This window comes from Alternaria postmessia, assembly GCF_024291825.1.
Source record: "Alternaria postmessia strain BMP 2775 chromosome Unknown scaffold_4, whole genome shotgun sequence".
Taxonomy (NCBI): Eukaryota; Fungi; Ascomycota; class Dothideomycetes; order Pleosporales; family Pleosporaceae; genus Alternaria; species Alternaria postmessia.
Genome location: NW_026260077.1, coordinates 202,822 through 471,780, shown reverse-complemented (window position 1 = coordinate 471,780; position 268,959 = coordinate 202,822). Strand labels below are relative to the sequence as shown.

Below are 268,959 nucleotides of genomic sequence, written 5' to 3'. Positions count from 1 at the left end.
TGCTAACAATCGATCGCGCGTGTGTTCGACATTGGGCAGTACATCGTTGAGTGGATAAGCTAGCTTCATTGAAGAAGCCATGACTATTGCGTGTTAGTAGGTGCGCTTTGTACAGCTTGATGGATGTTGCTTACCTGAAAACAAATGACTGATGCGCCAACTCAGATCCATCCATTCTTTTTTGGTATACCTCAAAGCCTCTTTCTCGCCTTCAGATGCCTTCAAGTCTTTCAGAATCACGACGTTCATAGCATGGAAACTATCCAATATACGGCTAGTCGCGCCTAGAATGATCTTGAAGCTTTTGTCCGGGAAAGGGCCCTTGAGCTCAAATTCGGCAGCAGCTGATGCACGCAGTGTATCCAGATGAGATAGATATCGACGAAGCTCCAGTTCTTCGCGTTCGGACATGTACGAGTACGTCCGACTCGAGTTCTCGTTGGATTCAAGTAAGGTCTTCAGAGGGCCACGCTTCCAAATCAACCCCATCTTGAGCCATAGCAAAGATGTGCCCTTCTTGACTTTGCGACGTGCTGAGATGGGCCAGATGACCCTCGTCACGATGATGCCCCATAGACAACCAGCCATCACAGCGACCACACGATGAAGCACAATCTCCCATATCTCAGGCGAGATACCGCCCTCGTCGTCGTCGTCTTCCTCGTCTTTGACAGACAGAGAGTATGCGTAGAGTGCAGAAAGGTTGTAAGTCAACAGGATGAAGCGACCCATAGGCCCTTTGCCCTTGCCCACAATGATGTAAAAGCAGAACAGAGAGATGAGCCAACCGAAGAACCCCAGAACGAAAGCATGGTCATCAGCTGCAATCCATGCGGCGATGGCAAGTACAGCCCCAAGACATGTACCAGCAAAACGTTGGAAACCAGTGGTGTTGGAGGCACCAATAGTCATCGAACAAACCAACATGTACGACAACAGGCCCCACTCTCCACGCCAATGACCGTAGAATCCCCGGGTCGATTGGATGAATGACCACATGGCGTAGAGGACTGCGCCTATACCAACCTTGACAGCGAATTTCAGGTCGTCTCTCCTAAAGACGGCCAATGAAGTCCATATGCGGTATGACAGCGGCTGCTCATTCTCTGACTTGTATGGATCGCCCCGCGTCGACTTCCGGTAGATGGGATTATGAATCTCATGCGAGCCTCCAGGTGTCTGGGCTTCTGTTTCATCAACAAGACTGGACTCTTCCGAGCCATCTCCGGATGTAGTCTTGTTGCGCCCACGTTGCCAGAATTTTAGCCAATTGTAGGTTCTTTGTCGCGGATAGCGATTGACGTTTCCTTTTAACTCTTCAAGAATATCAAGAAACGTGACCATATCTTCGGCGAAATCCAACAACGACGAACTGAAGTACCCACAACTTGCGGCAACCTCTTCAAAGTCGGCTGCGACCTCTGCGGAGCTGGCCCTGATTGGTATCTTGTTCTTGTAGACAGCCGAAAGAGCTTCTCGTCGTGCGTTTGAAAACAGTGCTTTCGCGTCGACCAGACTGTGACGAAAGTGTTCGTTGATAGCCATGTTGTACTCGGGCCCGGGTCCGAAAGGTAGTTCAGAGAGGACCTCGCGTAACGTGTATGCTAAAGATTTCTATTGAGGTTAGTACAGGTAGCAGACTGGACTTTCTGAACATACCATTGGTGGCCCCAATTGAGCAATAAACACAGAGAACATGTCAGCAGGCGTAAGGTTCGACTGCAAAAGATTCGTGACTTGGCCAGACTTCTTCTTGGTCGGAGTAGACTCGTCGTCGGATCCAGCTGCTGAGGGGTATGCGGATGCTTCAGCAGAACTCTCGGGCAGCTCATCGATGGAGGCGAGGATGCTAGTGCGCCTCTCGGTATGGCTGAGACTGGGAGATAGTTGCGGCGGGCTTAGTGACATGGTATGCTCGGAAAATATTGACGAGGTAACGGTTCCGTTGGCAGGTATAGGCTGATGCGACGCCCCATTTGGTTCCGACTCTGACTGCGCCAATAATGTAAACTGAGTCTCAGCAGCACTCCGCAGTCCTCCACAGCTCTGCATTAGCTTTTCCAGACATTTAACAAGCTTGGCGTTGATCTTGTACTCCTCCTCAGTACCTAGAGCGTAATGTTCAAACTTGGCTTCTCCCAAGTTCTTTACAAGAGTCTTGAATGTGGCCTGGCTCTTCTTGGAGGCCTCGACATAAGAATCGCTTTTGAGGTCTGATTCAGCACCGGAAAGGAAGCTGAGGGTAATGCCGTTGAGCATCTCGGCCATAGCATCGGTCGACTTGATGAAAGTGTCGCGGAATTCGTTGCGCGCCGACTTTGGCTGCACGAGGAGCGACACTAGGGCTGAGGCGGAACAGCCCAGAATTATCATCTTCAAGACTTGCCAGACCTTGACGTAGGAGAACTTGGCTGCCTGAACAGCGCCCTCTTTGGTCAGGATGGTGATGAGGGCGAGTGAAGTCAAGGAGCAAGCCACGTTGACGAGAGGATTGCCCAGCTTTTGTTTTGTCCATCCAACAAGTCCCAGGCCTCCTCCACAGAAGACAACGAGCACTATGACATGGCCTAGTACTAACAAGTCATGGTTTCCAAAGTATGCAGACACGGCCATGCTTGAAAAGGAAACGAAGGCGGCATACATGAAAGCGGCAAAGGCCAAGATGACTGCCTCGATCATGCTACCAGCTGAGCGGGCTGGATGGAAATAGACAGTAATGGTGGCGACTATGTGCTTTCCATCGTTCTTGCCCAGCAGTCCTGCAATGGCTGGAACGAAGGTGGCCAAGGACCCGAGAACATAAGCCAGCGAGCATTTGAATATGCCGATTCCAGTATCACTTGTCGCATACGCGTAGGCTTGTCGACATTTGTTTCGGACTATGACTCTGGCCAGTTCGACTCTTCCCATGTCCCGGTGCCGCTGTTCATCGTATTGGCCCGGCGCAAGCAGAAACTCGGAGGATTCGGAGGGTCGGTGTTGGGATCGCCGCAGAGTAAAGGCTTTCTTGACGCGTTCGCCCGTCTTGGGTTGGACCATGGTCGCGCTGCGTAGCTGTATCTCATGGTGAGCTCATCGCCTGCATTACTGCCCGGAGACGCGACTTACACTGGGCCGCAGGAAGCGGCGCTCAGCCGGGGTTTGTGGGGGCGTTTCGTTGGCCATGGTGCACGTGGTAGCCCGTGGATTCTGATCAGGACCTAGGACATGGCGATACAAGACTTTGAGCGTTGCGCTGCGGAGGCGCGCCTTGCATTGTTGGACGTGAACCCTGCAGATGCCCAGATGCAATGGCACATGCGCTAACCGCCACAGCCACCCGCATGCCACATGGCTTCGGTGCTTACATACTGTACTACCCGCGCGTCCGGAGCATCATGACCATGGCGTTCGTGCTTGCCATCATCACTTCCGCAGTGTCATAGGAGTGTGACGGAGAACGCGCATCGCGAGGGTTGTGGTTGGGTTGCACTTGCCGAGGTGAAGACTAGCGGCTTCTTTATACGAATTGGTCATCACGAGCGGTACCATGAACCTCGACATCGCTTCTTACATGTCTCCGATTCCAGACGACTAGCATATCCATGACCCCATCTACCATCTATTCAAATCCCACAAATCCCACATTCCAAGAACCCTATGTTTGAAGCCTTCTCTGTCTATACCGTCTGCGCCAGCCGTCGAACCATGAAGCCGTCGAGAAACGCCAGACTGGCATCAAGACTTGGATCTAGTAACGACTTTCCAGCTGTCATAGGCATCCGTTCAGGCGCAGGCTGAGATAGATAGGCTTTCGATCTCGTACGATGCGCTGCGCGGAACAACTGCACCTTGCATCAGTATTGTCCGAGTTCAGGTTTCGATGTGAAGTACTTACTCTCAGCCGTCTCAGGATCTCCTCAAAACTCCGCACTATTTCCACGATATTCTTGTCATGCATATCTGCCTGGCCGAGTGATCGACGAAATGAGTGTTTTCTGAAAGCATAGCATACTTCTCTCTGCCTCTTTGGCAAGTTCCTTTCCATGTCTCTTGGCGCAAGATATTGTTCAATTCCCAAAAACGCATCTAGCGCCTGGAATAGCAGTACCTGGTTACCGCTAAGCCCATCGAACGTCTCCCACTTGTCTGTTTCCTTATCGTAATGGCCAATGCCCCACGCCTGGAAGCCCTGCACCTTTGACAGCCAGACAGAATGTGCAATCATCTTATCATGCAGATTGTCCATGTAGGTGCCGAGTACAAGTCGCATCTGTGATGCAATATTTGCAACATGGATGGCGCAAGCTGCGTTGTCACCACGTGTGAAGGTGATGATCGATCGTGCCATGTCGTAGTAGACGGGCACACCGAAGACTTCGAGGTCGTAGAAGATGCGGAAGAAAGTCTCTTCGCTGGATGTCACTTGCAGCTCCATCCCTGTGTTGATCCTGTGTATGTAGGTGCCCCTGCGATCGAAATTGAGCAAAACGTTGCTTGCTAGACGGTTCAGTCAGCTTTGCTGTAGCAAGGAACTTATAGCAACTAGGCAACGTACTATTATTCCCTGCGTCAGACGCACAACCGAAGTGTCCCTGCATTGCGATCCAAGGTTCAACCAATTCGATAGGCAAGTCAACTTCTCTCTCCCGTTGAGCGACTTTGACGATGGGTATGGTGGCCCATCTATACGCATGTCGGCTGACGGCAACACAGCAGTAAAAGGCATTGTATGTATCGCGGGTAAAGTCAACCCAACATCCCGCATCAGTTGCTTGGAAAAGCTAACAGCTTCGTTAGCAAGTTAGCCATCTGTATAATCATTGCTACTCTCCTTACCTTTGCAACTTCGACGAGATCAACGCGGGCATTGAGTAAATCGCGGAATCGCTGTCGGAAATTCTCTATACGTAAGATGTTGACTTCGTCATTTAGAGAAGGGGTCGCTTGGGGAAGGAGGGGTGCGAGTTCCAGATATATCTCTTTGTACGGCTGTAGAGGCGTAGGCCAGGTCGTATGTGCGTGATTGGTGTTCGGTGGCCAAGAATTTGCCCCGTCTTTCTGAATCATATCACTCAATAGCTCTGCTATCTCATGGTGTTCCGCCAATGCTATGATCTTTTGGACCGTACTTTCTTTCTTGTCGTTTGGACTGGGCTGATATATCGGTGCAACCACGGCTCCGTAGACGATGCGTCTTAACCATGCCGTAGCTAGAGTGTGGAGACTGCCGACCCTGTAGAGACTGGATGGGAGGCACCAAGCCAAGGGCTTCGGTGCGCGACTCAAGAATGACAATTGGAAGAGTACAACTGCAGTGAACAGAGCACTACTCAAGATAAGTGTGAGTAGCTCCATCCTGTGGTGTTGATCTTAGGTATTTGGAAGAAATTGGATGATAAAGTGTTAGGTATGGATGATCCGATGGGGCTGGTCGTAGTTGTAGATAAGAGATCTGTGCAGAAGGAAGCCCCTTTATAGGGACGCGGCATCCTCAAGAATTGCGAACGCAGTAGCAAGCCCGTAATCGTAGATGTCTCACCCTAGATGTCTTCACCGAAATCATTAGGACGCTCCGGGCGCCAACGAAACCTCCAACGCTTGGTCGCTTACAATTCAATCTATCTTAGCCCTTCAATATTCTGGCAACTGTTACTTCCTGTGGTTCTAACAGCCCCTTGCTATCGATACTGCGTCTGTCCGCAACCCTTGATACTTTACACTTACAGTCACGTAGCAGTTCTCGCCTAGAAGGAGTAGACCCCTTGCGCTTCAAGCGTTTACAAGTACGTTCCGTGTGGCAAAGGTAAGCGTTCATAACAACCAAGGAACAGCTGATGCGAAGTAGGATTCTTTCCGTAAACCCGCCTATACCAGGTGTAGCTGCCAAAACACCGAGCAAGTAGACTAGTCAGATCTGCCTAGTAGGTAACGTAGTCGTGTTCAATAAACAAGTATTTGAAATCAGTTGACTGCAGCCAGAGACAGGTCTTAGTGGTTGAGATTCAGATTGTTGCCCTTGTGAAGGTGGAAGTGTTCACCGGTGCTTGGAGTTTGTAACACTATACAAAGTGACCAGATGTGTCAGTACACCACGAACTTCAGATCGCAAATAATCAGCTGATTTTGGTGCTACTGGAGGCTCGCTCCGCGATAGGCGGGAGTCAAGCTTTCTGACGCCATCTGACGGATGTCAGATACCACCATGCCTAGGGATGCGCCACTTTGTGTATCGTGTTCTCGAAAATGGATAGAAGGTGTTCAGAAGCTTGAAGCTAAATAAAAGTCGCCGATTTACTATGGTGTGTCGAGATGGCGTGGTGGTATTAGGAATGTGAATGTATTGGATCTGCTAAGAGGGGTATCGGACACCGAGCTGCTTACAGGTTACCTTCCTGTCTCTTCAATCGCTCGAACAACTGTACAAAGGCAGCCGGATCCTGTGCTCCACCGACTTCATACATGCCATTTATGGTAAAATTGGGAACGCCAGTGATCTGTTGTCGACGCGCCTGCTGCACTTCCTTATCAACCTCAGGGCCTCCCTTGCCTGCCTCCAACCAATCCTTGATCTCTTTCTCATCCAGCCCAGCTTTGACACCTGCCTCGGTTAAGATCTCTTGGGTAGTAATATCCTTCTCATTCTCGAAGTATGCAGCGAAGAGCTCCTCAATCACTCGCGTCTGCATTTGCGGGCCCTTGGTTTTTCCAAGTTGTATAAGCCGGTGCGAATCGCGTGTGTTCCCAGTCTTGCCGCCGTATTTGAAGTTGATTCCCTCCTCTTTGCCAATCTGTGAGAGGCGCTCTTGCATCATTGCTGTGCGCTCTTTGCCAAATTTCGACTCGTACAGTTGTTGCTTGTCGGCGCTCTTTGGCGCATCGGGGTTCAAGTAAAAAGGGAACCAGTTGGTATCGAAAGTGTCTGTGGAATCAGGGTGCTTCTCCTTGTAGGCCGCGATACCCTTCTCCAAGCGCTTCTTGCCTACATAGCACCATGCTATAAATTGGTTAGTGCCGAATATCCATTTACTGGATGCTTTTTCATGGGGACTTACGGCACACAGTGTCGCTTACAATGTCGACCTTGAAGTTGGTCATTTTGCGTAGACTTGCTCTGAACGCCACGATGTAGGTGTGCGAGATTGATTTCGCTGATGAAGTGATGTCATAGTCGCCAGGTTACATGCTCTTTATACCGAAACGTATGGCGAGTATTGCTGACAAATTAGGCGGAAGAGGTTGGAGTCGCGGCGACCGGCCAAACTCGCCCTTGTAGTAAATTCCGCAGCTGTTCCAGAAAGATATCTCCATTTCTTCTATCGCGTACCCGCTCGATTATCAATTCGCCTTGCAGGCACATGCGACCCCAGTATGCTGACCCGCTACAAGGTGCCGAGGTCGTCGTTAGGGGGACGTGGGGTAGCTTTGGTGATGCTCACTCTCGCCCCCGAAGCTTCCGCGCTCACAAACCAGCTGTTTCGTGCTTACAATAGCATCAGAAAAACGACACCTGCAGAACAATTTATATGATATGTCTCGACGTTGAGTTGAATTATGCGTTGTTCAATAAGTGTCATGCTAATATAAAAAGCCAAATGTCTACCAACGCCGCGCTATGCCAAAAGACAAGTTGTCGCTCGTAGTCGTCAGACACGTGCGAGGAGTTTAATCCAAACCGAAAGCATGTTGTCAGCCAGCTACTTACTTATTTAGCTGCTGCTCTCTTTTCAACGCCTCGCGGAACTTTGCGCCACGGACCAAGATCAGGAGAACTCCTGGTATGCAGAGGAGGTCCAAAATTCCTAAGCCGGTGAACGCCCATCCCCAGCCCATTCCGTCCAGGATGCTACCCATGATGGCTGCGCAAATCGCTGCAGCGACATTGCGAAGAAATCCTCCTAATGCCACTAGACTGGCAGTCTGAGCAGGATCACACTCAGTCTGGAATGAAGTGCTAGTAACGAAGACGACGGAAACACCAACTGCTGCGAGAGCTGAACTGAACAGACCCGCTGCTGGGTGCACGTGATTATGTGCGAACCAACCGAACATGATTTTTCCAGCCGCTGCGATAAGAAATCCGGGTATCTGGATGGCGATTCTCCGCTCAGGTGCAACCTTGCCATCAGAACTGTTCGCGATGGCCCTTTTGCGCATATAGTCAGAGAGTCGACCTACGAGGATCGAAGCAATGAACATCGCAATACCGGGACAAAGGAAGCCATACCCAACCTCGGCAGTTGTCCAGTTGTACCCTTCCTGCCAAATGGTGGGGAAGGATATGTACATGCCATATAGACCGGCAAACTGGAAGGCACCATTGAAAGAGACAATCAAGTGAGGAGGATACTTGAGAAGGTGCATGAATTTTCGAAACGACGGTCGGGGAGCTTTCGGAACTTTCATGTCTGTACACGGTTTTGTCCGGAACTTTGGTATCGAGAACCAAGGCTGGTGCGCAAGGGCTGTGCCGTTACCCACCAATGACCGCAAGGTCTCTGGCATGCAGAATACGATGGCAAGGTAAACCGGAAGACTGGCGAGCGAGAGGAAGCCAAAGACCCATCGCCATCTGGTCTCGGTTGCGAACTGACCGCCTATAAGTGGACCAAGGATGGGGCCAAGTTGAGGTCCCATGAGAAACCATGCTAAGGCGGATGCACGTCTGGCGGGCTCTGTGATATCGGCTACTGTACCAGCTCCGACCGAGAAGACGATACATGATCCGAATGCCTGGAAGATACGGAGAAAGTATAGGAGAGCGATGTGTGCTGGCAGCAAAGCCAGTAATGTGTTGGCAATGAGAAAACTGCCGAGTCCGACCATGTACACCGTTTTCCTTCCGCCAACGTCAGAGGCTGCCGCACCGAAGAGAGGCTGTGGATTGTTAGTTTTGCGCTCTAGTACACCGGAAGGAATGACTTGCAGCAACAGCGAACACCACCATGTACATTGAAACTGTACCATTGACTGCGGTTTCTGATGTTTCGAAGATCTTTTGGAACAGCTTCAGAGATGGCAGGTAGACCGCTCCGCACAGCGGTCCAAAGAAGCCTGCTGCTGTAACAACACCCAGGATAAACCTTCTGCGATTGACCGAGAAGGCCGAATACGGTGGAGGAGGTGGAGGAGGAGCAGAATCGTTCGTTAATGACTGCTCAGATTCATCGATGGCATGTGGTGAAGGGTAGTCATCGCTGTCGAAGCTTTCACGACATCGATCGTAATGATGGGCCTTCTCAAAGTCGATTGGAGAACGCATGGCAGAAAGCAGTATCGATGTGATGCGACAGATGATACACAGTGAGCCTTTTTGAGATCAAAGGACACGATAAGACTGATATGTATGAAAAAGACACTAGCATCGCCGTGTGTTCGGAGCGTCCTACGTGCCGACTATGCGCTGCGTAAGACTGCACAACTCAAGACCTTGTTCTGGGCACGGTTGTGTTCTGCTTTACAGGCTGTAGCACAGCCCTACCCTCCCTCGCAACCAATGGGAGGACATCCTGGTACAAAGGCGTATTTTCGTCTCGGCTGCGGTCAGCTCCTGCGAGAGGAACGCTTTGGCGCATCCCGCGCCACTTTGTGTATCGCCAAGCGACCCGCTATTCCAGTCACAGGGATTACCAGCCGCAGAATTGGCTGGGAAAAGCATTGTTGGTGTTGGATATGCGGGACGGATAGACGAATACATCGGCCAGCTCTCGTCCAAAAACTACGTCTTGCTTGAGACTCAACACTTCTTACTGCATTACGTGGTTTGCACAGATGTGGCGGCCCGTTACAACTGGCTCCGAGGACAAACATTCAGAACCTAGATATGCAGCCGTCTGTGCATAGCAATCCGAAGCAGCATACTAGCATTACCCATGGACCGTGCACTGTCTGGGTATGGTGTTTGATACAACACCATCAGCAAAATAGGTCTATTTCACTAGCGCCTGTCGTCTAGCACTGCGAACCCGAAGAGCTGGGGGACGCGTGAGGCTGAATTGCTTAGCGCCACACTAAGCTGGATAAGTTTGTCCTGAATACTCCGCCTTGTCAACGATTCGCTGAGGGTTGACTACAATCTTCCCCGCATCATCGCGCCTTGGAAGTGTTGCAAGGCGTTGCTGAGATGGATGCAGCTACCAGAGAGGTTATCATGAGTCACCCAAAGCTGGACGGAAGAGCACAACGTGATTGCATCTTTTTCATGAAGCTGTGACAAATGCATATGCATCAAATACTGTTTATCTAGGATTTGAAGTACTGCAGCATCAGATCGAAGATTCACACAATCAGTTCGAAACAGATCTCAGTCCTGATAGGCGTTGAGTCTGCAGTAGACATGCGACTCCTCACCAACACCTAGGGGCCATTTGAGGAGAGTTTGACGCTCCATCTCTACCAATCACGATTCGTTCAGCTCTGCTTTGGGCACTTAACTACTGAGTTTCCTTTTGTGCTACATCTGTTTTCGATTTTGCGGTTGAAAATCTGCAGCTAACGGCATCGCCGAAGCCTGTTTCACTGAGTGCACTTGACAGACTCAACAACTGATCGACTCGAGTGCTGTAGTCGTTCGCTATCGCAGTGAGAAGGTACATCGTGCTCTTTCGCACATGTGATTACGAAGCACAAACTTCGCTGAGTGGGTAGAATCCTGGTTGCATATCCGTTTCTGCAAGAATCATAACCTCTTTCAACACGACAACGGAGGAATCCACCGTAAGCAAGTCACGTTTTCAGCACGCCTGATTGCGGCATGGTAAAATCGCTTCTGGCGTATCGTTGCGCCGAGATTGCACTTTCTTACTATCTGTCCCCACCCTTCCCGCTTGGGTATACTATGTTTATTGCGAATCTCCACATCACAATACGTCCAAGCCAAAAGTCAGTCGAAGGATTTATGACACGTTGGATCCGATCCACTTTATAGCTTGGAGTAAGCCTTATTTTCTGTGGTATTTGCGGTAGTACTAGGATGTGCGGGACAACTGTAGCATGAGCTTTCGCCAGGCGTCCCATAGCCGCCTGGTGCATCCCCTGCCCTTTGCTACCCGCTACAGGGTTGCAATCCTTCGCACAGTCACATCGTTTTGGACCCCACGTCAAACACGCTTGGTAAACGGTGATCTGCAGAGGGCATGGTCAATCCAATTGAGCAAGCATAACCTGTAAAGTCAGTATACAGTGCAGGCGCTCGAAATTTTGAAATTTTGAAGATGAAATGTATAGGTTGAGCATGTAAAGCACTTATCGATGCTGTTGCACGACAGTCAACTCACCCCCATGGGAGGGTTCTCCAATGTTTAAATAGTGGAATAAAATAGTTGGGACATTAAGAGCCAGAATCAATAAACATTGCATCTAACACATGACACATATCCAGAAACTCCGATCGCTATGCACACATATGCAAACCTATTGTACCCAATACTTTCACTTCTCCGTCAACTTCTCAAACTTCAATTTCAAGCCTCGGGGATACAACGGCCCAGCAGGTGTCATCCTACCGTCCCAAGTCTCATCTACCCTCCATCTGCACCCCCTCACCAATTTTGCCAGAGTAATTCTCAGCTGCTGCATCGCAAACTTCTGCCCCAAACAGGCTCTTCTTCCACCATGGAAGCTGATGAAAGAGCCTTTGGAGTTGGCGCGACGGTATAGGTGGTTGATCTCCTCGTTCGTGGTACCCCAGCGCTGCGGCTTGAAGTCATCGGCATCATCGCCCCAGAACTCAGTATTGCGATTTGTGGAGTATGCGTTGTAACCCATGTAGACACCGGAGGGTACAGGTATCTTGTTGCCAAGTACGACAGGTGTTGTTGTACGGCGATTGATAAGCTGTGAGATTGGAGGAAACATGCGTAAAGACTCGTAGAGGACTGAGGTGAGGAGTGGCAGGTCGTGGAGATCGGCATAGGACGGCTCGTAGTCTACGTGTGCATCGGCAGGGAAGAGGGTTGAGATCTCTTTGCGAACCGCTTCTTGGACTGGTGTATGCGTGCCGAGCAGGTACATAAGGGACATGAGCGCGAGCTGAGGGTTCTCATGGCCGGCTAAGAAGGTGCTGACGAGGTTGTCGTCGAGATCCTTATCGCTGAGTATACCTTCGCGATGCGAGCCAAGCAGCCTACAAGCAACGTTCCTGTTGTCGTTCTCATTACAGACGTGTTGGGAATGTCCCTTGGATATGGCAGTGCGGAGAGTGCCGCGGAACTGCTTGCTGAGCACACGACCGAGCTTCCGAACTTCCAATGGTAAATAGTCGAGGAATGGAAAGTTCATGAAGATAGGCTGGAAGATGATCGGCTTGATTTTCATCTGAATCATATGTAGTGGTGCGTCCACATGCTGCAGCGTCTCAAAGCTTGAGCTATACAACACTTCTGAGAGATTGGCGAGCGCATACCGGTGAAGAAGTGAGTATATTGGGATGCCGTTGCCGCCAGCAGTCTTTGAGTCGCTCAGAAACATGTTCCTGAGCATTCTGGAGTTCTTCCAGATTTGTTCCGAGTCCTGGTCAGCTTGCAGAGCGGGTTTGATGACTCGTTGGTAGAGTCTCCATTTCTCGCCATGGGCGCTGATGATGTTCTCGCCCGTGTACTCGGCGAGCACACTGTGCGGAATCTTGACTTGATTTCCAGACTTGGCATAGGTGTCCTCATGCTTGAACATCTCCGCAATGTACGCGGGTTTGGTTACTAGTATGTTCCTACAATTCGACATGCGAAGTTAGTGTGTGCCGCAAATGTGTCAGGTACATTGGCGGACTGACCATTGTCCACCAAAGAATAACTTGACCGCACCATATCTGGCCAGAGGTTCCTTGAGATATTGTCGGTATAGCTCAGCTTGGTCAACATCCTTGAAAAGCGGTAGAAGACCATAATAGAATGGTATGGTTGGTATGTTCTTTGGAAAATTACGGGGTGGTGTAAAAAGGTAGACAAAGAATGAGAACACACCGAAGACGATAGCGAAAGCGGCGATAAACACCAGCGAAAGAGACGAAACCATGATGCTCACTTGCTACAAATCTGATAGTACTGACGACGACTGTTTAGCCAAAGCATATATGGAACTAGCCGCCATGCGAGAAGGATCTCAGCCCCAACTCGGTAAGTTGGGGGCGGTGTCTAAGCGAAAGCTGAAGCGAGATAGGCTGGCGCGCATACCCTGCACGCCAGCTCCATGCACCTACTTTTAGAAAATAAGGAGTTTTGGATGGTAACGTTCGGATCCTGTTGTAACACCTGGGTGGAAACAACCGTTTGTTGTGGGGCTGACAGGGGCGGAGATCCTTCCACCCAGGTTATGCTGCCAAGCAGTGCATACGCCTGTCGTGGGGTCATGATAGCTCTGCAACGACCACCTGTCTAGACCTGTTGTTGCATGATGGCTCGCTGAATCCTGCCGTATGACGGACGTCTGTGCAAGATAACTCGCCGTCTACTCGCAGAGTCACTTCAGCTAGCCCCAGGCAGCTGCGGATGCCAAGTTCCCTAGTTATGCATCCCGGCTGGCAACAGCATGCCATTTGTCCCACTGCAACAGCAAAGCATCAAGCGGATCCACACTGCCGCCAGGCATGTTGAATGCGACGGCCAGTTCAATGGGCTGACCCGATGCGTAGCGAGGTTGAATTGTGCCGTAATTAGCGTACCAGTCGGTGTGCGGAGTGCACGAGTTGTGGCTTGTCGTTGATGCTATCCGCAGCTGGCTGGGGCGAGCGCGCTTTGACCGAGTGGAGCATCACCTTTGTGATGTTTGAGACATGTGTGTTGAGTCTCTTTCATATATTAGAAGCCGGCTTGTTGGCGGTTCTGCAGGCCAGTAAACAGCCCCTACAATTGCTCAACGCACGTTTCTTCATTCCATCTCCTTTGTTCCGACTCTTAGCATTTTACTTTAGCGAAAATCTGCCTCTTATCGTCAATCATTTACCATGGCACCACTAAACAAGTCCATCAACACCTACCACTGCATTCAGGGCCTGTACTGGAGGAATGCCTCTGGTGAGCTCCTGGCGGTCGAAGGCAGTAACTCCAAATCCTTGCCAGAAATCTGGACACAACTAAAGGACATCGTTTGCTCCACAGAGAGGCAATGGGCTCAGCTCAATCTTCCCTCTGGCAAGTCCATCAAGACTCTCCAGATTACAGCCGATATCCCTGCTCTTCTTAACATTCGTTCGAGTTACCCTCCCTCATATCAACAAGAAGAACTCTGTACCCAAGTATCCGAGATCGAACACGAGAATGGTCTCTTCTTAGGTATGCTGACATCGAGGCCGAAGTCTGTCAAAGCCGACGGCTTCGGGGTATGGGCAGAGCGCTTCATTCTTCTAGAGACCGAGTTCCAGCCATTTGCGAACATCTCAGCATCGACGACGCCATGGGCAGCAAAACACCGAGAAACATGTGCAACGATAGCCGATATCTTCGAACGTAGACTCAAAAACGTGTCGAGGGACGACCAATGGCATGTCTGTGGAAAGGAAGCTTTCTTAAACCGCGTCTACGGCTACGTCGACAAGAACCTTCCCATCCAGCTTGCCTTACCTGCCTTCCCTTGCAAATCGCCCAATCCGAATAAAGTTGGGGGTATCATGCCAGATCTAGCTGAGCATATCGCCATGGACGCACTCCATGAGTTCGTCAAGGAGGTCAATACGGTTTACGAGCCTGGTGCGACCATGTGGGTTATCAACGATGGCCACGTGTTCTCCGATTGCAGTAAGTCTTCCCTGGACTCTCTCTTCCAGGAACAGTACTAAGCATAGATGACAGTCGGCGTTGACGATGAGATGATCGACACATACGATGCTTGCATGGCTGCGATATACAAGGAGCGCTATCCGGAAGATGTCGGCCCTGTCCCGACCATCAAGTTCAAGGGCCTGAAGAATATCTTCTCTGCTGACTCTGAGGGCTTCCAAGGTCTCCAAAAGCTGCTCCTGAACTCCCATCAGATGCCGCACCCTGTGAAGACCAAGCTCACTGGTGATGCCGAGCTTTGTCGCAAGCTGATGTTGGGGATTGGAGGACCTGACCGTGCGTATATCCGTCAGTTGATCGAGAAGCAGGAGCCCGACGCTCTTGGTCTCTACCGCGGCCAGACTCGCTTCATGTTGGAGGACCTTGCAGACATCCCTTCAGTCAAGTCGCTGAGCGGCAAACAAAAGAAGAAGACTGCTGCTCTTGTGGCTGAAGAAATGATGTCTCGCAACCAAGCCTACTCAAACTTGACTGAGCTTCTGCTTCCCAACTACGTTCGTCTGTCCATCCACGCACACAACAACGCAGGCCCCAAGTTCGCTATCCGTCTTTTACCAGCAAACATGGTTCGCGCAATCGACTCTCTGGAGACGCGTCTCGAGCCAAATCCGGTCTACGAATACCAGCTTCCGACACCCTGGCACAATTGCATGATCAAGGTAGAGGGCGACGAGTTCATGTATCTGGCTAAGGCTCAAGTGGCCAGAAAAGCACTGGAAAGTCCAGACTTTGATGGCTCTTGGGTTGACGGTCCAGATGGATCGTACTTCAGCTTGAAGCGCAAGTCGGCCGCAACGAAGGATGCTGTTACGCTTCCCGAGCTTATCATCCCAGGATCTACCCCCACAGAGAAGATCAGTGTCTTCAATCAGAACAAGAAGAGCACGATCGTGCTCGTCACACCCATCACCGAGAAGAAGCGACCCATTATCATCTGTTCGCCTGTCGTTGGCAAGAACAGCCCAATTGTGGTCACGTCGCCCACCGCAGACGGACAGAGACCCATCGTCATCTGCTCGCCCGTTGGTCGCAAGCAGGCCATGTTCTCACCGATCGCTGATAAGATGCGCTCTCCTGTCGGTTCCCCCATTGTGCGTAGGAAGACATCAGTTATCGCGTGCGATCCCGCCGCAGACAAGGGTGCTTCCGTCACCGTCTCACCCATCGACCCGAGTCCTCTTAGGCGCCAGGATACGCATTTTGTTCAATCGAAGGAGAAGAACAGGTTGCGCAAGCTCATTCCAGTCATCTCCATGCTTCGTTCGATTCGGTCGCAATCTTAGGGTGCGCATAGTGGTTCCGCTGCAGGTTGCGCTTTCGCATTGTCTGTTTCTGCGCTTTCATTAGCATATTGTAATTTATGAAGTATAGTGAGATCGTCACCTATATTGATACCTCGATTCCAATGCGTTTGGCGTTTGGGCGCAAGGGCGCCTCTTAGGTTATCTATTCATGACATAGCGAGTCAGGTTTCGACTCACGATAGTTGTATACAATTTGTGGCTTCTAGTGTATTCAGTACTGAGCGCATAGTGATGACATGATTGCTGTGTATGGATGAGCGGGCAATTAAGACGCGATCGCGTTCGTGGCTCGGGCATTTCCCCACACCCCACACGGACCGTCTGCACTGGTGTCTTTCTTCGCCTATCTACTACTATGGTACATCTGACATTGTCTATGCAGGAACTTGCGCAATCTAGCGCAACACCAACCGCGCATACCTGCGAAGAAGCTGAACATATTTAACCCCTGAGCAAGATTGTATGACAATGCTAACGCGATCCAGCTGTTTGCCAACGCGCTTTTGTAGAGCTTCCACACCACACCTTCGCCGACCCTATGAGTATTCTCATCGCAGATTGGGAATTCACCGATATGGAAATATGGCTGGACGCCTTTCCCCATATTTCATCAAAAGCTATGTGTGGTTGCAGGCTTTGGAACTGGCCAAGAGTTCCATATTGTTTGTGATAGAGTGCACGAGACGAACACCTAATATGTCTACGTGACTCAATTGTGGAAGCTTCAACATACGATTGTGTATGTGACCAACGTGATTCAAATAGCTTCAAATTGCATGGTAAGACTAACGTCTAGCACTTTGCTCAACAAGTTTCATATTTCTCACATACACCATGGGTGGCTTTTTACAGTTCATCTGGCCTATTGTGTCTGTTCTCTCTATCCCCCTCGTCTCGACAGCAGCTTGTAAGAGATCACTAATTAGGTTGGAAAGCTAAGAAAAGAGCTGACTTCATCAGTGTCGAATACGCCCGTACCACGCACCTATGGCATCGTTCTCTTCCGCATGTTCGACATGCTTGATGTATACGGTCCATCAGAGATCCTTCAATTCATCGGCGGATCGTACCCAACAAACATTGTGTACATCGCCGAGACTCTGGAACCAGTCACCACGCGCCCAGTAATGGCTGCGATGAATCCACTGAACTCCTCTGTGTATCCATCTATCACGCCTACACACGTGTTCGAGACAGCACCGGACCTAGACGTTCTCATCATTCCTGGCGGTCAGGGATGGCGCAATCCAACAAGTTTGAACGCTACTATGGCGTACATCAGGGAAACTGCACCGAAAGTCCGACAAGTCCTCACTATATGTACAGGGTCAGCTCTCGCGGCTCGTGCTGGTATACTGAATGGCAAGAGAGCTACTGCGAACAAATCTTCATGGTCAACGACAGTAGCAGCCAATCCGAATACAACATGGGTCTCGTCTGCTCGATGGGTGGAGGACTATTCAAGCTCACCGCCTATCTGGAGCTCATCCGGAGTCACAGCTGGCATCGATATGATGCTGCATTGGGTTGAGAAGACGTATAGTGCGGAAAACGCAACAAACATTGCGCGATTCATCGAGCATGTGAGGATTACAGATCCAAGCATCGATCCATTCGCCAGGAACGAGACTGTGGCTGAGCAGGCATACTAGTCGGGCGGTTCAACAAACCATGACCGGAAACAACACTGACAACAGTGAGATGCGCTTTTAGTTGGTCTTCTGTCGTACCAACACCGCCAAAGAGTCTTTACCCAGCCAATCTGCCTTGACGTTATGTGACGTGATATACGTAAGCCACGTTGGCCCGCGCAGGACTGCTCTTTGAGACAAAGATCTCTCAGTGTTGAGAGCCACAACGCACTGATATCATCGCAAGCATGCCGGAGTTTTGTCGCTTAGCCAATTTGTCGTTGCATCCAACACGCACATCGCATGCTCATATGCCCCAACCCCTGCAGTAGTTCGTCCTTCTCTTACCCTTGCCAGACTGGCACCCATATCACCGGGATGCAGCCGCACGATATTCTGCTGCGCTTGCAATATAAGTCCATATATCGCACGTTGACTTGAAAGTATTCTGCCTGTAAGCTGCAGTCCCAACAGATGCACACAAGCGGCCCGTTCCCCTCGCTTCACCAACAAACATCCACCACCTGTATGGATCCAACATCTCGCTGCATCTCAAGACCTGTCAGACTTTGTCGACTGTTATCTTCACGCAGGATTCGGAGGGCGTGAAATGTGCTCAGAAACCTTCTCACTTCATTCGACCTCTAGACCTATTCCGGTATAGCTTTCTGCAGGTCGTCCCTGCTTGTCAAGTCTCAACGACCACCACCACACGGATAAGCGGGTCTCTTACTGCGTTATCTTACGATATGGTAGGCTGAGATGGTTATGGGAGATACTTGCGCAAGGCCGTATTCGGTGAACGGTCTGTGAGCACCACGCCACTTCGTGATGATGGCCGTAGAAGCTTTCTGGGCCTGTGAAGTGCGCAGAAGGTTGCATCACCCGAAAAAAGGCATAACCGCCGTGCTTTCATTGATATTTGATACAACCTTATATTGTGTGATTCCCATTCTGCCGTAAACCCTCTTCAGTTTCCCCAGCTCTTGAACGTAAACCGCGTTGTGGTGATTGCTGCTTCCTTTCAACATCTATCGCGCTTGGAAACTTGCTCATAACTTGCTCAACCTTACTTGAGACGAATTATTGAAGTAGAGTCATTCCTTGCGCTGTTTCAATTTCCCAGTAGGTTCCCAATCTTTTGCAGTCCCTACGATATAACTTTGAACCCTCTTCTCACCTCCTTCCATGCAGGCGCAAGCAATCATGTCAATGGCTCAAACAAGCACAGGCATGGCTATGCCGAGCATGACTATGACACCGACTGCCAGTGACATGATGCCTATGACAACCTCATCAGGCGGCATGGGCGGCATGGATGATGCAATGGACATGATGGGTGGATGCAAGATCAGTGTGAGTCCCGTTCCGTGTACGTGCGCTATCGAGTGCCCCAGCTAACATACGTATCTCACAGATGTTATGGAACTGGAACGTAATCGACACATGCTTCATCGCAGAGTCCTGGCACGTTCGCTCCAAAGCCATGTTTGCCGGTTCCTGTATCGGTGTCGTCCTCCTTGTCATCCTTCTCGAGTTTCTGCGCCGCGCAGCCAAAGAGTACGATCGCTACATCGTCTCACAGTATTCTAAGAAGTTCGCTCCCTCAACAATCGGCTCCTCTGCCTCTTCTTCATCAAGCAATGACGGCACGACTAAGACTCCCGCCGCTACAACTACATCCGCTGCTCGAGCACCTACACCCACCACAACAAGCAAATTCCGACCGAGCGTTATGCAGCAGGCGATTAGAGCGGCACTGCACATGTGCGCATTTGCCGTGGCCTACTTCGTTATGTTGTTGGCTATGTATTACAACGGATACTTCATCATTTGCATTTTCATTGGTGCATATCTGGGCTACTTCATCTTTGGATGGGAAAGCTTCAACCTCAGCAGTGGCGGCGATGACCGTATGCAGGAGAACGCTACGGTCTGTTGCGGATAAAAAGACATGATATGGTCGATTCAGTATCGCACGGTTGTTGTATCACATAATTTGAAGATGTGCGAAGGAATAAAGACTTCACAGGATGGAAGAAATACTCGCTACGCGAATATTGTGTTGGAACAATTGAATTTCTCATCTGGTATCACTTGAGCGTCCTAACGCCCCCCTTCCCCTAGTGATCGCATGTCTTCAAGAATCAAGTAGACACGATTTGTTCGAAACCATCTGCACAGGATTAGTGCACTGATATGTGTGTAATATGACACGACTTCACTCACCTTGTCACGCTCTCTGCGCATCCTCGCCTCGCAGTTAGCTGGCTTATTTACCCTACAAGTCGTCAGTATAATGTTCATAGTGGATAAGAAGGTATGACATACGGGGCAGCCATCGCAGGTGCAAGTGGAGCCGCAGTTGCAGCTACCGGAAGCACAGCCGCAGTTACCCTTCATATTGATGGTTGTTGGGAGGTGGTTGTTTGGTTGAAGAAGGTTGTTATAGTGAAGATTGAATTGGTCTGGGATATGAACTTGATTGTTGTGGTGTAGAAGATCATAACAGAAGGTAAGCAACGAAGTCTTTATATACCCAAAGCATGCGCGACTTGTGCGGCAGCAAGGCAAAACGCAGGGCAATTCGTGCCACCCCTTCCCTGGGGCAACGCCGTCAGCGGCGGCTCCCGTCCGTGGGCTTCAGACAATTTGCCCCGCATCACACCGTGTTTGTAGCAAGATTGACTATAGGCTTTGGCCTCACTGGTTGACATCTCCGTTTGGCTCCATGCGCCTCCTGCCCACTATTGGCTCCCACTCGTGTGCGTACATTGTGCGGTTGATTGGGTGGGGCGTGAGGGACTTGTGCGGCGATCTGGCCGGTCTTCTAGAAAGCGCCAGGGCTTGCCGCGGTGAAAAGTGGAGTTGCGTAGTTTGTGCGGATGGATGCCAAGGGATCCGGACCGTAATTCAAGCGGCATTCGGACCTTATGTCCTCTTCCGTCCCGCGACAAGGGACATGAGCGTCATGAACATGCTGGGCGAAACAAGTGGGATGATTAAACTTCCAGGTTTTGTGGCCATGTTGTCCTTTAACATTTGGCCAAGCTATGCAAACGAATAGAGGATGCGTAGGGAAGTTCCAATCAATACCTCGGTAAAGTCTACCATGAAGGGATAAGTAGAATCTTACGCTATATCTCTCTATGAAAGTCGATAGTGTTTACCATGAGAGTCATTTCTGGGGATGGATTCAATCCACCAAAATGCGCTGTTTCGTACCTCTCAAGCTGGGTAAGCTCATTTGAGTTCTTTCAACCAACAAACTTGCCACCGCAGTAGACGCAAGCATCGCAGGCAAGGAATAATACTCGAGCCAACGTAACAGGAATCTGCCTCCTTTCGTACAGTCCGTCCTCGTCTTCTGGGTCGTCGCTTGCTTGGTCCTCGTCCATGTCTTGTTCAGCTACACTTTCTCGATCCGCTCCATTCAATGAACCACTGTCCCTGTCTTTTCTACCATCCGCCTCTGAGAGTTCTCCATCTCTTGTCACATCAGCCATAACTACATCGCCTCCAGTATCTAGACTCTTCTTGCTGTCCACATATTCCTGGGCCATGACACACTCATCACTCAAGAATGGAGTGTTACATATGCCACAATACTTGGTGATACCTGGTGCTTGGATGGCCAGAAAACTCAATCCGCATCTGGGGAACTGATGTCCGTTGGTGCAAGCTGCTGAAGCAAGGTCTGTGAAGGGTATAGGGGCCGAGCAAAAGTCACATGTGTCTGCTGTTGAGGTTGCTGATGTTTGATCCGTCGAACTGCTGCTGTCCATCACACCAGTAGTGACTGTTGGAAGATCGTTGTCTTCCGATGTATCGTTGTGGCTCATGGCCATGTTAACGAGAGCAATGAGTTGCTTGTGATGTATGCCGATTTCTGCACTGAAGGGAGTATTTGAGAGCGATAGAGGAACCTGTTGCAAGGCAAGAGCGAGACGATACGCGATAAGTGTCCTGAACAGGTCTTTCTGGATCTGTGTCTTGTATGCTTCAGATACGAGTAAAGTGTAACGGTCCTTCAGTGTATGCGCATCGAGAAAGGCAGACAGTTTGAATTCCCTTATGAGCGAGTCGAGATTGTTGACATCGGAGTACGCTGTCGATGTCTTTGCGCTGTTCTCGGGTCGAGAAGGAGTTGTATAAGTCTTGACGAGCTTCATAACCATCTCTTCTGCGAATGCAGGCATATCATCGGGATCCTCGACAGCCCCTTCTGCCAGTTTCTTAAGACTGTACGTTATACCCTCAGCGGTGACGTCCTCGTTTGGAAATATATCTCGCCGCTGGCTACCACGTCGCAAGGAGCTGATCGCCACGGTGCCGCTTCGGTCAGCCGGAATGCCATACTCGATCATATCAGAAGGATGTACGCTGTTGCATGCGGCGATGAAGTCGCCTAGAGGTGACCTTGTTAGACCCCACACTTTCGCTTTGCTATTTCCTTTGAGTCCATTCTTTACACTGAAAAGCGCCAAGTTGTTCTCAATCTTCTCCCGCCAATTTGGAACACCAAGACTCTTCAGGCCATCGTATGTCTCCTCAAGAACAGCGGTCGGATTGTGGAGGGTCGATATCAGTGAGCTTATGTGTAGGCGAGGTGTTACTGTTTCGGTCGTATCCCAGACTACACCAGAGATGGGGTCCCATCGGCCGTCCAGATCATGCGTGCTCTTTGTGATAATAGAAGCGTCGAGGGCTGATATCGTCAAGTATACTAGCTCCGTGTTCGTGAAAAGGGCAAGCTTTAGTCTGCTTCCGCTCTCGGGCTTGTCGAACCACTTCATTGGCCCATCGTATCGGAGTACATAGCCTGTGTAGATGACTTCATTGTCCAAGGTCATACGCCCATTCGTGTACGTGATTGCCTGAGCCCGTACGTCTTCATTCGTAGCGTATACGATTACGGAATGATGGGAGTCGTCACGAATGATCCAAGGACTCCATGCAATGTGTGAAATATACCTTTGCTGTTTAACCATGTCTTCAAAAACGTTGGGTTTTAGAAAGATGGTATCTGAGGGCGGTGCGAAAGATTCATGTATCAGAACATCTGCCCTCCAGTCTCGCTCAGCTCCCAAGGTGGATGTTGGTGATTCGATTTTCAAGAAGACTAGGTAGTTGTCGTCATTAGAGACAGCTATCATGTGCTGACCATATGACAGGTGAGTTCCAACGACACCAGTCAGTTCCGGACCAGGTAGAGCGGGTGCCCAAGCGAACGCTCGAATGCGGCTTCTCAAACGCAGTCGTTCTTTAGTTGATACTGTCAAGTGGCTGAGCTCGTCATCACAATCTTCGAAGTGATCAGCAAGCGCATCGTTGATGATGAGCCGCCGAGCCCAGCTTCCTTCCTCTTGCAGTTTGCCTTCGGCTGACCAGATCGAAAGCGTCAGATTCGTAGTAAGAGCTGCAAGTGCACACTTTCGGTGTTTCGCAAGGCCAGGCGGCGACCACGCAATGTTGATGGGTGCACTATTCGAGATTTCCTCTCCAACGGAATAGTTTGATATAGGCGCAGGCTCTTTGAGTGGTAGCTCGTCGGTGGAAAACAAAGGCACCTTGAGGGGTACGTGTTGCCACTGAGGGGCAACTTGATCTCGCTCAAAGTCGATGGTGTTTGGGAACTACCCAGCGATTAGTAAGAGATGCCTTATGTATGCACGCGAATAGATCACAACTCACGAGCAGCTCCACGCGCTCATCCGACGCTAATGCAATGATGCCATCCGGAGACCAATCGATTGCGTCGACGCAGGCTGGCCAACATCTCAGCACTGTCACGTCCGCCATGATCGCTCGTGAAGTCTTGGAAAAAGCGGTCCCTGTTGTTTAGTGGTTCTGGTCATGGCTCGCGGTAGTGAGAGCGAGTGCGTAAAAGTTTTGACTAGCGCGGAATTACGGAGCTTGCTTGCGATCACCAGTCCGGAAGATCAAAAAACTACAGTCTGCTATGGGCAGACACAGAGACTCGTACGCGTCACACTCGGTGCATGCGCAGGGTGGTGAAAAGCATCGAGGACGCGAGACTTGCTGGTCTATGATCGCGTTGGACCCTTTGGGACTAGTCGCGGTCTTATCGATAGTGCCCTGGTCCGACTGCCGACGAAAAAAGTGATTTTTCCGCCATCCTTCGCAGCTTCTCCACAAGTGCCATTGCCCAACAACAAGATGGGGAAACGTCCGATCGCTGATGTTGTCGCCGAAGATGGCGCGACCACTACACCCGAGCTCTCAAGGAAGAAGAGCAAGAAAGACAAGAGCAAGAAGCTTAGCAAGACCGCTGAAATCGACGCGACCGAGACCAACGGCAATGTCGAAGCTGTAGAGGGCTCTGAAGATGACGAGAAGCTTTCAAAGGCCGAGCGCAAGGCGGCAAAGAAAGCAAAGAAGGAGGCTAAAGAGGCGAAAAAAGCGCTGAAGGCTGCGGCGGAAGACGAGCCAGCTGGCCAGACTGCGGAAGAGAGCGAGGAAGCCATCAAGGCAGCAGAGAAGGCAGCGCGGAAGGCAGAGAAGAAGCGCTTGAAGGCATTGGCAAAGGGCGAAGCTACCGAGTCTGCGTCCTCATCGAAGCCTTCATCGGTCCAAGCCAGCGCCGAGCCTACAGCAACGAGCGCAACCGCGACCGAATCGGGCGATTATGAGGAGAGCAAGGAGCTGACGCAGCTTCCTCAGGCCGAAGTCGACGCCTTCCTTGCCAAAAACACCATGACTATCCAAGACCCCAAACCCGCCGCTCGCGCCCTACGACCCATCCTCAACTTCAAGTACCTCCCAGTCGACGATGCGCAACGCGCCTTCTTTGCCAAGTTCAGCGCCCCTACACCTATACAAGCAGCGACCTGGCCATTTTTACTGTCAGGAAGAGACATGGTTGGTGTCGCCGAGACAGGTTCAGGCAAGACACTGGCATTCGGTGTACCCTGTGTGCGTTACATCGCAGCGCTACCCAAGGACAAGCGGAAGGGTATTAAGGCTGTCATTGTTTCACCCACGCGTGAGCTGGCTGTTCAGATTTATGATCAATTGGTGGCGTTGGCTACACCAGCTGGACTGTCCGTAGTCTGCGTATACGGCGGCGTGCCAAAAGACCCTCAAGTCGCTGCTTGCCGTAAGGCGCACATTGTAGTCGCTACACCGGGTCGTCTCAACGACTTGATTGGTGATGGCTCTGCGGACCTCAGCAAAGCTGAGTACGTAGTCCTTGACGAAGCTGACCGTATGCTTGACAAGGGATTCGAAGAAGCAATTCGGCAGATCATCTCGCAGACGCCCAAGAAGCGTCAGACTCTCATGTTTACTGCTACGTGGCCACCTTCCGTTCGGGATCTTGCATCCACCTTCATGAACTCGCCAGTCAGGATCACGATTGGTGACAATCAATCTGGCGAACTCCGTGCCAACGTGCGCATCAAGCAGCTCGTAGAGGTACTTGATCCCCATGCTAAGGAGCAGCGCCTGCTGCAGTTGCTCAGGCAATATCAATCTGGCAAGAACAAGGACGATCGTATCCTTGTGTTCTGCTTGTACAAGAAGGAAGCAATGCGCATTGAAAACTTTATCCGCAGGCAAGGCTTCCGCGTGGGTGGCATTCACGGCGACCTAAGCCAAGAGAAGCGCAGCGCCTCACTGGCAGCGTTCAAGGAGGGCCACGTGCCGCTCCTTGTCGCTACAGATGTTGCTGCACGAGGTCTTGACATCCCCGCGGTGAAGGTTGTCATCAATGTCACGTTCCCATTGACAGCTGAGGACTATGTTCACAGGATCGGTAGGACGGGTCGTGCCGGAAAGGAGGGTTTGGCGATCACGCTTTTCACGGAACATGACAAAGCACTATCCGGATCGTGAGTATTCCTTGCATTTTCCTGCACTAATTCAGTCTGCTGACTCTATTCTTAGGTTGATCAACGTCCTCAAGGCAGCAAACCAGCCCGTACCAGAAGAGTTGATGAAGTTCGGTACGACTGTCAAGAAGAAGGAACATGGTGCATACGGTGCCTTCTACAAAGACACTTCAGACGTCAAGGCCGCTACTAAGATTACTTTTGACTAAGTTGTATGGGTCTGGGCATGTGTTGTTAGAAGCGGACTCCGGCATCTCGTAATGAAGCTGGTCGCCGAAGTAGATGCCGCAGGCTGCAGCTGCAGCGAAGATCGAATTTTAGACGCAGGAGCATTCCTCTAGCGGAGGCGTTTCGGATCATGCAAAGCAAAAGTTCCGGTAGTGTACATTGTACAGATCGCGATGTGTTTTCCCGAGCTTTAGTCTGGCTAGTTTGCAAGCTATCTTGTTGTTCGTAATTGATTATTTGAATTCAATCTTGGGCTGAAGAGATGCCCAATCCCATAGCTTCCGGAATGCTACTATCATGCCGTTGAACAATCGTACGATGCCTGAGACTACGCGTCTCCAAGTCCAAACAAGAAGGCTGAAGCCACCTCATCATATTGTACATGTCTCTATCCAGCTACCATGGGAAATCTCAAATCTGACTGCATCCACATGCGTCAGCCCAAAGGCGTAGCATCATGCAGCACGCCTACTCAATGCACTATCCTACGCTCGCCACTAATCAGACTGGACCTCCACATCCCACTCCACAAAGTACGCAAGTCCGCACACCGACACAAACCCCTCGACAACCCTTACTCTCTATGGCTCGGTAACGGACCCTGCTATAGGTTCTGTCAGACGCCCCTCCCGCAGTCTAAACCCCCATAGCGAGAAAAAGCGTCAAGTGGCACTTCGCCGAATGTGGTCGCCGACTATGGTTCGGACAAATCACTAGGCAGCCAATCAGAAAGCAGAAGTGAGATGCAGAGGCCCAGTATTCTGGGAAGGATTGGTCCCCTAGAGCCCGGGCGAGTGTCCATGCCTCACCGCGGCATTGTAAGACGCGTAGGTAAGGTATCATGTTTGGAAGGGTCTTCGGCGAGAAGTATGAGCAGGTGGAGAGGTGCGACGTATATATAAAGGTCCGGGAGCTTGTCGAACGGACCCGATTTCGAAATCTTCATCAACCAAGATACGCATTCAAACCCACTGCAACAGTACAATCCACGCTCTCGAGCTCTATCCAAAGGCTTCGGCATACTTCCTTTGCCCTCGGCATACCATCATCGGCATCGTCTCCTTACTCCACGCTACACCACTTAGCACTTCAACACCTACAACCAAACGTTCACAATGTGCAAGAAGGCTTCCTGCGACTCCTGCAGTATGTCACATTCCACAGGTCCTTTGCCTAAGCATCGCTAACATCTCTTTAGACAAGACCACATGGTGGGGTTGCGGTAAACACGTTGCCGGCGTTATGGAGAGCGTACCAAAGGAGCAATGGTGCACATGCGCACCTCAAGGAAACCAATACCCACCGATGGGCACACTAGCGTCCGCGTGACTACCAGCTTGGTTGAGGGGCTCGAAAGCATAATATGGAGCGATACTGTACGGAAGAGTGGTTTTTCGGAGTTTGGAAACATACGGAGTCCCGGTGTGACGGTTTACGATAGCGACGCATCGGCATGGTTCCCAAGAGCATTAGCGATTTGCAATACATACCCAATTTCTTTTTTAAAGACTGCTTTGTAGATGATGTTGAGATCAGGCTCGCTTTGCCGGCATCCTCGGCCTGTTTTACAAGGCAACGCAGCCGTTTGAACCATGACCAGCGCGATCCCACTTGTGCTCAACTCGCCCTGCGACATCTCAAGGACATTGCGGGGTCGGCAACGAACCATGTTGTCATACGTAGTAGGTGTTCCGTGTTGTTCAGCAACTTCTCAACCCGATAGCATATCGCCAATTCAACCAGGACGTAACGCAATTATGATGCGCGCGAGACATGGCAAAGATGAGAACGAAAGTGACAAACTGTGCCTTGTGCAACGAGGTCCTGGTTGCGGCCTGACGGGACCTTGCAGTTGTGTCCGTTGCTCATTCCACAGGCATGGAGCTGGAAGCTGCAACATGGCACAAGCACAGTTGTGTAATACGGGAACCCCACGGTGGATAGATCTGGACCTTGATGATGACAGACGCTATCATCATCGGCGGCAGCGGGTATCCTGAGGCCTCCTTGTTAGGCTTGGCGGTTATCTGAAACAGCTTCTGGAAGTCTCAGATGCTTCGACATCAAACAGCTATGATGTCGACGTGCCGAGCTACTACGGATATCTCCTTCCTCATCGGATCCCAAGAAATGCCGGTGCCGACGAGTAGCGCGTAAAGCGCAACGATAAGACAGTCAAGAGTCTTGGACCCAGATGATTGAAAGTGTAAGAATAGGACGGTTGGTGGTGGTCGAGTTGGGGGAGCAGCCGGGAACCAATAGGTTCGGAGAGGACGGTCCCGCATGGTGAGGCTGGTCTCATAATGGGTCTGCTAAGTATAGCCGTTGCAGATGTGGAACTAGGCCCCTGCAACTAGCCGGTTTCAGCCATGGCCCTACAGCATCCGAGCCTTGAGCTTCAGTGATGAGGAGGATGACAGGCAGCCGCCCTGCAGCAAGAGAGGTGACTGCGGTGATGGGAAAGGTAGTGAGGGAGGCCTGACATTGGGTAGATGCAGGGCTGGCAAAAAGCAAATATGCAGAAGGCCGTCTTAGCACATTGCACGAGGTGATGCAAGAATGGTAGCTTCTACTGGCGAAACAATTCTGGAATGTTTAAGCTGATTCTCGTGCATATAGCAGAAATCACAGGATGTGACTCGCGCAGCTCACACAATGGCTGGATCATGTCGGCGGTTAGCTCAAAGTATGGCGGGCGGCCGTCGCGGACACCAAACGAGGGCTGCAACCTCCCGTGAGGTATATTTGCACTCTATAGTCGGCGCGTACTGCTGGTCTTTCCAAGTTGTGAATCTCACGCGCACTTTCTCTTTGCCTTGTGTAGTGTTGAATTCGATTGTACCTGAGTCCAGCTGGTTGACCCCGCCATCCCACTTGGAAAGCGCGACACGGCCGCCCGCAGCAGCAACAAACACGCCATCGCCCCTCTCGAGTGTTTTACACGATCCCCTCCCGTGTGAAGACGCATCCTTCACGCACACGCGGTCGGAAAGCCACACGCTACGGTACATGGCCACGTTCCTCCTGCCCGCTACCCGCTACCTGCTACCACGCTGAGATCGCATCTGGGACTGACTTGGCAATACAACAGACCCTGCCCCCACCTTATCCGTCTCCTTTCTGTCACCGCCTCACTCCCTCTCCACCTTGCGCGGGCATCACCCCAGCATACTCGAGAAGCTCCGAAGCGCAGCCGCACCAGCTCCAATCGGTTGGTCAACGACATCTCTCGGTAACCAGCGTCATTAAACGGCTAAAGACGAGCGACATCTCCCAGGCACCACCAAAGTGCACGCACGACCTGTCGGCTCTGGTGACCGGACGGACCTCGATCCTCAAACGACCCCAATCCTTTGGTATGTCAAATTAGATAGATGAATACGCGGGCGGCGACGAATACAGAATAGCTCTTCTTTGTGCTCTGTCGTGGTCGCTGCCGCCATGAACACCTTCTGCGGCTCAAAGGCCAGCACGTGGGGCTGGCTCAGTGTCTGACACAGTGCCGTTTCACCAACGCGCGCAAGACACGCTTGCTGTTCTGCGAACAATGCTTGCCATATAGCCTTTCCGAGCTTGAGCTGACAAGCACGCTCTTAGATCCCGCCTTCACCACCGCATACGCATCCTCATCCAGCTTCCTCCTTCGCTTTTCAATTGTCCACCGTCAAACAATCACGACCCCGCAATCACTGAGCACCAGCTCAATCGACCTAGTCCGCCGCGCATCAGCGCATACCCACCACCACCACAACCGCCAACATGCCACCAGCGGGGAGCGGTAGCTCTAGAAAGATCTCTTTCAATGTCTCAGAGCAATACGATATTCAGGATGTCGTAGGAGAAGGCGCGTATGGTGTTGTCTGGTAGGTCCCACTTCTCAGTGCCACCCAGACTGCTGCTAACCATAATCCAGCTCCGCATTGCACAAGCCGTCCGGCCAGAAGGTCGCCATCAAGAAGATTACGCCCTTTGACCACTCCATGTTCTGTCTGAGAACACTACGAGAGATGAAGCTACTCCGGTACTTCAACCACGAGAACATCATCTCCATTCTCGACATCCAGAAGCCTCGGAACTACGAGACCTTCACCGAAGTTTACCTAATCCAGGTGTGTAGCCCGCGAATCTCACAGCATTCAACCGTGGCTAACACAGCACGTAGGAACTCATGGAGACCGACATGCACCGCGTCATTCGTACACAAGAGCTTTCAGACGACCATTGCCAGTACTTCATCTACCAGACCCTGCGCGCGCTGAAGGCGATGCACTCAGCAAACGTCCTCCATCGCGATCTTAAGCCCTCCAATCTGCTCCTCAACGCCAACTGCGATCTGAAGGTCTGCGATTTCGGTCTTGCCCGCTCAGCCGCCTCAACCGAGGACAACTCAGGTTTCATGACGGAATACGTTGCGACGCGTTGGTACCGTGCGCCCGAGATTATGCTTACGTTCAAGGAGTACACAAAGGCCATTGATGTATGGAGTGTAGGATGCATTCTGGCTGAGATGCTTAGCGGAAAGCCTCTGTTCCCAGGAAAGGACTGTAAGTATTGCGCACATAGGATGTGCCAGGAGCTCTTTGCTAACTGTAGTCAGACCACCACCAACTCACGCTGATTCTCGATGTGCTCGGTACGCCTACCATGGAGGATTACTACGGCATCAAGTCCCGCCGAGCTCGCGAATACATTCGGTCGCTGCCATTCAAGAAGAAGATTCCGTGGAAGGCCATGTTCCCTAAGACCAACGATCTGGCGCTTGACCTGCTCGAGCGGTTACTCGCTTTCAACCCTGTCAAGCGAATCACAGTCGAGGAAGCGCTCAAGCACCCATACCTTGAGCCGTACCATGACCCAGATGACGAGCCGACGGCCGACCCTATCCCAGAGGAGTTCTTCGATTTTGACAAGAACAAGGACAATCTGACCAAGGAGCAGCTCAAACGTACGTCATCATCTTGCTCTTGTGTTGAATCTCTGCTAACATTCAGAAGTCCTCATCTACCAGGAGATTATGCGGTAAACTTTCACGTTTCCCCCCAAAGTGCGAGATATACACAAGATACCACCATCGAGTCGATTTCTGGAACTTGTCCACAGCTAGCTGGTCTGAGCTCACTACCATATTCGAGGAAGGTCTACAATCATCCTGTAATTTGGATTCTCAGCAGAAGAAATAATGTTAGCAATGACAGCATGGAAGATATGGGGAGATGCGCTTCAAATCGCGCTCCGTACAGAAAGAAATCTCCTACACCCACAGTACTTATGATAGGAAAAGACAGGAATGCATTGCTTCTTTGCAATTTTCACATTGACCTTTCAACTGCGACGAAGTAAGCGCTCTCTATGGGATATGCTACATCTTTAGTGCCCAATCCATGCTTTGAATGTTCTCTTCCTCTTTACTACCCCTTCCACGATGAGGCCCGTCCCAGATCACATCTCCAAAGTTCTTTGCGTGCACTTCAGCATCCGTGGGTCGTGTCCAATCATACATGACCGATTCACTTCTACTTCCTCTCCAGGATGCATGCGCACTACCCGTACTACCTCCACCATGATCCCTGCTCACGGTACTGAATCCACCGGCAGCTCGGGAATCGCCTGTGTGACCCCTGACTCCCGGCTCTAGCACAGTGTCCAAAATAGACGATCGCCGTGTAGGACTCGTTGTGGATCCTCGTCGAGCGACCTCATTCCACCATCGCTTATCGTATGCATCTTGCGAGAGCGAGGAGCTGCGCCGTCGAGCTGATGTGTGATAAAGAGGATTATGAAGAGGAAGAGGATCGAAGGAGCCGCGTTGAGATTGCCGACGAGAATGCGTAGGAGAAGGTCTTTCAGTAGACGTCAGAGGGAAAGTGTTTTGATGAAGAGCAAAAGCATTTGGCCCTAACATTGAAGTCCTAGAACCTTGTATCCGCCATTGAGATAACCCGGGCCATTTCCTCTTCTCCCTATTTCCCTGCACGTTCTCTGTTCCTGAACTACTTCTCGATGAGGATGTAGCAACAGAACCTTTTCTCAGTAAGACTGATTTTAACTTGAATAAGCTCCCTGATCTAACTCTGCCAATCTCCTCACCACAAGAATGGCATTGTCTATTCCATGTAACCCTCTCCATTGTTGGATCGAAACGACCTTGTCCGCATCGCGACTGCTGCTCTAAGTCTGCTTGTCGCTTGTGCGTATAGTGGAGGCGCAGGTACCATGCGATGGCTACAAGGACCAGGAAGAGGATAATTGACAATGCGATGACAGAGTTGCGGTCGATGTGCGTATTCGCGTCTTCCGGAGAAGACGAGGAGTCGGCTTTGTGCTTGCTCGCCATCAGTAAGATGGTGGCAGTAACGGCCATGTCCCGCTGTTGCTGCTGTTGTAGTGTTTGGCTGAGATGGTTGATATATATGAATTGAGTTGCGATGAGGATGCGCACATGGGTATCACAAAGGACATTAGTAGATGCACAGCTTCTAAAATACAGACTCCGGATAGTCGCGTGTGCATCATTACACATTGTGAGATCATAGTCTGTGATGGTACCACACCGCATTGTGTTCGAGACTTTGGGGGTTTGGTACCGAACCAGCTCGGGAGGTGGGGGAAGCATGTGTCGCATAGGAAGCCACGAAGAAAGACCCGGGCTACATAATGAGGGTAGCTTGTTGCGGGCCATGTAGAGATGGTTGAGTTGTTGTAACCTTGGAACGCCGCCCAATGCCAGTATCTAGTCCGTGTTCGTACAGAGTGGTGTCCTTCACTATGAATGACCCCACCACCCATGCTCTTCATATACACATAATCATACATCAACACGTATCCATGTGTCCTTGACGTCTAGAAGTCACATCTCCCATCTTTCCATCCCGTTCTCCATCGCTCTTCCCACCTCTTGCAGTCAAACTGCTCTTTCCCCAGCTTCTCGTTTACAGCATTGTGTGCCTCGCACATCCACTCTCCGAACTCGTTTCGGCTGCTCACTCTTGGCGTGTTCTTTTGCATCCACTTCTGGAAATCTTCTGCGCACACCCAGCACGGGTAGAGTTTGCCAAACGTGGTAAGAAAGGACTTGGTTTCGGACTGTAGTTGTGGTGATGGATTCGCTGGGTAGGCGCCAGTTATGGAGTGTAATAGAGTCCAAGATGAGCGACCGAGAGCCTCAACGTCGGGAGGGCAATCTGCGGGCAGGGAAGGTGCGGTCTCGGCGGTGGTCGGAGTGACAGCAGCAGGAGTGCGTTTTGTGGGCAGCTTGCCTGCAAAGGCAAAGAGAGAGGTTACATCGTTACAGGTTCGGCATCTATAAAGTGAACACAGATGTTAGCGTACGCTTTCTCTACAACATTGGCCGTTGTACTGTGTGCATGTCTTCCGGCGCATTCCAGAGTCCACGGTACTTACGGCTTGCCATCTGGACCGAGTATAATGCCATTCGCCAGCTTCTTGTACCCGGGCCTTCCCGCTATGTCCTGCCCTTCGTCGGTCTGCGTCGAATCTTGCGCCATGTTTTACTGCCTCGAAAACGCTATCGTGGTCGCGGTATGTTGCGTTGCTCAAGTGGTGATTTCTAAGCTACACGAAGATCGGACCTCGGAGGTAGGCAGCTTCCCAGGGTCAACCATGTCATGTATTGTCGCGCTTTCGCCGTAACAGCGATACATCTGTGGGTAATTCATCGCCATCGGGGTTGGTGAATTTCGTGCATCCGCGATTTCGTAGTGCGTCTCGCGACATGTTGTTGCTCTCCAATTGCTCTTGGCGCGTTGTTAAGAAGGACATGGTGGACGTGCAGTGGAGGATGTTAATGAACGACAGCTCCTGAACATCACAAACGGACCCCTTCAACAAACATATCGGTTATCGCGTGTCTATCATGGATGTACCAGTAGCCGCGAACGTACTCGGTACACTCGGCGCAGTATGCATATCCTGGACTTTTGAAGCGGTTGTGTTAACAAGAACAGGTGTGTTGGTCCGTTCAGGTAGATAAACGCCTCAGGCTACATGGTCAAAGGAGCTCAACTAATAGCACGACGTAGCTGATTCCCCAGATCGTTATCAACTATCGCAGACATAATGCTACTGGACTCCAGCCAACTATGATGATGCTTTGGGCATGGGCTGGAGTCCCACTTGGAGTTTATAACATTGCAGAAGGATACAACATTGCGCTACGGATCCAGCCTCAGATCCTTACCATCCTGAGCCTAGTAACTTGGATCCAGTGCTACTACTACGAGAAGGTCAAAAGTTCTTCTCGAAGAGTATTCTCGAGTATGGCGGCTAACGTGTAACAGAGTTGGTCAGTTGTCCGCTCCCTCGCTGTTGTCATCCCGGTGGCTTGTTTGATGGGGGGCATTCAAGCTGGCCTCATTTTTGCTATTGAACATGCGAAGGCAGAGGGTCTTCACTGGCCCAGTATCCTTATGGCAGTTGCTTCAGCTACTCTACTTGCTGCTGGTGTCATGAGACATTACTGGGACATCTACGTCCACCGTACTGTCAGAGGTATCTCCTTCATATTCGTAGGCATCGATGCCCTAGGCGATCTCTTCTCCTTGGTGTCAGTCGTCTTCCAGCCAAGGCTTGATATTCTGGGCCTGGTCATCTATGGCACCGAACTGGTGCTTTGGATCGGAATTTTCGTTTGCGGAGCTTACTACAACCTCCCGACTTGGTACGCTGCAAAGAAAAAAGAGGAAAGAAGCAACCCGGGCGTGAGTGAGTCTGATGGAGGGGCGGTAGTCGCATCCGGCATTGCGCTCCACGGCCTGCCCTCCAGCACCTCTGTATTCAGGACGCCGTCGGGTGAAATTGAAGCTGTTCGACAACGCAGTGTGAGCTCAGTGCGTAGCGCCGGCTTGGAACACTTGCCGCGAAGAGTATAAGTAAAGTGTCGATTCAGCTATATTCAATCCATGGTCTTCGATTACATCTTTCACTCCATACACCGTTTGTACCCGCTAACCATCTACTGCATAGACAGTTCTGAACTGTGCGGCTACTTCCGTGTCTGCGTGAAGAGTCACGCGTTTGTTGCTTCGCGGTTCTCCAACTTTGGGTAGGCGCACGCACCTTCTCCACAAACGCTCCTCTCGCTCCCCACACTCGGATCTACTACAACCATCCGCGACTCCTCACGGTCTGATTCCACCGTCAATAATTACCGACCGCGTTAACATTATAATCAAGGGTCAGTTGCTCGTATAAGTAAGCTAGCTTGCACTCTCACCATCAACATCTTTTCACAACCTCGAACCCGGATTACTTATTCGACCTATTACAGAGCACGAATATCGCAGTAATACTAACAAGACCAAACAGTCAAATCGGGTTGTACTCCATCTCCGGTTCTTGACTCTGGTTCCACCATGACGTCCAACACTACTACCAAAGTCACCTCCCTGGATTCGCAATCCGATGGCCCGTCGGTGCCACACCCGACGCCGGCGACTGAACCTATAGGTAGTCCCTACGAGCCTGTCGACCCTCCTCCGGAGATGGATTACACGGCTGTCGCCAAAATCCTTGCTCCTATCCAGGAATCACTCAACGAGGCCGCCATGGAGGCAGCTTTCCCATCCCCACCCATCAACACGCCTGTATACGGCTCTCCGGCTCCATCCGTAGCGTATCGTTACCCATTGACCCGCGGTCGCGGCTTCAGTTTAATTGGCGATAGACTCGTGCAGCTGAAGCTCAATGACCGCAAGCTCCGCAATCGCGAAGGAGACGTGGGCTCGAGCAACTACTCGCCCGAGGCATCCATCGCCGAGGACGAAGAGGCCGATATTGCGAGCATCTCCGAGGTGCTGAGTGACAGTGGTAGGGACAAGCAAGGTTCCGGGCAAATTCGTAAGAATCTTGGTCCCATCGATATGAATGAGGACTCAGTACCTATTGCTCTAGGCTCCCCCGCCGTGAACCCGCGCATCGTCGAGTACCTGACTTTCACCTCTGATGACCTGCCCACGAATTCGGTCGCTCCTTGCTTTCCCTCTACGCTCATGAAGACGAGCACTGGGTCTCTCAAGACTGTCATCGAAGGAAGCGACCAGGCTAGCGAAAAGAGCAACGGTGTCACTGAAAAGAGCAACTGGGCTGAAGAGGTCGAAGAGGCTGTCGATCGCACTTGTCTCCGCCTTGAGCAGCTGGCTGATGACGAGTGGAAGAAGGACAACAGTAAGACCTTCGCCGAATACTATGTCGCTCGCCTCGAGCGCCTGCTCGGCAGCAACAAGCGGGTCGTTCCTGTCAGCATCAAGAAGAGCCAGGATGCAAGCGAGTAGGCCGTCGGAAAGTTTCAGCTTACGAGATTCTCATGAGTATGAACATGACTCATAAAAGGTGACGGCGTTCACGGTACGGGTAATGCTTTAGATGGCTTTCACGGTCTTAACGATTCGGTATCTCGGCAACGGCGACCATGGTTCTTTATACCCATCATTTCCTTCGTTCATGACTTACAAGTTTACGATGATGGTTTCTTCGATAGCAGGCTCAACAGTGGGGCCTGGCATAGCAGTAATGATAATGTATTTTGCTTTTATGAGGTAGTTGACCCTGCTGCGTGTGCGCCACAGAACCTACGCAAAACGGGAATACGAACCATTTCTCATACCAAGTCCCTGCAAAATTGCAACAACAGCCAGTGTAATGGCTGTAGGTTTATCGTTGCTCTTCCAGTAAGCCGCACCAGCAGCAGCTAGCATACCTGTCAAGATGCCTGCGATGCTCTTGTCGTACACATCGTAGATACCAGTAACCGACCATTTGTAATTGAGGATGCCTATAGAGACTTTTATTAAACGAGGAAGCGTAACAAAACGTCAAACATGGACTTACTCATCATCAGGAAGAAACCGCTACCTTCGTACCAACCGATCTTACTGGCACCGCGGAGCATGACTGGGAGGGTGTTCATCGTGGGGTGTTTGAACTGATCGAGACCTTTCATCTACAGTCAATGTTAGCATACTGTTATTCATAGGGAGCTCTGCGCCTACTGTATGGCCAATTGCCAAGATGGCGTAGGCAGCCGAGGAAGCCTGCAAGAGAGGGTGTGATTGGGAGGTTGCCGACGCCATCGTGTTAATCGCTATACTTGTACGACCAATCTACACGATGTCTGTAGTAGTGAATTGCAAACGAGCACTGAGGACAGGGAAGGAGGAATCTCTATGTTGTTGTTGTTGTTACAGGGACGCACATGTCACGATCGCGTCGTTGTGATGCTCAGGCTGGTTACCAGCCGAGGTCAGTATGAATTAGGACAGTCTTCCCCACTTTTTGCGGGTCCGCTCCAAGCTACTCTTTGCTTGTGTACCATACGCGCATACCCAGTCTCAGGCATACTTGTCTCTCCATGTAGTATCGTAGAATGCGGTTCCTGAAGCTGCGAGAAAGGTCTATGGCCTGAAGCTGATAAGATTGGCCAACTAATGATGTTCGACAATGAGGCTGATACTTTGCGCACCTTAACTTCTCAAAAGAGTCCCTTCATTCGAAACCACCATCGAAGCTATGGTTCGTCTTGCACTCTGACGCCAATCTACAAATTAGTTCCCTTCACATTACCACACAGAGCGCGCCCTTCCACTTGCTCGGCGTGTCCCCCTTCCTGATCACAATCTGCCTATCCCTGCCATGTAACCCTCTCTCATTCATCAGCTTCTCTCTTTCCTGCGGTGTTGGTCCTCCATGTTGGGGACACTTGTAATCGATCCATATGGTTCTGGTGGTTGATACGGTACAGCTCTCGTGACTCTCTTCAGCCTTTTTGCATTGTTGAAAATCTGCGGCGACGCAGAGGTCGTAGCCTTTGCGTTTGCAAGGGAGGTAACGGATCTTGTAAGTTGTGCACATCGTCTGTTGTAGCTGGGTTTTGTGCTGGGATGTTAATGTACAGAGTTGATACAGGTAGTCAGAAGAGTAGAGCTTGGATGTAGAGGGAGGACAGTGTAGGGTGGTCATAACATGCGATTCTTGTGAAGAGGGCGTAGTCGGAGACGAGTGAGTGCGTGGGCATACGTGTACGTATGTGTCGAAGCATCACCTGACAGGAAATAAGAAGAGGTTCTCACTATTTCATATGAGATATGTATTCCCTAACTCAGCCACCATAAGGGGAGAGAGAAGATGGGCTGACACCACCGAACGCTAAACCGTATAACCATACCCTGATGCCAATCTTAGTAGTATACAGAAGTACCCTGTCGGCTAGGGTCCGAAATGAAAACATCGCTTGAGATACAAAGGAAGCGGTATAGTACAAAATTGTCTAACCCAGAACGCCCAAGTTGGTGTATGTGTGCCTCATCGCTCTTCATATTCTCTTAGCTGGACGTAAATATCCAGAATCCTATGCTTGAGATGCGTGGTGTTACTCCACACCCAAATCGACCTTATATACCCTGTAAGAGTAACGCTTACGAGAGTCTAAGCTTCAATGATACTAAGCAAAGAGTCAAAAACATCGTCTTCTTCGCTTTCTTCGGCTAGCTGACGTTGCGCTTGTGCATACGCATGTCCTTCGGCATCACTATCCTCGGCTAACTGGCGTTGTGCAAACGCATGCAGTTCCGCGTCACTATCCTCTCCGTCGTCGCTCGAGAAGCATTTAATGCTTTCGTCTGCAGAACTTGCACTCATTTCAAAATCAGGCGCCGAGGCGCTATCATTGTCGCCGTCAGTGACACCGGGCCAGCTTTGCTCGCCCTCATCGTTGTCATCATCGGGTTCAGTATCGCCGCCGTTGTTGTAAGCATTGAAGCCAGGGCCGCCCACAAGAGGTCCCGAATGCGGCGTTGCGTATGCGAAAGGCGTTGACTTTCCTGCAACGGCAGCAGAGCGCTGACTTGGTCTGCTCATGACATCTGAGTTGGATCGCGGTAGGGCAGGCTGCGATGAGTAGAATGGTGAGGGTGGTTCTCGCGAGTGACGAGGAGTCGCATTCCATACTGGAACCTGCGCTGTCTCAGGCCGTGGGGAGGAGGAATTCGCAACACGGCGTCGCTTCAATCTCGTCATTGAAAGGCTAGGTGCATGTGAAATTGGCTGTGGGGCAGAAAATTGTTCTGCGGTAGAAGCATGGAGGCGGCGCTTTGACAAGCGGGATGGGTGGGTGTCGATGACTGAAGCAGAGACTGTGCGATTGCGATAGTATTGTGGGCGTTGTGGGTGGTTCTCGCTCAACGGAGAGATGGGCTGGGGTTGCTTATTTTTCAAAATCGAGTTGGGGGTAATCGATCTCCGCCAATTTCGTCCAGCAGGACGCATCGATAACTGAACTGACTGGTTGCTTCCAAAAGAGGAATGTACACTGGCAGGCGGCGCATCATATGTCTCAACAAACTGCCAGCATGCTTCTTTTGCATCAGCCTCTGGAACATGAGGCTGGCCATGTTCGTCGATGCCTTCCATCTGTGAGTCTTTGTCAGGTTGACAACGAGGTAACTGTCGCAGTTCCGGCCATGACTGTTCCATGACGACAAATTCGTTGCGGTCGACTTGCTGTGTATAAGCTTCGCGAACCGTCACGTATAACCTTTTCTTTCCGCCAGAGACTCTCATCATGACGCCCGCAGAAAGGAATTGAGCATTCCAGAGCGCGCTACTGGACATCTCAGCAGGCGTAAGAAATCGTAGCCGCGACTCTTTGATTACTTTTCGTAAAGGTATGTACGGCGCCCGAAGACCAGGGTACGCAGCAATCATAGGATTTTCGTCGCTGTCATCGTACTGCAGATAATCGAACACGTCGGAAAAGGCGTGTGACAAAGCCTCTTGGATGTCTTTGGCACTAGAACCTCTGAATGTGACATCCCGCACGAAACCCCTGCTTTGGAGTCGCTTGTAGACTAGATTGTTACTTCCACAGGCTTTTGGGAATAACCAGTCGTCCGTAGACCCTGAAGCCCAATTACTGATGTCTTGGCTACTCCATCCGTTCTCAGTCTGACCTGGCACGGAGTTTTTATTTGAGTTTCGGGTTACAGAATGGGGGCTAGAATCTGTATCGCGTCCGAGAAATGGTATAGTAATAGCCTTGGACGTCCGGGCTTGAGTCCACTCTTCGGAATTCTGTGTTGTCTTGGTTACATCATGCATTGGCTCTTCAGGCGAGAACCAGATGCCTTTCAGGTCAGGGCCCCATGGTAACAGGACGACTTCCACCTCCCAAGGTTGCAGCGATGTGGGTGGCGCTGCAGCTTCCAACACATTCAATCTGTCCTTGATGTTGTCAAGTTCCATCTCAGTATCCTTGCGATCCATGGCTGCGAGAACAAGGGCTGAAGAAGTGGTCGAGTCTACGGAGCCGAACGACGTCGTAACATTATCTACGCGCCTTCTGCCAAAAGAGCTGTTGCTAGATTGGTCATCCATGGCCTGATGCGTCCGTTCATGTTCGTCCAAACGATGCTCCACATCAATGAGCCTACCCTCATACATCTCCAAGGTCTGATTCAGATCTTCGGGCTGGACATAATTGAAGGATCCATTCTCCAGCAAATCCAGGCGGCTGCCAAGTTCCTGCATAGTGCTAGCTACGTTAGGTATGGAGTTTAACAGGTTGTGAAGAGGAGCAAGGTAGGAGACGAGCTTCTGGAGGCCTTGTGCAGGAGCCGATTGGAGGAGGGTTTGCAGCTGTTCCTGTGGCGTTGCAGGAGTGTTCTTTGGCAAGAGCTGAGTGGGAACCGTGGCATATGTCTGTCCTTCTGATGAGCCAGCGGATTGCTGTTGGATTTCCGAAGTTATCCGCTTCATTGCTTCAATCATATCTTTCCCATCCTGTACGGCCCGATCCGCAGCACTCAGATCTGGTGTGTTCCCAACACTTGGAGTAGCCACCTCGGTAGCGCTCTGTATGTAGTCGTCGGGATTGTAGGTATTCGGTATGGTGTCGCCGGGCTCGTCAGGCTGGAAGTTGCGGTTGAACTCGAAGACTTGCTCAAGAATGCCGCGCGATGGACTGATAATGTTTGCTTCATTTTGGACCGTGTGAGCCCTGTCTGGGGAGTTACTCGGCTCGTTGTAGGGCTTTCGCGGGGTATGAACGATGTTGATATCGTCGGGTATTGTCGGTGTGGGCGACTGCTGACGATTAATCCGATCCATGCTCTGCAGGTTCATCATAGAAAGACCAAGACCCGCCACCGTTTGGCGCGACTGATTTGCGCCATTCCTAGCTTCGTTGTTAGCCACTGGGCGCCGTTCATGAGATAGCAAGCAGACTGAAGGAATTCCAGGAAGGCCGCTCGTGCTGGTTTGTGAAGGAGTGTCCTGACTTTGTAGCAAGCGACTGAATGAGTTGGTGTGAGTAGACTGTTGCAAGAGTCGCTGACTGGGACTAGGCAGCTGGTGCATGCGCTCATTGTATTTGGCCTGGCCCCCTTCGGACAGAAGGTTGTCTTCCAATTGTCGCAAACCAGCATTCATGTCGCACGGCGCACGTGGCAGCGATTGGGCCCGCTCTTCACCTCTCACATGAAGCGATTGAAACGGCGCATTTGTCAAAGGCGCAGGTTTTTCTGGCGCACGCGATGCCCTCAAATGGAAGCAGGCATGGTGACCGCAAACACACCACGTTGAGCGCTCACTGCTAGGCCTGTGCTCAGCGCTCTCATCGTGCAGCTCAGCACTGAGCTTGTCCCAGAATTGATCACATCCGCACTGTCCTACATTCGCGTCGCGATAGTTGCATGGCCCGTCTGGAAGCGATCGTCTCGAAGGTGTTGGTGGTGGTAAGGGTATATAATTGCTTTGTCGCGTGATGTTTGGATTTGGGTCCACGAAACCCGCCATTGGTGTTGATAGCTGAGCATCCCGCAGAGGACGCGAAAAGTCTAAGAGTGAGACATGTCGCTGTTCCTGTCGAGGCTTCCCTCCCGTTAGCACGATTTCAGGAAAAGATGTTGGTGGGGCCGAGCGCGTACCGAAGATTCTGCGAGCACTTTGCGAAAACCGGCTCGTCACCGCGGGGGGATGCAAAGGGTCTTTATACACAGGCAGGGCGGAGATTGAAGGACGCGCGACTGACGCGACAGAACTGGTGGGCATGCAGAGGGGAAAGAGGCCGTGGATACTTTTGGGCCGTGACTCTTTAGCACGCATGCATGCAACCAGCAACGGCTTAGTGACGGGCACCTGTAACACTTCCCCGGAGTCTGGGTACGCGCGGGATGGGCTATCGATACAAAATCCACGACATGATAGGTTGAGGCGCCGCATTCCTCCGGCTACCCTGTCTAGCTGACGGCCGGCCGAACACCCTGGCCGTTGGCTACCCATCCATCGAATCCAGCGAGGCTATAAACGCCATGCGCGGCTTGCGAAGAGTAAAAAGTAAATCCTCCATAGCAACCCTGATACATATGCGAAAAAGCGATTTCCTCACAGCCTCTCCAGCCTTGCATGCTGATTCCTCATTTGTCAAGGCAGCAAGACCATATACTTGGCGCCTTCTAGTCCACATGGGATGCCGCTCATTGGCCAATACTCGAAGAGGACCGTCGCGCATCTGCATTGCATCTGCACGTCCAGCAGGCCCGACCATGATAGCTGCGTATGGCGACAAGTTTGGACCCAGACATCAGCCTCGGTTTCCGACAAATCTGTCCAAGGCAGAAACTATATGTGACTAGTTGTCGTCAGCGCTGCGTTTACCATGCATCTGACAGGGTCTCGAACGGGAAGGCGGGCGCTAGTCGAGGAAATGATACATCATTCTGCGATACAAGAATCTGCCGGAGCTCGTCCCATCTTATGATGAGTAGGGCGCATCTCGCGTCTTGTGACCCAGATCTTCTCTGTGTTGCATACATGATGCGCACCCACACACCATTACATTGCAGGCCGCGAAGCACTTACGTATTACACCAAAGATTTTTGTCGCGTGCACATTTTGGTATTGTTATGGATACCGGAACAAATATTCTGCAACCATGTACCGCTCTACTAACTGGCGTTCTGAGGTTATAACTTTCACATTGAGCATTACCCAAGTATACATGAATTGCTCACTATTGCACGTTAAGATGTCTCCAGCTTGTGTAATAAACCAAACAACACCGTCTGTCATTCAATCTTCCTCTTCAAAGTCCAACGAGCCGATCATTCCATCATCCCGTTGTCAGCCTGGAAACCCCTCGAAACGATACCTCCCGTCGTGATCAGCGAATCGTCCGCCACCAAGAAACAGTACACCGTGTATGGCGGAATCCTCATCACGACCCCCTTCTTCATCTTTAGTTCCGTGGGCTGGAAGTCTTTCATATCCATCTTTTCAGGCTCATGATGAAGCTGCCAGCGTTCCCCCTCGGACAACGGCCTTCCATTTAACTGGACAGTTGGCTCGCCCTCCTCCGCGAGAAAGTAACACTCGTTAGTGGTGAAGCGAGCGGCTGACACAAATTGGGACTGGAAGAGAATCCGATGGGCAAGCCAGAACGGATCTTGGTCCATGTAGTATTGGAGAGCAGGTAAGTTATTATGTGAATAGTTAATGTTCATGACAGTGGTTGGGATGACAGGGGCCGGGAGAAAAGGACAGCATATGAGGGGTTGATTATTGGATCGGAACTGAGCCCTGACTTGTCCTTTGGTCCATTGATAGGTCTGCGGTGCGGTAGATACTTCGACGTCGACTGCCTCGTTTGGGTTGTTCCAGGAGGTCAGAAGCTCAGCGATGAGTATAGTTGCCATAGTAGGCGTTAGGCGCGTCGGAAGCAGTTGGATAAGACGTATTTGTGAGGTAAATGAGATGTCTTACGTGTAGAGAGTAACTGGGTGGTAGGGAAGTAGAAGGCAGGATGTTTTATTGGAGATACAAGCAGTTGTGTGAAAATTTTGTGGCTTGAGAACTCCAGGTGAAGCTGCGGGTGAAGGTAAGTGGTTCGCCAGTATAAAACGATGTCCCAATCCAGTTGGATCAGAGGATAAAGGAGCAGACGAATGATGTCTATTTTCTCATTGAATGCGATGTTTATTTTATAAACACGAGAAGATGCGCTTGCTTGATACTATCACCTGAGATGAGCTCTGGAGACAATCAATAGTACTTTGGCACTCACAATGGCGCCGCCTTTCAATTTTGCAAATGGACATACATACAATATTCTTAAAAGTATTGAAGCTAACCAATCCACATGATCTTACTCTAAGCAAGTCTCAAGCCGTTTTCCTCAGGCTTGAACCATTCCCGCAGAAGATCATCCAATATTTCGTTGGCACCCTTCTTCGCCTCTTGGCTGCTCTTGCCTTGACACTCAATGTAAAGCTTGATCTTCGGTTCGGTTCCGCTTCCTCTGACTGTGAATACCGCCCCGTCATCTAGCTCACATGTTATCATCTGGCTAGTGACATCTACCGGCAGATCTGGCTTGTGGTCCTTGCTCTTTGAGTCATAGCCTAGGGTCAGATCTCGCCAACGCACAATCCTGCGGGACCCGATGGTGGTGGGGTGCGGGCTGCCCAGTGCGCGGATGGCTGTGAACACGGACGTCGTCACGGATGGGGATGGCGATACGAGATAGGTGTTCGCGTCCTCAAAGTAGCCAAGGTACTCGTAGAGTTGCTGCAGCTTGGCGTATGGAGTAAGACCTTGCGTGGCCCAATGCGACGCGGCAGTGAGGAATACTGCTGCTGCGCTGATGGAGTCCTTGTCATGTACGGTTTGTGGAATCATGTATCCCAAGGCTTCTTCGAACGCGTAGACGACATCGTAGCCTTCGCTATCGAGTTGTCGCGCGACGTTTCCAAGCCACTTGAATCCGGTTAGAGTCTCGGTAAACTTAAAGCCTTCCTTCTTCGCCAAAGCCGCGAGCATCCTGGAACTGACGGTGGAAGCCAGCATCGCAAGTTTCTCTCGTGGTTTTGTCTCCGGGTAACGTTCGAAGAGATACGATCCGAGCAGCGCTCCAAGTTGGTTTCCGCTAAAGATATGCCATCTGTCTCCTACCTTCTCTGCTGCCGCGAGTCGGTCTGCATCAGGATCGCTAGCGAGGATGAGGCGTGTAGATGACTTGTCGGCCGTTTCGATTGCCAGGTCAAGCGCACCCTTCTCTTCAGGGTTTGGAAACTTCACGGTGGGGAAGTCAGGGTCTGGTTTTGCTTGAGCTTCCACCACAGTCATTTGCGAGGCCACACCAAGTGTCTCTGCACATCGCTGCATGGCGGGAAGGCCAACACCATGCATAGGGGTATACACAAATCTGAGCTCTGGGTCCATCTTGACTTGGACATGCTCGGGCTGCGCAGCGCAAAGGATGGCTCTATGGTAGTTGTCTTGTACCAGTCCTAGACTTCCTTCCACAAGGAGCGAAGAATCTACCAGCGTCGTATCCCAAGTGACAGGCTTCAGGTTTTCCATGATGGAATCAGCAATTCCACTATCGTGTGGAGGGATGATCTGGCAGCCATTTGACCAGTAGACCTTGTATCCATTGTCTTTGGCCGGGTTGTGACTGGCTGTAATCATAATTCCAGCAGCGGCTTCGAGTTCGCGAACGCCAAAGGGAACCATGGGCGTATGGCTGGGTTCCTCATACCACCACACCTTGATGCCTTTTGCAACAAAAGCGGCTGCGGTGAGCTTGGCAAACTTTTCTGAATTGTGCCGCGCGTCTCTGCCAATTACCACACCCCTTCTCTTTACATTCTCTTCAGTTTTGAGCAGGTAAGCTGCAAGTCCTTGGGAAGCTTGTATCACCGTCAGAGAGTTCATGCAAGCGAACCCGCCCTGCATAGGCCCTCTGAGTCCAGCTGTCCCGAAAGCGATGCGATGTCGAAGTCGCTTCTCGAGCTCGTCGGTATCGCCATCAACTAGCAGCTTGTAGATTTCATCTGTAGTCGTTTTGTCTTGGTCGAGCTCCAGCCATTGCCTCGCCAATTCTTTGATGTCTTGAGTCATTGTCGAGCTTTTGATATTCGGAATGAAGGTTGTGTTGAGCAAGTTGTTCGAAAAGGACTATGGAACGAACAGAAAGATTAGAAGTCGAGGGACGTTAGTCAGCACAGAATGGTCATGTAGTGGCAGGCGCGGCAGAGTGAAGGAGTGTCGGAGTTTGCCGACAGAAAGCGGGCGACAGCAGGCTCAAGTGGGCACCTGCCAGATTTATGCTTTCCAAGACATTGAGATTTCTCTGGCCTCACGTGTGGAACTTGGTGAGCTCCTGCTTAGGCATCCGGAGCCTTCACGCCATGAGATGTTCTTGCGATGGCATGTGATGCCGCTTCTGGGTGCGGCTCTGGGGGTGTGGCGAGGGCAACGTGGGGGCGTTGGCGTGCAGGGCCCAGGCAAGCTTCGGAAGTTTATCAGCTCATCCTCTCCTGTTCCACTGGCTGGCTCCGGCGCAACTCACCGCGAAACTAGTTGCTTCTGAGACACCGCAGAGTTATGGTCTGGCCGCGTCTGTCTTGAAATTCCTTTGTCAATTGAAGCCGCAGCTGGACACCCGTCTGTATACCCTTCGCGTACCACACCGCATCGCATCATGGCCGCCCGGGCAGACAGGAAGTCCAAGGTCTTTAGTCGGCGAGAGATCGAAGCTCAGATTGCCAATGGCCGCTCAATTGTCATCGTAGACAACAAGGTCTTGAAGGTAGATGCATGGCTACCCTACCACCCTGGCGGTGATAAAGCCATTCGGCACATGGTGGGACGCGATGCAACAGACGAGGTCACTCGGTATGCTTGCTTTAACCACCCAACAAGGCTGTCTGCTGACCTATACTCAGATTCCACTCTGCCCAAACGCTCGAGCTCATGAACCGCTACCAAATCGGCCGCATCGAAGGACGATGGACCAACTTCCTACCGCCGATGCAAGGAGGAAAGTTCAGGACACAGGAAGAGCTGGACAAGCTTTCTGAGGAAGAATACATGGAATCATGTTCGGTTTCAGAGCAGGAGACTGCAAGCTCAGCTTCTTCTGCCAACAGCAGCCCTCTTTTTGAACCGGTGGACCGATCTTCCGCTTCAATTCGCAAGCGCAACGGAGCCGACATTGGTAGAGCCTCCTCAAGCTCTAGTGTCTCATCGGTCGAACTAGAAGATGTCGTCGCTCCGAAGATGTCAGTACTTGATAGACGGACTCAGGAAGAGCTCAATTTCGACAAGGCCAAATACCCGTCTCTAGATCCAGCCACCCAAGATCACATCACACAAAAGTACCGCGAGCTACAAGAGCGTATAAAGCAGGAAGGCCTCTACGATTGCAACTATACCGCCTACGGTATCGAATGCCTACGTTATGGGTCCTTCTTAGCCGGATTCCTGTTTTTGTTATCATCTGGCTGGTATATTACTAGTGCCATCGCGCTTGCATGCCTTTGGCACCAGCTTACATTCACGGTCCATGATGCCGGACACATGGGCATCACCCACGATTTTACGACCGATTCCACCATCGCAATGTTCATTGCCTCGTACGTAGGCGGGTTGAGCGCTTGCTGGTGGAAATACAACCATAACGTGCACCATCTTGTTACGAACCACCCCGAACACGATCCCGATATTCAATACATTCCCTTCTTCTCTATCACGCATCGATTTATGGAGAGTCTCACCACGACCTTTTACGAGTGGGTCATGGAATACGATGCCTTCGCAAAGTTCATGATCCGAATTCAACACTACACCTACTACCCGATCATGCTGTTCGCACGCTTCAATCTGTATAGATTGTCTTGGATGTATCTGCTCCTTGGAAAGGGCCCCAAGAAAGGGCCTGCATGGTGGCACCGATACTTTGAGTTGATAGGCATGGCATTTTTTTGGACCTGGTTCGGCTACGGAGTGGTATACAAGTCCATACCTGACAACTGGAGTCGGTTCTGGTTTGTTATGATTGCCCACGCACTTACGTCTCCACTCCATGTGCAAATCACGTTGTCCCATTTCGCTATGAGTACAGCGGATCTAGGTATCCACGAGTCATTTGCTCAGAAGATGCTTCGCACAACGATGGATGTTGACTGCCCTCAGTGGTTGGATTTCTTCCACGGTGGCCTTCAGTTCCAGGCCATCCACCATCTGTATCCACGGATCCCCCGTCATAACCTAAGACAAACCCAGAAGTTGGTTCAGGAGTTCTGTAACGAGGTCGACATTCCGTATGCGCTATATGGTTTCCTCGATGGCAATAAGCTGGTCGTTGGGCGACTTGCTGATGTAGCAAGACAGGCTGCCATCTTTGCTGAATGCCAGAGGACGATTGCTGCGGAAGGAGATTATGGAATGCATTGAAGGATATACTATAGATATTTTAGAGCAATGAGATACGTTATCTGTTCACTTGATCTAGGGTTTATTGTAGCAATGATTGGGGTTTGAAGCATTCCCTGAGGCCACGAGTCTGCCCAGGCTGTACAAAGATGCTTTAGTCGCAAACTTGCGATAGATGCCTGCGTAGATCATTGTCCGCTCGGATAAAGGTTCCGACACCGAAACCAGGGTTGGATGGGAAGTGGAGGCTTGCTTGTCCGCCGCGTTCCGCTGTTGAGAGCATGCTAAAGGTATACTCAGAACTGGCGCATCAACCTTGCCACGCCAACTTGAGCACAATTCTTATTTTACAAGCGGAAAGAGAAGCATCCGGTATCCAGGTACTCTTCGTCGCCGGCTCAGTCAGCTCAGACATATATCACGCCATGTATGGCAGATGGCGAGGATTGACAGGAACGCGTCGCCACTAGCGTGACTGTTGGTTGACCCCACCTCGGTCCATCAGGCCATGACGCAACCAACAAACAGACCCAAAAGGAATTTGTAGCTATGATGGTATCGCGCTGCAGTAGCATGATTACGTGCAGAGCACCAATGACAGAGCTCAATGGATCAGGAGAGCGTCTCCGGCTCTGCCGCTGACCAGCTTCCAAGCTTGCAACCGCGACTACTGCCGCGCGACTGCTTAAAGGTCCTCTACCTCTACTCTCCAACATTATCTGAAACCCTTACTCCTCAATCTCTACACGTATTTTCTGCTTGCAATTGCTCTTTGGAGCCTCTATATCCCACGCAATTCAGCCACCTCTCCCAGACCTAGCGGCACTCGAGACCTTACCTGAACGGAAGAAAGGTCGGACCTTTCAGACAACCTGTGATCATGGACGCCATGGTAGCGAAAGCTCCAGTAGACCCAGAGACAGTAGTTGAAGATGTCGAGCACCTCAGCATTTCCCCATACGGGCCCGCAAGATCATCAGTCACCGAACATCCGCTCAGCGAGGATGAGGTGCGGAAGATGACCGATTATTTCCATGCTTCTCTGTACATGTGCTTGGGCATGATCTATCTTCGGAGGAACCCTCTTCTCCGCGACCCACTCACTCTGGACCATCTCAAGCGACGCCTTTTGGGACATTGGGGATCGGATGCTGGACAGAGCTTCACATGGATTCACATGGTATGAACAATTATATGCGGTTCTCGAATCGTAACAAGCTAACTTTGTAACTTTGTAGAACCGTCTTATCAAGAAGTACGATTTGGACGCTATCTTCATTTCTGGCCCTGGCCATGGCGCGCCCGCTGTTCTCTCAAACAGTTTCCTCGAGGGAGTCTACTCCGAGGTCTACCCTGACAAGAGCGAGGATGAGGAGGGTATGAGGCGCTTTTTCAAATCTTTCTCGTTCCCCGGTGGAATTGGATCTCATGCCACACCCGAAACACCTGGTAGCTTGCATGAGGGTGGTGAGCTAGGTTACTCTATCTCTCACGCTTTCGGAACGGTCTTTGATCACCCAGATCTCATCGCTCTGACTATGGTTGGAGACGGTGAGTCTGAGACTGGTCCCCTTGCTACGAGCTGGCATTCAACCAAATTCCTGAACCCGATCACGGATGGTGCGGTCTTGCCCGTACTACATCTGAATGGCTACAAGGTATGGCACTTAACATTGTGGAAGGATTTGGCTAATACTGCATAGATCAACAACCCCACGGTTCTCGCTCGCGTGAGCCGCAAGGAGCTCGAAGCGCTCTTCGTTGGTTACGGATGGACACCCTATTTCGTCGAGGGCAGCGATATCCCATCGATGCACCAAGCTATGGCCGCTACGATGGAACGATGTGTCACAAAGATCCGCGAATATCAGAAAGAGGCTAGAGACTCGGGCAAAGCTTTCAGGCCGCGTTGGCCCATGATCGTGCTCCGTACACCCAAGGGCTGGACAGCACCCAGGAAGCTCGATGGAGACCACTTCTTGGAAGGTTTCTGGCGTGCGCATCAAGTCCCTCTTACGAATGTTCTCAAGGATAAGTCTCAGCTCAAAATATTGGAAGAGTGGATGCGCTCATACGAGCCTGAGAAGCATTTCGACAAGAACGGCAAGCTTGTTCCTGAACTTAGAGAGTTGGCCCCCACTGGCAACAGGAGGATGAGCGCCAACCCTGTCACAAACGGTGGTCTTATCCGCCACAAGCTTCACGTACCCGACTTCCGTGACTACTCTATCGAGGTGACCAAGGGTGGTGTTGCCAAGGTCGGTAGTATGGCCAACTGCGCGGCCTTCTTGCGCGACATCATCAAAGAGAACCAGAAAGACTTTCGTCTATTTGGTCCTGACGAGACTGAATCCAACAAGCTCGGCAAGGTTTACGAGGCAGGCAAAAAGGTCTGGATGGGCGAGTACTTTGAGGAGGACGAGGATGGTGGTAACTTAGCTTACGAAGGGCGCGTTATGGAGATGCTGTCTGAGCACACTGTAGAGGTAAGATACACAAACCTCTTTAATACCGTAATACTAACTTTGCTCAGGGCTGGTTGGAGGGTTACATCCTCTCTGGACGACACGGTCTGCTTAACAGCTACGAGCCTTTCATCCACATTATTGACTCCATGGTCAACCAGCACTGTAAATGGATTGAGAAGTGCCTCGAAGTCGAGTGGAGACAGAAGATTGCTTCACTCAACATTCTGCTGTAAGTGTCTCTGTACGAAAAGCATATGGGACATAGACTGACTTCGTACACCTACATTTAGTACTGCGACTGTTTGGCGACAAGATCACAACGGATTCACTCACCAGGACCCTGGATTCCTCGACGTAGTGGCGAACAAGAGTCCTGAAGTTGTCCGTATCTACCTCCCGCCAGACGCCAACTGCCTACTTTCAACGATGAATCACTGCCTTCGTAGCGAAAACTACGTCAACGTCATCGTTGCCGACAAGCAAGAGCACCTCCAATATCTCACAATGGAGCAAGCCATCGCCCATTGCACAAAGGGCGTTGGTATCTGGGAATGGGCGAGTAATGACAAGGATCAAGAGCCTGACATTGTCATGGCATCGTGTGGTGATGTTTCCACACACGAATCCCTTGCCGCGACAGCATTGCTACGCACACATCTGCCTGATCTCAAGATCCGCTTCGTAAACGTTGTCGATCTCTTCAAGCTCATCGACGAGGAGCAGCACCCTCACGGTCTCAAGGCACACGAGTACAAGGCCATCTTCACCGATGACGTACCATGTATCTTCAACTTCCACTCCTACCCCTGGCTGATCCACCGCTTGACATATGGACGCAAGGGCCAGCAGAACCTGATCGTCCGCGGATACAGGGAGAAGGGCAACATTGACACTCCTCTCGAGCTGGCTATCAGGAATGGTACTGACCGCTACAGCTTGGCGATTGACGCACTCGACAACATCCCCAGCTTGGGTAACAAGGGTGCGGCAACGAGGGAGAAGTTACTTGATGAGCAGATCAAGGCCAAGAACTATGCGTACCACGAGGGCATGGACCCTAAGGAGACTGAGGACTGGGTTTGGCCGTTTTAGTCGCTTCCCTAATGGGGGATTGAGTTTGGTTGAACGAGTGCGGTTACTTTCTTCTGGGCTGAGATTGAGGCTACGATCCTGTATGATAATGATATCTTGAACGATTTGCTATTATCCCTTCACCTCTATGACAACCTGAGTGAATAGTACATCTTCGACGGAAAGCACCGGTGATGAAGAGTCGGAATTCCAAGGACCAAACTATGCAAGGCAGTCTTTGCTACCAAATCCAAAACGCCATTTCTATGCAATGCAAACATGCGCTCACGACAGGCGCGCTGCCAAAAACGCCGTGAACACCATGCTTGGTAAGAACGAACAGCAAAAAGCGAGCCTAAGCTCAGAAATCGTAACTAGTATTAAGGCTCAACCCCATCCTCATGTTATCCACCGTCTTGCCTCCAACACCTTTAAGCATAGCCAGCGATTCCAGATCCATAATTTCCGCATCATCCATTTCGACCAGGCAGTTTACGATGTTATCCGCTTTCTTTGCACCCACACCCTTTAGCGCTTTGATCTGGTTGACGTCTCGTGAGTTGATAATCTTAAGAAGGTGCGAAGTGCGAGGTGTTTGTTGAGCGGCGGAATGGACAGGTAGATCGATGGTAGCAGTAGCAGCGGCGTCGTCACGGAATATGGGCAGTTTCTTGGTAGTCTTCTTTGGCTTGCGGGTGACTTTGGGTTTGCTGGTGTGTTGGAAGCTAGTGTCGGAGGCGTAGGATTCTTCGTGGTCAGAGGGCGGCGGGGGAGCAAATTCATCGTCATCTTCGGACTCATCTCTGTAGACTATCCTAGGCTTTGGGGTCTTCTTTTCAGCTTTCAGGGGGGCCATGAGAACGTTTGTGACGGGGGCTGCAGTGTGCGACGGGAGTTCAACGGGAGCAGAGACGTGCTTGATGCTTTCCTCCCGTTTGGCGCGTATTCGGTCTTCGAGTGTTTTCATCTTGGACTCTAGCTTTGCGTTGCCAGGGAAAAACGGCTGTGCCAGTTGGTACATTCTCAGTGCACTGGTATCTTCTCCACGCATGTGGTGTTGCTTGGCCATTAGCAGGAACTGCAAGCCCTGCGACTTTCCATCCTCTTCGTGTGCATCGATGCGGTGCTCGAGCTCATCCAAACGCTTCTGCAGCTCTGCAGAAAGCGCTGGCGCAGCTGTGCCAGCATCTTGCAACGCCTTGGCTGCTAGAGCCTCGTCCACCTTCTGTGCGATGAGAGCTTCAATCGAGGCTTTTGTCAGGGCAGGCTCTTTACTCGGTATCCGTGAGGTGTTATCCCCAGTTCGGAATGCCTTTGTCGGTCGGGTCGCAAAGGTGGTGCTAGGTTCAGCTGCTCGCTTGGAACCCTCTGTTCTCCGTACTCCTTGGTTTTGTGCAAGGTTAGTCACACGAGGAGCAGCTTTGTGAGAATCAGAGTACACAGAGAAGGCCTTGATAGGCTTTTCCCCTTTCTTCTGCTTCTCTGGCTCTGGGATGTTCGCATTGGCTTTGGCCGCGAGCGATCTGAGCGGTTGCCGTGCCATGGTTGCTCCACCAAGGCTCGTGGTTGTCGCCAATGGCTTAACTGCCGTCTTGTACATTGGGTCGTTTTCCACCTCTGCGACCTCGATCTTCTTCGTCCGGCTAGCGAAGTTTAGAGAACTGATTGTGTCGAGATGGTATGCGCGGGTTGGGGCAAGGTTCAGAATCATGACAGTCAAGCCCTTATTCTGACCTAGGGACAAGATTCGCGTCATCTTGGACTCGCGGTATGGAATCCGGCTGGCTTTCTTGTTCATGGCTTCGACGCATTGTGCAAGCACGAACAGCGACTTGTTGATGGCCGAACTCTCGACGAGGCGCTCTTTGTTGTTTTCGGTTCGTCTGTTGTCTTCGGATCCTGCAAGATCAATGCAAGATACTCGGCTGACGCGAACACTTTCTTCGGTGGTTTGCGTGATCTTTACACAGAGGACGGCATGCGACCGGGAGGAGTGTGCGTTGAGCTGCAGTATCGTTAGGAGTGTTTATCTCAGACGCGTGTGGACTCTAACCTTGGTAGCAGAGGTGGACCTGTTCATGTTGGCTTGATCGTAAAGCTGCTCAAACTCCTTCAGTGTTGTGCATGGCTTCTCGATAAGACCAACGACGACAGTCTTGCCGTGGTTGTCTCTGATGGGCAGACCAGACGGGGTGCGCTTCTCCGGGGGTTCGAACAGATCGTAGACGCGATCGCAGTAGATCTCGAAGTACTCCAGAGCAACCTCGACTTGTGTGGCACCGGCCGTGTCTTTCTCGATCTTCTTGCATCGCCGGTATATTGAGCTCAACAGCCTTGGGATGACACCGCGGTCTGCCAGCGACTTCCCTCCTCGCATCGTATGTGTCTTGCCGGTGCCGGTACAGCCATGCGCAAAGATGGATAGATCAAAGCCATTGAAGAGATGCTTCACCGTCGGCGCGACTAGCCTGGAGTCAGCTTCCGTCCCGAAACGCGTCCCATCGCGAACTCACTCTCGGCGTCAAAAAGCTGCTGCTGTGTCGCGTCCTGCTCGTACACAGAGCTGAATTGGAAGCTGAAGGACTCGGCCTCGTTCTTGGGACTCGGTATCCGTACGACGGCCGGGGTAGTCTCGCCGTCCAATGTCTCTGCGGTGACAATGGTGTCTTTGTCGAGCTCCTGTTTCAGAAGAGGACGTATCCTCGCGACGACGCGTACGCTCATGGTGAAGACCGAGGATGCAAGGCGGCACGATAAAAGAGAAACAAAAGGCTACGTCTACAGAGAAAAGAATGCTGGACCTACCGTACGTGACGTCGAAGCTCTGGCGATATTCTGCCAATGCAAAGGGCCTGGTCCTAGCGGAATGGCGGTCTGTGTTGTTCTTCCTTGTCGAAACTCGCCTGTTACCTGAGCAACCACCCACCGCCCAGACGAATGAACATCAGGCACGTGCAAACCCGCCAACACATCTCGATCCACTATGAAAATCGTCGATAGCTATACCTGCTACCTGCAGGCATCTAGCTGGCAGTCTATCGTGAATGTTGAGATGCGGTGTTGTGGAGAAATCCTGCAGGGTCCACGTCTCCAACGCATCGCAAAGCCGAGAGCCGGCAGTGTGTTGCGTGAACAAGCGGCAAGCGGCAGCACTCAACGGCTTCGGGTCGCGTAATCGAGCCTCATTCCGAAAGGCTATTTCTGGCATATGGGGATCTGGAGGCTCTGCACCGGAGGCAGAGTCGCTCGGCCAGGCGCTTGGAGGTCGTGGCTCTATCATGCCATATCGCCGTCTCATTGGTCCACGGATGAAACACCATGTCACGGCTCCAGAGCACCACAGCCACTCCTCCACTCACCAGCGCTACTTTCCTCTGAGCCCCCCGTGACACGTCCAAATTACAGGCCACTGCGACAATGCTGGGCCAGTACTACTCTTTGTTCCATTGTATACTCAAACCGTGCTCATGGCGGCTAATGCAGCTTCAAAACCCGCTGCCAGCCCGCTCAGCAGTGAGGCCCTCACCGTAGCCATCTGAACGTCTAGACTGTAGTTTGCTTGAGACGAACGATTCTCGTTCTTTTCCTTGTTCTCTTTCCTTGCCGTCTGTTTCTCCTTGCCGATCGTTTCTCTTAATCGTTCACTATCTCAGTCTTGTCCTTCAGTCCATCGTTTTTCCATCTTGACTGCAAGCGCCGTCTTTCCTTCGTTCATCCACTCCTAATAAAGAGTCGTCTTGACGATGGCTATCTTCTCCACTATTCTGCTGCTGGCAGCTTATTCAACATCAATAATCGCCGGGCCGGTCCCCAAGCATCAACGGAGGCAACTGTAAGAAGCTCACTCAAATATTGCGAGAATAATAGCTGACTTCGTGTAGCTTTACGAGTTATGCTAACACTACCTCTGCCGCATTTTCAACATCAACACAACAAATTGCGGAAGCAGAAACTGCTATTATAGTGGAGCCAATCCAACAAACTATCTTGACTTCGATAGCACCAGCTATCACTTTCGTCCTCCCCGACGGGAAACCACTTGTAACACAAGATCCACAGACAGTCTTCTCTACCTCATATATCACGCCATCAGCTTTGCCAAGTACGGAGGAGAGTTCAAGCGCAGTAGCCACTACTTCAGTGACACAAAGTCTGGAACCTACGCCAACAGAAAGCGTCAGTGTGCCAATCTCGTCCGCCATCGAAACTGGAATTTTGTCGAGTTCAGTAGGGGCGGTCGATAACAAGACAGCTAGCCAGACAAGTCAGCAAATTCCATTGTTCACTTACTCACCCATAGAGGAAGAGACGTCTACTTCGCTTGCTACTCCTCCTGCATCGGCGACAAGCGCGGTCCTAGCTTCCACCACTGGAGGCTTGTCTGGCTTCACCCATCCCGCGGCAGCACCTTCAAGTTTGCCGGTTGCCAATACTACTGCTAGTTCGGTGATTACAAGTACTCCTTCCATGATCGAGTCGGTTGTACAGGCGTCATCCTCCACACCTCTGGTCAATTCAACTTCTCTGGCACTCCCACTTCCCATATCGTCCGGCTCGCCAACAGCTGCTATACCTTCCGAGACTACATCAGATGCCGTAGATGTAACATCGCGTATCGTCGTCACACAATACACCACCATCTATGCGACATCTCAGCCACCCCAAACACCTGCACAGGAGTCAGCTATGCCATCCGAAGCGCAAGAGTCCGTTTCTTTAGCTTCTTCTTCTTCATTATTATCAGAAGTTGCTGGTGCACCTACACCGTCTCCTTCGAATGCTCCAGCTGAAGTATCTCCGTCAGCATCTCTTCAAGTACCGCCTGTGGTGATCGTAACATCATTCACCACAGTCATGCCAACGCCAACACCGCAACCTAGTCAGGCACCTGAGACGCCTGTCTCTTCCGCTATGCCAGAGCCAGTTCTTTCCAGTTCGATGGCCCCATCATCTTCAATCGCAAGTTCCTCTTCGGAGGTAGCGGAGCCAACGCCCACGGCGCCCGCGCTATCGTCTTCGATGTCCGAAATTCCTGCGCCTACACCTACACCACCCGCGATGGCATCCTCCATCACACCGACCACTTCAAGTGCCCCTGAAAGTTCGGCGCAAACAACCACATCTTCTTCATCCGCGGTATCACTTCCAGAGGCTTCCTCGCAGCCCTCTCTCTCATCCTCTACTGCGCCACCTCCAGAGGTAACTGCATCGACATCCGACGCCGTGCCAATACCGCCGGCACCTACAGATATGCCATCTTCTGCGTCACCAGAGCCAGAGCCAGTGCCCTCATCGACAACTTCGGAAGGCCCATTAATCATCACACCGATACCACCAAGTCAGGTATTTACCGTGACTGTTACTGCGACGGCAACGGAAAAAGAGACTGTCAAGGAGACGACCACTGTAACCGTGACGGCTTGAGCGGCCAGCCAAGGGAGTGATGTTTAGCATGTTTTTATGTGTTTTGTAAAAATGATTGATTGCGCTGGTTTGCAAGAAAAAGAATGTAGCTTTAATTTGATACCCAAGATTCGATAATGTCATCTGCTTTGTAAAGCAACTACGCCCAGATTCGCAAAGTTGTGCTCATGATTTCGTCGTTGATTTTCGAATACGAGAGAGCTTGATCTCTTGTTGTGCTACAAGTCGTTATTCAATTTCGTGCTACTGTGGCTTGACATGACTCCCTAGTGAGATATGCGTTCCTACGAACCCTGAAACCAATTTCGGTATCCGTTCGAAGAGACGAATATACGCTCAATACCCACTTTGCTCCTTCCTCCCATCCCCTCCAGCTCCACCATCATCTCCATCATCCCTGCTTGCTTTCGCTTCACCAGCAGCCTCCTGAATACCCTGCGCGTCACCTCTCAGCTTCTCAAAATACGCTTTGACATCTTCTGCGCCAACAGCTTGACCCGACTCAGCGAAAGGTTTCAAGAACGCCGAGACCTTGTCTTTTAGGTGCGCGTATGCCATTGCACCCTGAATAGCACGTACACGGTCCATGTTGTTGAATGCTGCTTCGCCACGATCGAGAATACTGCCTGTGCCAACTGACTGTCCACCTTCTTCGCCCTCTTCAGATACGGGGGGCTCGTAGGTGTCTTCTTCTTCTAGGAGTTGAGGATGAGCTTTGAGTTGAGGATAGCAGGCGTCGCAGTGGCATAGATGGTCGCGGAAGTCAGGCTTGAGGAAGAGAGAGAAGGGTGTTGTGAGAGCAGCTTCGGGCAAAGGAGGGAGGGAAGCGTGCTTTGGCGTTTCCGGCTTCTTTAGTGTTATGGGAAGTGTCTTAGTATCCTCGGGGATGCTGGAGAGTGTGCCACTTGGGTCTTCAGACTTTTGGCGCTTAGCCGGGGCGGGTGCTGTAAGATGCTTTGCTGTCTGTTCCTCTTCGTCTTCGTCGGAAGCTTTGCGTTTCTTGGAATCGCCGTTCATGTGCTCTGAAGTTGAGACGGTGGACTTTTGTGCATAAGAAAGCGCGATAGTCTTGTCGTGAAAGACTGGTGGTAGGAATCCAGTTGAACCAGCGTACTGCTTGATCCAAGGGTTTGCCGCAACACACTTGTAGCAGATGAAGTGATCGAAGTCGTCCTCCTCAGGAAAACCTGGAGGTAGCGGTGGGTCATCGTCCTCTTGAGCACCAGCATCTCCTGCAATGTCGTTTCCGTCAACTCCATCACCACTTGCCACTGTAGCCGCAATATCCGTTGAATTCGGAGGTGCCTTTTCATCTGTGTGTTCATTGTTCTTATTTCCATCTGTCGCAGGTTTGTCGGTCTCCATTGCATCTTTCGTACCAGCCGTGTCGTCAATGTTCGGCTTCTCTATCATCTTGCTATACTCAGCCCGAGTGAAGCCTACCAGGCACTCAGGGTGCCACCAGTCTTCGCCACAGCCGCCCTCTTCGCAAGTTCCAAGCCCAAGGCACTGGAACATTGTGCCCTTCTCTTGATTGGGGTCATAGTCCTCGCCGCAGCCACAGAACTTATTCCTGAAGTTCTGGTTGTACTTGTTCGTCTTTGCTGGCTCCTCACCCGTCACGTCGCCTTTCCGTCCAGTCTCCACGTTGAGGCGGAGCGTGCAAGGCGTCATGTCCGGTATTCTAGTAGTTCCGCAATCGCATATGAAGTCCCGCTTGTTGAACAGCTCAACAAGAGTATGTTCGCCATGGCACGAGATCGAACACGAGTAGCAGACGCCTGCTGGGGTGTACTGCTGAGCGGAGGATGCTGGTGCCGGGTTGCACGTAAGGCATGCATAGAGGCTCTGGCGGAGAGGGCCGAGATCGCGTGTGCAGGTGTCGAATTGCTACATCTTGTAAGTCAACGCGCAATCGAGGCGGCATATGTACTGACATATGGAAGAGCCTCGCGTGCTTCTGCTTCGAGGCTGAGTTGTTCTTTGATAAAGCTGGTGGTATACTGTTAGTTGTCACGTCCAAAGCAGAGCTACGGGAGGCACGTACTCGGCTGCTGTTTGCGAGCTTTCTGATGCTTGCGATATGCTGCTCGTGCGTGGCTTCGAGGACATGGCTGTTGACTGTGACTCGGCCATGTTTGCGATGCAACGAGTGATAAACCTATCCGGAAGAAAGTGTTATTTGGAGTCGAGGAACGACCAACGAATTGTCAAAACACAAGATCCTACGACAAATTAAATCGGTTGTAGTGGTTACAGGTCGTAACCTCTGGTGAGCGGTGATGAAGGCGCTGGATGCGCGTGGCCGCTGATTGGCCACCGCGAAACCACTTTACGCGTGGAAAAGGAAAGCGCGACGCGGGCGTGTTGCTGGCCCTTACAACCCCTTCTCTCCCACCCTCAACCCCGCTCTGCAGCTCCATATCACCTTGATCTGTCTCGGTGGTATATGAAAAGAACCGTGCTTTAAGCGACTATGAGGTAAGTGTCTCAGATTTCCACGATACTCGTAGGCCAAGCAACGACTCGAGCCCCTCTCTACCACCAACAACAACAAGACACTAACAAACATCAGTTCACCACCACTTCGCTCCAATATGTCGTCCGCAAACCGTGGGCTAGGCCCCAGTAGCAGAAACAATAAACGCGCACGAGACGATGAAGATCTACCTTCTTCAGCGGCGCATCCGCCATCCAGCCGTGAGTGCGACGAAATATGCGACACAACAATGGCTAAACAAGCACAGCAATGGCCTCGTCTCCTCCCATGCTCCCCCAAGATGACGATGCAGACATGCTCGACGATGACGACATCATTCGCGATGTAGACGACCTCGACGAAGATGCAGAGGAGGCGGAAGGAATTGATCTGTTCGCAGACGATTTCGAAAACGACTACGCAGCCCGAGAAAACGATGCCTACGAAGGCCAGGGTATCGACGATGAGGGCGATTACGAAGAGCTCAGTCTTGCTCAGAGGCGGGAGCTTGATGCGCGACTCAATGCTCGTGATAGAGAGGCAAGACGCCGCATGCCCGCTGCTTTCCTGCCAGACGAAGACGAGCAGGATGGCCTAGCAGGTCTGATGGGAACGGGGCGCCGCCGCGTTCGGAGAAACCGCTACGACGAAGAAGACGATATGGACATGACTGACGATATCATGAACGAGGAGTTGACACTTGAGGCGCTTACCGATGTAAAAGCCAACACATTGACGGATTGGGTGGCCCAACCTCAAGTCGCCAGGACCATTGCGCGCGAGTTCAAGTCTTTCCTCACAGAATACACCGACGAGCAGGGTCATTCAGTATACGGAGCCCGCATTCGGACCTTGGGTGAGGTCAACGCAGAGTCTCTAGAGGTGTCATTCGACCACCTTGCCGAACAGAAGGCGACACTAGCATATTGGCTAGCCAACACTCCAACGGAGATGTTAAAGATCTTCGATCAGGTGGCTATGGAAGTCGCCCTACTCCACTACCCGGATTACGAGCGCATCCATTCTGAGATTCACGTTCGCATCACGGACGTGCCTGTTCAGTATACTCTGCGCCAGCTCCGCCAATCACATCTTAACAGTCTGGTTCGTGTCAGTGGTGTTGTCACCCGCCGAAGCGGAGTTTTCCCTCAATTGAAGTACGTCAAGTTTGACTGTACCAAATGTGGCGTTACCCTTGGTCCCTTCCACCAAGATTCCAACGTTGAGGTGAAAATCTCCTTCTGCCAAAACTGCCAATCACGTGGTCCATTTACGGTCAATTCCGAGCGTACGGTCTACCGAAACTACCAGAAACTTACCCTGCAAGAGTCTCCAGGGACTGTGCCAGCGGGACGTTTGCCTCGCCACCGCGAGGTCATCCTTCTCTGGGATCTGATAGACTCCGCAAAGCCCGGTGAGGAGATCGAAGTCACCGGTATCTATCGTAACAACTACGATGCAGCCCTGAACAACAAGAACGGTTTCCCCGTCTTTGCGACGATTCTTGAGGCAAACTACGTAGTCAAATCGCATGATCAACTAGCCGGCTTCCGGTTGACCGAAGATGATGAGAAGGAGATTCGACGATTGTCCAAGGATCCTCGTATCGTGGATAAGGTCATCAACTCGATCGCTCCAAGTATTTACGGACATACTGACATCAAGACTGCCGTGGCACTCTCTCTCTTCGGAGGTGTCAGCAAAGAAGCTCCTGGTCGTCACTCGATTCGTGGCGACATCAACGTTCTGCTACTTGGAGATCCTGGTACTGCCAAGTCTCAGATTCTTAAATATGTCGAGAAGACTGCCCATCGTGCTGTCTTCGCAACTGGTCAGGGAGCTTCCGCTGTTGGTCTTACCGCTTCCGTCCGTCGGGATCCTATGACGAGCGAGTGGACTCTCGAGGGTGGTGCGCTTGTACTTGCTGATAAAGGTACTTGCCTCATCGACGAGTTTGACAAGATGAACGACCAGGACCGAACATCTATCCACGAGGCCATGGAGCAACAGACCATCTCCATTTCGAAAGCTGGTATTGTCACAACCCTTCAAGCTCGCTGCTCGATTGTAGCAGCTGCCAACCCCATCGGTGGTCGATATAACTCTACGATTCCCTTCTCACAAAATGTCGAGCTTACCGAGCCTATTCTTTCTCGATTCGACATTCTATGTGTTGTACGCGATACTGTTGATCCAGCGGAGGATGAACGCCTAGCCAAGTTCGTTGTGAACTCCCACGGCCGTGCTCATCCTCTTGTTAACTCGGCATACGGGTACTCTGACAAGTCGAAAGCGACACAGAACGGCGACGACCAAATGGAAGTTGATGGCGACGCTCCGATAAAAGAGGGTGAAATCCCTCAAGACCTCTTGAGGAAGTACATTCTCTACGCGAGGGAGAAGTGCAGGCCCAAGCTATACCAGATTGAACAAGATAAGATTGCACGTCTATTCGCAGACATGCGCCGAGAGTCTATGGCAACTGGAGCCTACCCTATCACCGTAAGTACACAACTCGTTTTAACAAAGCACCTACTCACAACTACAGGTCCGTCATCTCGAAGCCATCCTACGTATTGCAGAGTCCTTCTGCAAGATGCGTCTCTCCGACTACGTTGCGTCGGTGGATATTGACCGCGCCATTGCTGTTGCTGTCGACTCTTTCGTTGGGTCGCAAAAGGTCAGCGCAAAGAAGGCATTGGCAAGGGCTTTCGCAAAGTACACTTTGAACAGACCTGGCGCTGTTGGGGCTCCGACCCGAGGAGGACGACAGGCGCAAAGAGCAGCGGCATAAACGGGGCTTCTTGTTGTCAGAGTTTCCTTATGATGAAGCCTAGTAGATGTGTTGAAAGAAGGAGTTTGGTGGATGCGTCTTAATTGATGGCGTGTCAAAGTGCAATGATACCATGTTGGATAGCGTTGTCTTTATGCTCGAATTTTTCTACATAGTACTGTGAGCTAGGTGTTTGTATGGCCATTCTCAGCTAGAGAACATCTGAATCAAACATATGACTATCCTGCCTTCACTATAGTACAGAATGCTCATATACACTGTTGCGGTGACCTAGGGAGAACACAGTATGGCCACTTATTCCAACCCACTTAACAAGTAATTTTCCAGTCACCACATCAATAGTCAAAGTCGATCCGTAACATCACAAGTCGTGAAGATGCTATGTCCATTGTTCGCCCACTGGAGTTGCGCTAATCGCTAGCGCGCCAAGATTTGCCCACACAATTTTCGCGCGACTGCCCCAATTCCTACGATCAATCAACAACGACCGGAGCTCAACAACCCTTAGGAATACCACATTCGACTTCCTACGAGCAACGATGGCCCCCAAGAAGAACAAGAGAACCGCCGACTCCATCAACTCGCGCCTTGCGCTTGTGATGAAGTCCGGTAAGGTCACCCTCGGCTACAAGTCCACCCTCAAGAGCCTGCGAACTGGCAAGGCCAAGCTCGTCATCATCGCCGGAAACACCCCTCCCCTGAGGAAGTCTGAGCTCGAGTGTAAGGAACACTGTCATCTGTTCTGTACGAGCAATCGCTAATTCCAGACAGACTACGCCATGTTGTCCAAGACCTCCGTCCACCACTTCTCCGGTAACAACGTACGTACACCCCCGTCCACTCTCATTGCCTAACGACAAGATACCTTGTACGCTATGGAGCTCGTTATTCCACGGTTTCAGGATGTATCATAATGTACACAGAACGTGACGACGACGAGCTCTTTGGTGCTGGGTATACTTCGAGGGCTGGCTCTGAGAAGAGGTCTGAACACGGCTTCGGAGAGCTATCAGCTAATACCAGTTAGATTGAGTTGGGCACCGCTTGCGGTAAGCTCTTCCGCTGCTCCGTCATGTCCATCCTCGATGCCGGTATGTATCTCCTCTTCTGGTCACATCAAACACAGCCCGCTGACAAATTGACAGGTGACTCCGACATCTTGAGCCAGAACACCGAGAACTAGAGTGCCATGGCAATGGAAAGGAAACAGTTAGACATGATACCTAGGGCGTAGCGCAAGCTCGACCCATGATGATATCCAATGAATGCCACAAGATTCATGAGCCATAATGACTGTCCAAATCTGCACTTTGTGACGTGACTCTTCCAAGACAGGTTCCCACTCCGCCTTGCTAGTGCTTACGGACCGAGCTCTTGGAGACCATTATGCATCGACTCATCTGTGAAGAAGCCATGGATGCATCAAGATGCAGCGCAAATCTGGCGAAGGGACTGTAGCAGGTCTCAAGTACGACGCGTGCATTTTGCACTCCCGAGTGCACAGCATGTTGAGTATTGGTCACACTCATCCATGGATTGCGATTGCGACTGTGATTACGAAGAACATTTCTGGGTTCCATGTTGCACGTACCTTGTTGAAACATGCGCCGTATCGGCTATAGAGATCGCTGTACGCGGCCCCAGAATTGCACATTCGCAGCTCGCTGCTCGGGCGGGCTGTGGCGTTGCTGTGCTTTGAAATCCGGCTGGGGGTGCTTGCCCACACAGGGTCCGTGCGTACGTCAATATTCCGCTTAGCAATCCATCACGACTTCCCTTTCGCCTTCGCCTCAGACACCTCCCACTAACACCAAGGTCATATATAGGGTAAGGTACGTACGGCCGCCGCATCGCTCACCGCCGGTAGACGTGTTACTGACAGCTGCACCAGTTTGCGCTCGCCCTCTCTTTCGACGACTCCGGACATCCGCTCATTGATTCACAGCAGGAAATACCGTCACAATGGCCCGCCGTCCCGCCCGTTGCTACCGCTACTGCAAGAACAAGCCCGTACGTCAGAATCCGACTGGGAAATGCGCGAGAGGAGGACAATAGACTGACTGGGCTGTAGTACCCCAAGAGCAGGTTCAACCGTGGTGTCCCCGATGCCAAGATCCGCATCTTCGACCTTGGTCGCAAGAAGGCTAACGTAGACGACTTCCCGCTCTGCATTCACTTGGTCTCCAACGAGTACGAGCAGCTGTCCTCCGAGGCGCTCGAGGCCGCCCGTATTTGCGCCAACAAGTACTTCGTCAAGAACGGTGGAAAGGAATCTTTCCATCTCCGTGTCCGCGTCCACCCCTACCACGTCGTCCGTATCAACAAGATGTTGTCTTGCGCTGGTGCCGATAGATTGCAAACCGGTATGCGTGGTGCTTTCGGCAAGCCCAACGGTCTTGTCGCTCGTGTCAACATCGGCCAGATTCTCATGTCCGTCCGGACTAGGGACTCTAACCGCGCTGTCGCTCTCGAGGCTCTCAGGCGTTGCCAGTACAAGGTATGTTTAATTCACGATTGCAGAATGACACGAGGCTAACTAGCTGGCAGTTCCCTGGTCGCCAAAAGATCATCGTCTCCAAGAACTGGGGTTTCACTCCTCTCAAGCGCCAGGAGTACATTGACCTCCGCCAGGAGGGCAAGGTCAAGATTGACGGTGCCTACGTCCAGTTCCTCCGCAACAAGGGTAACCTTGCCGACAACATCCGTCGCTTCCCTTCCGCTTTCGAGGCCTCTGCTTAGGTTCAGGATTGAGAGATGAGTTGTGTGCATGACGATCATGGGTCCAATGGGAATTCGGTTACGGCGTGATTTGCTTTCTTCATCAGTTGTGGATGAAGGCTGGAGGATGAATATCTGCGGCGTGTAACTGTAGAGAACAACCAGACACAGCCGGACAATGACAAATGATACAACAAACTCTCCGTTCAATATCCTTGTATTCATGAATCTTTTACAGGTAACCTAACACTGTCCTGACATACGAAGAATTCTGTTTTTGATGTTTGATACATCCGGACATGGAAAACGTATCTTAAACCTGTAGGCCGTAATCTACGCCTAGGGCTTGCACATTCATCAGAAAAGTAATAACAATGGACATGTACGTCACCTGCAAATGGAAGCACGTCTTAACGGCGATCAGCAGTTGCCATCTATGATTGGTAGTGACGTCACTCTCGTAATTGAACAATTGCAATCGATTTCTACTTGTAATATGCGTATGACTTGTGGTATAAGTTTCCAGCCCAACAACGCCCGTTGCCAAACGCCATTCCATCCTCAACATGACGAGAGGCAAATGCAATACAAAAATAGAATCTAGACACCAACACCAGCACCTCGTCCTTCAGCTTGTGCACGAGAGAACTGCTGCAAGAGCTGTAGTACACCTCCACGGTTATTGCCTGGTTCCTCCTCCTCTTCCTCGTCATCCTGCGCAAGGCGACTTGTTCGCCAAGAGTCGCCCAGTGTGCTTTCCTCTTCAATACGTGTATTCGACGGTCCAGGTCCATCCGGAACTGCTTGGAGAGGCGTTCGGTACCTGCCATGTGGCGCTTGACGTGGCGAACCGCGCAGCACCGACGCAGAAGAGGGTTGGTGGTGAGGATCGAGAAGAACAGAATTCATGGGCTCATCCCTAGTACCTGTTCTATGTCTTGGTGTCCTCTGCTGGGGATTCTGGCGTCCAGTCGGACCTCTACTTGTTCCTCTTGCGCCCATCTCTACTGGCTGAGCGGTCTGCGACATGGAGCCAAAGTTATTTGGGAACTGTGGTGGAGGATTGAACTGGCCCCGTCCTTGAAGACGACCATTGTAGCCACGCCCAGAGTTCTGGTACGTGTCCAAGAAGCCGTAGTATGATGCCATCATCTTGTTGTCTTTAGCCATGAAATAGTCTTCTCGAAGATCCGGATCTTCTCTTGGGGCCGCAGTTCCGTTCGCGGGAATATTGTTGGCGTTGCGTGTGGTCTTTGTAGACGGAAACATGGAGTAGGAACATGTTACACCCAGGCCGTCGACCACAATGGAAAATTCACGGAAGAAGTCAACAATACGATCGCTACATTTGGGCAACCGGAAGATGAGGAGAAAAGGAGTAATGACCATGCTGAGTATCTCTTCGGCAAAGATGAGAATCTTGGGCTGGTATAGTTGAGCGAATTCGGCGCGAACCTCGTCCGTGTGTAACCTATCACGCCACGACTCCGGCTCGTAGCGCGTGTGGTAGATGACATGGTTGAGATAGTAGGATGGATCTGTGACCTGATCATCCTGAGGGCTGCTCCCACGTGCAACGCGGTAGATTGTACTAAGGATACCGATCCAGAAGATAGCAGTCTTTCCAGGTGTGATCTCAAAGTTGAGGAACAACTCTGAGTCAAGTAGTGTGAACACCACGAGGACAAACGCAAAGGCTCCCGCGATGAAAGCTACAAATGAGGAGACCTGTTCGGTCTTGTCTTTAGGGAATTGGGCGAGGTAGAGATTTGCGTACGGATAGGCCATATTACGGCGGCGGGCGAAATAATGAGGAAGCTCGTTGAATTCGCGGAACTTCCACTGAGCAAACGTGGTGAAATCGCGGTTGCTGAGTTGGCCAGGGTCCTTGTGGTACTCGGTGAAGTATTTGAACATGTATGATGCAAGCACGAATACTACAGCGGCAGGTGCGCATAGGATACTAATGATACCTGTCCAGAAGAAGCGGGTTTTTAACCTCTTAACCAGCTCTCGGCGGTTGCGCTCCTTGAGGAAATCGGGGTTGAACTGGCCGTTTGGTCCACTAAAGACGAAGTCCATGACGGCGAGGTTGACGTGCCACCTAGTTGTTTCCGAGAAGATGTACCGGTCACCAATAAAGGGAAGCGGAACAGTGACATCCAATATCTCTTTGTTGAATAAAGCGATCAGGTAATTGTCACGACGCATGAGACGACCTGCAATGTCAATAGCATCTAGTCGCTGCCTGCTTTTTGAATCGAGCAACTTGCGCGTCTGTGGGGACAGATTCGATGCAGTCGCCAAGTTCAAGTCCCGTAATGCCATGATGCGTGTCACTACCTGCTGCCACTGTATCGTTTGTATGTCGCGGTCGGGAATATCGAGAAGATAGTGATAAAAGTCGTGCATGGCTCGAAGTCGGGGTACGTCTGTGACTAGGGTGTAGAATGAGTAGAGCCAGTAGATGAGGAAGAGCCAGAGGGCGAATATCCAAAAACCATGGATTCTATATCATGTCAGTCTAGAACCGTGTTCACAGGATTGGATGACCTACCTCGCAGCGCACTTGGGTACCAAGACCTGGCTCATCTTGTTGCTCTCTGACAGCTTGGAGTAGTCAATACACCAGCCAAGGAATGTCATGAATCCGACTACAAAAGCAGTTTGCGCGAGCGTTAGAGCTCGTCTCAGAAGGATCGAGTATATTCCGCAGCCGACGTAGTATTCGTAGACCTCGGTCATGTAGTTGTCCAAGTCCGTCTGATTCACCCACAGCCACATTGCCTTCTCCTTCCGGTCGGCTACAAAGTGACCGGGCCTACTGGTATGTCCCCACGGCCGCGAAGATGGGCCGCTCCTATCCTCATCGTGCAGCCGCTGCTGTGTTCGGGTGGCATCCCATTGTGCCCGTGTCTGCCGCGTGGCTGGGCCAGGCACCGGCATGGGAAGGCCTTGATTGCGCTGGGTCGAACTTGGCCCAGGCTCGTGTCCTCCTTCGAGAAGCAAAGACTGTGGTACGTCGTCGTCGTCATCTAGCGGTACGGTGCGAGCTGGAGCTGGCTGTCTCCAAGCTGGCATGCGACTCGCGGTATTGATGCCCGGCGGAGCGTTGCGTTTGGCCTCGGGAGAGACGGCGCGACTCTCAGCCGTCATCTGGCTTGAAGAGGCCTCCTCGAGCAGGTGTGCCAGGTCTTGCTCCTCGAAGCGAGCCTCAAAGTTCTCCTCGTCAATGTCCATCTCGTGGCGCTCCTCGGTCGAGGTGGAGTCGCGGCGGGCGTGGGCGGTGAGGGGTTCGCGTTCGTATGTTTCGTCTGAAGCAGAAGGAAGTAGCCTAGACAGGAGGTTGGAGGCCATCATGGCTGATGTATAGTGATGCGCTCAGGCAGCGGCGGGGCGCGTGGCCGTGCTGTGCTGTGCTGCGCTGGGTCAAGCGTGTTTGGAGGATGGCAGAGTGGTCAGAGGACCGAAGACGTGATCCCCAAGAGTCAAGACGAGCCTCCATGAGCACTGACGTAAACCTAGTCAGTGATCATTTCAGCGTGATAGCGATTAGGAAGAGAGATGGTTGCGGCTATCCTAGGGCACATGGCAGTCACGCAGGTGACGCGACCGATATCGATAAGGCTCGGCTGCACTTGCCCCTTGTCAGCCCGATATGCCACCTTTCTGGGCCCAAAGTCACAACACCCATCCAGTCATGTCCGTGAGCTATTTCCAGGACCGGGCAACTCCCGCTTCTCAGAATGGCACCTCTCCGTCTTCTCCCTCTGTAGCCCCCGCGTCGCGAGGTACAAATGCCCTCTCGAGCAGGATCACCAGTGTGCTCTCTGCATCATACGCAGATCTAGAGATCCGCGATGCCTTGGAAACTCTGGATGCACGTCGAGTGCAGAACACTGCCGAGACACGACGTCAGTTGCGTCTAGATGTGCAGAAGGAGGTCATCGAGTGCAATGGCGAGATCATCAAGGACTTTGGTCAGGTTGCCGAAGTATGTTGCAACACGAACTGCTGAAAACATCAACTAAGCTCCACTAGCAACTCAAACGTATCGGAAGTGCTATCAGTAGCTTGAACACTTATTGCGCTGATATGCGCGGTCATATTGAGGCTGCCAACAGAGAGACTGGACCTGTCTTGGAAGAAGCCACAAGCCTCATCACTCAAAGGAAGCAGGTCGAATCTAAGCAGCAGATCTTGAACGCCTTTAGCACCCACTTCCTGATATCTGAAGAAGACGCCACTACTCTGACATCCACTGCTGAGCCTGTCAACGAAGACTTCTTCCAAGTCTTGACCCGCGTAAAGAAAATACATCACGATTGCCAAGTGCTGCTCGGAACCGAAGACCAACGATTGGGCTTGGAGGTGCTAGAACAGAGCTCCAAGCAACTCAACTCAGCCTTCCAGAAGCTATATCGGTGGATCCAACGCGAGTTCAAGACACTGGATCTAGAAAACCCGCAGATTAGTGCTTCTGTGCGCCGGTCTTTGCGCGTGCTAGCCGAACGTCCCACACTATTCCAAAGTTGTCTTGACTCCTTCGCCGAGGCACGAGAAGCCATTCTGTCCGACTCGTTCCATGCTGCGTTGACTGGATCGACTTCAGAAGAGCATATAGCCACCAAACCAATCGAATTCCATGCTCACGACCCACTGCGCTACGTCGGAGACATGCTTGCATGGGCTCACTCAACGACTGTATCGGAGAGGGAGGCACTCGAGAACCTCTTCATCTCAGATGGCGATGAAATCAAACGTTCCATTCAAGCAGGTCTTGAAAGCGAACCTTGGCTGAGAGGTGAAGAAGATGCAGAAGTCTTTGACGGACGAAAAGCTTTGAACCAGCTCGTCAGCCGCGATCTCACAGGCGTGGCTCGTCTCCTAAGGCAGCGTACTGAGCAGGTAGTTCAAAGCCATGACGATGCTACCCTTGCTTACAAGATCGCCAACTTGATCGGCTTTTACAAAGGAACCTTTTCCAAGCTGCTTGGACCAGATTCCGATGTCTTGGATGTATTTGACGGATTGGAAGCTTCTGCGATGCGGCAATTCCGTGCCAATATGAGGGACTACGTGGCCAATGTTCAAAGCGATCTTGCTGTAGCACCGGCCGACTTGTCTGCTCCCGAGTTTCTAGAAGATGCGCTTCAGATGCTTCGAACTCTCGCAAAGAGCTACGATACATCAGTTGCCGCAACGGAGGATAACGGTCAAGGGTTCCAGACTGTACTTGCGGAATCGCTAGATCCTTTCTTGAATGGCTGCGAAAATTTGCAGAAAGAGATGAAAGAGCCGGACAGCGCCATTTTCGCCATTAATTGCCTTTATGCAGCAAAAGAGGTGCTCTCTGCATATGCCTTCGCTAGCGAGCGAGTCAGCGAGATTGATGATACGATTGACGAGAACGTTGCAAAGTTGACAGACTACCAACATCAACACCTGATTCACGAGTCTGGTCTTGTCACTCTTCTCAATGCTCTTGAGGAGATCGATGATTCGCCAGAAAGTCTCAAGACAATCCCTGAGTTGGAAGCTTTCAAGCCAGATGCACTTGTCGCAGCCAGTCAGCAGCTGGATGAGTTTTTGCCGTCAGCTATCATTGACGCATCGGAAAACATCAAGCGGCTGCGTAACAGGAAGATGATACAGAATATCACCGAAGAAGCGGCTAGCAAATTCTGCGAGGACTTTGAAATTGTGGAGGGCAAGATGATAGCGGCCGATGATCTGACATACGATGAAGACAAGGAAGACGAGGAGCAGGAGCCCGGGTTGAGGGACTTGTTTCCTCGTACCAGTGGTGAGATACGGGTGCTACTCAGCTAGACGTCTGCAGTGACAAGTATGTACAAGCTAGTAGACAATGATCATGATATTCCACCTCATTCATGCATCGTATTCATCATTTCCATCATTTGTGACGCGCAAGTCTGTACTCATGCTCTCTCGAATGTCTAACTCGATGTGGTCACGCTTCACTGAGGTTTCTTCTTCTCCCACTCTTCTGGCGTATGGCACTTTGGCGTCCACGCATGTATCGCCGCAATTTCCTCTTTCAACGTCGAGTTGACTAGCCGATGCCGTGCTAGAGTGGTCTTCTTGGCAAACTGGGGAGACACGATGATGGCCTCATACATTTGCCCGCATCCGCCTATTCTTGTTCGTTAGTATGTGCTGAGGATACCAGTTGCCAAACCGTACTTGTCTAGTTCAACACCATGTTTACGACAAAACCCTCCTGGCTTGTTTTTGAACATTGGAAACCAAAAACTAGTACGTACCACTCAGATCTTCAATCTCAACGTAGGTTGCGCCCAAACCCTCCTTCAATTTCCTTTCCAGTCCCTCCATGGTCACGCCAGAAGTTGCCTGCACGTTCGTCGCTTCCTCGTCCGTCCTTGCACTCATATTGTTCGTAGCGTCTGGTTCGATGGCAAGATTATCAAGAGTTTTGTAAAGTTTGTGTCGTGGATCCATAGGTCGATGATGTGATATTGACTTGGTGTTCCTATCTTCGGATCTGATAAGATGCGGCTTCCAAACGGGGAAAGACCGGGATTTGGAGAGGGGAGGGGCTATGACGCATAGCTGCAGGGGTCACAGGCGCGTTAAGGCGGGATTGCTGCACGCGTAGTTTTGCTTTGCAATTGTTCATCTGGGAGCTGTATGTTTGCATCTACGGCACGACGATTCGCTATGAGTGCGACCACTGCTTCAGCGCCCTTTTCCAAGGCGGTGGTGAGGGCTATGCAGAAGCTGTAAGTGACATCAGATAGAATGCATCGTTCCCTCTTCGATGCATAGCAATTGACCAGGACCCCTACGCGATTCAAATAACATCATGTACTGACTGATTCAAAGGTACCCCCGTGAACTTGCAGACAACTCCTGGGACAATACTGGGCTGCTGCTTGAGGCGCCATTCGATCCGTCGCGACGCCAGTCAAACACCGTCCTCCTTACTATCGACCTTACGAAAGCTGTCGCCGACGAAGCAATCGCCCTTAACTCTTCCATTGTCATCGCATACCATCCTATCATATTCAGAGGCTTAAAGTCCTTGACTCTCGCGGATACCCAACAGCAATCGCTACTACGCCTTGCTAGCCATGGCATCAGTGTGTACAGCCCGCACACTGCGCTTGACTCAGCTCCAGGAGGGCTTGGGGACTGGCTAGCGGATATTGTAACAGGCACGAAGACGGTTCGTGACGGTTCAGATGCAGACGGTCAATCCGAAGCTACAAGCAACACAAACGCAGATGATGATGACCCCTTCGTCGAAAAGAAGAAGCGCCCTACATTCACCCTGCAACATCATCCGAGCCAGCCAATGCTCAGCTTTGGCAAGCTACCTGCCCCCACCACGGTCCCACTCACAGCTCCTCACAAGCGCGAAGCCATCAAACCTCAATCGCCAGCACTAGCCTCACACCCTGGAGCGGGTATGGGTCGCGTCGTAAGGTTCGACCACCCACAACCGCTTCCTACGCTACTCGATCGCATAGGCAAGGGACTCAACAACCCCAAGGGCTTCCCAATCGCCATACCACAGGACAAGACGATCTCTGATATTGAGATACGTAGCGTAGGCATATGTGCAGGCTCAGGCTCAGGCCTACTGAACGGTCTCGATGTGGATTTGCTGTTCACAGGCGAGATGGATCATCACTCGGCGCTTGCGGCGATCGAGAAGGGCAGGGTCGTTATCAGCTTGTTTCACAGCAATTCTGAGCGTGGCTTCCTGGCAGAGGTGTTGATGGAGCAACTAGAAGAGGCAGTGCAAGAAGAATGGACAAAGGTCAGAGAAGAGGAGAAGGACAACGAGGAATTCCAAGAGGCATTGGCGGACGATGACTTTGAGATTGGCGTCAGCGAGGTCGATCGAGATCCTTATGGCATAGTAGTACTGAAGAATGACGCAGAGGAGGCATAGCGACAGCAAATAGGACACAATACATGGGAAATCACGATGATGATATGGATGTGGAATTCGAGGTGGTGGGGTCCGGACCTGGTTGCCCCACTTCATTCCGCACAACTCACCATGCGACGACCGTGGCCCAATCTTCAGGGTAGTCAAGGGCCCATCATCGCCGTCCTATATAAATGGTACGATTTCTTGAATCTCAACAAATCCTCTGTGGCGCAATTGGCTAGCGCGTCTGACTGTTACACCAGTGGCTATCAGGAGGTTGGAAGTTCGAGCCTTCCCGGAGGAGGATTGTTTTTTTGCCTATGTTGTGTAGTCAGCACGTAGACATATGATCCGTATTCAGTACGAAGCTACAATTTTTTTCCTCTTTAGAACTGCTGAATGCATTTGCTAAAAACATACATTGACATACAGCATGATTGACACTTACTTTAGTATTGCATGAGGTCCGAGGTGACGAGTATTGCTTAGATGCGCCCAAGTAAAATACGTACTCGCCTCGTATGTGTTGCATCTCCAACGAGTAAATGGTAAGAAGATCGCATATCATCCCTTACTAAATACTCAATATCTCGTCTACAGGCTTTGAAAAATAATCAACACCGTGCATCTACCCGAATGATGACGCACTGCTTCGACATTGTATCGTACAAGCCAAACTCGCTTACAGTCCTCAGACAAATCTCCTCCAATCTAGCTTTTACCACGACCATTCTTACTTGATCCAATTGTTTCACGCCAACCTCGGGATTTCCGCTCGGTGAGCGCAGCTCTGGCCCTAACGATGGCATAACCCTACTGAGAAACCCTCTCCTCGAATGCCTTTGTGCACTATCCGCTTCACTTCTTCCATGCCCTCTGGGACTCCTGAGAACCGGGCTCGCATTCAGGTTTTCGCTTAGCATACGCTCCAACTCTACAATCACAACTTGCGGTCTCCAAAACTCTGTCCGATTCATTTGGCCTTCTAACCGCACGACTTTCGGCTCGTCTTCTGATGAGAAACCAACTACTTCTACCGGTTTGGAGTCGGAAGTGTCGAAGCTGTATTCAGACTTCTCTTCCACTGCGGGCAAAGGTATATCGGAGGGGAGCATGGCGATGGTTGTTTGGGCGATGCCGTAGGTAGCGCGTTCTTCGATTAGAGGAATGACGTGCCTTTCGATCACGGATTGAATGTGGTGTGTGCGGGTTGTGCTTAACTGATCGAGGATGGTCTGACCTCGTGTGGACCCTGGTGAGCTGTACTCTGAGTACGGTGGAGGAGAGGCTTGTTTTTCGTTTCGAGACATTGTCGAGATTTGAGATTGAGAGATGAAGGTTATCTAGGTATCGCTATGTGTAGAGGTGTGGAAGTGTAGATGCTGTGACATCAGAATCTCTGCGGCGATTCGAGTTCCTTGGTCAGTTACTTGCTCTCTTTACCAAACTTCTGTTTTCCGCTCCAGTGGCGGTAGTCAGAAGAGTCATTCATCGATATCTACGGATCTCGGCAAACCTATACTCTGGTTAGCAGATTTCTAGAAGTCAGCCCTGCCTCAATCCCGTATACTGATGCCTTAACTAGTCCTAAAGGGTACCTGTACAGTCTCGTGACATTATAAGCCATGGGAATAAGGACGCAGTGTTACGCTGCGCCGCCTATGGTAAGCGAATCACAAGCATGCATCTGCACGGTCGCGAGGCGTTCGGCCCGGGAAGCTTGGCGCAGTGAAGACAATGTCTTGGATGCGATAAGATAGAAGACAGTAACTTCAACCAGCAAGTTCGGGACGGAGGCTTGGGAACGCCCAGTTTGCACAGCGCGTTCCTGACTTTCGGCCTGAAGATCGCCTCACCGGCCCTTTTCTTTGAGCGATGCATTGCGCAGCAAAAAGACGCACCTATTTCGCTCACCGTGCTGGAATTATGCCTCTCAAAAGTCAAAATGCCGCTTCAGGACCAAGGCTGAGATGATCACATGTAGCAGGCTATGTGGCGCAAGGCAGAAGGCATTAACCTCTTTGGGATTAGTCATATGGTCTGTGCATGTGTTTCCACCAACACCAGACGAAGATGGTCACCGAGAACGCCTTTACATGCCGGCTGCACGGATAAGCCAGCATGTGCAAACATTATCTCAAAGACTTCGAGATGTATAAAATAGTCAATATGGCCCCTGTTTTGCCTGATACACCTCAGTACACCTGTTCATCATCATCCCGAGCCTCAATTCTGGTACGGTACAACCTTGAGTCCTTTACGAGCACATTAGGTACCGTGGTTCTATCAGCACCGCGTAACTCACGCAAAGCATTCATATATATTACTGAGTAGAGGTTCCTATCTTTTATAAGGGCTGCATCACTCCTCTTTACTACACCACCTGTTCCAACCTTCATCGACTATCCTCCGATATTGGACACCAACTCCATCAAAACTACCATCAGCATCATCTGAGTTTTTCAAAAACCAGCCGTCAGCATGTGGTACCATGTCGCAGAGCCGAATTCCTACCTCGTTATTACGGGTGTAGGAATCGAGAAAGTCTTAATTAAGAAGAAAGCTTTTGTATACCCCCTACAAAAGGTCTCGAAGATCTCGATTACACCCTTTGACTTCTCCATGGCCCTCCAGGCTATGACTATCGAGAAACTTAAATTTGCTCTACCAGCAGTCTTCACAATCGGCCCTGCAGATAGCCCTGAAGCTCTTGAGAAATACGCCGTATTGCTCACTGGAGAAAGCGATGGCAGTCCTACTCAAACAGCAGCTAAGGGTGTTGTCTCAGTTGCTGAGGGTCGCAATCATGTTCAAGAGATTGTCAAAGGTATTATTGAGGGTGAGACTCGAAGCATCGTCTCCACCATGACTATGGAAGAACTTTTCCGTGAGCGTAAGATCTTCAAGGACAAAGGTAAGCTCGAAATCTACAGATTACCTATACGGCAGACACTAATTGCGAGTAGTAATTCAGCAAGTGCAATCTGAGCTGGACCAATTTGGTCTTTGCATTTACAACGCCAACGTCAAGGAACTACAAGACACACCAGGTTCAGAGTACTTTGCTTTTCTTTCTCGCAAGGCGCACGAGGGCGCTCTCAACCAAGCTAAGGTCGATGTCGCCCATGCTCGTATGCAAGGTGAGGTCGGAGAGGCTGAAAAGCAAGGAAAGACAAAGCAAGAAGTCGCCAAGATCCACGCCCAGACTGCCGTCCTCGAAACCGAACGTAAAGCCGAGAAGGCCACGGCAGATGCAAAGTTCACCGACAAGGAGATTGAGATTGGCCGCGACCTCAATGTTGCTCGAATCAACGCTAAGCGTGAAGCTGAACGCCGTGATGCGGAGCTGCAGACGGAAGTCGAGAAGAAGAGGGCACTCATGGAGCTTGAACGTCTTCGAGCAACCAAGGTTGTGCAGGCTAAGATTGAGAAGGAAAGTTCCCAGCAGCAGGCTGACGCAGAACTGTACACCCAAGAGAAGGCAGCAGATGCAAGCAAGTACGGCCAGCAAGCCGAAGCTGAAGCTGCTGCTTTCCGTCGACTCCGCGATGCTGAGGCAAACTTCCAGGCGAAAGAGCGCGAAGCCGAGGCGAACTTCATCGTCTCCAAGCGTCAGGCTGAAGCAGAATATTTCGCCCAGGAGCGTGCAGCTCAAGCCCACCTCATCACCCAACAGCGCGAGGCCGAAGGTCTTTCCGCGATGGCCAAGGCCTACGGCGACATGGCAAATGTTCTCGGTGGTCCTCAAGGTCTCATGCAATACCTCATGCTCACCAACGGCACATACGAGAAGCTTGCGCAAGCCAATGGTAACGCTATCAAGGGACTTCAACCAAAGATCAATGTCTGGAACACTGGCAGCCAGGGTAGTGAGGGCATGGCGGATCCGTCGGCACCTATTCGCAACCTGTTCCAGAGCCTGCCACCTCTTCTCAGCACTATTCATGATCAGACTGGTATGGCGCCACCTACCTGGTTAGCGCAGATGCCTCAGCAGAACGGTGATTTGAGCAAGATGCATCTGAGGAACGGTAGTGATATATCCTCGTAGAGAGGTGGCATGACCGGCGTTGTTGATGAACGGAGACAAATTGCACAAACGAGAGGTGGGCTGTGGATGTCAGTGTCTTTTTCTACGTCATTAGTTGCTATACCCCGGCTTGGCCACGGCTAGGAGTTCGGGATACGTTGTTGTACTATTTGCTTTTTCTTAGAACAAGGTCCGTTGCTTTTACCATAATATAGACTTATCATAATGTACAATGCTATAAAAACATACTACTATACTTGGATGCGAACAGTCCCAGTGATGCAAAAGAGAGACCCAGCTTGATAACAGATACATCTCGAATATCTAATGCGTTGTGTAGTCTTTTATTATATAAAGCCACATTGCACGACAATCGTTAAGAAATTAGTCTACCGAGGTACGATCTGAAGGCAATAAATGGAAGATGGAAGTGAAGAATACGCATCCTCTACGGGAGCATAATCGAAACATCAGAACCTCTCACCTTAGCACGATGCGTATATTGAGGGGCAGCTTCCCACGCCAGCTCCAGATTCCTTCGGACATCTCGAATCTACGACACCCCCACATGCTATATGGATTGACTGTTCAGCACGACTCACCGCCTAAAGTCCTCAAGCACTGGCCTGAGCTAGTGCAAATTCCACGGGAGAAGTGTGCTCGCTACTAAAAGCTAGAGTACTCGACTACACACATATAGGACATCCCTTGTCCTGTGCGGTTAGATTTTTGCGACGAGCATATTGGTGGTATCGAACGGCGTGACAACGTCCCGAGGAGCCGGCATCGCATGCAACACGATGGCTTGCCAAATCCAGATTTCAGTACTCATCAATAGTCGCTTTCTTTTGCACACCGTATGAGAATAAGAGTACCTACTCGGATCCTGGTGGTGCACTCGAAGGTACTGCGTGATACTTTGAATGTAGGTTGTGAGTCCAGTACGTTTGGTCATCCAACATGGAAACCTCGGGCAGAGTTCCGCGTGCGTCAAGAGACAGCAGCCAGGCCTAGGTGCTTCCGAGATACGATATCCTAAGCAACAAACAATTAGTTCACCAGTCGACATGCTTGTAAGATGGAAGTTGCCATGTCGATGGAGGATCCGAAGGCTGCGCCGAATGGCCTCGGATAAACGCGAACGCGTGGAGCGACGGAGAAAATATCCTGACCAAGCATAGGTAGATAACTACCCGCATAGAAGATCGTAAGACGGTGAGATCTAGTTCAGTCTCCAATATTGCAAAGGCGATCCGTCGCCTTAGGCTTGCCTCAGTTGCCGTGGTAATACTGAAGATGACGCCAGTGTTCAGCCCGATATCATCATCCGTCGAACCTTCCGCATGCAGCGTCTCCACACACACCCCGCCCCCTCAACGTGAAACCGGCCACGGCTGAAGTTTTTCAACGCGTGTCGTCAGTATCGTGTTATGGTGTCGTGAGAACACTAAAGCAAACAAGGGCCTGGAACGGAGATTATCAGGGTTGGGCTGTGTGATGAGGGGAATAAACATCGGCGACCGATGATCTCGAGCTCACTCAGCAAGCGAGGTCCGCTTCTCCATATACGCGTTTAGTAAAACCTGCGTCTACTATACATGCTCACCGGCAGACGCATAAGCATCCGCACCCAATACCATTGCCAAAGGGCTTATCCCTAGTTGCCAAAAGCAACTCAGCCGCTGCACTAGATAGGTCACCAATGCACGCGATGAATCCTTCTCAGGGTGCCCCTCTCCATGCCAAACCATGACTTTACCGCATCCGGTCCAACTATTACGCAGTCAACACGTCCTTTGACACGTCTCACGCGTTCGCGGTAGCACATGATCTACTTCCGACGCGTCGCACCAGCACAAGGGCACGGGCTGAGAAACTTGGCACGCGACGTGCGACACAATTCCATCACAACTCTCCACACAATAAGCCCAAGTGGGTACTACGGCTTATGCTCGCACTGTCTGACTGGCCGGACAGCTACGGCAGCGAGGAAAACGTTAGGCCTCGGCGTAATGCCTGGGCTAATTGTGCATGCGGCCGCGAAACTTCAACTTCGGGGTTGGTGTTGTGGGCTGGTTCCATCCGCTTGCTGCATGTTTTATTTTTTCTGCCGGAAGATCGTTAGATGGTCCTCGTCGGTCAGGCTCATCTGTACACAGATAGAGATTCAGGACTTATTGGCTTCTTGTTCTATACCGTGTGTTGAAACAGCTGTTGCTTTTCATCAAAGAGAATGAATGCGGTGCAGCAGGGGGATCCATCGCGTCGTGGCTTAGGGCTAACTGCCTACCATGGATCATGGGCAGAAGGCACAGACCAGACATGATGACGCCTGTGCTCACGTTACGGAACTACTTTACGGCACGGCGGTGCGGAGATCAGTGCACTGAGAGGGGCTTAGGTGGAACGCACAGTCTCTTCTTCACACTCTTTTCATTTGAATCATCCATTTCATTCATTACTAGTTCATCTGCTCGAAGCATCTGTATTCCTTCAGAAAGGACCAGCTGATCTGTCAAAGTGTTTAGGCTCTTCTCCGAACCGTCAACCCCGCTATATCACCCATCCAGCCGATCCATTCCTTCGGACCAAATCCATATCGAAGCAGATGTCACTGAAAGACAAGAGACTGGGTATTAGTCGTTCACGCTTCGAGACAGTCATTGAGATTCGTGAAGACTCCATACCCGATTGGCGCCGATATCCCACCCACGCTTCGTAACGTTCATCATGTCCGTCGTGATAGAAGAGAAAGACATGAACACTAGGAAATAAGAAACCGATCTGTATGGTCGGTTGATAAAGAGAGGAAGCTATAGCCGAGCAAGAATGCCTGGATACGCAAAAGAGATGGGGAAGCCGAAGCCGTAGGTTTGGTCGGACGTCGTCTGTTGTAGGGCCTTCCATACCGAACCCAACGTCGCTCTCGGCCTCCCACACCCAAATTATTGAAGTTCATCGAAGACACATGTAGCCACATGATCATGTCCAAGAAGTAAAAGTCGAGAACATGAACCAAGAAGCAATCCAACGTGCAGAGATCTGCCGCTGAAGAAGGTCGAAGTTGGTATAGACAAGACAAAGGAAATGCTTTTGACAGAAAGCAGGTTTAGGCTGTGAGCCAAAAGGCAAGTGTATGCAATGACAACGCTTGAGGCTGTCGGTCGTAACGCCGATGATGCAACCATGCTTAGGTGCATAGATTAAGCGGAAGAGAAGACAATCGAGCTCTACGATCGATATAGGTGTGCCGAGTCGCTAGGCATGCCGGCGAAACGCTGTTCGAATGAAGCTGGAGGCTCGAAGCTATGCGAGAGTGCCGCTCGAGGAAAGGTATTACTTGATCGACCAACGAATGGTGAGCCTAGTCGAACAGTACCTTTACTTTGAACATCTGCTGGCACAGCAGGCGAGGTCTGAGCTGGGCTAGGCATAGCAGATCCAGCATGTGCGAACGGGTTGAACCCTGACGGGTCGTTGACTAGAGGTAGTCGCCGGGCACCTTCCATCATGTCGCCCAAGCTGAAACCACGGCTCCTTACACGACGATGGCTTGACTCGGCTGGTGCCCCAAATATCTCGTTGACGAAGCTCTCTCCGCGGTTTCGTGCTCTATCTTCGAAGCTGTTGTGAAGTGCGCGTCGCTTGAACACCCTCGACTTGGGTCGAGGCGCGTGCAGTTGAAAAGGCGAGCCGAGACGTGGTGTTTGGGAAGAGGATGACTGCGCGTGCCACGTTCGCGCGTTGCTCTGGTTCATCTTGCTGTTGGTAGACTCAGACCTCGCATGGAATGGTGAGCCTAGCACGTTGCCCAATCCCAGGCCGATATGGAGCGATTGCGACTTCTGGTGAGCAGAAGAACGCGCACTTGACCATGTTCGCGGCGACGGTCTCGGTGTTATATCCTTGGTAAGTTGCGACAACGGGTTACCCAACTGCATCGATGCTGCGGTGCTTGTAGCCAGCGACAGATTCATGTCCCTTGTGGAAAAGCTAGTAGAGCCGAACGGCGAGGACAACGGTTGCTGTTCTTGTTGCTGTGGTTGCGTCTGTTGCGTCTGTTGCATCGGTTGCATCGGTTGCGGCTCTGGCTCAGGTGGGGGAGAGGATTGTAGCGGCGAAGGCGATCGACGAAGCATACGCTGATAGTGTGCAGACAGAGTCGGTTTCTGCTTAGCCAAGTCTCGTAGTCGCTTTCGACATTGCTTCTCGCTAGGGAAGCGTGTTGATGACTTGCTTGACAGAGTGATAGGTGTGTTGTTGCCGCTCCTTATCGACCTTAGGGCACTTGGTGTACCAGTCAGGGGGTGGGATTGTGGGGTCGCGTGCGGGCCAGCGCGAGTGTGCTTTGGGCCCTTCCAGGTCTTGCGGGCCATCCTCGCCACACGATGGCATACTCCATTCGGGGGAGTCGTGCTCGGCAGAGCCTTGAACGGCGTCACTGTAGGATCTTGGAGATACTTCATGTAAGTCATCCACAAGTGGTGATCCATTTCTTGGTTGAAGGATGCTCTCAATCTTAGCTTCTTAGCAGGGCGAGGTTGTGGGGTAGCCATCGAAGGTGAGGCCGGACGTTGAGACTTGTTCGTGGGTGGGCAGAACGCGAAGGGGTCTGATGATTCGTCTTCTAGACTGGTGCAGCTGCCGCTTCGCGACATGAATGAGCCAATGCTATCGCAGGACGAGACAGACGAGTCTGAGAAGCCCGACGAAGAGGTAGGTCTGCTTGATGATTCACTCTGACTGACATGTGGGACGTCAGACCAGTCCTGAGGTCCTTCGTAGTGGCTGATGGTCCTCATCTGCGCAACAGGAGTCTTGGGAGGAGAGAGGATACGGCTGAAGCCGAATCCTGGAGACAGGAACGCGTCGTTTTGTGGCAGTGAGTATGGTGGCAGATCGCTCGAAGTTTCTGACATGATCTCGGGGGCCTCAATGGTTGGAATGGGTTGCTGGTTCATGACTGCGTCCATGCTGTCGTGGTTCAAGGCCATGGTGGCACGGCGACGACGGACCTTGAGCACTTGTCGAGGCGGTGGCGGCGGTTGCAGCTGTTCGGGTTGTGGCTCTGGCTCGGGTGTTTGTGGAGCCGGGCCGTCACGGTAATGGAACATGAAGTTCCTTGGTAAGGTAGTAGATAGGTTGGGGCGTTCGGCGTCCATGTTGCTAACGTATTGAGATGACCGGGATGTCGGGTGTTTCAGGATACGGTCGTCTTTGACCACACCAAGAGGTCAATCTCAAAGAAAGTGCAAGGAGGCACGACAGTTCAGGCACGACAGTTCAGGCACGACAAACGATTAATGCATCCAGTTCGAGCGTGGTCCGATTGTTGTCGGGTTGGTTTGATTATGCAGGGCGGTAGGTTCGATATGGCGCGGGTCCCAGCAGCTGTTTGGTACTCTGCGAACGCGACAGTGCGGCTGCAGGGAGGTTACACGTGCAATCAGGATCGAGTGCGGCTTGATAAAGCGAGCGTACTATCGCAAGGCGTCGCGCACTCTTAGATGCAGTGGCAACGGGCGTTTTCAGTGTTGCAGAAGCTCTACAGCCGAGGACAATGCACAAGAGGTCCTTGTGGTGAGGATGGCGCGTAGCTCCAAGTCGCGACAACAGCTTGCAACTGGCGAAAACGCGATTAGCAAAAGTCGAAGACGACGCGCAAAGGTCCAGAGACGGGTGCGAAGACGCGTGGATTATCGTAAAGGTGGATGATGGCGGGTTTTTGGCAAAATATGGGAGTCGTGGGTCGCGGTGAACGGTCCGGGTGCGTGGGCGGAAGGGAAGTGGGCGCCTTATTCCGCGTCCATGGAATGCGCAAGCGAAAGTCAAGATTCGTGAAAGACGTAAAGGAAACGGTCGTCAGGAAGTCGCGTGGCGCGCACGGGAGTGCGACGGGCGAGGTCGGCTCGGGATGGTCGTGAAAGTCGTGATGGTGAAGGTGATGTGCGGTGAGGTTCGCAAAAGTCGGCTGACGGTTGCTGCCCGGCTAGTGCGAGACAGCGGATGGGCTTAGACCAAGATCGTCGATAGAACCTCTGCAAACCCACCAAGTGCCCCGAGCCCCATACAAAATCAAACACTTCTCGTCCAACACTTTTTTTCAAGTCGCCCACACGAGGCGGCATGCGCTTCTGTGCCTTGGTCTGCGCACTACTCTGCCCTTTGTGCTTCCACACACCACGTGAAGCTGTTGCCGCAGACTCTCGATAACGAAACTGACGCGTTTCGACGCGCTCATCTCTCCCGGCCTAACCGCATCCAAGCTGCCATGGTCTGTGCAGTCATACCTTGACCGTGGCGCTCTTTTCGACGGCGGCCCCTGCATAGAGGCCTTGTTTTTCTGCAAGCACGAACACATGTCACGACTTTTCCATCCAGTCTCCCGCTGCCAACTCGCTGCAAGCTTGTGGGCGGTCTCGCCGCTTGCATAACGGCCACTCCCCGTTGTCTTTTGCTTTTCCTCCCCACTTCACCACATACACTTCTTCTGCACCGTCGTCGACTTGAACGAGCGACGACCAGCAGAAACCTGCCACCTATGCGCTACGCGACACACTACGCACGGCCAATGCCACACTGGAGAACCCCAATTCGCTACGACTCTAACCCTCTTCTCCACAGTGGAGCGTGGGCCTCTGCTTTACAACACAACAAATGCACGAGTCATTACTACATGGCTGGTCCATAGCCAATGCTTCGAGTCCTCTGGTGCATCGCACTATATGGCACGTCCCAATCAAAACCTGTTTCCCTCTAATACTGTGTTCTTTGCTGTCCGCGCCGCTGTTGAATTGACCCTGACAAGTTCGATCCCGTTTTATGCCCGCCCGGAGTTGGTGTGCCGCAACGTTATGTGCATACCGCGCTTGGCTGCGAGAAGGGTCTGGATCGGCTGCAGCTCGTCACACACCAATATCTAGCTATCCCGATATGCACGTGTCTTGCTCGATTCGGAAATACTGTCGACCAACAGTTCTGGGTTTTGATGTTTCATTGGCTGGATTTTGCTTTATTAAAGACTGCCGAGCGCCCTGAGGGTCTCAAAGTGGGCTCCAGCCGCTCAACACAGCACGAGGCCTAAAATGCAGCCCGTTCTAGGAAGACCATGGGCTTACTATGTGCATCCGACATCTTCAATAGTCGAGAATGCGGGGGTGTCATGCGCTTGCGAACATTATCGCAGCCCACTCACGCTGCCGAAAGACATGAGGCGATCATCGAGCATAATCAGCGAATCGGCTAATGAGGTCACGCTCTGCGACGTTTACGCCGCGCGTTAAAATGGCATATCTGTGTTAAATTGCATTAACCTGTGAAGAGAACATTGAGTCAAATGGAGAAGTCCCATGAGGTTCATATATTTTGAATTTTTGAAAGTCAAGAATGGTATAATGTCTGTTTCATACAGGTTTCTGCCATCGTGTAAGCCATGTCATTGCATCAATTCTCCCCTACTGTTCACGTCCCATATCAAGCCTCTATCTAAAGACCAAGAGCCGAGTTAAACGCATCTGCAGCAGCCTGACCTGTCAGTCCCGAAGCGGCAGACGCAGCATCATCACAGGTGCTGACAGCTGCAGCGTCTACGTCGCACTTGTTGGACATCTGTGAGCAGATGAACTGTGAGATGATGTCAATCTTCTGAGCAGACCCGTGGTTGAAGGTGCTCAGATCGGTGGGCTCGAAAGCCTCCTCCTGACGGCCATCCGAAGGAATACCAAAGGTGATGGTGGGGTCGCAGTTGCCGAAGGCGGCGGCACCAGAGGCAGCAGCGTTACCTGAGGCAGCGTTTCCAGAGGCAGCGTTGCCAGCGGCAGCATTGTTGTTGTTACCAGCGTTGGCGTTGTTACCGGCATTGGCGTTGTTACCAGCATTGTTGTTGTTGCCAGCATTTGCGTTGTTGTTACCAGCAGCAGCATTGTTGCCAGCGTTGCCCTTGTTGTTGCCAGAGTTGGCGTTGTTGTTACCAGCGTTGTTGTTACCGGCAGCAGCATTACCAGCTGCGGCAGTGCCGTTACCAGCAGCTCCACTGACACCAGCGACCGCGGCAGTAATCTCATCCTCGGTGAGATCATCGACACGAAGGTTCTGGGTGTTGATGCATCCTGCATCGTCAGTGTCGACGTCGCAGGTGTTGCCGGCACCGGTCGGGTCGCCAATCTCTCCAGGCGCGAAGGTTGAAGCTTCGTTGGCCATCGATGGATCACCACCGACTGAGGCGATCTGGCGAGCGAGCTCTTCGGCAATCTGCTTGTTGAGTGCCTGGGCGCCATCACTGGCAGGGTCCTGATGCTGCTGGAGCGCAGCAATCTCAGGGTTGACGGCCTTGATGGATTGGCAAGGAGCAGAGGCCAGACCGACGGAGCCAGTGTTTCGTTCCAAAGTACGGTAGATGAGAGCCATAGTCATGCCCGCGACATCACCAGCATCCTTGGCGTTGGTGAACGCCTGGTCAGCTACGGCTTGCTGAAGACAGTCTATTGGTAGTTAGTTTGATGAAGCTTGTATGCTGCGTTCCAAACAACTCACCCGTATCGGTGATGTCTCCGGCACCCTCTGCAGCAGCCTTGGCTCCAAGGAGAGCAAAGACACTATCTTGAATGTTGTCCGGGTTGTTCTGCTGAAGCAGGTCGTTGACAGCAAGGTTAACGTTGCGGTGAGCGTGTTCCTGAGGAACCTCACGCTTGGTCATAAGGGTCGGGCGGGCAGCCGCGACACCAATGAGGGTAAGAGCGATGACGGAGTTCTTCATGATGAATTCTTGTATCGTTTCTTTCGGTCGTGATCGTGAATAATAAACAAGAATAGGGTCTTAGTAGGATATATAACGAAAGTGGGCCGGCCTATCGATTCTCCAGGAACGATGAAAAGAAGGATAACGAAGTGAACGACTCGAAAGACGATGAATGAAAGACGTGTAGATGGATGCTGATGATGCTTTTTCATACAGCGCAAGGCATTGTGCCTTATATACAGGTTAAGTCCTACCAGCTATGCTATGGAGTCCTGCGCTTTGAAGCGTTGCCTGACACCTGTCAAGCAAGCCGCCGTAGCGGGAGCCGCCAGAGCTGACCGTGCATAGAAGCAGAACTGCATGAAGGCTACCCCTGGATGGAAGGTGAAGTCCCTTCGAAGTCGCTGCCGTGCAGCCTCGCGATGGTGGCGATGGCTCGCTAACCTTGTGAGGCGCGGAGGGCCGCTATGAGTGGATCCGCGCTAAGACTTTTGGGATTCCTTGCGTGCCTGGGTGAGACGTTGGCGACTCTTCGGAACGTCGTCTGCTTCATCAACCCCATCAACCACGTCGCTGCCTGGAGATCACGGTACATTTGTGTGAGGACGTCGCGCGCAAGTCGAAAACGTACTCTGCGCGTCGCAAACATGCTTCATCTCGGCGGCGCGCCCTCGCTTGCCTCCAGAACACGCGCATCAATCCTTTGAGCGCGACGGTATTGACATGATCACCAGCTAGCTGAATCGCTTTTCTACAGGAGCGCTCGCGACCGTCGTGATAGAACAGCCTCTTTGTACATGCCGTCCCGCCCCCTACCTCGGCCCCTCTACGACCTCCGCACCGGCCCATCGCATTCAGAGCACTAATAGATACCTTCAAGCGGGCAGAGGGGCCTTCCAGACGAACAATGGCAAACGATTCACTGTAGTACGGGCCACGGCATACGCTACGTGTATCATCAGAGCTACGGTTCACCATGGAAGCAGGCCTTCATAGCCGAGATTGTCCATCTGCAGCCGGCAGTTTATCATGAATGCTATGCAGTTGGTATTCGGAATGTCGTGTTTCCGACAAGCGACCGGTAACCTATGGGTATAAAACAATACCACGCCCATATGCCTTGTATGTTAGGGTTAGCCTTGTTGCGTTCTATTGCGTCATGGGCAATCTCCCGTGTGTTTTGGTACTGAGACGAGTCTGATAGCATCTGGTCGTATTACGCGCTCGCAACGTCGAACGTCTCAGATGACTCAACCCTGGGCAACATGATCTACTTCCAGGGTGCAGCCACAGCTTGAGTCTCAAAACGCTTTCGAAGCACTGTAGCCACATCATTGAGACTGTATACTCACGGGGTTCAGATCAAGTTCTCAAGACATTCCTGCCAGACGTACTGAATTGCGTCCCATCGTTGCCAAAGCTACTACGCATCCAAGCGAAGATTTCGTTCCTCCTGGGCTATAAATCGTCTTTGTAAGAAACAATAGAAACGGCCGACCTCTGTGGTTCTCGACATTGTTGTTGCTTGTTGCTAGTGTCGCATCCTCCGCTCCATCGCGAACCTCCTCGAAAAGACCCACACCCACTCGAGACGAACTGTATGCAACCGGTCAACACACGGGCATCAGGCACCCTGTGGCTCACCCTTTTCGTTGCTACCTCGCTGTGGCTGCATCAAAGTTATGGCCAAGACAAAAACGCTTATCATTTCAGGCCCGATGGATGCTAAACACATCGGTGGCGTGAACGTGCTGGGCGATAGCGGCTCGAACCTCGACAACTACTTTCCTAGCACTGCGATAGTGCCGGATGAGCGACCCTCGCATACCTTTGTTGCTATTGGAAGGACTGAAGTACCAAGGCGGTCAGATACCGTTGCTGGCACGCTACGACGACCGAGTGTTTCCTTGACCAGAGGCCTGTCTAGATTGAGGCGCAGCTCATCTTCGCATCATACTGAAGTAGCGCGCGGAGCTGGCGGAGAGCAACAGGTGCATAGTCAAATGGAGAATTCCAACAATGCAGGCAGGCCCTTACGGATGCAGTCGAGCATGTCGAAATTACGGCAGAGGGTTGGACTAGATCGCGAACTATACGATACAACGCCAATATCAAAGACGCCCACTCCTGAACCAAGACCTATACCAGAGCCGATGCGAAAAGATCACTTGCCACTGCAAGAAACAAGGACACTGGCGCGTCTCACCACGACCTCTTCCATCTACTCGACCCCAGATCTCGATTCTCCGAAAACAAGGACCCCACACAGACAACAACCTATCATTGTTCAGCGAAGACCTCCGCCCTTCGAACATCAGCTCCCAACCATGAATACGCAACTACCCGCGAGATCGAAGCGCGCAGATTCGGGTACTGCAATAGACTTCAAAGACGTGCCTGTGCAGGAGCGGCCAATCCCTTTCAAGGAGATAATGGCAACTCCAACTCTTGCTGAGCGTATGGCCATGTATAAGAAGACGCGCGAGTACTGGGCGCATGCAGATCACGGTTTGGTAGCATGGACGGAGCGTGCCGCGGGACCGAAGGTAGCCACTGCTGGACTTTGAACGGGGATACCTGTTGGTTCCGATGTCTTGACATTTTTATAGCTTAGCATGTGTCTTCATGAACGATATCCTAGTAACGTTTGGGGTGGTCATCCATCCATAATTTACAACTGGCGCCGGGCGCCTTACTTTGCCTTGGTACTTAGTTTCCACAAATCATGATAGACTTAGCGCTTTCACCAGCATACCCCCTTACAAAAAGATGCGTTTTCTCGCAGCTGTGGTGTTGGTGATAGAAGTGGTTAGGTCCTGGGCCGTGCATGGATTGCAGTTGTCGAGCTCTGCAAGCGGCCTCTCACATCTTTTGGGTCCGAGACATCTTACCGACAGCACCGAAATCATCGCAGCATACCATGCGCCTGGACCTTCTCATCAAAGGAAACTCTGATCCACACAGTCTGAGATGTTCCATGTATTCCGTAGCCCCCGCCCTATGTGGCTTATCTGTCTACAACTGAGATGTTTCTATTGGATTGACGGAATTCTTATACCGGTACGACCCACTGCATCCATAGGTACGGAGAGATGCCTCGTGTATTCTGGTAATGCGCGTATCAAGGGACTTTTGATTTTCGCTTCGCACGAATACCCCGTTTATTCAAACATTTTTCGCATTCAAAATCTCTACTATTGCTCTTACGCGATCTTTTTCTGACCATTTCTTATCATTCCAAACTGGGGACAGAAAAGTAGGAGATACCGAGTGGCTCCTTCGTCGGCGAGACTTACATGATCTAGGATCCTGCACGATTCCAAACTCCATTCCTCACGGATGTTTTCTTCCATCCCAGAAATCCAATAGGGTGAACAGAAGGCTAACCCTAGAGAATGTTGCGAATCTTGGATAGACTCAGACCAAAACGGAAACGCCTGCACCGGTTTGCGAATCTCAGCCCTGAGATTCTGAACCTCATCATCGAGCTTCTGTGTAGCGACGGCAAACACCATATCCTTAATGTGTGTCTAGTCTCTCGCGGGCTTTACATCTTTGCTGTATTCTATCTGTACCGCAACATCACGCTCGATTTCTCGAGAGCATCCCATTCTCGTCTACTGCAGCGATTATCGGCACCTAGGTGTCGACTTGCAGAGAGAATCCGGACTATCGTCATTGTCGACACCGCAAAACAAGATATACTACAATGGGACGACCTCTGCGTCATGTTCAGTAGGCTTACGTATCTACAGGAGTTTACGTGGATTGGCCCTCTACGAATGCCGTACTTTCTCCTTGAGTTACTGGCTTCTCGACACCCAAAAGCACGTCTGAACATTACCGCCTGGAAACCCACCACTACATTTCGGTCAAACTTCGCTCGTATAAATGGTTATGTCATGGTCCATCCAGCGGGTCTTCAGCTAAACAAGTTCGTGTACCGCTACGATGGTGCACAGAGACTTAGCCCTGACTTCAAGAAAAATCTTCTTATGTCTTTGAAAGACAAGGCCACACTATCGGGTTTGACTATCATCAACTGCACTTCATCTGAGGTCAATGCATTTCCAGAAATGTTGGATCTTTTTCGCAACAGCAGCTTCCGTTGTACCGAAAAGCTAGTGCTACATACGTCCATCTTCACGTGCCGTGAGTTGTCAGTGTGGGCTTCGAGGGGAGAATGGGACCGGCTTACCTTTTTGCATCTACAACACGCCTCTTTACTTCGTAAGTGGTTCTATACTTATGTACAAACTCTCTATGGCCATGCGCTAATACAAACCGTTAGACCACTTTATTGGGAAAACTCCTCATCTGAAACATCTCAGCTTTCAGTTCGATCATAGAATGAATACTAGTGAGACTGGAACTCAGCTAGTCACGATATTAATGAGCAACCCTCTACCTGAGCTACGTCGTATAAGTTATGGCATTTATGGACAACATCTAGTACCTCCTCCTCTCATCCGTTGCGCCCCCTGGGACATATTGCCAATATACCCTGAAATCAGGGAGCTGTACTTGACTCGAGAATGGGATTGGCCACGTGGGATTACATCGCTATACGCGCCAACTGCGGACGATATGCGTAGGATTCGGACACTTTGTCCCATTCTATTGAGACTCAGGCTCACCATCGACGTACCAGGGGAGCGTTCAAGTTTCGCGCTCGTTGTGGAAGAGCTTGCTCGATTTCAGGAACCCATCGATCTGGTACTGCACTTGCGGCTTCCGTACAAACATTCGAAAAGCTATCAAAACTACTGTATGAGATGCAAGAAAGTTTTTCTACTCATAGTATTGCGGCGCAAACTTCTAAAACTTCCATGCGAAAAACCTTTTCAAATCTGCTTCCAGGCTCTGCGGATAGATCAAGAGTCGCCTGGAACATGGGTCAACTCAGAGTGTACCGTCTGGCTCAACAGTGCTGGGTGGCTAGCTTCGAGCGGATGCAACGTTAACAAAAGAGAGAAGCTAGACAGAATGTCAACTATTGACCTTGAAGAGATGAGCAAGGAGCAATCCCGATTGGAACGATACCGGGATAGCAAAGGATACAGGCAAGAACTAAAAAGGCGGGAGCGGAGCCTTGGTACAAAGTTTGGCTTTTCTGAAGATTTCACCTTGCACAATCTTTGGGGGCTGGATGGAGAATTGGAAACGAACAGTGCGTGACGATGCTCAAGCCATGTGTCGTTCTTCTTGGTACTCATAAGGACTGTCATAATCGAGATCTTCGCTTGTCGTACAAATCGCCGAGTTCAGCTTCTGGTCGTGAATTTGTCAAAGAGTCAAAGCGTTTGTGTGAGCTTTCACCTAGGTAACAAGCCTTGGCGCGAGCGAGACAGTCTTAGAACGCCTTCGCCTTACTTAACAACAACAAAACTATCATTTGAACTAGCTTCTGCGATCAAGTCCGACATCAGCGACAGCCAACCATGAAGCTCAGACGCTCGGAGAAGCCCCCACAGCCGACGCAGGCCCATCGTTTGGAGCAACAAGTCAATGAGATTCTCAGTCTAATAATCTCCAAAATACGTTGCCAGAGTATCCAGGACGTCGCAAATCTCTCTTTGGCTTCACGCCAATTCTACATTCTCGCTGTTCCCCACCTCTACCGAAAGATTACCCTAGACTTAGATCGAGCCTCACACCTCCGCTTACTCCAAAGGCTTGAACGACCGGGATCTCATGTACCACACATGATTAGACATCTTCATTTGTGTCTGGAGGGAAAGCATGCCGAGCATATATCCAGGATCGAGAAAGTGTTCGCTGGATTGACTAACCTGGAAGAATTGGAGTGGGAAGGGCCATTCAACGTGCCGGTCCACTTGCTCGATGCGCTTTACTCGCGCTTTCCAAGGGCTCGATTCTCTATAGAGTCGAGTCGAGTGGCTTACAAGAGCAGTGAAACTGGCATTTCGCCGCTATGGGGTATGGATCTCTGGACCAAGCACCCCGCAGCCTCCATGATCACTCACCTGCGCATCACTCTGGATGAAAAGTCCCCAATCTGGCCCGGCTTCAAGAGAGGGCTGGTTCGTACGATGATCAGAGATCCTGTTCTTGAATTCCTTCAACTTGAGGCGAACGAAGTGATCGACAACCACTCTAACTCGACGGTGGATCTCATGAAAGGGCATGTTCTGCCCAAGTTAAGAGTTTTAGGCTTGTTCGTAGGGAACTCGCCCATCTTTACACAAGACGAGCTACTATTTTGGGGCGACCAAGCAGGCTGGGAGAGTCTTACGTTTCTCGGACTGTATCATACTCAGTCTTTCATCCCTTTCGTAGGGCGAACACCGAATCTAGAGGAGTTGTGGCTTCTTCCTCTAGAGGGGGAGGATACCACAGGTTTAGATTCGCATCTAGCTGGATTCAAAGACTCCTACCCGTTCCCAGCACTTCGCCAACTCAAGGCTCGATCTCCCTGGAGAGATATCGCCCTGTCACAACAGAATGACCGTGTTATCCCCTGGTATCTGATCAACCGACTGTCACCAGAACACCTTACGTCCCTAGATTTGTCTCGTTCTTCTCATCGCGACCAGGACGTAACGGATGTACCTCAAGCTGAAGATATCGCCAGAGTTCGTGCCATATGCCCTAATCTACAAGATCTGCGCTTGGACATGATTATACCATGGAGTCACGAGCCGTTCCCACGCGATATCGCAAAGGAACTAACCGCATTCACCAAACCTATCAGTTTGACAATCTACTTACATGTTACTCGCCATCCTCACCTTGGGACAGAAGCTCTGTATCTTTGGATCGCACGCGGCTTGCGATGGTGTTTCAGGTCTTCGTTCAAGATAGCGCGGTGCTTTCTCAAGGAGCGCGAAAGCCAAAGGATCCACGGCCAACCTCGATTCTCTGTCAACATCATATGGGCCAATGATGTGTTTGCGGAGAACGACTCAATCAGGTCTGCCCATTTCCACATATGCACTGTTGAGACGCACCAGGACGTTTCACGCTCTCACAACGAAATATTGTTCAAGCACGCTACTTCAAACAAAGACATCGAGAAGATGAGTTTGGATCAGCTAAAAGACAGAACAAAGCCACGACTCGGGAATATTGTTGGCGGTCGAGCACGTTATCTTCGCGAAATCAGACGCCGCGAGAATCTTGATGACGTCGGAACAGGGGCCTACGAGATAGACGCCACACTCTACGACATTCTGACTGCGTCAGATCCAGTGTAAGTGAAGCCTGGCAGCGAGCGCGATGTATGTCCATGTCTAAGGTGTATGTAATTTACTTGAACAATCTCTAACGTCTTCTTCTACATGTTTGCCAATCGCTTGAGTTTCTTAGTTTGCAAAGTAAGACATCCAGGTAAGATATAAAGAACAACTGAACCCAATGATACCAGAGTCAACACAAAGGTACTCTAATGTTTGGACAATCTGATTACATGAATGAAATGATACTGGGAAATGTCTCGCGCACCTGCACAATTGTAACCACAAACCAACTCGCGTCAAGCAGTACCTAATATGTATAACATGTCTACTAGAACGATTGTGCTCATCGTAACAGCTGCTATCTGCTGCAGATCTGTCTCGCTAGGTTCGCTATCCTAGATCACAACATACGCATCTACCCGACTATCAACGCTGCCCAGCGCATCATCGACCAGCACTGAAGATGTGTTACATCCTCCTTTCGACTTGTTCTGCTCACTCATGCTACCCACCTCACAGATGCACAAACGTCCTGCGTATGCGATACACACAATGCAGTCATGCAATCATACATAGTCTAGACCCAACAAGATGCCCAAATCGGATGAAGAGACGCCGGGTTAGCGACCAAGGAGAGTGTAGGATGTGCCAGGAAAGACGGAGTAGCTTGAGCGTGCTACCGAGGAAGAGCTTGGTAGACAGTTTCGCGAAGCTTGAGAGCTTGAAGCGGAGGACGAGCAGTGCGGTGGTGGAACGAGATGGGGATGAAGGCGGAGGAACTGAGGGGAGTGCAGATGCGATGACGATATCTGTGACTCCCAAATTCGAGCGAAGGAGTTCAACGCTGCTCATCTACGTGGAGAGAGAGAAGATACTCGATTTCGAGATCCTGAAGCAGCAGCGGTTACAGCCGAGGAAAAGAACAAGAAAGACACGCGCAATCACAAAGCCACGAGGAAGGCTCATCGAAGCACCAGAGCACACAGAACTTCAAAGTTGAAGAGAAAATACCATTACACCAACTACTAACCCAAAAACCCGAATGCAAGTACATAAGATCCAAAAGCAGGGGAGAAGCGGGGTATACTAGAATGGTGCGAGCAAGGAGCGAGACAAAAAGCCCATGACTGACGCTCCTCACCCACAATATGTGTATATGTGTATGCTCATTCCCTGTCTTGTCTGATATCCATTCCTCGTTCCTTCATTTGCTTTCCATTAAGTCGTACATCCGTCTATCGTCATATCCAAAGGGCATCCACCGGAGAAGTACTTACATGAAACGTCTGTTTAACAGGGAGGACGGCGCCAGTTCTACTGCGTGTTTTCCTGGTTCTGCGGTGGGTTTTGACCGAATAGACCACCGAACCAACTTGCGCGGTTGGCTGCCTTGCGCGCCTTGCTGGCTTCTTCTTCGTTCTGGACCAAGCGTAGTGGCCTCATACCTTTGCCAGTCATAACACCAGTGCTAGTGTCGCTGCGCGTCAACTGGCGAGGTGGGCTGGGTGTATCGACGTGGCTCGCAGAAGATGACTCTGTCCTAGCGTCGACTTCCTTGTCTTCAGGTATGGTGGGACCTTGGCCGGAAGGTACCCTTGAAACCGGATTGCTAGATCCAGGGCCAGTGCTGACAGGCAGACCGAAGAAACTGTTGCGAGGCGATACCATCCCAGGCGATGCGGGTGAAGGGCGGTACATGTTGTTGACCACGCCTGCGGCTCCCGGTACGTCGGAAGTGGAACGGCGGTGGTGGTGAGAACCGCTGGGGTGGCGACCAGATGTAGAGCGCGTGAGGGGGATACGTGGAGCCGTATTGGGGTCCTCGTGCGCGCTCTGCTGGTTGGTGACCGGAGGGGGGCCCATCACACTCAGAGGTCTGGGCTTTTTGTTTCCGCCCATGGCGACAGATTTAGCGCGCTGGAGGAATCCTTGTGGCTGGTCGCTCTCCTGGGGAGGAGGCGGTGGCAGATCTTTGTTCTTGTCTGGACCAGAGCCGCGATCGTTCTCACCGTCGTTACCCAGGACTGACTCAAAGCCCTGATGTGTGAGCAAGCGACCGATGATCTTGTTGATGTAGAGGGTAAGGGCTTGGTTCTGCGCCTTCATGCTGTTGACTTCAGCCTCGAGCTTGCGAACGACTTCAGCATCGCCTTCCTCGGCCGACTGAAGCTCATCAGCTAAGCTGGTTGAAGGGCCGCTCCTGCTCGGTACGCGGTCGTCGGCGTTGGACGTCTCGCGAAGGAAGTCGCCGCGGCTCAAGTCTCCGTTGAGCGTCTTCTCTCCCAGTAGAAGCTGGAAGCTCTCGTTGTCTTCCATAAGCCTAGCATTGGTCATGCGTGTCTCGAGCAGTTGCTTCTCTAGTTCACGCATACGTCCGCCTCCAGCGTTCTCAACTTCCAGCACCTTGACCTGATATTCGGCGAGCTCGAGGCGCAGATCTTCAATGATCTTGTCCTTCTGGTGGATGAGCTTTGAGTTGTTTCGCGAGTTGCTGCGTTGGACCGAGTTGGGAGGTGCAAAGGATGCGACGTTCTCGAGGTTCTGCGAGGAATTGGAGCGGGATGGGTTATTGCGGAAGCTTGCTGCGAAATGTGTTAGTATGTGCATGGCTACCACGTTGATCTGGCGGGAGTTGTAGCTTACAGGCCCGCGACAAGTGCTGCTCCTCTTCGAATTCTCCAGTGGGCATGTTCTTTGTGGCCATAGTCTCCTTGAGGCGCTGGATGGTGCTCTGCATTTCTTCCTCCCTCGACTGCGTCTCCTCCTTCTCCTTCATCACCTGTGCCCTCTCGGCCTCGTAGATGCCTTCGAGCTCGCGGTGTTGGCGCGTAAGCTCCCGCTTCACATTCTCCAGCGACTCAACCTTCTCCTCTTCTTCGTGCGCACGTTCCTCGAGCTTGGCCTGCTCGGCAAGGGCATCGTCAAGGCGAGAATTGAGGATCTCGACCTGCTTCTGTCGCTCTGCCGCCTCGTTCTCTGCCTTCTGTAGGCGGTCCTTGAGCTCCTGTAGCAGCGCGGCTTGCTCCTCCCTGGCGTCGTCGTCAGCAGCGTCGGGCTGCGAGGCGTTGCTCAGATTTGAAGATGCGGCGGGCTTCTTGACGGCCGCACGCGCTGAAACGGGAGTGCCATTGGCGCCGCCACGGACAGATCGTGTCCTTGAAACCCCACTGGTGCCATTTGTAGTGGGCGTCGAGGAGCGGGCTGGCGTGCGGTTCGCAGCTGCAGGGGACGACGAGGTGGTTCTAGTATTGGCTTCGCGACGAGGCGTGCCTGGTGGCTTGGTTGCTGCTGCGGCCGACATGTTGTTTGTCTTTTCTTTGTCCAAGGTAAAGCGAGTCCCAGAGACTCGGAGTTGGCAACGTCGCTCAAACAAGGGCGGGTTGCACAAGGAGGTCCAATTATAGCGCGATCAACCACCGGTATGCGCCGTAACGTGTGCTGATCAATGGGGCTGTGTGGCGCTGATTGACGTGTGGAGCGGAAACGTTCAGCTGTGACTGTGAAGCTTGTTCTGCGACTCGCAACGTTTACGGGTGCAAAACGTCAAGTCAGGAGTCGAGCAGCGTTATATCAATCCAGTCGGGGTCCCGCCGTTAAAGTTGGCCCATAATCTCCGCTACCTTGTCCTTCCCTGCATTAGTGCCAAGTCCACCCGCCATCACACGACTTGCTGTAGGCCGGGAAACCACATCCCCTTTGATTTGCCGCACGCCAGTCAATTGTTTACTAAAGTCATTGCGCTCTTTCACTGCCTTCTATGTCCATGTTGCTGCTTTGATGTCCAACGCCTGGTGTTTTCGTGGTATGTTGTGGCACGTGCGAAGTGTCATTGCCACGAGGGTCCAGGGGAACTTCCCGTCTTCCCTGTTGCGTCTCACCTGGACATGCATTCGCTAAGCACGTGAATATCTAGATGATTGTACTAAAAGCAAATGCTCTCAACGAAGCTCGTTTGAACAAGTTGGTCAGGTCAAAGGTACTGGTCATCTCACAATTTGCGAAATGAATTAAGGATTCGCACCTTCTTTAGCAGGCTGTCAAGAAGCTGCCGCACAGCTTTCTTCCTTGTATCAATTGCCGGAAGCGAAGATGATGGAATTGTCTACGTGGGACATATAAGTGGGCAGGAAATGGCGTTCAAAAAGAGACGGCTACTTTGTTTATTCCGCCATCCGATAAGCAACTCCTCAATATGTGCGCCTGTCCCAATGACATCCTTGAGGGTACCAGCATACCGCTATCACGACTATCCCCAGGAGACTCCGAAATACGTATGTTTCTCAGGTGCCTATCAAAGGGTCTAAATTACCAAGCAAGCCTTCCAATTGGTGTCGACCATTTACACGAGCGCCTTGGTCAACAGTGAAGTAGTAATTGGGTCCTGGGGCTGTCCGAACATACTCTTCAGGCAAGGGCTGTACGCTGTCTCTCCAGGTATATTTCATAATGAAGACTTAGTGCTGGGAAAGATGGCAAGGCTGGAGCGCAGCCAAAGAGGCCGGAGGATGAATGCGAGGGAAAGGGCCGTTCAGGGAAAGAACCAGACCACCGCATGGTTAGAGTAACCATCACAGACACGTGTGTACGGTCAGATATTTGTGTAGTAGTCGAGTACATACATAAGATAAAGGTAGCGAGAGGGTGGCGTAGTGACCGAGACCTGAATCATGGAGTTGGGAACAGAGATGGTAATAGAGACGTAAACATACAGGTACTCTTCTCTCAACCTCTCTTCCATCAACAAGACTGATATTAACATCTGCTTACAACCTACTTATCTAATACCCTCAGTTGATAACGCCAAAGTCAGCAGTATCAACATCCACTTCACTGCCTCCGTATGCGCAGCTGGTTCGCGCATACACAAGTTACCTACTGTTGTGAATGACAACATGTCGTTTGCCCATCAATGTATAGGTAAAGAAGATCTGACCGTCGTGTTTGTACGAAGAGAGATTGCGTCGTACATGGCTCAAATATCGAACGTTCTGTTTCAAGTTGACTATGTTTCCCATGTTCGACATGCTAGAGGTTTCTAAGGCATCTTTAGGAGCACATGTGGGCAACGTATGCGCGGTCCGCTCGATGACCAGACTCGTTGTCGTGACGGTGAAGCAAACTTCTCATATAGTCTCCGCGGCACTGCTACAAGTACAGGACTGGGCTTGGGATGATCGCAAATGAGTCATGATGAGACACGCGACACTTCTTGCAACGCATCGACCTAGGCGTAGGCACCAATAGTTCGGTGCGTCATCCATCGTCGATGCCGGGAATTACGGTATACGTGCTGTCGCGCGATGAATCTACAAACTCCTTGAAGACTGTCTGGCAATAAGCCGCTGCATCTTTGAGATATGTACTCGCAACAGAAATAGAGGGCGGCTGAAAACGAATGCTTCAACTGTGAAGTCGTTGTGCCAGACGTGTTCAGCACATTTAGCGGTAGCAGCAGAAAGCTGCCACGGGAATAACCTAAATTCTGTAAGCCTTGGCGATGGATGTTCGCAGATGCGAGAGCCACAGCCATGTTGGAACAATGGGAAAAATTCCGTAGCCGTATCTATGGTCATCGTGTTCCATCAGCTGCGAACTTTGTTTTGGATGGTGCATTGAAGCTGGTCGTGTTTCGGTGGGCATCGCAAAACGACTAGTGAAGCGCACGTGACCGTCTTGGCACTCTAAGCGATCACACGCGCCAGCGAATATTCTCAGTCCTTCCAACGTCAAAGGGTGCCGCGACTCTCGATACTAACCACCAGGACAACCAACCCGCCAAAATGTAAGGAATTCCGATTGCATACCCTCCAGCATGGCTTCGAAGAGCTCTCCCGCACCCGCAACAGCCTTCCCGACTCGCCGCTGTGCTCAATAGGCGCTCGAGACGTGGCGAACCCCTCTTCCCACGACAGCACCTTCCATCGCATATCACCGTACAATTGATCAAAATACTGACCCAGCGTGTTTCACAGGGTCAACCTCCGCACTCAGAAGCGCCTCGCGGCCTCCGTGGTCGGTTGCGGAAAGCGCAAGATCTGGCTCGACCCCAACGAGACCAGCGAAATCGCCAACGCCAACTCCCGTCAGACCGTCCGCAAGCTCGTCCAGGATGGCCTCATCATCCGCAAGCCCGTCACCATGCACTCGCGTGCCCGCGCCCGGGAGCTGACCGCCGCTCGACGAATTGGTCGCCACCGTGGTTTCGGTAAGAGGAAGGGTACCAAGGACGCTCGTATGCCAAGGTACGCAATCACGATACCACGACCACAGTGGACTCGGGGGAGTCTCCTTGTGGGAGATCAAGGATGATGATGGAGACTGTTTGCTGACGCGGATGTCTATAGCCAAATCGTCTGGATGCGCCGTCTCCGTGTCCTCCGCCGTCTCCTCGTCAAGTACCGTGCCGCCGGAAAGATCGACAAGCACCTTTACCACGAGCTGTACCACCTGTCCAAGGGTAACACCTTCAAGCACAAGCGTGCTCTCGTTGAACACGTACGTTGACCATGACATCATGACTATGTCAACCCCGCTCAGAGTTCGGCAACTAACATGCACCACAGATCCACAAGGCCAAGGCTGAGAAGGCCCGCGAGAGGGCTATCCAGGAAGAGATGGACGCCAAGCGTGCGAAGACCAAGGCGGCGAGGGAGAGGAGGCAGGAGCGTGTCCAGCAGAAGCGTCAAGCTCAGCTGGGCGACGAGGAGTAAGCACGGGATATCATGATGAACACCTGGCGTGGGTCTTTTCAAGGTTAAAGGAGGGCGTCATTCTCCTTTTTATCTGGGCATATGCGGTCATGTTTCATGTTACGTCTGTGAAGGACTCTTCTCTCCATGCATACTCGACCGACAAGGCTGCCCCCGCTCTGATCACCGATGCTATGAGTGTACCAAAAAGGGAAATGAGCATCGGAATTAGAAACCAGTAGTCAAACTTGGAGTTGGTCTGCTTTCATGCATTGTTTGCGTTTACGACAATCGTGATGATACCTGCTCCAACGGTTCTCGTCTCTCAAACCAATTACAGCACGCATTCTAAAAGCTCGCGAATTTCCAAATATCCTTGCCATAGACGCCATACACCCTTTTACCTGCTCAGGGTATCAAATAACCAGAAGCGCCTTGTCCAAACACCATGTGCAGATCCAACCTAGGTCGGGTTGCTTTGCCATTAGATCTATGTCATGTTAGCACACTTCCTCGCCTGCTGTACTGCGTTACTTACCAGCTTCAGCGCCGCCCTGTGCACATTCCTCGTGAAGTTGAGCATGGCCTTGGCCTTGTTGTTACCCCTCTGCAGCCTTCTGTAGCCCTCTTGCACATGACTTGGCTGCACTGGCTCCCTGGCCTCCTCAGGCGGATCAAACAGACCCCTCTCCCTCTTTCTCTTGAGTCGGTTCTGCTCGCCACCATGGTTCTTCTTGTACAAGTCTTCTGCATCCTTGACTTTGAGTGCCTCTTCTGTAAGCGTTTGCACAATCTCAAATGTCAAGAAACCCAGGATATCGATGATGTCGTCGGAAGGTTTAGAATCGGTGATAAGGCCGAAGCCTGCCCACTCCTTGAAACGCTTGCCTTTGCGGTAGGTGAAGGATGCTTGACGACAGTCGGACCAATGGACATACTCTTCACGCGTCATGTTCTTGGTACGTTCGTCTGCATTCTTCAAGCGTTGTAGGGTGGCATAGTTCATCTCCTCTTCTTCCTCGTCTTCGACATCGTCTTTTTGGGGTGGAAATTCGGTGAAGAAAGATTGTACGTCCCAGACTAAGTCGACCTTGGCGCGTTTGGCTTTCTTTGACGCATCGACGGGGGCGGCGCCAGGACCACCTGCTCCTACTACGCCTGCAGCTATGTCTGCGTCTCCAGCTCCTACGTCAGCACCGGCGTCGCCTCCTTTGTCATCCGAGTCTTTGACGGAACGACGAACGTCTTTCCATTGAAGGAAGTGTCGTAACCGGGAAATCTTGGCGCGATCGTGGCGAATGAGCATGAAAAGGTCGTCTGTGGATATAGATTTGCTACCGCGGCGTGTAGCTAAAGCCGTGCACTCTCGCAGCATATGCTGCACTTGATCCTGCACGATCGATTCAATCAGAGTAGTCGTTTCGGGAGATGGTTCGCCAGTTTCGCCAGAGACGAACATCATCTGTGGGATCATTAGATTTAGGCCAACTTCGAACGGAAGTAGATCCTCCGGCGATTGAGGCCGAGACATGGTGGGCGAGGATGTGAGAGAGAACACGACGATGGCTTCTCGCAGTATGGGTAGGGGCAGGAGTTTGAGTCAAGGAAACGTGCGGGTGACACAAGAGCCATGGGCATCTTGTGGATGAGCTTTTTGGCGAGCTCGGTTGTAGTTCTACTATTTGTGATGGTAGATGGGATGATTGTGGGTGAAGTAGAGAACGGGCCATGTTGGCTCTGTCCTTAGAAGACGAATCTTAGACGAGAACAACGAGCCTTGCACACCACATCCCGCAGCATAGACTTCTTCAAAGAATAGAAGAACAGAAGCGACCCGGAAGGGATGATCATTCGAACATTGACTTGAGCGCAGAGAAGTGGTCGGCTGAACAAAAAGGGATGTGTAGGTAGGTTATAGTAGAGGACAGCGCAGCCCCAAGTTGGACTGACCGAAACCTCATTTCTTGCTTGATGAAAGCACCGAAACAAAAACACGAAGAGAGTATAAGAAAGTACTTATAAGGAAAGGCGATTGACTAACCTGTTGGATCTCCGTCCGGTATTTGGCCATCTTATCCTTGTCCGACATGGTGTCCTATTCCGTACTCTTACAACTCCTACAATCATACAAAGCGCGTCGCCGACCTCTTCCAACTACAAAATACCGAGACTTAAACACAAGAGGCGTTGGATGTTGCGATGGATGTGAATGGAGTCCGAGGCTGGCACGCGGTTTGCGGTCTACTAGCGCGATTTCAGACGATGCCTGATGCGACAGTCCCGATGGCCCGCGCACGCTCGGCCCTACCACATGCAAATCAGCCCCGCCCAACTTTTTGTGAATTTGGAGTCAACCCCACCACCCAACATTCACCACACGCGCCACATTCGCCCATCATGCTCTATCTCGTGGGTCTCGGCTTGGCGGATGAGAAGGACATCACAGTCAAGGGCTTGGAGATTGTGAAGAAGGCAGAACGCGTCTACCTCGAGGCGTACACGGCGGTTCTGCTGGTAGAGAAAGATGTGCTTGTGAGTTGAAGATGGAGAAGATGAGTGAGGCATTAGGAGACTAATTACCACGGCAGTAGGAAGCTTTCTATGGCCGGGAAGTCATTATAGCCGACCGTGAAATGGTCGAGTCGTCCAGCGACGACATCCTCAAAGATGCCGACAAAGTCGACGTCGCGTTCCTCGTAGTGGGAGACCCATTCGGGTATGATCCTTCATCACTACATCTCACGCCTAGCTGATTGTTCTGTAGAGCGACCACTCACACCGACCTCGTCCTCCGCGCCCGCGAACTCTCCATTCCCACCCGCTCCATCCCCAATGCCAGCATCTTGACCTCAATTGGCACAACGGGTCTGCAACTCTACAACTTCGGACAAACAGTCTCCATGGTCTTCTTCCTTGACAACTGGAAGCCTGCCTCGTTCTACGATCGCATCAAGGAGAACGTCTCCATCGGCCTACACACACTCGTCCTCCTCGACATCAAAGTCAAGGAACAAAGTATAGAGAACATGGCGCGCGGACGCCTGATCTACGAGCCGCCGCGGTACATGACAGTGGCGCAGTGTGCACACCAGATGTTGGAGATTGAGGAGGATGTCAAGCAGGAAGGTGCCTACACAAAGGACAGTCTGGCTGTGGGTGTCGCGCGGGTGGGCGCTGAGGACCAGCAGATTGTCGCAGGCACCTTGGCACAGCTATGTGAGGCAGATCTGGGAAAGCCACTGCATAGCTTGGTACTGCTGGGTCGGCGAACACATGACCTCGAGAGAGATTTTCTCGAGGAGTTCGCCGTGGACAAGGAGAGCTTCAGGGAGGTGTGGAAGAGGGACTATGAGGGCAAGCAATGAGCGTGTCGACATGCTGTCGTCTCCTACGCTGTTGAAATCTAGCAACATCTGTCAATGCGCCTGCATAGACACCTGAAGACAAACAACTCTTTTGGCATGTGCTAATGTTTCATTCGCTATCACGAATATCTTGAACCGTCCCTGATTAACCAAAGTCATGCTGGGGTATCATATGCAAATCCATAACACAATCCTCATTCCTTCCTGTCTTTCCAACTCTTCGCAGAAGCTTACAACTTAGGCTCTGCTTCGTCATCCTGCTTCTCTCCATTCTTCTCGCTCTGTCCGTCTCCAGTCTTGGTGCTCTTCTCAGTACCCTTTGCTTCTTTCTTATCATCATCAATCCCTCCATCGTATTGTCTCGCAATCGGCATAGCAGGCAGAATCCCACTGGCAATGGCATCGAGGTCCGAGGGCATGCAAGTCGCTGGTGAGGTATACGGGCCTGTGCTATCGTGCTCTGCGCTTAGGCTCTCGACTTTCGTTTCGGCCCATGCGATGGCGGTGTCGACTGCTGACTTGACGCTTTGGGCGACCTCTGAAACGATGGTGGTGGCTGTAGGGACTGGAGTAGTCGGGGTGTCTTCAGTGGAGCCATCTGTGGTTGCTACGGAGCCATCTGATGCTGGTGCTGGGGATTCGAAGGTCTTACTCGCGGTGGCTGGCTCCTCAATGACTTGTATCTGGTATGATTTAATCTGGAATTCGAGTAGCAGTAATCTGAGAGTATACCTGCTGCCGAGCTGGTGATCTCTTGTCTGGTGACCTTTCCCCTTCCTTTTGAGCTGCAACAGCGTCCAGTGCTTTCGGTCTCATTGTTTGTGTGGTGAGTGCGTCAAGTGCCTCTGATTTCATTTTCGCTGTCAACCAAGATGTCAATCGTCTCGATTAATGTTCTTCCACTTGCTGCTAGATTAATCCCGCGATCTTCCCAAAGTTTAGATTGTTTGTGTGATTGAGTGACTGATCAGGCAACGATCTTTCCATGTTCTCTCAAGATAGTCCATCATTTGTTTGTTTGTTTGTTGGCAAGACTGGCTGTGCCGCTCTCCCTTATCTCGTATGACTACCAAGTTAGGCCTTTGAGTTTGTGTAACTAGAAGCGACGTCATGGCGAAGGCAACGCAAGACAGCGCGTTGTCAGTTCCGAAGGACAGTGCGACCACGTCTCTTCATCAGTATCTGTAACGTAACTACTGCTGAACTGTCATTCCGTCATTTCCAGGCGAACTCTGGACCGAGTACCGTTGTCACTGACGGAACCTGCATAATTTCTTCATGGTCTTCTTATTATTATGAAACCAAAGAATGACGTACGGTGGTTAAGCTCCACAGTACCGGAGTTCCTTCCAACTTGCCATATATAGTAAATATGTTAGTATCTAACCCTAGGCTATAGTCGTCATATTTAGTGTTTGCATCTCTTAGTTGCAGAGCTTGGTGCGTCAACAGCCTTGTAATGAGAGGCTATAATAGAATACTCAGAGCGTACAACATGGCTTTGCTTGGGTCATTTGACATCTGCCGCTGCATGACGCAGGCGATAAGCCTTGCCCTGACTGTTGGCAACACCCATCTTGAACCCTCCTGCGCCATGCATCGTGCAACTCTCACCTTGCTAGAGGCAACGAAGACGACCTCCTGTCGGCCGGTCCACTAGTGGCTGTCTGAACCCCACTGCACGCCATCGAACGGTAGTCAGATTCAGGAACCCACCGGCTATTCATTTTGTACGCAAAAGGCAGACGTAGATAGCGTGAGACACAATCATCAGCAGAGAGCATCCTGGTCGTGTTGACCTACCGAACGTCTGCCCCATCATGTGGCGCATGACTGGGGTTCAACCGCTTGAAGCGCAGATCAATAACATGTTTCTAGTACACATCTTCCCCATCTTCTAGAAGCTTTTTCTTATTGGTCGCGTGTTCACAGGTCATCCAGCTCGTAGGACCAGCTATACGAGAATGGGCAACTCCGTGTCTTGGATTCGCGTCATGACAATCACTACGCCGCCTCAACTCAGCGTTGAGTTAGTCGATAAGAGCGTTTCTATACACGGTGTTGGATCGCCGGCACCACGCATAATCGAAGGCAGTCAAGTCCAAGGAAGCAGTGCCGGAGACAGCAGCTGATTTGACTGGTTGGAATCCCAGCCGCTGTGTGCCAGTGTCCACTTGTTCTACGGCTCCTACAGGTACCTTGGTAGAAGCCAGGGTATATCCAGGCACCCTGTGATTGCATTCGGGCAGCAAATTAATATGAAAGACTGCATGGAAGGTTCGTCCCGCCTATGGGAAGGCTTGTGAATCTTCGAGTGGAGCTCGTGTGGCTTGGTAGCAATATGAGATGCTGCGAAAGCTGTGATGGCGTAGCGGGGCTGATCAGGAGATGCTGCTGATGCAGGTCCACTGCCGCCGTTTGCTGATCACAGTCCTGCTGGACCCTCTATGCCAAGGGAACAGTATGCGCAGTGCGATCTTAGTCGGCCGTTTTCCTCATGTATTAGCCTGTTGTACGCGGTTCGCACGTTGAAAGGCTGGGGGGAGGTCGCTCGCTTCGCGGCCCTCTCCAGACACACCGCATGGCTTTCCCATGCTCCGTGCTTCCTGCGGACCCCTCTGTAAGCAGGCTGCCACCACACTATCATGGCTGCCACCACCACTACGCTGTTTGTGTGTCTACCCAAGCGTGCGGCAAGTTGCAGGCAATGTATCGCCAATCGGGCGAAGCTGCGGCCTCGTTGGTGGGTAGAAAGACCATGGTGCAGTGCAGGCCACGGCTTGCGACTCGGGACCCTTGAAGTATCATTTTGGCGCCATTTTCTGATTGTCTGAGCGTAATGTGGAGTGCTTGATGCCCTGGTCGTCCCCGCATTTGCGTCGCTCATCTCGCGAAGGCGGTTTTGTGACATGTGTAGGTGTAGGAGCTAAGAAGAGGCGAGATTTGGTGTGGTTATAATCGTCGCTGGTCCTGCCGTCTCATGCTCATACCGGATTGTTGTATCTTGCTTCCATCAGCTACACCTAGCTTACCCCCCTTTCCGCCTACGAATCCAGGACTTTGTCTCGATATCGTGGTTGCACGCCGCAGAAGTTGTGCAGCGTGCCCCAGCCGCTTTCTAACCGTCCACCAATCATGGCGGGAATTACTCCTTCTCCAGATGTTAGTCCCGTGTCAGCGGCGACCACTAATGGAGGATTCCCTCGGGACGCCTTCTGCCTCAATCTCTCCACTTTGCCCGAAGCAAACACCTTTATCCTAAAATCTGCCCTGACGTCTCCTCATCTGCTCGACTCACCGAATGGATTGTTCTCAGGAAGCGGTGGTCTGAGTAATTCCTTCAAGAAGCGGCCCCGCAACATGTCTCAGTCATCTGGTACAGACAGGGAAATGTCAAACGACAACACCCCACCCGCCCAAACAAATGGAGTTGCGCCTACCAGCAATGGCACGAATGGCACGAACACGGAATCACGACCAAGCACCAAAAAGCGTCCAAGTACCGACACAATAGACTACCCGAGACGCCGTGCAACCATTGCGGTACAGCAGACTCATGTCGATCTGTCAACTCCATGAAACTAACTATGAACAGTGTGAAATATGCCGGTCGCGGAAGAGTCGATGCGATGGAACGAGACCGAAGTGCAGACTTTGTACAGAGCTGAATGCAGAGTGCATCTACCGGGAGCCAGGTATCAAGCTAGACGCAGGCGACAAGCTGATCTTGGAACATCTCAATCGCATTGAAGGCCTCCTTCAATCTGGCCTTACCAGTAATTTCTCATTATCGTCACATTCGCCAGCTGCGAGTAATTCTACAAGCGAAGACTTCCTCGCCCGTAGCACCGGCAATATACCCCATCTCGGCATGGTCCAGCCGATCAACGGCATAGGAACATGGACCAACCATCCTTCGAATATCTCCACTATGCCGAAAACTCACAACACAGCAGCACTGAATCTGTTGTCATCTCCAATGATAAGAGAGCTCGTATCTCGCCAGTACGACGCCAAGCTTCTGCTTCAGTTGGAGATGACCCGGGAGTCTGTGAGCCTTGGAACGAGTCGCGGGCTGGACCTTTCAAACACTGGCGCATACGTGCAAGCGTACTTTGAGAGAGTAAATGTCTTCTACGCAGTCGTCAACCCTTACACATGGAGTAGCCACTACCAAACTGCTCTAAGCCATGGTTTTCGGGACGGTCCTGAAAGCTGCATAGTTCTTCTGGTTCTTGCTTTGGGTCATGCTGCAAGCACCGGCAGTATTACACAACAAAATCCAGAAAAGGATCCCCCAGGCTTGGCATACTTTACTGCAGCCTGGAGCTTGCTGCCGACGGTCATGACAAGGAACAACATGGTAGCCGCGCAATGTCAAATTCTCGCTGCAGCATACTTGGTATATCTTGTACGTCCGGTCGAAGCCTGGAATGTACTCTCGGGTGCCAGTATGAAACTGCAACTTCTTTTGAGTGCGCCCGGTCGAGTGTCTCCGGCGGAAGAAGAATTAGGCAGAAGAGTTTACTGGAATACTGTAATGATTGAGAGTGATCTGCTAGCAGAACTTGATCTTCCCCATTCTGGCATCGCACAATTCGAAGAGGGCTTTTCACTACCAACCGGCTTTGAAGATCTGGGAACAGAAGCAGTTGGTCGGGATGAATTGTGGTACTTTCTTGCAGAAATCGCCCTTCGAAGACTTCTCAACCGCGTGAGCTCCATGCTATACATAAGGACAACACCATATTCCAAAGGCCCAGCTGCGACATCCATCGCCCAACTGGACCCACTAGTTGTGGAACTAGATTACCAGCTGAATCAGTGGTATGCTGGTCTACCGCCAGCTATGCAATTCCCGCTCGATAGAGTGCCTTTGCAGAACCCAGTTCAGACCGTTCTGAGGCTGCGCTATTTCGCGTGCCGTACCATTATCTTTCGACCGTATGTGCTTTTGGTCTTGCAGGACGAGACTTTGGCGATGGATTCAAGCGTGCAGGACAATTGCCATAAATGTCTGGAGGCATGCGTCCGCCAACTGGAATATATCACGGCACACCACGCTGGACATTTACCCTATTTGTTCCAGGGTGCTCTCTCGTAAGTCTGGCAGTTTGTCAAAACAACGTGAACTGACACTTTCTAGAATTATCTCGCAGACACTACTCATCATGGGCGCAACTATGACCCCTTCGCTATCTCAGCTACTACCTCCGCCAGCGACCATGGACGATATCATAAATAACGTTGTTCTGGAAATGGAACGATATGCTCATCTCGCACCCAGCCTCCAACTCTCGGCTGAGATCATTCGCGAAGCAGAAGGGAAGCGGCAGATGTGGCTACGAACGGCAGGACTCAAATTCGATGTGTGAGACACCCAGAATGCCATGTACAACACGACAAAGACTGTGGTTATTCCCGAGCGGAAAAGCTATACCGCTAATGGAGGTACTTGGTCTACGTTGCGTGGCAAGATCTACCTTCCATATTCGGAGGCCTCCGTATACATGTGGACCAACAGGACAAGGGAAGATCACATGCGAAAGCGGTTATCATCTACACGACACAGAAGGCGTACCTCGACCAACCCACTACTGGGTCCAAGCACAGACCGTCATCTTCAACACCTCGAATCGGACGTTAAGACAAACATGTACTAGGTCTCCATCAACCAGGTCCTCATATCTGCCGTACCCCGAGGGTATATGCCGAAGGCGTTTGGCGAGTCAACACCTAATATACGTTGTCTCGACATGCCATAGTGTCTATGAAGACATTTGAGCATAGGCAGCTCTTTCAAAGATTTGACACATCACCGTCTTAGACGATCTTTCACGACTGAGGCTACAGGAGGAATACTGTACGTACATCATCACCAGACAATGCAAGACTGAACGAGTGGTGGCAAGGTGCAGCTTGGAAGATGATGTGTGGGTCGAAGTAATGAGTCTGAGGGATGATCTGTGGGTACTACGGTGTACCCCAAATGAGTTCGGACTCGGTACGGCGCGGTGGCTTCTACCGCCACTTGGATGATGACCGTGACTTGGTACATAGTCAGCGTGAGGCGTCGTGCATGAGGCTACGACATCGGATAGCACTTATGCAGCCCAGACATCAAGAGACTCCACACCATATCCAGTCTTAGTGCATCTGCTCATGTGAAGCGCATATCACAATGGTACACATAGCGCGTGCCGCGCGCTCTCTCACGTTGACTAATGCACAACCCCGGAGAAACGCAATATAGATCCTGCAACGGAGACCAGGGGTAGGGTGGCCTGTTACCCCACATGTTTGGGTTTGAGACTTTATCCGTACACCCATCTTTCGGGCCTTCTGGAAAAGCAGTGGAACTTTTGGACGCCTTCGAGAAGTTCAGATGCGGAGGTGTGCGATACGGACAAGGGTGAATGGGACAACGGGGGACCATGTCAGGGACGATGTCGTGTTGGTGGTTGATGATGATGCTAATAGTCATCTGAGTCAAACCACTTCTGTCTTGTCATCCCGGGTATGGTGTGCATGGCTCTTTTGTAGGAGCTTAGTAGCAAGCCATGCCTCATAGCCTCGTCTTCACCGACCTTTGGGTGCGTTACACGTACATGTCTTCTAGAAGCTCAAACCCAACTCAACGCCGTTGAAATCACGTACTGCAGCCACGATCTCGAGTCGCCGACTATGTGATACGATGTTTTGACCAGTCAGCAAGAGCCATGGCTTGGATTATCTGATGATGAGAGTTGGAATGTACACGGCATCATTCCAGAAATCACCAGACTAGCGCTCAGTTTTATGCACGGCTCTGATCGCTGGTTGGTTCGCGTGCGCCAGGGCGTTCAATAGTGCCTGGCGTCTTAAGTTGTGATTGGTACGTTGGTCCTCACACGACGCCACAGACGGAATGACGGGAGTGCGCTCCGGTAACATTATTGGATAGTTGTGCTGCTTCAAGACAGTACAACGCGAACGCGGAGCATAAAATATGTGGCAATGACGTCTGAGTCCTTTCCTTTACAAGGGCCAAACTTGTATATTGGAACAAGGGTGTGCCATTGTTCCTGAGGCCTGAACGGAGCGCATGAATCGAGACATGGACATGTCTTTAGATTCGGTGATCGTTTAAGCTGAACGTATCTTATATCAACACGAACTCATCAGCCTCATCCTCTCCCCAGTCAACTAGCTCGCCATGCATCCAGTTCTCGTAATAACACTGTCCCACTACTGTGTACTCCGTCTCGTTTTCGCATCGTCTTAGGATTAAAGGAACCGTAGATCCATGTACGATACATATGCAATCGCCTGGGAGGATGGCGTTTGGACCAATACCAAATAACTGCTTGCGGCCGAGAAACAGTCGCTTATGCTCAAGTCTCAGGTTCGTATGATTGAATCGCTGCTTGTAGAGCTCTTCGCCAATGTCATCAGCCGAATGTGTATCAATGTAGTGCTCGTACATTGAAGTCAATTCTTCTGGAGTATATTGTAGTGACTCTCCAAGAGGCTGCTGGCCCGGATCGAGGCCAACAAGTACAGCGAAGACGCGTGCTTTAGCAAGCTGTGCTTTGGCGGGAGTATCGATATCCACTGTAGGCATGGACGCCCTTATATTGGACATCTCCTCGGCCAATCGCACATTTTCCAATCCACTATTTGCAAGCTCCTCACGCGTAACACATGACACAAATTGGACCGAGTCGATAACACGCCCTCGAACGACCAAGCGCATATCGTCTTCGTGTGTATTTCTAGCCGCTTGGTACAATCGTTCTTTGGCGGCGGCATATGGGAATTTTTGAGGGTCGCCAATTCTGTAACCTTGCCATTTGTCCTTCGCAGAAAAGGGGCCCATCCGCCAGTCTATCACCCAGGAAGGTATCTCGGCGTCTGCGCTGCCACGAACAAGCCCTAAAAATGGGAGGGAGCCAGTTTGACTTGCTATGTCTATGCAGAACTTCCGATATGCTTGTGCAATAGACAGGTTGTAGTTCGCAACAGCACGGGAGCCAGAATCGTCCTTTTGTAGAGCCAAAAATGCATAGATGGAGTCTCTTGGATCGCTTGCCTCACGTAGAGACGAGAGCCAGAACAGTACATCCAAAAAATCTCCGTATAAAGCTTTGTACTTAGGATCGCCCCGCAGCCACCTGCGTGCCGTATCGATGCTTAGAAAGCGATCAACTCCAATAGTGTGTTTTAACTCTGAGTACACGTCTTGAAGGTACGGGTCTGCGGAATATCTGATGATGAAGATTGTATGGTGAAGGATGTATAGATGAAATGGTGTCGATCCAAGAACAAGTGTAGGCTGAGTCGACAAAACGATCTCTTGGACGATCCAAGCTCGCTCGAAGTACGGGAGACCGAGGACCCAATCAACAGCTTTCATGTATTGTACTTTTGTATATGAGTATCGTAGCTCATCCTCTTGACGAAAGATAGCAAGTAGTCTACTTTCCAATCTCTTCATCGCAGGGCGATCCCAATCAACATCGAGCGATATACCACGTAGATTTTGTATCAAATCAAGTAGCACGGGCGTATGGTTAACAGATTTCCCAATCCACATCAGTGTGCGCTCCGCCTGTCCGTAGATTTGCTGCATAAGGGCAACCTGGTGACTCCGCTCATCCAAATCGCGTTGATTCACAGCAATCTGATCTATCCAAATTCTTCCGCTCGAACCAGGTTGTACCAATAATCCGTGAATATGGTTTAGAATATGCACGAGGTGCAGCGTGATCTTGAGAGACCCAGCACCGGCTATAGGAATGGATGCATAAGTGTTAGCATTTCCGTCAATGGCTCTAGGTTCCTCGTTGTCGTAATCGTTCCACGTGTAGGACAAGGCCTCGAACCGCGGTTTGTCTGCGAGATTCAATACTTCTATCTTATACGACGGCGCGTCTTTGGTGCCTGAGACGGCCAGCACTCTGATAGAACCAGGAGAAAGAGCTGAATATTGGTATGACGTCATATTCCAGGTAGCATGGCCGGTCCTCGTCCCGAAAGAAAGTTGCGCAGCGCAAAAGAAAGCCGAGAAAGATTCTGAACTGGCTCAAAGGATGTGTTGACGACAGATACTAGGATGAGATGAAGGTGGGGTTGGAAGAGCTGGTGCCCAGATGGAGGCCAGACACCGGGCCGTGTGTTAGCGCATTTAAGCCCCACTAAAATTTCTTTGCAACTTCGACATCTTCAACGCGCGGCAACCACGATCACGTCTCCATCTCAAACATCATGGCCGTCGACAACTCGCTGGAATCGCTACTCGCGACTCTGACTACGTCTATTCAATCCGCCACAGAGGCACTTCCAAATGATGATATCTTGCCACCAAAAGAGGGCATTTCACTACTGGACGTGAAGAATGAGCTGCTTCTGTCCTATCTACAGAACCTCGTTTTCCTTATCCTACTGAAGCTACGGTCGCGCAAGGGCAACCAGAAAGAGGCGAATCTTCATCCTCAAGATGAGGTCGTTCAAAAGCTCGTGGAGTTGAGGGTCTACCTCGAGAAGGGTGTGCGACCGCTTGAAAGCCGCCTGAAATACCAGATCGACAAGATTTTGAGAACCGCGGATGATGCCACACGACGCACCACTCAAGCCACAGCAAAGCCTGCGCAAAAACCAAGAAAGAGCAAGGCCGATACTGGATCCGATTCAGACGTCAGCGACGCCGAATCCAACGGCTCCGCACAAACCGAAGACGATGAAGACGAGATGGCTTACGGTCCCCGCCGTGCCCAAGTTACCCGCCAAAAGACTGAAGCGGCGCAAGAGCGTGCGCGCGAATCAGCAAAGGATGGCATTTACCGCCCACCCAAGATCACCCCAATGGCCATGCCAACACCCGAAGGTCGCGAAGCGCGCCGAGAACGCCGTCCAGGAAAGTCAGCCACTCTGGATGAATTCATCGCCACTGAGCTCTCTGGCGCACCAATTGCTGAGCCTAGTATCGGAAGCACGATCACGAACGGAGGTCGACACACGAAGTCTGAGCGTGAGCGTCGTGAAGAGAACGAGAGGCGCGAGTACGAAGAAGCCAACTTCACACGTCTGGCTCCTGATAGTAAGAAGGAGGCTGCGAAGAAGAAGGCAAGACAGCAGCGTAATGGTGGGTTTGGCGGCGAGGAATGGAGGACTTTGGGCGCTGGTATTGATCGTATTGAGCGTTTGACGCAGAAGAAGGGTGGCAACCTGGGGAGTTTGGAGAAGAGCAGGAAGAGGCCTGTTGGAGATGGTCCGAGGGGTTCTGGATCTGCTGCTGGAGATGCGTTTGAGAAGAGGAGGAAGGTCGTAGGAAGGTACAAGTGAGGAGTTTGATTACTTTGATCCTGCAACAAAGTCCAAGAGAGATAGCCTACACAATCGTCATCTGCCATGTATACACTGTGGCGAATGTTTTCATTCATATGTCATTACATTGGAGAATCGCTAAAACGCCTATTTTGATTCTCAATGGCATCTAGAATTGACGCCTGTACGACGCCTGTACGACGCCCATGACCTTGTTCCGTCGACGCCCATGCTATGCATTTCACTGTGGTAGTCCGTGCCAAATCCAGCGACCAAACCTGAAACGCCTGCAGATATATGCTGAATAGCTCTTTAAATAGCCTCCTCTCCTCTAGGCCAGATACCTATACGAATCGATCTGTGCTCCGTCTACACGCTCAAGGTACTCGCGCTCAATGAGCGATTCAATGCGCTTCTTGACCATGTTGACTTCGGGCTTGAATTGACCATTTAATTGGCCGAGTGTTTCAGACATGAGCTGTTGATGCGACAGCTCTTTACGTTGCCTGTTTCGTTGTTAGCATGATCTTTCTTGAAATATTCTAAGAATACTTACTTCATGATTCGGACAACTGCAGCCTCGATACAGAAGCCTCGCGAATCGTCATTCTTCTTCTCTGTCTCGCGTCGCTCGCGATCGCTTTCGACCTTGTTGCCGCCGCTGACAACACCAACCTTGATCTTGACGAACTTGCCCTGGAATCCTTCGTTGAAAGAAAATCGATCGGTAGGTTTGACATCCTTGGACATGGGCTCCTTGATCAAGATTCGCGTCTTGGGCGCTACAGCTAGCGACTGCAAGTTCCGAATCAGGTCACTCGGAGGAATGTTGGTCTGAGCTTGGATCTCTTCGAAAGTCAGGCGTTCGTCGGCACCAAGCTCGTTGAATAAGAGTAGGATGATCATGCCGTATGTCGATACGTTTAGATCATGGCGACGCTCCTTGAAGGATCCGTCCTTCTGAGCAACTTTGGGAAAGACAGCCTTGATGTCCGCCGATCCCATATTGGGTAGCCAAGTAAGTTGTCGTCCGGAGTGCTTTTGACTATAGAACTTCTCGAAACCGCGCTTGAGCTTGTCTACGACAACGGGGTAGTTGCACCGCGGTCGCTTGTCCTCTTCGTCGGCAGCTGCACCACCCATGGTCTCGAGAGGCCATGTCATGCTGGTCAACACGTTGATTGACAGCTCGATGCGCTTAGGATCCTTCTCGCCAAGACCTTCCACGTGCTTCTTGAAGCCAGCAGTAAGTTCCTCGGAAATAGTCATGTCCTTGAACATGGCCTCTAGCTTTAGGGTGAAGTTGTTGCCGAGCTCGATCTTCATCTTCGAAATCATCTGCTTTTCGACTTCATTGCTGATGGACTTGTTCATCAACAGACGTCGACACAAATGCTTCTTGTAATAACGCTCGAAGAGGTCTTTGTCCTGTACGTATCGTAGGAGGATAATGGCCTTCTCTAGGACAGCGTCAATCTCAGCCTCAGTCTTGCCCTTGATACCCTTCTTCATGTTTTCGTCGATGAAGAGGGAAATGTATTCAGATGATCGCGGGAATGTGACCGAGTTGATGAACTCGGAGAAACTCGCGGTCTGGGCTTGTTGCAGCAACGGATCGCACTCGAACGACTCGCGCCAAATCTTGTCAAAACGATCTTTGAGGGCAAGAACATCCTCGACCCATTTGATCGCAGCTACGGTCTGCTGGTTCAGACTCTTCTCTTGCGCCGGACCCTTGCTCTTGTCGGCGGAATCGGCGACCGGTGCAACAGCAGGTGCTTGCGATGCCGCGGTTGCGTCCTTGTTGATGTCTGAACCCATTTCGACAATGCGCTGTTGGATGGCTCGGGTAGTCTCGAGCTTCTTCTCGTCTACTCGCTTGTTCAGATCATAGATGAGGTTCAGCTCTTCTAGCCTGTGGTTATCGATCATGAAGCGTACGCCGCTTTCCATCTCCACAAGCTCGTGTATCCGGTTCTTGATCAGCTCATCCTCTACGACTTTCTGAATCTTGGGCCCGGTACTTTCCAAAAGTGTCTGTTTGCAACGCTCGTCTTCTTCGTAGATCCTGCGTCGGGCGTGTTTACAATATGCGCCAGCATGTGAATCGCGGAGCAGGAGCTCCGACTCTCCATGGTAAAACACCCTACTGGTCTCCAAATACTCTTTCTCAAAAGACGTGTTGTATAGTCGCTGCTCTTCTGCCTCGACCTCGCCCTCATGTAGACCCTCCAACATCCACACACAAGACTTGATGAGCTGCTTATCGATGACGTCGCCATCGCGTTCCATCTGTATCTGGTCGAGGATGATGTGGTTCAGCAGGCTGAGTATCGCTCGAGCGTCGGTCGGGGAGATTCGAGAGTTGAGGATTTCGTCGCGGAACAGGACCATGGCGGCGTTGTAGATGGACGGCCGCCTATGGTCTGCACAATAGACACGATCCTTGAACGGGTCCACGTTAGCCATTGTCCTCTGCTTCAATACTCGAAGGCGTGTCATCTTACCATGTACATGAGCACATCTGCTAGCATGCTCGTGCAGATCTGGTGGTCGCTCCATGCCCCCTTCAATCCTTTCAAGAACTTCTCGCCAGCCACACGTCGCTCATTCGGTGTAGTTCCCCCAACACTCTGCGCGTCGACAAGCAGATTCGGCGAGAGCAGTTGCGAGATTTGGGCTCGAACCTCGGTGCTCAGCCAGTTTCGCTCGAATTCGTGGACCTTTTCGTAGAGGGCCTCACCCTTCTTCTTCAAGACGATGCGGTAGGCGTGGCGGTAAAGTTCCTCGTACGATAGCTTGGACGCATTCTTTGTGTGGATTTCTCGAAAAGCGGCTTCGATGGTAGCCCAGGTGTTCTCGAAATCGATCTCGTCACCGTGTAGGCCCTGCGAGAATGACATTGTCAGTTGAGTCTACAAAGTGGATGGTACATTTGGGACAGTGAGGTTGAGCGGCGAAGACTTAAGGCGCGACGAAAGTGAAGGTGAATGGCAATACATACCCTCCTCGGCGGCCGTATCCGCTGTCTGCCTCGCCCTGCGATCATGGTTGCTCCTGCCTCCTCTTGTTGGTGTGAATCAGAGCTTCAAGGCTCGGTGTGGGTTGAGTTGAGGGAGGCTGATGGTGAGGCCTGGTGCGGTATAGACGCAGTCAAAACAAGGGTATATCAGTGAGACATCCGAGCGCTAAAACACAGTACAGCGAAGGTGACGACAAAGGAATGGCACATGTGGCGGCCGACGCGAGTGATGGTGAGGTTCAGGTCTCGGACTTGTTGCGGGCGGCTGGTCCCCGCTGAACGGAAGCACGCCGTCGTCATGGCTTGGCACTCGGTCAATTATTCTTTGCCCGTCGCACTGCCGTTCGTCATACTTGATACCTCGTCATACCCACCATCTTTGTATATCGCTGTCTTTTGAGTCATTCTCATCAGAAATACCCGCCATGCGCTCCTCTTCTTCTTTGTTGCGCGGCATTGTCCGAAGCACTGCGCCTTCGACTGCACGACTTTCCCACGCCGAGCGAATCCCAGCGCCCGCAAAGCGCCTCTTTCACACACCGCGAACGTCAGCTGCCATACGCCCTTCGCCGATACTATCACGAGCGCGTGTACCCCCCACAGTCCGCTTTGAGTCAAATGAAGCTTCTCCAACATCGACCACTGCGCCGGACTCACGACTAGAACGCGAACAAGTCCCGTCATACGAACTCACCTTCACATGCAACGTCTGCAAGACACGGTCGTCGCATCGCTTGTCTAAACAAGGATACCATCATGGAACTGTCTTGATCCAATGTCCGGGCTGCAAGAACAGGCATCTGATTGCAGATCATCTCAAGGTATGATGAAAGAATACACGAACTGGCGGTGCAGTCTAACAGTCACCAGGTATTCTCAGATAAATCCGTCACAATCGAAGACCTTATGCGGGAGAAAGGCAGCCTAGTCAAGAGAGGCTCTCTGAGTGCAGAAGGCGACGTTGAATTCTGGGACGACGGCAGCACCACTCCCCGCTCTGCACAATTCCACGCCGAATCGAAACCTAAGGGCGACAACCGCCTCGCCGAGCAGCCCGATCCATCGAAGCCCTCGCAAGACTAAACGTTACGCATCCGAGATAGACGCATACACCTAGCGGCATATTCGATTATCCGTACAACATCTGGCAGCCTGTATAATATTGTTTGAATACCACTCAGGAGTTTTCGTTCCAAATCAAGAAGTCCAGGTTACTAAGTACAGTTCAATCACGCATAGCCCCGGCATCATTTTGTCTGCGCGCGCAAAGAAGTTCTACAGTGTCGCTAGGATTACTTCCGCCGAAGACCTCGCTTCCTTACAATAGCATATCTACATCCACCGCCTCCCGTCTCTTTACCTCGAGTTTCACCATCGGATCGACGACCTTGTATACACCCAATTGTAGTGACCCTACCTCATACCCCTCTGCAAGCTGGATGTCGTACTTGAGCAGTATATGAGCCACGGCGAGTTTCAACTCATTAGCCGCAAAAAATCGTCCTGGGCATAGGTGGCGACCACCGCCAAAGACACTGAACTCTGAGCCGGACTGGACAAATTGACTAGTTTTATCGCCTGCTTCACGCTTGCGCAAGAAGCGGTAGCCGTCAAATTCGTCCGGGTCGGGATAAACGGCGGGATCCCATAGATTTGTAGAGTCGACCATAACGTGCGAGCCAGCAGGTATCCTTTGGCCGCTCGGGAGTATTACGTCTTTCAGGACTACGCGCTCGAGGCCCACTGGGTCGGAGTATATGTTAGCTTTGACATGAAACATAAATGAAGACGATGGAGAACGTACCCAAGGGAGCGGATCGTCGTTGCGACTCTTTCAGGATGCTGTCTAGAAGGACCATGGCAGATGTGGCAGCGACTGATACCCCGTGTGTGGAGATTTGTTGCGATATCTCTTCTCTCAATGGCTCGATGAGCTCAGGATGCTCGGCTAGATCGATCAAGACCTGGCGGAAAAGCTCACTCGTTGTGAACAGTGCAGCCATTGCGAGGGACAACTGCACATCGCCTGCTTCCATTTTCCCACCCGATGCAGTTTGTGTCCATGCAAGTGCGTCGTTATATCGTGGCGGTGATTTACCTTCCAAATTCGCCTTCTCAACTTCTTGTCGCCTTTTTACAAGTACCTCGTTCATGATATCGCGGGCTTGAACGACATACTTGCGACAAGCAGTCGCGTTGGGAAGGAATTTTTGCACCATGGGTCTTGACCAAGCGGGATATCCATGGAGCTCGTTCACAGCAGAGAAGTAAGCGGCGACGTAGCCCTGTACGACGTCCAACCACTGCGCATCATCGCTCTTTTCCGGACCAACGAAGACTGAAGACGCGACGCGGGCGATGATACCAGTGGTGTCCATTTGCCAATCGATCGCATGCCAGACTTTGTCGTTTCCCCAATGAACTTCAAGAGCTTTTACCGCACTCTTATTCATGGTAGGCATCAGACTATCGTTTTGGCCTAATTTGGTCTTGATCACGTCCATGAGCATGTCGCCAGAGTGTAGAAGAGTCAGTCCTTCGAAACCAGGAAAGTCTGAGTAAAACTCTTGCCGCACAAGCTCTCTGTGGTCGAGGTCTTTGTTGGATTTCACCCAGCTGGTGAGTGACGACGGAAGTACGATCTTGCGGCCATTGGGAATGGCAAGGGTGACGGGGCCATGGTGTTTGGCGAGGCCTTGGGTGATCAACGTAGCGGCATTTGTGCTGTATTCGCGATTTGCCTTACGACTGAAGGAATCGATGAGGTGGCTATTGACGATGGGGAAGACCGGTCGACGTCTTGAGCGAAGAACGTATGCGCTAGTCAAAATGATCGCAAACGTCCACGTATGGACACTGAAGAGGATCTCTAGAAGCATACCTATTCGAGTACGACAAGGTAGCCCAAGGATTAGAAAGGAAAGAAGACTAGGTAATTTATGAAATCATGCTGGAGACCTTTAAAAGCAACAGGGAGGCTCTCTGGTTACGCAATATGAAGCAGAATGACTCATTATGAATACAGAAGCAGTACTTGAGTACGACAATTGGAAACAAGGGGCGATTCGGCGAGGCGGTATTCCTCTACGACGAGATTCTGGCGAGGAGTAACAAAAACATGTACATGGCAGCCAGCCATGCCATGGAGCAAAAACGAACAAAAAACATACAACAGCGGGGATTCGCTAGTGGTCACCCACCTAACTACTAATCCGCCGGTATCCTGCTTGTATATGGCTGAGCGGACGGGAAGCCTAATTCTCAAGATCCTATGGTCGTATGTGCTCGTTCTATTGGATCAATCAGCTTACATTGCACTTCTTTTGTTCAACTAACGACATCGCTACGTACACTGCTTCGACAGCGCTGCTTATGGACGGAGTCTACACGCTTCTCTCGCTTCTAGTTATCACTTACTAGACCAAGTTCTTACCCAGCCTTTGGGCCATTCAATTGCAGAGATCGTGTACCTAGCCAGAGCAGCCAGCTGGCTCTGTTACACTGATGAAAGTTCTATGTCGTGCCCTACGACCAGGCTTGTGGGCTGCTTGACCTGATAGGTATATCGAGGTATGCACACATCAGAACACCAGAAGATTGCTACGCATGGTGACAGTGCGCAAAAAAGTAGGGTTTGCGATACGATTCAAGACATTCAAGATGCATGACCATAGTGCGATCGGCCATGGCCCTGCAACATCTTGTCTCTATCCATACATGCGTAGAACTGCTCACGGTGGTGCTCCGGTTGCTTCCGCTCAAGACCTCAGTAGGAACTCGCTACTAGTCGCTGTCCTATTGCTAGTCCGCCCATGCACTGCTTGGATATGGCAGCCTCAATCATAACGCATCCAGTAGGAATGATATGAAAATCAGGCAACAAGGCTGTAAAAACCATTGCTAATTGCAAGGATCTCAGTAAACACGACTGTGGGGGCGCAATTGGCTTGGCACAAGCTACGTGCCTTTCGTATGGCTGATTATGGTTGATCCCACCAGCCGTGCGGGCTGAATGGCTGTGTTTTCAGGCAAAGGCTGCCGAACTTTAACGTGCAGCCTGCACCCACCCTCTCATCTTTAGCCACCAAAATCAATATTCTCGAGGGCGCAGCCCATCTGCTGGTTGGACGGCGTGAATATCCGGTGAGAACGTTCTTGCTGGAGGACCTCTGCCAAGGCCGCGAATACCTGTTGGCTGCTCGCATGCGCCTGCAGTCTGGACCCGCCACCGTTTCCAGTCACAAAGCTAGAGCGAAAGGGTGAGAATCTCTGTGCAGACGGAGGTTTCATTCCCAGCTGCGGCTGGCTGTGGCTGGCTGCGGGCGGGCGTGAGTGGTCAGGCGATGAAAACAGATGGTGACGCGGGTTCGATATGCTCGGGTACGTCATGGGAGACGCGTTCAAGGAGACCTTACAAAGGGCATGCAGGTACAGGTGAAGCCACTCGGAAGGATTCGAAAGTCCCAGCACTAGATTTCGGTGCGGCCCATGTCAGCCACTGAGCCGCACAGGTTATGTACATCTCCTCCTCGAAGCATCACTGATTGGAATTTAACTCATCTATATCTTTTGCTAAATTACTCCGGCACTAGTTATCTTGCGAAACTCCTGTTTTCCCCATATACTGTGGCTGGTGAAATCTGCAAGGGCTGTTCCTACCATTCACAACGCTGGGAGTGTTCTGATGGCAGACGCTGAGGTACCTGCCAGTGGGGCACCTCAACCGATTCACATCAGGAATGAGGCCGAGTAATATATCCTCCACACGGTTCCCATGTTTCTTACTGACCAAACAGTGTCGGCTCGAGATATCCACTGAACGGCGTTACGGAACAAGATGTCATCTCATTCTACGACACATACGAATTACCTATCGAAAGAGATGTGTTCATTCGAGGAGTTCTTGTCCTCCGTCATCAAGCCTCCATTGAATCGCGGTTCAGAAAATTAGCGAAGTCTTCCCCGGAAGCCCCTATTGGCACCGAGTTGCGTATAGGCACATGGAAATACACGAGACTTGAGATTGAAGTCTTGTACAATGCCTGGACAAGAGGGAAGATAGAGACACTGAAAAACCTCTCGAGACTCCATCGGCTCTTAATAGTAGCCTGTATCTACGCCGCAATAACGCAGTAAGTCTCTGCACCCCTCTGATCTCGGCACGAGGTTGATTATATGACAGAGGTTGGGACCAGGCTGCTATGGCGGGTAAGTCTATCGCTCGAAGTTGAGGATCGCAAGACTAATCTGATGGAAGGTGCTGCTATCGACGTCATGGCAGATCTCGGTAGACCTACAACGAACACAACATTATCTGAATCTGAAAATAGCACTGAAGCATCCAAAATCGACCTCAATCATAACCTGTGGCTTCTTGGGGTCACAGTCGGAGTTCCGTTCTTCGCTGGAGCTGTCCTAGGTTTAATCATCACCGATCCCATAGCAAGAATACTGCGTTTCGGTCGCCGCGGTGCGATCTGCGTCGCGGGCATCTTCAGCTTTATATCAGTCGTGGGATCTGCATCAATTCACAAATGGGAGCATCTGCTGGGATTTAGAATCCTGTTAGGTGCAGGCATGGCAGGGAAAGCATCAATCGTACCGATACTGCTGTCAGAGACGTCGCCGAAGAATGTTCGCGGTATCCTTCTTGTTTTCTGGCAATTGTTCGTTGCCTTTGGGCTGTTCTCTGGGTCTATCGCCAACTTGAGTGTTTATAAACTCAACACTCATGCGAGTTGGCGGTATATGTTTGTTGCAGCTTGCATACCTGCGCTGCTCTTGCTCTCATTAATTCTGTTCTCACCCGGTAAGTTCCTTTCCACTTTCCACAGCAACAATGCAGAGCTGACCTCTACAAATAGAATCTCCACGTTGGCTTTTGAAAGAGAGTGGAGCCAACGAAGGTCATGAGAATGCTGATCTCCGCAGACACAACCTTGTTCGGAAAGCTTTCCTTGCTCTTCTTGACTTGCGGGGTGAGCCAGTTCCTATACTAGTGGCTGGCGAACTTTATCTGCTGCATACGCGCTTGATCGAGGAACAACGTCGCCTTGAGAAGGACCTACCAGGAATATTCCCAGCGCCAGCTCCGCTCAACGATGCTGATCGACCTCACATCGCTCTTATCGAGCATATTAGTTGGCGATCTCGAGTGCAGTTGATGTTCTTCAAGCGTGGCTCAACGAGACGCGCACATCTAGCCGCTGCCGCTGTTATGATCTCACAACAGTTGTGCGGTATTAACCTACTAGGATTTCTCGCTGATACATTTTTTAAGTATTCTATCTTTCACAACAGCGAAAATATTTCAACGGGTCAGAAACAGGTATTACTGGGTTCATCGGTCGCCTTGATGGGTGTGAACTTTATTAGCACGATCGGTGCTTTATTCTTCATCGATCGAGGCAACGGAAGAAGAACGCTTCTCAACTGGTCGTTCCCATGTATGGCAATCTCCTTGTTGGGTTCGGCTCTCGTCCTCTCGGGGTCTCATGGCGAACTCAGCAGCGGCGTCATTGCTGGACACTATACCTTTCTCATACTCTTCATAACAGCCTACTCAGTAGGTGAGGGCCCTGCAGCTTTCGTCGTATCCGCAGAGGTATTCCCTCTTGTGAATCGGGAGCTTGGTATGAGTCTCGCCGTTTTCTGGAACTTCCTAGGCGCTGGCCTTCTGGCTGTAGTGGCGCCGGCTCTTTGGAAGGCCCTCGGCCAGCAAGGCGTCTTGCTACTTTTCGTGGGAACCAACTTGTTTGCGTGGTTCATCTGTAACTGGCTTGTGCCAAATACAGGCAACGAAGACCTAGAAGATGTCTTTGAGCAACTCGAAGTCGAAACGGGATTTCTCCTTCAGTACACGCTTAGTACTCTATTTAGAAGGGTGACCAAGCCTCTGGAATGGTGTTTGCATCTTGGATCCAAATCGTGGACCAACTGTGGGTATGGAAGGAAGCTCAGATCGCGTAGAGCCGAGTTTCTTGAGCATCAAAGGAGAAACGGTTCCACCAGACCGACTGAAGAGCACAGAAGTGAAGGTTTAGAAATGATGCAAGGACAGTAGATCGTGCCAGAGAGAGCTTCGTAGTGAAGTAAGAGCGATAGGTTCAGGATAGTGTAATTGCAGTGACCTTTTAACCTACACCATCTCAATATCCGAGGTGAGGTCCAACGTTTTAATGCAATGTACGTTCTTAGTATCCCCTGTCGGATTTGCTTTCCTGTATGAATGCATCTTCCACCTCCAACATACTAACGTTGCGACTGTGAGGGGTATTGAGATGACAAAGTAAAGCCAGAATTGATTGGAGACAAGGAGATCGTGAGAGTGGGAGTCAAAGTCCACGAGGTTCATGCCAAACATGGTCTGCAGGATGCTCAGCTTCAGGCCAACTAGCGATTGTGGTGCCAGACTTACCGCGACAAAAGAAAACGGCAGATAAAGCGACGTTACCAACGTAATAGCACGAATTGCTACGGAGTCTTCGCGTGCAGATCTCGCCATCACGAGGGTGTTCCTGCTCTGACTCTGAGCGAGCTGTTGGTGCCCTAGGTTCAATGAGTCTAGAACTGACTGTGCAGTTGACTGGCATCGCTTGTGAAGGTAAAGAGACTGAGTTTTGTACGACTGTGCCTCTTTACGGAAGTCACATACTGCCGAGTGGACTGCAGCAATCGAAACATCGTTCTTTCTGTCTGTATCCTGGAAGACGCTGCATAAGCTTTGAAGATCTACAGTTACCTCCACAAATGAGGTGAGTAGTGGCTCCAGCGGAAGTAGGCCTCTTTCGACTGTGCGGACTTGCTTCAGGGTATTGAAGCTGACATATGGTTGCTCAAACGAAGTGCACGCAGATTTCGTGTCCTGTTGCTCTGTCAGCTCGTTTCTTACAGTCATGTTCCTGTCAAAGAGTCACACACCAGTTCCAACAATAAGGTCTCGTGATATTTAAGGTAGCTCTTCCATGAGTAAAGATGAGTAGAGACCAGTATGGAATGGACCAACATTGGATTTGCTAATACTGTCGATCGCACTGCTGTCTGCTGCAAAGCTTTCTGTAAATGGCACTTGAACTGGGCCGCAGGACTTGGACTGATAATGAAGATTGTTGATTGCGCTGTTATACGATTGTGGACGTGGTATATGCCCGTGTGTCGAATACGCCAAGGGTTGCCGCGCTTAACTTTTTTTTCTTCGGCATACTTATAAATCCACCCGAATTCTGACGTTTTCATTTAGTAATGCTTCCCAATAGTCGGAAGACGGGAATCAAACTTACCTACTTTGTCGGCTGTTTCCACTAACCGCGATGAGCCTGTGAAGCCCTCCTCAGTCGGCAAATATCGATCGCGAAAACACGATAGTAAATGCAAGAATCCGACGCTGAGGCTGTACTGTTCCATGAGCAGGACGATCATGTCCGAGCTTACATTGACTGGTGCCCACGTATCCTTCTGGTGCAGAGAGCTGGCCTAATCAGCGAACCCTGATTGTGCAAGTGAGCATAGGGTGTACCTACTATATCTCCACAGAAGCTGTTTGATGCGAAGCTGTCGGTGCGCTAGTGCAAAAGTATTGTGATAACTGAGATTCGCTTGTGAAATTATGTGTTGTTGGAGTCAAACCCGTTGTCGGATCAAAGCGAGTGTACTCTATCAGGTGGTCCTCACTAGCTCTCGAGAATTGATTATCGTCATATAAGACAGCTGCTCGCACTCTTGAAGCTGACAAAGCAAGAGAACCAGCATCAATTGTATGATGGCTGGTGTGCTCAGTATTAAAAGTGTTGGTGGACATGACGCTTAACAAAGAGGAATGGAAAGGATATGGCGGCAAAATGCATGTTGCTGGTCTCGCAGTATATCTATTGTACTTCCGGGCTCGTTTACTGGAGCGGGCGAGACTAACTTCAGCCTTCTCCCCTCAAGCCCAGCCTAATTGGACGATTCATCATTGCTGACAACACGGAATCTCAGCCTTTCGCTTTGCTGCAATTTCACCCCTCATTAGCTTCACCGGCGACAAGTCACGTCCTGCAGTATGACTTACTTCCATTCTTTCTATGACACTGATCAGCCTAGTCTGAGCCTGGTTCGTATCTGCGGGACCTACCTCTGTGAGGTTTTCAGGCGCTTCAAACTTGAAATGCCCATCGTCTGTCTCGATGATGTTGAAATTTACGTGAGCGCCGAACCTCTCCTTGAGGAATTTCAGTAGTCCTTCGCGACTGTGATAGCGATCAGAGATCACAAGTTGTACCATCTTGGAAGTGCGGGCGAGACTGACACAAGGCAGATTGGTGCCTGGGCGGTGCCCTTTATACCCCGTAGATCGCCATGCAAGGAAACGTATACTTGCTGGCGCAATTCTACAGGCCAGATAGACACTTCCGTCTGACTTTCGCCTGAAGGCTGGCAGGCAGAGGGCTGTGTTTACAGCACGCGAGGCCACGGCCGGCAACTTGGATGCGGAGCTGGATGTGTGTGGCACCAGCAAGGTTCGCGCTTCCGCGGGCGCACTAAGCACGATCAGTGCGGCAGCTAGGCAGGCTGGCACTGCTGTCCACGGCGCATCACATGCTCGTTACGTGCGCAGTTGCCTGCAAGTATGTCCACTGCCCATAATCTTTCTCCGCTTGTTCATTCCAGACCCCACAGGTGGATTGCAGTAGACGCCGCTGTTCTTACCCCAGGTGTTGTATCTCCACGCGCACCATATGGACGCCTGACGACTGCCAGATCGCACCGTACACTCAAAGGCCCGAGGTCAACATCGACGTCATCGCTTCTCACGATTACTCTAACGCTTAGCAGACGTGGATTTGACACTTCTCCGATGTCTGTCCGGACTCAATGAGCGCGCGCCGAACCTCCTCGACTCCGCCCACAAGTTTCACCTCTATCCGCGAAACCGCTGTACAGGAGCTTACTCGACGCATTTGTAAAGCTATTGACGACACAACAGCTGGGTTTGATAACGAGCCCGATGCGAAGAACGCACATTGTTTCCTACCAAGAACCGATTTGGCGAATATACTTGATCGATATGCTCTGCATCAGTTAATTAAAGAGCTGATTAGTGCACGGGCGAGTTCTGGTCCTACTTCTACGGATGAAGAAAGCGACGGCAACGGCGATCCGCCTACAAACCCGGACAGAATTGTTCATGACTACGTACAAAGAACGATCAGCCATCCTCCCAGACTAGCTTTGCTTGCGCTGTTTCTATACGATGGACGCCCATCTCTACACGCGCTTTTCTTGAAATGGCTCGAGCTGCCAGATTTTCCATCCAACCTTGATCTGCCTTTGGATGATGACACCTTGAGAGCGAACGAATTTCCTGATGATTGTTTTCGATCTATTCGCAATAACCAAAACATATTCAGGCCTGTCTTGATTCGGGAGAATCTACATCAGGACTTCAGAGACTGGGATCGATTGCCCTACATTGGCAAGCCGGAGCCGATCAAAGATGGTTCTTCTGGCTCTGTGTATAGTGTAAAAATAGCAAAGGGACATTGGGAGATCAATCGTGATGGTCAGTACATACCCGGAAACCCGCACGAGCCGTATCCCGTGGCAATCAAAGTGTTTAGGGAAGTCCCTGGGGGGCGCAGTAGAGAAGAGGCTACCGAGGATTTCCGAGTTGAGCGTAAAATTCTGGATCAGATCCGCGTTTCGAAAATCAAGCACGAGATGGTTATGCTGGATTTAGGAAGCATCACTATACTTGACGGAGCGAACCAAAAGGTCAGCCACTCACTTATGTTCAAACTTGCAACGTTTAGTCTCGCAGAGTTTCTCAAAGACGAACGTCGACATGCAAAATATAGCACAAGGAGCGTTTTGTTCTCAAAGCTAGTTGACATTTCGGAGGCACTGGGATACCTACATCATCATCTCAAGATTCTCCATCTTGATATCAAGCCCGATAACATTCTAGTGTTCGAGAAAGGAACAAGCCGCCAAGACAACGAAGACGGAGCTGGAGACGAGTTAGTGTGGAAGCTCAGTGATTTTGGGCTTGCGCGCAACAAGACCGACAAGGCGAGAACGGGCCTACGCGGGCGCGATTCAAACAGTCACGAGTCCAGATCATCAGATGTTTCGGCAGTGAGGCATGCGGGCCTTTACCAAGCGCCTGAAGTTCAAGAACGAGAAAATAGTGGAGTAGGACGGCGAAGTGATGTCTGGTCTATGGGATGTGTCACGCTGATGGTGTTGGCTTTTGTGACCGGCGGAGTCACTGAAGTGGAAAACCTCTGGAACAGACTAACGGTCGATTTTCAACAGCAGGGTGGAAGACAACGCTTGTTCTACTACAGAAGTGACTCGTATCTGTGGGAAGAAGGAAGGGCCTTCAGATACAAATATATGCTAGACTTCAACCCCGACATCGGAGACATTCCCGGCACGAGTGGACCACTACAAGCTGCTGTTAATCCGCTCGTCATCTCATGGTCAAACATGTTGTACGATTCCTATGCCCACTCTGCAGAGAAAACTCTCGTACGGGACATACTCGGAGTGATCTTCCGTCGCGTCCTTCTCATTGATCGCTTCCGAAGGATTCAGGCAATTCCCCTAGCCGGTGAAATGGCCGACTTCCATGATAGATGGAGACTACTCGAGCAAGATATGGAACACTCGGACGAAACTAGAAATGCTTCATATCCGACGGACGCCGGCAACCTCGACGTGGTGTTGAGAGGGGCCCCAGAACTTCATGAGGAAGAGGAAGAGGAGCAGGAAGAAGAGATTGTTGATTCATTGGATCAGCCTACTGGGCCACTTCTAGAGACACCGATTATACATTCAAATCTCTGTCGCGCGATCGTAAGCGATGACGACAGTGCTGTACTCAACGAATTGGACGGAGATAACGGCATACGACTGTTGAAGAACAAATGTGAGTCCTGCGGCATATATCCTATCCATAAGGCTCTCCGCAACGGGGCTTATAAGTCCCTAAAGATATTGGTCAGGAAGTCTGACCGAGCTGTCGCCGAACTTGCCTGCCTAGAAAGCGGCGATCAAACTGCAGTCGAGCTAGCAAGCCAAGGTTCCGGTGATAGTAAGGCACTCGAAATATTTCTGAACCATCACGCCATCTTCAGTGTGACAAAAGAGTTTTTCGACGAGCGCAAACGATATCTAAACGATCAGTCAAGGGCGTCTCTGAAGGAAATGTGGAAGAGGTCGCAAACACAGTCTGGAAGACGTGGTGTCTTTGGGAGACGGAGATAGTAATACGCCACTATGGGTTGATGTAGCGTATATGGAAGAGTCAGAATTTCTATTTTCATGTTGCCACTGCTCGCTTTCGACTACCATTAGCCTCTAGGTTGTTAGAGAGACTGTATTTAGGAATGACCTTGGGCTGCGCAACATGTCATGACATATCTCATGACCAGCTAAAGGATATTTCAAGAACAATTACATTAACATTAATACACATAAAAGCTTCGCCTAAGCCCTCTACGTTTGCGCATTCAACCGTGCAGTCTCTGCTATACTGACACCCAAGCCATGTGCTTGCTGCTTCGTCGTGTCGTGAGCGAATGCACCCTGTACTACTTCTGGAGTGTTCTGTGGTGACTCAAGCTCCCGTGCCTCTGGACTTCCAGGAAGCTCAGCAGGCTTGTTGGCAGATGGCGAGTAAAGCTCAGCTCTTGTCATGTCTCCTCCCAACTCCTGACGGCCTGTGTGGTAATGTGCCCATTTCTGTTGTGAGTTTTGGCCGGAATGGTCCCAAGAATATGTCGGAGGTGCTACGTATAGTCAGTGAAGAGACAATCAAGGTCACTTATAAATACACACGTGAGAAACCTGAAGGTGTAGTAGGCGATGCGAGTTCTGCCTTGGGTATCACCAAGGTGTTTGCCGCCTCCGTCTCGGTACTCTTTTTCTTTTGGTTGCGCCGCCGACGCCACAAGAAGAATATGATCGCGACGATGATAATCAGGAAAGCGAGTGAGCCTCCTACAGCGCCTCCGATGACTGCACTAGATGTTCCACTGGGACTGGCGGCAGCTGTGATCTTAGACGTGTCACTAGGCGCTGAAGATATACTACTGGCGGTCGAAAATGCTGTAGGTGCAGGGACAGAGGACGAGAGTGCAACGTTGAGGTCATGGAAGTAGTGGTACTGGTCAGGTCGATCCCAAAATGACGGCTCAAGTTCTCCTTCAGGACATGTCGAATTGTTTATGCACGGATCCTCATTGCAACATCCCCAAAATGTTGGCGCCATGTTACAAGTCCACATGGGTGTGTTACCACCACATGATCCGCCGGGTGATAGGTTGTACAGTGATGAAGAGCGACCCGCCGGTCGTAGCATGTCACCAAAGCAGCCATGCACGCACGGATCCGACATACAGCACCCGAGAAACTTTGTTCCCGTCTCACACGCATACCTGGTGATGGTCAGAATTAAACTTTGTAGCACTGTCCAAATTCGCTTTATTCGTTGAAATCATTCCGTTCTGGTGACTTTTTCGACATACCAAGTACCTCCACTGGGACAAAAGAAGTCTCCTGGCTTAGCTGCTGTATAAGTAGGATCTGCCATGACAGGAAAACTTTCTGAAATGGAAGACTGACAACCTTAGAAGAAGTCAAGGATACGGAGAACAATGTAACATGGAAGTGGGCTGAGGAATGTAGAAATGCGAGATGCACCTCAGACACCCAGCATACTTAACAGCTTATGATTGCAGCTCCAAGAAAGCCAAGTGCTTGCGGCTTAAGATAACATAATTCCGTCGTTGTTGTAAGGGATCCCGTGATGGTTGTGGCGAAGATGCCTTTATCGATTCCAGTGAAGGGCCCCCAAAAGGCCGGCAATGGAACCCGAATTGGGGTAGTGGCCGCCGTGGCTGCGAGGGTGGAGTTGGGTGAGAAGCTTGAGGAAATCTGTTTATACGCCCTGCGTGAATGAAGAGGGAACAGCGCGCAAATCGAGCCTATGAAACGTCCCACGGCTGACGAAAACAGGAAAGCTAGGGCCACTAGGTTAGATTTTGGTGAAGGCTAAACGCTAAGATGGACTGTAGTGAAACTTCCAGAGCGCGGTGGTCGTATAAGCTGCTTGGTGAAGTCACCGGTTGTATGTGTGGGGTCTGTAAATAGCAGCGATGAGTTGTTCACACTAGTTGTGAGCAGAGGTCTGGATACTCGATGGTGTGAGTGCACCAGCTTACTCCGCCAAGGATATATCCTCCCTAAGGGATGCAAGCCATGCAAGACATGCGTATCTATTGTGCAAGTTTTGATTCGTACGATTTTGTCAAATTGGTACGATATCGACGGTGTCAAGACACGCGTAGCTATGCAAGGGCTCCCTTAACGGCAGACCGTTTGCGTTTATCTCAAAGTGTGGGGTTCGAGGAGGCGAGCGACAGAATGCAGGATGCGAAAGAGGCTGGGTAGGTTAGCATGCCCAGCCTTAAACGCAATTAATGGGCTAGTCGGACGCTCCTACCGATCGATGCAACTGTAGCCAAGGAGAATGATGTCGCCACTTTGTGGTAATGATGCAGTAACAGCTGTCGCTGACAAGAAGTATGCTCGTTACGGGGTTTCTTTGTTTCTTTGTTCAATTCACACTTAGATCCAGCCGCGTTGTGCGCTTCTCAAGATACGGCCGTCCATCTGCCCTGCGAAGAGTGGCCTTGCTAGCGACTGTCTCGCACAACTGCTGCGTCATGGCAGCGTGCTGCGTTCGCTCCTGCCGATCAGGCAATACCTAAGTGACGTGGTTGCCGCTGTCTCTAGATGCCTTGCAACGGGCACATACGACCCCAGATCTACGGCCAGCTAGCACTGGTCTGAACTACTGGGGGGTCTATCGAAATATTGTGTTTGCCTGAGTACAGATGCGCATTGAGGCGATAGACCGTGGCTGCCCCGATCAGGTAGTTTCCAAAAGCGAAGATGGTAGCAAGGCCACTGACGACAGCAATCTGGACTAGGATCAGCAGACAGAACAAGACGATATCTCTTCGCACGTATCTCTGAGTTACCTTCATATCAGGGCCCCATGCGGATGACGCGGCGGCACGAGCGTATATCAAGATCAAGAGACCGATCAGCAGGTACCATATACTGAATGAGAGCAGCATGATTGGCATTTGCCAAACGTAAAGATGGTGGCTTTGGATAGCCTTGTCTCCCCTAAGCAAGGCTTGGAAGACTCGCAGACGCTCTCCGCGGATACGAGACAAAGTCACGTATTGCTGTGTTCCACTGCTAACAGCAATCATGGCTGTGATTAGAGATGCGTATAGTGCAGCTTGAGTCGTCCATGGGGCCGATTCAATGACTGGCCATGAGAAGGCACTGCTCCCAACGCCGGCGAGTAGGACACCCTACGCAATCATGTCAGCCTCAAGACCGATCCAGCTTGAGTTACTAGATATCCTACAGTGACGTTTACCGAGATCAACTCGGCCTTTTTCTCTTCTATCCACTCGGCGCCCGTCGTTTCCTGCAGTGACGCCACGTTCGCGTGCCATGGCAGGAAGCGTCGGGAATGGCTGATTACATCTGCGAACGACACTGTCGGCTTGGGCATCCTGGTAAAATAGTCCGGGTAGGGTCGGCTGTTTTGAGTACCTATGTAGAAAGACCTCAGCAACAACACCTTCGTCGCCTAGATATTCAGGCGAGCAAGCAATACATGATTGCAGCCTCGTCAACGCCATGCGGATTAGCTTTCCCGTGTTATACCCTGTCATTCGCTGCCTCATACGTATCTGCTGCAGCCGCCACCAAACAAGACGATGCAGCGGTCATCGCCTCGACAGCCGCCGTTAATTGGCTGAATGGATGCAAGAGCGCACGAGGCTGCGCAACTAGGAATAGGCAGGAAGGGACTTTGACAGTGACCGGCAAAGCTGACAGCGCTGTCGGTCGAGAAGCGTTGCCTCGATAAGCCTCTAGCAGGTGGGGCAAAAAGGTATCAGCGATGCAAAAAACCAAAAAGATACTGTCAGCCAGTGCCAAAAGAAGGCAAAAAGATAATGTCAGCGGTGGGATTCGAACCCACGCAGGTTGCCCTATGAGAAACCTCTTGAGAGTGCGTCTTCCGAAGAAGACAAGCTTTCGCTTGAGTCACACGCCATAACCACTGGTGGTTGTTAGATGGGAAGATGTCAGGAGCTTGGAGAAATGCTTACCTCGGCCACGCTGACTGATTTGATGAAAAATTCTGATGTGGTTACGTTTATATAGTAATTTGAGACATGAAAATCAGCCGCGTGTGGGGTCAAGGTCTTGGGTCATATGCAAGCTCCGCAACAACCCCACCATAGAATGAGTCGGACTACTTCCTGCAATACAGAGCGCCTGAACACGCCCCTAAGACACAGATTGAGTGCCCTATCGCGTGTCTTGGGCGCTTGTAAGCACAGGTAAAGCTCAGAATGATTGATATGACTTCGAGAATTCCGCATTCCTCGGAACTTGCGTGCCCCGCATCTGTACATGTATTCGGTAGCACTTCTTACAAGCTCCTTACTAAGAGCACTCTATCCATGAAAAATTGACTTTCTGATCTTTGCAATACCTTTATCATGGGCAATGCAGAACCTCAACAAGCCGTCGCTCTTCCTACGGCCTGAATTGCAGACGTTTTCGTCAATATGCGACTTCTTTGACATCAACCAAATAACTGCCCCTCTCCCAGAACTTCACGCTTTGAATTTTCTACCATGACGAACAAAGAACTGCTACAGGATCTGGCCGTATACCTGCAATTGAGAGACGGAGAGGTGCCATTGGCAAGAATGCTGACTAGGCAACATTCGAGTCTTGGTTCGAACAGTTTTACCATCGTCCCCTCGAGATCGTTCTACAGCACGCTTGGTGGCGCAAAGCTCCACATGCGATACCGGTGTGAACGGGTGACGCTTAGCACCTGGGCAATGTCGATGCCTATCCAGCTACTTATCGCTTGCCGTGATACGACTTCGGGACCGAATTACGAGACAATCCCCTCATCGGCTTCCCCGCATCACCATACCTGATTGATATCTGATTCCACGAACTTGTAGCAAACGTGAGCTAAACAGTAATCCGGTAACAAACCGAGGTAAAATGTAGTGTCATTGCAGCAACTCTACACAGTCGAGGGTGAAGACACCAATCCAAGAGCGCTCGGGCGGGCTTTCGCCGGAGCTTCTCGAAATTGGCATTGCGAACATCGGTGATTAGTCTGATTAAGAGCTCTGAACTTCGAACGTCGTCCATTACAAGGTCGATATCAATAACCAAAACATTGATCGCGATGGTGAACCTTAGCTCGGTGCTCTTTGCAGCTGGCTTGCTTGTCAGCCCGCTTGTCGCCGCCTCGGAAGGGAAGAATGAGCACAACACGGAGTACTCTTCCGAGTAATGCCTTATCCAAACTATCTGGAGAGGCTATAAACTAATTTGTCACAGCTATCCGGTGTCTACTTCATATAGCAACACAACCTCTATTCTCGACAAGATCCAGGCGCGCGGCTACCTGAAAGTCGGCACGACTGGTGACTACAAACCATTCTCGTACAAAGTGACGAACCGAACAGCTCTACCTGCTATACCGGCCATCAACACTACCTACATTGGCGCCGATATCGATGTAGCCCAATCTCTTTCAAACTCTCTCGGTCTCTCACGTCCAGTCGAGTTCGTTCCTACTATCTGGGCGAACCTCACGACGGACCTTGCAGCACAAAAGTTCGACGTCGCTATGAGTGGCGTCAGCATTACCCTAGCCCGTGCGCAAAAGGCCTTCTTTTCCACTGCGGTTCAGCGAGTGGGCAAGGCCGCGTGCGTGCGATGTGCGGACCTTGACAAGTTCTCATCTCTGGCGGCTATTGATACCGCCGGTGTCAAAGTCGCGGTCAATCCGGGCGGTACAAACGAGGCGTTTGACCGGGCTAACTTGAAGGCGGCTACTATCGTGTTGGTGCCAGACAATAACGCCGTCTACAAAGCTGTCATGGATGGCGACGCAGATGCCATGATCAGTGATATCATTGAAGTGGAATTGCAGGTGCGGTTGCATCCGGAGGTGCTTTGCATCGTTAACCCGAATGCGACTTTTACGTTCGAGGAATTGGGTTATATGGTAGGGCAAGATATTGTATGGAAGCAATACATGGATCTGTTTGTACACATTCAGCTAGGAAGTGGTGGCTGGAACAGTACCCTGGAGAAATGGATGTCCTATAAATGGCCCTCAGTATAGACACATTTGTAAGAGACGGCAGATGTCGTAATGAATTAATGGGATTCAGACAAGCCGCGAGCCGATTCAAGTTCCATAGAAGCGGGTAAAGAGCTAGAACGCCTGGTCTCAGAATATCGGGAATAGTACGCAATGTAAGCGCTAGTTTCCACCAGCCTACTTCGTACTCAATGCAGGTTGCCTTATTGGCCTGATACAAGCCTCACAGCATCTCCCTCCGTGGCTAGGGCACTGCGACCGTGGGATGAGTCGTCCTACGCGACGCTGCACCTCCTCACCACCCTTCTACTTGTCAGATTGGTTAACTAAGTTATCCACTTACAAGACGTCAACCCCATCTTTGCGTCGGCTGTCGTTCGAACAAAGGCCGCAAATGGCTGTTTCACAGACTCAAGAAGCGGCACGAGAATCTTCAGGCACTCTTCTCTCGTATCAATCTTTCAACCAAGACAGCAATTCTACTATACTGTTTATACATGGTGCATTTGTCGACAGTAACGACTGGGATCTTGTCGTGCCCTACGTCCTCGATTACCATCTTCTACTTCCAGACTGCCCTGGACATGGTCGATCTTCACATATACCCTTCTCTATCGAGGCATCGGCAAAGCACATCGCCCATCTGATAGAGGCAAAAGCCATTAGTGGTCAAGCCCATGTTGTTGGTCATAGTCTTGGTGCCTCTATCGCTGTTTGCCTTGCCGCGAACTACCCTCATGTTGTTCGCTCCTTATTCGTCTCTGGATACAGCGCGACCCCCTTTTCCAGTGCTCCATTATTGCCATACCTGCTCTGGGCCTCGAATCACATGGAAAACGCCATCCCACGACCTTTTGTTCGCTGGCTCATGGATGGAGCTGATCTCCGCCATACGTCTAGCGCTTCGTTGTCGCTTTGTAGACAGATCGCGCATACCGGCAATGCTAAGACGCAGCTGCAGCCGTGGTCTGCACGAACTCTGATCATTGTAGCGGGGAAAGGTGGATTGATCCCTTCCAATGATAGCATAGAGGCCGCTCGCCAACTCGCCAGAGTTGGTAACGAGAATAATACCCGAACCCTTGCTTGCAAGCATCCATTCATGAGGCATCCTTGGAATCGACAAGATCCTTCCCTCTGGGCTACAACCGTTATGGCGTGGGTCGAAGAAAGAGACCTCCCAGCCGGATTCGTGCCACTGTAGGCGCATGTCGTATGTGCAGCTTGGCTGGAAGGGTGGTCTGGCGGTCTCTAGTAACCCTGGTCAAGTTTGGAGTTCCTCTTGGTAGATCGCTTTACTCCTAGCTAGATCTTCATCTCCAAAGCTCAGACTGGAAAGCATCATGTAGGCGTCCTTGGCTTGAAAAAAGAATTTATCCATCTCGCAATTCTTTTCATCGTCCACGTAGACCAACAATAGCCCACCAGGCTTGCTCATCCATTGCTCATGGACTACTACGATGAAGGCTGTTGGCCACCACTCTATATCGGCCGCTGCACCCCCGTCACTGCGAGGGCGCTTGCCCTTGTCTAAAGCGATGTGCGCCTGAACGACCTCTTGTAGCGTCTTGAATGATGTGATGGATGGCGCGGGCCGTACGAGATGGCTTTCGTTTCCTTGTTCTAGCCACTGCTTTTCGAGCACTTGAACAACACTTTCGAGGTGGCACCTTGTCACCAAGAAGTGTATAGACTGCGAATGCTGCGTCGTCCCAATTACAGTCGCCGAATCGGCCAAGCTCGGGCGCTCGAGATGGCAAAGACAGATCGAGTGTCATTATGGTAGACACTAGATTATGGCGCGATGCCCTCGACTTAGGCTTCCTGCTAACGTAAACTGTGATTTAGTATTCAACAGATGTGCATTGTGCAACTGAGGCAGCAGGTGTGGAGTGTGAAATTATGTCGTCCTCAGTTGAAAATCAACATCATCCGTCTGCATTTCTTGGACGCGTGAAAGCACCGCGTTGCTGCTGCGCGCAGAATACTCGCGGTATTGAGATTGCTACGACCGACGAAGCGGAGATGAGTGATACCGTTCGCAGCGTTTTATTGAAGGAGCGATAGTGGCGGGTATGTGAAATTAGACGTGAGATTGCATCAGCATATCTGCCGATGCGGATTGCATGAACTCTGAGTCTGCAAGAGCGAAGACAGTCCTGGAGTGAGTCAACAACAGAAGCAGTGAATGTTTCTTGCTGACCTCGGGAGGTCTGACTTGGCTGCAGAGTGGCGATGTGAGACTGTGGTGGCTGGTGGGCAGGCCTCCTGTTCAGGCGGCGATGGCGCGTGGCCACGGCGGATGTGATGGCGGTCGGGTGCTGGGGCTAATGATCTACTCCCAAGGTTAATCACGCAGGTCTCGAAGTCGAGCAGAGTTTCTAGACCGCGCAACGACCAGCAACGTGCCGATCGCACAACTTGAACACAATCTGCAATCACAGTAGATGGCGTATCTTCACAGAATGTCGCAAATGTTCGACTCGGTAAGGGATGATCTCATAATCACAACAAAAGCATTGTCGGATTGTTGAGCAGCAACAAATGTATTTCGGGCCTACAATATACGAAGGCACGTCATCCTTCAATGCTGCACTTGATCTCTTTGGGCAGCTGCAGTTGTCAAATTCTCATCTAGTGGCCGAGCATCTATTTTTACGACCATGGGGGAATGCACAGCCACGCAGGTACCAGTACCGTTCATGGGGTCATCGGAGTAGGCTACCAAAGTTGCTTGGTGATGGATTACTGTGATTCTCTGTGCACAAGAGCGGCCAGCAGTAATGAAAAAAGTCTTTGTGCATGGGGCGACGCCGTGCGCAGTTCTCCAACTCTCCAGCGATGACACGATGGTTGACTTGGCGACGGTCTCGAGCGGGACCGGGGTAGTTTGATAGGCTCGCCTTGCGCAGTAGCATTCCTCAGCTGCCATTAATACGACAGTAGTGGTGTGTTAGCATGTGAGGGCAGCATGCCTCACTGAAAGCAGTGCAGCAAGACAGCCAAGCGATAAGAAGCAACTGCAGTCCCCAGCTGGCGCAAATGTCCCTGACAACTCCCCAACGTCTAACCCCCCATCCCGTCGTGTTCTCGAACGCGGCCCAACAACCCTCTGCCCTCGATAGCGTCGGATCCAACGACTGCGCCATCGCGGGATTAATCGAGGCTAGCGCCGCGCGTCCCTGCCTGATTGGAGTGAGCCCCCTTGGCTGTCGCCGCACGGTTTCAGAAGAGAGGCAGAATACCGGCTTCAGCGCCTCGTCCTCATTTCAACAACAATCGCTCGCTCGTTCGTCAGTCGTTTCACCTTTGCGTCCCTCGTAACTGCCGACTCGATCCCAACCCTCTTCCCAGGCTCGCCGCTTCCTCCATTAGTCACTCCACTGCGACGCTTGCCCTTTGTTTACCGTCTTCATCAGGCACGAGAAAGGTTGACCCTGCGGCCGACTCCCGTTTAATCACTGCTTGCTTCTTCGTCTGCGGCACCATTCTTCTGCCAGCAACCACCTACGTATACGAACCATCCCCAACACATCGCTACCGCGACCACCACTCGCTATCGAAAGTCGCCTCCCCAAAGGAACGCCCGCGGGCGCAAACATCAATCATGCGACCTCACGCGACGTACTCCGCAATGCTCGCACCCTTCATATTACTGGCATCGGCGCCACTGGGCGTACTGGCCGCCGACATCCTCAAGACTAATGGCTTCAGCTCGTGTTTGGATGGGCAGGGAGACATCAAGGTCAACAAGCTCAACATCGAATTCGACCGCTCTACCAAGAAGGTCACGTTCGACGTATCTGGCACCAACGAGGTCGAGCAGAAGGTCATGGCAACACTCACCGTGAACGCATACGGTCGAGAGTTGTACAACAAAGAGTTCGACCCTTGCTCCGGCGAGTACAAGGTCGACCAGCTATGTCCAGGTATGTACATGCCTGCCTTGCGCCTGCTTCTTTTGTATGCTAACGTACAGCAGTTCCCAAGGGTACCTTTGGTGCACAGGGCGAGCAGAGCATTCCCGATAGCATCATGTCGCAGATCCCCAGCATCGCCTTCAACATACCCGACATCGACAGTCAAGCCAGGTTGCAACTCAAGGCCATAGATGGAGGCAAGGACCTAGCTTGTATCACCTCACAAGTCAGCAACGGACAGTCGCTGTCAACCGCCGGAGTGCAATACATTGCCGCTGGAATTGCTGGAGCGGCCTTGGCTGTTACTGGACTGGCTTCGCTCGCCGGTGCTGGACACGCTGGTGCGGCACAGTCCAGTCCTACCTTTGGCGACGTTATCGGATGGTTCCAAGCCATGGCTTTGAACGGCATGATGAGCGCCGACGTTCCCGGTGTATACCGCAGCTGGTCCCAGAACTTTGCCTTCAGTACCGGTCTTATCTACTGGGAGGGCATGCAGCACTCCATCGACAACTTCCGTGCGAGCACTGGCGGCAATCTTACGCAGAGCAGCGTCGAATTCCTCAAGAACGCTACCCTCGTACACGTGGACCAGAACTCGACCTTGACCAAGCGCAGCTTCGACCTTTTGTTTTCTCGCGACGTTCTGTTTGCTCGCGACGAACTGAACACGGACATCAACGGTACTGCCGAGGAGGGTGGTGACAACAAGGTCATCGTCTACGCAAAGGACATGCAGGGCTTTATCCAAGAGTACACAATTCCTGACCGTAACGCCTTCATGACTGTTTTGCTCATCTTCGCCATTATCGTCGCCGCCATTACCGTTGGTATCCTTCTCCTGAAGGTCATCCTGGAAACCTGGGCCCTGTTCGGCAGCTTCCCGAAGCGCCTGACCAGCTTCCGTAAGCGATACTGGTGGACTCTGGCTAAGACTATCACCAACTTGATTCTTTTACTATACGGTATCTGGGTCCTCTACTGTGTCTACCAATTCAAGAACGGAGACTCATGGGCTGTCAAGACACTTGCTGGTGTAACCCTCGCGGCATTTACTGGAGTCCTGGCTTTCTTCACCTGGAAGATCTGGAGCACCGCCGACAAGTTCAAGAAGATGGAGGGCAAACCTGACGCTCTTTACGAGGACAAGGAGATCTGGCGCAAGTACAGCATGTTCTACGAGAACTACAAGAAGAGTTACTGGTGGATCTTCGTCCCCGCTATTGTCTTCCTGTTTGCTCGTGGTTGTGTTATCGCTGGAGCAGACGGCCACGGTCTCGCACAGGCTGCCGGTCAACTCATCGTTGAATCCCTTCTCCTTATCATGCTTCTCTGGGCCCGCCCATACACCCTCAAGTCCAGTACCTGGATCAACATTACCATCTCGGTCGTTCGTGTCTTGTCTGTTGTCTGCATCTTGGTCTTCGTCGAAGAATTGGGTATGAGCCAGACAACCAAGACCGTCACCGGTCTCGTGCTTGTTGTTGTGCAAGCTTCGCTCACTGGTGTTCTTGCTATTCTCATCGCCGTCAATGCCATCATCATCTGCTGCAAGGAGAACCCTCACCGCAAGAAGAGAAAGGCAGCTGGTAAGTTTAAACTTCCCCTTAGATCCCAACATTATCTAACAACCCCTCCAGAGAAAGCTCGCGATCTCGACAACCTTACCCCTCTCGATGCACGCAACTCGCTTCTCATGGACCCCCAAGAGTACAAGCGCACCTCGCTTCCTTCACCATTCGGTCCCCGCACCGCCGGCTACGACCGCGTTCCTCTCGCCGACCAAAACACTGCCTACAATGGTCCTGGTGGTCGCTCTTTCGGAGATGACCAAGGACACCTCCTTGCCGATGCTTCCACTTTCGGCCGCACAGCAACGCATGAGCGAAGCATAAGCCGCGACAGCAGTCCAGGACCCGACCCGGGAGCCGGCTACCACCAACCACCCGGCTACGTCTCCAACGCCCCGTGGCAACCTCAACAACCACGAGGTAACAATGGCGGCTACGCGTACTAGAGCCAACAAACTCTTGAAGTCTTCTAGGAGCGAAGACTTGGAGTGGTGAAATATCTCACCATCAGGCATTATCTCCTTTTGTTATATTCCCTATCTGTATCGCGGTGGTTGTATTGACATACCCTAAAGCGGTCAAGCCACATCTAAAGTCATCTCTCTTGCATATGGGCTGGGCCATATCTGCTCACAACGCCCGTGATTTTTACGAATCTTTCTTTGTGTTTATCTTTAGTATTTGGTGTAAAGAAAGATCTGATACAAGCTCTTGTAATCTCATGCAAGCGGTAAGCCTGGGGCTCGCGCACACACATACACAACTATCTTTTCTGCTATCGTCAAGTGGGGTGAAGGAGAAGGACGGGAAAGGAACTGCAAGGAACGGAGTGTGGAGTTGGAAATGGGATGTGAAATAAGATGTAGAGAAGATGTGAATACCAATACTTAACTGTTACATGTACAGCTCTATCTACCTTTTTGTGACATCTGCCCAGAGAATGCCATATCTTGAGTCGAGGTCTCGCTGGGCTCGGCAGTGGTAATGCCATTGCCCAGAGCAGGGAGCACGGTACGTGCGGTTTTAGCTTTCGCCGATAAGCTCCTCGCTGCAGAAAGCTGCAAGCTGAACACTTCCGCCGCACCGCCGTCCCGAAATGTTGGGACGACTGCGCATGCGCCACCCCTGAACCAATACATTCTAGCGACATATTGCATGGGCAGAACGCTTGAACAGAGACCGAGGTTTCCCACAACGAAGCCGTCCACGAGTCTAGGCAGTCTTATACCTGCAGATCGCCCGATGCTGTTTTATTCCCAGAGCCATGTCCCACACAAGAGATGCGCTTTTTCCGCCGAACGCCTCCGGTTAAGTCGATCTCCCGAGGATTTGCTTTGGCTCGTCCCCTTGTGGCGTGCCCGCCAGGGCTTGGGCCGCTTGTACCTGCGTCACGACTACACTATTCTGGGCGGCACGGTAGCAATCTAGCCGGCTACCAAGAGCCGGTTTATCTCTAGGACTGCTCTTTTCGATATGCTAACGTGCATGGTGCAGGTGTAGCGCGGGATGATGTGGACTATAGATTATATCGTTATCTCGGGACTGGGAGTTTCCTCTGACGAGGCTTGCGGTTTTGACGTTTGACGGCGCTCGAAGCTAGCTTGCGCAGGTACTATTTGGGGAGAAGAGATACGCTTTTAGGTACCTAGGTATTCGCTTTCCTCTTCTTCATATCTCCGTTCCGAGTTTTTGGGTCGGGTGCACGATAGACCGCTTGCCAATTCCCTGTCCGTCTTCAAGTCGCAAAGGCGTTTTTGTGGCTTGCGTTACGACTCGCTTTCGTTTCTCTCCCAAAAGCTTTGGGATTTTTTTTCTTGGTGGGCCAAGCTGTCTAGAAGAAAAGGAGATTTTGTACAAGGTACTATTACTGCGCTGTCTTCCTGATCGCGTCCTGTTCTTTACGTTGCCCACGCGCATCAGCAACGAGAGAAGAGTGACCCTGTGTGGTGACGACCAATAGCGCGACGACAGAATATTCGAAACCAAATTTGTTCGCGACCCATTCTAATATCATTGGTAGCGAGTACTCTGGTACAACTTCCAAAAGAAAAAAGTCAAATTCCTACATCGTTACGCTCCAAAGCATTCCAACACACCGACCTCACCACAAATATGCGACGAACCGCGCTCTTTTCCGCCGCAACGGCACTACTCACTAGTACCACAACCGCACAAGCCACAGCATCAACATCGTCAAAACGTGGTCTCTGCTACGTGCCCTCCGAAGACCATCCCGACGACGACAAAATATGGACAACCGGCCCATCACCACCGACATGGTACTACAACTACCAGAAGGATCCTTCACCAGCCTATGCCAACGACCCAGACATGCAATTCGTACCCATGCTCTGGGGAGCCAGCGATAGCGACACTGGAACCCCCTTCCTCGACTCAGTCAAGAAGCAAATCGCCGACGGACACAACATAAGCTACGTGCTCGGCTTCAACGAACCCGATGGTGGTCACAGCACTGGTGGTTCCAACCTTGCCGTCACCACAGCAGCCGCTCGCTGGAAAGCCGAGATTGAGCCTCTGAAGGAACTTGGCATTAAATTAGGTGCGCCTGCTGTTACCGGCGCAGAATCTGGTTGGCAGTGGTTGGAAAACTTCTTCAACGAGTGTGATGGCGGTTGCAATCCCGATTTCATCCCTGTACATTGGTACGGAAACTTCGAAGGCATGATGAGCCATGTTGGACAGGTTACGAACAAGTGGCCCAATTTGACAGTCTGGGTTACCGAGTATGGTTACCCGAATCAGCCGCTCGAGGCGACACAGACCTTTTACAATCAGAGTGCTCAGAGCTTTGATAGCTGGCCGTAAGTACTGCTTCTATTTGCTTCCTACGAGAAGGGTATACAGACTAACACTATGATCAGCAACGTCACACACTACTCCTACTTCGGCGCCTTCCGCTCCGACGTCAGCAACGTGGGTGCCAACGCCGCTATGCTTACCCAGGACGGCAAACTGACGGATATTGGATCCTGGTATATGGGTGGTGCTGAGACGAACAATGTGCCAAAGGCTTCTGGCGCCTCATCACTAGGTGCAACACCGGGTGCACTTGCCTTGAGCTTCGTGGCTATGGTGTTGATTTACTTGGCTTGAAGCTGCGTGGGGTGGATTCTTCTTGGCGTTCCGGTGTACCGTAGAAAAGTAATTGCTCGCCTACAACCGCTTTATATTGGAGCGTTAATGCACCACCTATGCCGGCGAGAGCACGTAAAAGCGGGGCGAGCGGAGAACGCAATAGAACGACACAGCCTTGCCAATCATCAGTGCCCCTATCTACCCTCTTTGATGCCAGTTAAGGACTTACAGTTCGTTTAGCCGCCCGGGAATTGCCTCCAACGCTATCATGTTCTGCTTCCCGAAAGCGCATTCTGGGTTGATTCGCTCTCGCTTACACTTGCAGGCTTCCTTCTAGGCGTCTCTGTCGTACGAGCGGTGCATCGCCCACCCTCTTGTTTCCATCCTACGTCTTGCTACTGCATGTTGCATATACGCCACTTCAGCCGTATGTGATGGATGGACAGAGAGGCTGGCTCAGTGATGCCCACCACAGGCTACTACCAGGCTGTTAACCTAACTCCTCCCCGGCCTATGTCTTCACATTGAGTGACGTTTCCATTCTGATTCTCGACTGAGCCATGCCTAAAGACAACCTTCGCTTGCTCTCGCTAGACGGTGGTGGTGTGCGTGGCCTTTCCAGCCTGATGATTCTGGACCGACTGATGAAACACATTAATGAAGATGCGCCTCCCAAACCATGCGAATATTTCGATATGATCGGTGGAACAAGCACAGGCGGGTGGGTGGAGCTCCCATAAACCAAGCTGTAGACCGTATTAACTGAACAGAATCATCGCTATTATGCTCGGACGGCTAAGAATGTCAGTAACCGAGTGCATCGAGGCATACGTGTCGCTCTCTGAACGAGTATTCCGAAAACAGCGGAGTAAATGGAAGATCAACTTCCATATACAGGGCCGCTTCAACTCGAAAGAGTTGGCAGAGGTAGTGAAGGAGGTACTCGTAGAGCAAGGTTTCAAAAGGGATGAGTTACTCAAAGACTCGCCTCAAGCAGGGTGCAAGGTGTACGTCTACATGCACTATTCATGTGATGAGATATTGACTACTATAGCTTCGTGTGTGCGACAAGTAAACATAACACCGACACTGTTTGCCTTACAAGCTACCGTACGCCGCGCGGCGGCAATGATGACTTGCTCGACGCAGTGACGATATGGCAGGCGTGTCGAGCCACCTCAGCCGCATCCGGGTTCTTCGATCCGATCGAGATAGGAAGATACGACGAACAATTCGTCGACGGCGCAACGGGAGCAAACAACCCAGTAAGGGAAGTCTGGGACCAAGCGGAGCTTTTATGGGGTGCACCGCTTGAAGGCAAGCTGGAGCGCCTAGTATCGATTGGAACAGGGATGCCCTCTATGCAGCCATTCGGTGATTATGTCTTGGATATCGTAGGCACGCTCAGAAAGTTGGCTACTGAGACAGAGAACACAGCAGAACACTTCCGGCGCGAGAAGTCTCAGCTTGCTTCTGATGGGCGGTATTGTCGGTTCAATGTGCCGAGGGGATTAGAGAACATTGGGCTGGAGGAGGCGAAGAGACGTAACGAGATTGCGTCAGCCACGAGGAGCTATGTGAAACTTGAAGAGGTACGAACTCAAATGTTGGTGTTTGCAGGCAAAGCGGACAAGCAGAATCTACCTGGTGAGTAGCTTTGTTCAGTACAAGATCGACGTAACTCGTTCTATGCAACTTCCATAATCTGCATCGTTTATACGCAGACCGATTCAACATATTCCTTCTGATAGCATGAAATAGTGCGCCAGGACTAATGTGAGGTCTCAGATGCACCTATGTATACCGAAGACGATCTTGACGCTCAGAATTTCCTGTCTCTGGGCTACGGTCCTGAGTTCATACGCCGTGATCCTCACTACTGGCGTCGCCTTACCTTGAAGTCGTTCAAGAAATACACAGCTATCTACGAATGTTGCAAGAGCCAGGAACATCGACAAAACGAACTTATATCTTGTGAGTATAGAGGCAATCAACCGGCTGTCGCGTATCATCACTTTGAGCACTGGCTAACCCCAGCAGTCAACGTTTACAGACGTTTTATTCCTCAAGAGATAAACAATGAAGTTTTGCTTAGAGTCTGGCAACGTCTCATTGAGCAAGAAACAACGGAGCCTGAATCAATTGCGCACTCAAAGCCCTTCGTTCTCGCTATTACATATATGCTGCATGTCGAGAGGCTACATATCGAAAACAACGACGAGCAGAAACCTAGATCCAGCACGAACAATCCTCGGAGACTTCCGAGATCCTGCTTGGAGCGGCTTCGTAAGCTTTGTGTATGGATACAGTGCGACTGTGGTAAGAGCTGCATGCGCCGATGGAATTTTGTGGATGAAATTGGCATATCCTACGTAAGGGGGCAGTGCGCAGAGGAGGTTATATGTCCAATCTTGTGCTTGGTCTCAGGTATTGGAGAGGCCTCGAGAGATCACTATGCAATCTTGGAGGCTATGCGAAGGAAGTGGAACATTTTACATCCGGCGTCGTAGCTATTTGGATTCATCTCAAGCAGCTAATAGCTCCGCAAATCTTATTGAGTGTAAAAACACTACCTGCGTTATAGCATTCGCATCTTCCCAAATCTAACCTCACTCAGAGAAAACGGTTTCGGCGTATTGTGGGTTTCGTGCGTCCTTATGCAGCTGATCGCTTTCATTTCTTTTGCAGCGGCGACGGTACAGGTAGATGCCTAGGAGCAAAAGTGCAAGAACCACCCCTCCACCTATGCCCACGCCAATACCGATTTTAGCCGGTTGGGACAGTCCCTATCAATACAGACGTGTTAGTGCTGAATCGTCACCCCCGTACAGAATGTACTTACAGATGAGGGTTGACCGGTCTCTCCCGCATCTGGATCTGGTACATTTGTGCCTTCTGCATCGGTCGCTGAAGCAGGGGTGGTGGAAACTCCTGCACCAGGTGTTGTGCGCGCTTCTGAATTCGTGGTACCACTGTCGGAAAATCCATCAATTGCCAGAGCATATGCCTGGCCGGCAGTGGAGAAGAATATCGAGCTGGTCTCCTCGCCAACATAGGTGACAACGGATGTCGCCGAGATATCGGAGTAGCATTTCCCTCCGAATAATGGCCGTTGTGCGATAGGGGTCCCAGGAGGATCGAAGGAGAACGACCTAGCACGTTAGTGTTATATCGGTTGCCTTCCAAGAGGCACTCACGTCGGGCAGCAAACTACGTGCGTGATGGTCTTGTCGGCTATCATAGTCGACGCCGTGGAGTGGTCTTGAGGGCAGCTAATAGGATTGAACCCAACCGACACTGTACCTTTCAGGGACATGAGGTAGCTGTCAACTACCACTTTGGGGTAACAGGCGGAGAAAGTAAGGCTTGGACCTGGTACTATCTCATTGTACCACACTTCCCATCCCCTCTCTGGTCCCATCATTGTAAGCGAGTTCGTACATTCTGGCGGAGGGGTGAAGGTTGTAGTCAATACTGGAATGTTGGTGATAAAGGACCGCTCCACCAGGGTCGATGAAGGGCCAGCAGAGATGACTGGAAGGCTAGATTCGGCCATGGAAAAACCTATCAAACATCCAGAGGGTAAAAGAGAACCCTGTGACGTTTATTAAGAGCGTCAAGGAGCAAAGGCAAACAAGAATATGTAGTGACTGTCAGAATTGTTGTAGGGGAACCAAAGATACGAAGACGGGCCATGCAAGCAGTGGGGGAGTACTCACAGCCTCCCCAGCTCGTCAAACTAGACCCTCCATCATATGATGGAGAACCTATTCCAAGAGTATTGGTGCCACATATGCACCTTTCTTCTCGTACCACTTCAGCCTCACGTCCTTCTCATCTGTATCCAGCCTATCAATACCACTAGGTGCTTTCGCTTCCTACATCTTATACACTTGACGCCCTCATCCGACGGACGCAAGTGATAGGCAGCAGGAAGGCACTGCTCGCCCAGCATCCAAAATTGGACTTGGCGTATACTCTCAACTGTCCGCAAGGCGTTGGCTTGAACCTTATTGCCGACAATGCTGGATGCTGGTCTAAGTGAGCAGCCACCAGTGGAACTTCTTCATGGGTTCGCGCATGCGTTCCGAGTCTAGATGTCTCATATTTGCATTGGTACGATGGGTCGCATGATGATTTTCATCACGATCTTTGAGACCGGCTACATCGAAAGAATTCCACAGCAAGTAACAGACCATGAAAGCGTTGGGTGGCTTGTCATGTCTCCACAAGTCTGACGGAAGAGGTAGTAGTAGGCTAAAAGCTGCACTCTAACAGTCCTTTATTGTGAATCCTTCGCTGTCGTAGACTCCGGTCTAGGATCATGTGGCAGTGTTACCGGTCCACATATCAGGCTCAGACAGCCCAAGTGCGCTTCCCCCTGTACCCTAAGCCAATCGGCATATGCGTACAGACGCTGCCTAGCATATACTATCCGTGCAGGAATGGAGGACCACAGGAACACCAGAACGTTCTCATTTCAAGGAAAAGGCGCACGACCACTTACTCCAGATGAGGCATGAGCTCCACAATTCACGCCTAGTCTTGTTATAAGTGAACCATATCCATAACCAGGTTTTCCCCCTAGCTTGATGGGAAAAGAGTCAAAGATCACGAATTTCGTGGTAGTGTCACTCTCAGAGTGTTTGCCGATGCAGATTCCATGCCTTTTACGACTTGACACATCTAACGAGACAGATCAGTTTCCCGTGGTGATTCTGGTAGTCGATGTATCACGATGGGAAGTATTGGGTCGACCGCTCGAGGCTGAGCTTGTAGAAAATATGAGCATGCAGATACGCGAACACGTTGATCCTGCGAGATGGCCAAGGAACTCGCAACCATCCGCCACTGCATGCGTCAGTGATATTGCTTTTTCTGTGGCGTGACGGTACGAACGTATGGCGGCTGGGAGAGTAACGATCAGTAGCACTTAGGAAGATACTCATCTTGAGAGTGAGAGCTCATCCCTTTCGGGCTGAGGAATGGTGGTGCCTACATTGACCGACGTATCGGTCGACGTAAGACGCTGAAGAAATCGATCTTGCGTCCCCTGACGCTTCCGACTTTCCACGCTTCCGAGATGCAGGTGGGAACGGGGCGCGGTCGATCCCGCGATTAAATCCACCAATCTGACAAGGCGCTAGCCTGATCATCGGCACAACAGGAGCGTTAGATTGGAAGTACATGCTCCCAACTGTATCAATGGCTATGCTGAAGTAAACTTAGAGCGTGGTGTTTGTGGTGAACAGTCGTGAACCAAGGAAATGGCGGGGGCTGGGGCACTAGACATCGGCCCGGTCTTGCACGTCATCAAACATCACGAAACTCTGTCGAACCATTCCAGGAAACACTTAATTCTGGTTTTGTGAGATGTTGCTACTCTAGCTTTCTACAACTCGCTTACGCCCAGTGTCTTTGGTCTTATCATTCATTCTGCCATTCTTTCAACGTGTTTAGGCGACACGCGCAGTGACAGGGATGACGACGTGGCCCTTAGCGGGAACATCGCCCTGTCCGTACACGACCTGCTTGGTAGGCTTCTCGATGGTTTGTTGGATCTTCAGAGCTACGGAAAATGTTAGTTCTATCTCTCGTGTGCATACGAGCGGCGGTTCAAAGAATACTTACTGCCGTCTGTTTGGGGCTCAACCGAGAAGGTATCTGGGTCGCATACAACGTTGAACTGCATGCCCTTCTGTGACCAGTTGCACTTGGACTCAAGACCTTTGGGGTATTCCTCGGAAACGAAGACTGCGGTAAGGTCATAGGCTACGACCTGCTGGCTGATGTCCCTGTAGGAGCGGGTAACGTTCCAAGCAGCCTCGATAGGGTTGCTGGCGCTGACGGAAGCAGCGAGGGCGAGAAGAGGAAGCGTGAAGTGCATGGCAGCGGTTGTAGTAGGTTGTTTTTGTGGTTACCGTTTGAATGAACTTGGTGGGATGAGTAACTGGGCAGAGGCCCAGACGGGGTGGTTATATATTTCAACGTCTCGTATTCCGACGTCAGAAGTATCCACGTTACTTCGTAACCTCAACATCAAGCTCGGAGGTTAGTGCGTTGCATTGACCAACGCACAGTTGATACGAATGAACCAGAAGGTACTTGCATGGATACCATAGTCAAGAGACGGTGAGAATGTGTGTTCTTACCTGTCATCCAGGACTCGCTCGGTCGATCCAGCTGCACGGGCATTGTACAAGATGTCCTCAAAGCCGTCGTATCTATCTCGGAGTGGATGCCATGCATCCTTTTCCGGCAATTCATCAACATAGTTTCTGATGGACTATGTCGCAGGAGGTACGGAATCAGGAATCAGAAATGTTATGTTGTTACCAGTCTCTGTGTGCTAAGCATTCACGGAGAATAGGGGCCCGTAAAGACGTGCCGGGAGCTTCGGTTCCCTCGTGTACATGCGGGGAAGCCGGAAAGGTACTCCCGTGAATACGATCGTAAAGGTCGGGCCGATAGAAGGCGAGCGAGCCGGCCTATAGCAAGGTATACGTCTTGTACATGGCGGGTGTGGTTTTGTTCTAAAGATGGAATGTCCGCGACCCTTAACTGGAATTAGAAGCAATACAATTAGGCCGCTTTTCTCTGGCCACTTGGAGCTGTCGCAATTCAGCCCACGACGACAAGCCACTCTCCACGCGCCACAAAGGAGTGGCACGCGCGGCTTCACTGCATAGAGCTGCTTAAACCATGCGCTTTGTAGCTTACGAAGTAGTAGATGACCGAAGACGTTGTTCCGCTCTAGCCGTTCCCCACCAATTTTCCTGACTAGAGTACGAGAGGCGGTGAAGTGTAGCGGTGAAAGCATACTCTTCTCTTCCTGTCCAAGCCCTGACAAACTTCATTGCTGGAACACGGACAAAGTGGATGTTTCGGAGATTTTGGACGCGGCGAAGATGTGAGTTTGGGAGTAAGAAAACAGGCGCCAGGGCGCTAAGATGAACTCAATGGTCTTCCCTGTACATTCACACATTACTGACCATACACTGCACCGAAAGACGCTGCTGACGTGAAACTCAGCCAATTGTAAGACATATTGCGTTTTTGTATTTCTAGGTGTAGTGTCTATAAGCGTAGGTATATATCAACTTTCAGAGACAAGATCAAACCGCCAGGTCCACGCTGGAACTATCTCACACTCACAATCACCTATCTAGAGAGCCAGTTGCCACAGGGTTTTCCTATCATCTTTCTTGTCTAGTGTGTCAGTACCAGCCACCATGGTGACCATAGCAGGCTCCGTAGGCGTCGAAGTAGCTGTTGGTTCAATGCCAGGTTTTGTAGGCCAATTGAATCCTGAAGACCAAGCGGGTTTGGTACTAGACGGAGTAGGCCAGTTGAACCCTGAAGACCAAGTACTGTATTCCCCAACCGCCTGCGACCCACGTGCCTCAATCTTCTGTGCAGAGCCCAACGGCAGCTCCGGACCAGCATAATCCATCTGCAGATCCCGCTGTGTGGCAAGTTCATCCGCAGCCAACAGGGCCGCCGAGTAAGCCAGATACCATGTGCGACTTGCGCCTCCATCGAGTTGTTCGTTGAAGTTTGGGTTGGAGAAGAACTCGTACGAGGCTTTTTGGTCGAATAATGCTTGGTTGGCTTTCAGGATGCTTTTCCAGCCGCCTTGGACTTGCTCGGCGCGTCCGTTGTCAAAGTACGTGGCCCACTCTTCTTGGACGAATTGCCTACGACGTGTATAGGCGGACGACGGGTTCAGAGGAATCATGTGTATGCCCTCGATGTATTCAATGTTTCCTCCAAAGTACGTAGTATGATCGATCTTGTTCTCAAAGAGGATACCGGTGGCTTTGTTTTTGACAAAGCCTGCAGGTTGGTTCGTGTTGTTGGCCTCCATAAGGAAGTAGTTTTTGATACTGCGCGCTTGCACGGCGAGCTGCAAATTTCCGCGAGCCTCCATGTTTGGATCCTGAATGACCCTACCCCACATCTTGATCGCGTAAGTCGCAAAGGTATCCTCGGATGTTGATTCCTGGTCCTTTCCGTCACCGGACTCGAAAAGACCCTTTGCCCATGAATGACCATGAAACCAGTCAAATGAGCGCTGGAACGGGAAATACTCGTCGGCTACTGGGTTAGCAAAGTCGCGCACAAGGGAGTTAACCCAGGCTTTGTTGCTGCCTTGACCAAGCCAGGTAGGATCAAGATGCCCGATGACAGCGGCAGTATACACAAAGTACCCGTAATGGAAGTGGTGATCATTGTATAACGTGTTTCCGAAGTCCAGCCCCAGGTCTCCTGAGTAGCTGGCGCCCGAGACGATGCCCTTCCAGACCTGATCGTAGACCAGCGGCTCAGGCTGGGTATTGTTAACAAAGACGTTGAATGCATCCTTGAGACGGTCCAAACCAGCCGCAGCATACTGGCTGTTGCCTGTCATGCTGTTCAGCGTATAGATGATGGTAGCAAACTTGGCCAGGCCTTTGCCGGAATAGTACATGCTATTCAGCGATGTCTGCCGGATCATGTCCTGGCTGAGCTCAGCTATGCCAGCTTGATTTATGAGCGCAAGAGCCTGTGAGTTCACGTTGATGTTCTCCGAGCCCCCAGCCGCGTTGGGATTTTTAGCCCATGGAGCAAACCCAATAGTGTCAGGAAGGTCGTTCTCCACCATGGTCATCCGGTCAGCGACGATGGCTCGTGCGAAGCCTTTCGTGGTTGTAACAAGAGTGATGTCCTTCAAACTAGCAGCCGTCTGTTGATCGAACGACTCGACGTGGTGAGGTAGTGCATACATAAGCAGCGGTCGTTCCACGAGGCCACCTTTGGCCCAATCTATCGTGTAGCTTCCGAAAGCTCCGTTGACTGTCGCAGAAATAGTCGCGTTGACAGCATATACGCCGGCACTGTAATCAAATATGCTTTCTACTGCCTCGCCGGATGGATTCTTGGTGACTTGGATTTTGCCTATAAAATCGGCAGGACCAGTGATTGTAGTGCTGTTCTCCAATACGAAGGGCAGCGTACCGATGGAACCGTCTGATGTAACGTACAAGAGCCAGTGTGAGCCATCATTGAGTACGATCCGGTATTTGTCCGTGATTCCGTTGACTCGCTCAACCCAGTCCAGAGAAAGGAAGAAGACAGTGGTTTTGATTACCGGCTTTGCCCTATCGTAGACAGCGGTCACCATGCCCATACCCTGAGCAACGGGAAGAGACATCAAGATGCGAGTGCCTTGCATACTGTTTGGTCGCAAGTTCACCCACGTCGAGAAGGCTCCCAAGCGCTCAAGCGAAAGAGAGGTATCGGACTTCAGCTCCGCAGCGGTTAGTATGATATGATGGATACCAATTGGCGAGATGAAGAACCGTGTGTTGTTTGCATCGGGGACGAAGGCAAATTTGTCTCGTGTGGTGTGACTAATGGCAATACCTGTAACAGCAAGGAGCCTAAATCAGCAATGGCTCAACCCCAGCGCCTTAAATACGTACCATGAGTGCCATCATTGGGGTTGCTATCCCACGACAAAGAGTAGGGGTGTGTCCAGGTCGAGAAAGACCGGCTGCCTAGGAAGAAGTTTGCGTAAAACTTGTTGGTCTGAATCGGGACGTCCTTATCGTCGATATGCTGCTTCTGGACGGGATGATCCGCTCTTGAAGGCAGGGCTTGCGGAGGTGCCCCGGTCGCAATGGGTTGGAAGATGTTCGACGAAACCGGGTTGAACGGTGCTGTGGGACCGGGGCTAAGAGGCGTTTCGTTGGGGCACAGTGGCTTGGTGGCGGTTGTAGTGCCTGGACCGTCGGCTGGATCCTTTGTGAAACCGCCTGAGGGAAGGCCTGTCAGGAAGCTCTACTGGTAGTTAGTTTCTGCATCTTCAAGGTCTCGCAAGGGTCTTTTCAGGTTCTAACATACCCCCGAATCGGATGGTTCGCCAGTGGGAGAGACCGACTGCAACGATGTAATAGCTGTGCTATAACTTGTAGTGACTGAGACGTCTGTCAAGGTTATCTCACGGGCTATGACTATGTTTGCGTCTCTTTTCGCTCCTCCTTTGGCAGGCAGACTGCGAACGGAGGACACATGGGTAAGTGCCAACAAGAAGCATGTCAGCTTCACCATGCTGACAACCGAATATGTTCAAACAAACGACAGATAGAGAAAGGGGTGCTGTTGTGACACTGGAGTACAGTACGCGTGTATGTTTCAAATGGGAGCTCGACGAAGGAGTGTGTTGAATGATGGATGATAATTTGGTGGAGAATGCCTACCTGCAGGGGAGACAAGATATATAACCCAGGTAGGTAAGCCATGAGATCCTAGGCTCGTGGGATGTTTTACCGGGTTGTCGTCGTTCATGATCACTATAGGAAGGTCGGTACATACACCTAAGACATCAAGCTCAGGTGTGAAGAGTGGAAACTCTAGGCGCGGCTAGATTACTACAGTAAGCTCCCAATACCTCGCCCCGCATTACACAAGAGTCTCGGGTACCTGAAGCCTCATCATACACAGGCTCCCAGAGCCAGCCCAGAATTACTGTGGCACTCTGGTCGTCCCGTAAAGTCTTCGCTAGTAACGATTAGAACTCGTTGATATAAGTCCTTGCCTAAGACAGTGGTGTTGTAGAATTCTGGAAATGGATTGAAAGCTCATGCAGTAAGATTTGTAGCGAAGAAACGGTTGTCGTGGTCACATACAGGGCTTGCGCGTTGGTCAGTAGATACATGGAGTATGGTCTCCATACATGTGGAATCATGGCTGGCTCGCATGATCGAAAAACGTGTGCCAATCTTTCACAGGCATATCCAAAGGGAGACTGAAAACAGTGAAAGTCCGGTACAGCGTCCCCAAAGCATTCGTGAGTAGGTGCTAATGATCTGGATTGTGTTAAGGGCGGCTCGGTTCTCAGGGATACGTGAAACCAAATGTCTCTGGTAGAGCAGAAGATGATGGGAAGTTGACAGGTGACCATCCTTTTTAACGTAGTCCCAGGCCGATTTGGTTTTCTCGGCGTTTTCGTGGTCTTTGAAGAGCACGGGAATGCCGTATTGAAGCTTGTGGATCATAGCCCGTGGTGCGAAACTTACGCTGCTTAAATGCGGTAAATATATCGCTGTTGTCTTCTTCTTAACTCGAGAGGAAGCTACCTACCGTGTAAGTATTGTGGTTCAAGGACTAGAAGATAATGTTCAGCATGTTCGCAATGCCCTCGTGATAGTACCCTCGGTCAGGCTTGACGGACCCAAGAAACAATGATTTCGGCAATGGATCCAGAAAACACCTATGCGCAAGAAGCGTTGAACACAAGATCTCAGACTACCGAAACCAGGGCTGGGGTCTCGGTTGTCGGTCTCGAGACTGCGGTGAGACACGCGCCTTCTGTCCGTGTGGAGAGATCTGCAGTGTGACAGGCGCACATGGTGGAGAGACGAGGCTGGTGTGCACTCAGAATGGTCCCAGATAGCTCTCTTGGCTGCGCAAAATTTCTAGGCTTTTGCCATGATTTATGCTAGAGCCATGATGCTTCGTGGTATGGATGGTAGGGGAAAGGAATGTGGCGAGCATCACATGCCAGAATCCCATCGGAGATGCTCTATTCGTAGCTCCGTCGAGTCGCACAGCCACAGACACCTTGACGTCATCATGATCGACGCCACTTCCCCTACCAAATGATGCTACTGCATTCACATACATTGCAATAACCTGTAATCTGCTGTCCTACAATACTCACTCTTTCCCATCGGAACATACAGCCTCAATTGTACTAACACGAACGTCCTCCAACACACCTCATCACTTTCTACTACCTACTAATTCTACAATGGCGACATCACATCCACCTAACGAGCCGCCGCCCAGCTACGAAGCTGCTATCTTCGATGCCGACCCTTCACCTGGCTTACATCGTGTCTCCACCGACGGTCCTGCAGCACGTACCGAGCGTAATGGCATCCCACCCGACCGACGGCGCTCCATGGAGGACGAGATGCGCGAGCTACCTCCCGGCTGGGTACGTAGTTTTGACCCAGAGACTTCACATCAGTTCTTCGTCGACACGAAGGCAGATCCTCCGCGTAGCATCTGGACACATCCCTACGACGACGAGCAGTTCCTTAACACGCTGAGCCCCGAAGAGCGTAAGAAGCACACTCGCATGCATAGGACCATGACACTGGAGGACCTCACAGCTGAGGATTCCGACGCCGAAGACCAACTCCCTCCGCGACCTACTTCCAAGGGCAAGGGTGCTGCGGCGCCTGGTGAACCCACAGGCATACATAAGTTCTCTCGCAAGCTAAAGGACAAGATCACTGGCCAAACCCACACAGAACGCGAACAAGCTCGTGCCCGTCGCGCAGAGCAAGAACGTCAAGCATACCTTCAACATCTCCGTACACGGCAAGCACTTATACGCGCCATGGAAACAGGCCAGCCGCAGTTGTTAGGCAAGGACCGTCAGGGCAGAGACGTGTACATCGAGCCACCTCATGGTCCTTACGCTCCAAGGGGAGCTTACGGATACAACCCATACGGTGGCCGACAGTTCGGGAATCCAGGCGTACGGTATATGCGTCCAGCTGGACCGTACGGTAGGCCGTATGGATACGGCTATGGAGGAGGAGCAGGGTTACCCATCGCAGCTGGTTTCCTTGGTGGCGCCATGCTTGGTGGTGCGCTGTTCTAAAGGACTGATGGTAACGATACCTGACAACAGGTGTCACTGGCCGAGCACATGTCCATCGTTATGATGACGAGCTTGGGGCATAGATATGGAGACCTGTTCAATGTCCTTTTCGATACTTAAGATATCCTTAGTAATGACTTACGAATTAAACATGATTACGCCATAAGATGTGCCCTTCGGTGCCTGCTGCTATGTAAACTTACATTATGACATCTTTTCATTATCCTACGCCCCTGAGAAGGCTTTGATCAGACAACTATGTGTCAATACTTTGAAATAAATATCCTTCTGAAGCTATAGCTTCAACGCCACACGGCAGAAAGTACAAATTTTTGAGGCAAAAACATGGGGTATCTTATTGTAACTCCTAGCCTAAGTTCAAACCACAGTCACAACCTTTCTGGGCTATTATCGCAAACCAGATATGTCTCTCGACATGGAGGTAACACGATCTTCGAGTTCCTTCTTCTTTTTCTCAAGTTGACGCGTCTCCTCTTCTTCCCGTCTTAGGTCTTCTTCCATCATTGGCGCCGCAACAGGCTCCAGCTCCTCTTCGACCTCGTCAACATCTTCGTCCATGTAGTCTCCTCGTGATCTGCTCAGCTTACCAAGCTGAGTTTGTTGTTCGGCGAGGCGTGCTTCGTAGTATTCTACCGAGGCTGCGACCTGTGCATGTCGTTGGCGCATGGCTGCGATTCTGTCGTGGATCCCTGGTATGGGGCTACGTTTGGTTAGCCACGAGTAATGTTTTGTAGTATTCCAAGACGTACTAGACCCGGAGCAATTTCTCGGCACCTTCCAGCAGGGATTCAACGTCAACTTCGTTCTTGTTGCTGCCATTGTACATTCTGTAGCCTAGGCCTGAGCCTGCTCCTCCTCCGCCGCCTCGTCGAATCCTCTCCACCAGCTCATTGCCGAGCACCGCAGCCACAGCCGTGTTCCGTCTGGGTGCTCTTACAGCATTTGCACCGCCTCCAGATGTGCTTGTGCCGCCGCCTCCATTGGGATTGAAGATGGTGTTGCGCCTATTGGTAGATGGAGCTGGTTCGGCATGCTTAGGAGCTGCGGGTGGCGGAGGGACGGAGAACAGAGCGCGTTCGTGGATTTCAGTGTCTCTGATCAAGCTCGTGATATCATGGTTTTGGAGTAAGGCGTTGGTAAAGATCTTGGGCGGGGCGAACCTGGGGTGTGTTCAGTCGAGTGCTATAGCAGGTGAATGGACGGTGGACCAACGGCAACTCTGCGATTGACGCGGCGCATAGCGAGATTTGCTCTAGATGTGCATCTAAAAGTGTCATGATGGGCGTCAGCTGTATATAGAAAGTGTGTACCGGGGTGACGCGGGGTGTAAACAATGGCCGGCCGGTGCTCGATAACTATTCCCCGATGTTCCGCCGCGCTGGCGTCAGTGAAGCTGGGAGCTCAACCTCAGCAAAGCATCAACACCAACCCACATCCACCACCACTCCCTCCACATCACCCGCACCTTCCGTCTTCTCCGCATAAACACATCAAGAGCGACCATCATGGCGGACAGCATGGAAGGCGTCGTCGTCGAGGGCGAGCAGCCCAAGGCCGAGAATGTAGAGCAGAAGGCCATTGCTGGTAAGTAGACGACTTCGCCGCGCAGCATGCCTTTTACTTCAAAGTGTCCCTGTACCAACTGCACCACCTCGTGGCCGGTCCGCAAGATGTGTCCGAACCATATCATCGCCACCGAGATTGCGGCTTGCAAGTATCTCTACCACCGTGCTGACCCGACGACTACAGACATCCGGGGCAACTTTGTCCTCCTCGAGCGAGCCGTCGCCCAGTTCGATACCCGCTTCACCCTACGCGCCCTCCGTTCCATATCATCGCTCCGCAAGAGGCTCACCGACCGTGTACTATGCTCTGTCATCATCCTGACATACTCGCCAAACAACGCCACGGCGCGCAACTTCATCGAGTACATTGGCATGGATGGCGAGGCGATACAGAGCGTTGTATCCCAGTACAAGGAGGAGGTCCAACTCAACAAAAACAACACCAAGGAGCCCCTGCCCGAGGTGGACATTTACATAGCCATTCTGATACAGGTATGTTTGTAGACGGTACGACTGCTGGATTCGCTAACAAGCGCAGGTCTATCTCTACGATCAGAAGGAGTTCGAGGAGGGAGCTGAGTTCGCCGAGACGCTGGTAGACAAGATCCGAGAGCTGAACAGGCGGACATTGGACTCGTTAGCAGCCAAGGCCTACTTCTACTTCTCCCTGTTCCACGAGGAAATGGACCCCAAGCCCCCGTCGAAGCAGTCGCCCGTCATCCAAATCCGCGGAAAGCTGCTCGCTGCGCTCCGAAGCGCAGTGCTCAGGAAAGACCCAGACACGCAGGCCTCCGTTACCACACTGTTGCTCCGAAACTACCTCTCGACCGCCGACATCACACAAGCCGATCTCCTTGTTGCGCAGACGCAATTCCCACCACAAGCCCCAAACAACCAGGTTGCGAGATACCTGTACTACCTTGGCCGCATACGGGCTATTCAGCTGTCCTACACCGAGGCACACGAACACCTAATCAGCGCCACCCGCAAGTCGCCCTCTGCTCACTGCGCAACAGGCTTCTACCAGGCTTCGATGAAGCTCTTGGTAGTCGTTGAGCTGCTGATGGGTGACATTCCCGAGCGCGAGGTCTTCAGCCAGCCCCGTCTGGAGCGTGCTATGGAGCCTTACTTCCGCCTCGTTCAGGCAGTGCGCGTTGGTGATCTACAAGGCTTCCTGAAGGTGGTGCAGACGTCCTCGTCCGTCTTCCAGCGCGATGGCACCTACACCCTCATCCTGCGCCTGCGACAAAACGTCATCAAGACTGGTATCCGTATGCTGTCGCTTTCATACTCGCGCATCTCGCTCCGCGACATCTGCATCCGTCTTGGTCTTGAGAGCGAGGAGTCGGCCGAGTACATTGTTGCCAAGGCTATCCGCGATGGTGTCATAGAGGCTTCTATTGATCACGAGAAAGGATTCATGCAGACCAAGGTTGCCGGTGATATCTACGCAACTCGTGAGCCTGGTGAGGCATTCCACGAGCGTATCCGGGCATGCTTGACCCTGCACGACGAGTGTGTCAAGGCAATGCGATACCCCATGAACCAACATCGTCTGGAACTCAAGAACGCCCAGGAGGCGCGAGAGAGGGAGCGCGAGTTGGCCAAGGAGATCCAAGATGGTGACATTGACGAGGACGACGCGGGTGGAGACTTTGAAGGCTTGTAGAGGGGTCATACAGCTTGGACGATTCATTCCGTGAGCGTGTAAGATAGCCGCATAAGGGCTGGCATTGATAGACGTTCCAGACAGTGTGGGACAGACATCGTAATGATGCATGAATAGAACAAATCTGAGACGTCACCACATAAGTTTGAACACACCAGTGGCATGTGATGGATGCTACAAGAGTCGCTAATCTGACAGATGGATCCATGCTGCGCATCCGCGCGAGAACTAGCCAGTTGCAGCAAGATTCCGTGAACGTCCCCGCAGCTTGTCCAAGGCCCAACGCTCCCGCCCCACACCAGCTCTCCCTCGCGAACGTTACTTCGCGATTGCCATCATCTCCGTGCCGTCTGACCACTCAATCATGATTCACTGCCGCAGCCATGTAAGTCGTGTCCCACAGAGTAACTCGACCCGCCGCCGCACACAGCCCATCCGAACCCGTCCCTAATGTCCAACAACAGGATTGACGTACCCCGGCGACTCCGGCGCGCCATCCTACTCAACGACCTCGCCCTCGTCCAACGCATTATCCGCAACAACCACACGTACCTACGCAATCCCGACTTCGAAGACCGCTCCAACACATCACTGCACCTCGCTGCGAAACATGGCTTCACATCCATCGCCGAATTCCTCGTCGACGCGGGCCACGAAGACGGAATGATCAGCCGTAACAACGACTGGGAAACACCTCTCATGCTGGCCGCAAGCGCTGGAAAGGAAGAATGCGGCGTCTACCTCGCCAAGCGCTTCCCTGAATCCGTAGACTGGAAGAACAAAGCTGGTCTCGACGCGTTGATGCTGGCGTGTAAATCTGGTTCCGGGACGCTGCATCTCATCCCCACGCTGATCCTCCATGGACCCAGTATACTTTCTGCGAGCGACGCGCAGGGCAACACGGCGCTGCACCATGCCTCTGCGGCGGGAGAATTGAAAGCGCTAAGGATGTTACTGCAGTATGGAGCGAATCCGCTGGCGAGTAATAGCTACAGCTGGACACCTGTTCATTACTCGGCCACCACAGCGGCAGAAGCATATTTCAAGACTCTCATCATCGAGTTTGAGAAGAAGAAAGCAGAAGGGAAACGCGCGGTCAAGGAGAGGGAGCGGCAGCGTACCGCAGGCGTCAGGCTGGTTACTGATGCCGAAGGTTTAGGAGGCGCGAATGCAGGTGTGCCAGAGGGGAGGGCTTCTGTTGAAAGTAACAGACAGCGGGCGAGGGATGACGCGGCCATTGCAGGGCTTCCGGCGCCCGGTATGATGGAATGGAGTCCTATAGAGAGGAGGAGGGCTATGACGCCCACTGAGGGCAGGGGGTGGACATTTACGCCTGATGGAATGAGGCCGAGGGCTGAGACCGGCGAGTCTATATAGGCATACATTGGGTGTTAGAAGGGGTTGGCATCGAGCAAGGAGCATTGAAGAGCGGAACTTTGGCGTTGTGGGGTCACGGTTTGTATATTGATATATGTACCATCACGCATACTCTTTTGTACTCCTTCGAGCTTTCAAACGAAACTTTTTGAGCTGATCCTCATTCTCTAATACATCATGCATCAGGCTTCTCAACTCGATTCGCGGCGATGCTATTCCGTCAAATTCTACACTGAACCAAAGAAATCCACCCTATACTACATTGGAGAGAGACGCTAAACATCTCTTTGGAGCACACCTAGGTAATACTTGTTCCTACTACAATAAAGCGTGTTGACATAATATAGACGTAGATAGAAGATCTAGAAGTCTACAATACTATGAATTTGTACAAGTTTCCTTGTTAGGAGCTAATGTAAGCTGCAAGCTAGGACTTGTTGTTTCTATACCTGTTAGCTTTTCCCTTGTATGTGGTGCTAGAAGCCTTACGTCTGGCGCCAGAGATATCTAGCAGATAGACCCCTTATGCTTTCCTTCCCACTACCTCCTCACATCCAAGCAGCCATTTCCCTCGTCGCAGACACAGGACATGCCGGCCAATGGAATCTGCTGAAAGTGTGAGGCACGAGACTCTCATGCACACATCCAGGGCAGCCGTGCTGGCTATCTCGGTGATACCAAGCTTCGTGGAGTTCTACTGGAAATTGACCGCGTTGGACTTCGAGGCCTGGAGGCTGGTATCGACCTTGTTGGGTGTAGAAGATTTGAGGTGAATTGGGACCTCGATGAGGGGAAAGCCTCGGTGGTGGGTTCTGAGCTTGTGGTATGACGAGACTAGGGGGTGGTTTGACTCCTCTTTGAGTGGAGAGACTTGAAGGTGACGGGCGATAGGGGGCTGAGAAAAGTTGGTTGGGATGAGTTAGGGTGTTGTAGTTCGGATGAACATGACTTTGGTGATGGGTAGAAGACAGGCGGTCTGCAGGAGGAATATACCTGCCTGTGGTGGTGGAAGACGAGGTGTTGAAGCTGTTTCCAGGTACTTTGCTGGAATTGCACGTCTGAGGATTTCGTGTGTACGAGGACCGGCTGACAGTTGTGTTGGCTATCGTAGTAAACATGTCATTTCTGGGCGCGCAAGACAAGACGTCATGGATGCTAATAGAAATGGCTCCAGTATCAAGGGGGCGCTTGTTCTTGACTGGGCTGTCGGGGCGTCTAAGGCTGCAGGAAGGCATTTTCTAGAATGTAGTGTGTTGTACGAAGTTGGTATTTGAATGTCTGTTGGAAAAAGATGTGTTGGATGAGACTCGAGGGGAGAATTATGATTCTTGTTGGAGTATAAGAGTGATGGGTTGAATGCTATGGAGGATTTGGCTTTATAGGCAGTACGCTGGCAGCTATGGAAGGTACCAATAACAACACATGAGATGGCTCCTTCTCATCAATTCTTAGCTGAACCGACCACGAGTTATGCTCGAGGCGAAGATAATGTGGTGGACCAATGATGAATGGCTATGATATGGTAATCCTACCAACCTCTTTCGGGGGTAGCCAATGACTGCGATAGTAAATGTTAGTCACGAAGCGTCATTTTGCGAGTACGGTCTGTTCAAGTCGCCAGATCCACGGTAGCAATGTTACACAAGGAGACTGCAAGATTTATTGCCGCATCTGATCGCGATCTAGTTGGGAACGGCTTCCTCATGGTACATTACAGTGGATATGATTGTTAGCGAGAGAGATTTTCCTTGGTGAATCGCGTGGACAAGGAAAGATTGCTCGAATGAGAACAGCGATAGGGAGAGTGGAGTGAACCTAAACAGTACGCAAAGGTGGGCCCCATGGTCACTGCTAGACGTCACATCACTGGCAGTGACCACTGCCTCTTTGCAGTCACGAACATCGCGGGGGGATTGTGGCCATTACATCGTTTAATCAACTTTGTTGGATCTCGCAAATTCGGTTTCGATGAGGCCTGAAGCAAGGGGGCATGGGGCAGATCACATTATGTTCATATGGTTTTAAATTCGCTGATTCGTTACCACTGCCTATCAATTTAGCGTTCCACATCTCTAAACTAACATATCCTATGGATGTTGAAATGACATCACTTTTCTTGTCCCCGAAGAGAGGACGGAAATCGACGCCCTCAGTCACAAAACTCATTACACTTCCTTGCCAAGTAAACATGCACGTCAGATTATAGCAAAGCGCAAGTCAAGTCAAGTCAAGTCAAGTGTTTTGAAGTTTGATTTGCATTTCATGTTAAAATAAGCTCGTCTGGAGTCCGCGAAACGAGAAGGTAAATTGGAGATCGTACCAAAACGCCGAAAAAAAAAGTGAAAGGCAATTGCCCCCTCACTCCCTCGCTTCCGTGATAAGCTGGTGGTTTCCAAACCGCCCATGATGCATGCCCCTAGATCCTGCGTGACGAATGTGAAAGAAACGCCGCCTAATCACGCGCCCAGTCCCGATATTCATTATAGAAGGCTGACGCAGTCGTGATTGAGATATGTCGTGTGAGTTTAGATGCGGTGACATGGTAACGTGGTGAGAGAAGCGTATGGATGTCTTGGTGTTCAAAGGTATCGGAAATCTGGTGCACGAGATCTGCGGTTGCGACCTCGAGGATTGACCGGTTGCCTGTCGTACGCATCATTAGGGTCTTGTTGTCCTTGTGCCTGCCCTAGCCCGTTGCCCCATTGCCCTTGTCCCTGTCCACCCCATCCGTACTGTTGCTGCTGGTTGTACTGCTGACCGAACTGTTGTTGATTGTAACCAAAATTTTGCTGAGGAAACCACTGTTGTTGTGGCATCTGTTGCTGCTGTTGCGGCTGGAAGCCCATCTGATAACCGTTATGGAATCCCATTTGCTGAGGCATCTGCATTGGCATAGGCATACCCATCGGCATTCCCATAGGCCCCATCGGTGCGTTCTTGAGCATCTCCATCTGTTGTATAAAGTCCTGCTCCATCTTCGAGGCGGGATCGGCCGCTTGGCGCATGGCTTTCGGTGCGGTGGGAGGCTTGATGTCTGTAGGAGGCTGCTTGCGCTTCTTTGAAGAGGTTGAGTCAGTATCGGATACTTCGTCAGCCGCAGCAGTCGCCGCCGCTGCTGGAGTAGCAGTAGCAGTAGCGGTGGCATTTGTATCGTCATTTGCGACAGAAGAAGATGCGTTGTCAGTAGCAAGTGATTGATTAACTGATTCATTTTCTGAAGCAACTGCTGCCTTTGCTGCCTTTTCCTTCTCTGCTGCCTTCTCTGCGTCGTATGCCTTGAGAGACTTGACCATATCGTCATCAGGAACGAGATCATCCATTAGAACATCCTCCTTTGCGCAGTTTGGACAAATCAGATCACCGTCTGCCAGCGCATTGTCGATGCACTCACGGCAGTATGTCTTACCACAACAAGGTGTCTTGACTGGGTCGACAAATCTTTGATTGTCGATGGGGCATTCGAATCCGCGCTCGCGGAGCTCTTTGCTTGCTGCGTCAGCGCTTGCTGCGCGCGCTCGTGATGCATTTGTCTTCTCTTGAAACTTGTCCCATGTCTTCTGGTCAGTCATGACTTGTACGTATTCGCCGTCGGCGTTGAGCATGACGCCCTTTGCAGCCTCTTCGTCGACAGGCTTCTCGACCTTCTTCAAGAACGACTGCGGTATGCCGGTGGTGCGCTTCGCTTGGAAAACAGGTTTGAAGTCGGGGTCGTCGTTCGTAGGGCAGGCCTGAATCCAGTGGCCTTTGATATTACAGCGGCGACATACGTAGCCTGGAGGGGGAGGATGTGAAGGGACTACGACGTTCTTGGTGTTGTTCTTGCGATAGACGGGTTTTGCATGTGAAAGTGCCTCCTTCTGCGCGTCCCAGGCCATCGCTGACTCAGCCAAGAACGCGGCCTCAGCATCTTCTGGTGTCGCATTGCTTGTGGGAGGTGCAGGCGCGACAGGCTTGCTTTGTGTAGTGAAGGCACGAACAGGGGGCTTGCCGTTGACATATCTGGCAGCTCGACCTTGTCCGCGAGGCGCTGGGCGGCGAATCGCTATGACGGTGGAGGATCGCGGTATTAATGTAGTGTCGTCCTTGTACTCGGAAGCAGGGTCATCTTGAGGGTAGATGTGTAGGTTGAAATCGGTTCCGTCGCCGAGGCCGCTCGCGCTGATAATCTCCTTCTTGAGCTCGAAAACACTCAAATCGGTGCCGTTGAATACTATACGCTCGCTGTCTTTTGAATTCTTGAATTTATAGAAGATCGATGAAGTCATGGTTGCGATTCGTGGTTTGGCTTCAAATGTGGTGGTGTGGTGAGAGAGTGTAGAGCTGACGGAGGAGGAAGGGTATCGGAAGCTGAGTTATGGCCCGCGGTGCGCACGGGCCACGTCACGTCGGAAGTCGATTAGTGCCCGCAAACCATCAATCCATGAATCCTACTAGACTAGATGGTCCTCTACCAAACTGGAGGCTAAAGGACCTCACGAAATTCTGTGAATTTGTGTCTACCTGAAAAACTCTCTGGGTAAATCCACGCATTGTTCTCAAAATATTTCATCAGCATGTTTGACCCATGGTATTTGTCATGCGACGAGCAGTTTCCAAGGCATTCTGGTAACTACCATTCTCATGGGTAACTCCAGATATGATTTCCAAGAGAGAAAGAACTTTACTGGCGTGTTTAATTCCAATCATTTGCCATGCATTGGCAACTTCTATGGTATTTGGTATCTACTCATCCGCAGCATCCGCCTCCAGCTCATCCGGCCCCATCTCTTCCCTCGCACCACCAGCATCACACTCGTGTATGATCTTCTTCCAACCCAGTGGCGCGGACGTGTCCTTGATGTGCTCGATGGTTGGGAAGTAGTGTTCATTCTTCTTCATGGTCGCGACCCATGGTACGTTGTCAAAGGTCATGACCTTCATACGGAAGTATTCATTGTCCTTGATCTTCTTAATTTCGGTGAGGAAGGCCGACAAGTTGGGAGTAGGGACGTTGTTCACGTGTGTGACGAAGTTGGTAGGCGCGAGCTGATGACATGGTCAGTGAGGTATTCTCAAGATAACTGATAGGTGGCAGGTCGCCACAAGCAAGGCCTAAAGGTATCCACCGGTTGCAAATCCACGGTCCGACGACAGAATACCATCCGAGCCACAGGATAAGTGCCGAGGGTCTAGAGCTATCCAAGTCAGGCCTAGGGGTATCCGCCTTCTGAAGTCCTCGGAGCCCACACCGAGCATGATGAGTAAGCAGACAGTAAATCCATGGTAAACCAAGTGGAGCCGGGGCATATTTGCTGGATGAACTTCCAGAATCCCAGAGCAGTGTCCAAGCCATACAGAAGTGGGCTTAATAAGCAAAAGAAAAAACTCCTAGTGTATCCATGGGAGGCCCGGTAATGTTCGCAGAGGGGGTGAGCAATTGTTTCTAGCGTCCAGCTTTCGGAGTCGCCCAGCTCACGGAAAGTGTTCAGAATGTGGATGTAAATCTCCGGTATCCAACGGCGTATCCAGGCTCCAGTGTGGAAAGAACGTGTGATAGAAAGAACAGAAAGAAAAAGAGATTAGCACTTACCCCGTACATGTATGCCGGTGAGCCACGAGCCCGCGACGAGATGTAAACATCCGAGTGAATTTTGCTGATCTGCTGGCGCACAGCCTGATGAGGGCGATGGAAAGTAGCACCACAGAAACTGATTAGGCGATCAGTCTCAAGGTCCTCTGTTGCGACAGTCGATACCTTGATAGTCTTCTCCTCACGCTTGCGCACAACAACAGCGTCCAGGAACTCGTTGTTGTACATGATGTCGAGGTCGGGTGAACGTGTGACCAGCTTGCCATTGAGCGTAAGGAGGACATCGCCTTCGTTGAGACCATCGCCGTGACCTGAATCGACCTTGCGGACCATGAAGAGCTGGTGGCGCTCTGGATCAGCCGTCTCAGTCTTCTCGATCCATTCCTCTGAGACACCCATGACACGGGCTTGACTCATCTGGACGGTCTGGAACTCGACGTTCAAGATACGTAGCTTGGGTGTGGTTCCGCTTCGGATCTCGTTGAGAACTGGCAGAAGGTTGGGCGTTGCAAGACCAAGATGGTATTCAACGTCTTTGCCACTGTGTGATGTCCGCTCACCTAGGTACGAGAGCCAGAGAGCCTGAACGGTGCCATCCTCAGCGATCAGCACGCCAGAACCACTATGTGAGGCTTGGTTCGTGTCTACCGTGATGGCGTCGAAGTTGGTCGCACGGTATCTAGGTGTGATTGCGCTAGCTGGAATCGCGACTGTAGTGATATCAGTGACGACAGTCTTTGCTACGACAGGTCGGAAGTTTTGGTTGATGCCAAAGAAGATGGTCTCTGCTCCTTTCTTGATGAAGTCGGTGGCGAACTTGGGTGTCTTTACAGGAGCGTTGACAAGAGAGGCATCGTACTTGACAATGGCATAGTTCTGCAATGGGTGCATGAAGACAACCTTGGCATCGACAAAGATGCTGTCAGCAATGATGAGCGAGATGTCGCAAAGGTCATATGGCAGAATCGCTCTCGAGACAAGGACAAGACCCTGTTCAGCATCGACAACGAGTCCATAGCCCTGTTTGTTCATCTTGGGGAAGCCATCTAGCTTAATAGGCATAGAGACATGCACTCGTACGAAGCTACGAACAATGTCTACAGCCTCAGGATAGCTTGAGCTCATCTTGACGAAGTTCGCACGGCGAGGAACAGGAGGCACAGATGGAATGGCATCGGCGAGTGGTTTGAAGTCCCACAAGCCTGTGGTGTCATTGCGTGTTGCTACCCGAATCTTTGCATGCCAATGCCTGTCCACAGCAGTAATACTAGTGTTCGCAGTATGCAGATCGCGCAGATGCTTGTACATCATAACCACTCGCTTACGGTCTGGGATCTTCTTCATGACTTCAATAAAGGTGTCAAGGTCTGGTGTCGGCTGGTTGTCAACTTCCTGAATCAACCACCCTGATGTGTAGCCGTCGGCGAACCTGAAGGAACCAGCTGCCTCGCAGACGTACACACCCGCGCCTTTCAGCGAGATGGCGTAGAGGCGAGCTTGTTGGTATGAGAGGTCGTGGAAAGACGCGCCTGCGACAGAAACAAACTTGTCAGGGGTGATGGCATGGAGATCGCCAACGTCTAGCTCAACATCCATGTTCTCCCCAGCACGCTGTATGGTCACAGAGATAGTCTTGCCAACGTTGTCGTCAAGAATGGCATCAAGTCGGACGAACTGTGTGAGCAACTCTCCGTTGACACGCAACAGAAGATCACCTTCTTCAACCTTGGCAGACGCAGGCCCTTGGGGTAGAACCACCTCAGCGACCAGCATGCCTGTCTCCTTGGGGAACTGAGTGCGGATCTCTTTCTCCAGGGCAGGAGAGAGACCTAGTCTCCGGCACTCGTCGAAGGGCTTCAGTATCCACTGGGTCTGGATGGTGCCTCTAGAGACATGCTGGCCTTGGCGGACAAGCTCGAGAGCGCGTAGCGGTCGGTCCAGGGGCAGGAAGTAGTCGGTCGCGGCACCATCAGCACGTCCACCGGCTTGCAGCGCAACTGCAAATCCGTCGCGGTCTACTACGGGACTGCCCGAAGATCCTCCACTCGCTGCAGCTGCAGCCTGAATGTAGTTGGTGTTGAAGTCGGAGTAGCCCTCGCCGTATTCGGGCGCATTGCGATCCAATCGACTGATAACTCCCGACAAGATACTGAGCTTCTCTCCGGCATCGTTACCCACGACGCGAATCTCGACGCCGACTTTGGCGTTGTCTGGGCGGAGCTTGAGGGCGGTGACGGGCATGTACTTGATCTTCTTGGGGTCGAAGCGGAGGATACCGAAGTCGTGGACGGGATCGCGGTAAACGGGGTGGACGTCGCATTCCTCGTGGTTATCGAAGATGCAGTAGCCGATGAAAGGTCCGGCGCCGACAACATGCCTGTTGGTGAGGATGTAGCCCTTCTCAGCATCCACGACAAAGCCAGTCGCCTCTGAGCTAATGGCCGGGTCTGTGTCAAACGAGCACGTCTGACAGAAGTGTATCGATACGACGCTCTTGACCACATTCTCTATAGTTCGTTGCCACTCTGCCGTGTCCTGTCCTGTGACGGCTGTGATATGCGCCGATGATGGAATCTCCTCGTGGGAGCTGTACTCGCTATGCGCATCGTCCATGGCCTCTTCCTGGTCGGGCGAGTGCGACATGACTCCGTTGGAGGTGTGTGCGTCTATTTCGGGCTTGATCTGCTTCACCGGACGGTCTGTTGCTGGTGACGTTGGTGGTTGCTTGCGCTTGGTTGTGCCATTTTGTTCCATTGGCGGCGGATTATTTATAGACGAGGACGTGTGTAGGGGGCGCTTGCCGAGAGCAAGTGCGCTAGGACTGTGAAGTCTCGTAGAATATCGCGTGTGAAGGAGGGAGAGCGGTCGGGAGACGGGCAACGGCAGGGTGCGTGAAGGTGTTGCAAGGAAACTTCGTTTGCAGGCGGCGAGAGACACTCGGCCAAGCAGCATGCCAACCCTGGGTGAGGCGTCTAAAGGAAGGAGGCAGCGCAAACGCAACTGCTGTAGATTAAAAGTAGTAGGCGCAAAGAAGAAAGGCAAAAGATGCAGTCGATGAGTATGCGATGGCTTTGAGGCCAAGAAGGAAAGTGCCTGAAGAGCCCTGCAGCTGCATGCGCCACGGTCCCCCGGTCAAGCTTCGCCGCATCTCGCGAACCATCGTCATTCGTCTCCACTCGCATCCACTCCATGGCAGCAGTGAATACATGCTCCGGTCATATCTCAAGCATGCCACACTGCGCGCCCTTTCCCAAAGCTCATGGGCTAAACTTTCATGTCGCGTCAAACACGGGAGATGAGCAAGATGGCACAGGTTCATTGCGACGCCTATCGAGTTGTGGTTCTCAGGCCGCTCAACGGCAGTATCTAAGTCCAGCCACATGAACAAAGCAAAGAAACCTTGGAAGAGACGGAGTTGAGCGCCTGATAGCTACATGAGAACGCCGAGCCGTTTCAGTATCCGCCCAATGTGCCACAATGCGACAGCACAACCAGCCGATGCAGGGCAAAGAGACAGATTCTTAGATCATCTCTTCATCCTTTACCTCGACAGCCTCATTCTTTTTCTTGCGTGGACGCGGGGTGGCCTTCTTCTTCGGTGAACCCTCAGCAGGATCGTCCTCGCCCTCAACCGTCTTGTTCTTGCGCTTCTTGGGCGTCGTCTTGGGTTTGTCCAGAGTGGCGCCAACTCCGTCACCGGCAGCAGGGCCCAAAGGGAGGCCATTCTTGATCTTCTCCATATCTTCTCCATGCTTCTCCTTCATACGGAGAATAAGCTTGCGGCAAGAGAGCGTGGTGCGGCCGGCGGGAACAGGGCAGGTCTGGGATATGTATAAGCGTGGTAAACCATCATCAGGTAACACTTACGTTGGTCTTGGACTCGAATTTTTCGGTGTCAGCTGCATGCTCGCAAAGAACCATGAGGTACGCGATCTGTATCACAGTCAGTGGCGGGCTTGGTAGAGACATAGGGCTTGTATGCAGCACAGTCGATCCAATCGGTGCCAAGTAGGAGCCCGGCAGTGAGCTCACTTTCATATCTCATACCTTTTCTTGTTCGGACCAGGCGCCGCCGCTTGATGCCGCCTTACTGGGTGTCTTCTGTTCTTCGTCTGACATTTTGACTGTGTATGCTGATATTGGGAGTACAGTCTCAAGGTTGCGTGGCAACAGAGAAAGCCGAGAGAAGAAGGGAAGCGGAGCTGTTGGTCAGACTGGTGAGTTAGAATTCACCTTCACATCGGGCTTTCGTCCATGCGCTTGCCCTGCTTGATGAGGAAGGTGAGCGATGAAACAACGGCATTTGCTTCTGAGCATGTTATTCACCACAGTGAGCCTCACCTTGTGTGCACTATCCGGGAGCCACCAACCCTTGAAAATGTGCATTACACAAGCCACGAGACCACATTGTTGGGTATATTGTTCTCTTTCCATCATCTTCATACTGAGTTTACGCTCTCTGAATAACCATAGAAACATCTGTCGTCATTACTCTGAAGACCCCGCGTCTTTCAGTCTTCGTTGGGCTTAGATGGAGGATAGCTGACGGCAATTTCACTGTCATCTTTCCTGTTACAACTGAACCGCCTAGATATTCATACGAACTTCCTTGATCTACTGCCTTTAACGGGTTCTTGGTTTTAGGAAAGTAGGAAGATGGTGTCGGCCTGTAGCGTAGTCATGTCGTCAGCCAATCCACTTGTAGCACTAGCCTAGCTCAAGCTTCGCCCCACAACCCACCTACTGCTCGTCTCTCCATCTTACATTACAGCTTTCACCTCACACGAAGTAAAAACACCATGCTCGAAATAGCCTGCTTCAACGCTTCTTCTGCCACCGTAGCAGCTCAAGCAGGCGCTGATCGGATTGAACTATGTGCCAACTACTCCGCTGGCGGGGTCACACCTTCCCACTCCACACTACAACACGTACGCAAGGAAGTCACGATTCCAATCAATGTCATGATTAGACCAAGAGCTGGCAACTTCAACTACTCAGACGAAGAGTTTACTCTTATGAAGAAAGACATGGAGGTGCTTAAGCCTCTAGCTAGCGGATTCGTCTTTGGCATTCTAGACGCCAATCGTCGTATAGACCAAACTCGCAACCGCGAATTGGTTGAAGCCGCAGCCCCGCTTCCATGCACGTTTCATCGTGCAGTCGATGAGGCCGAGGATTTGGAAGAAGCTGTTGAAACAGTGGTCAGCTGCGGGTTCAAGAGCCTGTTAACTAGTGGTGGGGCGAAGAGTGCCTTCCAAGGTGCTGATAAGCTCTATCAATTACATTCAAGGTTTGGAGCAGATCTGTCGCTAATAGCCGGTGGAGGGGTCAGAAGTACAAATATCGAGGAGCTCAAGAGGAGGACCCACCTAACATGGCTCCACTCAGCAGCCATCACAGCACCTGGAGAAGACGTGAATTGCCAGGAAGTCAGCAAGATGCAGAGAGAGTTATCAAAAGTGGCATGACAAAAAGCAAGAGTCCGATGTGAAGGGTAGGATATTATTCATTAATCGTGGCACATCAGTACTGGATTGCCACAGTACGTGTAAACATGCGTATGCTAAAGCTCCAGCGGGTATCATCCATTCAGGAATGCCTTGAATATAACTCCTAAGATCAATCCGTCCACCTAGTACACTGCGATGAGCATAGCTTCCAATAAATCAGCTGCTTACAAGAGCGCATATAGCAAGGCACCGACAACCGACATTCCGAAGGACCTTGTTGTGTCAACAGACATCTGTCCAGCTGCTCCGGTGCTTTGAGGTGCAGCTGAGGCAGTGTTTGTTTGAGTGACGACGTTGGTCTTTGCGGCGATCGTTGTGGCCTGGGTGATGGTGGTAGCGGGAACGGTGGTAGAGACCTTCACTCCGCTGACAGTGGCTACCTCAACGGTTTCCGCAACGGTGGTGGGTGCAGAGTATGTTACGGCTGGAATAGTGGTGGTATAGACGATGATGGATCCGAGTTCTGTGACTGGGATCGCTCCTCCAACACCAGTGCCGGTGTATTGGGCGGGAATTGAAAGGGTCGACGTGTTTGGCTTCTCAGCCTCGTTGTTGGAGTAGATGTTGGCACTCTGGCCATCCTTGGTGTAGTCTCCGCTGACGAGGTTGACTTCAGTACCTCCGGAGGTGTATGTTCCAGCAGCAACGTTTCCGAAAGAGCCGTCTGGGAATTGGAAGTTTGTGGTGAACTTGTCATAGCACATGGGGATGTTGATGTTCTGAACATTGACACAGTCCAAGCTTTGGCGGCAACCGAAGCCGTCCGCACGGCCATGAACAGATCGCTTGTCGAAAGTGATACCCTGGATAGAGGAGAGGATATCGGTATAGAGAGAGCTGAGCTCCGTGCCAACTGCTGGTGGGGTTGTGCCGGTCGCTCCTTGCGGTTGGCATGCCTCGTAAGGGTCGTCGCTAGTGGCCTTCGACATAGAGTCAAAAGGAGACGCAGTTGCGACAGCCGCAAGAGCGAGTGATAGGAACTTCAAAGACATTTTGGAGTAGGGTACTGTGTGGTATATTGTGGGTGGCGTTGGCGGTAGTAGATTACGGATACCGAACGGTGATTATAGGTATTACACGGTGTAGTACTGAACGACCGACGATTATCAAGACTGGTAACGAATGGCAAACGCAAGCGAGCGAATGTGAAAGCGAGTGACGGGAGGGTACGACGGATTGCTTGCCAAGGGGCAAAGGAGCAGCCTCGAGTCTATATACTGACTGTACAAGTAGCCCATATCGCTGGTGCTAACAGGGTTTAATCAGGTTCGTCTCTACCATGCCGAACTAGCCAACCGGCACCATGCGCTTTACTGACGGCGCGCCACAATACGATAGGACCTTTACCAACTGACTGGGATCCGTTATCCGTTGGGCGATCATGTGTTCATCCCCAACACCTTGCCCAGGGGCGGCCCTCGTATGGAGAGTCGCGAAGGATTGGCTGTCAAACACACGCGACCCGTACATGTGGCCCCCGCCAACAACAACAACACCATCGCGTTTAGCAGTTCTAGGAAGGTCGGCCGCGATGCCAGAATCTCTGCTCATGCGACCAGTCAAATCCCTTGGGCCTATGTTCACCGCTAGCCAGTAAACGAGGTCAAAGTCGCGTGATTCGACGGGAGATAAATCGGCAGACTCCAACCGAAGCGCTGCGAACGGACACTTCTTCATCCCTCAGGCAAGCCACGACACGGCCTCTAATTCGACATCACGAGAATTTTCCATTGCCGACACGCTTCCGTCTCTCCAGGTTTGGCCAAGTCTACCACGCCTACCCATCAACAAATAAAGAAAATGCGGGCTCAACGTCATACCGGCCGCGCCGAATCCACCTCGACAAACACTAAAAGCATGGCCCTGGTTGGTCCCTGACAGGCACACCCACAGAACTTGCGGCCACGCGCACGCTGCCGTCCCAAATTTCTCTGCAGCGCTAACACGCGATGGGTGTTGTACCATGATGATCATTCCCCTGAGCAGCGATAGCCTGGGTGACAAGACTTCGCGGACAGCTGGGCATTCGCTCGAGCCTTACCTTATTTTATCTTGCCCAGGTAAACCACCAAGCCTTTGTATCGTCATCCCAAGATGGTTATTCGGCTAACAAAGAGCACGATAAGAATAGCCATTTTTTCTTCACCGTCTAGATCGTGCACCATTGTTGGCATCGAAAGTCAATGAAATCCATGCACACACGAGGAAAAAGATTGCCAATTAGCAATTCGCGCAATAATAGTGTAATAATCCGCGGTTATTCGGCACTGGATTGGGTTTCTGACCGAGACTTGTGTGAGTCGCCAGTCGCACCAACCACGATTGCTATCATGAGTGCAGTGCGATACTATCCCGGACTAAGCAAAAAGGAACACCTCTATCATCGATTCATTCCCGGGCCGCTTCTGACTAGACACAATCTCGCGTGCGTTGTTCCTTCCTACGGTTTTACCCCACTATAACGCCAAGTTGTAAGCAAGGCTAGCTAATAATAGAGTTTTCTGGTGATCGACGCAGGAACAAGGCCTGCATACGCAACGTTGTGGTTGCATAAGGCACGCCGCCACAAGCATGGTTGTTCTTCATGTGTCTGGAGTCGCAGTGCAACCAACTGCGTAGATCTGGGCATCAAGATTTCCACTGTGGAGGCTGCGGATAGGCGCGCGCCGACACAACCCCAGAGGAATTTTCCAATGAAATTCGATACGAGGTAGGACCGATAGTGTTGGATCCGCTGTTATGCGATGCGACCGGAGGTGCAACCTGCATACGGTAGGGTGTACGTGCAGTAGCCGAACCACGTCGTGAACGACATCTAGAACTTCAAGGCCACTTTCTGTATTCCTGGGTCGACGAGTTCCTTTGCATCGTGTGTTGAAACTTACATTTCTTCTTTTTCTTCGCGTACAGCGACGCGACGCTGTGATGCTTGCGACATTGCGTCAGAGATGTCTGGCGCATGCGAGGATCGCGGCAAGACCGAAAATGATGTTATTACGATACAAGACCGATCGGACTCTTGATTTTGTCTGAAAAGCATATGAAATCGCGCAGACGACAGACTCTCTTCGGCCAAACCACCCTCTGCTAGATTCTCAACGGCGATGAGTGAGATAAGCTGACTACCAAGAACTATTCTGAAGTATATATTAGATTCGACATTTGTGAGGCGCTCCGAATGGGAGAAGAGTCCTGGTCATATGCCCAGCATACCTCAGGGAGCCAAGAACAAAATAGGGTTCTGTTTGAGCGGACAGGGTACGGTTGACAAAGTCGAACGAAAAATCATTCTCGACAGTTTACCGGCGATGCATCCATATCAGTTTTCCAAGGCCGCTATACCCCATCTTTTGTCTACTTTGAGGTCAAGCGATCTACCGCCAGCGAGACACATACGCGCCGATCCGCTAGAACCCTTCAATTATTACGACCAAGAGGCGACTGTCGAACAAGAGCTTCCAGTATGTCGATATGCTGTTCTGTCCTTCGCAGTTCATCAACACTGTGTGTGTACATCTTCGAGCTTCAAGAAGGTAGGACACTGTTGGTATTGCTTCTATCTGGCGCGGATGCATGTACAGCCAGCGCCCCGGGCTCACATTGTTTAGCCGTCAAGCTCCTCGCAGAACACTTCAAGTTCTAAATCTCTTAGCCTTTCTTCGTAACCTTACGCTCCAAATCTGTCATGAACTTGCTCATCCCATTCTAGGAAACACATGTGCCTGAGTATGGAAGATAAGACCTGTGGATAGAGGAACATCGTCACGATTCGCGTTTGTGACGATGCGATCGCGAGCCTGCTAGGGCAGATAGACAACGTAGAATTCAAGTCGAAACACATTCTGCATCTTCTCTGTATGTTTTCGCATTGGTACCGACTAAGAAGGTGTAGGCAATTTCGCCGCATAGCCGCGCCGGAATTGGTGCTCATCGTAGAAACATCCCCCAATATACCTTCACTCCGGGCTGTTGTTGTATGCCTAGAAGGCGTCTACTGGCAATTTTGAGCCAGCACAAAGGACTCACATTTTTCAAGAGAAGCAATGGTTTGACGCGGTTACTTCTAAGGGCCTATCTTGAACCACTTCCTACACTCTTGGCTCCAGTTGCAATCGATGGGCTCACCATCCGGGTTTTGTTCAGCGGCTTCGAACAACGAATCGAACCCTTATCGAAACGCGTTCTAAGTATTATCCAGATTTAGAGACCTGCAGTTTCTGCGCCACAACAGGAGTCGATGCACCAACTTGATTATTGGTTGGGTGTATGCAACAATGGTATCCGATGGAGAAAGTCATGTGCTGTTCGACAGGTCAAAAATAACGGCACTTCTTGTATCTTTCTCTGGAAAGGGGAAACCCTCCTTGCGCCGCAAATATAGCTTTCGATGCATTTGGATATGCATCTGGTATAAGTGTCATGGTTAGACCACCTGTACATGATTCGGGTGGCTGTGTGAAAGCGCTTGGCGTTACCTCTCGATTATCCAACGTTCAGTTCGATGTGACGCGTGTGTTCCCGTTGGAGGCTTCCAAGTTTATTGTGCGATTTCACTGCTCGTCTTTATATAGAAAAAAAGGCGCCAACCCTCAGTGTTCGTTCTGTGATATAGCCGGCTATCATGGCGGGTCCTGCTCTTCTCAGGGTGCATCTCCAAGTGCGCTTGACCATCCTTACCCTCCATCACTGACTTGTCTCTTTACATTATGTCGTCATCGAAGTCCATCTCTCATCGTAATTTGGAGAAGAAGACACGTTGTGAAGAGGGCGCAATCGCTGTCATGCGGCTAATACCGCAAGCCCGGAGAAGTCGGCGATTCCAATCAAACTTCCACAATCCCGAAAGAGATCGAAATGCGACATGCGTAAGCAGTTGCGTCAGAGCCTCAGGTACCTGCATAGTAGACGCCAGGCAACAACATTTGAGAACGCCTCGAACGTGTTTCTCGCGTTTTGTCGACTAGCCGGTGATATCAGAAACGGTTGAAACCTGCTGCGCCACTTCTGTGGGCGCAGCCCTAAGCCCAATCTGGTATTGCTTGCGAGAAAAACTAGCCACTACAATGACCCCTTCCTGCGATGCGCATCTCGGTGAGCTAGAATAACCGACTCGGACTGCCATGTCATCCCTCGTCCGGTTTCAGAATGCAGTTTACAATCTTGTCGTTGTCTCCCTGTCCTTCCTATAGGTCAGTTCCTATACGCTAGATACACGCTCGGTGGTCCGATCGCGAATTCCTTCCTTAGCGAGTGTTGTTTGCACAATCGTCCCCACGGATTGTCCGCCCTACGTCAACGTCAATTTTCTTGTGCTTACCATCGCGTGCCTCGGTTTAAGGGAGCTCACGTTTCCGTTGATATACAGGGCTTGTCAGACATTGGCGAGCTGAAGCTTTTCGCTAGGATTAAGCGGTAACGTAGGCTTGATGGTAGTCGTAGGCTTCAGAGGCGGAGTTGCCTGATATCCGATTAGGAATATTGTTGTTTACTGGCAGAGTCTTTATAGTCATCAGCTAAGGGCTAGAATTGCCAGACAGGTGTTGTCTTCGGGCCTGGAGTTCAAAACGCCGCCTCATTGTCTTCATTCACTCCTTGGATTACATTTATATCACAATGGTTTACACCGGAAAGCCGAGCAGGGGATGTGGCATGTGTAAGAGCCGAAGAATCAAGGTATGTCTTGGTACCTCGCGACAATTACTCCTTCCTCTTGATTAGCGATGTCGCCTCCATGCATATCCGGATGCGCTTACTGACTATGCATAGTGCGACGAGAAGCGACCAACATGTGGCAATTGCAAGAAGTCGGCTCGAACATGTCCCGGTTATCCCGACGACTTCGATTTGGTCTTTCGAGATGAAAACAAAGCTATGGCCAAGAAGGCAAGGAAATCCTCTGGAACGACAGCATCAAGCAACAGCACCGGCGCGTCAAGTTCCAACCCTTCTCCGCATCTGTATGTACTACGCTATTTTGTCTATCCCGTCCCGCTGCATACCTTTGACGGATACCGACAAGCTTTGCCGAGCTATGGGTACACTAGTCGTGGTATATGGTCTGTGGGTATTTGCATGTGATAGACCCAAGCCGCAGATCCACATTGCCCTTGTAAACCTCTACTAACGTCCCAGGTCACCTTCTTCGACGTTTGATGTATCGCCAGGAGAAAACGGAGTACCAGGAGAGAAGGCCTTCCAGATAATAACATCACGATCACATTCTCCATCAGACTTAAGCCAATCACAACAGATACTGGCCTTACCCAATTACACAACACCACCATTACCTCTTAATCAGGCGTTTGATTTCGAAGCGTTTGTGTGGAATCTCGAAAATGCAGTGCCCCCAACTATCTCACTTGCGCCAGAAGCTGAAGCCGTACCCTTCTTCTTCAAGAACTTCATTACCCTACCACAACAAGCCGAAAGCACCAGAGGCTATCTAGAGTATCTCGTGCCTCTCTACAATCGTGCTCGCCCATCCTCCGTTCTTCACCTAGCCACTACTGCTGTTGCAATGGCAACATGCGGCCAGTATCCTGGCCGACAAGAGCTACTCCGGGAAGCAGTATCTACCTATGGCAAAGCTATCAAGAAACTGAATGACGATCTGAAAGATCCAGTGATGGCGAAGAGCGATGAAAGTGTGCTTGCCATTCTTATGTTTTCACTGTACGAGGTAAGTAAATCAGTCACTTCTCGCAGGCCTTCAACCAGTTGTGCGACATGTTTCTGAAGCTAACAAATGCCAGACAATAATGAGCACAGACGATACTATCACAGCGTGGGGAAACCATGTCGACGGTGCTGTCGCGTTGACAAAGTTAAGAGGCATGGATCAGTTCAATGACCCAATCTCTCATGCCATGTTCCGCGCTGTACGGACGATGATGGTAATGATGACCATGCCACAAACTGCATCTCGAAAGCTAATGAAGATCAGATCACAAGCTGCGTTCAACGCTCGAAGCCTATCGACTCGTTCCCTGGCGCGGGAGGCTGGGTTGGTAAAGGCGACATATCAGAGGAAAATGCTGCTAACCGCCTGACACTCATCTGTATCGACCTTCCAAACCTCCGTGCTCGCGCAAACACCCTCACCACCACACCATATGATCTGGCCTACGAATCAGAAGCGAAGCAAATTCTCGAGTTCGCACAAATGGTCGACGACAACCTCGAAGAGTGGTACCGTACACTACCCCCCGAATGGAAACATCGTATCATTGGTGTCGTTAGCGAAAGACTTGCCCCTGAGGATATTGCGCTGGCGGAAAAATGGCCAGGAGAACAGCATGTATATCATGACGTGCCATTGGCGAGTATAATGAACGACTACCGTGTATGCCGGATATTCTGTCGGAGAGTAATCATGGCATGTGTGACATGGCTGAGTTTCAGTGGTAACTATGCAGATGGCGACGAGGCATGGAATAAGAGTGTGTTTGTCATCCAGATGATGGTGGACGAGATCAGTGCGTGTATACCGTTCCATATGAGCTACGAACTACAACCAATGGCCAAGGAGATGGGCCAGGAGCAGAATGGTAAGTGATGGTAGTTTTGACAGGAGACTGGGAGTGTGCTAACCGCTATATAGCTGCGGAGGCCTATGGAGGGTACTCATTAGTGTGGCCGCTGTACGTTGCAGCAAACGCTGAGACGGTACCGCAACAACAGCGTGACTGGTTGCTAGGTCGACTATCAGTCATTGGCACCAAGTTTGGGCTGAGTAGTGCTCAGGTGCTGGTATTAGCACGGAGACATGTTCTGACATGTGGGCCTATGTTTCCTTGACGCGAATCGACGCGTGTTACTAGACATGTAATAATATTGAGGGAAGAAGTTGTTTCGAGTTCGCGGTAGGCAACATCGCACGTGTATTATATATAGCTTTGGTGGTCACGGGACATGGCATTTCGGTCAGAATCCAATACGAAGCAAATGTACCGCTCGGGGGATAATCATCCACATGGAGCAAGTGCTCTTGCGACCCACCGGTTCGACGCGGATGATCAATGTGGAGAACCCCGTCTTGTCACGCGTCAGGCATCCCGAGCAGGACCCTCGTTAACAAGGCATCATCAGCACCTTTCACATGGCAAGCTCCAGCGGCGCCGCTCACATGTCGCAATCATTGATCGAAGAATCGCCCGCGGCGATCAGCTGCGGCCCGTTTCCGTGCCAAGCCTGACCCTCCAATTCCTGTTCGGGGTTTCATCTGCTCAGCCACGGCATCCAGAACGACGGCCAACTGTGGGTCCTCAGCCCTTCAACAATTTGCGAAGCTTGTGAAAGATTTCTTTTTCTACGTCTACTTGTATCGCACCATCCTCTGCCTCATTCACACACGCACTCAGCCTCCGCAAGGTTTACCCCGCCACCACGCACGTCAGCACAACACCAGCCTCACTCACTACGTCACCACCACCACAACCATGGGCGCAACAAACCTCATTCCGCTTGTGATCCTCTTTGCGGTCGTTGGAGGCTTGGGATGGGTGGGCTATCAGGTAACACAACTCCTCTGTAGTTTGCGCATTGTATCGCTAACATGTGTGTCTCTCAGATCTTCCTCTACTCCAATGAGCTCGCTGAACGCGGCGTCAAGAAGATGGAAAAGAAGAACGTCGTCTTCACGAAAGACGGCGCAAAGGTCGGAGTTAAGGAGGTTAGCAACGAGACGTATGCGGATAAGACACAACGCGCTTTTGTCAAGACGTGGAACGCCGCGCATGACGGGTGGGTGGTTGATGATTGAATACAACGCGCAAGTGCACTACTGACTATGTCGAAGGGGATCCCCGGTTGCACGCAAACCTACGAGATAATCACAACTTCATGTGCGACCCGAGTCCAGACCGACATTTCTTTTCGATGATACCTTTTTCCTTTGTCATGCGCCATCCCATATCGCAGCTTGTTTCGCACCAAGTGTCGGTAGGCGTGAGGATGGTTAGCAGTTTGTATTGAAAGGCGTTGGGACGGCTTATATCACAATAACATGTACGAGCGTTGACGCGTGTGGTAGCACGCAGTGTACCCACTTCTCATCTGCGGCCTTTCTAGGCAGGAGAATGAAGAGACGATTCTTTATTGGATTCCATCAATGCGGTATGCATCTATTCTATTGCCAACTGATCGCATGACAGCCTTTGCTATGGCCAGACGTCAATGCACCTGTTGGTCCACTTCTGCACACGATGTCACACGCAATCAAAAGAGACAAGGTTTACACCCTACAAGTAACAGAATGATGTAACTTCGCAGGGCGGCAAACCATCACGACGGGTCTGTTGAACCCCACTCCATGTACTCTACGGGTGTTACCATCCGTATTATGTGAAAGACGCTCATCCAATACCTGAACTCGCGACGGATCTGGAAGCCAAGTTCCAAGGCAATAGAAGAAATGGAGCAGAGAGACGACATCAAACACAGGGAAGAGCTTGGGAGGCAACGCAGAGAAAACAAGGCTACGCATCGAAGAGACGGGGTACGTGGGTAGTCAACTACTCCTCGGCCGAGATGATTGCGCATTGTATGAGGGGCAACTGGAGTCTAAATGTGCTGATCTATTGTCGATTCGTGCTAGCTTGTCCCTGGGACAAGCAATGTCTGGAGCTTAGTGCCGCGGACCATCCGACGCTCCGTCGAGCCGCATACTGCTTTAACGTTTGCGTTGCATCAATCATGAATATCTTTAACGCATGCGTGATGTTATGGCGATCTCTAGGTTGGCGAGTCAGGTGGTTCTGTTGCTATATTATACCTCCATGCCATACCTACTCTTGACGAATTCACCAGATTGACACATTCTACTTCAAGTTGTGGCCATTCTTCCCCCTAGCCATGACGTTCTTAGCGAGTATATTGCCCGCAGACTCTGAGCTTTTCAGCTTCAAAGGCGCTGTCTTTTGGTTTGCAGTGTTTTCAGCATTGGTGAGTACAAGCTCCACGTTTCTTATCTTGCTGTCACTTCCGGTCTATCCTTTACAGTCTCCTCAATGTTCCCACATTGTTAGATCAACCGGAGCTCAAAGCGAAACATTAATTGTGCCGAACTATGGGCATCGACTGACATCGAATAGGCCACCGTCTATGCTGTTTATTCAGTTATATACAATGTTTTCTTCCACCCTCTCAAGCACATCCCCGGTCCATTCTTCGCACGCGCGTGCGGTATTCCCTGTGCTCTACATATGTTTGACGGCAGTTCGGTCCAATGGGTAAAAGAGTGCCATGATAAGTACGGCGATGCGGTTCGTGTGACCCCAAGTGAAGTCAGCTTCATCTCAGGAGAAACTGCTTGGCAAAGCATATACGGCTTCCGTGTAGGCAAGAGCAAGAACACCGGATATTACCTCAAGGACAGGAATTGGTAGTGAGTTAAGTCTTTTCGAAGACGCGAGCAAAAGATGCTGATTAGAAAACAGCTTAGCACCTACCAACGGCGTTGAGTCAATCATCATAGCAGATGAAGCAGGACACTCGAGAATGCGACGTAACCTCGCACACGCTTTCAGTGACAAAGCCCTACGAGGACAAGAGAGTCTCATTCAGTCTTATGTCGATCTTCTCGTTCAGCGCATGGGCGAACACGCCGCTCAAGGCAAAGACATGGATATCATGACCTGGTACAGTGAGTAACCTATGGCTTATGGTGTGCTTCGCATTTCGACTGATCATATGTGCAAAAGACTATGCAACTTTCGATATTATATCCGATCTCACCTTCGGCGAACCACTCTACTGCCTGCGCGATTCCGTCAAACACAGCTGGGTTTCCATCACCTTCAAGTCCATAACGGCCACCGGTTTGAACGCTGCTCGCAATAAACATTTCATCTTCAGGTGGTCCAACTCCCTGCGCAGCATTTTCCAAGACAACTCAGTTGCTGCGCGCGCACGACTCGAGTTTTTTGAGCGCGCCCGCGATCAGGTCAGCAAGCGACTAGCGAAGCTTGACAGCGAGAAAGGCGTGGAAAAACCAGACTTCTTCACCCACATAGTGAACAACCAAGAGAAGGAAGCAACAAGAATGACCAGAGACGAAATGGACAGCAATGCAGTCACCTTTCTCGTTGCAGGTAGCGAAACCACTGCTACAACATTGTCGGGCGCTACCCATTTCCTCCTCCGTAACCCCTCTGCGTATACTAAACTCGCTGCCGAAATCCGCTCTCGTTTTTCTTCTCCTGACGAGATCACTATGGAAGAAGTCAACAAGCTCGAATACCTCATCGCCGTCTTCCAGGAAACTCTACGACTTTATCCACCCGTTGCCACAGGCTTTCCTCGTGTTGTACCAGTGGGGGGCGACAATATCTCAGGCCACTATATCCCTGGCGGCACTTCGGTATACTGTTCCCAACACGCGATGTATCATTCTGAGCGCAATTTCAAGGACCCAGAGCTCTTCGTTCCGGAACGCTGGTTAGGCGAGGAACGGTACAAGGATGATAAGAGGTCGACGCTGAATCCGTTTAGCTTTGGACCAAGGAACTGTTTGGGCAAGAAGTACGTATACTTTTTCTTTTCTTCTCGCCTTCCTTCTTGTCTAGCAACAATCACATCTTCACCTGCTTGCTCAGTCAGGGAAGACAAAGACAATCATAGACTGACATTATCGTTTTTTAGTCTGGCATACGCGGAAATGCGTCTCATCCTCGCTAAGATCGTCTTCGCTTTCGACCTCGAACTCGTAGAGAAAGAGAGGGATTGGATGGGTGAGCAGAAGGTTTTCACGCTCTGGGATAAAAGCGCGTTGATGGTCAAAATAAAGCCCGTACAGCGTTAGTGAAGTATGGTGTTGTATTGAGGGTGATTAGCTTATACAAAAGCAGGTATCTTGGGTTGTGCAACGGCGCGAAGGTAGCATTATATAGAAAGAATTTTTCATCCAGGTTAGAGCAGAGTAGGGATGGCTGATGATTATGTCCACATTGGTCCGCCATCGACAGACTCGTAAGTCGCGAACTCACCGCGGGTAGGATGATGATCGGCCACGTCGTTTTCAATTGTACGATCCAGAAGAAGGTACCGGCCCGAAGCCAATCTGCACTAGTTGATGGGCTAAGAGTTTGGGGTATGTACAAGGAAGTTCGTGTTTTATGAGTTGTACCTAGTCACACCGCACCCCAAAGATACACGCTGTGTCTACACTGAGAAAGTAGAAAATATAGCACGCTGTATGTTTCGAGGAGATAATTTGAGCATTTGGTAAACTGGTCGAAATGAGCTCCTTCGTAAGTTTCACGCGTTGTTTGTAAGCGCCGTGGCGCAAGGCTGATGATATTGCTCAAGCACGTCCGCTTCCTCACGAACCCTGGTTGGTCAACCCGACACACACGGGATAGAGCTCTTATCATGCGGCGATCCCCCAGCCTTGAGGTTTCGCAGCTTCCTGTGCTGACCGAAGGAACTGTCATTGGGTCTGTACGATATGATCCACCCATGGGCATAGAAAAGAAAGCGGGTGCGAAGTATCTGATCACGTATCTAAGCATTCTCATTGTCCAAGACTACTCACTGCATCAGCCCTCTCTATTGACGGATAGACAACAGGTTCGGTATTGTTGTAAAGCACTTCGGCATGTAGGCTGGCTAGCCTTGATGCCAGCCATGCCGCAAAAAGCTGACCACCCACATCTTGCTCATCCTGGTCGAGAAAGAAGCATCCTGCACTGGAGTCCAATCATTCCCATCAAAGCTGCATCAGCAGCTTTCGGGTTGTAGCCATGTTTTACCGAATACGGAGTGGCGTTCCAGGCGGGACACTGTTCTGACAACGTATTAGAACTTTACTGTAGAAGCTCGTACTCATTGCTTGCGATCTCGTTGTTTTTGGACTAGAATCATGTTTGGAATTACGTAGGTAGGGTACGAGGATAATCTCACTGCTGCCCGGGTCTTCTACAAGCACGAACACATCCAACGAGTCATCCTGAAGATGAGTGAAGTAGTGATATCAGGCTGAGAAGCTTAGAATAACAAGAATCGAAAGTGCTTGTGCGCCTACACTAATACAGCCACTTCTTGCTTTGAGCGAGTGCAATCTCAGCCCGACGCATTCGCTATATAACTTGTTCGCCCCATATTCGGAATCAGAGCGCGGAGCCCAAATCTTCAGCGCATCCTCATGTCTGACAGTTACAAGCAACCACCTCCAGTCATGGAACGTCTAGTGGCAGGCGAGGCCAGCGGAATGTCTGTATACGACCGCAAGCTAAAAGATTTCCTGCTAGGAAACAACGACGAGCCACAAGACAGGATTGCCAGGCAAGGAGCACCCAGCCATCGCGCCCAATACCGAGGCCAGGATCTCTGGAAGAGGTACTTCAACCATCCCAGCGTCAAGCAAGCCAAACGGGTTCAGCGGGCTACGAAATCTTTCAGCTACGAGGGCCTAAATCTCAAAGAAAACCACCAGCAAATTAGGCTCCTACGTATCCATCCACAGCGCGTGGAGAATTTCGATGAAACCGTGGTATGCGACCTATATGTCGTGGATTTGGCTCGAGTGAAAAACAAATTCGAAGCTCTGTCGTATTGTTGGGGCGACAGTCAAGCTGATCAGATTATCTCCATTCATCGCGCTACGGTTGACGAGATGGGCCAACTTCATTGTGGACCGGCTCAGGAATTTCCCGTCCGGTCCAATCTGCATCAAGCTTTGAAGCACCTGCGCCACACCACACAATTTGTCAGTCTCTGGGTGGATGCTATATGCATAGATCAAAGGGATAGGCCATATGCAGCTGCGGAGAAGAACAGGCAATTGTCCATGATGAGTGAGATCTATAACTGCGCTAAGAACGTATGCATATGGCTTGGGGATCCCGATGAGCAATCAAGCAAAGCTCTCAGCTTCGTCCACAAAATCAGCAACTTCGAAGAGCTCGAAGCATGCCTTCGTATTGTTGATGAAGCCACAACAGGACAGTGGATGAACCTCGTTGAAACCCTAAAGAAAACGCAGTGGTTCAGTCGTCGTTGGATAATCCAAGAAATTGCATCAGCACGAAGCGCTTCGGTTCACTGCGGACACAACGTAGTGCACTGGGATGATCTCGCGGTCGCTATATCGATTCTGGAGGAAAATCAAGCAATGATCGAGCGCGCCTTCAGCCCAAAGCCCATATTTGCGCAGATATCAAATTTGAGTGCAACTCAACTGGTCAAGTCGCTTACACACGTCTACCGGAAATTTTCTACAGGAGAAATCGCTGAAAAGCTCCTTGATCTTGAGACACTTGTTTGCACATTCCAACAATCTCAAGCTAGGTTTCCCGAGGACGTTATCCATTCAGTACGGGCACTCGCGCACGATTCACCTGGGTTAGAAGACTTTGAATTCAGCGCAAACAACGACAAAGGCACACCAGGGCTGTTCATTGCATTCGTGCATCGTTGCATTGAGAGATCAAGATCTCGAGATATCATCTGTCGGCATTGGGCTCCACCAGTGACTGACACTTCACGCGAAAGAGTTCAACTACCTTCCTGGATATCAGACCTTACTAATGCTCCTTTTGGTTTGCCAGGCACGTCTCACGAGAGACAGAATGGTGAAAATTTCGTTGCTATTTCCCCACATCGAAGATGGAAGCAGTATAATGCCTCAGGAACTTGGAACCCTAATCTAGACGAATATCTCAGCCAAAAGGATTCACAAGTACGAGTTCCAAGCGCGCAAACACGGTGGTCAACGGGTAATGTTCCTATGCCTAGTATCTCATCTAAGGTCAACGGCGCACACGCGCACGGAGATACCAGCTCCCCGTCCTTACCGACAGCGAGATTCCAGAATCCACCAAACGTCGACGCTCTTGATGAGCTCTCATTACGTGATGCTGTTCAAGAGCCTAGCCCCAGATCGACCGACAGTCTTAACTTCACGTCTACAAACGGGGAAGTCACATCAGTCCCGGCCTCTCCGACGAAGGGCCACAAGCGCTCTATTACTGCGCCTGCGATCTCAGCAAAGAAGGAGATAAACAAGACCAACGACTGGAACTCAATTCTCTCAGCCTTTACCAAGCCTAATGGACTCAATACTATCAAAGAACTGGCCGATCCCGCACGCCCACTTAATCATCAAAACTCGAGATCTTTGCAAGGGCTTTACATACAAGAGGGCAAGGAGCAAGTGCATCATATGGAGCACGCTGATTACCTAAGTGTTCCAGGATTCATTTTGGGTACTATTGAGAAAAAATCTGACACAATGCGAGAGGGGGTCATACCGGGCGACTGGATAGCGATGCTGAGAGGAGACAAGAAGAATGTCATTCCCGATAGTTTATGGAGAACACTGGTTGCTGATCGGACTGAGAATGGAAACAACCTCCCGGAATGGTATAAACGAGCATGTCTCCATTGCCTTGAAGACTCGCGTTTCGTCAATAGCCAAGGCGATTTGAACACCAACAGATCACTTTCGGATACTCCGCTGGACACCATGACCTCGAAATATCTGGAGAGGGCCAAGAGCGTCATCTGGAGGCGCCGCTTCATACAGTTGAAATTGGGAGCAGCGTTTGGGGATGATCTGGTGTACGGGCTAGCCCCCGAAAGGTGCAAGAAAGGCGACGTCGTATGCATCATCGGTGGTTGTTCGGTACCTGTGGTTCTCAGGAAGATTGAGGACCTGGAAGTGTGTGGCTCGTTTGAAGCCGCTGGCGTATTCACACTGATTGGTGAAACTTACATTCACCAGAAGATGAATGGGGAAGCTGTGCAAGATCTGGGGCGCGTCAAGAAGCTTCAGAACACTTTCGTGTTGAAATGAACCAAACACACATGACAGCCCGTGCTACGGATGTCTAGAGTTGTTCCAGAAACTTATTGCTCCTATGTGACCTAAAAGGGTGAAGAGAACCTTGGAAACTTTGTTGCGCTTGCAGTTCATCAGGCACCTAGAACAACGCAGTGCATATAAGTTGCCGATAGTCATTAGGAGGCTAACTGTAGCTTCCGACGTAACGAAATTTGCGAGATAGGTAAAATATTTAGAGGAAGCACATGGGCATCGAGCATACCTACCGAAGATCGTGGGCGAACGCCCTCACGCCAGGGGTCACATTACCGATCTCAACGCTTTATTGACAGGCGACAACCAACCAAGCACACAAACACAGCGCACTTTCCGAGATGTAGTGACTCTCACGATATTTGTGACCAACGAAATCCTCTGCTACCACCCCATAGAAAGTAGGCTTATACATACATTCATCTCCCACACATATCACAGTGGGGTAAGACGAAAGTGGGTGACCCAAGGCTGAGATACAACCGTGCAGGCTGCCAAATGGATCAGCATGGCTGGCTACATGCAGCTCTAGTGCGCCAACCCTTAGCCAGAAACAGCGATACCGCCCGATCATAGACAAGAGATGGTGTGGTCGGGCATCTACAATAACCGAGGCATCTAACCAGGTTCTATTATGTTTGGCGGGATACAACTGGAGTGCCGACGGCCTTTAGTTGCTTGTTTGTATTCTGTCCACTTCAGTTGTCTCAGGAATGTCCGCTGCGTACCCAAGGTCAGAGGCTGAGAGTCCTGCGGCAAAAGACGTAGAAAAAACCCTACAGAAGGCTGAAGCTGACATCGGGATCGGAAACCACGTAAATGGGTTTTGGTTAGCACAAGAAGCTATAGCACTTGCTGAAGGCTGCATTGAGTGGGATATTGGCGATGTTGTTTCAACACAGCAGTTGGTCGTCGCAATGCTAAGAAGGTACAACCTGTTCAAGGAGGCTGAACAGATAGAGGCAGAAATGGAGTTGACTCTCGAAGAACTTAGCGATGAAGAGACGAGAAAAATGATACAAGACGAAATGAACGTACACAAGAGGCAAACACCAAACGGCCTGGAGGCGCTTGATCAACCGATTCGTTCAGGTCACTCGCAACGACACTCACCCCCACAACCATCGTCAAATACTGAAAACCCTAGCCATACGTCAAGTACAAAGAAAGTTATTACTGGCGTCGAGTATGGCTTGGTGTCACGGACGTGCCCTGATCAGCCTGTTCGAAGCATGGATGATGCGGAAGAATCTAGCCTGGGAGATCATTCGATCAAAAAACCTCATGCGCCGACCCCAAACGATCAATTTGGCACTCGTTAATGGACTTCGAGTGTCCAATCCCTTTCGGTCCTGGACTCATCGTTAACGGACTGCTCAGAAAATTTGCGACAGAGGACACTATTGGGGGCTATATTCTACTCAATAGCACAGCTCGTAGCGATGAGCAAGCATCATTATTGGCTACAACGTCAATCTGCGGCAACAGGAGCAGTAATGAAGGGTATCACATGTCATTTGCAATCTAACATCCTCACTAATTATGCCCCTATCCCCCACTGAAATGCTGAACTTTTGCTTATCCTTGTCCAAAACGCCATGAAAATGCATACACAACACCCACTACAGCCCATCGTCTCCAGATACGAATTCAGCCTACCAACCCCTACGCTTTCCTCTCTCCTCAGCACTCCTCTCCTTCCGCTTCACTCTCTTAACATCATGTCTCCGCCTCTTCTCCTTACCAACCTTTTCTGGATCCAACACAGCGTCGACCTTCCTCTTTCTCCTCCTCTCTTCGCGCCTCTCGCGGACGCCTCTCTGCACTTCAGCCATGACATTCAGATACTCTTGCGTACCGAGACGTTTCTGCAATGTGTTCATAACCTCGCGTGCCTTGTCGGCGAGAGATTTGTACGGGTCGTTGGGCGCGTTATTGGAGACGAGGGCAGCGGAGGACTTGGGGAAAGTCGCAGTGGCGTCGGTGAGTGTTGACAGAGTAGTAAGAAGATGTGGGAGGGATGTAGATAGAGGTTCGAGAGGGAACTTGGCAGCGATAGTGTCGAAAAGGTTCATGATGGCCGTCTTCGCGTTCATGGTGCTCTTGTCTTTGCGGACGATACCCGAGAGCCGGATCATCAGGCGGTGGATGGCTGCTGGTGGAGCATCTTCCGTCTTCTTGGGTTTTGCGGTCTCGGGTGGAGGTGAGAAGCCGCCAAAATCTTCCTCATCGTCTGTGGCCGCTGTATCACCGTTCGTTGGAGCCACAGTCTCTCCTCCTTCTTCATCGTCATCTGTCTTTTGCCAATGCCACTTAGCGCCGTTGACAGCAAGGCATCGGGCCAGGAAAGCGATGTTCTTCACACTCTGCATGCAGAGCTGTTCTGAGACTTCCGGGTTGAGCAGGTTTCTTAGGAAGGCATTGCAGAGCTGTGTCATGCTCTGTTCCGCTAGCTGCAAACCGCCTGATCCTTCGAGGGGCAACGCCTCGAGACCAGAGTCCTTGTTTGACACTCCCAGATGCGCGAAGTATGTACCCAGGAGCTCTGCAGCTTTCAGCTTGACCCACAAGTGCGGGTAGGTTACGCTGGCCTGCACCGCCGTCCAGAGGCTGTCTTTGTTCGATGCGAACATGGTGTCCGTGTACTTCTTACAGATTTTGGAGAGCAGAGTGAGAGAGTAGTATAGCAACTCCCAGTCGTCTTCGTCACGGCGTTTTAAGCACTCGTCGATCGTTGAGTCCAGTCGGTCAAGAACGTATGTAAGTTCTTTCGGCTCTTCATCCTCCTCCATCGCCTCGAAGTAGAAACCGAAACATTGAATACCAAGACGCTTCAGGCCAACGTTTTCGTCCTGTTCCAACCAGCTCTTGAGATCACCCGCGAAACTCTGCAGTCGCTTGTCGCTGGCATGTTGGAATAGCCTCTTGATAAGTAAGCTGGCCATCTCACGGCATTTGCTTGAGTCATCGTTGGCCACAGTGTTGATCAGCGGCAGGAACATGATACCATGATACTCGTCCTGTGCCTTCTCTGGGAAGCGGGGCAGCGCCTTTCCGATTATGAGGTCGAGTGCTTCCATGACTGACTGCCTGCCTTCTACATGCTCGTATCGGAGGTTCTTGAGGAGAAATTCGATCTGCTTCTTGAAGCGCTTCTCGCTCTGCGTGTACGAAGTCAGGAATTGGAAGAAGTGTGAACGGGCAATGTCGCGTGCGGATTTCGTCTGGTTGGTGATCATCATTTCGGCCACCCTGTCCATGGCTTCATACATCTCAGGAACATCGATATGTCGATTCATGACAGCCTTGAGGAAACCAAAGCTGACACCCGAGCGATCTGGCTCGTCCAAGTCGGGCATCATGCGCTTGAGTAGGTGTCCGATATCTCGTTCCTTGATTTGTACATTCGGTCGCTCACGTAGAACAGCTGATACCAGCTTCAATGAAGCCTGCGCAAGTTCCGTGTTGGACGAGAGTGCGCCCTTGATGGCGCGCATCGCTTCGTCGATGTACACGGGGCAGTTCGTATCGAGCTCCGTCATAGGTACTTTGATTATGGTTGTGAGAAGTCGGACAGCCGAAACTTGCACTTCTTCTTGTCCTTGTACCATTGCGTCGCCGATAATCGGAAGGAAGCCTGCGAGGTTCTGGGGTGTCTGGAGGTCTTCGTGCTTGCGGAGCACAGTCCGGAGAATGTCCATACCGAAGCGTATCATTTTGTACAAGTACGAGTTTGTGCTGAGTCTCGCACCGGACTTCGCTGCGCCACGGTTGTTGATCAGGTACCGCTTGTTCTTGGGATCGATCTTAGCCTTCTTCTCGGTGGAAGTGTTCGCGGCGTAGACTTCCTGAATGAGCTCATAGCAAAACACCAATATATCTCTGTTGTTGACTGTTGGGTTCTGTAGAACACCGAGTCCAATGCGTCGTAGAAGCTCGTCAATCTTTTGGACCATTCTGGCGTTGAGCTTCTCGATCAGGAGAGACCTGATTGGGAGCACAAGCTTGATAATGTGCGCGGGTGTAGCTGATCGTGCTATGATGTCCATGGAATCGAATGACTTGCTGCTCTTGACCTCCTTCATTTTCGAGATGTACTCTTCTGCGTCCTTCTCTTGACCTGCAGCACCAAAGGTGTCATCCATGACCTATATCCAATGTCAGTTTGTTTTTTCCAGTGTGAATTGTTCCGTTGAGGTACTTACCACGTCAACTAGATCCGCTAAACAGTAATCGAGATCACCTGGGTTGGTTTGATCGGCAAGCTTGACTAGAATCGAGTGTAGAGTAAACGAAAGAACGTGGAGCTGGTAACCTCGCTGAAGCGCAGTTCGCAAAGCCTTCAAGATGAACCCAAGGTAGCCCGGACCCATTAATGTAGCGATGTCGCTGAGCGTGTTTCTCGACATATCACGTGCTTCTTGCGCACGACTCTTTAAAATATAGCAGATGTCTAGAAGAACTCCTGGCAAGCGTGTCTCAATTTCAAGTGGTGGGAGCACTAAAAGGATCTTCGCAATTGCGACTGCGATTGGCACTCGTAGACTGACAGTGGCTTCATCCTTCTTATGCAGGAAATTGGTGAGATCGGGCAAGAAATTGTTGATGAGATCGACGCTCAGCTTTTCCTGTTGTGGGAGGGTTTTGGCTAAGGTCGACAGAGGCTTGTCGACATCCATCGCGTCCGGATCCTCCTCATCCTCAGAAGCAACCTGGTCATCTTCTCCAGACGCGGCCTTCGCAATGTATCCCTTGGCGCGTGCTGCGTAATTCAATCCGTCCATCAAACCAGCGATTAGTCGGATGATCGGCTTTTGCAGATCTTCCTTGCTCGTCAAGTAGCCGATATAACGTTTGAGCAAAGAACGAAATTGCGGCCACTCGAGACCTTCAGTCAACGACGTGAGTGTTTTGATTGTCTCTCCTAGAAGACTATCCGCAGCCTCATCATCTCCTTTGTTGAAGACGAAATGCTCGAGAAGCGGGATGAGGACGTGGTAGATGTTTGTACCGCGCAGGTGAGACGCACTTGTGGCCAAGCGGCGCAGGGCTCTCAGTCGGCGATGGCCCTGGATGTGAAGAATGTTGCCAAAGAACGACGCCTCATCATCTTCCGAAAGGAGCACGTGCAGGTCCGCCACAGGAGCCCAGTCAGGGTGTGTCTTGACCAGATGCTCAAGGACAGCAAGGTATTCAATCCGCACAAGCTCTGAGTTTTCCCGCATACCGGCATGGATGCCAGGTAGAACGGCTGCTGAGATAAAAGCTCTGAACGGTTCGCTTGACGATACCTCGCTGAAGCGACGCAAAGATAAGGAAGCATTCACCCGAATGCTGAGCTCGTCGTTGTCTTTGATTAGATACAGCATGTTGTAGACTAGAGGTTTCCACTGTGCGAGCGTGTAGGACTGATAGCCTTGTTCATTGATGGCACTGAAAGCTTGGGAACGGCGTTCGAAATCCGGCTCGTCGATGCGTCCAGTAGCGAAAGAATTAAGATCATGGCACAATTTCGAAATTACCACGAGATCGCTGCTGGTGTCCGAAAGGTCCTGGAGAACATCGCAAAGCAAGGCCCGTGCTGTTCGATCTTGAACGAAACTGAACATGGGACAAATCGCATCGTAGATTGTGTCGAAAAGCTCAGTCAGACCTTGACTGTCACAACGCTGAATGAATTCATGAAGAATCTTGAGTAGACCCAGCTTGGTTCGCGGGTTTACGCGCTTTGAAGGCTGGCGAAGCAGGAAAGTTGCGATCTCGATCATGCTACGCGACTCCGTGGCACCGACCACATGAGGGGCTAGATCCGCGACTGTTTGTACGCCAGCTTCAAGCACTTCCTTGCTAGGACTTTGGCGAAGTAGTTGACCAACTCGGTGAAGTATCGCAGTTGAGTACGGCTGGATGATGTCCGTGTGGATACGGTTCCGTAGAAGCTTTGAGTCCGTCGTCGGCACTTCGTCTTCAACAGTGACAAGAGAAACAATGTTCCGGATGATGTCGTTCAGTACAAAGCACTTGACATCATCCTTGGCTGAGGGTACCTCAAGGCAGTCGATGACCTTGTGTAGTATGGCAGGGTTGAACTCTACTAGAAATGGGGCCGTAGCGCTCGATTTCGACCATGCCGCCAACAATCGTAGAAGTCCAGAGACGGATTGAGCCGTCTCAATGGGCAAATGCTCGAGCCTAGGGTCGACCATCTCTTTGACGAGAGCACCCGTGTACGACTTCCATTCAAAGTCTGGGCAGTTCTCAAACAGCCTTCCTAGAATCTGCAACGCGCGCTGCCTTATAGTCTTCAGCAAGGACGTGTTCGTTGCACGACCTTCGTCGTCTTCATTATCGTTGGGCTTTGATAGTTCTCGTGATGCTTTGATGGCGGAGTACAAGATGGGATCCACAACGGTTCCAGCGAATGGCGCGAATGTGGTTGCAAAAGTACTCAGCAAATCGTCCAGTAGGTTCAGCATACCGACCTGCTTTCGTGCATCAACCAAATCTTTTTGCAACAGCTCTTCATCAACTGCGGAGTCTTTCAAGATTGAGATATGACCAAGAGGCCCGAAAGCGATCTGTAAGAATTGATGTATGGCATCATCTCCGAATCTGTTCTTGAGGCCGACGAAAACTGCTTTCCTCTTTGACTCAAGTCCCCGTTTGCCAGCTATAACCTTGCCATACAGTAGTCGTAATACTATTGGAAGTACTTGATCCACGTCGGTGTCTTGGAGCTTTCCTTCACTGAGGAAGATCGGCAGCTCGTCACGGAAACGCTCATCGTCGAGCAAGTTGAGCAGTTGTTCTTGGTATGCCACGATAGCGGGGTCTTTCCAGGTGAGAAGCGCCTTCAGTGCAGCTTTTTGGATCTCAATGTCTCCGTTGCCTAGCAAAGCAAGCAGGGCTTCACGGACTTCATCGGTCCGGTATAGAACCTTAGGGTTGTTGAATTTTGCGAAGATCGAAAGCATTGCCTTTTGGTCTTTTCTTGCCCAACGATGCTGAGCGGCAGCACCGACATCCTCTTCAGCAGAGGGGACATCTTCGGGTTCCGGCGTCGTTTGGTTTAGCGCCCAGTTCAAGAGTACAGGTACGAGAAGGCGCGACCGCTTCTCAGCAATGTGCGGCAAAGAACTCAAGACTCTCAGAGCCTGCGTCCTACTGAATGGGTTGTGGAAAGGTACTTCGGCATGGTTGTCCTTGAATAGAATCTCGAGCTGCTCTTCAGTGCTGTCAGTCTGAGACTGTATATTAGAAATATGGTCCTGTAGTTGCATGAGGTTGGTACACTCGAATTCGGTGGCGTAGGGTCGTTGTGAAGAGGCCGTTTGGGATTCTTCAGTAGCACTCTCGCTGGCATCGGCAGCAGTCAGCCAGTCGAAGACCATTTGAGTGACAAAGCCCTCCCCCTCTTTCGTCTCGCATATTTTCTTTAGAGCAGTGCAACTATCGTCCCAGACCGAAGCTAGTCGAACGTGTAGCAGTCCTAGACAAAATGCGGGTATGGCCTCCCCTACCCAATGGGCGGAGCATACACCTGAGTACAACTTTGCGATCTGCCCTATCCGCATCGAAATGGATCTCTGAGTCTCGAGGTTTAGTGGTGCTTGCTCGATCAGCATTGCGATGTGTAGGATGTTCTGGTGCTCCTCGCTCTGTTCTGCGATAATCTGTAGAATGCATATGGCTATGAGTCTCAGATCATGCGATGGAGAACCCAAGCATTGCATAAGAGTTCGCTTGAGAGGCTCCATATGCGAACCGGTGATGTCAAGCTTGGTCTTCTCTCGTTGTAACAAGCCTAGGAGCGCGCGCCAAAAGGCTACAGAATGGCCATATGTAGTGGATGCCTGGCATAACGCGGGCCACAGACTTGCTGTCAAGTCGTCACTGTCGCCTTTTCCGATGAGAAACTGGAAACCATTGCCGGTAGCGAAGATATCCGTGGTTCGTCGGGGTTTTGCGCTGTCGATGTTTACGGCGTTCCTAAGCAGTTCTGCAAGATCATTCCATATTCCGCGCGTCTTGTCATTGCTTATGCGAAGCGTCTCTATGGCGCCTAACAAAGCATTACAGTAGTAAGTCTCGTGGTCCGGATCAGCACCACCGCGTGCAGACGCAACAAGCTTGTCGAACGGCTCGTGTAAGCTCGTTTGCCAGTGCTCAGATGGCTGGAGAGTGCCATTTGCTAGTGCACCATTGTCGTACAGTCGAGGAAGGATAGCGCAAAATTGTGACCCGTGCTCGTGTGCTTTCTGTGCGATGAACCTCTTGAAGTATGGAAGTAATAACGTCCGGAATCTCTCCACTCCTAGGTCCGCAAACAGGTTGCAGAAAGGTAGGAAGTATGGCTCCCATAAGCCACGACTAAGCTCTTCAAGTAGTTTTTCATGGGGAATCGCTGCATCCAAAGTGCAGTATTGAAATACGACGGAGACAACAGACAAGAGCTCCCATGCATCAACAGAATCCAGAACTGTGGATGCCTTTATTGAGTCGAGCAAACGACTGACTAAGACCAAGACAGGCTGCCAATTATCGATGCGGTCACCCTGTCGTACACCACAGGCGACCAGTAGCAGGCGAGATGAAAGGCCCATGTATTGTGTGTCGGCAGATGTCTTATCGATCTGTGCAAGAATGACTTCAAGCAAAGGCCCAAAGTTTTCAGCATCCGTATGGTGGATCGCAGCGGTCACGACACCAGTCAGCACAGGCTCGAGAGGCGGTATTCGGAGTTGGACGTGCTCTTCGTTGTATGTCTCTGCTAGGAGCTCTTGCAATATGGCCGTGGCGCTCGAGTGGAACCCTCGCTGCACGCCCTTTAGCGAATCAGTCAAGAGGTACATGAGACCCTGTTGGAAAGCGTAGTCCTTGCCCGACTCTTGCTGGTCCTTGAGCTGGTCTGATATGTGCTTTATGATGGTTCTGAGCGGCGTCTTGTCTCTGTGGTAGCCAGCACCGGCTTTGCGGACAAGGAAGCTGAGCGATTCGGCAGCGAAACGAGACACGAAGGCCTTCTGGCGCTCCTTACCGAGCAGAGGCGACATCAGATCGAAGACCGGGCGTAGGTTCGGCACTAAGAGTCGCGAGAGGTATTTGAACAGCCATGCGAGACAGCCAAAAGCCCACTCTATCACCTCGACGTCAGCGTGTGTAGCTGCCAGGTGGGACACCGTCTTGACTGCCTTCTCAAAATGCTTCTCAAATCTTTCACCCAGGTCGTGGGCCAGATGCGCCATGAGACTAAGCAGCGGCTCTTGGCTAAATTTCTCGCCCTTTTCAATGTATTCTACGAGTAGCTCGAATATGCGATCGCTGTGGTGGAGGACCTGCGGGAGGCTGTCGCATAGTGGCGCGACTTTGCGGGCGAAAGTTGTGAAGCCTTCGGACATGTTGAGCTCCCTCCACTCCATGAAAGAGTCGCGGAAGTAGGAGAATGTGGATTCGAGTTCGGCATCGTCGAGGATGGTGCTGCGACCGCGGCGAATGGGCTCGATTTTGAGCTGGGCAATGCGCTGGGTGAAGCCTTTGAAGACATGGTTGCGCGTCGATTCGGTGCCGCCCTTGACTCTTTTCTGGGGGCGCGTCGGCTTTGCTACCTTGGATTTGGGCTTTGCAGCCGGCTTGGTGGTAGGGCCCCGTGACATGGCGGCCATAGTGTGGTGGGTGGTGTGGTGTTGAAGGCCGCGCTGTGGCTGTCTCTGCACTCGATGATGCTCCACTAGAATTTCCTTGCGCTAACAAAAAAGCTGGACCCTGGCACCACCGAGGTCTCCGACGCGCCAATCACCCATTCTCAACACCACGCGTCTGCAGTCCAACGCCCGACGTATTGGGATAATATCAGCACAAAACAAGAGGCAATCCAAGACAACACGGCCGTACCAAGCTTCAAAAGTCGCGAAACTACGTTCTGATCGCGTGTGCTACCACATCAAGCATCAGCTGATTCACCGGCTACGTCATTCGGAATGGCCTCAAAAATGTAAGTGCAATGCAATGTCAGCGTGTTATATCCTTCTGACGCGTGCAGTGTCGTCGTTGGCGGCGTCAACGGCCAATTCAAGACCGTCTTCCAGAAGCTGGGCGCGTTGCACGCGAAGAACAACTTCGCTTTTGCCATCGTTGCAGGCGATCTGTTTGCAGGTTCACTCGAGGCTGAAGGCACGGATGCAGCCGATGTGCAGGCACTCGTGGACGGTAGCATCGACGTACCATTGCCAACATATTTCGCTCTTGGCAACCATCCACTCCCGCCAGCAGTAGGTCAAAAACTAGAATCAGAAGACGAGGTATGCCACAACCTCTTCTTTCTAGGGAAGCGGACGACTATGAAGACGTCTGAAGGAATCCGCATCGTCGCGCTAGGCGGGCAACTTGACCAGAACATCATTGCCGGTCAGTCCAAAGACAAGTACCTGCCATTCTACACCGAGACGGATGCGAAAATTCTACGAGGAGCAACCACAGCCGACATTCTGATCACCAATGAGTGGCCAGAGGGCATCCGGAAGCGTTCCAAGGTCGAGTTCAACTCGGAGGTACAGCCGTCCATGCGACAGTGCATCGCCGATCTAGACGTGATACTGAAGCCCAGGTACCACTTCTCAACGTCAGGAAACACCTTTTACGAACGGGAGCCATTCTTCCATCAACCGAGTGATGACACTGACAACCTCTACCCAGTCACTCGATTCATTAGTCTCGCTTCCTTTGGCAACCCTAATAAGCAGAAATGGATATACGCCTTTTCTCTTGAGCCTTCAGCAAGCCATCCTGTCTCACCACCAACTGGCTCAACTGCTTGCCCTGTGACCCTCTCGGAGAAGAAGCGGGGAGCACCGGAGCACCGCGAACAGCACCTTGTTTACGATGACGGAAGTCGTGGCCGGAGAGGCAACAAAAGACGCAAGGGCGAGTCCCGCGGACCAATTACAGCATCAGAGTGTTTCTTCTGCCTAGCAAACGAAAACATTGCGACACATTTGGTGGCTTCAATCGGCGAAAACTCCTACCTGACCACAGCAAAAGGTCCCTTACCAGCATCACAGACATATCCCAAACTTGGCTTCCCAAGCCATATGCTCATTATTCCCTTCTCGCACCAAGCCACGCTCGGCTCCATGGAAGAGGAGGAACGTCACGCGACCTACGCAGAGATGCAGCGTTACAGACGCGCGATGAACAGCATGCTTAAGTCCGTTGCGGACACCGAATATGGCTCTGTCACTTGGGAAGCCAGCAAATCCAGCTTACCACACACGCATTGGCAGTATCTCCCAGTAAGTGCGGATCTCATCAGTAAGGGACTCGTCGAAGCTGCCTTCAAAGCGCTGGCTGAGAATCTACACTGGCCAAAGTTCGAGAAAGAAGATGTTGGAGATGGATTCGAAGAAACAAGCGACTTCTTCAGGGTCTTGGTGTGGAATCCAAAAGATGATCCTGACAAGCAGACGAGCTACGTTATGCGCTTTGACGAGAAGATTCGTTTCCATAATCAATTCGGACGTGAAGTATTGGCAAAGCTATTGAGGCTAGACAACCGCGTCGACTGGAAGAACTGTGGACAAACCCAAGCCCAGGAAGAGCAAGATGTCGAAAAGTTCAAAGAAGCGTTCAAGAACTTTGACTTCGCTGCATGATACCCGCCATCACCGGCTTGCACGCACAAGTCTAAATCATATGGTGGTCGACATGGACACAGGGGTATTCTACATTGTGCGTCTCACGAGTGCCTGTGTGGTAGCAGTATAGGCCTAGTCTTACCTCCAACTCGAGATCGATCCGTCAGCCAAGTCTTTAAGCCCCGAGGTCGCTGCCAACATACTCGAAACGGCAGTTCTCACAAGAAAGTGTCCAACACAGCACTAAAGGGTTGGCATACCAAGCTCCGGTCTCGCCCGGCTTGTTCCCGAGCCGCCGACATGTCTCATCTTCTTCGGCGCTCGTCGCACAATTTTCAAAGCATTGAGAAGTCTTCGCTTTGCAGCATCAGCTCAATACCCAAAACTTGTGTATATTAGGGTCTGCGCCATCCTGACAACGCTTCACCAATTATGGCTTGGCATTTCCTGTTGAGGCTAACAGCTTTCTTCTTCCAGCCAAGACCGATGCTTGGCCTCACGTGTAGCATGAAGCGGGGCAACTACCAATCAATCCATCTCAACTACTTTCTTACCTCCTAGATCATTTTAAGTGCTTCGGTCCCCTCCATCTCACGTTTACTATTCCTTATCTTCCATTCGCTCTACTCGATCACGCAAATGGATAACGTCCCGAACCGCAGGAAGCGCCGGTACGGTCTCGGAGTTTTCATTTAGAGCGCCAATCAAGATGACGATCTACACCCAAGCCCATGCACCCCGCGCCCTATCACACGTCGCGATAAGAGCACCTGCGATCATCCGCAACTTTGTTTGTTACAATGGTAATCTGCCTCCTGCCACTCATGTCTACGCTACTATGCAAGTCATGCAAGTAGGTCGGCCCCGGGCCCCGCGAAAGGAAGGCAAACCACTCGTGGTGTGTAGCGGGCATGTAAACACGGCCGATCAGGTACACATCCCCAATGGGTAGATGATGGGCATGGTGTCGGTGACTTGGCTATCAACTCCACCTGCCTCTTTTGGGTCGTGAGAGTGGTAGCGCATGTGTCCAGTAGCCTTGGTGGTGCGAAGACCGGGTTTGCGGTACAGAAGCAAGGGCAAAGGAGTATACGATGGGCGTGGTGCTTATCATTGGATTCGACGATGTGTGAAGTGGAAACCGCCGAACACGGCTTTGGAAAAAAAGAAGTATATAAGCGCCTGCCACGTCGTGTCGTAACGAGAAGACAAGCCATAGACAGCACAAAGCCGTTCTACTTCATACCGCAACCTCCTCCCTCGTACGACCTCAGTCGCTTCTCTTCCAACACATCACCATGAAGGCTTCCATCTTCGTCGCTGTGGCTTCAGCCGCTCTTGTATCAGCAGCCCCAGCCCCAGCTGTTCTTGACGCTCGCGCTCCTCCCAACGTTCCCAGCAAGTCGGCCGCAACTACACAGCTCGCTGGTCTTACCGTTGCCGCTCAAGGTCCCCAGACTGGTTATTCTCGTGATCTGTTCCCTCACTGGATCACTCAGTCCGGAGCCTGCAACACACGCGAGACAGTCCTTAAGCGTGACGGCACCAATGTCGTTACCGACTCTGCTTGTGCATCAACCTCTGGATCCTGGTTCAGCCCTTACGATGGCGCTACCTGGACAGCAGCCAGCGATGTTGACATTGACCACATGGTGCCCTTGAGCAATGCCTGGAAGGTCCGTTTTCCCTACTCCTACTTTCCAAGGTCTCTATACTAATCACTCTACAGTCTGGCGCTGCTTCATGGACTACTGCCCGCCGTCAAGCCTTCGCCAACGACCTCACCAACCCCCAGCTTCTTGCAGTGACTGACAACGTCAACCAAGCAAAGGGTGACAAGGGACCTGAGGAGTGGAAGCCACCGCTAACCAGCTACTACTGCACTTACAGCAAAATGTGGATCAAGGTCAAGAGCGTATATGCGCTGACTATTACGAGTGCGGAGAAGACTGCGCTGACGAGCATGTTGGCTACTTGCTCATCCTAAGGGAAATGAGGGGTCTCGAATGATCTACCCATATTTCAATGTATATATTCACGTCTTGATTGCGTTTTACAATATGCTGTCGCGTGAGCTTTTGCTTGAGGTTGACTAAGTTGCCTTGCATCGAATTGCAGATGCATGAACCAACCTGCATCACTTTCGTACCCTGCACTATCAAAACGCTGCTTATATAATAGCTACAATATTTGCTCGCCGGCAATAACCATATTCTCGAGCATCTATTTCAGTATTGCGTTCTGGAACTAATCTGTTGCAAATACTAGAGCTTGAGGCTATGTACTGCGTGATGTTAGCCTCTAAAGCAAGATTCGTCATGATAAAGTTGTAACAACGTTGCATCTGTTCGCACCTATTCTGATTTGGAATCGAACTAAGAGACCAAGGCAAGGCAGAGACAACTCGCAATCGACAGTTCGTTATAACTTCTAGTCTTTCGGAGCTGCAAGGTCAAACATATAGCTCGAATTGCCTAAGGGAAAGTGAATGTGTATCAAAGCCAGTAGATTCAGTGCCTCTCAAAAGTGGTTGCCATGATCAAGCCTGATCACGTGCCAGCTGAACATCGTAAACCGTCCTAACTTGAACACGTTTCAACTACGATATTAGAAATCTAATTTGATGTGCGATTGAATCGTCGTATTGGTAGCACTTGGTTTCTGTATTGCAAAGTCACAAAAACATTCTACGTACCTCATAAATTAGCTAAATACGTGTTCACCAAACAGGCAATTTTGCGATAGAAGCTTAGTTATCTAAGACGTGATAACAGACTAAAAGACGTGGTTGTAACGTCAGATATCCATTCACATTCCATCACCAATGCTGTATTCAACGTCATACATGTAGAGCTTCTCGTCTTTGCAGAGCGCTCACATATGTTCTTGCACATCATTCACAGAAGTCTGACCGATCTTGTTGAGATGATTCATTCATCTGCTCTTGTCACCAATAGGCACGCAAGGCATATATTACTCGACCGACAATTTCGATCTTGAACAAACATCGAGCACTTGCTGAAGCATTGTTCCCACAGGCTTTCCAATCTCACCATAATAGGCGCACCCCCATCTACGAGTCCTCCTCGATGTTGACAACAGTCTTTTTCCATTGGCGGGCCGGGACCTTGCGCTTGAACAGAATGTCAATCTCACGGTATGATCGGCCCTTCATCTCAGGAAGGAAGAAGTATGCAACAACGAAACAGAAGAAACCGGTTCCAGCCCAGACGTAACCGCACTTGCCACCGAGGTTTGCCTCCTGCGTTTTGTTAGTAACATGTTGATGGCAATGTTCGGAGCGGGAAGAATTCTTACATCAGGGTTGAGCATGTAACTGGAGAGGAAAATGCAGGGAATGTTGACCACATAGTAGGCACCACGTCCGATACCGGTGGTCAGAGGCCTGAGACGAATCGAAGATGTTTCTCCAATGATGACCCAAGAAGCGGGCGCCGGTCCCAAGGTGAACAGAACAGACACAATCAGACCCAGAGAAGCCTGAGCTAGTGATGCTGCCTTAGAAACACCTACGGACGCTGCGATACCGAGAGCGACGAGGAATCCAACGTTGATGAGCGATCCCCAAACATAGATGGTTCGTCGGCCGAGGTATGTGGTCAGAATCCAGGACAGCATGACGAAAATCATCTGAAGAGCAGATGTGATGAGACCCAGGGCAAATGCAGTGTTTACTGAGATACCGGCCTGACGGAAGAAATAGACGGCTTGGTTGGCAATGAGGTTACCAGTCAAGTTCTGGGCCGCGTACACACCGCAAACAATCAGGGTTCGGTATCGGTCGGTGCCCTTCCAAAGTTCCAGGAGATTGGGCTCCTTGATAGACTTCTCGAGGTCGATAGTACGGCGCATCATGGCAACAGCCTCGGTAAGGTTCAGCTGACCCTTGCGTCCGAGACGTCCGACAGCCTTTTCAGCCTCTGCGAGACGTCCCTTTCGCACGAGCCACCAGGGAGACTCTGGAGCCAAAAAGATGAGGATCGCGAGAGGGGTTGGGAACATCCATTGAAGCGCAATAGGAACCCTGATTTTCTGTTAGCAAATTCGCGGTGAACACAGGAGAAGACTACGTACCTGTACGCACTCGGGTCCTTCTTGGGGTTGTAGTAGTAAGCGACACCGTTGACGATGATAGCACCAATGGCCCAGAACATTTGCAACATCTGGGTAGCAGGGGCTCGCAGCTGAATTGGCGTAATCTCACTGCAGTACGCCGGTGCGTTGGCAATGAAGATACCCCATGGAATTCCCTCGAGCAATTGGGAGACGAACATGATCGGGAGCGAGTTGGCGAAGTAGAAGACGAAGATGAAAGCGTTGAGAAGCATGAGACCGGTGATGGTCGCCCAACGGTATCCGATGCGGCTGGTAAGGGGACCAGCCAGGCAAACACCGATGATAGCACCAAGGGGACCTCCCATCTGAAGCGCTGACTGCCAGCTAGCCGCGATGACCTTGTTCCATGGACGTTCCGGGTCTGGGTGGTTGAGTGGGATACCATACTGAATTTCGAAAGCGGGTAGGGCGACAAAGTTACCCATCAGGAACACACAGTAGGCCTCCATGATCTGTAGATGCTATTAGCAAGAATGCCTTGGATGTGGGCTTCCAACGCGCGAAGACTTACGATAGTACAAGACATGATAAATGCCCAGAGAGCAGCCATGGGATACGCCTTGACAGCTTGCACCACACCCATGTCATGCTCTGCAGTCTCTGCATCCATAGCTTGCGTCTTGTAGAGAGCGGCTTGCGCCTTCTCGTCGAGGGCAGCGGAGTCATCGACGTGCGAGATGGCCTTCTCGACATGGACGTCGCCGCCATAGTCCTTGTTGGGGGCGACAGCGTCACCCATATTTGCGGATGTGGACCGGGGTAACAAAAGTGTGGGGTATAGGTGAGAGAACGATGGCAGGGCAAAGAAAAGAAGAGCAAAAGTTATAACCCGGGGAAAAGTCCCCACCTTATAAACAGCAGAATGAAATAAACGCGGGGCGTGAATGTGACCTGGCAGAACGGCATTTAGGCAGGTTGGGATCTGTGTAGTCGCGCTTGAACCACCCCATCCGCCATCTGTTTCCCCAAGATACAACAGGTACGCACCTAGGTAGTGGGCCCCTGTCAGCGCTATGTGCACATGGAAGGAATCCGAGACACAAATTCCATCAATCACATCAAATAGCTATCATGATGGTTCCTTGCGCGGACTTGCAAGGGCCCAAGCCGTCAATTCGGCTGTCACAACCTCGTCTTCGGAGCGCTGCTATGCGGCGAGGGCTCGTCCTAGCAGCGGACCGCTCACCAGAAGTAAACATAGCGCGAAGGGGCGCTGGGCGTTGGTTTGCAGGTGGCTGTTTCTTGTCTGCTCTAGACTTCGTATCGCAGCAGCTGAAGCCTATCAAATAGCTGGTAGCAAAGCTTTGTTCCGGTGCTAAAATACGCGCGCTATATCCCCGCACCGCTTCAGGCATTTTAACTGGAGTAGACCCGTAATTTATCCGAGGCTTAACTAACGCGCCCCAGAGTGTGCTACTCCAGATTTCTCACTCCACTCATTTTCTCCACGCTGGAGGCGGGTCTGACAACACGGCTCTTCTCCACGTTTTATCATTGCGAATTTGCTGCCGTCCTGCCACCGTTAAAACACATCTACCAAGAAAGTTAATTTAGATATCTCCATGCTGTCAGCTCATTCTTGCATCTTAACGTCACTATCCCAATCCTGACTTCCTTCCGCCCCATGAACCAGCTACTTGGGTATGGTCCCCGGTATTGAAATGCTCGCGTTAGTGATACCCCGAGCAGCAACGCCTTCATCTTACCCCAAAAACGGAATTGTACCGGTGCAGGCGGACGGAGTGCGAAGTCGAGCTTGGTTTCTTCCTTTACAAGCTAGCCGTGGCTTGGTACTATAAGTCTTGGAAACGTCCGCTGACGCGGAGCCGCCGCCTCGCACTACAATGCGCAGGTGCCGTTGATATTTGACACGTGCTTACCAGTGAAACTAGGCGTGATATGCCATGGCTTATCAGATGGTTGGTCCTGGGAGCCTTGCGTATTCAAAATGCACTACTGATAATACATACTGCGTAGTGTGCGCAGGTGGTTCTAAATGCGGGGACTTTGTATGGGGCTGCTATTTGATTTGTGATGGCATGCTGCGAGACCTGAAGCCAGGAATTTGGGATTTGACTGGCGCGGTGGATGGCTCCGATGCAGCGGTACTGTTCTTCAGGTATTCTGCGTTGTCCCCACATTCCGACTTGGTAATCGAGATTGTCCGCACTGGAGTGTTTGGAAAGACTACATTCTATAATGGGCTTCTCGTCTTCGTCGTGTACTGTTTACCGGCAATCCCTTTATATTCGCCTTGTCATCGATTGCACGTGCGGCTCATTATGAGCCTAGCGCCTGGGACCACTGAATACGAAAACACGGGGATTGTACGAAGAGGAGCCTTGAAAGACACCAGTGCGTTACATCAATGAGTTTCCAGGCGACACCCGAAAGCCTGGGTCGTACTTGCCCAGACAGAGTCGAGTGCACATCGTGACTGCTCTCTCACGCGACTTGTGACGCGTGACCTGGTTTGCACTGATTCAGCGCCAATGGTACGAGCGCAAAACATGAATCAATTTCTTTCGGAAAACAAAATCACACTCAACGCCACTTGCGATATCCACCACACATGGTAACTCGACAAAGCAATTTGACATTTGTTTCTCTGCTGGTGTTTAGGAGATTCACTAGTCAGCTGCGGGGATTCCGTCACACACGGCACGTTACTATGTCAGCTGGCCGTCATAGTCTCAACACATCGTGCAAACACACAAACCAACCAAGGGTTGCGCTCTTACATCCGACATCATGCGGGGCGCCTGAAGTATCTCAGAGTACGAGCGCAACGGGTTGTTGGTGGCGCCTAATATCCGGTTTGAAATAATTGGACGAGCCCGTATGCGTTTAGGTTTCCATTCTTAGCGACCCTCGCAACACGACAAGAGCCAGACCGAAGTGAAAAGCGCGCGAAGTTTACCACAGGAGGGATCGAGTTAGTGCAATGAGGACGAAGTAAGCTTTCGCGCGTGCGGATGCGGCGCAGATAAGGTAGGCCTGAGTACACGTCTCACACACCTCAGCAGCTAGCCAGATTTGGGGGTTGAAATGCTGATACCAACATTCAACATCCAACTTGCTCTGGTCACTCATGCCAAAGAGTTTCAAAATTGTCCCAGCAGTTATCTGGATTACACTGAAAGTAATCATCGATGCTCAGATCAATTATATACAGCCAACCCTTGAATGCTTGAGCCCATCGTCGCCTAGGACCTGTGAGCGAGAACTGTACTTTCTGCAGGAACACCCACCTTTACCACTGCAGTTGCCGTATCAAGCACATCTAGTTCAACATTTCAGTCGCCGGAGAGAGACTCACAATTCGGGGATTCGATTACATGCTACACTTTATCGGCACAGCAGCCAGCAGAGCAGCCTCTTTCAGTGTCACAGCTCTCACTGTCACTATTGGAGGCGCTTATCATGAGTGCTAGTAGCTTTTACACTGCACTATCAACCTTTGGTCCTAGCGCCGTGGAGACCAGTCTCGGGGATATTGACGATGCTTTCATAGGTCATACATCTGAACGCTACAACAAGAACCTTCAATGACATCGAACAAGTACAGCAAATCAGCAACCATCTAATTTGTCATGCGACAATTCTTTGTTATTTCGAATAACCCTCAAGGTCTCGCACTTCCATCTCCAATCAATTCGTCAAGATACTCGCTCAATTATGGACGCATGTCCACAACGAATTCAGGCTCTCCAGTCCACTCGAACGACGTCTGGATCTGGGATGGTAGACAAGCTATCTTGACTTCATCAGAAATGAATGAATTCGCTACACAAAGCCCCATTACGTTGTTCTCCGACCAAGAAAGGACGCTGATTGCTCAGTCTCCTGTAGAAGGGGATAATTCCCCCGAACATAGTTTGCTGCATATTGGGCCTTGTTTTTGAGAAGGATGAAGAGTTTCAAGAACATTTGGGTGTTCATGTTGGAGACGAAAGAAGTAGGGTAGGTAGTGGCGCGTTCGTGACATGGTTTCTGTAGAGCAGCTATCCCCCGCAGTGAGGATTTCTTTGCTATGGTTACACGTGTACACACGAGAGATGGCTGAGTGTCCAATTTACCGTCATATACCGGCATTACCTCTTCTCGGCAGCTGAAGATGATAATGAGCCGCGCTTGATGGCAGTCAAATGTTTACTTTAAGATAGGAATATATTTTAGTAAAAAGTAAAGTTCGTCACTTCCGAACAAGCACTCAGCACACTGAATGAACACAGTCAAAGTAGAAGAATTTTCACCTGAAGTATTAGCACGCACTTGCGTCATCTTGGGGGCAGAGGAGACAGTGTACCAGACAATATTTCCTATCACGGATTTTGCTACGACGATACCCAAGGGAAGCTGGGTCACTATAGGTCATCGCAAGTATCGAGATCGTGTTTTTGCGACTGTAAAACCATCGTATTCATATGTACAAATATTACCTTCGTTACTCCACCGCGACTAGATCAACATGAATGCTTTTCTCTCTTGCGTCACTAGTGCCTCGAGTACGCTAGCGGTCAATGCATGGGTGGTGATTCATTTTACAGTTTCAGACGCTCTACCCAATATCGCAGAGTAGATTGCGATATGACAGCGTAGCCACGAGATATTTCTTTGAATGAAATGAGCTTTTCGTGCTCGCCTTGTCGGAACATTGACACCTGTGCGAGAGGATTGGAAAAGTAGTATGCCATGTTCGACTTATCATGCATCGGAAAGTAGACACAATAAAGCTCGATCAGCCTATGTTTCGACTGAAGTCATGCTTTCAGCGGTCTCTCCGACTTTGAAAGACTTTTTCTCTCGCTGTGGTGTACTGTGTTCGCGCTTCCATTACTACTGTTGAAACCAACGGTCTTTTCGATACCAGACCTCTACTGCTCCCTATGAAGAGGTGTTTATGCCACCACTCTTCTGACTATATCAAAGTTAGATCTTGGTGTTGATTGTGCTCCCTATCGTAATTGCCAGACTCAGGATTTGCAGCATTCGATCTTATTCTGATTCAACTTGCGCGAACATAGTTGCAGCCACTGGACTCGGATGAAGATAATACATGGTATACGCACCTCCGTCGATTGTCAACGAAGCCATGGCTTGGACCCTTAGCGATTCACTATATGCTAGAAATTTTCTTGGAATGTTCGGAATTAGCAACATGGAAGCGGAATTATTCGATCAGACCGAGAAATAGTTCTTTTTTTGTTCGCGTATATATAGACATGTAAGTTTTGGCCCCAACATCCAGGAATGTTGTTTCATTTGACCCAGGTCGTGATAGTAGAATCTATGAGGGAAGTCGTAACACAGGGACACGCAAGTCGAAAAGGTAGGAGTTGATAGTCGTAAATCATAGCCAGAGGGGAAGTTTGACTACGGAGTTGCAAATGAGTATCACCAGATAATCATTGCTGTGTGATTGCAAGCTAAGAACAAACTGAAGCTACTGGAGATTGAGAAGCATTGATATCCCCAAAAAATGATGAATAGGGGATAACAATTGTTATATGGAGGTCGGCCAAGACGGGCAAGCGTCAACTGAAATTCCAACAGTGGACGCAGGTGGGTAACCGTATGTTGATCAGCTTCCTGATCTCATTCCACGCCACCAAGCCCTTGGCCAAGCCCGCAGGATGCAACGCCACGAATCCTTAGGCTGCGATCCTTCATGCCACTGCGGAAGAGTCGGGACTATCAAACGTGGTTCGTGGATGATCTCTTTCAATACTCAGCGTCCAGTCAAACACGTTTGGTTTCAGTGGGCTTGTTGGAGTGGGGATTCGATGGTGGAGAGACATTATCCGGAACATGTATGCACCGAAGACCTGTGAATTGCGTTTGAGGATGATTATGCCTGGGCATCAGTTACAGCTGCCTGGGTCGATACAGCGCGTAGACATCAAGGTAAGATGCTGTGGTACTGTTATGACCGGCGTCGTATGATATCACATACCGAAGTAACGGCTTGCCGTATGCAAGGTTATTATTGATCGAACCACAAAGCTTTTGTGCGTGAGATGAGGTATGGAGGATGTCCTAGTACGAAAATGAACTGTGCAGAAGCAACGCTGCGCTCATGGCCCTTCCACGACATCGACAAGGCTAGAGTGATGCTCAAATTGCTCGTGCGCCCCTTGGATACGGAAATAGCCAGAGATTGCTTCTAGAAAAGCAGTACCACCAGCCTGCACCTCGTGCGAATATCGATACACTATACACACCTTGGCGCGTTGGGAGCTTGGTATGGCACAGTAGTACAGATGCAGCGAATCAACAGCCAACAATAGATTGAGCGATCCTCGTATTCGCCGCGAAACCAGGTTCCCGGTCTTGCGCTGATTCCTACCCATCAAGGGGAACTGGACGCGTGCTGATGAAGCGTTCACAGGCTTGCCGGCCCTAGACGGATAAACTCAAGCCGTCAGAGCGTCAGTCGTCGAGGAAAGGTTTGGGAACTTTGGGGAAAGATCGGGCGCTATCGGACGCTTGGCCTACCTTAATTTTCCACCGGTTCCGGTTGACCCCTCAAACCGCGTGCTAGGAGCTGCCAGTTTACGGTACGACGCTCCGATGGCGCAGTTCTGGACTTGCGGCTCAGAGCACGTGGGCTTGTTATCGCTCCAGGGCTTCGCATTTGGCAGGTGGCGAGCTGAAAGCGACCAGGCAGTCGCAATCAAGGGCGAAAATTGCGAGTGGACACGTTGCGCATGTGAAGCTGATCTGAGCGGGTTCATAATACGAGCAAATCATGGCTGACGGGGCAGTGCGACTCATACTCGGGAGGGGTGTCTTTGGCGAGAGCCAAACCCCGGGGATAGCAGCGGAAAGGAAATTATGCTTAAGTCTGCGCCAACCTTATCTGCAACCTTGCAGATGTAAGCGAAACATTCGATTACTGAGCGCGCGGATCACCGTTTATTCACGCACATGGCAATTTCGGAGTAGAAAAGCTTGCTCGCGAGAAAACAGAATGTTTTTCTTCAAACTCGTGGTTAGTTTAAATGGAAGGATGTAGGAGCAACTCCGATCCTATGATGAATTCATCCGGCATGTGGAGAAGCCAACGCTGGGCAGTCTTGACAAGTCGGATGACGCGGCTTTTGAATGAGTGCGCTGATAAGACAAGCAGCGGGCGCTGTCGTGAACGTGGAGAAGGGCGGCCTTGGCCACTCATGGAAACAACAATCCTGTGTGTTACTTGGCAGGCTTGAGTGTGACTGCGCCAATGGGTTGGACTCGGGCCTTTGTCTCTCTCGGGCAGCTGAGACGCTAGGTTCCATGGCGTCTTGTACGAGTACCCGTTCATACTCTATCGTCTTGGGCAAGTCTTGACGATGAGGAGAAGGTCCGCTGCCAGCTTGGTATACCATGTTGCGGAATCTCGCGGGAAGTGAGATATCGTCATTGGCAAAGCACTGCCACGATGACTGTACTGAAGTGAGGAGTCTCGACAGCTTGGTTATCCAGCTTTTCCCTATGGAAGCGTATATGCGATGGCCCTGTGATACCGCCAGCGTGGGTAAGTCGGATGCTCGTGGGACGGTAGTAAGCTTAAACCGCAGGCACCAAGCTTAATCAAAGTGCTGGCCGAGCATTTAAGCGAATGAGCTGAGAAGCAGTAGGCGCTGGATTACGTTACTGTGGATCAGAGCGGATGTCTGTTCTAAGAGCGGAGTGAAGCCTGTAAAGCGGAGGCCTGGTTGGCGGGCGCAGTCTCCACGCCACGCAGCAAGTTTTGCAGGCCGTTGTTAGCTTGCGTGTACCAAAGACGAATACAGTGTACCTTGGAGGGCAAGCGGCACAAGATGAGTATACGTTAGCCGGGCCGTGTAAGTAATCCTTCGCTACACTAAGGAAGCTCCTTTCTCCTGCAGGTCAGATGTTTGTCCGCTACCAAGGGCGCCGAGCGCACGACAGGTGGAGATTTCTTAGAGGACCGAGGCCAAGCATGCCATGGCCTGCCACAATCTGAAGCAGACTGAAAAGTGAGTTGGTTTTGGGTCGACACGGACTTTTTGGAACGCCTTGGCTGTGCTTGGTGTATTGCTACTAGCGGGGCCAAGGAGGACAAGTCGGATTGACGGACTGATGGACCACACCGCGAAGTCTTGGGAGGTGTCAGCACTGGGGTCGCTGTGGGTCCGCCAAGGGATCGAAGGCTTGTCGAAAATAAAGATTCGTTTAGAGTTATCCGGCTGGTAAAGCTTGGCTGATCGAGGCCAACGCCGCTGGGCGCTGGGTCGGACTGGGCGCGCAGTGGCTTCGGCGTGTGCAAGCCGCTAACATAGCAGCTCGCTGCAAACGACGCTGCATGTCTTTCGAGCGAGTTGTTTGGTGGCACAGGGCGGCTTGATGGATATTGGGGGCTGTGTGTGTGGGTTCTTCTGTGGACGCTCCTGGGTGGCTCCGCTGGAACGGACGGCCAGTGAGCAGCTAACGAGGGTCCAAATAAAGCTTGTCGCGCGCCTTATTTCGCTATCAGACGCCACTCCACGTCTCGGCGGGCGATCAAGACGACGACCCCAGCGCCCAGAAAGGGCCAAAGACGCCAAAGAAACATTGCTGGGTCCCAAGACCGCGCTGCTGCGAGTACATGAGGGCGGATGACTGCTGCTGCCTTTTCAAAAGTTTCGCTCTCCGATCCATCTTCCCCAGCTTCCGTCACTCAACGCCGCGTCCCTACCAAGTGGACCATTGCCGCGCACGCCTGTTAATACGCTGACTCTGTTTCATTGCCGGCCCGTTTCACGTCACCGGACCTCGACACACTTGATCTCATCGCACTGCCCCATATAGAGGTTGCCGCGGCTTTGTAGACACTGCTCGTCACAGTCACACACGCCCTACTGTAAGTCTCTATTTATGTTTCGTGTCTGCTTGCGGCCTCTGCTGCGCCGTTTTCGCTTCGCTGTTCCTTGGTTTGCAATATTCCGACTTTCATGCATGCGCACCGTCACTTTTTCCGACTCTGCCGGAAACCCTGCATTCCAAGGCCATTACAACTGTCGTATTGCCTTGCATCCAAGAAACTTATCCCACAATTTGGACTAACGCAAGCCGATTAGCATCGATGAGGTCTTGACGCCTCGACACTATCACCATTACATCCCCTCCACAAATATTTCGCAATGGAGACCTACCACGGACATGTCCGCACGCCTAACGATGCCATCATCTTGTTTGAGGCCTGCCGCATCGGCATACTACCGCGAGTGCAGCGCCGCCTATCCGAAAAGGAACGCCAGCAGATCAAATCTGGCTCAGTATTTGTGTGGGACGAGCGCGAGGCTGGCATGAGGCGGTGGACCGACGGAAAGTCATGGAGTGCGAGTCGCGTGTCTGGCAGCTTCCTCACATACCGGGAGATGGAGGGCAAACGGGGAGGCAGCGCAGTACCCACAGCCCCCGTAGCTAAAAGAGCAAGTGGAAAGTCGCCAGACGGTTCCGGCTCCGGCGACTCAGAGGGCGAGGGACCCGACGGCTACCGGTACAAGCCTGATGGTCTCATGAAGCAGTCGTTCAGCATAACCACCCAGAGCGGACAGCACCTCCACCTCATCAGCTACTATTCGCGATCAAACTCCAACAACCTCCCACAGCCCACCAACGACGCGCAACTGCGACACATCCGCCCACCAAAGAACATGTACCCGGAATCGGCAGTGAATGAAACCCAGACTGTACCTGCTGTCACTCGTGGTCCCATGCCTGGCTCACCATACAGCGCACCTGGACATAGCATGGCGCCTTCATCGCCGTACACTCGCGGTGGTCCTGTCGCACCCATGTATGCGGTCCCAGTCTACCCTCCCACGCCGCCAAATGGCACACCTCCGCTATACTATTCCCAGCATCCTTACTTCTACCCGGGCGTTATCTACGCGCAGCCCCAATATCATCCGCAACACGTCTTCGATCGCCCACCCCCACCAATCGCACACCCTCACGCTCCTCAAGGCCACCATCCTATGCTAATGCAGCACCCCGCCTATGCCGCGCACGCTGCTCAGCAATACATGGCGACACCACCGGTCCGCCATCCTTCCACAGCTGAGCAGGCTCAACACCCACACCTTCAGCGATCCAGTGCGCCCGCACCTCCTCCAGCGCCCGCACCAGCGATTCCTGAGCAAGGCCCCCAGCTTCCTGCCATTAACGGTGCTGCTGCTGCCGCCACAGGTGCGAACAAGCCACCGACTCCAGAGCCCTCAGACAAGTCAGAATCACGAGCACCTGAGTCAAATAGCGCAGCCCCAGCAGCATCAAGACCACTTCCTACATTGGGATCGCTCCTTAACGGCGAAAATCAGGATAAGGACAACCAAAACAACAGCCGTTCAGGCAGTCGCAGCCCTAATACTGCAACGAGGTTTCCCCGAGACTTGGCGCCGGAACGACTTGCTAAGAACAGCACTGCTGCAGATAGCAGCGCGCTGAACAAGCTCAACAGCGTGTTCGTGCGATCATAGTGATGCGCTTTGGTCTATGTCTTACTCTTCATCTCCTGCTGCGATGTGGCATCTTTTCTTTCTTCTTTCTGACACTTCAATTCTGTACTCTTTATTCTCTCCGAGTGCGGGAGGTTGTCTGAAGCATTTACGAACTGCATATGGGCGGCGTTCGGGTATCACGGCTACATGCACAATCATGATAAGCCTGAGGTTGGGGGGAAATGGGATGCGCGATTCTTAGCATCGGCCGATATTCGGGCCTGGAGTTCCACGGTTTTTTGTGTCACTGTCACAGCTTTGTTCGTTACGAAGTTCATGGTTTAACGCTAGCTACGAGGTGCTTGCTCTGCAAATTCAAACTTCGAGCCATTACCATATGTTCGTTGCAAACTAGTGCTTTTCTCGTGCTCAGACGTCTGCTTTAGAGTTTTAACGTTGCTTTATGCTTAACATGTCTGATCGCGGCTAGCGATAAGCTTTCAGCACTGACATCATCACCATCACTCACCAGCCCCTTCACCCGACCAGCACACAGCCAAGCCTACTATCGTACCAAGCCCAACTCTTGCAATGCCTTGTCTGCGCCTCCGCAGAGCTTCATCACGGCAATTACCCAATATCTCCGATCTTTCGGAGCAACCACCTAAGGCAGCTTCCTGTTATGGAAGGTCACTTGTCTATCATGTAGCGCTTTCGCTGACGGTTGGCCTATCTTGAATAGCCCGCGGATCAACGCTCTTGATACCCCGCAGTGGTACGGCTACAGCACTGGCAGATGCAAGCGTATCGCGTTTAGGCAGGGGTAGCTTATCAACAAGGATGGACGTCAACGGCGCGTTGAGCCATCAGTTATCGTTCTGTCGGCCTGCTTGCCACGATTGACATCTTGCTACTGCTATCTTCCATGCGACGGTCGGTATATGAGCTTATGACAGAAGACGTTTGATGGTTTTAACTTTGCGCCTCTTCACCCTTGGTTAAAGCGACTTCTAGCCTGTTCTGCTATTCGAACAACGACGCGGAGACAATACGCCATGGCGTCTGCCACAGATCACCCACCCACACAAGCGATATCGCCACTAAATACCGCGCCGACAGATGTCGAGAAAGAAGCAATCGTTGAAGACAACAGCAAAGGAATCAAAAAGGTTCTCGATGAGAAACTGCTAAAACACTCGCACGATGCAGATGCGGCGATGAAGGCGTACGAGGGAATGGAAGGCCAGGTTGTGGAGTTGACAGAGGAGAAGAGCAAGGCACTTTTAAGGAAGATCGATATGCACATGATGCCTGTAAGCATATATTCTTCTGCGATATCTTTGTAAATCATGATTGTTGACTAACAAACTCTGTAGATTATGTGCATTGTGTATGGCTTGAACTACCTTGACAAGACGACGTTGAGCTACGCAAGTATCATGGGCCTGCGACTGCCTCCTTCAGACAACAAGCTAGCTTCTGGCATCGGTCTAGTCGGAGACCAGTACTCGTGGCTAGGTAGCATGTTCTACTTTGGATACATTGCTTTCGAATATCCCACTACACGATTACTCCAAGTTCTGCCGCTGGGTAAATACTGTATGTCGCTTTCGTCTCTTCTGCCCTAGAATTTGAGAGGTCGAAAGTTGGACTTGGCTAACATGATATCAAAGCTGCATTCAACATCATCATGTGGGGCCTTGTACTCTCCTGCTTCGCCGCAGTTGAAAATTACGCCGGCGCGATCGCCATTAGATTCTTTCTCGGTGTCTTCGAATCAGCAGTTACACCTGGTTTCGCACTCTTCACATCGCAATGGTATACCAAGAAGGAACAGGGTTCACGTACCGGTATCTGGTTCAGTTTCAACGGCTTTGCGCAAATATTCGGAGGATGTGTTGCTTATGGCATTGCTGTGGGCTGTCGGAAGTCGGGCACTACTCTGGAGCCGTGGAAGATCATCTTCCTCGTTACTGGACTACTCACTATGTGCCTGGGTATCACATTCCTTTGGCTTGTACCCGATAACCAGTTGAATTGTAGGTGGTTGAGCAAGGAAGACCGGATCTTGGCGATCGAGCGGATTAGGATCAATGCGCAAGGTGTGGGTAACAAACACTTCAAGTGGTATCAGTTAAAAGAGGCGCTGCTTGATCCGTTGAGCTGGGCATTCTTCTTCTATGCGTTAATTGCTGATATACCCAACGGTAAGATACGGCGCTCATGTCCCTGCCAGTTTAGATGCTAACGAATCTTCGAGGTGGCATATCAAACTTCTTCTCCCAACTTATTGTTGGTTTCGGATACACACCCGAGGAGTCTCTTCTTTACGGTACACCGGGTGGCGCAGTCGAAGTCGTCTTTCTTATTGCCTGCGGCTGGGCCGGCGATAAATACGGGTACCGTATCCTTATATCCATGATCGGTCTGTGTGTTGCAATACTTGGGATGGTTCTCATTGTTGCACTTCCGCTATCTAACAACTCTGGTCGTCTCGCTGGCTACTACCTAACGCAAGCTAGCCCTACGCCTTTCGTTGCTTTGCTCAGTCTCATCTCGAGTAACGTAGCAGGATACACAAAGAAGACGACTGTGGCGGCTATGTATCTGATTGGTTACTGCGTCGGAAACATCATTGGTACGTACGACCAATATACTTTCCGAGATCGGGCAGTATAGACTGACATAACTATCATTTGTAGGCCCACAAACATTCCGTCCCCAAGATGCGCCTCGCTTCGTTTCCGCCGAGATCACCATCATCGTCTGTTGGGGCGTTTGCTTAGGCATCTTAGCGTTTATTCATTTCTACTGCGTGTGGCAGAATAAGAAGAAGGCGCAGATTCGCGCGGCACCTGAATACGTGAAGCTAGACAACCAAGAGTAAGTTTGAAACGCGAAATATCATGGATGAGATCAGTGAGAGCTAATTATATGTCTAGGTGGCTTGATCTTACAGATCGGGAGAATCCAGAATTCATTTACACGTTGTAGCAAGATAGTCAAGCGGGAAGGGAGCATGTTCGAAATGAAGAATCTGCTAAAACCATACACTTGGTAATCTTAATGCAAGCAAGAATGAATGCTACATACTACAATAGACGTAGTAAACCAGAAGAGTGTGCCCATAGAACAATCATAGTAGTAAGCTGCCAAGCACATACCCATTGCATCTTGTGAAACTTCGTGTTTGTCCGCCAGGACTCGCTCAAGACTTCACATTCCCACACTCAATCTGCTGATCAACCAGTTCGCCAACTGCATCCTCCAACGGCCTCCACTTGATTCCTAACACCGTTTCTGCTCTCTCTGTCCTCAATTTCAACAATGGCCCATCTTCTAATGCGACAGCAAGCCACGGATAACTCTTCTTCACAAAATCTGCAATGCCTCGCCACGTCCAATCAGGCGCGCTAATCAGGAACTCTGCGACTTGGCCCTTGATACCGAGCTCGTCATCCGTAGGCTTTAGCGCGCATAGGTGCGCGCTTGCTACGTCGCGTACATCAACGCCAATCCCATGCAAGAGTCCCTCGGGCGCGAACAGTGAGTCCCAGACGTGCGCGTTGCTGCTGCCTTGGACTGTAGGCGATGGCTGTAGAAGGTGACGGCCGATAACAATAGAAGGATGCAGGCTGACGACGGCGAATGAAAGCTTACCGGCGGTGCTCTGCTGCTCAACCCAGTCGAGGCAGGCGCGGTGGGCGAGCAATTTGGAGGCTTTGTACTTGACGATGGTGGGAGCGGAGGGGCCTTGTGACAAGGGGTGAGTCTGGATCGATTCGAATCGTGCGGTTTGTGCCCTCTGCAGATGAAGTTAGTGATGTAGTAGTCTCAGGTGGAGGAGGGAGAGGTTCGAAAGGGGAAGGTACGTTCGATCGTTGAGAATGTTTGACGACGTACCCTTAACTTCAAAACTGTCGGCATCATCTATCTCCAGTGGCATTAACGAGGTCATGGACGAGTCGATGATGACACGCTTGATCGACGGAACAGACTGGGCGGCTTCGAGCAGCGACATGGTTCCCTTGATGGTGGGGTTCAAATAGTCCTCCTTGAAGTCAGTGCTTTTTCCTGGGACGGGCGATGCCAGATGGAAGACGTTGTCGACGCCAACCAGCGCGTCTGAGAAGGGACGCTCTTTCGTAATGTCTTCGATGACGACAAACTCGAGTTGTTCGAGATGCTGCGAGAAGACTTTCTTGAACGTCTCGATGGATTCCTCCCTCCGCACTGCAAGGCGAGCGCGGTAGCCAGCTTCGAGCGTCTGCTGAACAACATGACCGCCAATGAAACCTGTGCCGCCAGTGATTAGCACAAGTTCTGAAGACATAGCCGCTCGGGATGATAGGCGGCTCTAAGTTGATACAAGTCAGGGGGGAAGTGTGCTCTTCTCTCTCACTTTCCTAAGAAGAATTGCTATATTATAGACGGACTTACGTTCAGTAAACAACTTCTACGCTGACAAATTGACAGGCTTAGCTGGTGACGTATTAAGGGACTACTGCGAGACGCTGCGAAGATCTCCCTAGATGACTCACATTTATGCCATCTCCGAAAGACCTCGGACCTCACTCTTGATAGTATCTCGATCGAGAGTACCACCGCATAAAATAGAACGCTAGTCTGACCAGCAATTGTTTTCGACATCTTAAAGTATTCGGCAAGAGCAAGAGCGGAGGAGCCCTCGACGATCAGGTCCCCGTCAAATGCAAGTATGGTACGAATATCGTTGTATGGCGGAAGGTAATCGTATCCCCGAATCTTGGCCAGCTTTACCTACACAACACTCTTTGGAATAACAATCATGGTCTCCTTGGAAATTATCTTCGCTGCGTGTGCTGTGTCAATCGCGTGGTTGCCAGATGATGCTGTGATAAGTTTTCGATTACCGGTTTGAACAGAAAGCTTAGACATGGCACCTCTTGATTTGAAAGAGCCTGTATATTGGAAGTTTTCTGCCTTGAACAAACCATCTAATATATCATTCTTGCCAACCTAGAATGCCGATTGACGAATTCAGTGTATATCTTGCATTGGATTCGTACGCGGAAGTCCTTGCCTGCTTGGCCGGAAGCAGGGGTGTTTGGTAAATATGACTCCTAACACGGTTCCTTGACTCAGGTAACACAATCTTGTCTTGTTAGGTCTAGATCGTTGTTAGCCAAGACATTGCTCTCTCGGAGATGGACGTCGGAGAAAGGCTCGGAGATCTTCTACAGTCGTTGCAGTGCGGAGTGCGGAGTGACTATCCCACTCCGTGGCCAAGATATTCAAGTACCAAGAACGTAGTGCAATCGGAATCTCTGAGGAACCTCAGAGTCACCAATCTGTCACGTCGAGACTTCTCTTGTTGCGCATTCGCTCAACGAAAGTGTGTGCGGAATGCAGAGGTGGATGTAGCTAATCAGTCAACCGATTTGTAGTCTTCACGCTACCGTTAATATCTTCCCCCTCGAGTCCAACGCCCAATTGACCTCCAAGCCAGACTCATCGATCTTCTGCGCCTTCGTTTGTATCCAACTCTCCTCTTTCAGCTCCATCTCCCTTCTTCTACCCAGCTCTTCCAACAAATCATTAAGTCTGCTATCAACAACACTTAACCATATCCTCACAGCCTCACCCTCCACTCTAGCCCGTCTAGTCATCCACCAAAGCGTGCCATTCCGACACATTTGGAACCACCAACCTAACAGGAACACTGCCTTTGGATCCTTCTGCTCTAGCAACTCTAGAAACTCTGGCGTGATGAACGCTGTAAAATACAAGAATTCTAACACATTACCATGTGACAGTTGTAAATGCCGAATCCGCGACAAGATCAGAACAGGGAGATGATAAACATTGTCCTCTTTACTAGACAACGGTGTGATCCCGAAGATAATCTTTACGCTCTCTGGAACAAGACTGATGTCGTTGTTCTGCATCCAGTCCGGCGGTGTAGTGCAAGGTCCATGATTTCTTGCTAAAACACGCCTAAACACGCTATCCTCCCTTGTAGGATCAGCAATCCGCCAGAGATGTCGTTTCCCTTCTCCAATCTTCATCCAGGAGAGATCGCCAGGCTCTGAGGGCTTCAAAGGCCAGACAGTATAGGGGTCGTCGGATTCAAGGTACCAGAAGGATGCAGCACCGAGGTGCACTCCAGTGGCCCAGATAGCGTCGCGGTGAGAAGGTGATATGGGGCCATTCAGTATACGGTGGTAGAGAGTGGTCGCTTGGTCCCAGTGATAGAGAGACTTGCGCTGGAGCGTTGCGGATTGGGAAGTGGAGTAAGGAAGAGAAAGCGATGAGTCGTGCATTAAAGTCAAGCCGAGGATCATGTGCATCAGGAAGGGGTGCTGGGTATAGTTAGCATTGCTTCATGGCTGCGTACAGGGAGGCTGGAGGTACTTTGAACGCGAGTTCACATACTATTTCCCTGTATGCTGGGGCCATTCTCTCATCTAGATAGGGTCAGTCAGCCGAAGGCTACTTCGTACCAAACTGTGATCCATACCTCCAACAGTCAGAGACGTCCGACTTTGGAACCTCGTAAGAATCTCCAGATGAGTCTCTGAGAATTCCCAAGACGAATTGGCAGTTCCTAGCGCAGCACCAGGGCCCGAGCATACGTCTGAACCTGAATACCCGGATTGGAGAGAACTCTCAATCATAGAAGCCAAGGTGCTGTTCATCGATACAGAACACCACGGCGTGCCAAGATTGCTGCTTGTCCAGTCATTCGACAGCGCATTTGACGGCACGTTATTGATCGCCCCTGGCTTCACAATCGCCGCGTCGAAATCAACTCTTCCTACACCCATCATACGTACATCTAAATCGCCCTTTTCGCCACTGAAGTCACAAACTACACCGTAGCTCTTGCATTTTTCGCACCGTGGTCTCGTTTCATCGCACTATTCCCATGGTACATTCCGTCAGCCCAGTCCGACCCAGTTCAAGCATTCTCGAAGGATCGTCATAGACGAAGACTAACCTTGACTCGTCTCAGTTTGCAATTCTCACACCCTTTTCTTGACTTCGCATGGACCCGTCTCTTCCGTTCTATCATAGTCCCACGTTTGGATACGATGGCTGGCATGATCAACGGCTAAGAGTGGATTGGCAAGACTGGCAAGACTGGCAAGACTGGCAAGACAGGGGCGAGGCGAACGAATCTAACCCGCGTTCGTGTTGCGCAGAGACATGTCATGGCGTCCGTGTCTCTCCGCATGTTATATACAGCGGGCATCGGAGTTTAGCCTTGTTCATCACCGGTGGCAGCAGGGCGTAAGCGATGAGGTCGTGGCGCATACAATGAGGGCCTAAAGGATTCCGCGCTAAGAGTCTGGTCTAACCGGCGTTCGTATAACAGCAGTCATCGTCATTCTGATTGGCTGTACAGCGAGGTGAGCGACAATGACATGCCTAAGTATGTATTCGCATTTTGCGTCGCAAATTCCATGTCGGACTGTACCAAAGTCCGGCAAGCAGCTGATATTCGTAAACTCCGAGAGGGGGCGGCGTGTCGCTATGCAGGAAAGAGCTCGGTAGGCTGGAACGGGACGGGTTAGATGGCCATAGTAGAAGGATTGTACGTAGTGTTGAAAAAGTATAAGTACAGTTGCGCGCAACCAGAAAGAATGGAGAAACAGTACAAAAGATATCAATCTCAACCCACTTCTTCATTCAAATCTCTCAGACCATCAGAAGTTCCACTCTTACCTACATCCCAGCATGTCTTCTGCTCCCATTCCCCCGACCATGAAGGCCCTCTTTCAAGAGACCAAGAACGGTCCCCTTGTCCTCAAGGAGGTCTCAACCCCCCAACCTGGACCCGGTTCCGTCGTCGTCAAGATCCTCGCCAACCTCCTTCAACACCAGACTCCAGGTATCCTGGCTGGAGAAGCCGGTTTCACTTACCCCGTGCCTATGACTCCCGGTGGCCGAGCCGTAGGCAGAGTCGTCGCTACAGGACCAGACACAACATCACTACCCATCGGTCAGCTCGTTCTACTGGAGCCATTCATCCGCGCTCGCGACGATCCAGATACGTGGATCTTCTGGGGCGCAATGGAAGGCTCCAGTGAAGGATCAAAGAAGCTTTTTGCTGAGAACTGGCGGTATGCCACGTTTTCCGAATATGCGAAAGCGCCTTTGGAAGTGACTTGGGCGCTGAATGAGAATCGGCTTTGTAAAGAGTTGGGATATACGATTCCCGAACTGGTGCAGTTAAGCGTGGATGTCGTTGCATACAGTGGACTCAAAGGCATTGGGCTGACTGCCGGGGAGAGGATCATTGTCACGCCTGCTACGGGTATCTTCTCGGGTGCGGCTGTGGGCGTGGCAGTTGCGATGGGTGCTACTGTCTTAGCGACAGGACGAAACGAGGGTGCGCTTGAGCGTTTAGTATCTGCGCATCCTCAATTCGTCTCAAGGATTCCACGGACGAACGACGTCGACACGGATATCAAAAATCTGCAGCAGTATGGCTCCGTGGATGCTGTCCTCGAAATGACGCCCACGGGAGCTGAGGGAAGTACGCATGTTCGTGCAGCTTTCGGTGCAGTCAAGCAGTATGGAAGAGTATGCATCATGGGCTTTGGTGGTGGCGCCATGAAGCATGTCGAGATATCGATGATGGAGTTGGTGTACAAGAGTATTACAGTTCATGGTCATGCCATGTACTGGGGACAGGATGTGAAAGAAATTATCAAGATGGCTGAAGCGGGAGTGTTGAAGCTTGGAAAACAGAGGGGTCACGATGCCGTGACTGAGTTCGGACTTGGCGATTTCGAAAAGGGATTCGACTGGGTTGGCGCAAACCATGAGCTCGGCCAAATGGCCGTATTAGTTCCGTAGCAGTGGCTGTGTTGATTCGTAGATGGCAGCCGAAAGCGGAAGGTGCGACGGCCCTCGAATTGTCACCTTTGCATATTCAATATGTTAGTAGAATCACTGTATCTAATGCAAATGCTGGAACAAGAATTCCTTGATTCCCAGTCGGACTCGTACCGACTGTCCGGTGTAGAAGGAGCCTGGCCTGTTGCAATCTGATATAGCCCTATGCTTTACCGGCTATCCTAAGTAAAGATCCCACTCCAAGAAAATGCAGCAATCCGTCATGGTTCGTGAACGTGTCATGACCTCTTAACGCCGTGTGCCGACTTGAATAAGCCCTTCAACGATTGCTTGACAGTACGCCAGTCGCAGCTGCGACATGCAGTAGTTGTAGTCGTCGGAGAAGGAGCGCCGGTCTTTTCCGCTAAAATCGAATTGGTCGTCGAGGTGCGCGTATCGCCGCCGCGGCTCGAAGAGCGTCTAGAGATTACGCTATCGGTCTTGAGGCCCACAGGAGTCTTGTCTTTACTTCGCTCGCGCGATGTCACCTGTTCCTGAGGCCTCTCGCACCCCTAATCAATACCGTGTTGTTTTTTGAGCTTTTCTAAGTTCTCTTGGCGCTCGGCGAGATCATTTGCGGCCTTGAGCATCTTATCTGGCTGGTGATATAATACTGCGACTGTCAGTGGTTGCTGTCTCGAAGACGCGCCTGCTACTTACCGACGAGGTATCTGTTCTGGAAGTTGAAGCCGTTCAGCTTGTCGCAAGCCGACTTTGCGTCCATTACATCTTCATAGACGACGAAGGCTGTGCCCTTGGTGTTGTTGGCGATTCCTTGGCGGATCTGGCTGTGCTGGAGTTAGTGACCTGGAGCGACGGTAGCGGGCAAGATGCGCCAGCGCACAAGGAAGACGACGTACCGCACGGGGCCGAACTTGCCAAAGAGGTCGAAGAGTTCCTCTGGGGTGACGTTGAAGCTGCAGAAGGGTCAGCGCATGGCAAATCAGATAGCTCCAGCTCTGACTGACCTCAGATTCTTTACGAAGAGAGCTCTGGAGAAATGACATGTTAGCGCAGATGTCGTGTGAGTTGGTCGCACCAGCCTTGCGATTGGCACGCGATGCGGAGAAGGCGGACATACCGGTTGACTTCCGGTGCCAATTTTCCTCCTCGACTCATACTTTGGCGACTGAGATGGACGGTAAAGGACGGGCTGCTGGGTGTGTAGGCTTGGGCGGGTGGTGGGGAGGTTGTAGTGGGAAGTTGAGTTGGTGAACATGCGGGATCAATCATGGATGGCGTGCACGTCCGAGCGTTGGCAAGGCCGCATCACGTGGCGAACGCATATGATCGGGAAGAAGGAGCGACTCATGCAACGCCGAGATGGTGCTGTGAATGCACTGCAAGGGCGACGCTGTCTGCTCATGAAGAGGTTGTATAGATGATGATGGAGGAGACGTAGTAGCTGTCGCACAAGGCCTAAGGCAACGCAGCTGCGCAGCTGTAGCAGCTGGTGCCAAATAATTGAGCGCTCGAATCGGAGACGCGGACTTGCAGCGAATGAATGAAGCGGCTTGTCGACTCGGAGAGCTCCCATAGCCATCCAACCATTCGCACACTACAGACACATGCGCTTAGAGCTGCGTGTCGAGCCGCCGCAACTTGCCCTCTCTACATACGGCGCTCTGCGTGTGTTGCCGGCGCTGGCGTGGCCGAGTCTCTGGTTCAGCGATTGTCTGGGTGTCCGGTCGCAACATTCCCAATACAATCCCCGCCGACTTCTCCACCACCATCGTTCTCCTACCAAACCACCCCCTACACTCGTTCACCCTCGACCGCGCCAACCGTCGCCTCGAAGCAGGACATGCCCATGCCCGACTGCTCCTTCGCCCGTCTCTCAGCTTTTAGTGCCGCTGCTCCATAGCCGCGCATCTGTCTGAGACGCCAAACCGACGAGTACCTCGCACCTCCGAGGCCCTAGCCCACCCACCTCCGCACACACAACCACCATGAGACGAATCTCATCCTTCAAGGAGCAGTACAGGCGAGCTTCGGCGCGCGCCCCTACCCCTCCGCCGCCCGTCTACGAGCCGCTGTCGCCCATCCTGCCGCCGACAGAGCCCTCGACAGCGCACCCCGCCGGCAATGCGAATATCCCAACCGCGTCGCTATCAAGCACAAGGCATATCAATGACGCTCTGAAAAATGCATCTGCTCTCGGAGAAGGCGCGCGCGCGTCTGCGGAGCACCCATCGCCGGTGGTGACGTGTGGGCACTCGGCGCGCTCCGCACCTCCTCCGCCGCAGTATTCTCTGGCGCAGGCATCGCCCATTGAGGCCCTCGCGGATGTCGCTGTGACACGCCAGCATGCCATTCCGCAATATGTTGGGTATTCGCGCCATGCTTCATTCTCGGCCGCCTCGCCCACGACCGTCCCTTACCTGACCGGCGAACGCGCCCCAGCACACGCTCTGTCCAGAGACGCTTCATATCCTTTCGACGAGCGGCCTGCGAAGAGAGCGCGCTCCGAAGTCTATGGGTCTCCCCAGTATGGACAGTCTCAGTCGAGACCCGCTACGAGTCATAACCCGGGCTGGTCCTACAACGTCGAGCAGATGGCAGATGGCGGCAGTCGCATGCACCAAAACAGTAGCGTACCAGACGACCGCCTTGTTGAAGCTCAGCTGTTGCTGGACTTCTTCAAAGTTTCCACACAAACTGCGCATTCCCCGCCCTCGACAGCAAAGCGGTTGACCATTCCACAAACAGCGCCGGCTGAACAACCTCCACACCAGATAAATCACAAGCAAGAGCCTGCAAATCCTTACGTCGCGCCACCACCGCCGCCGCCGCCGAACCACTACAGCCAGCCTACGCAGGCACCCGTTGACATGAAACACCCTTTAGAGGCACCCTCCGATGTGGCCCAGACCACCTCGGCTGCGCAAACACATACACCGCCTGACGAAGCTCTCATCGTGGTTACACAGCCTGAGGTCGAGATGCAAGATGTCGTTCCCGCAGAAGAGCCAAAGGCAAAAAAGGCCCAGAGCTTGCCCAAAGGGAAAGGGCGCGCATCTCGTAGCACACCCTCAGCAAGTAGCAAACGGAAGAAGTCGACGCCCAAACCGAAGAACGCGACGTCTACAAGTACTTCTGGAGCCCCAGACCAACTCCAGTCGCCACTGAGTCTGCCTGCCGATCAGTCTGCTACCGTCGCAGCGGACGGCTCTGTGCCTACCGTATCTCAGGCTGAACCAGCACAAACCTCGCCCTCACAAGCCCGTCGCCATTCCTTCTCGACGTCGGCGCCAGCACTGCCAGACGGCCCGCCTCTATCGAACTACTCGCGTGCGAAATCGCTACCTCTCGGTACGCAGACAGCCGTCCCAACTCCTGTTGATGCAGTCGCTCAGCTCGCACCCGCTCCGGTCGAACCAGAACTCATATGCGCCCACTGCAAATCGTCCGAATCACCCATCAAAATCGGCGACGGCGAGCAATGGATCGGCTGCGATGGCTGCAAAGAATGGTATCACTACCCTTGCGCTGGTTTCAACAGCGAACGGGAGGTACGGGAGGTAAACAAATTCTACTGCGAACCGTGTAGACCCAAGTTTGGTGAAACAACGAGTAGGTCTACCGACGCACATTGGGCTTATAGTTCTAACATGGTCCAGAGGTTCGTAAATCCGTCAGAGCCCACACAACTGTTGACTACGCCGGTCTAAACGAGGGTGTTCTCAAAACATCTGACGACAACCCGGAACATCACTACATCGCAGCTTTCAAGAATGGCGACATCGAGTTCACGCCGGAGACGTTTGCGCGCATGCCGGCGCAACTCATCACTGGTGACTTTCTCGAGAAGATGAATGGATTCAAGGAGCCCATTGTTATCCCTGGCGACATGAACACTTCGCCGGCGACAACAGAGGAGGATGTTGCTATGGAAGACATCGATGGGCAGGCAGATGGGCCAAAACTGCAATACGAGTACGAGACAGTCGCCGATGACGGTCAGGACAGCCTTGACATGGTCATACCTAAGGGTTTGACCGTTCGCCGTGTAGCGGAACTGTACGGTCCAAATGAACCTGTCCCTGTAATTGATGTCAAAGCACAAGAAGGCGAAGGCAAGAAGTGGACTATGGGAAAGTGGGCAGACTACTACGAGCAACAAGGAGAAAAGCCCGTGCGGAACGTCATCAGTCTGGAGGTATCTCGAAGTAAGCTGGGAAAGCTGATCAGACGACCCAAGGCTGTTCGAGACATGGATCTACAGGACGCCGTGTGGCGAGAAGATGACAAGTCTGCGCCGCCACCAGTGCAGTTTTACTGTCTGATGTCTGTCGCGGACTGCTTCACCGATTTCCACATCGACTTTGGTGGTTCATCCGTGTACTACCACATCGTGAAAGGAAAGAAGGTCTTCTTCTTTATCCCACCAACAAAGCAAAACCTCAAAAAGTACGAAGAATGGTGTCTCTCACCGAATCAAGGGCACGACTGGCTTGGCAAACAAGTCAAAGAATGTTACCGAGTGGATCTGTATCCTGGAGATACCATGTTGATTCCTTCCGGTTGGATCCACGCGGTCTGGACTCCCGAGGACAGCCTCGTCATTGGAGGCAACTTCCTTACACGCATACATTACGGTATGCAGATAAAGATCTTGGAGATCGAGAAGAACACCAAGGTGGCTACTCAGTTCCGATATCCCTTTTTCCAGAAGATAATGTGGTTGACCGCCATCAAATATCTGGAAGAGGACCCTATTCCCGGTCCAGTCCAAGAGCTCCTACAAAGCGGCGAGCAGTTTAAGCGGTCGACACCTATCTACTGCGAGCCGGAAAAGTTTGGTCACAACTCACACCTTGGCGCACAAAACTACAACAAACGATACTACTCCAAGCACGAACTGGAAGGGCTGAGCGATCTGTTGAACTACATTTGGAGAACAGTCCTAATCACCGAGGGAAAGATTGATGTGCCACAAAAAACCCGAAGTGCTGTCAATAAATCGATCCCTAAGGGCCATGGCGAGCCGCTCGTGCTAGCGCGACGCTTTGCGATGTGGATTGCATGGAAGCGTGGGAACGAGACTATACCATCTTGGGCTTTCTCCGATGCTGTCCTGCCCGAAGTAATGGAGACCACTGAAAAGAAGCTGAGTGCTGCTCAAGTGAAAAGGCTGGAGCGCGAGACGCTCCATGAAGCCTTACGAGCAACGGCAGAGAGGTCTTCGGCCCGTATAAAGGCCTCTGACGTCATCCCCGAGCCTTCACCCCCAGTAGAGGTGGAGAATTACAACCACTTCGATATGGTCTCTGTCACTTCCGGTCCACTGACTGGTTTTCTGCGACCATCGGCAAGCAACCCGCACATTACGACACCGAAAACATCTCAGCTTGGCCCGAAACGTGTTGCATGCGATGCGTGTAGGAAACGCCGAATCAGATGCAAACATAAAGATGAGCTGATCGACACATCGAAGCCGGGCATGCACACCATCGACCTTTCTGGGTCATATGGCATATCTGTCAAACGTAGGCTTAGTGATCACTCCGTGGCAGATAGTTTATCGAATGCCGCCAATGGGCCAGTGAACGGCGGCCCAATCATGGCTGACGTGAACGGCGACCCTTATGCCCTCAAATCTGGCAGAGTCAAGGCGTGTGCTGATTGTAGGAAGAGCAAGCGTCGCTGCATACATGACGAATACGGCAACGTTGATCCTGTCAAGGCCAACGAGATTCCCATTCCACGTGGTTCTGCGTCAAAGAAACGAAGGGTCAGCGACGAAGACACAGAATCAAGAGCGAAACGGATGAGACACGAGTCTTCATACGATGACGAATATCTGCATGGAGACATACACACACGACATTCACTGCCAAATCAATTTAGCAGTGGTTCGTCGTTTCTCCAGGAGATGGCCTACTCCGCCCAGCAAGCGTTGGACCAAAGCCCCGAAAATGATGATCTCGCGCCTGTTGACCCTGCCCTCCAAGCGTATACCAATGGCGACTACAATCATGTGGATATGACCAACTCGTATCACACGAATGGCGATACCGTCATGTCATCAGTCGAGTATCAACCGATCGACCCGATGCTTATGGACGGAATGGAGCTCACAGGACATAACGGAGAAGTACACGGTCCCAGCGTAGAGCCGCTCACACCGGGTCCGCCGCCTCACAACGACACCTCACAGACGCATACAAACGGTTACGTCTCGAAGCCTGGACCAGAAAATCACGCCGTCCGCCACCCATCATCACCGGTCTCGCCCAGACACGTCTCCGCAGCATCTCCTCCAATAAATACCAACAACAGCAACCACCATACCTACAGTCCCTACATAACCTCCCCCGCTACAAACAACTACAACAACTTTACCACAAACTCTGATTTCCCTCCCCCACCCATCACACCCACGCTCAACAGCTCTTACAAAGCTCGTACACAACAGTCGTCAGGCCGCAAACCTAGCCACACGCCCTCGCGCGCTGGTCGCAACAGTAAGACGCCTAAATCAACGCCTAGCAAGCGGCGAGACAACGGGACTGGCGGGATCAAGCTCGAACATGGTATAAGCATGGGTACGGGCATGGGCATCAGTGTGGGCATGAATGGAGGTATGGACATGGGCAACATGCTCAACATGATTGACCCAAATCTTGATCAAGCGAGCTTCGATCTTATCAAGCAACTGCAGCAAGAGGATTTGGGGTTGAGAAGACGAAGTCGTTGATCCTTTCGTCTCTTTGTCTTGCACGCCACTATCACCGAAAGGCCTTTCTCTCCTTTTGTTTTTCCTTTCCACTCGTTCTTTGAGTTTTCACAATTTCGACTTTCCTTGTTCTGCATTGATTTGGGACACCGGCGTTTACAACATATCTCTGTAACGGGATAAATGGATTTGCGCGGCGTTTTTGCTTATACCCCAACTACTTGACACTGGGATAGTGTATATTGCAACCTTTCTTTTTTCTTCTCTTTTTCAGTCACAAGGAGGGGAAGGAGGCGTTTGTCAGCCAGCATGGACTGTGCTTTCTTATTGTTAGCGGCAGGCGGGATGCATGTATGGTATCATAGATAATTGGAACTAATCGACCTATCATGGAAATGGAAACATGTTCGAACGAAGTTGACCCAAGGAAGCTTGATTTTAGTGGATGACATACCCATGTGCCAACATGTATGCTCGAGGTAATACTTAGTAATCTGCACTACCACTCTACTAGGAAAAGTCACAGTGTATGCATTTTGGGTATATTCTCCTTGTGTTCCGTCATTTCATTGGACATGTCTAGTCGTAATATTGTTTCAATGCTACACTGCAGCAATCATGAGCTGCCATCTGCCTTGATCCGCCCAGCGCTACTATTGGGTGACTTTCAGGCCCTCCAGTGACTTTGTAGTCGCCTACTCCAACGCACTAGTAACATTGGAGAACTCGCCCTTCTTGAGCTTCGTCTCCCAGAAGATGGGATTCGTGTCGTTGAAGCCGTGCTTGACCCAACCATCCTCCTTGACGTGGTACAGGTTGATGAAACCACCAGAGTACGCATCTCTGTGGGTAGCAGCGAGAATACTCCTTCGGCCAAGCTCGAGCGCCTCGTCGTCCTCAAGGTCGTACTTGTACTGTGCGTCAAGCACACCGTATGCGAATGTCTGACCGGAGCCGACACAGAAGAGGTTGCCGGCTAGACGGGTTCCGTCGCTGTCGATGTAGTAGAGGGCGGGGCCTTCTTGTGGGGTTACGCCGGCGCACATGGTTCCCTGAGCGTAGTGTGTTAGTTCAGCAAAGTAGATGGGTTGACGAGGAAGGGCGGAGACGTACCATACTTAGACCCATGCCCTTGTATGAGTAGACAAGATTGGCTAGGATCTTGGAGGCCGCAGCGACGGAGATACGGCGCTTGTGTCGGAGTTCGTGGAGGCGACATTGCATGCCTAGGTATGCGAGCCAGTATTGGCAGTCCTATCTTGCATCAGTATTCAGGTTCCTTTCTGTCTTCTTGTCGTAGTGGTGATTGTACGTACAGCAGCGCCACCAGCCATGGTTCCTAGCAAGCAGTTGTTGATCTCAATGACCTTCTTGACCGTCTGACTGGCTATCCAGTTTCCAGCTGTTGCACGCGAATCGGTGGCTACGATGATGCCGCCCTTGAAGCGGAAGGCGAGGGTTGTGGTACCGTGGGCAATCTTGATAGGACAGTTAGGGTTGGAGTAGTCGTCCGTCATTGCGCGGAGCCATGATGCTGACTGTGTTGTTGTTGTTGTTAGTACGTTGCGCTCTCTATTGTAGAGGCATGATAGAGCGCACCTGAGCGACCGGTGGTAGGGCAAACTTGAGGGACAGCTCTGGGGTGCCGCTGTAGAGCTGCAACTGCTCTTCCTCTGACGGGCCTTCCTCTGTATACGCCGGTCGGCTGTACTGCGACACTAATGAATCCATAGTTGCGGCGATGTGTATTGGCGGAGATCAGAGGGTATCAGAGACGTGATCGAGTGGTTGCGGTGGGGTGGTTTGGTTGTTTGGAGTGGTGATGTGAGCTCGAAGCTCCGGCGTTGTCGGTAATGCCAAGACGTAGCCGCGTCCTAGCTGTTGCCTTCACCACTGGGGCAGTCGCATCCAGGGCACTGTCTACTACACCACACATTGCTGCTTTTTCAACCACCTTTGCGCGTAGGCTTTAGTAGAGCAAAAGAGCCACATGAGGTGCTCTGGTCTCTATCACACCCTTCTCTCTTCGCTATTGACTTCGCAGACACCGCCACTTGCACAGTAGCAGCCGTGATGAGCACTGCGCGTTCGTCGCGCAACGTCTTTGACTATCGCAATAGCACCGACTTTTTTTCCAAGACAAAGAGAACGGAGACACAGTAGGAAGAGTTTCTGTGCGACCATGTTGCATTCTTACATACGTCATCCAGTAGTGCAAGTCCTCTCATCAACCAAGGCACGAACGGGCGTTGGGGCTCAAGCGTCACATGCCGCCCGTTGAGACTTGAGGTCAGGCAAGACATCGCGCCCGCCCACGCGCTCATCTCCCACCCTCATCAGCCTCCGTCACTCGCCCAGCGGACTTGAACACATGTTTGCATTGCCTATATGCAGGCACCATCAACAATCATGCAGGCACCGTTCTTACCCACTGTCTCATTTGTTCCCTTCACTACTTGCAGATGTGCGGCCCGCGTGCGAGTCCGGCGCTGCGTGCATGATGGTAACGAATGATCTTTGAGGGCAGTGTTATATATATACAAGGACGCCTCATTAGAAAAAGTAAGAAAGGATTTGATCATACGTCTATTGTGTGTCAGTCGTAGGTTAAAGTACCGCCTGTTTCCATTGTCTTGTCTTCTTTCAAGTCTTCTGAATGCCCCGATACGATACAACACCTTATTCGTACTATCAGCCCTCGAGACCGCCTTCAAGCTACACACCAGCCTTTTCTTATACTGGTTACCATCGTCTTGCCCCGCCGACAGCACTTCACCCCTTGCCCACGCGCATCGATTCTGGTGTCGATATATCCTCGACACGCAGCAGACATGTGCTGGTTTACCCTAACACCAGCCAAAGGGGGAAAGCAACATCGCCCTTCTACAGACTCTTCATGTGTGGAGGAACTCGTTCGCGTCCATCGTAGTCCAGCATCGCCGCGTTTCAGCGACGTTCGCGTCAAGGTGCCTAACATAACCCTCGAGGTGGATGAAAAGGGTGGACACCATCACGCGCACTTTGACGCGCACCTGAATCATCACCACAGACATCCGCATTTGCACCCACTGCACATGCATCCAATTCACGGCCATCATCACCACCACGACCTTAGTATGTCCGACATTACAGAAGTTCGCCTTCGAGGCCCAGGCAGACAACGCACTATTTCAGCCCCTTGTCCTCCACCACCAACCCGCGAGCCATCTCGCTGCCCGCCAGCTTCTCGCCCTCGCCCTCGTCAACCCACCTACCATACCCAAATCGTTGAACCGACAACAAGTACAACAACAGTCCGAGAAAGCACCCGCGCGGCTCTCCGCAGCGTCCAACAAGAGCGAACGCGAGGTGCTTTACGCAGAGTTGCCGGTTACGAAGTCTTGGGTAAACAAACCCCGTGGGACTGGGATTGCATAAGTAGTACCGTGGGGAGTAGTGCAAGTGGCGGTGGGAGGTGGATGAGGAGGAGAAGACCAAGTGGATTGAAGTATCCGCCGTTTGGGACTATGGATCGGTGGATGTAGTGTGTAGTTTTCTTTGTTGAGGGCGATTTGGAGTCTATCCGCTGGGTCTGGGAGTGTGGAGTTTGGCTTTTATTGTGGTTATATACCCCCATCACGAACACTAATGAACATTTTCATAACCGTACCCCCATATCACCTTCTCTTCTCGATATACACTGGCCATGAATGCGGAACAACCGTAAAGTAAGCTTTCCACTGCCAGTTTTGCGTCGAGTCCACCTGTTTGATATTGTAATCCCTTACCAACGTCGCCGCAATCTTGGCGAGCTCAATCTTGGCAATGTTTTGTCCTGGACAACCACCGTAACCTGCTCCAAACTATGCAGATCAGTCAGCATGTGTTTCCAGCTTCAAATAATAGATCGATACGAAACAAGCAGCTCTACTCACAGGCATCCAAAACTTTTCCCTTGTACCACTGTCTTCTTCCAACCACCGCTCTGGTCTGAAAACATGCGCATCGGCACCCCATATCTCCTTTGAATAATGTATAACCCATGCTGAGATTTAGAATAAAGAATCAGCTCAGCCAGCAGATGGGGTGCTCGAGATCTCTATACTCACGGTTGATTGAGATAATGGTTCCCTCAGGTATAGTACGATGGCCAATAGTCAACCCTCCCTTGGGCGCAATACGTGGAAGACCCATAGGTACAGGACCAAAGACTCGAAGAGCCTCTTTCACACAGGCTTGCACAAAACTGTTCATTATCAGTCTGAAACAGCTTCACGAGCAGGGTTTGAGGACTGCCTTCTTACCCAAGTTGCTGTGCGTCAGCATAAGACACCACCCGATCTCTACACAACCCCTTTTTGACTGCTTCAGCAACCTCGTCATGAGCACGCTCCCATGCGTCAGCGTGACGAATCATATGATAGACAAACGACTGTATTCCTGCAGCAACGGTATCAGATCCTGCTCCTACGGCAGCAAGTGCCTGGGTATTGATCTCCCGTATGGTGAATTTATCCGGATGTCGCTCATGTTGCTTGAACCAGTATTGAACAGCATCATAACGGGCGTTTTCATTCTTTTCCCTTTCCGCCAATACGGTTTTAACGGTGTCGAATAAATGACCCATTGGTAGTATGGAGAGCCAGGTCATGATTGGGTTGGCCAGCAGCGCAATGTTGATCCAGCGGAAGTAGCCCGCTACTGCAACGTATGCATTCAGAGCAAGGGAATTCTCGATTGAGTTGCCGATGTCTTTGCCTTGGTCAAGGAAGCCGAAAGACTTCGAGAAGACGACTTCACCAATGACGTCAAAGGTTGCGTATGAGATGAAGGTATTGAGGTCCATTGGTTTCTTGTCTGTTGCATATTTGTTCATCCATTCGAGGAAAGACTCAAAGGTGCGGTCGATGTGCTCTTCTGAACGGAGTAAATTAGACACGGTGTATGCCGCAGCGATGTGCTTTGACTTTTCGATCTTCTTCTTGGGGTCTGTGGTACTCATGGGCGATTGAAAGCGGTAGTCTGGCAGAGCATGAATTTTGTACCAATTGGCCTTGTGATCATGTCAAACATCCATTCGATCAGAGGTCTTGTCTGCATAATACCTTGTGAAGGGGCGCTAATAAGATCTTCGCAATGGCATCTGGGTGACTGACGCTTACTTCGTCGTATGATATGCGAACGAAGTGACCTATAAGGTCTGTGAGCGGATGTCCAACGACAGATAGCCTTACACATCGTATAAGCTTACCATGTTGTTGGTGTAGTCGTATCAGCTCGAGATTTTGATCACCCTTGAGGATACGGTGCATATGCCAAAGGCGGGTAAACGATGCAGCAAACGGCCCAGGAATATCGCTGATCGCTGAGAAGTACCGACGCCATGTGAGCAGGGTCAAGAGACTGACGCTTGCAAGAGAAATGATTAATAGCCAGTCCATATCAACGTTGTAAGAATACCCGAGAGCTACTTTGGTTTGTACAAAACCTTGAGCCGTAGATTCTACGCGAGCCGGAAGATATGCTGCGGCACAGCGAAGTGGGATGGGAGTCTTGGTCTCGGATCTCGAATCAATTAGGAATAGTGGGATGCAATTCTAACCCAATCGATACTCTATGCCCTGTTAGCGCGGACAAGGACGGAATCCTACAAACTTCTCCAAGGAGTCATGGCCACAACACTAGGTGAAGCATTAAGGGCTGCGATTTCAAGATCAAAGTATATAGTACTTCAGCATTTCGAGTCATAACCCAAGTCTATTGTAAATTTCCGGAGCAACTTGCTTGTTGTAGTGCCATGTTAGGTGAGCCTTGCGCATATACATCAGTCATAGTGACGGTCGGCTGCTGTCGCAAACCTCCTGAGTTGGTGAAATGCAGCTCCTCAATCTCACCTGTTGCTAATCCTTGTTGTTTGACTTTGCCTTCGACGAGCTCTTCTTGCGACTCGTTAGTGGTAAGACCATTCTCCAGCCTCGTAATGGATCCCATAGAAGAGTGCTTGTTTCGCTCGCCCCGCTTGCCTCTACGTATAAAAGAGAGGGAGTATGGTTTTTCCAAGGATGGCTCATTACTGCCGGCTGAGCTGTATTTACCTCTGACCTTAGTCCAAAGTGCTTTCATCGCAGGCAGGTTAGCCGCAACAATGGCACATTGGACCTCGAACGATGCAACAATGATCATCTTCCCTACATCTATCGAGGCATCTGTCTTCATCGAGGACACCGATATAAGGACTGGTAGGCGGAGGATCGCGACAGTGACGGAGATTATGCCAAAGGCGAGAACGGAGATGACAGTGACTTTGCGACGTAAGTTCATCCGGAGCGACAGAACGGAGGGTATCGGGAGGCAGATGATATAGAAGTCCATAAAGATGTTCTAAAGAGCTATGCGTTAGTATTTACGCAGTATGTAGAGACGACGGACTATAATGCAACGGTGCTGAGAGTCAATACGTACAAGAATAGGTGGAGTGAGCATGATAGTACGCATGTCGATGCAAGTAACCTCGGGATGCAACATTGGATTGAGGATTTTCTCAAAAGGTACGCATTGCAAGACTGTCACAAGCCTAGATACTATCAGTCTGCGACGCTGTGAAAGGTAGGATCATATGACTCACAGACTAGATATAAAGACGGAAAATGCGAGTGCAAAGCCAAGATAAACTAGGCTGCGAAACACCAGGTCGACAGAGAGCCGTAGGTAGAACAAAAGGAAGGTAATCTTGATGACTGAATGCGCGCCGTAGATAACAATCTCTTCAATAAACGCTGTCTGTGTGCTGATTTAGCTCTTGTATCTCTTGAGATGGTGCTATGCTGAAGACTTACCCGAAGAAGATCAAGGGACTGAAAGCTGCAATTTAGATTGCCTGGCCTGTTGCAGTCAGACGGGAAGTCTTCGTCATGCCTCAAACTTTCACACTTCAACTCACTTGCCACATCCCAGATTTAGGAACATTTGCAAAACAACTTGGTGGACAATACTAACGATCTGGCACAGTAAGCAGTGGTAGAGACTTCGTAGGTTGGCCATAGTGTACCAGTACAGCACACGAAGCTGTATCATCCCAACCCCATGACTTTAAAATCAGTGCGCGAGAGTAGAAACGCGCGATAGATGACAGCAATCCGATAGAGAAGGTAATGTAAGCAACAACATACGCCCATTCATAGAGATCTATCGCCATGCTGAGATAGCAGATTTGGGAGTCAGCGCCGGAGAAGGGAGTAAACAGTCCACTAGGCAAGGCGGAGGCGAAGGGACTCATTTCAGGTACGCCTGCACGTGGGCCAAACCTCTACACGATGCCCAAGAACGCACTCATGCAAAAAAGAAATAAAAGAACATTATCACGCCTCATCCGGCACGCTGATTTGTCTGGCGCAACGGGGATACACGCCACGGCACGGCATGCGGCACGATCCAACGTGGACCTTGTAAAGCCACATGTCTTTGTCGCCATCTTTGGAAATGTAGACGCTGATCACGAGTAATTAGAACCCACCATCTCGGGCGATACGCGTTCTCGGAACGCGAGGAACTGCTGAAGATGACGGAGTGAGCGGAGCGGAGTGGACAGCTATGACCGTGACGACGTGACACGCGGCAAGGTAACGGCGCCTCCGCCTTGGCAATGTTGGTGCGCACAAGCGATACCACTTTCGCCAAACTGCGCATGAAGACAAGCCTTTGGGGGTCGAAAAGAGCCACGTGAAATTGGTCAGAATGAGGCGGAGCGTAAAGAGACCGAATGACGTTTTGGAAGGCACACCAATGTAATACGTTAGCACTTGCAATCGAGAAGACAGAAACCAATATCTCATAGTATTGTGAGTTCAATATTTTTTATATGGATTCGTATGCAAACGCACCCGTATATGATGAAATCTGCTGGCCTCATATTGCCAGGTAACGAATGCCTAAATCAGACATCCTTAACAAAACCAACCTCAATAACCTTGTCCATCGGAACACTCAAACTAGCAATCTTCGCCCTCGAGTTCTCCCGAATGAACAAGAAAGCATTTAGGAAGAACCGTCTGATGATGTTTGTGCCAACCTTGATCTTCATCGTTTCTTTGCCGATGATGTACAATACCTCGTGGTTGTATGCGCGTTCGAGGGCTTCTAAGCGCGCAGAAGTCGTTGAGCTGCGTGTTGGAGTGGATATGCCGCTTCCAGCAACAGTCTCAACGGTACCGTTCTTTTCAGTCTGAACGCCTGTAGCCTTCGTAGGTATCTCACCTTCGCGTTCAAGAGCTCGTGCGACGATGTGGTTGCGAACCTTCTCATAGATGAGGGAGGCCAAATCTGGTGTGATGACTTCGTCCATATACCCATGGCGTACTACTAGGCGGTAGCAGTTGGGAATTGCTAGTCGTGATACGCTGTACCGATTATCCGGGGCAACGAAAGGTACCTCTAGCGGCCGAAGATGAAAGAAAACGATAACTTCGGGGATCGTCACCAGCTTTCGAATGAACTGACTAAAGACAATAGGGGTCGTTTCGCCAGCTTTGTCGAAGAAGATTCCGAAACCCTCCATGGTTCCGACTGATTTGCTGCCAAACATCTCGGTCAATTCAAGGCGGCCGTCTTGTAATGTCTTGACGAAGTGTGTTGTTGGGAAGCGATCGCTAGCTTCCGCACCCCACTGTTGCTCTTTGCCGAAACGCCAGAGAATAAATATGGATCCGAGAAGACAGGCCAGAAGAATAGTGAACCAGGCTCCATCTGGTACTTTGGTAAGTGCCGAGGATAGGTATGCGCCGTCCAGAGCAGCGATAGTAAGCCACGGAAGAAGCACGAAATATGGTTTGATGCGCCACACCAAGATTGCAACAAGCGTGACCATGCACGTGTCGAAGAACGTGACGAACATTACGCATACACCGTAGGCATTACCCAAGGATGTTGTGTTGTTGTAGATGGCAGCAACAAGGACAGTGCCGATCATAAGAAGCCAGTTGATGCTTGGAATGTACAACTGTCCATGGTAGGTTGTCGAAGTGTGAACAACCTTGATCTGGGGGAAGTAAGAGAGCTTCATGATCTGGGTAAGGAGCTGGAATGTCGCAGTGATCATAGCCTGTGACGCGACAATGGCAGCCGCGATAGCTACGATGAGCGAGAAAATGAGCCATCCCGGCGGAGCACAGTTATAGAAAGGGTTGGAGTAGGCCTCTGGGTGTACACTGATGTACGCAGCCTGACCGCTGTAGGCAAGGAGAAGACAAGGATAAGCGTATCCAAGCCAACTGATCTGAACCGCACGACGACTGAAAGCTCCAATATCGGCAAACAGAGCTTCAACACCAGTGAAGGCGAGGAGTATACCCCCAAGGCTCCTCCATCCTTCATACTTGTTTCTTATCAGGTAGTCGAACGCATAGAAAGGGTTGAAAGCCTTCAAGATCGTATGATCGTGCCTAGGATTATTAGTCAGGGGTACTATGATGCAACAAGAATACTTACTTGGCCAAGTTGTATATACCGAATCCAGCGTTCAAGGCCAGCCATAAAATGACAATGGGTGAGAAGACGAACGTTAGTTTCGAAATACCAAGCGGCTGTACGACGAACAAAAGAACAAGAATAGCGCATGTAACACCGATAATAGTAGACTTCTCGATGTCGGGCTTCACGACGTTGAGACCTTGTACGGCGCCCAAGACGGATTGAGCAGGAGTCAGCACGCCATCAGCCATGACCATCGATACGGCGAGTACGCCAATGACCTGCAGCAAGCCGCGAAAGAACTTGGACTTTTCGATCGTTGAGCGAATATTTCTCGTGGACCGGCCCAGATCATTGGTATTGTGTCGCTGCATGCCTGCCAAAAGAGTCAGTATAGATGAGGAACTAGTGCAGGAAGCACACTCACGTATCAGGGTAGCTTCACGAGGATCTCTGTTGGCAATGTTCGCCTGCATGCATTAGTGGCCGAAGATCATGTGTGAGTTTGAGCAGCATACATATTTTGAGAGGAGAGAGTATGTGCTGAATGTACCACCCTCTCCATCGTTGTCGGCGTGCAGAATAATCAAGACGTATTTGACAGTGACCATCAAGGTGACAGACCATAGTATCAGCGACAAAGCACCAAGCAGGTTGATTCGAGTAGGAGCCTCTGTAAACGTCGAGGAGTAAACATAGAGGGGGGATGTCCCAATGTCGCCATAGATGACACCGGTAGATTGGTACGCGAGGACGAGGATCTGTGTGAGACTGAATACCTGCGTCCTGTCAGTAGGCTGGTTTCGCACCAGTCGTGTACGCCCTTACCTGGCTGCGTTTAAAATCGCGCTCATCGCGCAGACCAGCATCCTCGTCTTCCGCGTCTTCCAGTTCGCTAATCTTCGCATCTACGGAAGTCCTGTTCACATGCGACTTCGTGCGTGAGCGCATAGGGTACACTCCACCCACGGACTGCGTCCGAACTGGATGCACCTCTGCATCTGCGAAATGAATTGAGGTATCCATATTAGGCTGTGGGAGTTGTACGCGAAGACAGTAAAGCACTCTCGCAAGACTTATACCATCCCGTTATCTTGCTAGGGCTGTGGCTGTCTGACAATCTCATCGAGTAACAAGCTCCTGCTACCGGCGCAAAGCTTTGGTTGGCTCTTAGCCTTGTGCTTATCGTGAGAGCAAATTGCCCACGTGTAGTTAGCTGGATCATGTTTAGGCAGGAAGGCGCAGCACTGCGGCATTTTTCTTTGAGCGTCGGCGCGCGGGGTATGTAACTCGTAGAGCTTGCTTTTCGGCGCCGCAAAGGAAAATGTCGCATTTCCTTAAATCCCGCACCCTATGGGTTGTTGCCAGCGGCGATGGCTAAAAGCAGGCTTTAGTCCTCGAATCCTGAAGGATACCATACTCAGAAACCTGACGAGGATACAATCATGCCATCATGGTGTGAAGCGATCATTCACCACCATCTTCAGAGGTCAAGAGACTTTACAATGCAGGCTTCTATGCGGGACGATCAGCTGAAGTTTGGCGCCAGTGTGGGATGTTTGTGTAACGGGAAGCTGCATGTTCGCTCAGGGTGCAGCTAAGATCTTCATTAAGCCAATCACCAAACGCACTAAGACAAAAGTGGGTCAAACTGCTAATGCTTGGTCTGACCTTCTTCGCTGCCCGTGGGGTCGTCTCGACTACGCGTCGAACGATCTGCCGCACTGCATCCGCCTTCATGAACAACCTAATCCAAGCTTCACTCGACATCTGCAACACAGCTCAGTAAGTGGCTAGTTCCGCTCGCGTTCATACTATCTGCTTGTAATGTGCACAAGGCTACGGGGACGATCTTAGCAGAGGCGTGTTTGCATCTAAAAGCTGGTCAACCTACAAACGCCTCCTGAGTCGCTCCTTCCATACTCGCTCCCTCTAGTTTTATTACTCGACGTTTGACTTCAATCCACTCATGTGGAACTATCCTCCTCGAAAAAACAAAGAATAGATCGTGATTGGATTTGTCTCTCCTTCTACAGTTGGCAAGCAGGTCGTTCGTGGTGTAAGCCCACACACCACTTCGAGTTTGAATCATAACTAGAATGCTAGATGGGTCCGCAGCGAGCTTCGATAACCAGCTCAATTGTTAATTCAAGTGTTTTGCTCTTCGTTGGTGATATAGCTATTTCACTAGCCACACACGCATGAGTGTATCGACTTACCACTCTCGCGGTGTTGAGAAGCTTTCGAAGTTTCCAAAGATCCACGTGCGCACCCCACGGCTTTTGGAGACGGGTTGAAGCGACAAGCGATTATAGAGCACACGCTCTTCAACTAGTGATGGCCACAACTATTAAATATTCTGAAAGATCCATTCCGTACGAACTCAAGAATATATATATATGTATTGTTCTAATATATCAGAAAGCGGTCTATGTACCAAATCGATGCCGCAAGCGACTCCCCAACTCCGCATCATCACCGGGTATACCACGCTTAATTCATACAAGCACTGAACACATCGCTCATCTCAGCATCCTCTTCCATGTGTCTCCTATGCGCTGTGAGTAAGCCGAAGGCATCCACTTCTGGAGTATGTCCTATAACTCGTCGTGCGCATCTGGTTCGGGCATCTTGATAGGTTCCTGTGGCCTATTCAACTCGGCATCGATGCTGACGCCCTTCTTCGCACGATACTTCTCCCAGACACTCCAAAATTCCTTCTCCATACTCTTTTCCATTTGATCGGGTAGTACGACCACGTATTCAACATGCAAGTCACCATACTGCAGACCCTCGTTGTTTTCGAGGTGTTGGTGCCATATTGGCATACCTTCTTCTTTGACGATCTCAACGAGATTGGGTTGAACGACCTCGCCACGTTTACGGGAAAGTTGGACAATGTGGCCGTCCAGGTGTGTCACGTTACGTGTCCAACCACCCATCCATGCCTCACGAAGGGAAAGAACTTCGCGCCAGAAGAGATCTTTACCTCGTCTCCTGAAGAAAGTTCCGTCTGTGCGCTCGTGCTCTTGTTCTCCCATTGCAGGCTCCGCCTCAGTGAGGTGTACGATGAGGTCGCCGGCAACGTAATCGGGGCTTTCATCCGCTTCGTTCTCGTAGGTGACGCGTACACCCTTGGACATGCCCTTCTCGATTTCGAGAGTGTGAGTTTCGGCTTCACGGATAACTCTGCTACCACTGCAGACAGGGCATGGATGCTTGATCGTCTTTCCTTTACCGTGACATTGGTCGCAATGCATCTGTACTTGCTGGAATAGGCCGGGTGCGAGTTGTTGTCGTTGGATCCTGACACCGCGTCCACCGCATGTGCCACATGTCTCTACATGCCCATCTTCGGAGCCTGAGCCCTCGCAGGCCGAGCATATCGCCTGTTTCTCGATTGTGAACTCCGTCTTTCGGCCGTTGTAAAAGTCGCGGAGTGGCAGTGATACTCGCACTTCCATGTTTGGCCCTCGGCGCTCTCCTCCTTGATGTCCGAAGTGTCCTGAGCCGCCGAAGAAGCGCGAGAAGAGGTCGAAGGGATCGTGTTGACGTGGACCGCCGCCTTGCTTGTGCTGTTGGATACCATCGTGGCCGTATTGGTCGTAGATCTTCCGTGTTTCCTTTTCACTAAGAACCTCGTAGGCTTCAGCTACCTCGACGAACTTCTTGCCCGCCTCATCGTCACCACTGTAAAAGGTTAGAGATCTAGGCAGGATTCTAGGACTTGTAGCCGTACGGGTTCTTGTCTGGGTGGTACTTCTTGCTCAGCGTTCGATAGGCCTTCTTGATCTCGCGATCTGAGGCATCTTTCTTGAGGCCCAGTAGCTACATCATCTATGTTAGCCAACACGCTTCAACTTGGAAGTGAAGTGAAGACCAAAGCAAACACAAATGTGCTCTCTGCATACCTTGTAGTAATCCTCTGCGCCAACAACTAGAAGTGCTAAACAGGCGACCACAAAGAACAGCGCTATCCGTAGGAGCATCTTGTACTATGAATCGCGCCGACGGCGATGTCGAAGTTGCGAAAGTGAGTGGACGGAATATAAGTATCCGATGTAATTGCAAGGGCAAACGTCTACATGAGTTCGCAGATACGAGGCGAGAGCAAGCGACGCCAAAAAGAAGGAAATGGAGTGTTGTGAATGGAAAGTGACTTGAAATGGGGAAGTTGCGAATGGGACACGATAGCAGTAACGTTGATTATGCGACCAATCGGAGTTAAGCCTTGGCATTACCGACTTCACTTTTCATGCGTAGCAATTCCGGCGCGACAGCAGTCAATTGAGGCTGCACCACCGCTCACGCCTCCGACCCGCGATCAGACACGATACGAGGACGTATTGAGTTGCCGTCTTACTATACGGCCCTTGAAATAAACTTTTGCGTGCGCATCCCGCGCTAGGAAACCTCCGCAGGACCTCCGCAATCACCACACCACCCTCACCCAACTGCACATCCACCCACCCACCATGGCGTCGATAGCGACCAAAGCGGTAGCCGGAAAACCAATCGTCCCACAATGCCTCACGAGTCATAAAGTTGGCGTCGTAGTCTCGGCGGGCAAGATGTCCAAAGCGGTACGGGTGCGCGTCGCAGAACAAGAATGGAATAAGAAGTTCAGAAAAGTGCGTTGGCTCGAAGATCGCACACAAGACCATGCCAGTGCTGACGATAAAACAGCACTTCCCAGCCCCCAAAACATACATAGCCCGCGACCCTAACAATTCCGTCGTGGAAGGAGACATCGTGCGCATAACATCCGGACACCGCACCTCCAAAGTCATCCACCACGTCGTAACATCCATCGTCGCGCCCTTTGGCGAACCCGTAGAAAACCGACCACCAGTCCTCTCCCAAGCACAATTAGACGAACAACGCGTCAAAGAGCGATTATTGAAGGACGTAAGGGCAGCGGAGCGGGGAAGACAGACGAGCATCCAGAGATTGGCGCAGGCAAGGAAGCAGGGCTTAGAAATACCAACTCTTGAGGAAGCCATGGAGGCAATGAGGAGACACACTGAGGCAGAGAAGGCACGGGCTGAGGCGCACGATGGACAGGCTGGTCAACAGAAGACGGCAAAGACGAGAAGAGTGGAGCAGGGCAAGAAGACGAAAGCAGAAGTTGAGGCGGAGAGCAAAGTTAAAGCTGCAAGGAAGCAGACCGCATGAGGCAGATGTTGAGGGAAACTTTGTAGAACATATTGTGTACACATCAGACATAGCCAAAACTGCCTACACGGTGAGTAATGGCAGCGCATCGTTCAACCCCTACGTTCTCCTTGATGGTAATTATCGCCCACAGAGATCCGCAGCGTTCGGTTATGATCAACGCTCGGCTTTCACATTGGCTCTCATCTGTCTTACTACGTCACCATCAGTCTGTCGAACGAAGTCCTTGGCGCTTAGAACCGTTGTACAGATCCGAAAGAGACCATGCCATGCATGACATTGAAACGTCCTACCGGTGTAAGCATAAAATAGCAAGTAACCAAACCATCAAGACAATAAGTTAGACCGACATGACATTTTAGTACATAGAGAAGTGATAGTGGTTGGGCGTGCTACCGCCCATGCTGCCCCAGATTTCCCTTTTACGATCCGCTGTCAAAAATCTTGGCGTGCCGGCATCCGAAATTCCCATGGTTTCTCCAGGCTTTTGCTTTTGGGGAGTGTGGTGGATTTCCATCGTAATAGGTGTACTGTTCTGGCACTAGGAATCCTAGCTGGATATCTACAGGGTCGCTTATATATATAGTGGCTGGTCAAGAGGCGTTTGCCGGATATCCGGCCTGTCTTGTTCCAATACAACGGTAAACACGAAGGACACAAACGGAGGATCATCATGCGCGAAACAGACATATCGATTTGGTGACATTGCGGTCAGCGCTCCCATTACTCCTTTCAGCATTCGCTGTTGGGCTGTGATCCTCATTGGCATACCACTTGGTGCTACTCCTCAACGGTTAAAATCCCACTTATGTATAGCACCACCACAGCCGACCTTGGCTGCTTAGCAGGCGTTTGCCGGAGATCCGACTGGCTATGATACAATACCAGACGCGAAGGATGCAAGGTGGGTGTATTTGATCAGGTGCAATTTCGTGACGTCAAATCAAATTGAATGTTAGGACCAGATGAACAAGCAAGCAGGTAAGATATCGACTGACGCACATGGGTCGCCTTGTATTGTCGATGGGGTACAAGTAGGGACGATGAGAATCAGCATTCATTGTTGTTCGTCTTGACTGATCGCTACATCTCCCATACCAATCACTTTTCTCATCCATGTTGTGTTACCAGTCATGTCTGCAGCTACAAGCATAGAACTATTCAGTACCAACATTCCCATCTCCGAACTACCTACTCCTACCCTCCCCAACAGTCCCGGCCCCAGTGACTTCGTCATATCAAACTGCTCCCCCTTTGGTTCATGGAGTTTGCGTCCTGCGGACGTTGCACCACCCTACTGCGCCTATAACCACAACGAAACCATTCCCAATCTATCGTCATGCTGCAAGGAAGGTGCTGAGATCCATGTTTATGGGGGTTGTGTACAGTATGTCTTTTCCATTCTCTTCATCTCTTGCCCTACACTGCTCCTGTTTCCATTATCGTCTGCGCTCTTGTTCTTCTTACAGCTTCGATGAACCGATAATATCTGATTGACACAATACTGACACCATCACTCGACAGGTACTGCGAAGTAGCAGAAGAAGACCAGGAAGCTTGGAAAGAGTGTGTCATTGACGTCTTTCCCGAGTCTGACGTCGAAGGCCACGGCTTTCCTTGTTACTTTGGTGAAGAGAATGATTATCGTAATCAGAGTACCAGCGGCGAGACTGCGACGCCGACAGAAAGTGCGGCGGAGCAGAGCGAATCTGCGAGCCCTGATGACGACGAAGGTGAGCAAATGCATACCTTGTCGGTGCTATCACATACTAACTCTTTGAAAGGTGCAGCGAATATGAACCGACCATCTTTGACGATTGTAGGATGGATGGTGGCTTTCCTTGCTGTAGGTGCAGGCTTCATGGCTTAAGCAGTACCCTTTGCTTGTGCTAGAAAAATGAAGACACCATATCATATGTCATATACATCGATGTACCCTATGCAACCCCAAACGCCAATGGTTATCCACCCCGATCCAACCGAACCCAGGGTATCATTGTGTTCATACAGTCGTAAAGAATCGAACATGAAACACAAAAACGCAGCTTAAGCGTTTGCTTGAACCACCTTGAAACCTTCCGAAACCATTTTCTGTATCTCTTCATCCTTGTGCTGAAGTTGACCCAATGCGTACGCGACGTCGTTCCACTGCCTTTCATTCTCTGCTCGTGGGAGCCTGGACGCAAGTTTTGCGGATAGCTGTTTGGCGTGTTTGTCCTGATAGTAGTCAGTATCTGAACAAAAGCTTAGGGTGGAAAAGTGAGCATACCTTCTCGATAAATCCTGCCAAGAACTTAACAATCCTCTTCAGTGAATCCTCGCTCAGCGCTGAATCGGCACTAAGTACACTGAACATGTCGATGAACTGGTTGTACACAGCATTGTCCTTGGTTGACAATTCAGTGAAGAACATGCGTGCCATGTCTGCGATCTTCTTGTCGCTGTCTTCAAGGCACTTGGCCATCTCGCCTAGCTGACCCTTGACCTTGACCTGTCCAGCTAGAATCAGGAAAGTGAGAGTCATGAGACATGTCCGCTTGACACTGGGGTCGCCGTCGTTCAGACGGCGGTAGAGGAAGTCGGTGTTCTCATCAATGAGATGATTGAAACAAACGGCCATATCACCAAGTGCCACGACAAGATTGCTACGTACAACTGCATCTTGACTTCGTTCGAGGATGGTAAGAAGCAAAGCAAGGTTAGTCTCACAATACTCTGAGCTGACACACATGAGCTTGGCTAAGCACAGTGCAGCTTGCGCTTGCAGCGTGGGGTGATTGTACGATGTGTTGTTGGCGCAAATGTCTGCTACGAGCGGACCGAAATTCGCGAGTAGTGAGTGTGGGCCATATAGGAGTTCGCGTTCGCGCACATGCGCGATGGCCTCGGTGAAGTCATCCTCATTCGTTCCCGCCATAAGTTCCAGATCATCAGCTTCCTCGGGCGCTGGTGTTGGCTCTTTCGTAGATCCCCTCTTCCTACCCTTCTTGAGTGGTGTGGGTCCTGACGAAGCCATGGATTGCCGAGGTGTCGCTGCTGTCTTCTTGTCCTTTTCAGCCTTGCGGCGCTTAAACTCAAGCTCACAAAGCTCCAAGTGAACAATTTGTTTGATAGCAATATGTCCCACGACGAAGAGCAGTTGGGACAGTGCAAGGGCAGAGTTCTGTTTCTTTGCCTGTGGTTCGTCGATAGCAGGCGCATCGGGCATCTCCTCATCGATTTCCATTGGTTCCGCGGCACTGGAACTCGACGTTGGTCGCGACTGAGCTTTGACATGCCCCCCAAATACTCGCTTTGTGACCTTGCGGATGATCTCGGAGCACAGCACGTCCGGATGTTTCGAAAGGACATAGATGGCACTAATGGCTTGTTCCGCTACGCCATACCATTCCTTACTATCCGACGTCATCTCGGTTATAGCGGCTAACCTGACTAGAACTGCGTGATCGTTTGGAAGCTTAACGGTCTGTATCGGTGTGTCGTGCGCGGCCTGCCTTCCAGGTGGAGGACTCATGCGACGCAGCGCTATGCAGGTGTAGCGTGCTAGGCCTAAGTCTCGTCGACCTAGCTCCCCAAGGCCGATCCGTAGGCATGCTTCCATCTCTTGTTGGATGATGTCCGGAGATGAGAGTGCCAACATGCCAAGAACAATGATCGCTCCACGACGCTGGTTCTTGGAGATGTCCTTCTTCTGGTATCCATATATCTGCCAAAGCTTCTGAATGACCAGTTCGTTGACCAGTCCCTGTTTCTTCATGGTACTGAGAAGTTGCTCGAGAGACGTGAGTTCAGCGGGAGTTGTGCCAAATGTAAGACTGATCATGTTTTTCGAGATATAGTTGGCAACTGCATTGGCATCGAATCCAGGTGGCGCATCGAAGAAAAGGCCTTTGTAGCACTCCAGCAAGTGTGTTTGAACACCCTTTCCTTCGTCACTATTGCCCTTGGTCCAGATAAGGCGCAGCATCCTCCGTATACCGAGCTTAGCATTCGCGATCTTGTAGGCGTCGATAGTCACGAAGAAGTCCATGGCCTCGATGACTTCGCTCTTGTTCTTGGACGACAACAGCTGAGTGACAATCTCAGCGGCATCGTCGATAACTTCAATGAACTTAAGCGCTTCAAGTAAGTACTTGCGAACTGCCTGGAATTTCTCAAGCTCTTGCGCAGTTGCAGCATCCTTCTGCGCCTTCTCAATCGCAGCGGCTCTCTCTTCTTCGGACATCTCGGAAGGATGTTTTGGTCCTTCGTCATCTCCGTTATCAGCTTGGGTTGCGTCTTGTAGCAGAGTCTCGTCTACAGTCTGGTCACCAGGCGCACGCTCTCGAAGCTCTTCCGGAGGTTGTAGGGCGTTGATCTGAGCGTCGACATCGTCCAACCTCCGTGTCCAATCTTTGCTCGATAGTAATCCACCGTCAAAGGTAGTAAACGGGTGAGTTGAAATAAGCTTCGCGAGCAGCTTGACTGCGTTGCGACGTACGTTGCTGCTTTTGTCTTCCAGACTACGCGCGGCAAGTTCCGCGACCTTCTGTCTGCGCTTGGTATACTTCTGATCTAGATCGCAAAGCCTGATATAAACCTGCATAACTCGAGCCCGGCAATAGGGATTGATATCAAGGAACCTGTCCTCGAGTACGTCGAAGAAGATACGGATCTGCGCTTTGTGATTCTCGCTGCGGTCGTCCTGGCTCAGCTTGCTAAGCATAATGATCAGATTTCCACAGACTTCGATAAGGGCACAGCGAAGGGTATATGATTCGCTATCGAGCAAATTCGCGAGCAACGTCATCTGGCGAATGACGAGGTGGGGAGTGAGCTCGGAGATCTTAGTAAGAAATGTCGAGATGGATTTTGGTCCCTTCAGGTCGGTAGAGCTGAACTCTTTGCTACTGATGTCCTTCAAGACATCCTCGGTGAGTTGTGGGTAGTCGAAAGCATCGGCAAGCGTGAAAAGAAATTCAGCCATGGGTTCTGACAGGTGCTCGAAGTACGTCAAGCTCTGGTTGATGGACGTCTGGGCAGCTACCACAAGTGTCAGCATGAGCACCCCCAAGAGGCTTCTCGTACGTACTGTAAGCATGTCCATGAGATTTGACAGCAAAGCACAAAACCCTGAAGCAGTGATTCCGTATCGCATTGTTCTTGACTCTTGCCTCGTTTTCGAGGATGTGGTATACTGGCTTGGTGAAGAGGCCAATGAAGGTGTCCCGCTCTGACGTGGTGACGAATATGCGACCCAGCTTGAGTCTTAGTACTTTGCTCATGCGATCGAGAGCCGTCTCAAGCTGTGCTGAGGCGTCCCAAACGACGTCCTTGCCAGCACCAGACTTGGGCTTTGCAGCCTTACCCCGCCCCCTCGCTGCTGGTGCAGAGGCTGATTTCTCGAGCGCCCTGGTCTCGACGGCGGAGATGGTCCATCTGAGAAGGAAGCCGTACATTTCCAGTAGGTTCTTGTGGTGCGGTATCGCATCTTGGTCTTCGGCTTCGAGGTCTGCGTGGATGATGTCGGCTTGCGTGGACAAGGCGGAGGTTATGAGGTCGAGGATCTTGCTCAGGATGGCGGGTGGTATTTGCGACGAGTGCCTAGATAGCCGGAACAGGTTACTATTGGGCTCCCTCTCATATGTTCTTGTATCTTTTGGATACGCGGGGACGCACTTCAAGAGGAATTGCAGCGTATCAAATACAGAGCTGCGAGTGATCGCATCTGGGCTCTCTGCCACAGCATCGACCACAGGGTTCAGTTCGCTGTTGATCAATCCGGGCGACGACAGCGATTCTGGCTCATCTTCGCAGTCTTGCAGCGCTTGCGGGGCTTCGGGGGTGGGAATCTCAGCAGGGTCGCTGTCGAACAGCTTGACCGCCTCATTGATGTCAAAATCCACCCGGTCGTCCATGATGTTCAGAGTCGCTTGGGGAAATCAAGAATCAGAAACAAGGAGCGACGAAATGAGCGCCGGGGTTGGGTGGGGTTGTTTGCGCGGTGAAAGCGAAGATGCGGCCGCAACCGTCGCACCTGCCCCGAAAGCGCGTGGGTGTTTATCGGCCCGTGCGTTCTGTCATCAGTATGCCCCTTTCGGCTTAGCAAGACAGGGTCCAACGCGTCTGCCGTCCACACCGCGAACAAGATTCGCGCATCGTCCGACACAGCTTCACAAGCCACCACTACAATGGCAAAGGCACGCACATCACTGCGCCATGCAGAGACCATCGACGTTCATGAGGACGACATGAGGGAGGACGAGGCCGAAGTGACCCAGGACGAAAGCATGAACCCGCTCGAAGAAAGTGGGCGCACCATCGACAGCAGCGACGAGGAAGTCGAAGACTCGGTTCAAGAAGACATGGCGCGCTTTGAAGAATCATTCGCCGGTATCAACAAGCGGTTCCGACTTATTAATCGCATTGGAGAGGGTATGTCTCATATTATTGGCTTGCGGCATGCAGGGTAGCGGGCTCGACTAATACTTTCGCACAGGAACCTTCTCAACCGTGTACAAGGCTGAAGACCTCGAGTATACAAAGTACAACAACAACTGGGACATCGACGAGCGAGAGAGAACCAAGTCCATGCCCCTGGCACACAAGAGGCAATCCGCCCGAAAGCCCCACTACGTCGCCATCAAGAAGATCTACGTCACGAGCAGTCCGATACGCATCTTCAACGAACTCGAACTGCTGTATGATCTGAGGGATTCGGACTCAGTATGTCCCCTCATTACCGCCTTCCGCCACCAGGACCAGGTTGTTGCTGTATTGCCCTACTTCCAGCACCGCGACTTCCGCGATTATTACCGCGACATGGACATCTCTCATATGCGCTGCTACTTCAAGAGTCTGTTCACAGCACTAGCGGCGGTACACCAGAAGGGAATCATTCATCGCGATGTCAAACCTACCAACTTTCTCTACAACACGTCGCAGTCCCGTGGAGTTCTTGTCGACTTTGGTCTCGCGGAGCGCGAGGGTACAGACTGGCACCACTGCCCCTGCCATTTAGAGGAGGAAGAGCGCCGGCGTAAGATCACGCACAGTGTCTATGCGCAGACCCAGTCGGCAGGCCACACCACTTCCGCCTACCCAAAGAACGATACGCGGAACAGTCGTCGTGCTAACCGCGCAGGTACCCGAGGCTTCCGTGCGCCTGAAGTGCTGCTCAAGTGTACTCAACAAACCGTCTCCATCGACGTCTGGAGTGTCGGTGTCATTCTGTTGACCATGCTTTCAAAGCGCTTCCCGTTCTTCCACAGTGCAGACGACATTGACGCGCTTCTTGAGATCACGACCATTTTCGGACGAAAAAAGATGCGGGAGACAGCCCTTCTGCATGGTCAGGTTTTCGAGACGAATGTACCCAGCTACAGCGAGGGCGGACATAGTCTGGAGAAGATCATTCTATGGTGTACAGGCCGCACCGGCGATAAAACACAACCGAAGAAGGAGCTGGACGAAGATGAAAAGGAGGCTGTCCAGTTCCTGTACCAATTGTTGGAATGCAATCCTGCAAAGCGCATCACGGCGGCTGAAGCGCTCAAGCACCCCTTTATTACGAAAGCTTACGAGGAGAGCGAAGTGGACGAGGATACAAAAGAAGACTTTGCAGAGGACTGAAGTCATCAATCACGACCATACGATGACGATGTACGAGTAATAGCATAGAAGGCGTACGACGGTATGGGCATACTACAGGAGTTCTTGGCCATTTGTGGAGCGGCGGCTCAATGAGTTATTGCGATACCCTTCCACACTGTCAACGGCATGTGAAAAATATACTTCTGTTCACGAACACTTGTGGCCGGCCGTCAAGCAGAGTTTAGTGTATGATAACGTGCATTACTGTTTCATTCTCGTATCTCATTCCAAAAGTCTTTGGTGGTATTCACCTGCAGAAAATACCGCACCCATAAGGTAGGTCGTCTTCCGTCACATTTGTGATTCTGCCACTTTCTAACCACTTACTCATCCTGAGCACATGTCTGCGTAATTTTACGAATCTTCTCACCGAAAAGGTAAACAAAGATACCCAAAAACATTAATGCTGCAATGATGCCTGCACAAATGTTGAACGCACCCTCGTACCCAGCTTTCTCCACGAAAGCAATAGACCCGAAAGAGATGCCGAAACCAATAAAACCTCTTAGCGAGCAAATGAGAACAAGAGCGGCATCGATGCGTTGAGGATAAGCGTCCATGCAGTAGACAAAGCTTGACACTACGATACCGACGAAGCCAAAGTATTCGGTGTTGAGTGTTACAGCGATACCGGCCCAGCTCCAATCTGCGGGGTTTTGGGCAGTCATGCCGTAGATGATTGTCGAGATCAGTATGGAGACCAGCGGAATGATGAGAGCAAGCATACGGTACTCAGGTTGACTAACGCCGCCGTTCCTCTTACTCATCAACTTGACAACCCAGTCGCTCAGGGCGCCACAGAAGAAGGGTACCGCAACGGCGGTGGCGACCTGTCCCGCGAAAACGTATCCGAGCATGTCAAAATTCCAGAGAAAAGGCGGTTGGACTAGAACACCGGCGAACAACGCTGACATGAGCACGTAGATGCCCAAGGCGGCAGAATTGATCAGGATCAACCAGATAATGTTGGGGAACCAAATGATCTGAAACATCTGCTTCCAGCAGTCGATTGCCTTGGACCAGTGTGCATGGCCTTTCCAGGGGAGCATGTCTTTGACGAAACTACGGGGTGCGTAGTTGACGGTGTCGAGTGGGCGCTTAGTGTTGGTAGTGACTGGAACCAACGTGCCTTCTTCTTCGATGCCTTGCCCGCTCAGGGCCTCTAGGGTGCGCTCGTACTTGGTCTCTGCGACGAAAATGATGCTGAGCACGGCTATGGCCCCACTCAGGCACCCGAAGACGCCGTACCACCACCTCCAGCCTAGATCATTGGCAAGATAAGAACTTGCTACAATTAGCGCTGCGGTACCAAGTGTCTGCAGCGAGCAAAACCAAGCAATGACGTGTCCTCTTTCGTGAAGGTAGAAGATTTCCTGTACGATGATCGGGCATAGTGCCTCAGCCTGCCCAGCAGCGATCGACATGACATCTCTGCCTGCAATATGCGACTCCAAGCTTCCACTGTAGGCGCACCAGAGGCATCCGAATGACAGTACGATGGTTGACATAAGGTAAACAGGTCGACGCCCAACGGCATGAGCTACAGGAATTGCGAGGAGGTTTCCGACACCCATGTAGAATGCCGGCCAAGTTGCGAGGTCGCTGGTTTTTGGGTTTCCACCGTACGAGGCCTGTACAATGGGAAGAATGGCGGTGATGCCACTGGCCATCAGATTTCCGGTAGCCGCGTAGAGGCCGACAATAATCAAAATGATGTACTTCTGCCATTTCGGAAGGTTAAGAGGATCTTCACTAATTAGCTGAGTTGATTTTGCTGGCTCTGTAACTTACCATTAGGATCTCTGCTTGGAGTCGGGATCAGCACAATGCCGTCCTCATCGTACAATCTGATGGTACCGACCACTGGCCTCGCAGCTTTTTTGTGTGCGTCAACTATCTCGATGTGAGCACTCGCTTCATTCTTGGTGTCGTGGAGCGCCATGGTGTGCAGCTGCTGATGCAAAAAAGAGAGACATCTCGAACAATTTGTAGCATCTGAAGGTCCGAAGCGGACGCAGCCAAATGGGCCATGACAGTTCCTTGGTGGCTTGGAACGCGACACGATATCAGTGCTCACCCGGACCTCGCCCGCACTGGGCCGTCCAGTCCAATATGAATGCGAACGGATTGTGGGGGACGCGGGCTAAGCCGAAGAGAGGTGTGCAGTGTGGGGAATTAGCCCGGTCCAGGTAGGGGGAAAAGACATGCGGGGTACGTACTTACTGCGCCGAGGATTTTGAGCCTCATGCTCCTCGGCAAATCAACAACACCACGTACGTCACATACCATGAGCGAAACGGGCATCAAGACGTCGCAGCGCGTGTCGCGCTCGTGTGTCGAGTGTAGTCGTCGGAAAATTCGTTGCGACAAGAAGAGCCCCTGCAACCCCTGCGTGCGCCGCAATGCCGGGAATTCCTGCCGTCGGCCGATCGTGCGCGTCAGGGGACAGCTTACCGTCTACGCCGATTCGGATGCGGGAAGCGCAGAAGACGTCCAACTCGAGGATTTGCTGCGCGAACGAGGCGCTTTGCGGGCACAGATTGCTGAGCTTGAGACTGCCCTTGCATTGTCGAAGCCGTGTGCACACAGCCGTACCAGCGAATCTACTGATTATTCGGCACCGTCGGCATCACTCGAAGACTTGGTCCCGGCCTTTGAGCAATTCGACATCGGTATCACGACCAATGGCCCACGCGAAGGTGGCGAGAAAGATCTTATAGATAGCCTATATGAGCCTGCTGCGGATCCGATCTATCTGTTGCTTCCTAGTAAAGACGCTAGCGTACAGCTCGTTACCTTCTCTCTACACAGACTTGGCTGGCTGCACTGCGCTGTTGATGCCGACGTGTTTTTCGGAGAACACGAAGACTTTTGGCAAGGTACGCAACTGGGGACCGGCATCGAACGCGAACGAAGACCATGGCTGGTCGTCTATCTTGCAGTTCTGGCTGTGGGTATACTCTATTCCGATCCGGAGGAAATCCCCGATGTCACCCAACTTCCCCAACTTGGCATGCCTTTGGCCGATCCCGTCTCTATTGCAGTTCACACGTCACGCCTCTGGTATGAGGCTGCGCTAAAGGAGCTCGAAAGATATGGATTTGCAGGTTCACCGTCGCTCCCCGTGGTTCAGGCTCTTTCAGTACTGACCTTGTGTCATTCTAATTTCGGAGAACATCAGCGAGAGTGGCTGATTACTGGGTTTGCAACCAATATGGCACGGTGTCTTGATATGCACAAGCTTGGCAACGAAGTAAACATTTCCAGGGATCTCTGCCGGAGACCGGAGTGGTCGACCCCTTCTCAGCGAGAGCTAGGGCGTCGGCTATGGTGGGCTTGTGTCATTCGGGACTGGTATGTACCTGCCCTGCAGCTCGCGTACTTGTCAGTATAACCCATGTAACTGAAAATCCATAGGCTCGCAAGTTGGTCACGACCCCCTTCGATCTCACCCGCCAGTTTTTGCTGTTATGTCTCGACCATCAGCAGGCAAGATGATTATATACTGCCTAGAGGTCTCGTGACTGATAGTCCCGCCTCCCACGAATCAAATACCTTGGCTCCCCCTTCTCCGGCGCACTACCACTCGATCATGTGCCGTGTTTCTTACATCATTTATCTGTACATCAAAGCGAACACGCATCAAACGAACTTGAAGTTCATAAAAGCCATAGAAGAGGTTGAGACTGTCCGGCGAGATCTGCCTCTGCACTTATCGCCAAGCTTTCCGGCCAACGAAGATGATAGAATTTGGGAATCGCAGCACCCCTGGATACCTTTCCAGAGGTATCTGATTCATTACGTTCTTGATTTCATAACGCTGACGATAGCGCGTGTGTTAATCCCGAAAGATGCAGAGGACGATCCGATAAACTCCAGGCACCTTGCTCTCCAGTCGGCCAACCGAATCCTGAATTATTACGCAGCACCCGCACCTAGAATGTACAGACTAGTATGGGTTGTGTCTGCTTCGACGGTCGCGTCTGCTATCTATGTCTCGTTGGACATGCTTGCGAATCCCCATGATTACCGAGGCGATGCTAAACTTCGAATCATCAACCTTCTAAGAATGGCATTCCTGGAATTGAAGAAGCACTCAGAGGTTGCCATTCATGCTGCAAAAGGCTCGGCTGTACTCGAAGGTCTTTTGCCTGTACTAGAGAGGCACGACACTGAGCTTCCTGGAGTACCGCGTACCATCCATGAACTACTTCAGCAGCTATCCATGGCCGCCCATAGCACCAGCAATGACTTGTCAAACTCAGCTCCTGCAATGGACGGTTTTGCCCACCATGGAAATTACGAGAACATCGACATGTTCGATGGAATTGGCAACACGCTTCAGGAAACATTCGCTTTTGAAGACTGGGACGAAGTGTTCGCACAGATGTGAGGAGTATGCTATACAAGGCTTTGCGAACCAGTCTCTATCAACGAGATTCATATACTACAATACGCCGATCTCAATATGGCTTCACACCCGCCAACTTGAGCAGCTTTTCAGTCAACTCTGGCTTCTCCAACGGCTCCGTCCGCTCCCACGGGTCGAGTTTGCCATCCACCTTAGCCTTTCCTTGCGAGTGGATGTTAATGTGTGGCCAATGTGTCGTCGCTTCCCACTTCTCAAAGATCTCCTTCTTCTTCTCCAGATCTTCCTTGGATGCCATGGCAGCTGGGGTGTAGCAGGCATATATGATTGTGCGGACATTGTCGGTCTCTGGGTATACAGCGTAGTGCATCTGGCGCGAGTCCCACAAGATCAGATCACCAGGCTCAGCACAAACTTTGACCATTTTGCAGCCATGGTCCTCATACCACTTCACATCCGAATCTTGGAACGGGTAGAAGTCGTAGTGAAGAGCAGCCAAGGGGCCCTTGGTTCGGTCGGGTGGGTGCTCTCTGAAGAACTGGTCGAAGAGCTTGGCGCTACCTTCCATTACAACAAGCCCGCCGTCTTTGGGTCCGGCCTCAGAGACTAAAGATGACATTAGCAGTTTGACTAAGGCGAATCCACGAGAAGAGGTTTGGCATACGATTGATAATGCCCTGTACGCAAGAAAGGCCTTGCCGTTCGGGTGCCTGATCCACGTGCGGCCATGGCTTTGAACCAGCCATCTTCGACGCATTCGGCAATGTCAGATTGATAGTGTCGTATGACACAATAAGCTCGTTCGTATTCCAGATTTTCTCAAAGGCTTCCAAAACACCAGGTTCCCTTTCCACAAGAGTATCAGCTACCATCATTGACGCGTCTTTAGTGATCGAAAGTACTCACTGTCTAGCCTCCCAGACATATTTTTCATGTGCAGCACAGTAGTTTAGGTACATTCCATTCTTGAAACTTTGGGGAAGATTTTCCTTGGTCCATGTCTCTGGGTTCTTGATATCGAAGTCGTTGGGGAAGGTGCCAAGCCAGTCCATCATCTTGTTGCGGTACTTTAGAGCTCGCTCTTTGGGCACTACGCCCTTGAGGACTACATAGCCCTTCTCGTAGAATTCATCTCGCCAGTCGCCATACTTTTGCTGGGCGCTCATACTCTCGTTCTCGTCAAGAAAAGGTGCCATGGTTGCAATGCAATGTGATGCTGAGTGTGAAGTAAATTTGTGAATATGAACTCAATGGTCATTAACGGTCACTTATTGATATACTTCGCATCACTACACAATTACCCGGAGGCATGATCCCGGCTCGCCCGTCCACGGCCGCTTGCTGTGGGGAGAGACAAGCTTCTGTGTGGGGTAGACCCTGCGGCTCCATACATCACGGTCGAGAACGGGCGAGATTTAGCGCCCATTTGCATCTCGAAACTCCCCACATGCCGACACTAAACCTCCAAGACTGTTACAAGAATCAAACAAACGGTTTATCGGCAAGAGATGTCGCGGCCGAGAACGGTCGGGCGGTACTCACGCGGTGACAACTGGGTCCCAGGCCGAAGTCGCGGTCTTTCAAAACCAAGATGAATCCTCCTTATGATGTCGCCGCACATCGCTCTCAAAAAGCTACTCTCTTGTTTTCATCGTTCTTCAATCATGCCTCTCTCCTTCCAAGTTGCCAATCTTGCGGTTAAACCACCCAAGGTGGGTGAGAATGGATACCAAGGATTTAACCCGCGCAAAGAGACACTTCCAAAAGGATACCAAAGTCGAGATGGGGCACGCGCGCTCTCTGAAGATGTGATCGCTGAACACGACGTGGCCGTCAAAGTCAGAGATGGCTGCACTCTATACTGCGATATCTACCGACCAGTCAGTAGTGACAAGAGTGATGTCAAGGTGCCTGCGATCGTGGCCTGGAGTCCGTTCGGCAAGAAACACACGGGCATTGACATGATGTCAAAGGTATGTGTTTCACATGAAAAGTGAATTTGAGCAAGAGCCGTAACTAATGCCACCCAGGTAAAATGGGGTTGCGGCGTGCCAAAAGGTTGTCTCAGTGGTCTTGAGCGATTTGAAGGACCAGATCCGGCGGAATACTGTCCTCGTGGTTATGCAGTCGTTAATGTGGACGCAAGAGGTGCAGGCGACTCAGACGGAGACATTGTTATCATGGGAAAGCAAGAAGGCGAGGATGGGCACGATGTGATCGAAGAACTGGCAAAAATGGACTGGTGAGTATCGCGTTAGTCTCCAGCACGACACAAAACTGACCATTGACAGGTGTAACGGTTCGATCGGACTTGCTGGTAACTCACATCTCGGTATCGTACAATGGTTCATCGCGGCGACACAACCTCCATCACTCAAAGCCATAGCGCCCTGGGAAGCTTGTGGTGACCTTTACCGAGAGCAATTTGTACGCGGAGGAGCGTGGGACAACGGACTATTCGACTTCATCACTGAACACGTTATCCGTGGGAAGAACGGTCTCGAAGATTTCAAGGAGATGTACCGGCGGTCATCAACCATGAACCCTTACTGGGCAGATAAGAGGGCAGACATCGCAAGCATAAAGATACCCACGTACATTGTCGCATCGTACTCGAGTTTTGTCCACACGATGGGCTCAATACGCGGCTGGATGCAAGTGGACACCAAGGATAAGTGGCTACGCTGGGACCCTTACCAAGAATGGTACGATCTCTGGGCAGTTCAGGAATCCATTGACGAGCTCGCTTCCTTCTTCGACCGCTATCTCAAGGGCGAAAAGAACGATTGGGAGAGTACACCACGCGTGCGCATGTCGTCGCTTAACTACGGCGACAAAGAAGCCATCTACCCCATTGTCGAAGAAGACTTTCCCATACCGCGAACGGAGTACCGTACCCTCTACCTCAGTGACAACAATACCCTTCAAAGCAGCGCACCGACAAACACCAGCACGCTCTCCTACGATTCCGAAAGCGGCACCTCGCCCATCTCCCACGCGGCATTCACCCTCAAGTTCGACAAACCAACTCGCCTAATGGGCCTCCCCAAAGCCGTGCTGTACATGTCGTGTCCAGACTTCAACGACATGATTGTCTACGTCTTGATCCGCAAACTAGATAAGCAAGGCAAGCCCATGATCGCCATCAACATCCCTTGGTCCGCTGCTCCCTACAACAGCGCTGCCGACATCCCAGAATCAGACTACAGCAACCTAATGATTTATTACGGACCCACTGGAATCCTCCGTGCCTCGCACCGCAAGACCGATCCTTCGAGGTCTATTCATCCGCAGTATCCCTTCCACACTCACGACGAAGTGCAAAAGATTACTCCAGGAGAGGTGGTGAAGCTGGAGATTGGACTGTGGGCCATGGGCGTAGATTTTGAGGCTGGAGAGAGTATCAGTGTGCAGGTTAGTGGCGAGTATCCGCTTGTACAAGAGTTTGGGCCGAGGAAGAAGGTAGAGTTGGAGGAGAGGAATAAAGGGGTGCACTTGGTGCATGTTGGCGGGGAGCATGCAAGTCATGTTGTGCTGCCTTTTGTTTGAAGGTAAAGACGAATATGAAGACACATCCACTTTACCGCATACGAGGTTTTATGAAGTTACTGCCTGCCACCTACGTAGCTGCGCCAACGCTTCAAAGCTCATGGCATCTGCAAGATATGCCGGAAAATCCACGACAGTGGAGCTCATTGTATATGGCCAGGCTAAAGAGTGGCTTCAAAACAAGTGTTAGTCTATGGTATCATTCCAAGCTCAATCAATCCCACCACCATCCCGTAAGTGTCACAACCACGCTAGTCATCCTCATCCTCGTGGTCATGATCCGATGTCCAGACGTAATAGCCGTAATACCACCTTATGGTCTCAAGCGCATCCACTACCTAAGAACCTCACGCTTCCTCCTCATAGATCTTGACCTTTTCGGCATACTCCCTAATATTAGAGTGAATAGTCTCGTTGATCAATTCACCTCTTCCACCAGCAACCTGCAAAATCAAATCGTTCAACGACATCCTCCCAAGAATATCAACGTGATCCGCTAGTTTCACAAGTCTCGTCAGCAAAAACCCTACAACAACAACAAAAAACATGAGAAAGAGGAGACAACATACCAGTATTCGGACCGCCCCTAGGGCTAAATCGATCAGGTTCATGTTTCATTTCAAACGTTGTGACCTTGACGCCGGCTGGGTTGTATCTCTTCATCTTCCATCCTTTCGTGCACATGTAACCTGAACTAAGGAGGTTGACTGTTCCATCTCCCTCACCCATGACGACGCCGTGGTCAACATTATCCTGAGTGTACATGGTATCGAGCGTTACATTCAAACCCGACAAAGGATCGTCATCACTGCGGTAGTAGTATCCACGCTCCGTATCTTTACCGATACCATAAAAGCAATAGATCTTGAAGTTGGGAGCGAGCGGCAGTCGCGTCTCGAGAGGGTTCACCCATTTAGCGGGGATAAATTGGTTGTCCTCAACCTGCTTGGTTGTATGCGCTACACCATGGGAGTAAGATGTCTGAATCATCTTCTTGAACCAGGGTTCTGTGTTGCGGAAGAGAAAAGGCAGACTTTCGTCGACGGTAATATTCTTTTGCGTCATGGTAGAATTGGCGTTGCGGAAACGAATGAAGGGGCCAAAGGTGACGTTCTGGGCAGGTAGGTCGTCGGGCGCACCATTCTCGTCGCCCCAAACGGCGTTTCCACCAAGCGGCAGCATGGAAGACAAGCCGGGCATTGCGCGGAAGATCTCGGCGCGTTCGTAGCGGGAAAGGAAACGTTCGAGACCGTAGACCGCAAAGGCGTTTAGTTGGGCAGTGTCCTTCATCTCGCCGGAGAGGACGGCGGGCATGTCTTTCAATGCGCCGAGCATACATCCGCTGATGTTGATCCAGCTATCGATGTATTCATCCACCCAACCCGACCCACCATTTCCGTATCCCTTTGCTTCCACCCAATGTAGGAAGTAGTATAGTACTTGAGAGCCCATGGAGTGCGAGAGGAGGACGACCTTCCTGTCCGATACGCGCACTGCAACTTCGATGTGGGACTTAAGACGGGTAAAGTACTGATCACGGATCTCGTAGTTCATGTATGACATGCGCCAATCGTAAGCCGCCGTGAAGGCGTTCCCGGGATCGTAGCCTATTGTAGCGAGGTTCTCGAGGATCTTATTCCATATCCAGTAGCCCGTTATGAAGAAGTCAGCTGCGTCGAACCCCTGGGCTGCTCGTAGCTTTACGCCTGGGGGATCAAGACCAGTGTCTTTGTCGAGCATAATATGCCGTTTCCACTGGACCTTGTCCAAAACGAGTGCGCGCATCATTGTCCACGAACCCCATAGCCTCTTGCGAAAGTATTGTCTTGAGCCTTCTTCAGTACCCCAAGATTCAAGACCTGTCGAGATGACGCCAGGAATCATTATAACGGGATGTTTCGCTTTTATGCCTTGTTTCTGCGCATGTAGGCCGACGGCGAAGGAATCGTAGTTTACGGCGTCTCGTTCTGTTTTCTACTGAGTTGGGGCAGTCAGCCTCGATTCCTGACAACTCGTAGTTGCTGTAGTGCAGTCGATTCTTGGAAGAAGCGGAAATATCGCGCACCTGCAACTGCTGCGCACTCTTCACAAAGTTGTCCGGTAGCGCTTCCATGATACTCTCGAGGTTGACACCCTCCAGACTGCTTAGATCAATCATGTCGTTACTGCTGGCAAAGAAGCCGGCCAGCAACAGCCCAAACAGGCCTCCAAGTCCAAACACCCATACATTTCTTCTCTTCTTGTGCTGGCCCTTCTTCTTCAGCGTCTGGAGCTGCTCGGCGGTGATCAGGCGTAGGTTCGCAGGTCGTTTACCGTCCGGTCCGGGCGAGGGCTCGCGGGACAGGTCGGGTGTCGAGATCTCGCTATCGTCGCCGGCGCCAGCGCTGCCACCGCCGAAGCGGCGTCTTAGAAAAGACATGTACACAAAGTTGTAACGTCTAGGCGGGGTTATTCGAGGAAACGTGGGCGCCTGCCACGAGGGATTTTGTCTATCTTTCCCAAAGACCGAGACCTCCGACATGTGACGGAATGATCGGCACAAGGATGCAGGAGAAGCACGTTCCTGATGCTGCCAAGCCGGAGAGCCTCCCGCTATTGAAGCCCCTCCACTTGCCGCGCATCACTCTCATGTCCTACGCGCCATGGCCGACAATGAAGATGGCGACGTCACAAGCAATGCGCCGGCAAAGAGAACCGACGCCAAAGAGCTGAGCGAGTCAGACCTCCAATACGTCCAATACGAGCCCTCGAAAGAAGAGCAATACCTCCCCGCCATCCGCCAACTAATCTCCAAAGACCTTTCCGAACCTTACAGTATCTATGTATACCGGTATTTCTTGTACCAATGGGGTGACCTGTGCTATATGGTACCAGTCCCTTCTTCACCCCTCTATCTTTCAGATAAACTGACTCCTACCCACAGGCCCTCTCCCCCACTAACACTTTAATCGGCGTAATCACATGCAAACTCGAACCGCACCGCAGCGGCACCTACCGCGGCTACATCGCCATGCTCGCAACCCAAGAAGAATACCGCGGCCGAGGCATAGCCACGCAACTTGTCCGACTGGCCATTGATGCTATGACCGCGCGCGACGCCGACGAGATAGTACTAGAGACCGAGGTGTCGAATACTGCGAGCTTGAAACTGTACGAAAGATTGGGGTTTATCAGGAGCAAACGGTTGCATAGATACTATCTGAATGGCAACGCGGCGTTTAGGTTGATACTCTACTTGAAGGAGGGGACTGCTCTCAAGAGACCCGAACATGCTGGGCATGGCGAGATGGGTGGCATGTCGGATATGAGGAGGATGGACGATGCAGAGCTTTACTCTTGAAAGAAGAGACAAAGACATACAAGAAAACCCTCTCTGTTTTTCTTTTGGTGGCTCACAAGCCGCTACTTTCGAGACCAACAAACCAAGGTTTTTGAAGGGTATGCTTCAATTCATACTACAGTCTATGCTGATTCGTTCGTGCGCCAGACGCCCATTAATGCTGCTGAACCGACTTTTTGACAAGTGCCACTAACCAGAATACGCCATGAAAATGCGCAAACACGTTTCGATCATCTTCGTTTACATTCCTCGATTCTCCCAACTCTTTACGGCCCGACGTTGAACTTGAGCCTGACACCCATACTAGCCAGCTCAATGTCAAGGAATTTGAGCACACCAGGTACTGCAACCACAGCAACGTCTTCGCCACCAGAGTATCGCAGGCCTTGTGCGTCCATCCACAGATCGGCTTTGCTGCTGGTGTTGTCGGCCAATACGGCGCACCTTCTGCAACGGATGGTAATGTCCTTGCCACTTCTATCCTTCTTGCGACCGTACTCGCTGACGGTTGGTGTTGTGCTGAGGAAAGAGCCGCAGGTACGGCAGATGGCTGCTTTGGTGTAATCGGAGCAGTTCATCAAGCGGTCCTGGAGAAGGAAGGCTGTGCCGTGAGCAAGTAGAGAATCACGTTCCATTTCTCCGACACGGATACCACCTCCCTTGCTTCTTCCCTTGATAGGCTGCCCTGTCGTGGACACCACAGGACCCGTGGTTCTGGCTTGGAACTTATCATTGACCACTGCGTAATTGTAAGTAAAAGTTTAGATTGTTATTAGAAGAATGACTTACTGTGTCGTAGACGCTGGTAGTAGACGACACCGATATAGATATCTGCGTGCAATTCTTGTCCAGTGATACCCGAGTACATAGGCTCGTTGCCGTAGTAGTTGTAACCAGCCTTGGATAGCTGGTGACCGAAATAGTCGACAGCAGTATTTTGCTCGTCAAAGCGGAAGGGCGTTGAATCCTGGGCCATACCGTGGAGTGCTCCAGACTTTCCAGCTAGCGACTCGACGAACATACCAATTGTCATTCGCGAGGGGAAAGCGTGAGGGTTGATGATAACATCAGGCTGCATACCGCTTTCCGAGAATGGCATGTCTGGAGTGGGGAACTTCTGACTGACGACACCCTTCTGTCCATGTCTGGAAGAGAACTTGTCACCTACGACAGGAGAACGAGGAATGCGAAGCTTGATGCTGAGCTTCTGGCATGGTTGTGCTCCATCCTCAGCGCCGATGATACGGACTTCTTCGACAAAAGCGAGTTCATCGTCCTTGTATTTGAAGAACTGTGTCTGGCCGTCGCGGTTGATGTAATCGCCGGTAGCTGGGTCGTACGAAACAGTGTGCCATGCAGCAATGACGTCGCCAGATCGCAGCATAGTCCCAATACGAGGAAGACCGTCTTCATCGAGAGTCTCCTTGGCCGCGGCTTTCACCAAGCCTTCGGGAGCAAAGCCAAACAGCTTGGTAACTGTCCTGCTTGATCGATTCCTTCGGCTGCCTTCTTCGAGGTCACAAATCTTCGTCTTGTAAACAGTGCCGTGGCCGAAACCGCGCTCGTGTGATGACTTGTTCAAGATCATAGCGTCGTCCATGTCGTATCCGGTGTAGGAGATGACAGCCACAACTGCATTCATTCCGTTCGGGAAGTTGTCCATGCCGTACTCGTTGTGCAATGGAGGCCGAGCGATGGGAGTTTGACCAGTCTGTAAGCGGTAGGTCTTGTTGTCGGTTCGGTAGGCCATAGCAGTTCCTGGTGTACCCATCGATTGTTTACCCATCTGACACTGAAAGCGTGGAGGTAAAATGTCAGCGTATGTCTCACATGCACTTCGAACGATTACAACTTACCTGGTACATGTTACGTGGAGATTGATTGAAGTCCGAGAAGGGTGTTTGGTTGGCGATGATACTGAAGATGTTCGTGGGCTCGATCTCCACGTGCGTTGAATCACCGGATACGATCTCGGCGTCCGTGCATGCAATCGACATGTATGGTTGCTCGAATGGTCCTACGTAGTCTGTCTTGCTGAGAGGCAAGTACTTGACAGGTCGGTACATTCGCGAGCTTTGCGAGAACATGTAGACACCTGGGTACTGGCCACCGTTGGATCCGGGGATGTAACCAATTTCCATCTCCAATGGTACATTGTGTGAGCCTTCAACCTTCCAGTAACGAAGCGTGTCCGCGATGACCTTGGCTTGCTTTGGCGAGCAGAAACCTAGGACACGACCGTCTAATTGAACAACCACACTAGCTTCCAGGGAGGCAGACGACTTACTCGATACGCCCAGTTGCGCAACGAGATTGGGAATTGCTGAGACATCGAGGTTGGAAGTCGCAATCTTGCATTTGTGGGCAAAATGGTTGAGAAGTCCACAAGGACTACCGTCAGGGGTGTGGACAGGACACATGAAGCCCCATGACTCCGGCAGCAATTTACGAACCGTGGTTGTCTTAAGCTGGGCGAAGAAAGCACCTCGATGCACCATTCGGAAATGGGAGATGAAACGTGGAAAGTTCAATTTCTCAGCAACCACAACATATCCGGATGTTTGTTGCAAATCGAGACCAGTCGGACTGATCAAATTGCCTGTACTGAGGAAGTACTCCATAGCTTGACCAAGGTTCATTTGTGTTCTTCGGAGGATCCTCGAGTTCCAATCCTTGGTGAAATCTTGAGATGTAAAGGGCTTGTACTCCGTCTTCCTTCCCCACTCCCTCAGGACTAGCTGAAAGCTGTTGAGCCACTCCTCCAGCTTCTCCTTCAGAATCATGCCGTAGAGTTGGCCGCCTAGCAGAATCTCCTGGTTCTGGACGGCATCCGGGTTGTCGACAGCGCAGTCGCCTTCGACCAAAGCATAAAGCTTCCTGGCCATGAACAGCAGCATTCTGAACTTGTCCGCGTCCTGACTCGGTGTGACATTTACGCAGCCTAGATGAGGTAGAACGATCTTGCGGAGGAATTCTGTACCGGCCTCCTCGTCGGTGACGTCGGCTGGCAGACCAAGTACGACCTTGAACTTCCCACCAAGATACGCGCGAGTCTTCGCCTTGGTGTGCAGCCCGTAGACCTTGTATGTTCGGAGTAGCAGTTCCACGCGATCGGTAACGAATTGCTTCTCTTCCAGACCTTCTGAGCCGGCGGCGCCAACCAGACCCTCGAAAATCTCGCGGTCGTTGGTTTCGACCAAGGCCTTCATCACCATGACGATGGGGACCAGGTATTCGGACTTGCGCCAGGAAAAACGGAAGTTGACATTGCCGTCGCTGAGGTAGTGCAGGGCGTTGGTTTGCGAGGTCTGGTCGGGTCGCATCGATCTGAGCTGGATACCGAACTGGGTGTAACCGGGGCCACGGTTGGTAAAGGCGCCACGCTTGATGGCCATGGGGTAGTTGCGACGATTGACCTGGAGGAGACGGATAATCTTCTCGATGCCGTTGACGATGAAGTAGCCGCCAAGCTCGTCAGACTCTTCTTTCGCCTTGACTAGTGCCGCTGGCGACATGCCCTCAAGCTGGCAGCGGTTCGATCTCAGCATGACGGGTACGCCGCCGAGATCCACGACGTCCTCCTGCCAATCTCCGTTGTTGACCCGCCACTCAAGTCGCGCACGCATCTTGCCGCGGTACGAAGCATGTCGTTCTCGGGCTTCGGCAGGATAGATATTTCGGTTCTTGAGCGCGACCTTGTTGGAAGGCGGCAGGACTGGCTTGTCGAGGAAGACATCGGAGATGCGCAGAGAGAGGCGGTTTCTCTGGCCAACGTCTTCGGGCGCGGCGTATGGGTCGCCATCGAGGAAGATCTTGGTGCCAATGTCTCGTATGCCCTGAGCTAGCTGGCCGCCGGGAGTGAAGATGGTGTTGAACGAGTTGATGTGGGGGTCCACGGCGGCAGCGAGCGTGGGATATGCTGTCTTGTCTTTGGGGGGGTTGCGGAACAAGTCGTGCCGCCTGAGCGTGTCAAACTGGATTACCTATTAGATATGGGGTTGGTCAATGTCGAAAAAAGTAGTCGCTTGCCTTGGTCGACCATTCCTGCGGGCTGTCGGCCCTTGCGGCAGGCGCCATGGTTTGTGCAGGTGGCTCTTTGTCGCTGTAGGCCGGAAAACAAGAGACGCAACTCGCAGCAGTATGCGCAGAATATATTATCCCAGAGTATTGGGGCGGTCGCGTTTGGCAAGCTGCAGCGCGATTGTGAAGTTGCGACGCCAATCTCGAACTTTTTTACTAGACTAGTCCGATAGGCCACCCCTGCCTAGCGCGCTGGCCAAAGTCACACGCCGCGGCGGCTCCATCACTGTGCTGCAGCGTGAACCACTCCGGGCTTTCGTTAGGGCGGCACAGCTCTGCTTCTCTACTTCCTCACAGCATTGCCTGCGCTCTTTGCATCCGCTTTCTACTTTGGAAACTAACTTCATTTGCCCGTTGCTGCTGCTAAGACTACGGCGATCACGCCTATTACATGCCCCGCAGCAAGGATCAAGGTTCCCAGACTTCCCTCCATCGCCCGTACATCACCACTCCTCCCGACCAGATCACGACAACAGCACCGAGTCAGAAATCGCCCTGACAACCGCCATGGCGAACCTCTTCCGTCGCATCTACGACTGGCTGCTCCGCCTGTTCTGGTATGCCTACCTGTCCTTTTCTTACCATGTCAAATGCCATCGCTCTGATGCCTGCCTGATGCGCTATTTGATACTCTGCCAACTGCTCAGCTTGCGCCCACGAAAAAGCAAGATCACGGGCGACGATAACATGGCCTGGCTGATGACCGCTGACACCGTACAGGGCGACTGAGATGGACATCACCATGATCGGGTTGCAAAACGCTGGCAAGACTTCGCTGTTGAGAGTTCTGGCGGTGAGTCTCTTCCTGATGCGGAAACAACCTCCTGTATCGACATCATCAGTCTCGATGCATGCAAGCTGACCCATTCGTGTATAGGGAGGAGAGTTTACTGTCGAGTAGGTCTACATCCGTCCCGAGTTGCGCGAGCCGGCGGCGACGTTGTTTCATCCGTGTCCCGAAGCTACTGCTTTGCGCAACCATGAACGCCATCGTAGCTGGGCCAAGCGCTGACTGGTCCTAGCTCCATCCCGACTGTTGGCTTCAATATGAAGCGCGTCCAGAAAGGTCATGTAACCTTGAAGTGGTGAGTGCTTCCCATGTTCTCCTTGGTCACGCATGTCCGGCTCTTGCAGCGCCAAGCCCAGCCTTGCGGGGTGCAGGACGGTCTACTAGTCCGGAGGCGCATCTGCTGACCAGCGGCAACAGTTGGGATCTCGGAGGCCAACCTAGGTTCCGTTCCATGTGGGAGCGGTACTGCCGCGGTGTGAATGCCATTGTGTACGTCTCTTCTGCATGTGATAGCATCCTGTCGCTCATTGCCATAGGTTCATCGTCGACTCTGCTGATAAGGAGGCTCTGCCAGTTGCTGGCGAAGAGCTAAAACTCCTGTTGGAGAAGCCGGCTCTAGAAGGCATTCCTCTTCTGGTCTTGGGCAACAAGTCCGACTTGCCCAACAAGCTCTCTGTGGATGAGCTGATCGAAGCGCTCGACCTCAAGTCAGTGTCGCACCGAGAGGTGAGCTGCTACGGCATCAGCGCAAAGGAGGAGACCAACCTCGATGCTGTTCTCCAGTGGTTGATCGCCCGAGCCAGCAAGTGAGGTATTGTGTTGTTCGTATTCGACCGACGTAACGTGACCGCGTCGGTCAGGTGCCGTTCACGACGCATTCGACTGGGTTTGGTGTTTTCGCAACTTCACGATGTTGACGTGCCTACGTTCTCACGAATTACGGTCGTCAGCTTTACATGACATCTTTAATGATTCTTACGACTTGATGGAAGAAAAGACGGGCAGATCGCTCTGCAGGCTAGCGATGGCCATTCCAGTTCCCCAGCTCGACACGTTTACTTCTTTTCATATCATTATGACGGCGACTGCTCCTTCCTCATCATGTATCATCCTCTTTGTTCCATATTCCAGCGAACATGTAGCGGCTAAGAAAAGACGGGAAGAGTTTGGTCCATGTATGAATGACATGTACGGCTGCGCATGCTTCGTCCCTTTTTCCGCTCCATAAGGAGTGATCTGAGTTTGCAGCGATATAATGGTATATTCGTCTCTGTCGTGTGTCGACCGTGGACTAGTGCTGTCCTGACCCTCGTGACCTTGGTATGCCATGTGCGCAGAGGCGCGACAATCGGCCTCGTAATGACAAGCTGTCCGGATACGTGTTCGTCGAGGAATACAGTGCAATTGCGTGCGCAGGCGCTCGTCGCGGCTCTTTCCTCAAGCAGGCCTCCTCACGTTCTTCCATTCATATTCCCCTGCTGCACATGGCTCAATGCCTCCGGTACTTTGTAGCGCCGCGCAAGCAGCAACTGGCGCCAAATATTGCAACAAAAACGAACAACTCCACCAGGCAGGGAGGGGAAAAGAGGAGAGGATTAATGCATAAGAGGAA

The 268,959-nt window shown here is 51.3% G+C and overlaps 92 protein-coding genes and 1 non-coding gene across 93 annotated transcripts in view; 49 read left to right on the top strand and 44 right to left on the bottom strand.

Moving 5' to 3' along the window:
• J4E82_001188 (uncharacterized protein) overlaps positions 1–3,039 on the bottom strand; it is a gene marked incomplete at both ends in the record, with an annotated part of 3,219 nt that extends 180 nt beyond the window's left edge. Inside the window, 3 exons of the mRNA XM_051727504.1 lie at positions 1–83; positions 135–1,614; positions 1,660–3,039. The exon at positions 1–83 is cut by the window's left edge and continues 180 nt beyond it. Coding sequence (XP_051592817.1) covers positions 1–83; positions 135–1,614; positions 1,660–3,039 — 2,943 coding nt within the window. The remainder of the gene's footprint in view (positions 84–134; positions 1,615–1,659) is intronic.
• A 620-nt stretch (positions 3,040–3,659) lies between these two features.
• J4E82_001187 (uncharacterized protein) lies at positions 3,660–4,675 on the bottom strand (the record flags this gene model as incomplete). Its single annotated transcript, XM_051727503.1, has 3 exons — positions 3,660–3,824; positions 3,878–4,479; positions 4,672–4,675. The coding sequence occupies 3 exons, from the start codon at positions 4,673–4,675 to the stop codon at positions 3,660–3,662; spliced, it is 771 nt and encodes a 256-aa protein (XP_051592816.1).
• A 1,684-nt stretch (positions 4,676–6,359) lies between these two features.
• On the bottom strand, positions 6,360–8,926 carry J4E82_001186 (uncharacterized protein; the record flags this gene model as incomplete). The annotated part of the gene is made up of 4 exons (XM_051727502.1): positions 6,360–6,976; positions 7,035–7,093; positions 7,685–8,856; positions 8,921–8,926. The coding sequence occupies 4 exons, from the start codon at positions 8,924–8,926 to the stop codon at positions 6,360–6,362; spliced, it is 1,854 nt and encodes a 617-aa protein (XP_051592815.1).
• Positions 8,927–11,409: 2,483 nt separating this feature from the next.
• J4E82_001185 (uncharacterized protein) lies at positions 11,410–12,990 on the bottom strand (the record flags this gene model as incomplete). The annotated part of the gene is made up of 2 exons (XM_051727501.1): positions 11,410–12,685; positions 12,749–12,990. The coding sequence occupies 2 exons, from the start codon at positions 12,988–12,990 to the stop codon at positions 11,410–11,412; spliced, it is 1,518 nt and encodes a 505-aa protein (XP_051592814.1).
• A 928-nt stretch (positions 12,991–13,918) lies between these two features.
• J4E82_001184 (uncharacterized protein) lies at positions 13,919–16,033 on the top strand (the record flags this gene model as incomplete). Its single annotated transcript, XM_051727500.1, has 2 exons — positions 13,919–14,708; positions 14,763–16,033. 2 exons carry the CDS (start codon positions 13,919–13,921, stop codon positions 16,031–16,033), a joined length of 2,061 nt encoding a protein of 686 aa, XP_051592813.1.
• Positions 16,034–16,888: 855 nt separating this feature from the next.
• J4E82_001183 (uncharacterized protein) lies at positions 16,889–17,706 on the top strand (the record flags this gene model as incomplete). Its single annotated transcript, XM_051727499.1, has 2 exons — positions 16,889–16,961; positions 17,015–17,706. 2 exons carry the CDS (start codon positions 16,889–16,891, stop codon positions 17,704–17,706), a joined length of 765 nt encoding a protein of 254 aa, XP_051592812.1.
• Positions 17,707–18,873: 1,167 nt separating this feature from the next.
• Positions 18,874–19,633, top strand: J4E82_001182 (uncharacterized protein; the record flags this gene model as incomplete). Its single annotated transcript, XM_051727498.1, has 2 exons — positions 18,874–19,041; positions 19,103–19,633. The coding sequence occupies 2 exons, from the start codon at positions 18,874–18,876 to the stop codon at positions 19,631–19,633; spliced, it is 699 nt and encodes a 232-aa protein (XP_051592811.1).
• A 1,309-nt stretch (positions 19,634–20,942) lies between these two features.
• J4E82_001181 (uncharacterized protein) lies at positions 20,943–23,487 on the bottom strand (the record flags this gene model as incomplete). Its single annotated transcript, XM_051727497.1, has 2 exons — positions 20,943–23,321; positions 23,380–23,487. The coding sequence occupies 2 exons, from the start codon at positions 23,485–23,487 to the stop codon at positions 20,943–20,945; spliced, it is 2,487 nt and encodes an 828-aa protein (XP_051592810.1).
• Positions 23,488–23,865: 378 nt separating this feature from the next.
• Positions 23,866–25,747, top strand: DBP3 (RNA-dependent ATPase; the record flags this gene model as incomplete). Its single annotated transcript, XM_051727496.1, has 2 exons — positions 23,866–25,538; positions 25,594–25,747. The coding sequence occupies 2 exons, from the start codon at positions 23,866–23,868 to the stop codon at positions 25,745–25,747; spliced, it is 1,827 nt and encodes a 608-aa protein (XP_051592809.1).
• A 3,778-nt stretch (positions 25,748–29,525) lies between these two features.
• On the top strand, positions 29,526–30,789 carry J4E82_001179 (uncharacterized protein; the record flags this gene model as incomplete). The annotated part of the gene is made up of 5 exons (XM_051727495.1): positions 29,526–29,629; positions 29,680–29,875; positions 29,929–30,310; positions 30,364–30,711; positions 30,761–30,789. 5 exons carry the CDS (start codon positions 29,526–29,528, stop codon positions 30,787–30,789), a joined length of 1,059 nt encoding a protein of 352 aa, XP_051592808.1.
• A 1,817-nt stretch (positions 30,790–32,606) lies between these two features.
• On the bottom strand, positions 32,607–33,271 carry J4E82_001178 (uncharacterized protein; the record flags this gene model as incomplete). The annotated part of the gene is made up of 2 exons (XM_051727494.1): positions 32,607–33,066; positions 33,168–33,271. 2 exons carry the CDS (start codon positions 33,269–33,271, stop codon positions 32,607–32,609), a joined length of 564 nt encoding a protein of 187 aa, XP_051592807.1.
• A 368-nt stretch (positions 33,272–33,639) lies between these two features.
• Positions 33,640–34,654, top strand: J4E82_001177 (uncharacterized protein; the record flags this gene model as incomplete). The annotated part of the gene is made up of 4 exons (XM_051727493.1): positions 33,640–33,684; positions 33,731–33,748; positions 33,806–34,009; positions 34,064–34,654. The coding sequence occupies 4 exons, from the start codon at positions 33,640–33,642 to the stop codon at positions 34,652–34,654; spliced, it is 858 nt and encodes a 285-aa protein (XP_051592806.1).
• A 483-nt stretch (positions 34,655–35,137) lies between these two features.
• On the top strand, positions 35,138–36,055 carry J4E82_001176 (uncharacterized protein; the record flags this gene model as incomplete). Its single annotated transcript, XM_051727492.1, has 2 exons — positions 35,138–35,621; positions 35,676–36,055. 2 exons carry the CDS (start codon positions 35,138–35,140, stop codon positions 36,053–36,055), a joined length of 864 nt encoding a protein of 287 aa, XP_051592805.1.
• A 174-nt stretch (positions 36,056–36,229) lies between these two features.
• On the bottom strand, positions 36,230–36,690 carry J4E82_001175 (uncharacterized protein; the record flags this gene model as incomplete). The annotated part of the gene is made up of 3 exons (XM_051727491.1): positions 36,230–36,329; positions 36,357–36,555; positions 36,612–36,690. 3 exons carry the CDS (start codon positions 36,688–36,690, stop codon positions 36,230–36,232), a joined length of 378 nt encoding a protein of 125 aa, XP_051592804.1.
• A 1,514-nt stretch (positions 36,691–38,204) lies between these two features.
• J4E82_001174 (uncharacterized protein) lies at positions 38,205–41,204 on the bottom strand (the record flags this gene model as incomplete). Its single annotated transcript, XM_051727490.1, has 1 exon — positions 38,205–41,204. One exon carries the CDS (start codon positions 41,202–41,204, stop codon positions 38,205–38,207), a length of 3,000 nt encoding a protein of 999 aa, XP_051592803.1.
• A 1,674-nt stretch (positions 41,205–42,878) lies between these two features.
• Positions 42,879–43,469, bottom strand: J4E82_001173 (uncharacterized protein; the record flags this gene model as incomplete). Its single annotated transcript, XM_051727489.1, has 1 exon — positions 42,879–43,469. The coding sequence occupies one exon, from the start codon at positions 43,467–43,469 to the stop codon at positions 42,879–42,881; it is 591 nt and encodes a 196-aa protein (XP_051592802.1).
• A 454-nt stretch (positions 43,470–43,923) lies between these two features.
• J4E82_001172 (uncharacterized protein) lies at positions 43,924–45,675 on the bottom strand (the record flags this gene model as incomplete). Its single annotated transcript, XM_051727488.1, has 1 exon — positions 43,924–45,675. One exon carries the CDS (start codon positions 45,673–45,675, stop codon positions 43,924–43,926), a length of 1,752 nt encoding a protein of 583 aa, XP_051592801.1.
• Positions 45,676–46,258: 583 nt separating this feature from the next.
• J4E82_001171 (uncharacterized protein) lies at positions 46,259–48,012 on the top strand (the record flags this gene model as incomplete). The annotated part of the gene is made up of 2 exons (XM_051727487.1): positions 46,259–46,452; positions 46,503–48,012. The coding sequence occupies 2 exons, from the start codon at positions 46,259–46,261 to the stop codon at positions 48,010–48,012; spliced, it is 1,704 nt and encodes a 567-aa protein (XP_051592800.1).
• An 868-nt stretch (positions 48,013–48,880) lies between these two features.
• Positions 48,881–51,551, top strand: J4E82_001170 (uncharacterized protein; the record flags this gene model as incomplete). Its single annotated transcript, XM_051727486.1, has 5 exons — positions 48,881–49,171; positions 49,230–49,649; positions 49,695–50,477; positions 50,525–50,688; positions 50,750–51,551. 5 exons carry the CDS (start codon positions 48,881–48,883, stop codon positions 51,549–51,551), a joined length of 2,460 nt encoding a protein of 819 aa, XP_051592799.1.
• A 340-nt stretch (positions 51,552–51,891) lies between these two features.
• Positions 51,892–54,254, bottom strand: J4E82_001169 (uncharacterized protein; the record flags this gene model as incomplete). The annotated part of the gene is made up of 3 exons (XM_051727485.1): positions 51,892–53,535; positions 53,584–53,993; positions 54,044–54,254. The coding sequence occupies 3 exons, from the start codon at positions 54,252–54,254 to the stop codon at positions 51,892–51,894; spliced, it is 2,265 nt and encodes a 754-aa protein (XP_051592798.1).
• A 2,156-nt stretch (positions 54,255–56,410) lies between these two features.
• On the bottom strand, positions 56,411–59,090 carry J4E82_001168 (uncharacterized protein; the record flags this gene model as incomplete). The annotated part of the gene is made up of 4 exons (XM_051727484.1): positions 56,411–56,829; positions 57,302–58,844; positions 58,892–58,946; positions 59,002–59,090. The coding sequence occupies 4 exons, from the start codon at positions 59,088–59,090 to the stop codon at positions 56,411–56,413; spliced, it is 2,106 nt and encodes a 701-aa protein (XP_051592797.1).
• Positions 59,091–59,551: 461 nt separating this feature from the next.
• MCM2 (MCM DNA helicase complex subunit) lies at positions 59,552–62,227 on the top strand (the record flags this gene model as incomplete). Its single annotated transcript, XM_051727483.1, has 3 exons — positions 59,552–59,654; positions 59,702–61,935; positions 61,982–62,227. The coding sequence occupies 3 exons, from the start codon at positions 59,552–59,554 to the stop codon at positions 62,225–62,227; spliced, it is 2,583 nt and encodes an 860-aa protein (XP_051592796.1).
• A 539-nt stretch (positions 62,228–62,766) lies between these two features.
• Positions 62,767–63,410, top strand: RPL30 (60S ribosomal protein L30; the record flags this gene model as incomplete). The annotated part of the gene is made up of 4 exons (XM_051727482.1): positions 62,767–62,947; positions 62,999–63,048; positions 63,255–63,318; positions 63,373–63,410. 4 exons carry the CDS (start codon positions 62,767–62,769, stop codon positions 63,408–63,410), a joined length of 333 nt encoding a protein of 110 aa, XP_051592795.1.
• Positions 63,411–65,545: 2,135 nt separating this feature from the next.
• On the bottom strand, positions 65,546–68,305 carry ATG9 (autophagy protein atg9; the record flags this gene model as incomplete). Its single annotated transcript, XM_051727481.1, has 2 exons — positions 65,546–67,454; positions 67,503–68,305. 2 exons carry the CDS (start codon positions 68,303–68,305, stop codon positions 65,546–65,548), a joined length of 2,712 nt encoding a protein of 903 aa, XP_051592794.1.
• A 340-nt stretch (positions 68,306–68,645) lies between these two features.
• On the top strand, positions 68,646–70,777 carry COG6 (Golgi transport complex subunit 6; the record flags this gene model as incomplete). Its single annotated transcript, XM_051727480.1, has 2 exons — positions 68,646–68,939; positions 68,987–70,777. The coding sequence occupies 2 exons, from the start codon at positions 68,646–68,648 to the stop codon at positions 70,775–70,777; spliced, it is 2,085 nt and encodes a 694-aa protein (XP_051592793.1).
• A 149-nt stretch (positions 70,778–70,926) lies between these two features.
• On the bottom strand, positions 70,927–71,428 carry J4E82_001163 (uncharacterized protein; the record flags this gene model as incomplete). The annotated part of the gene is made up of 2 exons (XM_051727479.1): positions 70,927–71,102; positions 71,233–71,428. 2 exons carry the CDS (start codon positions 71,426–71,428, stop codon positions 70,927–70,929), a joined length of 372 nt encoding a protein of 123 aa, XP_051592792.1.
• Positions 71,429–71,647: 219 nt separating this feature from the next.
• J4E82_001162 (uncharacterized protein) lies at positions 71,648–72,887 on the top strand (the record flags this gene model as incomplete). Its single annotated transcript, XM_051727478.1, has 2 exons — positions 71,648–71,709; positions 71,813–72,887. 2 exons carry the CDS (start codon positions 71,648–71,650, stop codon positions 72,885–72,887), a joined length of 1,137 nt encoding a protein of 378 aa, XP_051592791.1.
• A 201-nt stretch (positions 72,888–73,088) lies between these two features.
• Positions 73,089–73,173, top strand: J4E82_001161. Its single transcript has one exon. It is a non-coding gene; the product is annotated as a tRNA-Asn (tRNA).
• Positions 73,174–73,483: 310 nt separating this feature from the next.
• J4E82_001160 (uncharacterized protein) lies at positions 73,484–74,179 on the bottom strand (the record flags this gene model as incomplete). Its single annotated transcript, XM_051727477.1, has 1 exon — positions 73,484–74,179. One exon carries the CDS (start codon positions 74,177–74,179, stop codon positions 73,484–73,486), a length of 696 nt encoding a protein of 231 aa, XP_051592790.1.
• A 1,171-nt stretch (positions 74,180–75,350) lies between these two features.
• On the top strand, positions 75,351–76,920 carry J4E82_001159 (uncharacterized protein; the record flags this gene model as incomplete). Its single annotated transcript, XM_051727476.1, has 2 exons — positions 75,351–75,783; positions 75,836–76,920. The coding sequence occupies 2 exons, from the start codon at positions 75,351–75,353 to the stop codon at positions 76,918–76,920; spliced, it is 1,518 nt and encodes a 505-aa protein (XP_051592789.1).
• Positions 76,921–80,129: 3,209 nt separating this feature from the next.
• Positions 80,130–82,061, bottom strand: J4E82_001158 (uncharacterized protein; the record flags this gene model as incomplete). Its single annotated transcript, XM_051727475.1, has 1 exon — positions 80,130–82,061. One exon carries the CDS (start codon positions 82,059–82,061, stop codon positions 80,130–80,132), a length of 1,932 nt encoding a protein of 643 aa, XP_051592788.1.
• A 2,323-nt stretch (positions 82,062–84,384) lies between these two features.
• On the bottom strand, positions 84,385–85,654 carry J4E82_001157 (uncharacterized protein; the record flags this gene model as incomplete). Its single annotated transcript, XM_051727474.1, has 2 exons — positions 84,385–85,379; positions 85,432–85,654. 2 exons carry the CDS (start codon positions 85,652–85,654, stop codon positions 84,385–84,387), a joined length of 1,218 nt encoding a protein of 405 aa, XP_051592787.1.
• Positions 85,655–87,318: 1,664 nt separating this feature from the next.
• Positions 87,319–88,203, top strand: J4E82_001156 (uncharacterized protein; the record flags this gene model as incomplete). Its single annotated transcript, XM_051727473.1, has 1 exon — positions 87,319–88,203. The coding sequence occupies one exon, from the start codon at positions 87,319–87,321 to the stop codon at positions 88,201–88,203; it is 885 nt and encodes a 294-aa protein (XP_051592786.1).
• Positions 88,204–91,571: 3,368 nt separating this feature from the next.
• Positions 91,572–93,835, top strand: J4E82_001155 (uncharacterized protein; the record flags this gene model as incomplete). The annotated part of the gene is made up of 5 exons (XM_051727472.1): positions 91,572–91,576; positions 91,698–92,849; positions 92,966–92,986; positions 93,355–93,371; positions 93,417–93,835. 5 exons carry the CDS (start codon positions 91,572–91,574, stop codon positions 93,833–93,835), a joined length of 1,614 nt encoding a protein of 537 aa, XP_051592785.1.
• Positions 93,836–94,149: 314 nt separating this feature from the next.
• On the bottom strand, positions 94,150–96,136 carry J4E82_001154 (uncharacterized protein; the record flags this gene model as incomplete). Its single annotated transcript, XM_051727471.1, has 2 exons — positions 94,150–95,417; positions 95,479–96,136. The coding sequence occupies 2 exons, from the start codon at positions 96,134–96,136 to the stop codon at positions 94,150–94,152; spliced, it is 1,926 nt and encodes a 641-aa protein (XP_051592784.1).
• Positions 96,137–98,332: 2,196 nt separating this feature from the next.
• RPL19A (60S ribosomal protein L19A) lies at positions 98,333–99,545 on the top strand (the record flags this gene model as incomplete). The annotated part of the gene is made up of 5 exons (XM_051727470.1): positions 98,333–98,338; positions 98,598–98,617; positions 98,808–99,077; positions 99,180–99,330; positions 99,399–99,545. The coding sequence occupies 5 exons, from the start codon at positions 98,333–98,335 to the stop codon at positions 99,543–99,545; spliced, it is 594 nt and encodes a 197-aa protein (XP_051592783.1).
• A 463-nt stretch (positions 99,546–100,008) lies between these two features.
• On the bottom strand, positions 100,009–101,055 carry J4E82_001152 (uncharacterized protein; the record flags this gene model as incomplete). Its single annotated transcript, XM_051727469.1, has 2 exons — positions 100,009–100,014; positions 100,063–101,055. The coding sequence occupies 2 exons, from the start codon at positions 101,053–101,055 to the stop codon at positions 100,009–100,011; spliced, it is 999 nt and encodes a 332-aa protein (XP_051592782.1).
• Positions 101,056–101,921: 866 nt separating this feature from the next.
• On the top strand, positions 101,922–102,889 carry DPH5 (diphthine synthase; the record flags this gene model as incomplete). The annotated part of the gene is made up of 3 exons (XM_051727468.1): positions 101,922–102,056; positions 102,116–102,240; positions 102,289–102,889. The coding sequence occupies 3 exons, from the start codon at positions 101,922–101,924 to the stop codon at positions 102,887–102,889; spliced, it is 861 nt and encodes a 286-aa protein (XP_051592781.1).
• Positions 102,890–103,119: 230 nt separating this feature from the next.
• On the bottom strand, positions 103,120–103,705 carry J4E82_001150 (uncharacterized protein; the record flags this gene model as incomplete). The annotated part of the gene is made up of 2 exons (XM_051727467.1): positions 103,120–103,572; positions 103,622–103,705. 2 exons carry the CDS (start codon positions 103,703–103,705, stop codon positions 103,120–103,122), a joined length of 537 nt encoding a protein of 178 aa, XP_051592780.1.
• A 2,319-nt stretch (positions 103,706–106,024) lies between these two features.
• J4E82_001149 (uncharacterized protein) lies at positions 106,025–108,264 on the top strand (the record flags this gene model as incomplete). Its single annotated transcript, XM_051727466.1, has 3 exons — positions 106,025–106,432; positions 106,485–107,989; positions 108,036–108,264. 3 exons carry the CDS (start codon positions 106,025–106,027, stop codon positions 108,262–108,264), a joined length of 2,142 nt encoding a protein of 713 aa, XP_051592779.1.
• Positions 108,265–112,135: 3,871 nt separating this feature from the next.
• Positions 112,136–113,212, top strand: J4E82_001148 (uncharacterized protein; the record flags this gene model as incomplete). Its single annotated transcript, XM_051727465.1, has 1 exon — positions 112,136–113,212. One exon carries the CDS (start codon positions 112,136–112,138, stop codon positions 113,210–113,212), a length of 1,077 nt encoding a protein of 358 aa, XP_051592778.1.
• A 313-nt stretch (positions 113,213–113,525) lies between these two features.
• Positions 113,526–116,243, bottom strand: J4E82_001147 (uncharacterized protein; the record flags this gene model as incomplete). The annotated part of the gene is made up of 4 exons (XM_051727464.1): positions 113,526–113,700; positions 113,751–115,639; positions 115,702–116,082; positions 116,199–116,243. The coding sequence occupies 4 exons, from the start codon at positions 116,241–116,243 to the stop codon at positions 113,526–113,528; spliced, it is 2,490 nt and encodes an 829-aa protein (XP_051592777.1).
• A 398-nt stretch (positions 116,244–116,641) lies between these two features.
• Positions 116,642–117,299, top strand: J4E82_001146 (uncharacterized protein; the record flags this gene model as incomplete). Its single annotated transcript, XM_051727463.1, has 2 exons — positions 116,642–117,037; positions 117,087–117,299. The coding sequence occupies 2 exons, from the start codon at positions 116,642–116,644 to the stop codon at positions 117,297–117,299; spliced, it is 609 nt and encodes a 202-aa protein (XP_051592776.1).
• Positions 117,300–117,534: 235 nt separating this feature from the next.
• J4E82_001145 (uncharacterized protein) lies at positions 117,535–119,095 on the bottom strand (the record flags this gene model as incomplete). Its single annotated transcript, XM_051727462.1, has 2 exons — positions 117,535–117,959; positions 118,021–119,095. 2 exons carry the CDS (start codon positions 119,093–119,095, stop codon positions 117,535–117,537), a joined length of 1,500 nt encoding a protein of 499 aa, XP_051592775.1.
• Positions 119,096–126,068: 6,973 nt separating this feature from the next.
• On the top strand, positions 126,069–128,465 carry J4E82_001144 (uncharacterized protein; the record flags this gene model as incomplete). Its single annotated transcript, XM_051727461.1, has 1 exon — positions 126,069–128,465. One exon carries the CDS (start codon positions 126,069–126,071, stop codon positions 128,463–128,465), a length of 2,397 nt encoding a protein of 798 aa, XP_051592774.1.
• Positions 128,466–131,029: 2,564 nt separating this feature from the next.
• On the bottom strand, positions 131,030–131,796 carry J4E82_001143 (uncharacterized protein; the record flags this gene model as incomplete). Its single annotated transcript, XM_051727460.1, has 3 exons — positions 131,030–131,185; positions 131,246–131,590; positions 131,647–131,796. 3 exons carry the CDS (start codon positions 131,794–131,796, stop codon positions 131,030–131,032), a joined length of 651 nt encoding a protein of 216 aa, XP_051592773.1.
• A 1,713-nt stretch (positions 131,797–133,509) lies between these two features.
• Positions 133,510–134,457, top strand: J4E82_001142 (uncharacterized protein; the record flags this gene model as incomplete). The annotated part of the gene is made up of 2 exons (XM_051727459.1): positions 133,510–133,613; positions 133,665–134,457. The coding sequence occupies 2 exons, from the start codon at positions 133,510–133,512 to the stop codon at positions 134,455–134,457; spliced, it is 897 nt and encodes a 298-aa protein (XP_051592772.1).
• Positions 134,458–138,043: 3,586 nt separating this feature from the next.
• Positions 138,044–140,373, top strand: J4E82_001141 (uncharacterized protein; the record flags this gene model as incomplete). The annotated part of the gene is made up of 3 exons (XM_051727458.1): positions 138,044–138,365; positions 138,419–139,945; positions 139,997–140,373. The coding sequence occupies 3 exons, from the start codon at positions 138,044–138,046 to the stop codon at positions 140,371–140,373; spliced, it is 2,226 nt and encodes a 741-aa protein (XP_051592771.1).
• Positions 140,374–142,039: 1,666 nt separating this feature from the next.
• On the top strand, positions 142,040–143,041 carry J4E82_001140 (uncharacterized protein; the record flags this gene model as incomplete). Its single annotated transcript, XM_051727457.1, has 2 exons — positions 142,040–142,749; positions 142,810–143,041. The coding sequence occupies 2 exons, from the start codon at positions 142,040–142,042 to the stop codon at positions 143,039–143,041; spliced, it is 942 nt and encodes a 313-aa protein (XP_051592770.1).
• Positions 143,042–143,583: 542 nt separating this feature from the next.
• On the top strand, positions 143,584–144,678 carry J4E82_001139 (uncharacterized protein; the record flags this gene model as incomplete). Its single annotated transcript, XM_051727456.1, has 3 exons — positions 143,584–143,744; positions 143,794–144,030; positions 144,078–144,678. The coding sequence occupies 3 exons, from the start codon at positions 143,584–143,586 to the stop codon at positions 144,676–144,678; spliced, it is 999 nt and encodes a 332-aa protein (XP_051592769.1).
• A 3,801-nt stretch (positions 144,679–148,479) lies between these two features.
• Positions 148,480–148,910, bottom strand: J4E82_001138 (uncharacterized protein; the record flags this gene model as incomplete). The annotated part of the gene is made up of 2 exons (XM_051727455.1): positions 148,480–148,592; positions 148,655–148,910. 2 exons carry the CDS (start codon positions 148,908–148,910, stop codon positions 148,480–148,482), a joined length of 369 nt encoding a protein of 122 aa, XP_051592768.1.
• A 1,278-nt stretch (positions 148,911–150,188) lies between these two features.
• Positions 150,189–153,306, bottom strand: J4E82_001137 (uncharacterized protein; the record flags this gene model as incomplete). Its single annotated transcript, XM_051727454.1, has 4 exons — positions 150,189–152,428; positions 152,488–152,845; positions 152,909–152,944; positions 153,265–153,306. The coding sequence occupies 4 exons, from the start codon at positions 153,304–153,306 to the stop codon at positions 150,189–150,191; spliced, it is 2,676 nt and encodes an 891-aa protein (XP_051592767.1).
• A 1,511-nt stretch (positions 153,307–154,817) lies between these two features.
• J4E82_001136 (uncharacterized protein) lies at positions 154,818–155,681 on the top strand (the record flags this gene model as incomplete). Its single annotated transcript, XM_051727453.1, has 1 exon — positions 154,818–155,681. The coding sequence occupies one exon, from the start codon at positions 154,818–154,820 to the stop codon at positions 155,679–155,681; it is 864 nt and encodes a 287-aa protein (XP_051592766.1).
• Positions 155,682–156,089: 408 nt separating this feature from the next.
• Positions 156,090–156,979, bottom strand: J4E82_001135 (uncharacterized protein; the record flags this gene model as incomplete). Its single annotated transcript, XM_051727452.1, has 3 exons — positions 156,090–156,402; positions 156,452–156,862; positions 156,915–156,979. The coding sequence occupies 3 exons, from the start codon at positions 156,977–156,979 to the stop codon at positions 156,090–156,092; spliced, it is 789 nt and encodes a 262-aa protein (XP_051592765.1).
• A 228-nt stretch (positions 156,980–157,207) lies between these two features.
• On the top strand, positions 157,208–158,936 carry J4E82_001134 (uncharacterized protein; the record flags this gene model as incomplete). Its single annotated transcript, XM_051727451.1, has 3 exons — positions 157,208–157,286; positions 157,452–157,759; positions 157,806–158,936. 3 exons carry the CDS (start codon positions 157,208–157,210, stop codon positions 158,934–158,936), a joined length of 1,518 nt encoding a protein of 505 aa, XP_051592764.1.
• Positions 158,937–159,386: 450 nt separating this feature from the next.
• Positions 159,387–160,313, top strand: J4E82_001133 (uncharacterized protein; the record flags this gene model as incomplete). The annotated part of the gene is made up of 1 exon (XM_051727450.1): positions 159,387–160,313. One exon carries the CDS (start codon positions 159,387–159,389, stop codon positions 160,311–160,313), a length of 927 nt encoding a protein of 308 aa, XP_051592763.1.
• A 2,579-nt stretch (positions 160,314–162,892) lies between these two features.
• On the bottom strand, positions 162,893–164,578 carry J4E82_001132 (uncharacterized protein; the record flags this gene model as incomplete). Its single annotated transcript, XM_051727449.1, has 1 exon — positions 162,893–164,578. One exon carries the CDS (start codon positions 164,576–164,578, stop codon positions 162,893–162,895), a length of 1,686 nt encoding a protein of 561 aa, XP_051592762.1.
• A 457-nt stretch (positions 164,579–165,035) lies between these two features.
• J4E82_001131 (uncharacterized protein) lies at positions 165,036–168,636 on the bottom strand (the record flags this gene model as incomplete). Its single annotated transcript, XM_051727448.1, has 2 exons — positions 165,036–165,338; positions 165,883–168,636. 2 exons carry the CDS (start codon positions 168,634–168,636, stop codon positions 165,036–165,038), a joined length of 3,057 nt encoding a protein of 1,018 aa, XP_051592761.1.
• A 767-nt stretch (positions 168,637–169,403) lies between these two features.
• On the bottom strand, positions 169,404–170,001 carry J4E82_001130 (uncharacterized protein; the record flags this gene model as incomplete). Its single annotated transcript, XM_051727447.1, has 3 exons — positions 169,404–169,703; positions 169,750–169,815; positions 169,930–170,001. 3 exons carry the CDS (start codon positions 169,999–170,001, stop codon positions 169,404–169,406), a joined length of 438 nt encoding a protein of 145 aa, XP_051592760.1.
• A 680-nt stretch (positions 170,002–170,681) lies between these two features.
• J4E82_001129 (uncharacterized protein) lies at positions 170,682–171,350 on the top strand (the record flags this gene model as incomplete). Its single annotated transcript, XM_051727446.1, has 1 exon — positions 170,682–171,350. One exon carries the CDS (start codon positions 170,682–170,684, stop codon positions 171,348–171,350), a length of 669 nt encoding a protein of 222 aa, XP_051592759.1.
• Positions 171,351–171,556: 206 nt separating this feature from the next.
• J4E82_001128 (uncharacterized protein) lies at positions 171,557–172,384 on the bottom strand (the record flags this gene model as incomplete). Its single annotated transcript, XM_051727445.1, has 1 exon — positions 171,557–172,384. The coding sequence occupies one exon, from the start codon at positions 172,382–172,384 to the stop codon at positions 171,557–171,559; it is 828 nt and encodes a 275-aa protein (XP_051592758.1).
• Positions 172,385–177,005: 4,621 nt separating this feature from the next.
• Positions 177,006–179,189, top strand: J4E82_001127 (uncharacterized protein; the record flags this gene model as incomplete). The annotated part of the gene is made up of 6 exons (XM_051727444.1): positions 177,006–177,065; positions 177,159–177,349; positions 177,525–178,071; positions 178,145–178,285; positions 178,336–178,939; positions 178,993–179,189. 6 exons carry the CDS (start codon positions 177,006–177,008, stop codon positions 179,187–179,189), a joined length of 1,740 nt encoding a protein of 579 aa, XP_051592757.1.
• Positions 179,190–179,830: 641 nt separating this feature from the next.
• Positions 179,831–180,153, top strand: J4E82_001126 (uncharacterized protein; the record flags this gene model as incomplete). Its single annotated transcript, XM_051727443.1, has 2 exons — positions 179,831–179,905; positions 179,962–180,153. The coding sequence occupies 2 exons, from the start codon at positions 179,831–179,833 to the stop codon at positions 180,151–180,153; spliced, it is 267 nt and encodes an 88-aa protein (XP_051592756.1).
• A 1,091-nt stretch (positions 180,154–181,244) lies between these two features.
• On the top strand, positions 181,245–183,192 carry J4E82_001125 (uncharacterized protein; the record flags this gene model as incomplete). Its single annotated transcript, XM_051727442.1, has 5 exons — positions 181,245–181,334; positions 181,484–181,776; positions 181,829–182,034; positions 182,093–182,912; positions 183,033–183,192. The coding sequence occupies 5 exons, from the start codon at positions 181,245–181,247 to the stop codon at positions 183,190–183,192; spliced, it is 1,569 nt and encodes a 522-aa protein (XP_051592755.1).
• Positions 183,193–184,533: 1,341 nt separating this feature from the next.
• J4E82_001124 (uncharacterized protein) lies at positions 184,534–187,185 on the top strand (the record flags this gene model as incomplete). The annotated part of the gene is made up of 1 exon (XM_051727441.1): positions 184,534–187,185. The coding sequence occupies one exon, from the start codon at positions 184,534–184,536 to the stop codon at positions 187,183–187,185; it is 2,652 nt and encodes an 883-aa protein (XP_051592754.1).
• Positions 187,186–187,919: 734 nt separating this feature from the next.
• On the top strand, positions 187,920–188,528 carry J4E82_001123 (uncharacterized protein; the record flags this gene model as incomplete). Its single annotated transcript, XM_051727440.1, has 1 exon — positions 187,920–188,528. The coding sequence occupies one exon, from the start codon at positions 187,920–187,922 to the stop codon at positions 188,526–188,528; it is 609 nt and encodes a 202-aa protein (XP_051592753.1).
• A 333-nt stretch (positions 188,529–188,861) lies between these two features.
• On the bottom strand, positions 188,862–196,868 carry J4E82_001122 (uncharacterized protein; the record flags this gene model as incomplete). Its single annotated transcript, XM_051727439.1, has 2 exons — positions 188,862–191,354; positions 191,412–196,868. 2 exons carry the CDS (start codon positions 196,866–196,868, stop codon positions 188,862–188,864), a joined length of 7,950 nt encoding a protein of 2,649 aa, XP_051592752.1.
• Positions 196,869–197,183: 315 nt separating this feature from the next.
• J4E82_001121 (uncharacterized protein) lies at positions 197,184–198,854 on the top strand (the record flags this gene model as incomplete). The annotated part of the gene is made up of 2 exons (XM_051727438.1): positions 197,184–197,197; positions 197,246–198,854. The coding sequence occupies 2 exons, from the start codon at positions 197,184–197,186 to the stop codon at positions 198,852–198,854; spliced, it is 1,623 nt and encodes a 540-aa protein (XP_051592751.1).
• Positions 198,855–200,134: 1,280 nt separating this feature from the next.
• J4E82_001120 (uncharacterized protein) lies at positions 200,135–200,823 on the top strand (the record flags this gene model as incomplete). Its single annotated transcript, XM_051727437.1, has 2 exons — positions 200,135–200,512; positions 200,566–200,823. The coding sequence occupies 2 exons, from the start codon at positions 200,135–200,137 to the stop codon at positions 200,821–200,823; spliced, it is 636 nt and encodes a 211-aa protein (XP_051592750.1).
• Positions 200,824–201,909: 1,086 nt separating this feature from the next.
• Positions 201,910–203,712, bottom strand: J4E82_001119 (uncharacterized protein; the record flags this gene model as incomplete). The annotated part of the gene is made up of 4 exons (XM_051727436.1): positions 201,910–202,098; positions 202,155–202,881; positions 202,932–203,425; positions 203,485–203,712. The coding sequence occupies 4 exons, from the start codon at positions 203,710–203,712 to the stop codon at positions 201,910–201,912; spliced, it is 1,638 nt and encodes a 545-aa protein (XP_051592749.1).
• Positions 203,713–209,050: 5,338 nt separating this feature from the next.
• Positions 209,051–209,710, bottom strand: J4E82_001118 (uncharacterized protein; the record flags this gene model as incomplete). Its single annotated transcript, XM_051727435.1, has 2 exons — positions 209,051–209,375; positions 209,472–209,710. The coding sequence occupies 2 exons, from the start codon at positions 209,708–209,710 to the stop codon at positions 209,051–209,053; spliced, it is 564 nt and encodes a 187-aa protein (XP_051592748.1).
• A 2,394-nt stretch (positions 209,711–212,104) lies between these two features.
• Positions 212,105–213,445, top strand: J4E82_001117 (uncharacterized protein; the record flags this gene model as incomplete). Its single annotated transcript, XM_051727434.1, has 1 exon — positions 212,105–213,445. One exon carries the CDS (start codon positions 212,105–212,107, stop codon positions 213,443–213,445), a length of 1,341 nt encoding a protein of 446 aa, XP_051592747.1.
• Positions 213,446–214,461: 1,016 nt separating this feature from the next.
• J4E82_001116 (uncharacterized protein) lies at positions 214,462–216,400 on the top strand (the record flags this gene model as incomplete). The annotated part of the gene is made up of 6 exons (XM_051727433.1): positions 214,462–214,719; positions 214,783–215,005; positions 215,080–215,613; positions 215,667–216,044; positions 216,109–216,289; positions 216,349–216,400. The coding sequence occupies 6 exons, from the start codon at positions 214,462–214,464 to the stop codon at positions 216,398–216,400; spliced, it is 1,626 nt and encodes a 541-aa protein (XP_051592746.1).
• A 214-nt stretch (positions 216,401–216,614) lies between these two features.
• J4E82_001115 (uncharacterized protein) lies at positions 216,615–218,215 on the bottom strand (the record flags this gene model as incomplete). Its single annotated transcript, XM_051727432.1, has 4 exons — positions 216,615–217,159; positions 217,310–217,702; positions 218,038–218,185; positions 218,210–218,215. The coding sequence occupies 4 exons, from the start codon at positions 218,213–218,215 to the stop codon at positions 216,615–216,617; spliced, it is 1,092 nt and encodes a 363-aa protein (XP_051592745.1).
• A 2,910-nt stretch (positions 218,216–221,125) lies between these two features.
• On the top strand, positions 221,126–222,250 carry J4E82_001114 (uncharacterized protein; the record flags this gene model as incomplete). The annotated part of the gene is made up of 1 exon (XM_051727431.1): positions 221,126–222,250. The coding sequence occupies one exon, from the start codon at positions 221,126–221,128 to the stop codon at positions 222,248–222,250; it is 1,125 nt and encodes a 374-aa protein (XP_051592744.1).
• Positions 222,251–222,801: 551 nt separating this feature from the next.
• J4E82_001113 (uncharacterized protein) lies at positions 222,802–223,408 on the bottom strand (the record flags this gene model as incomplete). Its single annotated transcript, XM_051727430.1, has 5 exons — positions 222,802–222,902; positions 222,950–223,077; positions 223,150–223,206; positions 223,258–223,281; positions 223,371–223,408. 5 exons carry the CDS (start codon positions 223,406–223,408, stop codon positions 222,802–222,804), a joined length of 348 nt encoding a protein of 115 aa, XP_051592743.1.
• An 830-nt stretch (positions 223,409–224,238) lies between these two features.
• Positions 224,239–228,989, top strand: J4E82_001112 (uncharacterized protein; the record flags this gene model as incomplete). Its single annotated transcript, XM_051727429.1, has 2 exons — positions 224,239–225,862; positions 225,910–228,989. 2 exons carry the CDS (start codon positions 224,239–224,241, stop codon positions 228,987–228,989), a joined length of 4,704 nt encoding a protein of 1,567 aa, XP_051592742.1.
• Positions 228,990–229,663: 674 nt separating this feature from the next.
• PRE2 (Proteasome subunit beta type-5) lies at positions 229,664–230,699 on the bottom strand (the record flags this gene model as incomplete). The annotated part of the gene is made up of 4 exons (XM_051727428.1): positions 229,664–230,020; positions 230,082–230,222; positions 230,285–230,506; positions 230,568–230,699. The coding sequence occupies 4 exons, from the start codon at positions 230,697–230,699 to the stop codon at positions 229,664–229,666; spliced, it is 852 nt and encodes a 283-aa protein (XP_051592741.1).
• A 1,925-nt stretch (positions 230,700–232,624) lies between these two features.
• J4E82_001110 (uncharacterized protein) lies at positions 232,625–233,949 on the bottom strand (the record flags this gene model as incomplete). The annotated part of the gene is made up of 4 exons (XM_051727427.1): positions 232,625–232,810; positions 232,883–232,992; positions 233,057–233,193; positions 233,300–233,949. 4 exons carry the CDS (start codon positions 233,947–233,949, stop codon positions 232,625–232,627), a joined length of 1,083 nt encoding a protein of 360 aa, XP_051592740.1.
• Positions 233,950–234,704: 755 nt separating this feature from the next.
• J4E82_001109 (uncharacterized protein) lies at positions 234,705–235,896 on the bottom strand (the record flags this gene model as incomplete). The annotated part of the gene is made up of 5 exons (XM_051727426.1): positions 234,705–235,328; positions 235,410–235,521; positions 235,573–235,727; positions 235,784–235,801; positions 235,888–235,896. 5 exons carry the CDS (start codon positions 235,894–235,896, stop codon positions 234,705–234,707), a joined length of 918 nt encoding a protein of 305 aa, XP_051592739.1.
• A 984-nt stretch (positions 235,897–236,880) lies between these two features.
• Positions 236,881–239,438, bottom strand: J4E82_001108 (uncharacterized protein; the record flags this gene model as incomplete). The annotated part of the gene is made up of 5 exons (XM_051727425.1): positions 236,881–238,384; positions 238,431–238,788; positions 238,840–238,882; positions 238,931–239,191; positions 239,241–239,438. 5 exons carry the CDS (start codon positions 239,436–239,438, stop codon positions 236,881–236,883), a joined length of 2,364 nt encoding a protein of 787 aa, XP_051592738.1.
• A 1,571-nt stretch (positions 239,439–241,009) lies between these two features.
• On the bottom strand, positions 241,010–242,401 carry J4E82_001107 (uncharacterized protein; the record flags this gene model as incomplete). The annotated part of the gene is made up of 3 exons (XM_051727424.1): positions 241,010–242,102; positions 242,152–242,240; positions 242,324–242,401. The coding sequence occupies 3 exons, from the start codon at positions 242,399–242,401 to the stop codon at positions 241,010–241,012; spliced, it is 1,260 nt and encodes a 419-aa protein (XP_051592737.1).
• A 486-nt stretch (positions 242,402–242,887) lies between these two features.
• J4E82_001106 (uncharacterized protein) lies at positions 242,888–243,587 on the top strand (the record flags this gene model as incomplete). Its single annotated transcript, XM_051727423.1, has 2 exons — positions 242,888–243,043; positions 243,099–243,587. The coding sequence occupies 2 exons, from the start codon at positions 242,888–242,890 to the stop codon at positions 243,585–243,587; spliced, it is 645 nt and encodes a 214-aa protein (XP_051592736.1).
• A 1,133-nt stretch (positions 243,588–244,720) lies between these two features.
• Positions 244,721–245,457, top strand: J4E82_001105 (uncharacterized protein; the record flags this gene model as incomplete). The annotated part of the gene is made up of 3 exons (XM_051727422.1): positions 244,721–244,974; positions 245,112–245,320; positions 245,372–245,457. 3 exons carry the CDS (start codon positions 244,721–244,723, stop codon positions 245,455–245,457), a joined length of 549 nt encoding a protein of 182 aa, XP_051592735.1.
• A 176-nt stretch (positions 245,458–245,633) lies between these two features.
• J4E82_001104 (uncharacterized protein) lies at positions 245,634–249,484 on the bottom strand (the record flags this gene model as incomplete). The annotated part of the gene is made up of 4 exons (XM_051727421.1): positions 245,634–245,804; positions 245,857–248,609; positions 248,659–249,170; positions 249,246–249,484. 4 exons carry the CDS (start codon positions 249,482–249,484, stop codon positions 245,634–245,636), a joined length of 3,675 nt encoding a protein of 1,224 aa, XP_051592734.1.
• Positions 249,485–249,757: 273 nt separating this feature from the next.
• On the top strand, positions 249,758–251,198 carry J4E82_001103 (uncharacterized protein; the record flags this gene model as incomplete). The annotated part of the gene is made up of 2 exons (XM_051727420.1): positions 249,758–250,001; positions 250,066–251,198. 2 exons carry the CDS (start codon positions 249,758–249,760, stop codon positions 251,196–251,198), a joined length of 1,377 nt encoding a protein of 458 aa, XP_051592733.1.
• A 344-nt stretch (positions 251,199–251,542) lies between these two features.
• J4E82_001102 (uncharacterized protein) lies at positions 251,543–253,161 on the bottom strand (the record flags this gene model as incomplete). The annotated part of the gene is made up of 2 exons (XM_051727419.1): positions 251,543–252,966; positions 253,011–253,161. The coding sequence occupies 2 exons, from the start codon at positions 253,159–253,161 to the stop codon at positions 251,543–251,545; spliced, it is 1,575 nt and encodes a 524-aa protein (XP_051592732.1).
• Positions 253,162–253,506: 345 nt separating this feature from the next.
• J4E82_001101 (uncharacterized protein) lies at positions 253,507–255,612 on the top strand (the record flags this gene model as incomplete). Its single annotated transcript, XM_051727418.1, has 2 exons — positions 253,507–254,573; positions 254,637–255,612. 2 exons carry the CDS (start codon positions 253,507–253,509, stop codon positions 255,610–255,612), a joined length of 2,043 nt encoding a protein of 680 aa, XP_051592731.1.
• A 70-nt stretch (positions 255,613–255,682) lies between these two features.
• J4E82_001100 (uncharacterized protein) lies at positions 255,683–256,784 on the bottom strand (the record flags this gene model as incomplete). Its single annotated transcript, XM_051727417.1, has 3 exons — positions 255,683–256,194; positions 256,253–256,434; positions 256,495–256,784. The coding sequence occupies 3 exons, from the start codon at positions 256,782–256,784 to the stop codon at positions 255,683–255,685; spliced, it is 984 nt and encodes a 327-aa protein (XP_051592730.1).
• A 468-nt stretch (positions 256,785–257,252) lies between these two features.
• J4E82_001099 (uncharacterized protein) lies at positions 257,253–259,137 on the top strand (the record flags this gene model as incomplete). The annotated part of the gene is made up of 3 exons (XM_051727416.1): positions 257,253–257,561; positions 257,619–257,830; positions 257,880–259,137. The coding sequence occupies 3 exons, from the start codon at positions 257,253–257,255 to the stop codon at positions 259,135–259,137; spliced, it is 1,779 nt and encodes a 592-aa protein (XP_051592729.1).
• Positions 259,138–259,484: 347 nt separating this feature from the next.
• J4E82_001098 (uncharacterized protein) lies at positions 259,485–261,556 on the bottom strand (the record flags this gene model as incomplete). Its single annotated transcript, XM_051727415.1, has 3 exons — positions 259,485–259,633; positions 259,707–261,111; positions 261,203–261,556. The coding sequence occupies 3 exons, from the start codon at positions 261,554–261,556 to the stop codon at positions 259,485–259,487; spliced, it is 1,908 nt and encodes a 635-aa protein (XP_051592728.1).
• Positions 261,557–261,779: 223 nt separating this feature from the next.
• Positions 261,780–262,477, top strand: NAA30 (N-alpha-acetyltransferase 30; the record flags this gene model as incomplete). The annotated part of the gene is made up of 2 exons (XM_051727414.1): positions 261,780–262,004; positions 262,061–262,477. 2 exons carry the CDS (start codon positions 261,780–261,782, stop codon positions 262,475–262,477), a joined length of 642 nt encoding a protein of 213 aa, XP_051592727.1.
• Positions 262,478–267,064: 4,587 nt separating this feature from the next.
• Positions 267,065–268,157, top strand: J4E82_001096 (uncharacterized protein; the record flags this gene model as incomplete). Its single annotated transcript, XM_051727413.1, has 6 exons — positions 267,065–267,114; positions 267,278–267,350; positions 267,435–267,454; positions 267,580–267,642; positions 267,765–267,836; positions 267,884–268,157. The coding sequence occupies 6 exons, from the start codon at positions 267,065–267,067 to the stop codon at positions 268,155–268,157; spliced, it is 552 nt and encodes a 183-aa protein (XP_051592726.1).
• Positions 268,158–268,959: the final 802 nt, after the last annotated feature.